Raw genomic sequence first — 288,358 nt, forward strand, 5'->3', positions numbered from 1 at the left:
AAGCGGCACTTACCAATAACCTGCTCACTGATGTTCAGTTAGGGTTCAGCCCGGACCACTCGGCTCCAGACCTCATTACAGCCTTGGTCCAAACATGGACAAAAGAGCTGAATTCCAGAGGTGAGGTGAGAGTGACTGCCCTTGACATCAAGGCAGCATTTGACCGAATGTGGCACCAAGGAGCCCCAGTAAAATTGAAGTCAATGGGAATCAGGGGGAAAACTCTCCAGTGGCTGGAGACAAACCTAGCACAAAGGAAGATGGTAGTGTTTGTTGGATGCCAATCACCTCAGCCCCAGAACATTGCTGCAGGAGTTCCTCAGGGCAGTGTCCTAGGCCCAACCATCTTCAGCTGCTTCATCAATGACCTTCCCTCCATCATAAGGTCAGAAATGGGAATGTTCGCTGATGATTGCACAGTGTTCAGTTCCATTCGCAACCTCTCAGATAATGAAGCAGTCCATGCCCACATGCAGCGAGACATGGACAACATCCAGGCTTGAGCTCATAAGTGGCAAGTAACATTCGCGCCAGACAAGTGCCAGGCAATGACCATCTCCAACAAGAGAGAGCCTAACCACCACCCCTTGACATTCAACAGCATTACTATCGCAGAATCCCCCACCATCAACATCCTGGGAGCGGGGGGGGTCACAATTGACCAGAAACTTAACTGGACCAGCCACATAAATACTGTGGCTACAAGAGCAGGTCAGAGGCTGGGTATTCTGCGGCGAATGACTCACCTCCTGACTCCCCAAAGCCTTTCCACCATCTACAAGGCACAAGTCAGGAATACTCTCCACTTGCTTGGATGAGTACAGCTCCAACAGCACTCAAGAAGCTCGAAGCTATCCAGGACAAAGCTGCTCGCTTGATTGGCACCCCATCCACCACCTTAAACATTCACTCCCTTCACCACCGGCGCACCGTGGCTGCAGTGTGTACCATCCACAGGATGCACTGCAACAACTCGCCAAGGCTTCTTCGACAGCACCTCCCAAACCCGCGACCTCTACCACCTAGAAGGACAAGGGCGGCAGGCACATGGGAACAACACCACCTGCACGTTCCCCTCCAAGTCACACACCTTCCCGACTTGGAAATATATCGCCGTTCCTTCATCGTTGCTGGGTTAAAATCCTGGAACTCCCTTCCTAACAGCACTGTGGGAGAACCTTCACCACACGGACTGCAGCGGTTCAAGAAGGCGGCTCACCAGCACCTTCTCATGGGCAATTAGTGATGGGCAATAAATGCTGGCCTCGCCAGCGACACCCACATCCCATGAACAAATAAAAAAAATCTTCTGACTCAGAGGCAAGTGTGCCACCACTGAGCCACTGCTGACACATAAAGTATCTTTGATCATAAGGTAAGATCACTTATTGATGGTGAAAGACCCAGAACATCTCCTGAACCTTTAGTTAATCGCTGCAGAGCATGGTGTGGTGGTGAGCCATGCAGACCATGTCACAGTCAGCACTGCAAGTTGGCGGATTAAAAATTTGAGTCCCTTGGCTAGGGCAGAAAAAATAGCCCAGGGCTGCCACTCCCGATTGCTGGAAAGTGCGCATGTGGATGTCAGGTGAGGACAGAACTAAGATTTACTGTGATGCTCCCAGAGTCAAATAGTCTGTCAACACCTACCATCTAGGCTCACACATAAAGAATGGACACTTGCGCAAGGTACTGAAGGGCTGCCACAGAGCTGGATGCCAGTGAGGGTTAGTGGCTTACAGAGAGGAGCAGAGAAATGTAGGAAAGAAAACGAAAACAAAACATTTTTTTATTGTGGACATATTTACAATCCCTCACACACTTGGGTAGAACATTCCCTGGACCTGTTGAAATTTCCACTTGTTATGCCAATGAAGCAATTTCTTGTGCTCGTGGAAATACATCCACAACCCACTGACATACATTTTAGCCCAGTTGTTTTGATGAGGTCAAAGATTGAGCATTATTATAAAAACTTGAGTCACCCATAATTTTGTATGAGTGTGACTGCAAACCCAGGAGATGCTTTTTATTGCCACGTACTGGGTGAAGCAAGGGGAGAGTTGCTGCAGATTGGCTTCCCTGAAATACCAGCTTCACCAGATCAAGATCTTGGGATCCAGCAAATTTGCTGCAAAGCTAAAAGTCCTTCTCATTACTACTAAACCCAGCATTGGCAACCCTTTGAATTGCAAAGAAGAAAAAAAACTCCTCAAAGGCAATATTAACTCCTCTGTTCTGTCCACAGATGCTGCCTGACATGCTGAGTGTTTTCCAGCATTTTCTGTTTCTGTGTTCAGATTTCCAGCATCTGCGGTTGTTTGCTTTTTGTTCAAACTCAGGTCAATCATCTATCAGGGCTCAGACCTGCAAATTGTCTGCCGCCTCTTCGTAAATTAGCTCTTAACACTTGCCCTAAGTTGTTGGGTAGTTTATGCAGATAATGTACTTTTTTAAAGTTGCGTGAGTCAATGTTCAGTCTTTCCAGCTTCCTTCTGTGATTTGCCTTAAGCCTTTATCTCACTCATTGAGCGGGATGTCATGTGTTGAAGCTCTAGCCATACAGGTAAGGTGAAAATCTTGTCTTTTGTTGCACAACATGAGAGAACAGCTAGTTGTTAAACTAGAAGCTATTTTTGGAACATAGGAACAGGAGTAGGCCATTCAGCCCCTTGAGAACTGTGCTTGATCCTAAGCAGCTTTGCACCACACAGTTTGCAATACACAACCCAAGGAAATCCACAACAACTTGTATTTATATAGCACCTTTTACATAGGAAAACGTCCCAAGGCACTTTACAGGACAAAAATTGACACCAAGCCAAAGAATATTAGAATGGGTGACTCAAAGCTTGCTCCAAGAGAGGGTTTTAAGGAGGATCCTAAAGGGGGAAAGGGAGGTGGGGAGATGGATGGGTTTAGGGAGAGAATTCCAAAATGTGAAGACACTGCTGCCAATGGCAGAATGAAGAGAAGGGAGATGCACAAGAGGCTGGAGTCAGAGGAAGTGAATGCTCAGTGGAGGATACAGACAGGAGGTTACAAAGGTAGAGAGGGCTGAGGCTATGGAGGGATTTAAACACAAAGATGAGAATTTTAAATTTAAGGCATCAGGGGACTGGGAGCCAAAGAAGGTCAGTGAGGACAGGGATGATGGGCAAGCGGGATTTGGTGCGAGTTAGGATATGGGCAGCAGAGTTTTGGGTGAGCTGAAGTTTACAGAGGGGGAGGCCGGCCAGGAGAGCATTGGAATAGTAAAGTCTGGAGGTAACAAAGGCATGGATGAGGGTTTCAGCAGCAGATGAGCTGAGGTAGGGATGGAGGTGGGCGATGTTGCTGAGTGGAAGTAGGTGGTCATTGTAATGGTGAGCATATGAGGTCAGCTCAGGTTCAAACAGGATGCTGAGGTTGCAAACAATCTGGTTCAGCCTACGACAGTGGCTGGGGAGAGGGATGGAGTCGGTGCCGAGGGTTCAGAGATGCAGATTGCAGTACATTTATATTATCAAGCTGCCCAAAGTCAGCAGAAAAACAAAGAGTTAGTGTTCGCACTGCCAGAGACATCTCACTCGACTAGAGGTTATTTTGACCAATACCACTGACAGCAATTTAAGTACAAAGCAACTCACCACTGGATCCCATTTCTACCAGTTGCCAGTGAGCTCAGCATCCCTCTCCTGTGTTGGCCTTTGCCCTGTAGAGACCTTCCCAGCCATTGGGGATGGTATTGGCGCCTGAGAGATAGTTTCTAGTTGCCATTTTAAATCCCACTTTATATTACGGCACTGCTCACAATGGCAACCCTGAGTTTGGAGGCAACGCTGCAGAATAAATGAGTTGTCAAACGTGCCTTTGGAAATGACAAACTCTTCACAGGTAGTGGTTTCAACACTTGCCCCTGGAGTTAGTTAGTTATATAGCATCCTATGCCGAGTGGCGCATGAAATAGCCCATTTCTTCCACTGCTATCTCTCCACAGCAAGATATTTGACTCCGATCGGAGTATCATCTTGCCTTTCATCCAGCAGATGGTGTTTATATTTGCCAGTCTGTAACAGACGCACCTTGTCTCTGGGTTGTTTCCATAATCAAAGGCCTTTTTTTTTGGACGGATTGTTTGCCTGACTCACAGCCCCCTACCAGGAGGACTGCTCTTACTTTTCAACCTCTCTGGCTTGGGGGGCCCTACCAGGAGTTATACTTCCTGCCAGCAGAGGCTCTCAGAGTCATCAGAGTTCTTAGGTCCCAGCCGTGGCTCAGTGGTAGCTCTCTTACCTCTAAAGTTGTAAGTTCAAATCCCACTCCAAAGATTTGAGTACACAATCTAGGCTGGCACTTTATTGTAGTACTGGGGGAGTGCTGCACTGTCAAAGGTGCCATTTTTCAGATGAGGCGTTAAACCGAGGCCCCATCTGCCCTCTCGGGTGAACTTGAAACATCCCATGCCACTATTTGATGAAGAGCAGGGGAGTTCTCCCTGGTGTCCTGGCCAATATTTATCCTTCAAACCAACACCTAAAACAGATTATCTGGTCATTTATTTCATTGTTGTTTGTGGGACCTTGCAGTGCGTAAATTGGCTGCTGCGTTTTTTACATTACTGTAAACAATTTTACAACACCAAGTTATAGTCCAGCAATTTTATTTTAAATTCACAAGCTTTCGGAGGCTTCCTCCTTCCTCAGGTAAATGTTCAGGAGCTCCTCGAAGCCTACGCATTTATACATATAGAACAATACATGGTGTTTACAGAATGCCCCTGCAACTGCCCGTTGCCAAGGCAATCACCGTGTTCAGACAGAGAGGTGTCACCTGCAGAACCCCCGAATACACATTCAACAAAAAAAAAACAGGAAAAAAAACAGAGAGAGGCAGAAACATCCGGAAGGCAGAGAAAGCCAGCTATATGTATATTCTATTCTATATGTATAAATGCGTAGGCTTCGAGGAGCTCCTGAACATTTACCTGAGGAAGGAGGAAGCCTCCGAAAGCTTGTGAATTTAAAATAAAATTGCTGGACTATAACTTGGTGTTGTAAAATTGTTTACAATTGTCAACCCCAGTCCATCACCGGCATCTCCACATCATTTTTACTTTACAACAGTGACTCCACTTCGAAAGTACTTCATTGGCTGTAAAGCATTTTCGGATGTCCAGAGGTCATGGAAGCTGCTCTATAAGTGCAAGTTCTTTCTTTTCTGTTAGGAGCATGCATGCACTATCAGGTCAAAGTGCAGTCGCTAGGGAAGGGCTTGCACTTACATAGAGCCTTTCACAACCTCAGGACGTCACAAAGCACTTTACAGCCAATGAAGAAAGTTTAAAGTGTAGTCACTGTTGTAATGTAGGAAATGCAGCAGCCAATTTTCAGACAGCAAGGTCCCACAAACAGCAATGTGATAACGATCAGATAATCTGTTTCAGGTATTGGTTGACAGATAAATATTGGCCAGGACTCTGGAGAGAACTCTGCTGCTCTTCAAATAATGCCATGTGATCTTCAACATCCACCTAAGAGGACAGACAAGGCCTCAGTTTAACAGCTCATCTGAAAGATGGCATTTTCGACAATGGAGTGTCAGCCTAGATTTTGTGCTCAAGTCTCTGGAGTGGGGCTTAAACCCACTACCTACTGACTCACGGGCGATGCAGATAAGATCTGGGTTGTATCAGCAAAAATGGTTGTGTGTTATAAGTTGTGGGTAATGGAACTGTGGGTGTGCTTCCTTTTGAAATGGATCTTTGTGCTGTCGACATCATTCTGCAAAATTAACTCGACAGCTTAAGCTGAAGTCACCTGTCTGGTTTGGAGCTGGACAGTCCGGTTTTGGGAGTGGGCACTGAGTAATTAGATTACTAACAACCAGACAGCAAAAGTCTGGTTTTCAGTTGCTACATTTAACATTGTGTGGCACAAACAGGCTGATCCCATTTTGTAATTGCATATATGCGAGCAGTCTCATGTTGTCTCTGAAGACTGTATTTTTAAATTAAGCCTATGGTGAAGCCGTTTTGGATAAAATGCAGTATTAACTGTATATATCCAAGTGATTAAGTATGCACCAATAATTATGGGTGGGGAAGGCCATTCGACCCATCTTAATTTCGAGGGATCCTAACCTCCCCTCATTGTAGCATTCAGTTTCTTCTGAAATTACTCCAGGGTTTTTGCCTGCACTCTTTGTGTGAAGAAGAATTTCCCGATATCAGTTCTAAATTTACCTTCAACGAGTTTGAAACTGTGACGCTAGTTCCATTCCTGCAGTTTAATTTAAAGTAATACATTAAAGGCGCTATATAAATGCAAGTTGTTGTTGATTGGCCAACCAGCTTGACTCGCACATGCTCAGCTGCTTTTATTTCCTCTGGTGATTTGTCTCCTTCAGTAAGTTAAGAAGTTGGGGTAGAACAGATGGTCCGTGAAATGAATCAAAGCTCCAAAGGGGGTGAAATTCTTGCTTGCGTGCCAAAAATGCATTAAAGCAGGGATACTTTAAAAGAAAATTCTGGTGTTCCAAATTTTTTATTTCAGAATACATTATTTTTTGAACAGTGCAAACACGAAGTTGCAAAGCCACACACAAAATCAAAATGCACCTACAGTAATGCTGCTGAGCTGTTCATTAATCAACTAATCAGGCATTTGGCAAGAAGAACTTGCATTTATATAGCGCCTTTCACAACCTCAGGACCAACCCAAAGCACTTCACAACCAATGCAGTACTTTTGAAGTGTAGTCATTGTTATAATTTAGGAAACACAGCAACCAATTTGCACACAGCAAGCTCCCACAAACAGCAATGAGATAAATGATAAGATAATCTGTATTTGTGGTGTTGGTTGAGGGATAGATTTTAGCCAAGACTGCACCTCTGACAGTGCAGCATTCTCTGAGTACTGTACTCAATTGTCAGCCTAGATTTTGTGCTCAAGGCTCTGGAGTGGGACTTGAACCCACAACTTACTGACTCCAGAGGCAAATGTGCTACCCACTAAGCCAGGGCTAATACCAAACTAAAATATTCTTCACTTTGGTTACTATGACCGCACGGTGCTTGTCATGTTGATTGGCTCAACTGAAAGAATGAGAAGCCTGTGTCCTCACACAAGTCCCTGCGTGAACTCAACCCCATATTGGTAGGCTTTCTGCTTGGTGGAAATAAAACAGCTCATTACCGGCTCTCTGACAAGCATCCTGGAACAGGCGAGTAGTTACTGTAAACAGCAAAGAGGAAATCAGATGAGACAGGATGACTCAGTGGGCAGGAGCGTAAGATTTTGCCATGACATACAGAGAACATGAAATTAAATATTGCCTCTGAGAGTGGCGGCTATCTTAAAAGCTGACAATGTATGCTGATTCTATTATAAACATTTTGTTATTTGATATTGTAATTAATAAGGTGACATAGCAGATAAGTACAAGGGGGCTCATTTAAGAGAATAGGACACTTGCCAGCAACTTTTATGTAGGCAATTGTCCTAAATCAGGAGCGTTCACGATTCTTATCTTTGTGGGGATATCATGGAACCTCAATGAGTGATATTTAAAGTATACAACTGCATTCCAATTCATTTACAGAAACCTCTATTTGTAGATACTAACAGGTTTTGCTGGGAATCTGGGCGGAAGTAGGAAAGAAGAATTTGCATTTACACTGTGCCTTTAATGACCTCAGGATGCTCCAAAGTGCCTCATAGTAAGTACTTTTGAAGTGTAGTCACTGTTGTAATATACAGAAATGAGGAAACCAATTTGCACTCAGTAAGGTCCCACAAACAGCAATGAGATAAATGACCAGATAATCTGTTTTTTCAGTAATGTTGGTTGAGGGATAAATATTAGCCAGGATACCTCCCCTGCTCTTCTTTAAATAGTACAATGGGAGCTTTTACATCTACCTGAGAGGGCAACCAGGGCCTTGGTTTAACGTTTCATTTGAAAGACATCACTCTCTGACAGTGCAGCACTCCCTCAGTACCGCATTGGAGTGTCAACCTAGATTGTGTACTCAAGTCTCTGGAGTGGGGAGTGAACCCATAACCTTCCTAACATTAGGAGTGAGAGTGCTACCCACTGAGCTAAGGCAGACACTGAGAGACCTATAGTGACAGCCTAAGCTGTCAGCTTCAGGTCCTTCTGACCACTACTGAAATATTTACTGATGTGTTTACTACCTCTATGAGAGAATATATCCCATTAAAAGAAAACAACCGTAATGGTATAAAAACAACATACATTGTGGTAATCTATTATTAGTCAACCAACATACTCTCTCCTTGACTTTAATTTCCCACAAGGGAAGGGTGATTCATTCATGTTCAGAATTTGAGACTTGCCTTGTTTGAGATGAAGAAGACTGTTCTATTGCCATTTCTCTTTAACCGTCATCATTTTTGAATTACTCTTCCCATTCAATAATATATAACGGTTCAATTTGGGATTTGATCAAATATTAAAAGTCGAACAATGAGCACACAGAGCAATGCAATATCGGATAAAATTTTAATTGTAAGCCTTGTCTTCCAACATGGGTTAATTAGGCCAATGCATCTGAAACATTGATCAGGTGCCAAGTTTAAGCAATATCTGGTGATAAATCAATTAATTGAACACAAATCATTCATGATAATAGTGGCTCAGGGGTTTATCAGCTCATATTAATAATACTGTAATTACGATTATGAAACGGAAGAGTATTGCCACAAGAGAAAGCTACTGTGCGACGTCACAGGTGAGGCAGGAGAGTCCGAGAGGTGAGCACAGTATAAAAGGAGAGACCTAGAGCGGGAGGAGAGTCTGAGAGTCTAAGGCAAGTCATGGCAGCACAGCTCGCACCCGTGATATGCTCCTCCTGCACTATGTGGGAAGTCATGGACACTACCAGTGTCCCTGGCGACCATGTGTGCAGGAAATGTGTCCAGCTGTAGCTACTGGCTAACCGTATTTCGGAGCTGGAGCTGCGGGTGGATTCACTTTGGAGCATCCGCGATGCTGAGACGTGGATAGCACGTTCAGTGAGGTGGTCACACCGCAGGTAAAGATTACGCAGGCATAAAGGAAATGGGTGACCGCCAGGCAGAGTAAAAGGACTAGGCAGGTAAAGCAGGAGTCACCTGGGGCCATCTCCCTCTCAAACAGATATTCTGCTTTGGATACTGTTGGGGGAGATGGCTTATCAGGGGAAAGCAGCAAGAGCCAAGTTCGGGGCACCACGGGTGGCTCTGCTGCACAGGAGGGGAGGAAGAAGAGTGGCAGGGCTATAGTGATAGGGGATTCAATTGTAAGGGGAACAGATAGGCATTTCTGCGGCCGCAAATGTGACTCCAGGATGGTATGTTGCCTCCCTGGTGCTAGGGTCAAGGATGTCATGGAGCGGCTGCAGGGCATTCTGGAGGGGGAAGGTGAACAGCCAGTAGTCGTGGTCCATATTGGTACCAACGACATAGGTAAAAAAAGGGATGAGGTCCTGCAAGGTGAATTTAAGGAGTTAGGAGATAAATTAAAAAGCAAGACTTCAAAGGTAGTGATCACAGGATTACTACCAGTGCCACGTGCTAGTGAGTATAGGAACAGGAGAAGAGACAGGATGAATGCGTGGCTGCAGGGATGGTGCAGGAGGGAGGGATTTAGATTCCTGGGACTTTGGGACCGGTTCTGGGGAAGGTGGAACCTGTACAAGCGGGACGGGTTACACCCGAGCATGACCGGGACCAATGTCCTCGCGGGGGTGTTTGCTAGTGCTGTTGGGGAAGGTTTAAACTAGAGTGGCAGGGGGATGGGAACCTGAGCGGGGAGTCAGAAGGGAATAAAGTTGAGAGCAGCAAGAGAGGGGAAGACCCAGGGGAAATCTACAATACAAATAGTACAAACAGTTGTTCAAGAACAAGTGAAAGGGAAAAGCGTAGAGCAGCAGAAAGAAAGTGTACTTTAGGCACGACAGATAAAATAAAAACTAGAGGGCGTAAGGCGATTAACCCAGCATCAAAGCTGAAGGTCAGGCTAGGGTGTGTGGCCCAACTAAGAGCTCTATATACAAATGCACGGAGTATAAGGAATAAATTAAATGAACTACAGGTTCATATTTAAATTGGAGGGTATGAAATGATAGCTATTACTGAGACTTGGCTGCAGGATGGTCAGGATTGGAAACTAATTATACCGGGTTATAAGGTCGACAGGAGAGATAGGGAAAATGGAAGAGGGGGAGGAGTAGTCTTAATGATTAGAGATGAAATCACTTCAATGATAAAGGAGGATATAATGAGAGGTAAGCAGCCAACAGAGACCTTATGGGTTGAATTGAGAAATAGGAAAGGATTTAAGACTATAGTGGGAGTTGTGTATAGGACCCCTGGCAGCATCTCTGAAGTGCTAGATTGTATAAATGCAGAGATTAGACAAGCGTGTAAGAAAGGCATAGTGGTCTTAATGGGAGAATTTAACCTTCACATAGATTGGGAAAAGCAGACGAGCAACTGTCAAAAAGGTAGTGAATTTCTTGAGTGTGTCCGGGATAGTTTTCTATAGCAGTATGTCCTGGAGGCAACAAGGGGGCAAGCCATACTAGATTTAGTAATGAGTAATGAACCAGCAAAGGCTATGGGCCCCGACAACATCCCAGCTGCAGTGCTGAAGACTTGTGCTCCAGAACTAGCTGCGCATCTAGCCAAGCTGTTCCAGTACAGCTACAACACTGGCATCTACCCGACAATGTGGAAAATTGCCCAGGTATGTCCTGTCCACAAAAAGCAGGACAAATCCAATCCGGACAATTACCGCCCCATCAGTCCACTCTCAATCATCAGCAAAGTGATGGAAGGTGTCATCGACAGTGCTATCAAGCGGCACTTACTCACCAATAACCTGCTCACCGATGCTCAGTTTGGGTTCCGCCAGGACCACTCGGCTCCAGACCTCATTACAGCATTGGTCCAAACATGGACAAAAGAGTTGAATTCCAGAGGTGAGGTGAGAGTGACTGCCCTTGACATCAAGGCAGCATTTGACCGAGTGTGGCACCAAGGAGCCCTAGTAAAATTGAAGTCAATGGGAATCAGGGGGAAAACTCTCCAGTGGCTGGAGTCATACCTAGCACAAAGGAAGATGGTAGTGGTTGTTGGAGGCCAATCATCTCAGCCCCAGGACATTGCTGCAGGAGTTCCTCAGGGCAGTGTCCTAGGCCCAACCATCTTCAGCTGCTTCATCAATGACCTTCCCTCCATCATAAGGTCAGAAATGAGGATGTTCGCTGATGACTGCACAGTGTTCAGTTCCATTCGCAACCCCTCAAATAATGAAGCAGTCCGAGCCCGCATGCAGCAAGACCTGGACAACATCCAGGCTTGGGCTCATAAGTGGCAAGTAACATTCGCACCAGATAAGTGCCAGGCAATGACCATCTCCAACAAGAGAGAGTCTAACCACCTCCCCCTGACATTCAACGGCATTACCATCACCGAATCCCCCACCATCAACATCCTGGGGGTCACCATTGACCAGAAACTTAACTGGACCACCCATATAAATACTGTGGCTACGAGAGCAGGTCAGAGGCTGGGTATTCTGCGGCGAGTGACTCACCTCCTGACTCCCCAAAGCCTTTCCACCATCTACAAGGCACAAGTCAGGAGTGTGATGGAATACTTGCTTGGATGAGTGCAGCTCCAACAACACTCAAGAAGCTCGACACCATCCAAGATAAAGCAGCCCGCTTGATTGGCACCCCATCCACCACCTTAAACATTCACTCCCTTCACCACCGGCGCACTGTGGCTGCAGTGTGTACTATCCACAGGATGCACTGCAGCAACTCGCTAAGGCTTCTTCGACAGCACCTCCCAAACCCGCGTCCTCTACCACCTAGAAGGACAAGAGCAGCAGGCACATGGGAACCACACCACCTGCACGTTCCCCTCCAAGTCACACACCATCCCGACTTGGAAATATATCGCCGTTCCTTCATTGTCGCTGGGTCAAAATCCTGGAACTCCCTTCCTAACAGCACTGTGGGAGAACCGTCACCACACGGACTGCAGCGGTTCAAGAAGGCGGCTCACCACCACCTTCTCGAGGGCAATTAGGGATGGGCAATAAATGCTGGCCTAGCCAGCAACGCCCACATCCCGTGAACGAATAAAAAAAAAAATTTAGTTAACGGCTTAACTGTGCATGAACAGCTATCCAATAGTGATCATAACATGATCGAGTTCAATGTAGTGTTTGAAAGGGAAAAAAGTGAATCAGCTGCTAAGATTCTAGACTTGGGCAAGGCCGACTTCAATGGGATGCGACAGAGACTGTCCACAGTAAACTGGGCAAATCTGTTAATGGGTAAAACGACTGATGATCAGTGTGAAATGTTTAAAGAAACATTTAACGTGATACAGAATTGGTTTATACCCCTGAGGGGCAAGAACTCTACTTGCCAAAAAAAACAGCCATGGACAATAAAGAGGTAAGGGACAGTATAAGACATAAGGAAAGGGCATACAAAAAGGCAAAAAATGGCACAGATCCTGGCGAATGGGAAAGATACAAAGATCAACAAAGGGTCACAAAACAGATAGTAAGGGCTACAAAAAGAGAGTATGAAAAGAAACTCGCAAGGGATATCAAAACCAATACGAAGAACTTTTATAGTTATATTAGGAAAAAGAGGGTGGTCAGGAGCGGTGTTGACCCATTAAAAACTGAAAGTGGGGATATTGTTATTGACAATGGGGAAATGGCGGACATGTTGAACAATTACTTTGCGTCAGTATTTACAGTCGAAACAGAGGATAGCATGCCGGAAATCCCAAGAAAACCTATATTGAATCGGGGACAGGGACTCGATAAAATTAACATAAGTAAAGCAACAGTAATGAAGAAAATAATAGCACTAAAGAGTGACAAATCCCCAGGACCAGATGGTTTCCATCCCAGGGTTTTAAAGGAAGTAGGTGAGCACATTGCGGATGCCCTAACTATAATCTTTCAAAGTTCTCTAGATTCAGGAACTGTCCCTCTAGATTGGAAAATTGCACATGTCACTCCGCTTTTTAAGAAAGGAGAGAGAGGGAAACCGGGGAATTATAGACCAGTTACCTAACATCTGTTGTGGGGAAAATGCTGGAGTCTATAATTAAGGATAGGGTGACTGAACACCTCGAGAATTTTCAGTTAATCAGAGAGAGCCAGCATGGATTTGTGAAAGGTAGGTCGTGCCTGACAAACCTGATTGAATTTTTTGAAGAGGTGACTAAAGTAGTGGACAGGGGAATGTCAATGGATGTTATTTATATGGACTTCCAGAAGGCATTTGATAAGGTCCCACATAAGAGACTGTTAGCTAAGATAGAAGCCCATGGAATCGAGGGAAAAGTACAGACTTGGTTAGGAAGTTGGCTGAGCGAAAGGCGACAGAGAGTATGGATAATGGGAAGGTACTCACATTGGCAGGATGTGACTAGTGGAGTCCCGCAGGGATCTGTCTTGGGGCCTCAATTATTCACAATATTTATTAACGACTTAGATGAAGGCATAGAAAGTCTCATATCTAAGTTTGCCGATGACACAAAGATTGGTGGCATTGTGAGCAGTGTAGATGAAAACATAAAATTACAAAGTGATATTGATAGATTAGGTGAATGGGCAAAACTGTGGCAAATGGAATTCAATGTAGACAAATGTGAGGTCATCCACTTTGGCTCAAAAATGGATAGAACAGGGCACTTTCTAAATGGTAAAAAGTTAAAAACTGTGGATGTGCAAAGGGACTTAGGGGTACAGGTACACAGGTCATTGAAGTGTCATGAACAGGTGCAGAAAATAATCAAGAAGGCAAATGGAATGTTGGCCTTTATATCTAGAGGACTGGAGTACAAGGGGGCAGAAGTTATGCTGCAGCTATACAAAACCCTGGTTAGACCGCACCTGGAGTACTGTGAGCAGTTCTGGGCACCGCACCTTCGGAAGGACATATTGGCCTTGGAGGGAGTGCAGCGTAGGTTTACTAGAATGATACCTGGACTTCAAGGGTTAAGTTACGAGGAGAGATTACACAAACTGGGGTTGTATTCTCTAGAGTTTCGAAGGTTAAGGGGTGATCTGATCGAAGTTCATAAGATATTAAGGGGAACGGATAGGGTGGATAGAGAGAAACTATTTCCGCTGGTTGGGGATTTTAGGAGTAGGGGGCACAGTCTAAAAATTAGAGCCAGACCTTTCAGGAGCGAGATTAGAAAACATTTCCCCACACAAAGGGTTTTAAAAGTTGGGAACTCTCTTCTGCAAACGGCAATTGATACTAGCTCAATTGCTAAATTTAAATGTGAGATAGATAGCTATTTGGCAACCAAAGGTATTGAGGGATCTAACTCCATCTTCTAAGGCAGGTATATGGAGTTAGATCACAGATCAGCCATGATCTTATCAAATGGCGGAGCAGGCACGAGGGACTGAATGGCCTACTCCTGTTCCTATGTTCCTGTTCCTATGCCATGGAAATATGAAATACTAGATAATTGCCTGTAGTGTTGCCCAGTCAGTTTATGAATATTAAAAGAGAAAAGAAAGAACTTGCATTTTATACAGTGCCTTTCATGACCTCAGGATGTCGCAAAGCGCTTTTCAGCGAATTAAATACTTTTGAAGTGCAGTCATTGTTGTAATGTAGGAAACGAGGCAGCCAATTTGTGCACAGGAAGGTCCCACAAACAGCAATGAAATAAATGACCAGATAATCTGTTTTAGCAGTGTTGGTTGAGAGATAAATATTGGCCAGGACACTGGGGAGAACTCCCCTGCTCTTCTTTGAATAGTGCCATGGGATCTTTTATGTCCACCTGAGAGGGTAGAGGGGACCTGAGGGAGTGCTGAACTGTCAGAGGTGCCGACTTTTGGATGATACATTAAACGTCCCTGTCTGCCCTCTCAGGTGGACATAAATTATCCCATGGCACTATTCAAAGAAAAGGGGAGTTCTCCCCGGAGTCCTGGCCAATATTCATCCCTCATTCAACATCTCTAAAACAGATGATCTGATCATTGGTTTCATTGCTGTTTGTGGGAGCTTGCTGTGCACAAATTGGCGACTGCATTTCCTATTTTACAACAGTAAGTACACTTCAAAATGTACTTCATTGGGTGTAAAGCGGGATCTCCTGAGGTCATGAAAGGCACCATTTAAATGCAAGTTCTTTTTTCAAATTTAATCTTCAATTGCTGGTAACCAATTGCATATACAAATATAAATGTGAAGAATCTATCCACACACTATTAGCGACCCTGAGAAAGTTTGTGAGATGTCCCAGAAATTGAATGTATGATCCTTGTAGAAGTTGGGTAGTTTTATTAAGCCCTCCCTGACCAGTTTATTGACGCCTGTCTACAGGTTGCCTATTACAGTAGGCAGCCCAATTTCCTGGAAGACCTTCAGTTCGTGGCAGTCTATTTCCCGCTTCTCGCCGGCTCTTCCAGCGCCTCATTCCAACCGTCAACAAGAACCATCTGAGACAACGGATCAGCTCAGGCTCCGGCCGGACTCGGGCAAGAGTGGAGCTTACTCGGTTAGTAGTCGGTAAGTACCTCGGTGGACTGCGGCGCGTACAAATTAGTCAGCAATCGGCGCTGCATTCTGTCGGTTATAAGTTACTGGCTATCAGAGTAAACTGACAAAGCGATAGCAAACGAAACTGAGTTATTCTGGCATTCACGGGTTTTGGATTCGATGCATCCATACGGTGCAAAGAGCTGGTCTGTAGCAGGCTATAATCCAGAGCCTTTCATATTTAATCTTTTTTCTATTTACTTGTTGGACCTCCCCTCCTTCCTTACTCTTCCCCCATCTATAGTAGTGATGACGTGGAGATGCCGGTGATGGACTGGGGTTGACAGTTGTAAACAATTTTACAACACCAAGTTATAGTCCAACAATTTTATTTTAAAATCCACAAGCTTTCGGAGGCTTCCTCCTTCCTCAGGTGAATGTGGAAATGAAATCCTCGAACCTATTGCATTTATAAATCTATAGTGGGACATTATATAAATGCCATTGAAATCGGTTGTCACTGGATTGGCATGATCCTAATTAATGCTAGGATATCTTCTAGAACTATTCACTTGAGTGAAATGGGAGAGGGAGCTGACACAATCGGTAATGGGATAAATACCATCACCTCGTTCAGCAGCTGCTGCAACCATTTTTGAAATATAACTTTTACTGGCAAATAAGATAGAACTGGAAAATGTGTTTGGCATATAAAGCAGTTGGCTGTGGGCTGCTTGAAGGATGGCAGTTTTTCTGCTGGAGATGCCTTTTCCTGTTCAACGTGAATGATTTTGCTCCGAAATAAAAACTAAAGCAATTGGACTATCTTGCAGCAAGGAAGTGTTCAAGTGAGAATTTTTATGCCCAGTGTCTGACCATGGGAGGAGGGTAGACATTAGTAATTAGGTGGTTTATTACATTTCATAAAGTTTTTAGAGTTTCATTTTCTTTCTCCAAATTTCTTCCCATCTCTCCTGAAGGAGTTGGTTCCTTACGAGGGTATAGTTCGATGGACACAGTTAACCTCCAGTACTGAACCTCAGAAAAGATATATTGGCCTTGGAGGGGATACGGCGCAGATTCACCAGAATGATCATTTTTTCCAATTAAACATTGGGAAGACCGAAGCCATTGTCTTCTGCCCCCGCCATGAACTCTGTTCCCTTGCTACTGATTCATCTCCGTCCCCAGCTACTGAAACAGACTGATTGCAACCTTGGTGTCCTATTTGAACCTGAGCTGAGCTTCTGACCCCATATTTCCTCCATCACAAAGACTGCCTACTTCCACCTCCATAACACTGGCCGTCTCTGTACCTGCCTCAGCTCATCTGCTGCTGAAACCCTCATCGATTCATTTGTTACCTCCAGACACGACTATTCCAATGCTCACTTGAAAGCCTCCCATCCTACACTGTCCATAAACTTGAGCTCATCGAAAACCCTGCTGCCCGTATCCTAACTTGCACCAAGTCCTGTTAACCCATCACCCCTGTGCTCGCTGACCTACAATGGCTCCCGGTCCACCAACGCCTTGATTTTAAAATTCTTACTTTCATATTCAAATCCCTCCATGGCCTCGCCACTCCCTATCTCTGTAACCTCCTACAGCCCTACAAATCTCCAAGATCTCTGCACTCCTCCAATTCTGGCCTCTTGAGCAATGCCGATTTCCTTCGACCCACCATTGGCGGCCATGCCTTCAGCTGCCTAGGCCCTAAGCGCTGGAATTCCCTCCCTAAATGTTTCCGCCTCTCCACCACTCTCTCTCCAGCTACAGTATTGCTGTTTGGTCTCTCTTGCTTTCTCCCTCTCCAGTTGCGGTATTTCTGTTTGTATTCTCTTTCTGTTTCGAGCTGCAATAATGCTGTCAGCTCTCTCTTTCTCCTTCTCTAGCTGCAGTAATGCTGTCTGTTCTCTCTTTCTCCCTCTCTAGCTGCAGCAATGCTGTCTGTGTCTCTTTCTAGCTGCAGTAATGCTGTCTGTCCTCTTTCTCTAGCTGCAGTAATGCTGTCTGTTCTCTTTTTCTCTCTCTCTAGCTGCAGTAATGCTGTCTTTTTATTCATTCATGGGATTTGGGCGTCGCTGGCGAGTCCAGCATTTATTGCCCATCCCTAATTGCCGTGGTGAGCAGCTTCTTGAACCGCTGCAGTCCGTGTGGTGAAGGTTCTCCCACAGTGCTGTTAGGAAGGGAGTTCCAGGATTTTGACCCAGCGACGATGAAGGAACGGTGATATATTTCCAAGTCGGGATGGTGTGTGACTTGGAGGGGAACGTGCAGGTGGTGTTGTTCCCATGTGCCTGCTGCCCTTGTCCTTCTAGGCGGGAGAGGTCGCGGGTTTGGGAGGTGCTATCAAAGCAGACTTGGCGAGTTGCTGCAGTGCATCTTGTGGATGGTACACACTGCAGCCACGGTGCGCCAGTGGTGAAGGGAGTGAATGTTTAAGGTGGTGGATGGGGTGCCAATCAAGCGGGCTGCTTTGTCCTGGATGGTGTTGAGCTTCTTGAGTGTTGTTGGAGTTGCACTCATCCAGGCAAGTGGAGAGTATTCCATCACATTCCTGACTTGTGCCTTGTAGATGATGGAAAGGTTTGGGGAGTCAGGAGGTGAGTCACTCACCGCAGAACACCCAGCCTCTGACCTGCTCTTGTAGCCACAGTATTAATGTGGCTGGTCCAGTTAAGTTTCTGGCAAATGGTGACCCCCAGGATGTTGATGGTGGAGGATACGGCGATGGTAATGCCATTGAATGTTTGTTTTCTCTTTCTCTCGCTCTCGAGCTGCAGTAATGCTGTTGGTTCTCTTTTTATCCCTCTCTAGCTGCAGCAATGCTGTCTATTCTCTCTCTCTAGCTGTAGTAATGCTGTCTTTTCTCTCTTTCTCACTCTAGTTGCAGTAATGCTGTCTGTTTTCTCTCTCTCTAGTTGCATCATTGCTGTCTGTTCTCTCTTTCCCACTCTAGTTGCAGTAATGCTGTCTGTTTTCTCTTCCTCCCTCTCCAGCTGTAGCAATGCTGTCTGTTTTCTCTCTCTAGTTGCAGCAATGCTGTCTGTTTTCTCTCTCTCTAGTTGCAGCAATGCTGTCTGTTTTCTCTCTATCTAGATGCAGTAATGCTGTCTGTTCACCCTCTCTAGATGCAGTAATGCTGTCTGTTCTCCCTCTCTAGATGCAGTAATGCTGTCTGTTCTCTCTTTCTCTAACTGCAGTAATGCTGTCTGTTCTCCCTCTCTAGATGCAGTAATGCTGTCTGTTCTCTCTCTCTCTAACTGCAGTAATGCTGTCTGTTCTCTCTCTCTAGATGCAGTAATGCTGTCTGTTCTCTCTCTCTAGATGAAGTAATGCTGTCTGTTCTCTCTCTAGATGCAGTAATGCTGTCTGTTCTCTCTCTCTCTAGATGCAGTAATGCTGTCTGTTCTCCCTCTCTAGATGCAGTAATGCTGTCCGTTCTCTCTCTCTCTAATTGCAGTAATGCTGTCTGTTCTCTCTCTCTCTAACTGCAGTAATGCTGTCTGTTCTCTCTCTAGATGCAGTAATGCTGTCTGTTCTCTCTCTCTCTCGATGCAGTAATGCTGTCTGTTCTCTCTCTAGATGCAGTAATGCTGTCTGTTCTCTCTCTCTCTAGATGCAGTAATGCTGTCTGTTCACTCTCTCTAGATGCAGTAATGCTGTCTGTTCTCTCTCTCTCTAACTGCAGTAATGCTGTATGTTCACTCTCTCTAGATGCAGTAATGCTGTCTGTTCTCTCTCTCTCTAACTGCAGTAATGCTGTCTGTTCTCTCTCTAGATGCAGTAATGTTGTCTGTTCTCCCTCTCTAGATGCAGTAATGCTGTCTGTTCTCCGTCTCTAGATGCAGTAATGCTGTCTGTTCTCTCTCTAGATGCAGTAATGCTGTCTGTTCTCCCTCTCTAGATGCAGTAATGCTGTCTGTTCTCTCTCTAGATGCAGTAATGCTGTCTGTTCTCTCTCTAGATGCAGTAATGCTGTCTGTTCTCCCTCTCTAGATGCAGTAATGCTGTCTGTTCTCCCTCTCTAGATGCAGTAATGCTGTCTGTTCTCTCTCTAGATGCAGTAATGCTGTCTGTTCTCCCTCTCTAGATGCAGTAATGCTGTCTGTTCTCTCTCTAGATGCAGTAATGCTGCCTGTTCTCTCTCTAGATGCAGTAATGCTGTCTGTTCTCTCTCTAGATGCAGTAATGCTGTCTGTTCTCTCTCTAGATGCAGTAATGCTGTCTGTTCTCTCTCTAGATGCAGTAATGCTGTCTGTTCTCTCTCTCTCTCGATGCAGTAATGCTGTCTGTTCTCTCTCTAGATGCAGTAATGCTGTCTGTTCTCTCTCTCTCTAGATGCAGTAATGCTGTCTGTTCTCTCTCTCTCTAACTGCAGTAATGCTGTCTGTTCTCTCTCTAACTGCAGTAATGCTGTCTGTTCTCTCTCTGACTGCAGTAATGCTGTCTGTTCTCTCTCTAGATGCAGTAATGCTGTCTGTTCTCTCTCTGACTGCAGTAATGCTGTCTGTTCTCTCTCTAACTGCAGTAATGCTGTCTGTTCTCTCTCTAACTGCAGTAATGCTGTCTGTTCTCTCTCTAACTGCAGTAATGCTGTCTGTTCTCTCTCTAGATGCAGTAATGTTGTCTGTTCTCTCTCTAACTGCAGTAATGCTGTCTGTTCTCTCTCTAGATGCAGTAATGCTGTCTGTTCTCTCTCTAGATGCAGTAATGCTGTCTGTTCTCTCTCTAGATGCAGTAATGCTGTCTGTTCTCTCTCTAGATGCAGTAATGCTGTCTGTTCTCTCTCTAGATGCAGTAATGCTGTCTGTTCTCTCTCTAGATGCAGTAATGCTGTCTGTTCTCTCTCTCTAGATGCAGTAATGCTGTCTGTTCTCTCTCTAGATGCAGTAATGCTGTCTGTTCTCCCTCTCTAGATGCAGTAATGCTGTCTGTTCTCTCTCTAGATGCAGTAATGCTGTCTGTTCTCTCTCTAGATGCAGTAATGCTGTCTGTTCTCTCTCTCTAGATGCAGTAATGCTGCCTGTTCTCTCTCTAGATGCAGTAATGCTGCCTGTTCTCTCTCTAGATGCAGTAATGCTGTCTGTTCTCTCTCTAGATGCAGTAATGCTGTCTGTTCTCTCTCTAGATGCAGTAATGCTGTCTGTTCTCTCTCTCTCTCGATGCAGTAATGCTGTCTGTTCTCTCTCTAGATGCAGTAATGCTGTCTGTTCTCTCTCTCTCTAGATGCAGTAATGCTGTCTGTTCACTCTCTCTAGATGCAGTAATGCTGTCTGTTCTCTCTCTCTCTAACTGCAGTAATGCTGTATGTTCACTCTCTCTAGATGCAGTAATGCTGTCTGTTCTCTCTCTCTAACTGCAGTAATGCTGTCTGTTCTCTCTCTAGATGCAGTAATGTTGTCTGTTCTCCCTCTCTAGATGCAGTAATGCTGTCTGTTCTCCGTCTCTAGATGCAGTAATGCTGTCTGTTCTCTCTCTAGATGCAGTAATGCTGTCTGTTCTCCCTCTCTAGATGCAGTAATGCTGTCTGTTCTCTCTCTAGATGCAGTAATGCTGTCTGTTCTCTCTCTAGATGCAGTAATGCTGTCTGTTCTCCCTCTCTAGATGCAGTAATGCTGTCTGTTCTCCCTCTCTAGATGCAGTAATGCTGTCTGTTCTCTCTCTAGATGCAGTAATGCTGTCTGTTCTCCCTCTCTAGATGCAGTAATGCTGTCTGTTCTCTCTCTAGATGCAGTAATGCTGCCTGTTCTCTCTCTAGATGCAGTAATGCTGTCTGTTCTCTCTCTAGATGCAGTAATGCTGTCTGTTCTCTCTCTAGATGCAGTAATGCTGTCTGTTCTCTCTCTAGATGCAGTAATGCTGTCTGTTCTCTCTCTCTCTCGATGCAGTAATGCTGTCTGTTCTCTCTCTAGATGCAGTAATGCTGTCTGTTCTCTCTCTCTCTAGATGCAGTAATGCTGTCTGTTCTCTCTCTCTCTAACTGCAGTAATGCTGTCTGTTCTCTCTCTAACTGCAGTAATGCTGTCTGTTCTCTCTCTGACTGCAGTAATGCTGTCTGTTCTCTCTCTAGATGCAGTAATGCTGTCTGTTCTCTCTCTGACTGCAGTAATGCTGTCTGTTCTCTCTCTAACTGCAGTAATGCTGTCTGTTCTCTCTCTAACTGCAGTAATGCTGTCTGTTCTCTCTCTAACTGCAGTAATGCTGTCTGTTCTCTCTCTAGATGCAGTAATGTTGTCTGTTCTCTCTCTAACTGCAGTAATGCTGTCTGTTCTCTCTCTAGATGCAGTAATGCTGTCTGTTCTCTCTCTAGATGCAGTAATGCTGTCTGTTCTCTCTCTAGATGCAGTAATGCTGTCTGTTCTCTCTCTAGATGCAGTAATGCTGTCTGTTCTCTCTCTAGATGCAGTAATGCTGTCTGTTCTCTCTCTAGATGCAGTAATGCTGTCTGTTCTCTCTCTCTAGATGCAGTAATGCTGTCTGTTCTCTCTCTAGATGCAGTAATGCTGTCTGTTCTCCCTCTCTAGATGCAGTAATGCTGTCTGTTCTCTCTCTAGATGCAGTAATGCTGTCTGTTCTCTCTCTAGATGCAGTAATGCTGTCTGTTCTCTCTCTAGATGCAGTAATGCTGTCTGTTCTCTCTCTAGATGCAGTAATGCTGTCTGTTCTCTCTCTAGATGCAGTAATGCTGTCTGTTCTCTCTCTAGATGCAGTAATGCTGTCTGTTCTCTCTCTAGATGCAGTAATGCTGTCTGTTCTCTCTCTAGATGCAGTAATGCTGCCTGTTCTCTCTCTAGATGCAGTAATGCTGTCTGTTCTCTCTCTCTAGATGCAGTAATGCTGCCTGTTCTCTCTCTAGATGCAGTAATGCTGTCTGTTCTCCCTCTCTAGATGCAGTAATGCTGTCTGTTCTCTCTCTAGATGCAGTAATGCTGCCTGTTCTCTCTCTAGATGCAGTAATGCTGTCTGTTCTCTCTCTAACTGCGGTAATGCTGTCTGTTCTCTCCAGCTGTGGCCAGGTGCTGATGGGAGGAGTTTGCCCCTCGGGCCCCGCCCCCTCGGGCTGTGAGTGACGGGGCTGCGGCGCGCCTGCGCGGTGAGGTCGGGTTTGAAAGGATGGCGCTGATGGTGACGGAGGACTGGATCCGCCGGAGAGTGGCACTGGAGGCGGAGCGGCTGGGTATGGAGGCTTTATACCCCGGCCCAAGGGGCCGTTTGCAGCTTGGGGCAGGGAGAGAGTTGGGGGCTATCAAGCCGGAAGCCTGGGTGGGCAGGGACTGGTCCCCAGGTAATTTACAGCCCAAGGGACGGGGTCGAGCGCTCGCTGCCAGGCCCCTCTCCAACTCAACCCTACTGTCCGGTGGGTCACCTGGGAATCGGAGTGACCGAGGGTCAGGGTTAAAGGCTAGGGTTAAAGGTCAGGGTTTACAGTCAGGGTTTAAGGTTAGGGTTTATGGTCAGGGTTTAAGGTTAGGGTTTATGGTCAGGGTTTAAGGCTAGGGTTTATGGTCAGGGTTTAAGGCTAGGGTTTACGGTCAGGGTTTAAGGTTAGGGTTTACGGTCAGGGTTTAAGGTTAGGGTTTATGGTCAGGGTTTAAGGTTAGGATTTATGGTCAGGGTTTAAGGTTAGGATTTACGGTCAGGGTTTAAGGCTAGGGTTTACGGTCAGGGTTTAAGGCTAGGGTTTACGATCAGGGTTTAAGGCTAGGGTTTACGATCAGGGTTTAAGGCTAGGGTTTACGATCAGGGTTTAAGGCTAGGGTTTACGATCAGGGTTTAAGGCTAGGGTTTATGATCAGGGTTTAAGGTTAGGATTTACAGTCAGGGTTTAAGGTTAGGATTTATGGTCAGGGTTTGAGGCTCTAGTTCAGTGTTAGAATCCTCTTGCCAATGCTATTGTCACTACATGTCCATTCTTCACACAGTATAAATGAAACAAATCAGTGTATTACTCTGAACAAAACACAGGTAGTTCCAAGTGAATAATAAAGGTTTCCCTATAATTGTAATTTCATGGAACCTACAGATTAGTTTGGATGGACAGGCCAATAGCTCAGGTTTGACAATATGTTACCCTTGTTTGCCTTTGGCTCATAGTTATGTTGTGTTGGCACATGTATTCTTTTGGGTTCTACTGATACAAGAAGAGTACAAACCTGTTAAATTTGCAGTGGTTTGGGTCTGTTGGTGAGATAATCAGAAGTGGGGGTTCTATGCTCTTGGGGGTGTGCATGGGCTGCAGTGTATCTGCTGTCAATTCAACATGGATCGAGAACCCACCCACAGTGCAGGCTGATGGTGAAGGGGTGAGAATGTTACTCTAGATGTATGCACATGAGTTTGCATGTTGGTTAAATGGTCAACTGTGCACAAACATGGAGTTTTAGAAAATGTGATCAGGGATGACAGACAGTGAGTATGGATATGCTTAACTCTGCTGTCTGCTTGCACGGTTCTTAAAAATAGTGTGACTATCATAGTGGCACCAACACTATCAACTGTTAGACCTGTTAGTCTAACATCTGTTGTGGGGAAGTTATTGGAGTCTATAAGTGAAGACGGAGTGACTGAGCACTTAGAGAAATTTGAGCTGATTAGAGAGAGCCAACATGGATTTGTAAAGGGCAGGTATAGAAACATAAAAAATTTACAGCACAAAAGGAGGCCATTCAGCCCATTATGTCTGTGCCATGTCTAATGAACCTAATTGAATTTTTTGAGGAAGGAACTGAAGTAGCAGGTAGGGGAATGTCTATGGATGTAGTTTATATGGACTTCCAGAAGGCATTTGATAAGGTTCCACATAAGAGACTGTTAGCTAAAATTAAAGCTCATGGAATTAAAGGTAAATTCTTGACCTGGTTAAGAGATTGGTTAGATGGTAGAAGACAGAAAGTAGGGATAATGGGTGTGCACTCGAATTGGAAGCAAGTGACTAGTGGTGTCCCACAAGGATCCCTCAACTATTCACTATATTTATTAATGACTTAGATAACACAATAGAGAGCCACATATCCAAGCTTGCCAATGATTCAAAGATTGGTGGTGTCGTAAGTAGTGTAGATAGGAGCATTAATGGATCAAGTGAGTGGGCAAAACTGTGACAGATGGATTTCAACGCAAGTAAGTGTGAGGTCATCCATTTTGGACCAAAAAATGATAGACCCAAGAATTTTTTTAAATGGTGAAAATTTAGGAACAGTGAAGGTCAAAAGAAATTTAAGGATCCATGTGTACACAGATCACTAAAATGTAGTGGCCAGGTATAAAAATAATCAAAAGGTCTAATGGAATATTAGCCTTTATAACTGGAGGGCTAGAATATAAAGGGGAGGAAGTTTTGCTACAGCTATACAAAGCTCTGATTAGACCACATCTGGAGGACTGTGTACAGTTCTGGGCACCGCACCTTAGATAGGATAAATTGGCCTTGAAAGGAGTGTAGTGCAGATTCACCAGAATATTTCTTGGGTTCCAAGGGTTAAATTGTGAGAAGAGATTACATAAACTAGACATGTATTCCCTGGAATAAAAATGGTTTAGGGATGATTTGATTGCGGTTTTTAGGATAAGGTAGATAGAGAGAAACTTTTCCCGCTGGTGGGGGAATCTAGGAGGAGGGGACATAACCTTAAAATCAGAACCAGGCTTTTCGGGAGAGAAGTTAGGAAACACTTCTTCATGCAAAGGTGGTAGAAATGTGGAACCCTCTCCACAAAAAGCAGTAGACGCTAGCTCAATTAATAATTTTAAATCTGAGATTGATAGATTTTTGCTAGCCAAGGGTATTAAGGGATATGGAGCCAAGGTGGATAAATGGCATTAGGATCAGCCATAATCTCATTGAATGGTGGAACAGGCTTGAGGTACTGAATGGCCTACTCCTGTTCCTATACTCCTATAACTCATATAGACATATTGTCTTCTCATTGCAGCAGCAGAACTGACATTGAGAGTGGAATGTCCTTCACTGAGCTGTCCTGCACTTCAAAAGTACTTTGGGCTGTAAAGGGCTTTGGGACATCCTAAGGTCGCGAAAGGCGCTGTATAAATGCAGGTCTTTTTATTTCTGTATGGTTGATGGAGGAGCTGTGACTAGGATATGGCCTGTAAAGCAATGTTTTATTGCTGTGTGTTAGACCTCAAAATTCAAGTTTTAACATGACAAACGGGGAGATTTCTATATTTATTTCATGTGATGTCAGATAGTTATGATAAATCTGATTTTAAAAATGGGGTCAGCCAGCTGGGAGGATGCCATTATTCTGTGACATTGGTGGCCAATGCACATAACACGTGCCAGCTTCGGCTCAGTGGTAGCACTCTCGCCTCCGAGTCAGAAGGCCATGGGTTCAAGTCCCACTCCAGAGATTTGAGCACAGCATCTAGACGGGCACTCTAGTGTCAGTACTGAGGGAGTGCCGCACTGTTGGAGGTGCCGTCTTTTGGATGAGACATTAAACCGAGGCCCTGTCTGCCCCCTCAGGTGGAGATAAGGCCATCTCTGATCACACCCTTGTATCCCTCTCCACTCACATCCCCTTTCCCCCTCCCCACCCCACTTCCTTCTGTGTCTGGCCCGGGAAAAAACTCTTCCTCAACTCACTTACAACGGCACTTTCAAATTCCCAACTGTGTAGCCTTTGGCCTTTGGCCCTCCATTCACCACGTCATTTCTGCAGCTATCGATATGCTCAATCGCATCCTCACCTCCAACTTTGATGCCCTTGTCCCCATTAAAACCATTACTGTGCTCGCTGACCTGCATTGGCTCCCGATTTTAAAAATTCTTATCCTTGTATTCAAATCCCTGCATGGCCTTGCTCCTCCCTATCTCTGTAACCTCCTCCAATCTTACAACCCTCCAAGATTTCTGGCCTCTTGCCCATCCCCAATTTTCATCGGTTTGCCATTGGTGTTCGTGCCTTCAGCTGCCTAGGCCCTAAGGTTTGAAATTCCCTCCCTAAACCTCTCTGTCTCTCTCTCTCCTCCTTTAAGACATGTATGTTTACCTGCTGGATGGTAGTTTTGACCTCTCTGGGCATCTGTGTTTTTCCCAATGATCAATATAACAACAACTTGCATTTATATAACGCCTTTAATGTAGACAATGTGCCCTGGTTCCTTCCGGAGGGGGAGGGAAAAAAGGAATAGACAATGAGCCAAGTTGGGGAACGTTGGGTGCGGCAATCAAATAGATGGAATACGAGAAGGGATTTAGGGAGGGAGATGTCAGGAATAGAACTGAGGCGGCTGAAGACTATGTGACCAATGATGGCAAAGGGAGAGTTGGGATGCACAAAGGCCCAGAATTGGAGGACGAAAAGGTGTGGGATGAAATCTAAGAGTGCAGGTGTATGCAGAGACAGGGCGAGTGGGGGGGGGGGGCGGTGGTCTGAGGCCGCAGAGGCAGGGTGGGCTGATGGTGTGGAAGTAGGGTGGGCAAGTGGGACCTTGTGCAGGATAGTACGTGGGCAGCCTAATTTTGGACAAGGTAGAGTTTATGGAATGCAGCAGGGAGGAGACTGGAGAACCACTTTGACCCTAAATGGGTCAACAAATTAATCAGAAGTTAAAATGTGGAAAATGACCTGTACAAATCCTGCATGGAGAAAGGCAAACTGTCAGTTGGGATGAATAGAGGAACAAAATCAAAATACTGCGGATTCTGGAAATCTGAAATAAAAACAGAAAATGCTGGAAATATTCAGCAAGTCAGGCAGCATCTGTGGAGAGAGAAACAGGGTTAACGTTTCAGGTCGATGACCTTTCGTCAGAACAGGAAGATGTTGAAGATTAACAGTTTTAAGCAAGTACAGAGCCAGTAACACGGAGTGGGGTGAAGGAAAGAAAAAAGGGGAAGGTCTGTGATAGGGTGGAGGGCAAGAGTGATTAGATAACAAATGGGATGATGGTGCAAGGCAAGGTGGGTGGTAATGGGACTAGTGAAGAACCAAAAGATGAGTCCAGTGAAGCTCAACGGAAGCTCGAGGAACAGCACCTCATCTTTTGATTAGGCGTTTTACAACCTTCTGGACTCAAAATTGATTTCAATAAATTTAGACCATAACCACTGATTCCATTTTTTTGGACAGAAGGTACTGATAATAGTTCTGATTTTGCCATTTACAGCTCCTCTAGACCCATCTTTTGTTTCGTTACTTGTCCCATTACCACATTTTGAATGGTGGAGCAGACCCGAAGGGCTGAATGGTCTACTCTTGCTCCTATTTTCTATGTTTCTATGTTATATACAATGTGGAATGTGGAAAATTGCCCAGGTATGTCCTGTCCGGAAAAAGCAGGCCAAATCCAATCTGGCCAATTACCGCCCCATCAGTCTACTCTCAATCATCAGCAAAGTGATGGAAGGTGTTGTTGACAGTGCTATCAAGCGGCACTTACTCACCAATAACCTGCTCACCGATGCTCAGGTTGGATTCCGCCAGGACCACTCGGCTCCAGACCTCATTACAGCCTTGGTCCAAACATGGACAAAAGAGCTGAATTCCAGAGGTGAGGTGCGAGTGACTGCCCTTGACATCAAGGCAGCATTTGACCGAGTGTGGCACCAAGGAGCCCGAGTAAAATTGAAGTCAATGGGAATCAGGGGGAAAACTCTCCAGTGGCTGGAGTCATACCTAGCACAAAGGAAGATGGTAGTGGTTGTTGGAGGCCAATCATCTCAGCCTCATGGCATTGCTGCAGGAGTTCGTCAGGGCAGTGTCCTAGGCCCAACCATCTTCAGCTGCTTCACCAATGACCTTCCCTCCATCATAAGGTCAGAAATAGGGATGTTCGCTGTTAATTGCACAGTGTTCCGTTCCATTCGCAACCCCTCAAATAATGAAGCAGTCTGAGTCCACATGCAGCAAGACCTGGACAACATCCAAGCTTGGGCTGATAAGTGGCAAGTAACATTCGCGCCAGACAAGTGCCAGGCAATGACCATCTCCAACAAGGGAGAGTCTAACCACCTTCCCTTGACATTCAATGGCATTACCATCGCTGAATCCCCCACCATCAACATCCTGGGGGTCACCATTGACCAGAAACTTAACTGGACCAGCCATATAAATACTGTGGCTACAGGTCAGAGTGTGGTATTCTTCGGCGAGTGACTCACCTCCTGACTCCCCATAGCCTTTCCACCATCTACAAGGCACAAGTCGGGAGTGTGATGGAATACTCTCCACTTGCCTGGATGAGTGCAGCTCCAACAACATTCAAAAAGCTCGACACCATCCAGGACAAAGCAGCCCGCTTGATTGGCACCCCATCCACCACCTTAAACATTCACTCCCTTCACCACTGGCGCACAGTGGCTGCAGTGTGTACCATCCACTGAATGCACTGCAGCAACTCGCCAAAGCTTCTTCGACAGCACCTCCCAAACCCACGACCTCTACCATCTAGAAGGACAAGAGCAGCAGGCACATGGGAACAACACCACCTGCACGTTCCCCTCCAAGTCACACACCATCCCGACTTGGAAATATATTGCCGTTCCTTCATCGTCGCTGGGTCAAAATCCTGGAACTCCCTTCCTAACAGTACTGTGGGAGAACCGTCACCGCACGGACTGCAGCGGTTCAAGAAGGCGGCTCACCACCACCTTCTCAAGGGCAATTAGGGATGGGCAATAAATGCTGGCCTCGCCAGAGACGCCCACATCCCATGAACAAATAAAAAAAACTATACATCCATAAGATCACCTCTTAGTCACCACCTTTCCATGCTGAAAAGCCCAAGTCTATGGCCATAACTCGGACTCCTGACACCAGGGATCAGCCTCATGACTCTTCTCTGCGCTGTCTTCAGCTCTTGAATGTCTTTCTGGTTTCTTGGCGAACAGAACTAGCGCAGTATTCAAGGTGTGGTCTGATTGGAGCACTACAATATTTGATCATTGCCTCCTCTAACCCATGTTCTCTATAGTTTAACATCCTATTGGTTTTGTTGATTGCTGCTCTGCATTGGTTGGATATGTTTAGCGTTGAGTCCACTAAGATTTCTCGGTCTTCAACTCCTCCACCCCCCCCCCGCCCACCACCACCCAGTAGAATACACGTGGCATCTCTTCATCCTTCCTTTGGCTAGCACTTTACATTTGTCTGCATTACATTTCATGTGCCTTTGTTCTGCCCACATAACTATCTTGTCCAACTTGTACTGTAATTTCTGAGCGGCCTCTTCCGATTTCACTGTCCCTTCTAGTTTGGTATCATAGTAGGTACAGCACAGGAGGAGGCTATTTGGCCCATCGTGCCTGTGCTGGCTCTTTGAAAGAGCTATCCAATTAGTTCCATTCCCCTGCCCTTTCCCCATAGCCCTCTAAGTTTTTTCCCTTCAAGTATTTATCCAATTCCCTTTGTGAAAGTTACTGTTGAATCTGCTTCCACCACCCTTTCAGGCAGTGCATTCCACATCATTACAACTAAGTGCGTAAAAAAAAAGTTTCCTCATGCCGTCTCTGGCGCTTTTGACGATCACCTTAAGTTTGTGTCTTCTGGTTACCGACCCATCTGCAACTGGAAACAGTTTCTCCTTATTTACTTTATCAAAACCATTCATGATTTTGAACACCTCTATCAAATCTCCCCTTAACCTTCTCTGTTCTAAGGAGAACAACCCCAGTTTCTCCAATCTCTCCATGTAGCTGAAGTCCCTCATCCCTGGTACCATTCTAGTAAATCTCTTCAGCACCCTCTCTAAGGCCTTGACATCCTTCCAAAAGTGTGGTGCCCAGAATTGAACACAATACTCCAGCTGAGGCCTAACCAGTGTTTTATAAAGGTTTAGCATAACTTCCTTGCGTTTGTACCCAATGCCTCTGTTAATAAAGCCCAGGATCCCATATGCTTTTTTAACAGCCTTTTCAACTTGTCCTGCCACCTTCAAAGATTTGTATATGTGCACCACCAGGTCTCTCTGTTCCTGCACTCCCTTAAAAATTGTACCATTTAGTTTATATTGCCTCTCCATGTTCTTCCTACCAAAATGTATCACTTCACACTTTTATGCATTAATTTCCATCACCCTGTGTCTGCCCATTTCAGCAGTCTGTCTATGTCCTCCTGAAGTCTGTTACTATCCTCCACATTGTTTACTACATTTCTGAGTTTCGTTTCATCTGCAAGCTTTAAAATTATACTCCCTTATACCCCGGTCCAGGTTATTAATATATATCAAAAAGAGCAGTGGTCCTAATACTGACCCATGGGGAGCACCGCTGCATACTTCCTTCCAGTCTGAAAAACAACCATTCACCATTACTCTCTGCTTTCTGTCCCTTTGCCAATTTTGTAGCCACGCTGCCACTGTCCCTTTAATCCCATGAGCTTTCATTTTGCTAATAAGCCTATTATGTGGTACTTTATCAAATGCCTTTTGAAAATCCATATACACAACATCAACTGCACTACCCTCATCAACCTTCTCCGTTACTTCATCAAAGAACTCAATTAAGTTAGTCAAACACGATTTTCCTTTAACAAGCCCATGCTGACTTTCATTTATTAACCCATACTTTTCCAAGTGCCAATTAATTTCATCCCGGATTATTGTCTCCATAAGTTTCCCCACCACCGACGTTAGGCTGACTGGCCAGTAATTGCCAGGTTTATCCCCCTCCCTCTTTTTGAACAGGAGTATGACATTTGCAATCCCCTTGTGGTGTGGCACGGTCCCCATATCTAAGGAGGATTGGAAGATTGTGGGGATCCTCTGCAATTTCCATCCGTTCTTCCCTCGGTAACCTAGGATGCATCCCATCTGGACCGAGCGACCTTTCTAGTTTAGGTACTGTCAATCTTTTAAGTACCTCCTCTCTTTTTATCCTATCCAATATCGCTACTACCCCCTCCTTTACTGCTGCAATGGCAGCATCCTCTTCTCTAGTGAAGACAGATTCGAAGTATTCATTTAGTACCTCAGCCATGCCTTCTGCCTCCAAAGGAAGATCTCCTTTTATGTTCCTACTCGGTCCCACCCTTCCTTTGACTATCCTTTTACTATTTATATGTTTATGTCAGGGGTGTACCCGAAACAACTCCTCCTTGAAGGCCTCCCATTGTTCAGTTACTGTTTTGCCTGCCAATTTTTGATTCCAGTCCTCCCGGGCAAGATCCCTTTTTAACTTTTGAAATGATCCCTCCTCCAGTTTAGTATTTTCACATTTGATTGTTCCCTGTCCTTTTCCATATCTATTCTAAACCGAATGATATTATGATCACTGTTCTCCAAATGCTCCCCCACTGAAACACGCTCCACCAGCCCCACTTTATTCCCCAGAACTAGATCCAGCACAGTTTCCTTCCTGCTTGGGCTGGATACACACTGTTGCAGAATGTTCTCTTGTACACATTTCAGGAATTCCTCCCTCTTTGCCCTTTTCACTGTTACTGTCCCAGTCTGTATTGGGATCATTAAAGTCCCACATTATCACTACTCTACAGTTCTTGCATCTTTCTGTAATTTGCCTGAAAATTTGCTGCTCTATCTCCTTCCCACTATTTGGTGGCCTATAGTATATACCCAGTAGTGCAATACCTCCTCTATTGTTCCTTTTTAAAAATTTGTTCATTGGATGTGGGTATCGCTGGTAAGGCCAGCATTTATTGCCCATCCCTAATTGCCCTTGAGAAGGTGGTGGTGAGGTGCCTTCTTGAACTGCTACAGTCTGTGTAGTGAAGGTTCTCCCACAGTACTGTTAGGTAGGGAGTTCCAGGAATTTGACCCAGCGACGATGAAGGAATGGCGATATATTTCCAAGTCGGGATGGTGTGTGACTTGGAGGGGAATGTCCAGGTGGTGTTGTTCCCATGTGCCTGCAGCCCTTGTCCTTCTAGGTGGTAGAGGTCGTGGGTTTGGGAGGTGCTGTCGAAGAAGCCTTGGCGAGTTGCTGCAGTGCATCCTGTGGATGGTACACACTGCAGCCAAGGTGCGCCGTTGGTGGAGGGAGTGAATGTTTAGGGTGGTGGATGGGGTGCCAATCAAGCAGGCTGCTTTGTCCTGGATGGTGTTGAGCTTCTTGAGTGTTGTTGGAGCTGCACTCATCCAGGCAAGTGGAGAGTATTCTATCACACTCCTGACTAGTACCTTGTAGATGGTGGAAAGGCTTTGGGGAGTCGGGAGGTGAGTCACTCGCTACAGAATACCCAGCCTCTGACCTGCTCTTGTAGCCACAGTATTTATGTGGTTGGTCCAGTTAAGATTCCAGTCAATGGTGACCCCCAGGATGTATCTTGTTGGAGATGGTCATTGCCTGACACTTGTCTGGCATGAATGTTACTTGCCACTTATGAGCCTAAGCTTGGATGTTGTCCAGGTCTTGCTGCATGCGGGCTCGGACTGCTTCATTATCTGAGGGGTTGTGAATAGAACTGAACACTGTGCAATCATCAGCGAACACCCCCATTTCTGACCTTATGATGGAGGGAAGGTCATTGATGAAGCAGCTGAAGCTGGTTGGGCCAAGGACACTGCCCTGAGGAACTCCTGCAGCAATGTCCTGGGGCTGAGATGATTGACCTCCAACAATTACAACCATCTTCCTTTTGCTGGGTATGACTCCAGCCACTGGAGAGTTTTCCCCCTGATTCCCATTGACTTCAATTTTACAAGGGCTCCTTGGTGTCACACTCGGTCAAATGCTACCTTGATGTTAAGGGCAGTCACTCTCACCTCACCTCTGGAATTCAGCTCTTTTGTCCATGTTTGGACCAAGGCTGTAATGAGGTCTGGAGCCGAGTAGTCCTGGCGGAACCCAAACTGATCATCGGTGAGCAGGTTATTGGTGAGTAAGTGCTGCTTGATAGCACTGTCGACGACACCTTCCATCACTTTGCTGATGATTGAGAGTAGACTGATGGGGTGGTAATTGGCTTGGATTGGATTTGTCCTGCTTTTTCTGGACAGGACATGTCTGGGCAATTTTCCACATTGTCGGGTAGATGCCAGTGTTGTAGCTGTACTGGAACAGTTTGGCTAGAGGCACGGCTAGTTCTGGAGCACAAGTCTTCAGCATTACAGCCGGGATGTTGTCGGGGCCCATAGCCTTTGTTGTGTCCAGTGCACTCAGATGTTTTTTGGCCTCTAACAACCACTACTATCTTCCTTTGTGCTAGGTATGATTCCAGCCACTGGAGAGTTTTCTCCCTGATTCCCATTGGCTTCAATTTTACTTAATTTTAACAAAATAGATTCTGTCTTTGAATGTGAGATACAATAGCAAACTGGAAAGAATAGCTACAATAGTAACACGCCAGAAACTAAACCGTGATACAGTCAACTCCTGATAATTTGAAGTCTTTTTTTGGGCTTAAAAAAATGAATTATCCAATAATTGGAATTTAGCAATGTAAAGAACACCAAAAGATGGGAATTTAGTGCTTTAAAAATATTCAAATGATCAGAATTGAAAGGAGTAGCTGGTAGGAAGAGGGAGGCACAGGTTCCAATTATTGAAAGGTAATTAACGACCATTGTTGGAAAGTACTTCTTTACACAGAGCGATCAACAGATGGAATGGGCCTCTGGGTATGGTTGGGATGACAGAAACCCTAGAATCATCTGAAACGGTTGGGTGCTGCGGTGGGCTTGGACTGTGGACTAGGGCTATAAACATTTCATCATGAATGAAATGGTCCAAAGTTACTGAAAAGAACTGAAAAAGCATTTTGAGCTTTTATTGGTTTACAACAAACTGTAAAATTACATGAAGTGCTTCAATCTGTTCTTGCTTCTGTTCCTCGATAAACATGAGTTAGTAGTTTTTAGGCCGAGCTTATGCTCTGTCATTAGGGTTTTTTTCTGTCAGTTGGAGAGAACATGAATGTAACCTCCTCCAGCCCTACAACTCTCCGAGATCCCTGCACTCCTCCAATTCTGGCCTCTTGCATATCCCTGATTTTCATTGCCTCACCGTTGGCAGCTATGCCTTCAGCTGCCTAGGTTCTGGAATTCCCTCCCTAAACCTCTCCGCCTCTACCTCTCTCTCCTTTTAAGATGCTCCTTAAAACCTACCTCTTTGATCAAACTTTTGGTCACCTGTCCTTATGTGGCTTGGTGTCAAATTTTGTTTGATAACGCTCCTGCGAAGCGCCTCGGGATAATTTACTATGTTAAAGGCCCAATATAAATGCAGGTTGTTGTTGGAGGTGTTGACAGTTAAAAGGATTAGCTGTTCGCTTAGAGGGTGACTATCCTGAATACCTTGCACACATGGTCAACTTTCAGGTCATAGGAATTGCTTGCTTGCCAATGGAAGTTGACTTTTGCGTTGAGTTGGAATAAAAGGTATCATGAGAGCATGAATCGGAATAGATGGCTCGCACAATAGGGATGTGAGTTTTAAGTTCTTTGGAAAAGAATATTACAAGATTTCTTATAATGTGAAACATCTTTCCAGTATGTCTTACTCTCTGATGGTCATTCAGTCTCACTGTCTCCTAACTCTCTTTGCATGCTTGGACTCGCTCTTCCTGTACTGTTGGTCTCTCTATCCCTTTGCTCAGCCCATGCGCTCAGTCTTGCTGTCCCCTTGCTCCTGATCTCACGTTCCCCCTTTCTCTGATAGTTACCGATTGTGCATCAGATGCAGTTGGGGTCACCTTTTTTGTAATTTGTGGGCCAGGTGATTTGGAATTTAGAGTTGATTGTCCAGTCAGGAAACAGCATTGGAAATGGACCGTTCCAGCTTTCAGGCCTGGAAATCAAACTGGAGAGCGGAGTGCGGAAGTATGAAGACAAATAGAGAATAGGCCAGTTGGATCTCGCATGCTGTATAGCCAGGGCTTGTGCGCTGCGTTTTGGACATCTCAAAGTTATCATGTTTCCATCACAGGAATAAAATCTGCCTGCATAAATCAGAATAAAGAGTTTAATCTGAATCATAAGGTTATTCCTTGCGTAGTATTCAAGATAACAGGCATGTTTTTTTTTTATCTCTTTCCTCCTCTCACTCTTTCCCTCTTACTCTTTCCCTCTCTCGCTCTTTCTCTCTTTTATTCTTTATTGCATGCTCTTTCTCGTGACCTCCGTTTCCCTCATCCTCTCCTTCATTCTCCTTTTCTTGAATCCAAGGCTACCAAGAGCACTCGGGTACCTTGCCCAATTGGCCACTCATCGTGTGTGAACCTAGATAGTGAGTGTCAGCGGGCTGTTTGACCATGTGGGGCATGAGGCAAGCCAAATCCTGTTCCTCACTCAACATCCATGTGCGTTTTTCAGCGCAGTGGCCACTGGGTAGTAATTGGGAGTGTGCTCCTAACTGACCTTTTCTTCTCCAAAGCCAAGAGGCATTGAGTCCAATCGCACCCAACGACTGACTACTCTGAGATTGCAGGCTTGGAATGAAACTTCCTACTTCTGGTCTGTATTGGCTGAAGTGTGGCTACACAATATTGATCCTATTAATCAGTGATGCTGGGGCAGCGATTGGAGGTGTTATCATTGGTCCTCAGTGCCCCTGGGTTAAGAAAGAGGGAAAAGCAAGTAGACCCTTGCTCTCAATAGCTAACCAGCGATCTCTTGTGGAACATCCGCTTGAGCCATTGTCGAGCGAGGACAAGATTGATCTCTGCTGTAATGCCTTCTGCAAACAAATATCTTCTTCACATTCACTGTCAAGAGTCACACGTGAAGACTGGGGTGCTGTGGGCATTTGTGGGATGTACCCCAGACCCTTCAGGAGAGGTGGGGGCAAAAGTGTTTTTTTTAAAAAAAGCATTGCTATTAGATGCTGGGGGAATGGCTTGTGGATTAACTGGAAATTGTTCGGAGTGTCATTCCAATTCTGCACTGAGTAGGAGCAGCAAAGTAAAAATCATCAATGATTTTATGATAAACCGTTGACTTTTCCTTTTTAAATGGAGATTGCAAGTGTGAATGTAGTAAAAGCTGATTTTTTTTCATTTTGTTCGTCTTTCAGCGGATGTACGATCTTTATTTCTGCCAGGAAGTTATGAAGAAAAAATCACACATCTTGGAACGTCCCTCAAGAACTTTACCCGGCTTAAATCACTTGATCTTTCCCGTAATTCTTTGGTTTCATTGGAGGTCAGTTTGCTATTTTGTCAATGTTAACCTCTAGCCAATTTGCCTTTATTATAGCTGTTAAATGCAAAAAATAGTCAGTTCAGTTATGCAAATTGTTGCATAATTGTCCTTGGATGTTGCATAAAAGGCCTTCTACTATAATCATAAATGCATATGATCAAAGGATGTCCTGTACTAATATATTTGTCATGGTATGTAATTCGGTTCATGAGTATTTTTGTTTGTGCCGTTTAATGAACTCCTAACAAGTGATTTGTAAAACCTTGTCTCAGGATTAGCTGCATATTCAACTGGAGAGTTTCCCACAGTCCAGTTGCTTTAGATCGGCTTCCTGGTTAGCCACATTGGAGTTACTGGAGCCTCTCTGGGTTAACTGGCATCACTGAGCAACTGTGGAGGGAAGGTGACAAGAATTGCACCCGCTGCCCGATTTAGAATCATAGAAAGGTGACAGCATGGAAGGAGGCCATTCGGCCCATGAGTCCGTGCGGCTCTATGCAAGAGCAATCTAGCAAGTCCCACTCCCCCACCCTATCCCTGCAGCCCTGCAAATTTTTTCCTTTCAAGTACTTATCCAGTTCCATTCTGAAAGTCACGATTGAATCTGCTTCCACCACCTGCCTGGCAGTGCATTCCAGATCCTAACCACTCACTGTGTAAAAAAAAAGTTTTTCCTCACATTTGGTTCTTTTGCCAATCACCTTAGATCTATGTCCTCTGATTCTTGACTCTTCCACCAATGGGAACAGTTTCTCTCTATCTATTCTGTCTAAACCCTTCATGATTTTAAGTATCTCTATCAAATCTCCGCGCAACTGTCTCTGTTCCAAGGAGAACAACCCCAGCTTCTCTAGTCTATCACGTAACTGAAGTCCCTCATCCCTGGAACCATTCTAGTAAATCTTTTCTGCACCCTTTCTAAGGCCTTCACGTCTTTCCTAAATTGCAATGCCCAGAACTGGACATAATACTCCAGTTGTGGTCAAACCAGTGTTTTATGAAGGTTCATCATGGCATCCTTGCTTTTTTCTCCATGCCTCTATTTATAAAGCCCAGGATCCTGTTTGCTTTTTAAACCACTTTCTCAACCTGCCCTGCCACTTTCAACAATATGTGCACATATACCCCCAGACCTCTCTGTTCCTGTAACCCTTTTAGAGTTGTGCCCTCTAGTTTATTTTCCCTCTATTGTTCTTCCCACCGAAATGTATCACTTCACATTTTTCTGCGTTAAATTTCATCTGCCATGTGTCTGCCCATTCCACCAGCCTGTCTATATCCTCTTGAAGTCCTCCTCACTGTTCACTACCCTTCAAAGATTTGTGTCATCTGCAAATTTTGAAATTGTGCCCTGTACACCCAAGTCCAAGACATTACTATATATCAAGAAAAGCAGTGGTCCTGGTACCGACCTCTGGGGAACACCACTGTACACCTCTCTCCAATTCCAAAAACGACTGTTCACCACTATTCTCTGCTTCCTGTTACTTAGCCAAATTTGTATCCATGCTGCTACTGCCCCCTTTATTCCATTGGCTTCAATCTTGATGACAAGCCTATTATGCGGCACTTTATCAAACTCCTTTTGAAAGTCCATATACACCTCATCAGCCCTCATCAAAAAACTCTACCAAGTTAGTTAAACACGATTTGCCTTTAACAAATCCATGCTGGCTTTCCCTAATCAATTCTCACTTGTCAGAGTGACTGCCAATTCTGTCCTGGATTATCGTTTCTAAAAGTTTCCCCACCACCAGGATTAAACTTACTGGCCTGTAGTTGCTGGGTTTATCCTTACACCCTTTTTTGAACAAGGGTGGAACATTTGCAATTCTCCAGTCCTCTGGCACCACCCCGTATCTAAGGATGTTTGGAAGATTATAGCCAGTACCTCCACAATTTCCACCCTTACTTCCCTCAGCAACCTAGGATGCATCCCATCCGGACCCGGTGACTTATCCACTTCAAGTACAGCCATCCTTTCTAGTAGCTCCTCTTTATCAATTATTAGCCCATCCAGTATCTCACCGACATCTTCCTTTACTGAGACTCTGGCAGCATCTTCTTCCTTGGTAAAGACAGATGCAAAGTACTCATTTAGTACCTCGGCCATGCCCTTTGCCTCCATGAGTAGATCTTCATTTTGATCCCTTATCGGCCCCACCCCTCCTCTTACTACCTGTTTACTGTTTACATGCCTGTAGAAGACTTTTGGATTCGCTTTTGTGTTGGCTGCCAGACTATTCTCATATTCTCTCTTTGCCCCTCTTATTTCCTTTTTCACTTCCCCTCTCAACTTTCTATATTCAGCCTGGTTCTCACTTGTGTTATCAACCTGACAAATGTTATACGCCCCTTTTTTCTGCTTTATCTTACTCTATCTCTTTTGTCAACCAGGGAGCTCTGGCTTTAATTCCCCTACCTTTCTCCCTTGTGGGAATGTACTTAGACTGTACCTGAACAATCTCCTCCTTAAAGGCCGCCCGTTGTTCAATTACAGTTTTGCCTGACTTCCACTTTCAGCATGTACGAAATGGGACACCTCGATTTGGAGGTGTACTTATCTCCAGATGATCTGACATTAACACGCCACAGATAACATCCCAACCCATACAATTCAGTGAGAAACACCGTGAAAGAAGCATCTATTTTATAACAGTATGTTACGTCTTTCTAATACAATGTTTCCATTGTTATAAAAAGGCATGTTCTCCGTCTCAAGCTAAGCAACACCGCTGGCTCAAATAAGGAACTTAACCGCACTGATTCCTTCAAACATAGATCAAGAATCTGCGTTGCAAATTGAATGAGTCACATCCCTCAACTTGGTTTTTTCAAGATGGTTCCAAGCAGCATCTTAAATTTATGTCCCAGCTGAATATGTGATCATATAAATAACGTTTTAAAAAGAAAACTCACGCTAAAATCACATACTTGCCTATAACATTATTTAATGTTAGAAATCCCAGAAAGGTTTGTCCTGCAGAGGTCTGTTTTTCTTTCTTTTTTTTTCTCTCTCTCTCTGTGACCTCGGACTTCAGTTCTGCTTTAGCCTTAGAGTTGACCATTTTACCTGTGAACAGATACATGCAGGAACAGAGAATACCCAGAACCCAAGGCTCAGGCTGAACATTGACAAATATTGCTAAAGCATGAATGACAGGAAAACAAAAAAACTAATAATTTTGTTTCTGGGACTCCGTTTTCTTCCACTGAGTTATTTACGGCTTTTCTTTGCTTTACAGTTGGATATGAAACTGTATGCCTGATTGAACCCAACTTTAGATACCTTTGTGCATGTTACTTAAAAGAAAAAATATTTTTAATACATTTTTTCCCTTGCCTGTTTCTGTTATTTTTACATTTCTCTTTGCTCTTGCTCTTTTGCTTTTTTTAGCCTGCCGTTCAAAATCTGGTCAGTTGTACTTTGCCAATCGTCCCCACCTTCCAGGCACGTGCTCTGTGATACTTCTCTTTCAACCTTCAAGCGACACCACTGGCGATGAGCTAATATGTATATACAGTCAGTTGCAACCCAGGACCAAACACTGCTATCTCTTCGACCACCAGAGCCTGCTGTCCTTCCAACCAGTTAGATCCCAGAACCATGTCTGTAGTGTCATATCTGATCGGGGCAGTCCCAGTATTCACTTTGGCTCATCAGTAGTTGGTCAATTTGTAGTTTGGATGTAGTGTGGGTTGCAGGCAAAATAAAGTTCTCTCCACTTAACCCCAAACTCAAGAAGGGCCTGTTTGTTTCCTACAACTACACTTCTAGCCCCTTTTGAGTGAGACTACTTTGGTTATATTGTCAGACTGGTAGTTGAAAAGTACGATTCACAGCTGACAAAACCCAAACATGTTGAATATCACACTCTAACTATCAGGGGATATCTCTGCACCGTTGCTTACTGCACTGCACGTGCAGTGTTTCGCTCCCCGGACGGCAAATTTTAGCAATTTTTTGAGCACTTGAGCGGGAGTGTTGACTTTCTCAAAACATTTTCTTAACGTTAGAGGAGAACATTCGTAGGCAAATTACAAAAAGATGCAAGAACTATAAAGTAGTGATAATGGGGGATTTCAATTACCCCAATATAGACTGGGACTGTAACAGTGTAAAGGGCAAAGAGGGGGAGGAATTCCTGAAATATGTTTGAGAACTTTCTGGAACAGTGTGTTTCCAGCCCAACCAGAAAGGAAACAGTGCTGGATCTTGTTCTGGGGAATGAAGTGGGTCAGGTGGAGCATGTTTCAGTGGGGGAGCATTTGGGGAACAGTGATCATAATATCAGTAGGTTTAGAATAGTTATGGAAAAGGACAGGGAACAATCACATTTGAAAATGCTTAACTGGATGAAGGCAAATTTCACTGAGTTGAAAAGAGATCTTGCCCAGGTGGATTGGAATCAAAAATTGATTGGCAAAACAGTAATTGAACCATGGGAGGCTTTCAAGGAGGAGTTGGTTTCGGTACAGAGTAGGCACACCCCTACGAGGGGGAAAGAAAGGGCATCCAAAGCTAGAGGTCTCTGGATGACTAAAGATATAGAAATTAAAATGAAACAGAAAAAGGAGGCTTATGACGAATGTAAGGTTCATAATACAGTAGAGAACCAGGCTGAATACAGAAAGTACAGAGGAGATCTAAAAAAAGGAATAAGAGGGGCATAGAGAGAGTATGAGAATAGATTAGTGGCTAACATAAAAGGGAACCCAAAAGTCTTTTATAAACATATAAATAGTAAAAGGGTAATCATAGTAAATGTGGGACCGATTAGGGACAAAAAAGATCATCTGGAGGCAGAGGGCATGGCTGAGGTACTAAATGAATACTTCACATCCGTCTTCACTATTGCAGCCATTGCATCAGTAAAGGAGGAGGTAGTAGCGATATTGGATAGGATAAAAATAGATAAAGAAGAGGTACTTAAAAGATTGGCAGCGCTCAAAGTAGAAAAGTCACCCGGTCCAGATGGGATGCATCCTAGGTTACTGAGGGAAGTAAGGGTGGAAATTGCAGAGGCTTCGGCCACAATCTTCCAATCCTCTTTTGATATGGGGACGGTGCCGGAGGACGAGGATTGCAAATGTTACATCCCTGTTCAAAAAAAGGGGAGAGGGATAAACCTGGCAATTACAGGCCAGTCAGCCTAACATCGGTGGTGGGGAAACTTTTAGAGACAATAATCTTGGACAAAATTAATTTTCACTCGGAAAAATATGGGCTAATAAATGAAAGTCAGAAAGGATTTGTTAAAGGAACGTCGTGTTTGACTAACTTGATTGAGTTCTTTGATGAAGTAACGGAGAGGGTTCATGAGGGTAGTGCGGTTGATATTGTGTACATGGACTTTCAAAAGACATTTGATGAAGTACCACATAATAGACTTATTAGCAAAATTAAAGCCCATGGGATTAAAGGGACAGTGGTAGTGTGGATACAAAATTGGCAAAGGGACAGAAAGCAGAGAGTAGTGGTGAACAGTTGTTTTTCAGACTGGAGGGAAGTATACAGTGGTGTTCCCCAGGGGTCAGTATTAGGACCACTGCTCTTTTTGATATATATTAATGACTTAGACTTGGGTATAGAGGTTATAATTTCAAAGTTTTCACATGAAACGAAATTCGGAAATGTTGTAGACAATGTGGAAGATGATAACAGACTTCAGGAGACTGGTGAAATGGGCCAATACATGACAGATTAAATTTAACGCAGAGAAGTGTGAAGTGATGCATTTTGGTAAGAAGAATGAGGAGAGGCAATATAAACTAGATGGTACAATTTTAAAGAAGGTGCAGAAACAGAGACACCTGGGGGTGTATGTACACAAATCTTTGAAGATGGCAGGACAAGCTGAGAAGCTTGTTAAAAAAAGCATATGGGATCGTGGGCTTTATTAATCGAGGCATAGGGTACAAAAGCAAGGAAGTTATGCTAAATCTTTATAAAACACTGGTTAGGCCTCTGCTGGATTATCGTGTTCAATTCTGGGCACCACTTTAGGAAGGATGTCAAGGCCTTCGATAGGGTGCAGAAGAGATTTACTAGAATGGTCCCAGGGATGTGGGACGTCAGTTATGTGGAGAGACTGGAGAAACTGGGGTTGTTCTCCTTAGAACAGAGAAGGTTAAGGGGAGATTTGATAGAGGTGTTCAAAATCATGAATGGTTTTGACAGAGTAAATAAGGAGAAACTGTTTCCAGTGGCAGAAGGGTTGGTAACCAGAGGACACAGTTTTAAGGTGATCCGGAAAAGAGCTCGAGGCAACATGAGGAAACATTTTTTTATGCAGCGAGTTGTAATGATCTGAAATGTACTGCCTGAAGGGGTCGTGGAAGCAGATTCAATAGTAACTTTCAAAAAGGAATTGGATAAATACTTGAAGGGAAAAAATGTTGGTGCTATGGGGAAAGAGCAGGTGAATGGGACTAATTGGATAGTTCGTTCAAAGAGCCGGTGCAGGCACAATGGGCAAAATGGCCTCCATCTGTGCTGTACCTACTATGGTACTATGAAAAGATGCTGAAAGCGGCTAGGATCTGTCTTGGGGCCTCAATTATTCACAATGTTTATTAACGACTTAGATGAAGGCATAGAAAGTCTCATATCTAAGTTTGCTGATGACACAAAGATTGGTGGCATTGTAAGCAGTGTAGATGAAAACATAAAATTACAAAGCGATATTGATAGATTAGGTGAATGGGCAAAACTGTGGCAAATGGAATTCAATGTAGACAAATGTGAGGTCATCCACTTTGGATCAAGAAAGGATAGAACAGGGTACTTTCGAAAAGGTAAAAAGGTAAAAAGTTAAAAACAGTGGATGTCCAAAGGGACTTAGGGGTTCAGGTACATAGATCATTGAAGTGTTATGAACAGGTGCAGAAAATAATCAATAAGGCAAATGGAATGCTGGCCTTTATATCAAGAGGACTAGAGTACAAGGGGGCAGAAGTTATGCTGCAGCTATACAAAACCCTGGTTAGACCGCACCTGGAGTACTGTGAGCAGTTCTGGGCACCGCACCTTCGGAAGGACATATTGGCCTTGGAGGGAGTGCAGCGTAGGTTTACTAGAATGATACCCGGACTTCAAGGGTTAAGTTACGAGGAGAGATTACACAAATTGGGGTTGTATTCTCTGGAGTTTCGAAGGTTAAGGGGTGATCTGATCGAAGTTTATAAGATATTAAGGGGAACAGATAGGGTGGATAGAGAGAAACTATTTCCGCTGGTTGGGAATTTTAGGAGTAGGGAACACAGTCTAAAAATTAGAGCCAGACCTTTCAGGAGCGAGATTAGAAAACATTTCTACACACAAAGGGTTGTAAAAGTTTGGAACACTCTTCCGCAAACGGCAATTGATACTAGCTCAATTGCTAAATTTAAATGTGAGATAGATAGCTTTTTGGCAACCAAAGGTATTAAGGGATATGGGCCAAAGGCAGGTATATGGAGTTAGATCACAGATCAGCCATAATCTTATCAAATGGCGGAGCAGGCACGAGGGGCTGAATGGCCTACTCCTGTTCCTATGTTCTGAGGAGGACCAGTGGATCGCTGTGTTGTCTTCAAACCTGCCTCACTGGCATTATACACCACAAGTTGTGAAGCCCAGTGAGTTGTGGGGTATGCTCGTGTAGAGGTTATGATACTGGGCTAGTGATCCAGAGGCCTGGACTAATAATCCAGAGAAAGTGAGTTCAAATCCTACCATGGGAGTTTGAGAATTTGAATTCAGTTTAAAAGATTTTGAAATAAAAAACTAGCATCAGTGAAAGTGACCATGAAGCTGTCGGATTGTCACAAAAACCCAACTGGTTCTTGAATGTCCTTTCAGGAGGAAAACCTGCGGCCTGGCCTATCTCCAGTCCGACACCAATGTGGTTGACTCGTAACTGTCCTCTGAAGTGACCGAGCAAGCCCTTCAATTGAATCAAACCACTACAGCAGTTTAAGAAGAAGATCCACCACCATCTCCTGCGGGCAACTAGGGATGGGCAATAAATTCCAGCGATGCCCACATCCCGAGAATGAATTAAAAAAATGGTTGCCTTCAAGGGGCCTCATACCATTGTGTTCTGGAATTGCATTGGGACCTGACTCTGGAATTATACTGCCACTTTTCTGGAAAAAGCTATGCATCAATGCAAAAGTGGCACCCCTATCATTAATTCGATCCTGGATTGAGATGCCCAAATTCATTTCACTCGGGGCAATTAAAGTCGGCAGAAGCTTCCCTGATAGCGAGTGGTTAAAAATACAACTTGGTGTAAATATTAAGCTGTACAGACCAGAGTGCTTAGCTGCTAATTCAACCCACACTGTTAGTTGGCAAGGCTAATGGGGCTGGAGCCAAATGCAGGCAGTTGCTGGAACTGAAAATGATGAATTTGGTTTTGCCAACATTGAGCTGAAGAAAATAAGTTTTATCAAAAAGGTCTTGGATTTTCTTTTAAATTTACATTTTATTGCTAACAAATATTTTGACCAGAGTCTTCTCCCCACTACTCTTCCAATGACATGGCCAGCTGGCTGTGTCCCAGAGAGGCTACATTGTAAATAGTGGGGGGGGGTCTTCAAACCAGTCTAAGGGATGCCGCAGAGCCACTCTACACGAACATGAGAACAGTGACAGACAGTAAAAGACACTGGTCCATCCAGCCTGTCCCACACAATTGTGATACCTTGTGCATCACAACATATACACTCCCCACCCCACCAGAAACCATGTGATCTCCTGGGACAGGCGAAAAACCAGACTAAAAATCCAGGCCAATTGGGAAATAAAAATCTGGGAAATTCCTTTCCGACCCCCTTAGGCGACCGAAACTCGTCCAAGAGATCACACTACAGCAGAGGTTTAGATGGCTCCACACTGACTTTTCAGCCAGTTTGGAGTCAAACTCCCTGCTCTCCATCTATCTTTCAGCACTCCCTGCTCTCCCTCTCTCTCTCAGCACTCTGTGTTAGCCTTGGCTCAGTGGGTAGCACTCTCGCCTCTGAGTCAGAAGGTTGTGGGTTCAAGTCCCAACCCAGAGCTTGAGCACAAAATCTAGGCTGACAATTCACTAGTACTGAGGGAATGCTGCACTGTTGGAGGTGCCATCTTTTGAATGATACGTTAAACCCAGGCCCCATCTGCCCTCTGAGGTGGATGTAAAAGATCCCACTGCATTATTGGAAGAAGAGCAGGGGAGTTCTCCCCGGTGGCCTGGACAATATTTATCCCTCAATCAACATCACTAAAAAAACGCAGAATGTCATTATCACACTGCTGTTTGTGGGAGCTTGCTGTGCGCAAATTGGCTGCCGCTATTCCAATGTTGCAACAGTGACTACACTTCAAAAGTACTTAATTGGCTGTAAAGCGCTTTGGGATGACCCGAGGTCGTGAAAGGCGACATATAAATGCAAGTCTTTCTTCATTTTATTTGTGCGCATGTTAAAAAGCAGCTTTCGTATGCTAATCACACAAAACTTGGAACCTAATGCATGTACTTTGAACAGAATGTACTCTCCTTCGCCTTTAATACAAACAAAAAAAGATCCCTTATCCACCCAAGCAATATGAACTAAGGTCGTGAAATTGGCAAATTACTTTTTAATGTGCAAATGTGTTATCATTTGTTAATTTTCACAAATAAGTAGCCTCGTTAACTTTACGGTCCATTAGTAAAAATGACCTTGAACAAGGGACTTCTTGATTATCAGGGTATTGAATCACAGTAGGGTGTGTTTCTACAGACATATCACCTTTCAGGCCTCTCTTTCAAGCGGCATTCTTCCTGTGTGAGCCTAAGCAATGAGTTCTGGCAGGCTGTTTGACTGTGGAAGACATCACAGCAAAGGCACTTCTCTTCCTCATATGTCCTTTTTTCCGCAGTGGTATCGGATAGCATTCCCGAGGGGGAGTACTGGCTTTTGTTCCTCCTTCTATCGCAGTCTTGGAACAGTGAGGTGAATTGTAACTTCTGTCCTTCCCCTGCTAACCTGATTGAGATCAGCCAACTCAACATTAACTAGAGATAATATCTAAAATCATCCTAATCTGTATAGTACATTTATTCACTAACTCATCAGGGTAGCCCTTATTAAATTTTAACATTGGATCGCTATCGCATATTTTTGTTTTGATCATGCTTACAAGTTACGTAAGGGCAGAACCAGGTTGGATGTTAGGCAGTTCTTCTTTTCCCAAAGATTAATGGACTTGTGGAACAGGTTGCCGGCTCGTGCAGCGAACGCTGATTCACTGAATTCCTTCAAACAAGGACCTGTTTCTAGCTGGGGCGGAGATCACCTCGTACAGGAGGTAGGTATCCTGTAACGTAAATCAGGGCCGATTAGGTCTCCTGGACTGGTTTCAATCGCCTAAGGGGGTCGGAGAGGAATTTTCCATTTTTTCTCCCCCCTAATTGGCCTTGGTTTTTATCTGGGTTTTTTTTGCCTCTCTCAGGAGATCACATGTCTTTGGTTGGGGAGAGTAAGGATAAAAGTAGCCTGGTTCCTGCCATTTATTCCTGCCAGAAATGTATTGGACCTTATTGAGGAAATTATCGGGCTTGGTTGTGTTGCCCTTGATGATCAGGCAGCCTGCTGGCATTTGTTCATCATCCATATAAGAATGAGTGCACTTCCATTTATATAATGCTTCATCGTGCGTCTCAGACATCCCCAAACTGGGTCAAAATCCTAGAAAGAGAGAAAGAATTGAATTTATATAATGCCTTTTCACGACCACAGGACGTCCCATATCGGTTTACAGCCAATGAAGTACTTTTTGAAGTGTCGTCACTGCTGTAATGCAGGGAAACGGGGCAGCCAATTTGCGCACAGTAAGGTCCCACAAACAGCAATGTGATAATGACCAGATAATCTGTTTTAGCGATACTGGTTGAAAGATAAATGTTGGCCAGGACACCGTGGAAAGTTCCCCTGCTCTTCTTCGAAATAGAGCCATGGGATCTTTTACATCCACCTGAGAGGGCAGACGGGGCCTCGGTTCTCATCCAAAAGACGGCACCTCCGACAGCGCAGCACTCCCTCCGTACTGCACTGGAGTGTCAGCCTAGATTTTGTGCTTAAGTCTCTGAAGGCGGGCTTGAACCCACGACCTTCTGACTCAGAAGCTACTGGCTGAGCCAAGGCTGACTTCTAATTCTTGACTAACATCATTGCGGGAGCACCATCACTGCAAGGACTGCAGCGATTCAAGGACAACACCCGCCACCACCACCTCAGGGCAACTTGAGAAATCTATTAGAGTTTTTCGAGGATATAATTAGCAAGGTAGATAAAGGGGAACCAGTGGATGTAACATATTTGGATTTTCAAAAGGCATTTGATAAGGTGCCACATAAAAGGTTGTAACACAAGATGAGGGCTTATGGCATTGGGGATAATATATTATTAGCATGGATAGAGGATTGACTATTGGACAGAAAACAGAGGGTAGGAATAAACGGGTCATTCTCAGGTTGGCAGGCTGTAACTAGTGGGGTGCTGCAGGGATCGGTGCTTGGGCCTCAGCTATTTACAATCTGTATTAATGACTTGGATAAAGGGACCGGGTGTAATGTATCCTAGTTTGCTGACGATACAAAGCTAGGTGGGAAAGTGAGCTGTGAGGAGGATGCAAAGAGGCTGCAAAAGGGTATAGACAGGTTAAGTGAGTGGGCGAGAAGGTGGCAGATGGAGTATAATGTGGGGAAATGTGAAGTTATTCACTTTGGTAGGAAAAATGGAAAAACTGAATATTTTTTAAATGGTGAGAAACTATTAAATGTTGGTGTTCAGAGAGATTTAAGTGTCCTTGTACTTGAAACACAGAAAGTTAGCATGCAGGTACTGCAAGCAATTACGAAGGCAAATGGTATGTTGGCCTTTATTGCAAGGGGGTTGGAGTACAAGAGTAAGGAAGTCTTGCTTCTATTGTATAGAGCTTTGGTGAGACCACACCTGGAGGCCTGTGGATGCTTAGTTGTTGAGTATATTCAAGGCTGAGATCGATATATTTTGGACTATAAAGGAATCAAGGGAAATGGGGATTGGGCGGGGAAAGCGGAGTTGAGGTCGAAGATCAGCCATGATCTTATTGAATGGCGGAGCAGGCTCGAGGGGTGGTATGGCCTACTCCTGCTTCTATTTCTTATGTTCTTAAACTATATTGCGCAGTTACTGCAGATTTGCAAATAAATGCAGCAGATGTTGCGTGCGCACACTGCAAGATCTCATAAATAAGATGACCAGTAAATATACCTTAGTAGTGGCTTTTTCATGGCACTTGGGAGAGGTATTAGAGGGCCGTATTGGAACTGTGTCCCGGCACGAATCAGCACCTCTGATAGGAGAAGATACAAGAGTTAAAAAACAGGAGCGGAAACTAATAAAACATTTGTTTAATAATAAAAAAAATTACACCTGATTAAAACTGGACGTTGCGCATTGATCATTTTAGTATATTGAATAATTAATCTGTACGTCATCTGTTGAGATTGGTGAAGCCTTGTTACATGCCAGGAAAGATAAGCCCATCCTAAATATTTCATACTTTCCACAGTGTTCTAGTTTAAAAATCGATTTAATGGACAGTTAACAACAAGCACCCTCTCCCTGTTTAATTTACCTGTAGATTACCAGCTTTTGTTTTTTCCCAGTTGTATACTTTTAAGTGTTGCTATGTATATCTGCCTCATTTAATGATGTTGGGGGTCAGTATCATATACAGTAAATTTGAGTAGGATAACGGCCAGGAATGATTTTCAACCTGGTTGGAACCAGTTGGAAATATAACAGTCTCCTAATTCTGTTTCCTAAAATAATTTAAATAAACATTTGCCACACAATAACCCTTAAAAAAAGAGTACTTCTGCATACACAAAACAATTCCTACAGATTTTAATACATTTTCACTTTGTCTGTATTGTGCACACAGGGGATTCAACACTTGATTCATCTGGAAAAGCTCAACCTATATTATAACAACATAGCAAATTTGAAAGAGATTTTTCTCCTTCGTAACCTTGGTGGCTTGAAAGAACTTGACCTGAGACTAAACCCTGTGTCAAAAAATGAATCGGACTATCGACTTTTTGTCGTGCACATGCTGCCCAATCTTAGAAGATTAGGTAAGTACCCTGCTGGGCTGAAGTAATAATAACTGCATCCATTCCTTTCTCAGCCGTGTCTCACTGGTAGCACTCTTGTCTCTGAGTCAGAAGGTCATGGGTTTGACAGTTGAGCACAAAATCTGGACTGACACTCCCAGTGCCAGTACTGAGGGAGCGCTGCACCACCGTAAGTGCTGTCTTTCAGTTGAGACGTTAAACCGAGGCCCCTTCTGTCCTCTCGGGTGGTCGGAAAAGATCCCGCAGCACTATTTGAAGATTAGCAGTGGAGTTCTCCCTGGTGCCCTGGCCAATATCTATCCCTCAATCAACATCACTAAAACAGATTACCTGGTCATTATCCCATTGCTGTTTGTGTGACCTTGCTGTGTGTAAATTGGCTGCTGTGTTTCCCTACATTGGAACAATGACTACATTTCAAGCAAAAAGTACTTAATTGGCTGTAAAACGTTTTGAGATGTCCTGTGGTTGTGAAAGGCGCTACATAAATGCAAGTTCTATCTTTCTTCAGGTTATGTCACTTTAATGATTTCGTTGCGGAAGTAAAAAAAAAGTGCTGTTCCTTTCTTTTGAAGACCATGTGATCCTTAATTATAGCTACTTATGATGTTCTGTGATACCTGTACATGTAACGACATGACTGCAACAGCCCAAAACTAAGGGGTTGAGCAGCGAAGAAGCAACTGCAAAATTGCTGTGATTCACGGTATAAAGCACATCTTTTTTAAAATACAGATGTTTGAAAAAATCTCGGTAATGGCAAGGGGGAAGTTAAATGTATTTTTCTGCAGAGTATTAATACGCTAAGATCTGAGATGACTCCAGTATTAGGATGTAATGTATCTCGTATTTTTTGCTTCAAGGGATCGCTATTTCTGGCTAACAAAATTTCAAAAACCTCGTCACAATGATGGCTATCAGTTGAACAAGATTATGCCTTAAAGTTTGAAATGGTAGGAAGACCAAGCAGAGCCATTGGGAGGAGGAGGTGTAATTTGGAGTCAGAAAACCAGATCCAAAGTTTTAATAAGGCTTAGAAGCAGAATTGTAGGCTTTAAACTTCTCTGGAATGAAAGGAGCTTTGTTCAACTGTGGAATGTATATACAGGTTTCCTATTGTGCAATACAGCAAAATGACTCAGACATAGAAAATTATGTTGCCTAGAGGAGAACCCCTCTAATTGAGTTAGCTCTGCATACGTATACCTCATTGGATTTTTTTTTTAACCTTCAGAAGGACAATCTTGTATACCACATACCTGAAGTTCCAGTTACTTTGGAGTTCTAGGTAGTTGGTGTGATGAGATGAGGTGAGGCTGAAGAGACTGGGATTGTTGACTCTGGAGGAGTCTTGGAAAGATATTATTGAGGTATTCAGGATTCTTAAGAGAATAGAAGAGGGAAGCTGCACAGACAATGGAGATTTAACAACTTTCTAGAGATGGTGGTGAATGTGTGGTATCGACTGCCCAGAGAGGTAAACAGTGAGCAGCGGGCGATTGCGAACTGGCCAAATGGACCGCATAGAATTTTCCAGTGCTGTACTTTCCTATATCATCTTTGGCCCCATTGATTCCATCTCTCATCCCCGGCCACTGTTTCAGGTTGAACCAGATTGTTTTCAACCTCAGTGTCCTGTTTGACCCCAAGCTAAGCTTCCAACCTCATATACTTCCCATTACAAACACCGCCAACTTTGACCTTCACAACATCACTTCCGTCCATCTGTGGCTGAAACCGTCATCCGTGCCTTTGTCACCACCAGCCTCGACTATTCCAATGCTCTCATGGCTGACCTCCCATCCTCCACGTTCAGTAAACATCAGCTCATCCAAAACACTGCTGCCTGTGTCCTATCCTGCACCAAGTCTTGCTCACCTATCACTTCTGTCCTTGCTGTACTTTATTGGCTCCCAGTCCCTCAACGCCTCTAATTTACAATTCTCTCTCATATTTAAATCCCTTCATGGTCTTTCTCCTTCCTATATCTGTAACTTCCTCTGTTCCTCCAACTCTGGCCTCTTGTGCATCCTCATGTCTTCACCCCGCCATTGATGGCCGTGCTTTCAGCCGTAGAGGCCTCATGCTCTGGAATTTCCCTCCCTTAACTTCTCCAACTCTCCAATTCCCTCTCCTCATTTAGGACCCTCCTTAAACCCATCTATTTGACCACGTTTTTGGACGCCCTCTCCTAAAAGCTCCTTCTCTGGTTCGGTGTCCATTTTTGTCTGATTACATATCTGCCAAATGCCTTGTGACATTTTTCTATGTTAAAGGCACTATATAAATGCAAGTTGTTATATTCCTATGTAAGCAACAGGCTTATTACCTCACTCTCAGATAGAATAACTGGCTGTCCAGATACCATTTACGCAACAATTCTTTTGTTAGTTGTGAAACAGGCCCCGATGTAGAATCATGGAATCATAAAGCACAGAAGGAGGCCATACAAAAGGATATACTAAGGATGTGTTAACAGGTTCTTCGGTTATATATGTATTTACTATTTAATGCATTGTATTTTATATATATATATGTAAGTTTGCAGTAAATGGAAAGAAATTAATGAATCTAGCTTCCATTTCTTGCCCTGGTAAAACATTTTAAAAGGACTACTTTTTCATAACGCAAGATAAGAACATAAGAAATAGGAGCAGGAGTAGGCCATAAGACCCCTTGAGCCTCTCCGCCATTCAATCAGATCATAGCTGATCTTCAACCTCAACTCCACTTTCCTGCCCAATCCCCTTATCCCTTGATTCCCCTAGAGTCCAAAAATCTATTTATCTCAGCCTTGAATATATTCAATGACTCAGCATCCACTGCCCTCTAGGGTAGAGAATTCCAAAGATTCACAAATCTCTGAGTGAAGAAATTCCTCCTCATCTCAGACTTGAATCGCCGACCCCTTATCCTGAGAGTATGCCCCCTAGTTCTAGACTCTCTAGCCAGGGGAATCAATATCTCAGCATCTACTCTGTCAAGTCTCCTCATAATCTTAAATGTTTCAATGAGATCACCTCTCATTCTTCTGAACTCCAGAGAGTATAGACCCATTCTACTCAACCTCTCTGCATAGGACAACCCTCTCAACCCAGGAATTAATCTAGTGAACCTTTGTTGCACCGCCTCCAAGGCAAGTATATCCTTCCTTAGATAAGGAGACCAAAACTGTATGCAGTACTCCAGGTGAGGTCTCATAAAGCCCTGTACAACTGTAGTAAGACTTCCTTACTCGTGTATTCCAACCCCCTTGCGATAAAGGCCAACATGCCACTTGCTTTCCTAATTGCCCTGCATACTAACTTTTTGTGTTTCTTGTACGAGGACACCCAAGCCTCTCTGAACACCAACATTTAATAGTTTCTCACCATTTAAATAATATTCTATTCTTCCTACCATAGTGAATAACCTCACATTTCCCCACATTATACTCCATCTGCCACCTTCTTGCCCAATCACTTAATCTGTCTATATCCCTTTGCAGACTCTGTGTCCTTCTCACAGCTTACTTTTCCACCTAGCTTTGTATCGTCAGCAGACTTGGATACATTACACTCGGTCCCTTCATCTAAGTCATTAATACAGATTGTAAATAGCTGAAGCCCAAGCACTGATCCTCGGGGCACCCCACTAGTTACAACCTGCCAACCCGAAAGATAAACGGGTTGCACCAGTTGCTGGTGCCACTTGTTGTGCGTTGTGCTCCCTGATCATTGTGATGTAATGCCTTGTTATAGTTGCATGGTTCCAAGGTGGAAAGAAAAAGGAACTGGCCCTCCCAGACCAATGACAGCTGAGATTTTCCAGTCACATTGTGCCCATAGACCAATCACTGTGCTCTAAACCAGCTGCCATGAAATCCTGCGTTGGTCGAGCATGGAATAATCGGGCTATTTGCTTGACTAGCCGCAACCAATGAGTTTGCTAGAATGTTACTTTCACTATTGGCCAATGTGATCACTTAAAAGCGTCAGGTTTGGAAAAAAAAACTTACGAGGTTGATAAAGTATTTGGAAAAGCACCTTTAGCGAAGGAAACCTGCTGTCCTTACCTGGTCTGGCCTATATGTGACTCCAGTCCCACACCAATGTGGTTGACTCTTAGCCCTCTGAAATGGGCTAGCAAGCCACTTAGGTCAGGGCAACTGAAAAAAAGTCCTTTTTGAGAACTACTGGCAAATGAGATTGCTCAAAAGAGACAGACACCTTTTTCATAATAAGATAGCTAGATAGATGTACAAGGTTTTCTGCTTCTAATGTTTCTGAAGCCATGTTCTCGTTCTCTTGTATTGTAAAACTTGTGACACACTTGGAAAACAATAAAAAGGCTTAAGAACTGTTTGAATGATCTTCATGGTCATTGACATAAGTGTGGCTGACTTGGCTTTAATGAAGCAATCATCTAGATACAGGATTCCCTTTTCTTTTGAGACACTTGGGGCTCTTTGAGCAATCCACAGAGGAGGACCCTGTATTTGCAGCAAGCGTTCTTGATGGGAAACTCAAGGTACTTGTGATGGAACAAACTGAAGAACATTTGGACATACACATCTCGGAAGATCAAGAGATTCAAGACAGCTATTGGAAAGATCAACTTGATGTACCATTTCCAATAGCAGCATCTTGAACTTATGCCTTTTGAAGACACTTGGTCAAGAAGGGAATGGAATCTACGTTCTACCACCCCCCCCCCTGCCCCCCCAAAAAAATCTTTGTAGAACAAAGTGTTTGGAGTAGAAACCATTACTCAGGAACAACAAAAAAAACAGTTTGGTGCTTTGTAATTGTATTAAAGTATCTAAATTTCAGCAATCTGTCTCTTTGAGACCCGTGAATTACAGCTTTGCATAAGGATAGCTGCTTTGAAGGAATTGAATTTCTCTTCACGCTTTCTTGACATCCAACTGCCTGGTTGATTCCTGTCTACTCTTGACTGCAGGTGATGAAGCTTCCTCACTAGCCTTGGTTATTTTTAGGCAAGGGCAGTTTGTTTTTTGTAAGTGACTCTGCTGTGTCAGGTGACTTTAAGATTGTCACCTGAAACTTTGGACAAATGGCTTCCAGAGAGGTAGTCGGGTAGGAAGAAATATGTAAGCAAATATGTGAAATGAGTAAAGGACATAGAATAATAATCATGGGAAATTTTAACTATCGCCAAATAAACTGGCAAGAAGAGGTAGATAAAGGGGTATAGGGAATGGAGTTTTTACAATGTCTGCAGGACTCCTTTCTTACCCAGTATGTAAAAAGTCCAACAAAAGACAAAGCACTGCTGGATCTAGTAATGGGAAATGAACCAGGACAGTTAAGAGAAGTAAGCATAGGGGAACATCTTAGGCAATAGCAACCACAACATAATAAGGTTTAAGATAAAGATTGAGAAGGACATAAGTAAGACAAAGGCCAAAGTAATAAATTGGAAAAAAGTTGATTTTCAGGGAAGAGAATGGAACTAGGGAAAATAAACTGGAAACATTTACCGATAAGCAAAAAAATAGAACAGCAGTGGGAAACATTTAAAACGGTGATCGATAGAGTCCAGGAGAAATATATCCCACTAAAAAGCAAGAACAAACTAGTCAGTAATGACACACCATGGATGAATAAAGAAATAAGGGCAAAATTGAAACTAAAGTAAAAGGCCTACACTAAGTACATAGACAACAAAGAAGAGAGTGACAAAAGGGAATATGAAAAGGTTAGGAAAGAAGTTTTAAAAAAACAATTCGGAAGGCAAAGAGAAACTATAAAGTTAAATTATCAAGGAATATAAAAAGAAATAGTGAAGTATTCTACACACACAAATAACAAAAGAAAAATCAGGATAGGGATAGGACCACTAAGGGATACACACGATAAACTCACAGGTAATGACAGTGAAATGGCAGTAATATTAAATAATTACTTTGCCTCAGTATTTACCATGGAGACTAACATGGTGGGCATAACATTAGAAGAGGAGATCAAAAAAGATATGAAGACATTTAAGATCGAAGTGGGGTGATAATTGAAACTTAGAGAGGATAAATCCCCTGGTCCGAATGGATTTCCTTCACACATATTAAAAGAAGTCAGGGAAGAGATAGCAGAGGCACTGTTAAATATATATAAAAATTCATTAGAAAAAGGAATAGTGCCAGAGGACTGGCAGACAGCTAATGTGATTCCTATATTTAAAAATGGAGATATAACAAGTCCAGGGAACTATAGATCAATTAGCATAACGTCAGTGGTAGGAAAGATAATGGAATCCTTACTCAAGGATGTAAAAGAAAAGCATCTAGAAACTGCAAATATAATAAAGAATAGTCAGCACGGATTTCCAAAGGGTAGGTCATGCTTGACCAACCTTCTTAAATTCTTTGAAGAAGTAACAAAAAGGATAGACAAGGGTAATGTTGTAGATGTAATATATTTGGATTTTCAAAAATCCTTCAATAAGGTACCTCATAGTAGGCTCACGACTAAGGTCAGAGCATGTGGAGTCAGGGGACAAGTAATAGAATGGATAACAAGCTGGCTACAAAACAGAAAACAGAGTAGGGGTTAAAGGTAGTTACTCAGACTGGCAAAAGGTGAGAAGTGGTGTTCCACAAGGATCGGTGCTAGGACCACTGTTGTTCACCATTTACATAAACGATTTGGACTCGGGAATTGGAAGTACAATTTCAAAATTTGTGGACGACACCAAATTGGGGGTATAGTTAATACCGAGGAGGACTGCGACAAAATACAGGAAGATGTTAATAAACTTGCAGAATGGGCATGTAATTGGCAAATTAATTTCAATAAAGATAAGTGTGAGGCATTACATTTTGGTAGGAAGAATAAGGTGGCCACATACTGCTTGGAAAATAAGTCTAAACAGGATAGAGGAGCAAATGGTTCTCAGGGTACAGATACACAAATCACTAAAAGTAGCAACGCAGGTTAATAAGGCTATAAAGAAAGCAAACCAAGCTTTTCTAGAGGGATAGAATTGAAAAGCAGAGAAGTTATACTAAACTTGTATTGAACCTTGGTTAGACCACACTTGGAGTACTATGAACAGTTCGGGTCTTCATATTATAAAAAGGATATAGAGGCACTCGAGAAGGTGCAAAAAAGATTTACTAGGATGATACTAGAACTGAGAGGATATACTTATCAGGAAAGATTGAGCAGGCTGGGGCGCTTTTCTCTAAAATCGAGAAGACTGAGGGGTGACCTGATAGAGGTCTTTAAGATTGAAAAGGTTTGATAGGGTAGACGTAGGGAAGATGTTTCCACTTGCGGGGGAGACCAGAACTAGGAGCCATAAATATAAGATAGTCACTGGTAAATCCAGTAGGGAATTCAGGAGAAGCTTCTTTGCCCGGAGAGTGGCTAGAATGTGGAACTCGCTACCACAAGGAGTAATTGCGGCGAATAGCATAGATGCATTTAAGGAAAGCTAGATGAACACATGAGGGAGAAAGGAATAGAAGGGTACGCTGTTAGGTTAAAGGAAGAGGGGAGGGAGGAAGCTTGGGTGGAGTATAAACACAGCATAGACCTGTTGGGCCAAACGGCCTGTTTCTGTGCTGTAAATTCTATGTAATTTTGGACCCAGACCTGTATCCATGTTCCCAAAACAGTTTTCCAGCTATAGCTTTGAAGCAAGGCAAAGGTGCCTTCCTGTTCTCATTTGAGGGTCACACGCACACACACTTTCCAGGCGGGGTCACTGGAGAGCAGCCAGGTTCGTGAAACCTGGCTGATTTGTCTCTTCTCTTGTCCAAGGACGTTGAATCTAAATGTAATGCCCCTCTTATTATGCTAGTTGAGATCAGCATAGACTAGGAATCATATCTAGAACTTTCTGGTCTGTTTGGCTCAGTTACTTTTACCAAATCAACCATTGGGGCTGCTATAATTTAGAAGAATTTTTATAATATTAATTTTAACGAGAATCATGATTATACAGTTTCCTTGTGAGATTTACCACAACAGTCTAAATTTGTGCTTCATTTCTGTTAATAGGGGAAAAAAAGAACCTGCCAGTGATCACTGGGTTCAAGTATATACAAGGTCACTGATGCTTGCCGTACTACTGGGCTTGCAAAAGATTATGAATGCTTGATAAAGATCCATCGACGCAATTGCGTGCACAGCTGAAGCATGTAGGATCTGTTCTGGGGGAAAAAGCCCTGTTCTATGCAGTAAATGGACCTGACACACCAAGTGTTATACAATCAGATTCTCTTTTGTAGACCACCTGAACATTACTATCGTAAAGGAATTGGGACTAGTGTCAAAATTGTATACACTGAGTGTGTGGCAATGGAGCATCTACTTAAAGTTAAAGATGACCTCATAACTTAGTGAGTTGAACAGCTGATCTCCATGAATGGAAAACGGGTATTAATTGCACATTGCATACTCCATTTTTCCCATCAGAGAGCAAACATTCAATTAACTAATGTTCTAGGGTGCACTTAAAAAAAAATCTACTTCATTTGAAACGCTGAAGGCAGTTAAACTGATTTGATATCGAGATGTCTTTGTGACATCAGAGCTGTTACTGTGACATGAAGATAATGTGGACATTGAAATATCAGTTTATAAACTCACCGAAACAATTACTTGTATAAATCTGATTTGCATCAAAGCTGGATACAAGAATGCCTCACTGTCTCTTCCATCTATTCTGTGGCAAAACTATGCTGCAGGTCACAATACAGTAACTGCTTTTCTAGTTTTCGTTCTAGGTGAGTGAGATATTTAGGTGTGTTAACTGTGTACTGCACTGCAAATTTTACAATTCATTTTAACTTTCTTCATTAAAATCGCAGTTAAATAAAAATATGACCAATGACAAAATAGATGGATGTAAAAAAATTACATTTCCACCAAAATATTATGGCTTTTAGTTTCAAAAGCAAGACAGCAAAGCTTGTGCTGTATCATGCTACATTTCTCATTGGTACTTATCCATCTTCTGGCTTTGTAAGCAAATGGCCATAGTCAATTGACAGCCTTGCACCTTAATTATTGGAGCCCCTGAGTGTTAACCCATCCACATTATTCTTTGCTATGGCATCTTTGTTATTTGCTTCCCTTCATATTCGGGTGCTCATCCTGATTTTACCAGTAATAGCCCTATATACTGTTGTGTGCAGTCAACCGTCTCCTATTCTGGAATGGAGTCACTCCACTCAATATATTCACCCAATTGTCATTTGCAGCACGTTATCTTGCTGAGTCTCTAAGATTCTCTGAGGATACAGCAAACGTTAGAAGCAACAAGAGCTAAGTATATATAATAAAGTACATCTAACAATGCAGGAATGACCTATTTGAAGGAAGTAATATGACTTTATCCTCTGGTTGGCAGGTCAGCACCTCATGAAAGTAGCTCCATATTGTGTACACACTGTCCATCCCCCTTAGCATCTCCTCTCTAACAAGTGTCTTCAGTTATCTTCATTCTCTTTTGGACATCAGTTATGCTTTATAAAGTAACTTAATTTACTTAAGTTTCAATCTGGTATGTGCATGTAGTATCCCATCCGATCCTGCCTTATCTCCTCCCCAGCTCTTTATTTCAGCATGTTCCATCTAAACAGGATAAGCCAAGTTGGCAATGGAAAAATTCACAGACTGGCATCGTTCCTAGAAGATGTTTTTGATGTCTGTCATGTCATGGTGGTGCAATGTTGCTTGCATGACAGCAACCTTCAGAGAAAGTTTGATGCCAGCCAGCATTGCACATCTACTCCTAACAGGACACCCTTGGTTTTAATCAGGATCAGCAGATACCAGCCATTTGGGAGCATCAGTGCACTGTGAATTTTCAGTTCCACCAGGTACTGAAAGGAAAAATAACTCCTTGGCATCAGACAGTGCCAAGACCAAGAGAACAATCAACTGCAGCCACCAGTTCTGATGATGCAACAGCGGGTAAAAAGAAACACCTGATAGCAGTGACCCCTCCAGTTCCAAGAGATTCTCATTCACTTCTCTGCTGTGTGATGAATAGCATCTATCAAGGGGGCAAGTATCAGAGCAGGTGTGGGAGATTTCAAATCAGCTTTTATCTGCCTATACTTTAACACTGTGCACACCCTCCCTCCTGGGAAATAGGTGTTATTATTGGTTCCATCACTTTGTCAGAGAGTGCCCTTGACAGCTGCAAGAGGAATCTGTAGTTGATGGCAAGAGAAGGTTTCCTCCTCACAGTTAGTTGTAGGATTTTCTAGCCTATTAAACTTGTCCGTATCAGCTTGTGGCTCCAGTACCTCAAAGGCCACATAACTACCTTCCTCCACTGACTTGCTTAGGGAAACATTCCACTTTATCTAGCAAATTAAGTGCAGGCTGGGACAAATATGTTATTTCAACAAGGCAACATTGAATGGAATGAGGGTGAACTAAAAGAAAGTAAGTGGGATGTGTTGCCGAGAGATAGTTTGAGGAAAAATGGAAAATGTTTAAAATTATAATAAATATGCAATACAAGTATATATCAAATAAAAATGAAGGTAGGCTAAGCAAACAGCCCCCAAAATGGATGAGTAGAGAAACTTAAAATAGAATTGAAGAAAAATGATCTGGTTTTAAAAAAAACCCTACAATATGCAACGTGCTCTGAGATATTTCTGAGATGTGATAAGGCACTGTATGAATGCAAAGTTTTTTTTTCCACGTAGTACTGGAACAGTGTTCAGAATTTTGGCTGCTGTCTCCAGCCAAGCTGAGTGTCTGTCAACAATGCTCCCCCAAACTTTCCAGGAATGAAAATGTACTTAAAGGTGTTTCTACACGGAGTTTCACGGTTAGTACATACCATTCTTTGTACTTAACCTTACAATTGCTGACCCCTTTATTAAAACAAATTGCAATGCTTAGTTAGGGCACAAATTGCACGAGCTGAAAACAAAATCTTGTTCAAATCTGATGGAGCGGCAACTTAGCTTGGTTGGCCAAAATAAACGGCTGACTTGCAAGTGATTTTTCTGGCTTATCAACAGTTATGAAGGATCAACTCCACCCTGATTTAAAAAAAATTGTTTTTAATTCGATAAGTGTAGCTAGTAACTATACTGCTTTTACAGTTGACCATTACTTTAAATGGTGATGTAATCTCTTACAGACGATCGGCCAATTAGAGACAGCGAGCGCAAAGCAGCACTAATGCACTTCAGCACAGACCAGGCATATGAGTTCCATGATTATTCTACTCAGGAAGTGGAAAATGAAAGGTGAGAACAAAATATGGTAATGAAAAAAAAATGGAAGAATCAGTAATTTGACTTTTAGATATGTTGAGATAGATTATTTTTATATACTAGCAAATCTCTCATTACATTGCTTACAGTGAGTTGGAGGTGTTATAAGAACAGGGGTATTATGCCAAGTAATACTACCTGGAACACTGACTTCTCAACATTGCGACAGCTTTTGAACCACTGGGAAAGGGGACTGAGTCTGCCTGTAGTGGGATGGGGCCTTGGGGGTCAAGCAGTATTTTGATAGAGGAGGGTCCATTGGAAGGGATAACACTGGAGAGAGCAGGTCCTGACATCTAGGATCGCTGGTGGAGGGATCTTGGGTGCAGTGGGGAGGGAGGTTTTAGGGCCTGGAAGCATTTGGGCAGTTCTGGCATCAGGGAGCACTGGGAATACGGTCTGGGTGTTTGTGAGCACTCATAGGAGCTTTCAGGATTTGGAATTGAGGAGGGACTACCTGGGAACGGAGGGAGGTCCTGGAGTCTGGCTGGCCTGAGGGAGGGGGTGTTGGAGCATGGGCGGGCATAGTCTGGTAGTACTGGGGGTTGCTGAGATCTGGCAGTATTGGAGTGAGCAGGATCTAATAGCCTTGTGGGGAAAGAGACCCAGAAGATTGGGACTCAAACTGCCATTGGCCCTTGTGAACCATCGGGCTCCAAAAATAAACAAATTTCTATTTTAAAAAAAAATTACCTCATTAAAATCCCTTAAAATTTAATTGTTCACACACAGTTTCCAAGTTTTTATCTTTATCTTATTGAAACCTTGCGTCTGCACACACTTTCTGTCTGTACAACTTTGCTTCTTGCTGCTGCTCTTTCTGTCATACTTTGTTAACTTTTTTTCCATTAGAAATTGCTATGTCCACGTAAGAGATGAAAATACGTCATCGCCCTGTAATTGCACAGTCTGACCACCGTGTGGTCCTTTATTACAGTTCCCACTACTTAAACCGTTTGCCATCACAATAGGAGCCAATTAAAAAGGCAGCACTTATAACGCCGTATTAAGCGTGCCAACTATTCCGGGCAGTTCAATAACTGCTTAGCCTGCACTTGGCGATTTAAAAGGCTGTGCTGATTTCAGGCAAAGCCGGGGCTTCCAGCAATTGCAGTCAGCTGTTGACACCTGGTTACAGTGCGATTACCTTAGTGATGAGATTCTTGATGTAATGGTTAACAACTAGAAGAGGCAGTTGCTAAGTGGAGACTTCCTGTTTTTAAAAAATATGTTGGTTACTTTCCTTTTTGGTTTTACCATCCACTGCGTATAGCAGGCGAATCACATTAACAGCAACACGCTCGCTGTAAGCGGGGACTGTATCTATTTTCTACAAATGCCTCAAAATGTTTTCTCAACGTTTTTAATCTGAAAAATTTTTGATCTGCCATTTTTCTTAAGTGAAATTGCTATTGTCCATAATGGTTTCAGCAAATAAAAAAAAAAACATATTTGACAATAACATGATTAAATTTATCTGTTGATATGCTGATGGGGTTAGCTGAAGTAGGGTGGGAGGAGGCTCGCGTGGAGCGTGATTTGTCTGCTATACCCGGCGGATGGTAAAACCAAAAAGCAAAGTAACCAACATTTTTTTAAAAACAGGAAGTCTCCACTTAGCAATTGCCTCTTCTAGTTGTTATCCGTTACATCAAGAATCTCATCACTAAGGCATAGAAACAGGACATTCAGCCCGACCGGTTGAATGGCCTGTTTCTGTGCTGTAAATTCTATGTCATTGTCTTTTGTGCTCCTTAATATTGTCATTGAAGTATTTACGTGAAGGCCTCAGTCTCTTCAAAAAGCCTGGTGTCGGACTTGATCTTTTTGGCCAGAGCAGTGATGCTATAAACTGAATTCAGATTGTACAGTGCAGTGTGTTTAATTTCCCTGGATACTTTATCAGTATGATTGTCAGCTACACTGAATATTTTTCTTTAGATTCTAGCAGTTTCTGCTCATTTTGTTTTTCAAAATTATTCAAAGAAAAGCTAAAGGACAAATTTCAATGGCTTTATTTTGTGGGACAAAAAATGACTGACCGTGTACAGATTACACACCTGTTGTAGCTTTTCTTTTGTGTTCTACAAGCTTAAGAAAGCACAAGCTGAGAGAGTGTCTTTCATCATGCTAGTGTCATGTATAAAGTAAAAAGCCTCTGATTTATCTCGCCACGTTTTGTTGACAGAACATGTAAATATTGTACTTGTTAACACCGGTGAGCCAGACAGTGTCTTTTCTCATTGTAATTTAGTTTGTGTTTTTTAAAAAAAGTTGAATTTTTAAAACTAACAAAACCTGCTTGAGGAAAGGGTGGATGAAAGTAGGAAATGGGTTGAAAATGAGTGAGTCTCTGGCCTTTCACCGCTTGCCCTCGTAGGAAATGAGTGGGGATGGCTAGAAGGTTAAGGGGAGGGTAACAGCGGGGGGGAAGAGAGGATAGAGGGGTTAGGTGGGTATTGAAACAGGAGGAGATAGGGATATTGGGAGTGAGGGGGTAGTATTAAGTTGAGGGGATTGTTGGAATGTGAAAAGGTAGGGGACATGAAGGTCCGGGGAGGATGCACCTATGATTGGGGAGAGGATGTGCAGGGAGCTGCTGAAGGTCACATTTCTCCCTGCAAACCCCCTCCCCCCAAAAATGCAGCTAGGAGCCATAGGCGGCTCCTTACCATACCACGCCACCCATAACATCACATCCAAAAAGGAAAGAAGAAAAAGACAAAGAGAAAAGTGTAGAATTAGGGAGAGACGGGCAGAGGAGAAGGGGTTAAATCATCCGATATTCTACCTGTAACTAGTAATAATCCAATAACCAGCTGATACTCACCCTGTAACTACAGCCAGAATCCCCCACCATGTGCGATCAGGCTCCCTAGTTGATGCCACTTTTAATAGGCCATATCTCCTTGGACTCAGGTTCGACGTGAAGGTGACAACTTTGAACTGGGAGTCGCAGTCAGAGCCGATCTGTACTTGGACATCACACATCAAGCCCGACCAGCACAGACTAACCTGAATCAAACCGAGAGATCGCACAAAGGGCAGCGGGCTTAGTGGTTGGAGCCCTTCTCACAGGGCACATCGTCCTAAACTTAGCTGAGCGCCAACATTTCTAAGCCACTCCCTGGGCTCAGTCTCAATAAAGGAGAATTTACATAGAATTACAGAAATTACAGTACAGGAGGAGGCCATTCGGCCCCCGGAGCCTGTGTTAGTGCTGGCACTCTCCTGTAACTCCATTTCCCCCCGCCCCCCCCCCCCCCCGACCAAGATCCTTTTTTGTTGCTCCTTTTCAAATACTTATCCCATTCCCTTTTAAACAATGTTCGAGACTCTGCCTCAATCACCATTTGTGGTGAAGCATCCCATGGTATAAAAGCCTGCAGTGTACAGATTTTCCTTCTCCCTTCCCTGCTGGTTCTTCCAGTGAGTATCCTTGGTCTCCGTCCCCTTGTTGCCCATTCACCCACCAGTGGAAATAATCTTTCACTATTTACCCACAGTGAAGTCTCCAGGTTTCACTCACCCCTTTACTGGCTGCTGCTCTCTCAGTGCCACTCCCACTCACCATGTTGCTGCTGTCTCTGCAAGAAATACTGGGCCCCACGACCACCCCATTCCCCAGTCTCCCCACGTCCCAATCCTCCAGTCCCCAGTTTCCCTCTCTCCCATCTGCTCAAGCACTAATCCCCCTGCCCCCCCAGTCGACCCTCTTCCAACCCAGTCCCACACCTCTCCCTGCTCCACCTCTCCCTGCTCCACCTCTCCCTGCTCCATCTCTCCCTGCTCCATCTCTCTCTCCTCCCCCTCCCCCGACTCCCGGCTATTTCTCCACCATCTGGTCCCGTTTCTGGCCATCTCTAAGCAGAGATGGGGGTGACAACACAGAGCTAGATGTTTCTCTGCAGCAGAAAGCAAATTTAAAGGGCAAAGTCAATAAAAAAAACAGGATCCTGACCTCCAAGTGATCCCACCAATCATTTCAAGAATGCAGAGCAATTACACCAGCCAACCTTAAAGGGACATCTACATTGTAATTTGCATCCTATAATGTTCTTCCACCAGCACACCCTTTGAATTACTGCCTGCAAGATCCTGGAGGGGCTTATTCCAGAGCGTGGAGCACAGGTGGCTGAAAGCACAGTTGCCAATAGCTGGTCAAGGGAAAGGGGATGATGTACAAGAGGCCAGAATCAGAGGAGTGCAGAATTCTAGGCAGGGGGGTTGTAGCACAGAGATGGGGAGGGGTGGGGCCATGGGAGGATTAAAATTTTTCTTAAAAGTACAACAAATTGTAATCCAGACTGCCAACACTAAAAGGCTAAAATTGAAATACAACATGGATGTGAAAAAATAAGAAATAAATAATCTGAAAAAGTGTAAATGTGAAACCAAGATAATATTGATTAAACATCCTCTTGAATCAGATTTTTTTCCCCATAAGCCAACAGGAGGTCAACTAGTTCTGTGTAGAACCATGTACATGTATACAGATACTGTTTAAGGAAATGAAAAGTAGGGGCTGCATGTTGATGTACATAGGTGCTATCATATGATGTCAATGGATGAGTCAGATTTGAATCACCTGTGATTTTATTTTTAACTGCAAGGTTGTTCATTGAAGCTGATGGGACAGTTCTGACACCTCTTGGTGCAGATGATGTTTCATTGGTCCTGGTCAGCCAACAGGGAATGGCTCTATGGGTGCTGGCTGCCCTCCAGTATCTTGTCGAAATGGCCACTCTTCTGTGAGTGCTGGAGGCTATTTGGACATGAGGGGCATCATGGCTGTACTGAACCCTCTCCTCATCTGATATCCACACTTGCACACTTTCCAGCAAGGCGTTATTAGATTAACGATTAGGAGTGGGACCCCTGGCTATCTATTTTTCCTCTTTCGTAGGCTACTGGTGCTGAGGTCAATTCCACTACCCTGGCCGAGATCAACTCACCCATTATGGGCCAGGGGTCCAAGCAGGAATCTTGCTTATCTGATGGCTGACTTCTGCACTGGGCAGTACATTTTCTGAATAAGCCATAGGTTGAGCTTTTTTTTTAATTTTTGAGATCAAAATGAAAGCAAAACAAAGTGAGTTACATCAGCCCTCGGAACATGATTTCACACTATTTGAATCTGCTGTCAGCACCAACCTGTCAAGTACAACATTGGGGCGGTTTAAAGTTCTCTTTATTCTGTATTAACCTTAGAGCTTTTCCAGCTGCACAACGTGAATCTTCCTTTTCCCACAGCAACCTCCTTTGTGGCTTGCGTGAGTGAGTTTGCAAGTATTGTTTTAAATGATGGATGCTTACGCAGAATGGCCCTGCATTCCGTAAACTGGTTTAAAAGTGCTTGGACTTGTTTCATGCAGGTCCCTTATAGCTAGCAAGGACGGGTGACTTTTAAGTTTGTCACGCTGGCTGGTTTGGAATCCAGAGCCAAGAGTTGAAAGGATGTTGTACTAACCATTTGAGCTAGCCAATTCATAGATCGAAGAGTATAAGTATAGATACTTAATGTAAATGTTTGTCCCATTTGGGCTAAAATTCACGCAGCAGAAGCAGCCAAGACCCACGTGTAGCACCAGATGTTAGCGCTGTCGTGGCAGATGAGAACAGAGTTCAGGGGAAAGGGAGAAGGAGGCGCAGTGAGAGAGCGAGAGCTGCGAAGGTAGAAGGTCAGATGACAAGGCGACCAGGAGCAGGAGACCAAGATCGGTAAGAGAGGGACAGCTTTGTACACAATGGGAAACTGGTAGAGAAAAGTGAAATCAATTCGGAAAGAGGGGCAGGCAATGGAGGGAGGCGGGGGGTGGGGGGGTGTTGAGCAAAGTGTCCAGGGTCACAGTGTGTCTGCACTTCACAAACGTGATGGTGACACCACAACGGTGAAGATTCTAAAGAATACTCAGCGAATCAAACTAGTTTCCCAGACTACATATGAAAAGGAACCAAATACGTTACTCTGACTTAACTCTGACAAACTCTGATCGTCAGGGAGTTAGTGCATTACGCCATCGCCAAGTTTTTCTGGGACCCATCTGTAAATTCAGATGTATTCAAGTGTGCTAAATGAAATTAAATTCACTTGTCAAGTAATGAATTTGCTTGCACAATCAAAGCACCGTAAAAAGAATGAGAGCTATTAGTAATTGCTGATATTAAAGTTTACATTGGGATTTCCCCAGGGCTTATATTAATTATTGATTTACTTTTACAGCTCTTTTCTGCTTAGTTCCTGAGCACAGGTTCACAATATAGCAAAACAAAAAATTACGCAATGGGTAGATGATTAAATGGCGCTTGTGCAGTCACTGATTTTTTTTGAACTTTACTCTTCAGTATTTTTGATATGAATCACATTTTGACAATAACTGAATTTCCAGCTGGTTCCCAATTAATAAAGTTAATTGCATCCCACACGCAGAATCTGTGCCAAATCTGTGAGGCCAGTGTCTATTTTGCAATGTGCAGTTTCCATTTAAGCTATTAGTAGGGATTGTGACCTTGACAAAGGTAGCAAGTAACAATAAGAATTGTATCCTGTCCTAGACCAGATGTATATAAATTATATTTATTATACTTAAGTACAAAGAAGCAAAATAACCCTCGAGAAATATGGAGCAATAGAATAATGCTTCATATTAACTAATTTAGATAATTTTCCAGTTAAATAATGTAAGGCACTACTATGATTTTGAACACTGCATTGAGATGCATTAAACCATAAATAACCCTGTGTTCAATTTTTTAGTTCTGGAATGCGGTATTTAATACTCCAGCAAAAAATGAGCGCCAAAAATCAAACATCTGAAGGGCACCTTCCATTGATGCCTCTTCTAGGTTTGAATGGTTCCAGCTCAGACACCATGGGCTGAATGGCCGCCTTCTGCACTGTAAGCTTCTATGATTTTTGGTAGTCCTGGACAAACTTTATGTGCTGCAATATAGATGTACAGTTTTCGACCGCACAAACATTTTTCCAACCCCTACACAAATACGGCAGCAGATCCTTTCTTTTAAAGGTCACTGTGTTGTAATCGTGAATCAGATGTAGCTTAATGAATCGGATAAGGTTAGGATTCTCAGTTCCTGTCCTTGAACAAGACCAGAACCAGCGATGAGTTTGAAATCTGTGTAAAAGATGGCATAAATAGAATAGGTTTTTTTTGGGGGTGGGGGGAGATGTGGTGAGGAAAGAACACTGACCCTTGTAAAATAAATAAATCTATAATATTCATTGTTGTAGGTGACCTATGTTTACTTGTTTTCTGAGTTAAATCAGTGGTGCTCATTATATGGCCCACAGGCCACTGTTGCCCTACACCTTCTCTGTGGCCTTTGGCAGATTTGTTGCTCCACTAGTCTCTGGATCTCCATTCATGGCCTACCCATTCAGGATGTCGTCAGTGTTGGGATTCAGCACTGTACCTTAGCTTTTTGCTCTCCAAGGGGGTAACTAGATAAGAAATTGGTTCTGAAAGAATTAGCAGAACTCGGGGATAATAAATCAGCAGCCCTTGATGTCCCTTGGATACTGAAAGAAATCAGGCAGGTGATAGCAGAGACTCAGCCCAAGGTTTGTCAATCCCCAAATATGCAAATTGTGCCGTCGGACTGGGGTGTAGCTAATGTAACACCTCTGTTCGAGAAGAAAGAGAAGGATAATCTGGGTGACTGTAGACCAATTAGTTTAAGATCAGTTAGTTTAAGACCATTTGTGGCCAACTCTTAGAATCCATAATTTGAATTGAAATTAGCGGGCATTTAGAAATGCATAGGTTAATCGAGAACAGCCAGCACAGATTTGTTAAAGGCAAGATGTGTTTTAACAAATTGAATAAAATTTGTTGAAGAAGTGACTGATTGGATAGATAAAGGTACATGTAGTGTGATATGTATTTTCAGAAAGTAATTTGATAAGGTATCTCACAAGAGGCTTGTTACAATAATTCAGGCCTGTGGTATAAGAAAGTTGGTTGACAGACAGGAAACAAAAGATTGAGATAAAGGGTGTTGCTTGGATTGGAGAATAGGTGGAAGTGGTGGGTCCACTTTTATTCTCCATATATTTAGATGATTTTACCTTCGGCATGGGGAGCACAATCTTGAAATTTGATGATGAAACAAAAGTAGGGGGTTTGACCAACAGCGAGGAGATGCAATTTAATATGGATAATTGTAAGGTAATAAATTTTTGTAGGAAAAACGAGGAATGAGAATATACACCTGGTAGAAAGACACTGAAGGCTGTGAATGACCAGAGGGCTCGGGGTTCAAATACATAATTCTCCTGAAAGTGTGAGCACAGGTACATAATATATATATTTTTTAAAAAGCCAACAGCATTTTGGGTTAGATCACAGAGTACTGAGTGCAGTTTTAGGCGCCCAATTATGGAAACAACATTAAAACCAGAGTGGATTCACCGGGATGACGCCAGAGATGGGAAACTCTAGTTATGAAGAGAGACTTGAGATAAGTGAGACTATTTCCATAGTAGCAGAAAAGGCTCAGAAGAGATTTAATAGAGGTTTTTAAAATTAAGAGGAGTTTTGAATAGGGAAAGACTTTGCTCTGGCTGGGAAGTCAGTGATGAGGAATCACTAAGAGTGAGGAGAGAGGTTTGGACGAATTTCTTTACACAGAGGGTTGTTAGAGTGTGGAATACTTCGTCACAGGGATTGATTGAGGCAGAGACTATTGCACTTTTTAAGGGAAAATTGGATAAATATTTTAGCAGAAGAGGATTCAAGATAATAGGGAGAGAGCACTGCAGTAGGATTAGGTTTGGATTGCTGAAGCAAAGAGCCAGCCCAGACACGATGGGATGAATGTCCTCCTTCTGTGCTGTAAATTGTGATTCTAAGCAAAGGAATGCTATTTGGAGGAAGAGCTACATCGGCATCCATAGCAATAAGTGAAAGTAGCATTCCTAAGAAAGGCCTTGAGCACATCATCATTTGGGGCTATGACCAAAATGAGCGAGTAACAACAGTGAATCGGATAGATATGCACAATTGCAAATCACAATAACCATTACTTTCCCTCTCCACTGTATCTATATCTAGAAAGAAAGACTTGTATTTTTTAGCGCCTTTCATGACCTCAGGATGTCCCAAAGCACTTTACAGCCAATGAAGTACTTTTGAAGTGTAGTCACTGTTGTAGTGTAATGTAATCTAAGCCTATGTCACTGCACTGACTGCAATATCTGGGGCACTTCATTCTCTCCCTCTCTGAAGTTCGAAGTGAATGATCTTCCTATTGTCACAGCACTAAAGAATTACCATGCTGCTGACAATACTTCTTTGAAATGAATGTTTCAGGCTCAATTATATGTCATAGTTATGGCCGATGCGAAACGGGTTGAATTGGATAACCCCTGAAAACGAGCCTGGAGAGTCCGGTGCGCGATTAACCCGCACCCGGTCGTTGCGATGCAGGCAGCACTTTACATCCATGCCTTGTTCCTTTTGACAGAATGGCCCTCGTTGTACGCCTGCTGTGCACGTGTGTGTGCGTTCCTGACCGGAGTCATGAGTCATTTCATGAGGGGATCACCCTTGTCGTCCAGTAGCCAGCCTTTGACTTACCATGCTGGTTGAAATACAGGTGGAACAGAGGACTGCCGCAGAATGGAAGAATCATGACTGCTGCCATGGTAGCGGGCATTGACCTGCATGATGCGTTGCCTGTGGTTGCACACCAGCTACACATTGAGGGAATGGAATCCCTTTCTGTTCATATGGTCGAGTTCAGATGAGGAGCACGCATGGCAATATGCGTGCAGTCATTGGCACCCTGCACCAGGGGAAGCCTGCAACCCATGCAAAACCTTGTGCATGCTCCTCCTGTTTGTCTCTGGCAAGAGGGAATGAGATGAACGTGTTTCTAATTGTATAGAGAGCCTCGGTGACCTCCCTTACACAGCAGTGCACTGCAAACTGCATTGCTGATGTTGCTTTAATCTTCAGCAGCAGCCTGAAAGGAGCCAGAGCCATAAAAATTAAGATACACGGTCACCTTAACAGCCACAGGCAATGCTGTCCTTGTCCTGCTCTGAGGCTGCAGTTGTGGCTGCAGCAGTTGACAAATTTCAGTCACAAACTCTTTAGTGAACTGCAGACGTCTGATGCACTGGTCGTCACTGAAGTTGAGGTAAGAGAATTGGTCCCTGAAGATCGTCCTTGGATATGGCTTCCTGCTGAGTGCCCTGCTCCTCCTCCTCCTCCTCCTCCCTCTTCCAGCAGCTTGTCCTGCTCTGCAGGGCCTCTCTTCATTCTCCCAGTCATGTTCAATTCCCAGAGGAAGCTCTACCAAGCCACCCATGTCTGGAAGCCACTTTTGTCGTCACAATATTTTTAATGACACAAAGAGTACAGCCAAACCAGCCAGACCACTCTCCCTATAGAGTGTTGAAACTTTATCCAAGTAGAGGAAACCTCCAAAAACACATACAACTGTACCAGTAGCCAGAAGAAACAATCCAGCAACTAACCTGTAAGTACTTCATGATCCCTTTACATAGAGCTGATGGGAAGTCCTTTGTGCCTTTTATGTCCTGTTCAGCTGTGCGAGGTTAAGACAGTGCGTTGGCTGGAGTGTGGAGTTCCAAAATAGCAGTGGTCCCTTTAAATCAGCGTTGCTCACTGATCCGTATCTCTCCCTATTCTACATGCTGCCGATGTTCGTTAGGTGCAGGCTCGCAAACCCCTTTACCAAGATGGCGTCCTGCGCACTTCCCGTCGGAAGTGTGCACACGCATCTCGGACCCCATTTTCAGGACTTAAGGGTCTGTGCAGCGCCTAAAAACGGGCACTACACGGCCTAATTTCACCCCCGGATTGTCCTCCCTGCCTCTGAAACTGCAGTGTAAATATATGTCACTACAGAATTATCTGTAGCTCTTCACTTATTGCCAAGAGTTTCTGATTAAACACAAAGCAGCATGGTCTCAAAAATGCATGGTTGCAAATAGTACAAAAGTATAATTGGTAAATTGGCTAATAGAAATTTGTCAGTGAGTAGGCACTGCTACATCTGGATTAGAGTTGAGGTAGAACTTCCTGAACTGTGTTTATTGCTGCGTTGAGAGGTTGAAATTGCTGTTGGGCCCATAGCAGGTAGGAAATTTAGGGTGAAAAATGAAGTGGTGTGATGATAAACATAATGCAATTTGTTATGTAAATCTTAACATTAATTATAAAAGTCGTGCAATTCAGAGAGAGACCGAGAGCTTGCATTTATATGACATCTTTCATGTCCTCAGGATGTCCCAAAGCGCTGCACATCTAATGAGCTACTTTTGAAGTTTAGACACTGTTGTGATGTAGGGAAACATGGAAGACAATTTGTGCAAAGCAAGATCCCACAGCGGTGAGGTAATGAGTCATCCTCGCTCTAGTCCAACAGCTCGGTGGCTCTCAGTACGGCCTCTTGGTGTCTGGTGTGTTGTTGCTATCAAGTTCATTAAGCACTTTTAGAACTTTTAAAAACAGTTAAGAGTTACTAATATTTTTAAAAGTGCTCAAAGCACTTCAAGAAATTAAAAGCCAGTTCCTGCTAAGAGGAGGAACCAGGCTCTTGTGTCAGGGGATTGGCGGATTCCCTGTACCATGTTGAATATTGGCATCAATCGTCTGCTGTAACCAGCCTTTTGCCATCCAGGACTCTGAGCCACCAGCTCCGTTGGCCGCTGTACCTTCCCCTCCCCCTCCTCCTTCCACCATCCAGGACCGTGTGTGCCCCAATTGCCCAAGCCCTGTTCCTGCTGTGAGTGGGATGACATTAATTTACTTTAAAAATACTTTTATTTTTAAAGCACTAAGTAACTTAATGCCATTCCACTCGCATCAGGAACCAGTTTTGAATATCCTCACAGGGTATCCCTCAACATGGCTTTCTAAAGGGAAAGCCTGTAATTATTTAAACAGCAGTATTAGCTGATTAAATAATGCAGGGCTTTCAAAGTGGGAAAGTTCTACAGAATTTAAAAACTTCTGAGGGTGTCTGTTGACAATAAGTGAAAAATGGACTCTTGAGCCTTGAGAGGAGACCTTCTATTTGATATTTTCGGTAAGTATAATAGAAGAGGTTATTTCTGACCAATATTCTAAGTTAAAACACAGCTGCAGGTCAAAAGGACATGGGTATGAAATGGTGAAAGCCAAGTTCAGGACTCATGTCAAGCACCTCTTCACAGAAATGGTCTTGGGTAATGATTTGTAGGCAAAAACTCAGTCATTTAAGAGGCAATTGGATACTGTGATGAAAGGATTGTAGGTTTCTATGGAAGAATGAAATAGATAGGCCAAATGGCCTCCCTTATTATATTTATCTTTCTGATCTTTGTATGATCTTATATAACCTGTGCTATTGTGCAGAGATACAGCAGAAAATGCATGGTGATCCTGATTGCTGTGCTGATAATTGGAGGTTACTTTTTGAGGGCACTGGAGAGTATGTACACATATGAGCTTAATGCCTGGGACTCAGTTTTAAATGTTTACAAAATTCTGTTGCTGACAGTTAGTTTTAACATCAAAAAATAATAATACATTGTTTGAACACACAACCAGTTTAGTCACGCTCATCATAACCACTGGCGAATACAGTATCGATTACCACAGATCTGTCCTAATGACTGACTTGTATGAAACCTGTTGATGCTATCTTTCGATGTTGCATTTCAAAGTGAGATCTGACCAAAAACTCAGCACAAGGGCTCTAAGCACTGACTCAGTCCTAGCAGGGAGAATGTTGGAGCTTGATTCCTCAAGATCTTGGTGAGACAGAAGCCTTCTCCACTCCCAGATCATGTAGAGGACTTAAGCATCAGCAAAGAGCACAAACATTCCTGCTAAGATATACTGGTTGAGTCGCATTCTACACCAGCTTGTCTGTCTGAAGATATTTTAAGGTACTCTGCGTTCTACCCAATCTCTTCCATCATCGGTCGCAAATCAGTTCGACATGTGGGCTTTGCCTTCAGTACAATTCGAATCATATTGGTTTCGGTCAAGTGGAAGCCTGCACGAGAAGTATGGGGTTACTTATAGGGGGCTTGGCATGTAAACAGACTAGAGCTTTGAGAGTTATGGATGGCTTTGAACAAGTTCAGAAATTGAATACACAACGGCGGTGTGAAAGTATGAACCAAAAACATGACTGGTTTTTCCATCAACAAACGAGACTGGGCCCTTACTTTGATGCCCTGAAAATATTGCGCTGGTTCAAGTTGAATTTGATAGATCTGTCAGCCCATTAGTGTCCCATACAGTGTGGGCCTCCTGACCCAGCGGAACAGGTATATCTGCCCTCAGAGCTTCTGACAGTTAGTTTGTCTCCTCACATACTTGACTTAATTCAGAGCTTCTGCTTTGAAGACTTAACCTTAGGAACAGGGAAAAGTACAGAATCTGAAAAGACTCTGCAGGTCCCAAAAACTAATGGCCCCCAAACACCCACTCCCTCAAAAAGGTATCCAATTCTCCTTTAAATTTTTCCGCGCTATCTGCATCACGCGCCTTCCTGGGCAGTTCATTCTCCATGTTCACCATCTTTTGCGTTAAGTAGTTGCATCTAAACTGTCTAGGTTTATGTCTGTGTTCCCAGTTCTAGAGTTTCTGGCAACCTTGAACAGATTATCAGGGTTGAACTTACGCTAGAAGCACTTCTTTTTTTTTTATTCATTCACGGGATGTGGGCGTCGCTGGCGAGGCCAGCATTTATTGCCCATCCCCAATTGCCCTTGAGAAGGTGGTGGTGAGCCGCCTTCTTGAACCGCTGCAGTCCGTGTGGTGACGGTTCTCCCACAGTGCTGTTAGGAAGGGAGTTCCAGGATTTTGACTCAGCGACAATGAAGGAACGGCGATATATTTCCAAGTCGGGATGGTGTGTGACTTGGAGGGGAACGTGCAGGTGGTGTTATTCCCATGTGCCTGCTGCTCTTGTCCTTCTAGATGGTAGAGGTCGCGGGTTTGGGAGGTGCTGTCGAAGAAGCCTTGGCGAGTTGCTGCAGTGCACCCTGTGGATGGTACACACTGCAGCCACAGTGCGCCGGTGGTGAAGGGAGTGAATGTTTAGGGTGGTGGATGGGGTGCCAATCAAGCGGGCTGCTTTATCTTGGATGGTGTCGAGCTTCTTGAGTGTTGTTGGAACTGCACTCATCCAAGCAAGTGGAGAGTATTCCATCACACTCCTGACTTGTGCCTTGTAGATGGTGGAAAGGCTTTGGGGAGTCAGGAAGTGAGTCACTCGCCATAGAATACCCAGCCTCTGACCTGCTCTCGTAGCCACAGTATTTATATGGCTGGTCCAGTTAAGTTTCTGGTCAATGGTGACCCCCAGGATGTTGATGGTGGGGGATTCGGCGATGGTAATGCCGTTGAATGTCAAGGGGAGGTGGTTAGACTCTCTCTTGTTGGAGATGGTCATTGCCTGGTACTTATCTGGCACGAATGTTACTTGCCACTTATGAGCCCAAGCCTGTATGTTGTCCAGGTCTTGCTGCATGCGGGCTCGGACTGCTTCATTATTTGAGGGGTTGCGAATGGAACTGAACACTGTGCAGTCATCAGCGAACATCCCCATTTCTGACCTTATGATGGAGGGAAGGTCATTGATGAAGCAGCTGAAGATGGTTGAGCCTAGGACACTACCCTGAGGAACTCCTGCAGCAATGTCCTGGGGCTGAGATGATTGGCCTCCAACAACCACTACCATCTTCCTTTGTGCTAGGTATGACTCCAGCCACTGGAGAGTTTCCCCCCTGATTCCCATTGACTTCAATTTTACTAGTGCTCCTTGGTGCCACACTCGGTCAAATGCTGCCTTGATGTCAAGGGCAGTCACTCTCACCTCACCTCTGGAATTCAGCTCTTTTGTCTATGTTTGGACCAAGGCTGTAATGAGGTCTGGAGCCGAGTGGTCCTGGCGGAACCCAAACTGAGCATCGGTGAGCAGGTTATTGGTGAGTAAGTGCCACTTGATATCATTGTCGACGACACCTTCCATGATTTTGCTGATGATTGAGAGTAGACTGATGGGGCGGTAATTGTCCGGATTGGATTTGTCCTGCTTTTTGTGGACAGGACATACCTGGGCAATTTTCCACATTGTCGGGTAGATGCCAGTGCTGCAGCTGTACTGGAACAGCTTGACTACAGGCGCAGCTAGTTCTGGAGCACAAGTCTTCAGCACTACAGCTGGGATGTTGTCAGGGCTCATAGCCTTTGCTGTATCCCGTGCACTCAGCCGTTTCTTGATATCACGTGGAGTGAATCGAATTGGCTGAAGACTGGCTTCCGTGATGTTGGGGATATCGGGAGGAGGCCGAGATGGATCATCCACTCGGCACTTCTGGCTGAAGATGGTTTCAGTTCTTGGGTTCAGTGTCTCTGCGTAGTGTTTCCTGTAAGTGGACTTGGCATCCCCTAGAAACCAGAGTGTACCTTTACCTTCTCAAAATCTACACAATCATAGTCAGACCCAGGGGTTGGACAGCAAGCTCTTGCCACTCTACTGTGGCTTACTGGAGTATACCACTTGCTGACGTGATCTCATCTTTAGTAGACAAATGAATGTACACCATCAGACTGAGGCTCAGAATATAAACCAAAATACAAATTTATTTAACATTACACAGATAAATGAGCAGCACTCAATACAAACAAAATATTTACCGTATTTCCAACCTTTACTGTTTTCCTGTTCAAAATGTCAAACGAATAAGGATGTTTCTCTACATTGCTCACTGCAAAATTGATCCCTAAATCATGGTCCCTCACTTGTGTGGTGTGGTGCGGTGCTACCATGGAGATTCTGCCTAGTGCTGAGTGTCTGATAGCTTCAGACTGACTCTGAGATGAGCCCCTGCCCCTTTCTCAGACCCGACCCATGTCTTCATCCCAGACACATTTATCAATCGAGGTCACAACACCAAAGGTCAGTCACTGTGTTGGCTGGAAATTGTAGTTTCAGCTAGGTATCAAGGACACGAATTTGGCAGATTTGACACCTATGACTCTGCATTCGGTAGACAGCAAACTCCCTTTCGTGCGATAGGAACCAAGCTCAGACGCACATTAATGCCTTTGGCATACCAGACCGTAATATATATTACTGTAACTTAAAAAAGCCATGACCTGACGTGAAGAAACCAATAAATGGTCTAACAAGACAAAATATGCTACATTTTTGATGCACCCTGTGTCTGGTTTTGGATACTGTGGCAATATCGAGCATATTATTAAGTTTCAATTCATCTTTACCCTTAAGAATCTTCAATATCTCACCTGAGGCTTCTGCTCTCTGGAGTAACCAATCCCAGGCTGGTTTCAGAGAGATCCACCAATAGCCCCAGATCCCTCTTGTGTGTTGTGTCTTGTAGTTCAGAGCCATTTCGTTTTTATTCACACTATTTATTTCCCATCCCTAGCTTCATTTGCCATTCTTCAGGCCATTTTCTACCTTGTCTAGAGCCTTTTTTTGTACTTTATTTGGCTTTCCATCTTCTGTTTGGAACTCATCCCAGTTTGGTGTCACATGCTGTCCCGAACACCAAGTCATTCTTACGTACTATGAATAGCGTTGGCTCAGCACTGATCCCCGTGGCATCTTGCTCGGGATCCCTTATCTTGTTGATGCAGTTCCATTTACCCTTGGCTTTCTCAGAAGCTTTTCTCTTATTCCACGCTTTCCTGCTTTGAAGACCAATTGCTTGTGTGGTACCGCATCAAAAGCCTTGCCGAAATCACAACTACAGAATTTCCGTTGACCACCCCCCTCCTTGCTGACTTGCATTGGCTCCCATAATAGATAGATTTTTGGACACTAGGGGAATCAAGGAAAATGGGGATCGGGCAGGAAAGTGGAGTTGAGGTCGCAGATCAGCCATGATTTTATTGAATGGCGGAGCAGGCTCGAGGGACCGTATGGCCTATTCCTGCTCCTATATCTTATGTTCTTATGTCCCAAGGCACTTCACGGAAGCATAAGCAGACAAAAATGTTCTGTGTTCAAACTTTATTTTCTTTCAATGCATAGTAATAGTGAAATGACTAGGCGTAGCGGTTCCTGGTAGATGATTCTGCTGGTCCTCATTGCGTGTATTTATGCTTCGTTACATTCCTGTGTCTTGATACCTGCATAATTTGTATTGGAGGGCTGTAACTATCGCTAAGTTTTGGTGTAAGATGTTACATTGTGCAGTTGTATTGTGATATTTGCATTTTTTTTTGGGTCGTGATGTGATTTGTTTTTGTGATTTATAACTTTTTTACTATTCTTTTTTGATGCTGATTATTATGGGGTGTAGAACAGCTCTGTGTCATATTCCCCAAAGTGTCATTCTGTATGTTAAATATTGGACAGTGATTGTCAGCAGGTTATCCAGCCATGTTGGGTCTACAGTTTATCCTGACAGTTTCTTCACATAATGCCCCCCACACATGCACTCTCCAGCAAGGGCCAGCAACCGTGATTGTGAGTGGGGGCCCCAGCTAGTACTTCCCTTTGCCAGCCCAGGAGAGCAGAGGCCAATTGCAACATCTGTAAGGAATCTTACAACACCAGGTTATAGTCCAACAAATTTATTTTAAAATCACAAGCTTTCGGAGATTATCTCCTTCGTCAGATGATTGAATGAAAAGGTTCTCAAATCGCATATCTTATACGATGTTGGGACAGCATCACACCAATCAAAAGGTGTCGTTGTTATTCAAACAGGCCAGTCACGGAGAACAGCACGTCCCAGTACACTCGATATACATTGTGTCTTTTACACAGGCAGGCAGAAAGAAACTTAAAATGGCAGAGAGAGAGAGAGAGAGAGAATTTTAAAAAACATATAAATTTTTTCCCCCTTTTTGCTGGTGGGGTTACGTGTAGCGTGACATGAACCCAAGATCCCGGTTGAGGCCGTCCTCATGGGTGCGGAACTTGGCTATCAACTTCTGCTCGACGATTTTGCGTTGTCGTGTGTCTCGAAGGCCGCCTTGGAGAACGCTTACCCGAAGATCGGTGGCTGAATGTCCTTGACTGCTAAAGTGTTCCCCGACTGGGAGGGAACCCTCCTGTTTGGCGATTGTTGCGCGGTGTCCGTTCATCCGTTGTCGCAGCGTCTGCATGGTCTCGCCAATGTACCATGCTCCGGGGCATCCTTTCCTGCAACGTATGAGGTAAACAACGTTGGCCGAGTCACAGGAGTATGAACCATGTACCTGGTGGGTGGTGTCCTCTCGTGTGATGGTGGTATCCGTGTCGATGATCTGGCATGTCTTGCAGAGGTTGCCGTGGCAGGGTTGTGTGGTGTCGTGGACGCTGTTCTCCTGAAAACTGGGTAACTTGCTGCGAACGATGGTCTGTTTGAGGTTGGGTGGCTGTTTAAAGGCGAGCAGTGGAGGCGTGGGGATGGCCTTAGCGAGGTGTTCGTCGTCATTGATGACATGTTGAAGGCTGCGGAGAACATGGTGTAGTTTCTCCGCTCCAGGGAAGTACTGGACGACGAAGGGTACTCTGTTGGTTGCGTCCCGTGTTTGTCTTCTGAGGAGGTCTATGCGATTCTTCGCTGTGGCCCGTCGGAACTGTCGATCGACAAGTCGAGCGTCATATCCCGTTCTTACGAGGGCGTCTTTCAGCGTCTGTAGGTGTCCATCGCGTTCCTCCTCGTCTGAGCAGATCCTGTGTATTCGTAGGGCCTGTCCATAGGGGATGGCCTCTTTGACGTGGTTGGGGTGGAAGCTGGAAAAGTGGAGCATCGTGAAGTTGTCCGTGGGCTTGCGGTAGAGTGAGGTGCTGAGGTGCCCGTCTTTGATGGAGATTTGTGTGTCCAAGAAAGAAACCGATTCTGAGGAGTAGTCCATGGTGAGTTTGATGGTGGGATGGAACTTGTTGATGTTATCGTGTCGTCTCTTCAGTATTGCAACATCAGTATTGCTATTCCTGCCAACTCAGCACCAGTGAGGGATTGAACCTGGGACTTTTCCACACTCATACAGTGTGGTGCTGTATGATTCAGCGCCACAAGACAATCGGCTGACTGTGTATTGTATCTAAAGTATCAGTGTTGTCTTTCATTTCACATTGTTCTATGACACTTGCTGTGCCAAATTATAGCATGAACATAAATGAGAGATTAACAGATTAAAGAGTGTAAATACAACCACAACTGGAGTATTGTGTCCAATTCTGGGCACCGCACTTTAGGAAAGATGTGAAGGCCTTAGAGAAGGTGCAGAATAATTTACAAGAATGATTCCAGGGATGAGGGACTTTAGTTACGTGGATAGACTGGTGAAGCTGGGGTTGTTCTCCTTGGAACAGAGACGGTTGAGAGGAGATTTGATAGAGGTATTCAAAATCATGAAGGGTCGAGACAGAGTAGATAGGGAGAAACTGTTCCCATTGGCGGAAGGGTCAAGAACCAGAGGTCATAGATTTTGCCATTCTTAAATCTATGACCTCTGGTTCTTGACCCTTCTTTGGCAAAAAGGAGGAAAAACTTTTTTACACAGTGAGTGGTTAGGATCTGGAATGCACTGCTGAGGTGGCGGGGGGGTGGTGGAGGCAGATTCAACTGTGGCTTTCAAAAGGGAACTGGATAAGTACTTGAAAGGAAAAGAATTGTAGGGCTACGGGGAAAGGTGGGGGAGTGGGACTAGCTGGATTGCTCTTGGATAGAGCCGGCACGGACTCAATGGGCCGAATGGCCTCCTTCCATGCTGTAACCTTTCTATGATTCCATAATTTCTATGAATTTCTATGAATACCACTGCCCTCAAGTTCTTTGCCTCCGGATCCTTCCAGGGCGCCACCCGTGACAACTCTGGGGTCTCTCAGTCGTCTGTACATAAGTGTACATGGCAGGTCACGGATGGATTGTTTTGCAGGGTGTCCCACTACGTCAACTTCCCATCGACGATATCAGCCAGACTGAGAGGGCAGTGGGTTTCCGCTCTCTGGCTGGCTTCCCACGGGTACAGGGTGCAATTGATTGCACTCACGTAGCAATCCGAGCACCTCCACATGAGCCAGGACTGTTCGTCAACTGAAAGAGATTTCACTCCATCAGTGCGCAGCTGGTTTGCAACTACCAGAGGAGGTTTCTGCATGTGTGTGCCAAATTCCTGGGCAGCTGTCATGATTCCTTCATTCTGCGCGAATCCAACATCCCGGCCCTCTTCCACGCACAAAACAAATTTAAGGGCTGGTTCTTTGGAGACAAAGGATACCCCCTGCAGACGTGGCTCATGATACCTCTGAGAAACCCCACCAGAGAGGCACAGCACCGGTACAACAACAGTCACATCACCACCAGGTGTGTAATTGAACAAGCCATAGGAATACTGAAGATGCGCTTCCGGTGCCTGGATCGATTTGGGGGAGCCCTTCAGTACTCATCAGCGAGAGTGTGTAGAATAATATTCGTCTGTTGCATCCTGCACAACATCAGTCAACAGAGATGGTGTAGGGGGTGGTGGTGGTGTGTTTCAGCTTCACCTCTGACTTCTGAGTGGTTCGAATCGCTCCCACTCCCTGGGTTCTAGACCTTGGACTTATGGGTGATGGTGTGTGTCAGCTTCACCTCTGACTTCTGAGCGGTCCGAATCGCTCCCACTCCCTGGGTTCTAGACCTTGGACTTATTTGGGGGTTGTGACAAAGTGCAGCAGAAAACTGGTTTTGGTGCAAGAAACTTTGACCTTTATTCAAGAGAGAAAATGCAACACAACAATCTTAACACTCTAATAAAATGTGGAACACTTCGGTACACACGAGGGAAATTACAGTAGAAGGATACCTCACCCCTCCCAATCCCACTTTACTAGCTAAGTTGGATTCTAAAGGGCCAGAGATAATGCTCACCAAACGAATCCTTGACAATAATTCACCCAGAGGTAAGTCAGAAATAGATTGTAGAGTGGAAACTTTGCGGATCTTCGGTTTTCTCCTGAGTTGGTTTTCTTTGGTCGCGGTGGCCCAATATTATCCGGTTGGTTGGTGGTAATATTCGGTTGGTTGTTTCGTAAGGCCCTTGTTGCCATGAGGTGTCTGATGGTCGCTGGGGCTGTTGCTCTGGTTTCTTCTTGTGTGTCGCCCTGCTTCGAGAGCTGCTGACCTTCTCTCTGTTGCCCCCTCGCCTTGTTGAACTGTCGCCTCCCGAGCTGTTGAACAATCCTTTGCACTTGCAGGTCTGGCTGACCGGTTCTCTCACGTAGGGTTCGTTGGCTTCGCCAGAAGCTGCTTTCCTTCCAGAGACAGGCAGAACAAGACAAGCAGCACTCAAGCGCCAGCAAGAACCAGAGAGAGAGAGCGAGAGCGAGCGAGAGGGGTTTCGAGTTTCCACTTCTATAACCCTCTCTTACAATGGTCTTTGACACTTTTTAAAAGAAAAACACTTCATGTCTGTTTAAACAGTTCTTACAAAGTCCTTAAGAATTTTTGATGGTCCCTCATCATGTTGCAGTTGCTTCTCCCGATGGGTCATTGTTAATTCCGATTTTTAGAGCTTGTCACACAAGGCTTCCTTTTGTATCCAACGTCCGAGGTGTTGATCGGTTTTGCTTTAAAACAAGGACATGGCCCCACCATGTCTGGAGCAGTTGCCTCTTTCAATGGCAGTGAGTGTTGACCACCTGCTGTTGGTTTTGCATTAAAACAGAGACATGTCTGAAGCAGTAATTCTCCCACATTCCACTGTGTGTGTTGTTGAATTCGTCTGGTGACCTCTCACCTATCCTTCCATCTTAGGATTTTGGTCATTGGCCAACGTTTTTCCATACTCAGGGAAAAGGTGAATTCCCAGAATTCTTACAGTCGCCCCTACGAGGAAGCGAGTCCCTTAAAGGACGTGGATTCCTCAAAAAGTACTTTTCCCTGGTTGATGCTTCCTGGTACGGTGCGAGTGTGAGTCACCCTGAAATGGTTAGAAAGGAGTCCAAAGTCCCTTTCTTTAGGGTTTTTCTCCGAATTTTGGGGGATCTGTGAATTTTAAGAATCTTACAATGGCTACCGGTGGATGGGGCCCCATGTGCTCATGAAGCATCTGCATCTGCAGTCAACATTGAGGTGGAGGAGGAGGAGGACAATGGGCAACCCATCGGCAGAGCAGTGGCTCACTGGCTGCTCGTAATGCCAGGGAGTCCCTCATATTTGATAGATTCTCATAAGGAGATCTGCAAAGTGAAGATAGTCAAGTTCTCAGACAGTCAAGTTCTCAGACTACCTGAAACGTGCACCACCAACACCAGCCCCCCCTCCCCCCCCTCACCTTGCACAAAACATTTCTCTCAACCACACACGCATCCACTGTAAACGCACTCAGTGGTTGGCACCAAATTCTGCCGTTCACGATGAAGCACATGACAGGGCGCTTTCACCAAAGGGACAAAGAGACTCAAGAATGGGCAAGATGTGGCAGTGGTGGTGAGAATTATAAGATTTAATGAGCATTTAACAAAAACCAAAAGTATGACATTCTGGTAGACCACCCTTGTGCATACCCTTGGTGATAACCAAACCTTAGCCTTTCTCTTTCTAATATTTCTACGTGGTGCATCCCTTGTGGCTGCAGCAGAGGTAGTGGCAGGTTGCTCATGTACATGCCCTGACTGCTTAGATGCTTTCAGCCTCTGCCCTCTGAGTTTTGGAGCCCGTGAGGGCCCTGCCAAAGACTGCTCCACCTGCACCTGTGCAGGGGTAGACTCGGCCACCTGGAGAGGAGGCAGCCTTGCAGATACTGTTTGAGAGGGGGGCAACTGGTGAGACATGGCGTCCCCATTTCCATGTCCCCTTTTGCCATCATCCCTCTCCTGGACCACGACCACATCGCTCCTACCACTCTGCTGGACACCAGCTTGGAGCAGATCTGTGACGCGTTCTAAGGCCTCAACTAAAGTATCTGCCTGGTTAAGGCAGCAGACATGTTGGCATCCAGATCCGCATGGCCGTTGTCAGGGCCTGAATGTGTGAGCCGTGCTTGAAGCTTAATGGAGGCTGCCGTTCTCCCCATCACAGACATTCCCGCAATTACCTGTGCCACCATTCCACTAATGCAGGAGTTGGACTCCTCCATCCTCTCCGCTATTGTGGACCGTGTACGCGGCACGTTTTCCAGTACCTCGCAAAGGTGCAGCTGTCTCTCAATCATTCTCATTTTCAAGGATGGCCCCCGGGATTCAGCATATGCATCCAGCTGAGCAGAGCTTGGAGAGGAGTGCGCCCACTGACGCAAACTCTCCACAGTTGCCCCTGCCACCAGTGTCTGCTCGTGCTCACTTGTGTGTGGTGACTTACCAGGTGATAACCCAAATAACTCACTAATAGGACGCACCGAGGTGCGAGTATCTGCGCTGGTGGATGGCTGGCTAAGATGTGACGGTGCGCCCTCAGAGGCCGGGAGCTCCTCTGAGGAATCGCCCTCGACCACTTCTTCACTCCTTGAAGGGCCTGGAAGAGAATATACAGCAACATTAAGGATCATCGCAGTAATAATGTTGCGATGAGCATACTGAGGTGTGCAACAGGTCAATCACTAATAACATCAATTCATGTATGTGATGGATGTTAAAGTTCTGTCACCTGACGTTTGCAAGGTGCCAGTCTCGTCATCCGCAACGGCCAAGCACTCGACTGTCTGACTAAGCTGCAAGGCCTCCTCCTCCGCCTCGGTGAGGGCCACGATTTGTGGAGGCCCCCCCTCCAGCCCTCGTCCTTTCCCTGGCATTCTGCGCTATCTTCTACCACGGGAGAAGTTATAGATGCCTGAGTGAGTGAGGGTGGGGGGGGGGTCACCCGATGGATGAATTGCTTTGGGTGAGGCTGACAATGAGAGAGATGCATCAGAGGGTGACTATCAGACAGATTGATCACATTGCATCAGGATTGGGGTGAGTGGGAGTGGTCGGTGCACAAATGGGGAGGTGAGAAAGTGCACAGAAAGTGAAGGTTGATGATGAGCCTTAAGTGGGTGTGATGAGTGATGTGATGGAGTAGGCTTCGCAGGGCAGAGTGTGGGGGTGGGGGTGATGGTGGGGTGATGTGCACCATAGAATGCAGGTGAATCAGTAACTGTACTCACTTTTCCTGACCTGGCTCGGTCATTGAAGCGCTTCTGCACCCAGCTGCGGGAGATGTTGCCGCTGCTGGTCACTTTGAGCTAGGCCTTCTTGGTGGCAGAGGCAGGGCACTTCCTCCTGTCCGCCGGGTACAGCGTCTCCCTCCTTCTCCTCACGCCGGCCAGCAGCATCTCAAGTGAGGAGTCACTGAACCTTGGCGCGGCTTGGTTCTCTGCTGCACCATTTTCATCAATGACTTCCCTCTCCCACATAAGCCATTCGTGCAATGGCCCTTTAAATACTCCAGCTGCCAGCACTTCATTCGGGTGCACAGTGCGCCCGCTGCGCAGCATGGAGATGCCAAACCTGGAAGCCACATTAATATCATCAATTACGCCATGACCGCTCGAGAAAAAGTAGGAAAATTTTTCCCGGGTTTCTCACGCGGCCATTGACCCCTCCCCCTGCTGACATCCCGCCGCCATGATAAAATCATGCCCCATGTCAGCATTTAAGAATAGGTTAATTGGTCGAAGGAAAGGGGAATAAAGGGATATGGGAACAGGGCTGGCACATGGGATTAGGATACTACTCGTGTGGAGGAAAGACACCAACACGGACTGGTTGCTAAACGACCTATTTGCGATTTCCATGTAATTCTTTGAGGGTTTTTCCCTTGTGTTTCCCACAAACAGTATTCTCCGCAATGTTTAACCAGTAGCGTGCAGTGGCTACGTTTGCTTGTTAGGTAGACTGGGTAGGGAAAAAAATAAAATTGAAGTTTAAAAAGTTGTTTGTGCAGCCAAGGCAGCAACTTGAGCGGCTGCAATTGGTCTAATGTCCTGGCCAAAATGGGAATAAATAACTTGGGTGTCCCTTCCTGATAATTGCTCAAATGCCCATATTTGGACATTGGATGAGGACAGGATTGGGTCTTAATGCGTTGTCCCACCTCATTGATAAAGAATGACCATTTCGATGGGGTACTGGAGCAGCTGGCACCCATGGAATCATGCTCACTGTAGTTGGGAACACTATTCTTTATAGTTTGGGTTTTTCTTCCTTCATTTTTTCCCCTTCACCATTCACTCACCTGGCTGCAGCTATTAACTCTTGCAGGGAGCGTCAGCACAGTTGCTCTTCAGTACTTTCCTCAGTTGCCCGTTTTCCCTGTGATCCTAGACTGAGCCTTTTGGCAAGCTGTTATGGACCATGGTGGTGACATGACCGATCCCTATTTTCCCCTGCCATCCATTCATTACCCCTTTCCAGCGGAGGTCATTGCATAATCGTTAGGAGCAGCAACCCAGGCTGTTTGTCTTCCCCAGCCCAAGGCATTGAGATCAATTATAGAGCCGCAATGGCGATCAACCAACTCAATGTGGCTGAAGATCTAACTTGGGACCCTCTGGTCTGTAAAGCCTTGTGGTACACCAGCCATGTCTTTACCCACTTAGCCATTGGGAAATCCCAATTCACTTAATCCCCCTCCCCCTCCCCTTTTCTCACAGGCGGAGAGCTGCTAAAGAGGAATGGGAACTGGAAGCTGTTGTTGTGTTCATATCTTATTACCTATATTAAAATACCATGCAAAAATATACTTTTTTTGGCAGCAGCCTTATAACTTACTCATTTCTATTGTACTGTAGACCTAGACACCTAAGGGCAGCATTTGTAAGCTCTTTGACAAAGAAATGTTCAGCACTTGATGAGGATGATGAAGCTGTTTTGAACCTCATTGCAAAGTGTGGCTGGGATTTGAGTGAACCCTCTGGAATCACAGGTTCAGCCAAAAGTGCTCCTGAGGCCGAGTTGCATAACTTACAAGGTAAGGATGTTGTCAAATGTATTTTCATTGGCATTTAAAAAAACACTTCATTTTTGTTAAAGACATATATTGATGTTACCGTACTTAATTCTGTAACAGGGTTAAATTCTGTAACAGTACATAAGGGTTAAAGACCAACTTAGCTCACAGAAATCATGTACTGATATATTTTGCGATGATTAGTCGGTCGGTTGTTACTGGGCAGCTTCTTGACAGGAGAGCCAAGCCACTCGATTCAAATACAAACATGCCGTGTGATTTTATTCAGACGTGTGTTTGATTAGCTTGGCTCCGATTAATGTTTCAAAGGGATTTATCAGCTTATCCTTTTCAAATCAAAGAGAGTGCCTGGGGCTTTTGAAGAGGAAGGTGCTGTCTATAATCTTCAACCTGAACTTGTCTGAAACTTCTTTCATAGTTGGTGCGAAAGAGAAAAGAAAAAGAATAACTATGTATAAAAATCAATTATAATGCAGTATAGTTTTGTACAAGAGTTGCAAACTTTGTTATTTTCTCCTATATATGAGGAGCTAGCTAAGTTTAACAATTACTGTAAAAACTGTATCTTGTGTTACTGCCACCATTGGCTTGTTTATTTAATGTTTATTAAATTTGTTTGGCAGTTAAAGCCTAAACCCAGGTCTAGTATTATGTTATTCTGCTGTTTCTGTGCTGTAAAATTCTATGGACTGAAATCACTTGCTCTGATTAGTATGTGATGGCATGCCCCTCAAGAAAATTTTTCTTTAATTTTAAGAAGTTTCTGATGCATTGTAAACTGTACAGTGATATATTTTGTTGCATGCATGTTTTGTGGAGTGAGTTTGGGTAGATGTAGCACAATGGGCACATTAATGGCTTGCTAAGAAACAAAGGGAGAGAACAGAGTTTGTTTTTGGTGGAGACCATAAAGTCATTGATTAAGCACAGTTCACGATCAGTGGCAGTTCTTCAAGCGATGAAGAGATGATTGATCCAAGACTAAATGCAAGGGCAGACAGTGATGAAAGACAAACGCAAGAAAAAATGAGTTTAAAAATTTTCATATGCACATCAACAAATATTTCACATGGGTAGAATTCAGTGCAAATACAGGTCGTCTTTATGTCAGCCAATTCAAAAGACTTCAGCTGTTTTCATCAAAACATTTCATTTTAAAAACTGATTTAAAAGCACAAGATGTCGAGAGCACAGTGACAAGATGAGGAGATTTCTGTCTTTTACTTCATACACTTTTAGAATGGCTAGGGTTCAAATGGAAGCTATTGTTTGTTACCATATTTTACAAGTCAAGAAATGAGTTGTCTCTAAGACCAGGCCAGGTTGATTGATCTTGAGCTACAGAGACTCTGCTCTCAAGTGAAAATTGAATTATACTTGGTCAAGGTGTTAATATCGGCTATCTCCCAACGCTTTGAACTTGTGCAAGCAGAAAAATGGCAGCTTCTATAAGCAGATCCACATTCCCTGCAAACTGAAGCTTGTACCCATGTGCGGGTAGTATGCCAAAGGACTAGTAATTACACACAGCGCAGTGTTATGCAGAGGATATCATTTGGGATGTCCAGCACACTGCTTTCCACTGGAAAAGACAGTATCACGTTGTCAGAACATCGTGTTGAGGTGACTTTAATAGATTTAGTGGCAAGAAACATAAATACACAGCAGAGATACCGCAAGAAACTAGCGGTGCAACACTTGACTTACGTAATATATCAATTGTTTCATAAACAGTAATAAATTCTGAATCCTTAGAAGTTCATTTCATCAGCCTTTGAACTGAGTATCTGATTATTAATTTTGTGCTTACTGCTGTGTGGGTCCCGTCCAAGTTGTTTCTCTTGGAGATAAGCAGTCAAAACAAAGAACTAAAGATCCTAGGAAAACGTCATGGCTCTTTGACAATTTTCTGGGAATCCAAAGGCAGGTTTCCTTTGAAGCTTAAATGAATTCCTCACAAAAGTCAGGCAACTAATATGTTACCCATTTCTACCACTTAATGGATAAGATGTGAACAGAAATCCCTTGGCTGTTGAGATGTTTGCTTTTGACACCTGACCAGAAGAACTTGTACCAGAATGTTTGCAACTTTGTATGCCATAACATTTCAAAGACATGAGGTAAGTTCAAGTGCAATTAACTTTTGAATACAGAAAGCAAAGTAATTTAGCCAGATGGCTCCCGTGGAAATGTGGATATCTCTAAATGGTTTTCTATATTTTCTCTTCAACACCAGTCATAAGTGCTCTGTCTCAGCCACAGGTAATTGAAGTCAATTTTAAAACCCATTGCTCTATCTAAAATCGTATTTAAAAAAATACAGAACTTTTCCTGTTTGATGGAACTACGCTTACATCACACGCTGAACCCAAAAGATTTGTGAGCACATGCTCATTTGCATTCTGTGCAATAATTCCTACGATTGTGTCTCTATTCATGGATGATTGGCAGCTCTGGCTTCAGAGGCCTTAGAGCTGAATAAGGGCTGGCATTTTCCCCACAGTCTTTGGTTCTTTCAGGAAATCTGAACTTGGTGAATTCATATTGTCCATTTACAACATTGCAACTGGAAGGTCCAGGAAGAGACAAACCTGACTGTTTCAGCCAAAAGTCTTGTTGTTTACCAGGCTCTTAAGAATCTTAAAAAGGCTACTTAACTGCTCAAAGACCGATTCTAATTTCATTGTTTTTAAAGAAAGATTTGCACTTATATGGCACTTTTCAAGACATCAGGACGTCCCAAACCGCTTTATAGCCAATGAAGTACTTTTTAAAAAAAAGTTTAGTCACTGTTGTACTATAGGAATTATGGTACTCATACCAGATCTCTCTGTATCATTTGGCTTCTATGTATTCATTAACATTTAAATAAATTTGACTCAGTTTTAGCCTGTAAACATTGATCTGACCATGGTATGTTTTGCCTTTTGGAAGAGACAGGAGAACATGGTGTGACCCATGTACTGCAATCAGGGTAAAATGTTAATCCTGGGCACACGAACCAGTGCATAGCACATGTAAGGTTTCAGATCATCGAGTTACATCAAAGCTACAGCACAGAAATAGGCCATTCGGCCCAACTGGTCTGTGCCGGCATTTATGCTCCAAATGAGTCTCCTCTCTCCCTACTTAATCTAACCCTATAGGCATATCCTTCTATTCCTTTCTCCCTCATGCTTATCTAGCTTCCCCTTAAGTGTATCTATGCTGTTTGCCTCAACTACTCTTTGTAGTAGCGCGCTTCACATTCTTGCCATACCGTGGGTAATGAAATTTCTCCTGAATTTCTTATTGGATTTATTAGTGACTATTTTATTTTTATGACCTCTAGTTTTGGACTCCCCCACAAGTGGAAACATTTTCTCCATGTCAACCCTATCATAATCTTAAAGACCTCTATCAGATCACCCCTCAGCCTTCTCTTTTCTAGAGAAAAGAGTTCCAGCCTGTTCAGCTTTTCCTGATGAGGATATCCTCTCAGTTCTGGTATCATCCTTGTGAATCTTTTTTGCTCCCTCTCCAATGTCTCTATATCTTTTCTATAATATGGAGACCAGAACTGTGTGCCATACTACAGTCTAACCGAGGTTCTACACAAGTTTAACATAACTTCTACAGGGATAGAATTGAAAAGCAAAGAAATGAACCCCAGTGTTTGATTTGCCTTTTTTATTGCCTTATTTACCTGCGTCTCTACTTTTAGTGATTTTTGTATCTGTACCCCTAGATCCCTTTGCTCCTATATCCCGTTTAAACTCTTATTATCCAAACAATATGTGGCCTCCTTATTCTTCCTACCAAAATGCACCACCTCACACTTGTCTATATTGAAATTCATTTGCCAATTACATGCCCATTCTGCAAGTTTATTAATGTCCTTTTGCATTTTGACGCATTCTTCCTGTGTATTAACTATAGCCCCTCAATTTGTGTCATCCGCAAATTTTGAATTTGTACTTCCGATTCCCGAATCCAAATCGTTAATGTAAATTGTGAACAACAGTGGTTCCAGCACCGATCTCTGGGGAACACCACTTCCCACCTTTTGCCAGTCTGAGTATCTACCTTACTCACTGTTTTCTGTTTTGTAGCCAGCTTGCTATCCATTCTACTACTTGTCCCCTGACTCCACATGCTCTGACCGTAGTCATGAGTCTACAATGCGGTATCTTATCGAAGGCCTTTTGAAAATCCAAATATATTACAGCTACTGCATTACCCTTGCCTACTCTTTGTTGGTCAAGCTTGACTTTCCCTTCTGAAATCCATGCTGACTATTCTTTATTATATCATAGAATGCTAATTCTGATTGTGGAAACCCCCTTTTAGCCATAAACATAAGATTATAGAGACTGGGGGAGGTGGGTGAAATGTAACAAGTACCTGACGTGTGCGCACACACAAAAAAGGGGGAAGCACTAATCAAAGGGACAGTCATAGGGAAAATGACTAGCTCAAAGGAAAAAAGCAGCAAAACACCCAGTTTTATTCCTTTGAGCTAGTCATTTTCCCTATGACTTACCCCGCAGATGAACATAAAAGACCATTTACTGAATTTAGCTTCTATTTCCCCCTTCCTTCTCTGGTGCCTTAGTCTCGATGGGTGATCAGTGTCTGTGACTGACCTGCTCCCAGTTTTTCACCAGTGCCCCTTTGTACCAGCAGCTACAAGGTACACAGCAGTGCTAGAGGCAGCTTTGCTTGGGAATTTCTTTTCCCCGCTCCCAGTGGGGATATGCCTAGAATTCACCTGGTAACTCATCTCTGTGGGGTTTTAAACCAGTGTGTGCCCCACTTAGTGCAGCACACTGAATCACCACTATCATGTTGCTGATGTTTCTTTGTGAATTGAGATGTAAGGGAGACTAACTTTAATAACTGCTACATGCTCTTTAGTTACAGTTGGTGTGAACTGAAACAACAGGTTGAAGACAACCAGTTCAGATCTAGATTTAACAAGATTTTAATAGATGAAGGGTTTGATAATTCTTGAGATGGGACAGGAACTATTTTTTGTACGTCATGTATGGTGGAAAATCTGTAATACGACTCTTTGACATTGTTCCATTGCAAAGTATCATTGCTGCTCACATTTTTGAAAGTATTCATTGCACAGTTTGGGTTCATTGACTTTTTGTTAAGAAAACACCATCATGAGAGAGGATTCAGAACTGGCCTCTATCTTTGATCATGTGGCAGAAGTAATGGCAGAGAGGCTTGAGATTTTATATAATCCCTCTATTTTCCATAATTTTCAAGATCGCCCAGTTTTGTTTACAAACTGTGGCCGAGAGGACAGTAGAGCAACGTATTTCCTGTCGGTGTCACTCTGAGTAGTCCAGGTTAGGTGCTTTCTGTTCCCTGCACTGTGGAGAAACACCAGGTCACCCCATGGCGAAATGGTTGTAATAGGGAATGCAGCAGTGTGGGGAATCCACATTCCACCACTTCACATCATTGGAGTTTGGTGCTGCTTCTCAGTATGGAATAGTGCTGTAAGAGAATCTTGAGACATTACAAAGGAAATATTTGTTTTCCTCCAATTTTCTTCACTCACTCTTTCCTCTGTAGGTGTTGACTAACTCACTAGGGTGCAGTTCTACAGGAAGTTGTTACCCCTTGATACCTCATTCACGTGTGAGCCTTGAGAGTGAGTGCTGGCATCTGTACATTCCCAGTATGTATTAGGTCCGCTCCCTAATCGTGTAGTTCCTTGTATTACCAGTACTGCAGTTCTAGCTGAGATCAGGTAACTGAGTGCAGATTGGAAATTGAACTCGGGACATTCCTGATCTGTCTGGCTCAGAAACAGAGATGTGGGCCCCAAATTAACCCGTCACGGGGGTTAAAAATTAAAAATCAGGGAACGCGACCCCAGCCCGCTGTATAAGCGCTAACGGCTGCGGGTTTCGTGTTGTGTGAGTGTCCTGTCTAGGAGAGGCAGGCACTTGGTAATATTTAAATCAGGCTCCCACAGTGCAGTTGGGAGCCTTATTTAAATTTAACAACTGCGGGCCGGGTTTCCCAGGTCTCTGGAAACCCAGCAGTGAAATGGAGTCAGGAACTACTGGCTCAGGAAGGTAAGTGCTTTTTAGAGCATGCCTCATGGGCCAGGAGGAGCAGGAGTGCTCCCTACTGCCGATTGCAGCCTCTCCTCGCCGTGATCAGTGACCCCCACCAAGTCCCAAGCCCCGATCGTTCCCATCCTCCCACGCCATTGCCAGGCACTGACGTTTCCCCGCCCCCACCCCCCTCCCCCCCAAAATCTATGACTTGCCCCACGATCCGATCTCAAGCCTCCTGCCACATGATCGGCGGACCCACCGCCGCCCCCCCCACCCCCACCAAGCCCTTTTCTCTCCCAATTGCTGGCTTTCCTGTGGTTGCCAGCCTGTCAATGTGGCCAGCTGCCGGGCAGGAAACAGATTTTTAAAAATGATAATGAGATCCTGTCGTTAATATCGGCAGGACCTCCGCGTCCCCAGGACTTCCGTGTCTCTCCCCCTCTCCTTCCCCATCTCCCCGTGAATATCGGGGCCGTTATCTCTGAGCTTTCAGGACAGCATCTTAATATTTTTAGTCACTGGTCCCCAAAATAGAGCAGGCAATTACTTTTGAGGACCTGAAAGCCTTCACTTTGACCTTGGGTTTCTGGTTTTTAGAAAAAACAACTTTAACGTAGAAAATCGTCCCAAGATGCTCCACAGAGGTGTAATTAGACAAAAATGGACTTTGAGCCAAAGAGGAGATATTAAGAGGGGTGACTAAAAGCTTGGTCAGAGGTTGGTTTTAAGAAGTATCTTAAAGGAGGAGAGGGAGGCAGTTAGGTTTATGAAGGAAATTCCAGAGTGTAGGGCATAGACTGGTTGAAGGCACAGCCATCAATGGTGAGGGGATGCACAATGGGGTCGTAGTCGGAGGGACATGGATTTCTGGGAGAGTTGTAGGGATGGAGGAGGCTGCAGAAATAGGGAGTGGCAAGGCCATGGAGTGATTTAAACATCAGGATGAGAATTTTAAATTGGAGGTGTTGGGGGAGCAGGACTTCGAGCAGGACTTCGTGCAGGACAGTTTTGGATGAGCTGACATTTATGGCGGGTGGAGGATGGGAAGACAGCCAGGAGAACGTTGGAAGAGTCAAGTCTAGAGGTGACAAAGACATGGCTTGATAATCTACAGGCACAGTAACTACACTTATGTCTCAGTGGGTAAATGCATGACCTAGTATGGTGTACAGAACAGGAAATGCCCAGATTCGATTTCTGGTCTGTGTTCAGTTATCAGATTTAGGTTAGGGCAGTCGTTATTGGTGCTGCAATTGGCCTTAACAGCCTGGGCTGGGAGGGGAAAAGGTTGCAAGGGTGGGTCTGACTATTAAGTGACCCTTTCTGTAAAGAATGGGTGTGTTGATGTCTGGTGAAGACAGCATTGGAGTTGGGTGTGCATCCCCTCACCATTATGGTTCAAGCGCCTATTGCTGGTCACACGCTGCTCAAGAATGGCCATTTGAGCAATGTCCTGGAAAGCTGTTGGAACCAGTGGTACTGTTTCCCTGCATGAATCATTGCTGTCAGAAAAAAAGAAAAACTTTTGCTATGTTAAAGGTGCTATATAAATGCAAGTTATTGTTGTTATATAGTGCCTTTCACGACCTTGGAACATCCCATAGCGTTTTACAGCCACTGAAATATCTTTGAAGTGTAGTCACTGGTGTAATGTAGGAAACACAGCAGCCAATTTGGGCACAGTAAGGTCCCAAAAACACCAATGTGATAATGACCAGATAATTTTTTTTTTAAGTGATGTTGGTTGAGGGATAAATATTGGCCAGGGAGCACTCTCCTGTTCTTCGAAATAGTGCCGTAGGATCTTTTACGTCCACCATGGGACCTCGGTTTAATGTCTCATCCGAAAGACGGCACCTCCGACAGTGCAGCACTCCATCAGTACTGCACTGGTGTATCAGCCTGGATAATGAACCCACAACTTTCTGACTCAGAGGCAAGAGTGTTACCAACTGAGCCACGGCTGACACAGTCAGGGGAAAAGGGAGGAAGATTGGGAAATAAAAAAAGTCAAATGAGTTATAGACAACAAGAAGGTAGTAACCTAAAGAAAATCTGCAAACACGACCAGTATGTCTTATTTTGGTGCCAGATGCTGTAGGGCATACAATCAAATCTTGTCAAAGGAATGGAAAAGTAATTGACATCCATCAAGTGTTGAAGAATGTTGCATGCTATGTTGAGGCTATTTGCTTACAGTAAGTAGACTGTCAAGTCATGCCAGTAATGAAAGGCTAGTCTGATATCATTGCCTACCACAATTGTTTGAGTTGGAGATGTTCTAGTTACACCCAAGAAAATGAATGTGGCAGTTGCGAAACTGAGAGGCGTTACATTTTGTTTTACTGACGTGTATAGAAAGTGCTTTCCAAGGGTTGATTTTTGGGATGATTCACCTACAGTTAGCAGCTGATCAGCACAATTGTGCATTTCTTTTTTTCATTACTGAGGTTTTTTGGTTACAGTACATTACAGAGTTAAATTCGAAGTGTACAAGATGCAGCATACGTAGTTCAATGTGATAAGTGAGGCTTGCAGTTTGGCTTGGCTTGCAGATGATATGTGGACGAACGCTGGAGAGCAGTGTTAGTATTCCGCCCTACTTGCTCACTGAGTCACTGCTTAGTGGGTTTGCTTCTGCCACTGTAGTTCTATGCTGTGTTGAAATGTGTGCCGCTTCTTTATTTGCAGGCTGTTGCTGATTCACGGCCAGCTGGTAGCAGTAGGCGAGGAATGGGACCTAGACTTAGGAAAAATTTCAATCGCTTATATCAATGGAGGACTTGCCATTATTTTTGTGGAGTCTGTTACAGGTCCTTAGATTCAACAAACACCTTGTGGAAATGTATGACCTTGTGCTATAAAGTGACAAGAAAGCTGAGAAATTGCTGTGATATCTGGGAAAGAAAACTTCCAGCATCAGTGGATTGTTTTATTTGTTTGTGGGTGTCACTGACAAAGCTGCATTTATTGCCCATCCTTGGTTCCCCAGAGAAGGTGGTGGTGGGCTTTTATCTTGAATCACTGCAGTCTTTGTGGTGATGGTGCTGCCACAGTGGTGTTTGGTAGGAAATTCCAGGATGTTAGACATTTCTGCTCTTGTCCTTCTCTGTATTAGAGATTGCAGTAACCTTCTTGAGTTGCTGCAGGGCATCCAGTAGATCATACATACTGGAGCCACAGTGTGCTGGTGGTAGAAGGGGTGGATATTGAGTCTAGGAGCAAAAACAGTAATCAAATGAGCTGCTCTGTCCTGGGTGGCGGTCGAGCTTCTTGAGTGTTGTTGAGGCTGCACCGATCTAAGGAAGTGGTAGGTATTCCATCACACTCCAGACTTGAGCCTTTTGATGGAGGAGAGGTTGTGGGGTCAGATGAGCCACTTATTACACAGTACCCAGCCTCTGCCCTGCTCTAGTAGTTGGAATGTTGATATGGCTGGTCCAGTTCTAGTCAGTGGTGACCCCCAAGATGTTGATGGTGGTCAGGGGAAGATGACTGGGCTTTCTCTTGTTCGAGATGGTCATTATTAGGTATTTATGTTGCATGTCACTTGTCTGCCCAGGCTTGGATGTTATCCAGGTCATGTTGTAGGCTAGCATTGGAGGAATTGTGAAAGGGGCCAAACACTGAAATAGTCAGAAAACAGCCCCACTCCTGACCTTACAGAGGGAAGGTCATTGAAGCAGCAGAAGATGGTTAGGCCACAGATGCTTCCCTGAGGAACGTCTGCAGTCATGTTCTGAAGCTGTAATGAATGGCCTTTGACAACCACATACCCCTTGTATCAGGTATGACTTGAAAGGTTTTTCCTTTGACCCCACTGACTTCAATTTTACTAGGACTCCTTGGTGCCATACTCAGTTGAATGTCAAGTGCAGCTATCTCGCCTCTCCTCTAGCATTCAGCTCTTGAGTCCATGTCCGGATCAAAGCTGCGATCAGGTCTGGAGCTAAGCGTTTGTGGTGGAACCCAAACTGAGCCTCAGTGAGCAGGTTATTACTGAGTAGGAAATGCATGATGGCACTATTGATGATTCCTTCCATCATTGTACTGATAATTGGAAGGATGCTGATAAGGTGGTAATTGGTCAGTTAGATTTATCCTATTTTATGTGGATAGGACATACCTGGGCAATCTTCCACATTGTCGGGTAGATGCCAGTGTCATAGCCGTACTGGAAGAGCTTGGCTAGGGAAGCAGGTGTACAGGTCTTCAGTGCTACAGCCAGAATGTTGCTTGCAGTGCATTTAGCCATTTTTAATGTCATGTGAAATGTATCGAATTGGATGAATAATGGCACCTATGACGGTGGAGACCTTAGTCAGAGACCAAGTATGATCATCCAATTGGCACTTTTTTGGCTGAAGACACTTGCAAACTCTTCAGCCTTGTCTCTTGCTCTCCCATGTTGGACTCCACCATGGTTGTGGATCCTCCTCCTCCTCCAGCTGTTAGTTGCCTGGCTGTCCACCACCATTCTCGACTAGATGTGGTAGGGCAACAGAGGTCTGTTCTGATCTGTTGGTGATGAGACTGCTTAGCTCTGTCTTTAGCCTGCTGCTTTTAGTGGATAGCAAGTAGGTGTTAACCTCGTTTGGGTTTGTACCTTGTTCTAGGCTATGCCTGGTGCTGCTTCTATGGAGAGAATCACAGCCAAATGTGATCCTGTCCTCATTCAATGTCCACACCTGTGCTCTTCCCATCAAGAACAACTGGATTTGCTCAGCAGTGTAAGTATTGGCTGACTTGTTTTTTTTTCCTTTCTCTAGCCCAGGAATGCTGACGCTCATGATAGCATTCCTAATGCCACCCTGCTTGAGATCAGGTGCCTCACACACAGATTGGGATTGAACCTGGGGCCTTCAGTTCTGTGGCTCAGCTGCGGCTTGGCTTGACTGATCTTAGAAGAAGCAGTTGTCTAGTGTTTGTACCTTATAATAATTGCCAAAGGATAGAGTCAAAAAGCTATATTTAACGCAGGAAAATGGATTTGGCATTCTTTCTTGTTATCAGTCAGCCACCAAAGATATTTTGTCAAAAAAAAAAATCAGCTTTCCACTTTTCTTAAACTAGGTTTGCACTGCACCTAGAGTCAACATAGCAGCACAATCAACTCCTGTGTCATTTGTCATATTCAGGCAATTGCCAGATATCAAAAGATTGCTACGTAAGATAAGGGCTCATAGGGTTGGGAGTATGGGTAGAGGTTTGGTTAACGGACAGGAAACAGAGAGTAGGAATAAACAGGTCATTTTCAGGTTGGCAGGCTGTAACTAGTGAGGTGCCGCAAGGATCAATGCTAGGGCATCAGCTATTTACAATCAATATTAATGACTTAGATGAAGGAACTGAGTGTAATGTATCCAAGTTTGCTGACAATACAAAGGTAGGTGGGAAAGTAAGCTGTAAGGAGGACACAGAGAGCCTGCAAAGGGATATAGACAGATTAAGTGAGTGGGCAAGAAGGTGGCATTTGGAGTATATTGTGGGGAAATGTGAAGTTACTCACTTTGGTAGGAAGAATAGAAAAACAGAATATTTTTTAAATGGTGAGAAACTATTCATTGTTAGTGATCAGAGAGATTTGGACGTCCTTGTACAAGAAAGACAGAAAGTTAACATGCAGGCACAGCAAGCAATTTGGAAGGCAAATGTCATGTTGGCCTTTATTGCAAGGGGGTTGGAGTACAAGAGTAAGGAAGTCTTGCTATAATTGTACAGGGCTTTGGTGAGACCACATCTGGAGTACAGCGTACAGTTTTGGTCTCCTTATCTAAGGAAGGATATACTTGCCTTGGAGGCAGTGCAACGAAGGTTCACTAGATTGATTCCTGGGATGAGAGGGTTGTCCTGTGAGGAGAGATTGAGTAGAATGGGCCTATACTCTCTGGAGTTTAGAAGAATGAGAGGTGATCTCATTGAATCATATAAGATTCTGAGGAGGCTTGACAGGGTAGATACTGAGAGGTTGTTTCCCCTGGTTGGCGAGTCTAGGACTAGGGGGCATAGTCTCAGGATAAGGGGTCAGCGATTTAAGATTGAGATGAGGATGAGTTTCTTCACTCAGAGGGTTATGAATCCTTGGAATTCTCTACCCCAGAGGGCTCTGGATGCTCAGTCATTGAGTTTATTCAAGGCTGAGATAGATAGATTTTTGGACTCTAAGGGAACCAAGGGATATGGGGATTGGGAGGGGAATATGGAGTTGAGGCCAGAGATCAGCCATGATCTTATTGAATGGCGGAGCAGGCTCGAGGGGCCATATGGCCTACTCCTGCTTCTATTTCTTATGTTCTTATCTGATCGAAATCTCAATCTGACTAGTTATTGTTGAAGGCCTGGTGAGCACAATATCACTGTTGTTAATATTTTGCCCTCGTCTGTCAGTCCTCAGCTTGAAACTTTCATTTTTGGTCTCTGGATCTTCCCCAAACAAGCAGAGAAGGTCTATACACATGGGAAATGTGAACCCATTGCACTGTACAGGTGAATTCAATGGCATTGGAGCTGGTACATATTAGAAAACTGTACCCATGCAAACTGTTTTGTAAATAAAAGGTTGTTTAGAGTGGACTAATGGAATACTTTTTCAAGTGTAGTCACAGTTGTAACATAGGGAAACATGTCAGTCAATTAGCACACAGCAGGTTGATCTGTTTTTGGTGCTGTTGGTTGAGATATATATGTTGGCCAGGAAAGTTGGCACCTTCAACAGTGCAGCACACCTGCCTCAGTACTGAAGTGAATCACTAGATTATGTGCCTAACTCTTTGGAGTGGGGCCATGAACCTACAACCTTCTAACTCCAAGGCGAGAGTGATACGACTGACCCAAGGTTGATACCCATTTAGGCACCAAACTTGAGCTATTTTTTTTTCTGGTGTTCTGAATGTCATTGTGCTAGTAAGCTCTGAATGGACTATATTGCAATACTTGATGTAAAAATTGGTGCAGAAGTCTGCCCACCAGGTCACTCCCAGAATTTCCCAGGTATATTGTAGACATGTTTAGTCCAGCAAGGGTTAAATTGCAGTGTCATCAGGACTGCATTGTTGCCTGTTTCACATGAGCTCATTATTTTTATGACTGTTCCTGATCAACGCAAGAGTTGTGGGTTGATCAATAATTTGATGCCCCTGATTAAGGGTGATAAGTCATCATTAATTGCAGAAGCCACGATGGATAAAGCCATAAATTCAATGATTGCAACTCAGACTAGAATGAACTTTGTGTGCAAACGTTTACCCAACATGAAAAGGTCAACAGCCTGGCTTCTGAAATTCCGCAGTTATCTATTTTTATTCAGTACAAAACAGTGTTGAATAAGGTACAACTCGATAAGATTAACACCATAGAGAGAAGATAGTACTTGAAGAATGTGCAGCTCAGGTCATAAAATAATTGCAAATAATAGTTGCAAATGACAATATTAGGAGTAGTACTAAAACTCAACTATATTTGCAGGTTCAATGTAATCTGATCATTCATAATTTGGTTACCTCCAACTGACTGCTTTTTAAAACTCGAATAAATTTCCAAGCTGCCAGTGTATATTGCCAGTAGAATTTTGCTGAATACAGAAGGGGAAATTGGGAGGCAGGGGTTTGCAATTGTCCCTGCTCCCCAATCAAAATCTCTCCTGCCCCATTTTGCACAATGACTGGCATCCATGAATATTGTTATGATTGGGAGTTTAATTAAGCATGCGTCTAGCGTGTGAAGGAGGGCCAAGTTTTCTGCTGTTTGTCGGCCATCCTACCAAGCAGTTCTTCTGCCTATGATAGGTATTAAAAAGTAGAAGGAAACAATTTTTAATGGCCCAGAATTTGCTGTGGCAGGGCATCCAACAGCGTCTGCCTTTAATTAGACTCGCCCCTGCATGTTTAGGTTTTTAAATTTTTTGCATGGCAAGCTGCTGAAAGTGCAAGCTGACAACATCACAGCGAGGGAAACAGGGCATCTGGGACCTGAGTGAACAGGGCAAGCAACAGGGTATCTCCTTAATCAATCAGATTGAAAGATTGTGAAATTAACAGCGCAAGGCCTGAAAAGGAAGTATAAATTAGAGTGGGTGAATTCTATGTTAAATCACGTACAGAAAGAAAAATAAAGAGAGGGAAAGAAAGATTGGATTAAGAGAGAGAAAAAAGGGACAGAAAGGAAAAGCAAAAATAAAATTAAAACCTGAAGGAATGAGACTCCACACTTGTAATAGTTAATTTTCAGTGCCAAAGAGGTTGACTGGCAGTAATTAACACATCACATTGTTAAAAGGGTACTTAGACATGAAATGACAAAACTTAACTTTCTGTGGCGAGGTTAGTTCGTATCTACGGCGCAAATACAGCAACTTCACGTCATTCAATGTATTTCAATGGTGAGGCGGACAGCGAGATGCCATTTTCACAAAGCTAACAGTGGAGTGGCACAACTCGGACAGCAACTTTTGGATATTCGCGTTTGACCTCGGATGTGCTCCTCACCTGAAGTTGCTGTACCATTTGCACACAAATAACAGCGAACGCCATTAGCCTCACCACTATTTTGACAGCAAAATCTGGGCCAGTGTATTTTACAAAAGATTTCTATATTGTTCTGCTCTGGATTTGCATATTGGTGAGATAAATGACCACGCAATTTGTTTTTGTTCCTGTGATATTGGTTGCGGAATAAATGAACATCAGGCGAACTCCCCTGCTGTTCTTCGAACAGTGCCATGGGATCTTTTAGCTTAACTCAAACCGAGGCCCCGTCTACCCTCTTAACGTCATATCTGAAAGACGGCACTTCTGACAGTGCAGCGCTTCCTCAGTACTGCATTGGGCGTGTCAGCTTAGATCATGTGCACAGATCCTGCTGTGAGACTTGAACCTACAACCTTCTTAGTCCGAAAGTTACCACTGAGCCATGGCTGCCACCAAGTTATAAAAGCTGTGACTTTTGACATTGCAATCCTATAATGCATTGCCATCCTGTAATATAACTGCAAATTATCAAGCAGGAAAGAAAAATCTGGCAAATTACACACCAAAACTGGGATGAAAATTGGGTGGGGCCTACAACGGGTGTACGATCCGCTCCGCCAGATTACCGCCCAGTCGGTGAAGGTGAAAATAATCACTTGATGTCCTGTTGCTTTGTGTTGTAGTATGAAGGGCTGCTGTGATGAAAGAACTTATAGACTCATAGAAAGGTTACAGCACGGAAGGAGACCATTCGGCCCATCGAGTCCGCGCCGGTTCTATGCAAGAGCAATCCAGTTAGTCCAACTCTCCCACCCTTTCCCCGTAGCCCTGCAAATTTTTTCCTTTCAAGTACTTATCCAATTCCCTTTTGAAGGCCATGATTGAATCTGCCTCCACCACCCCCTCGGGCAGTGCATTCCAAATCCTAACCACTCACTGTGTAAAAAAGTTTTTCCTCATGTCACCTTTGGTTCTTAAACCTTAAATCTATGTTCTCTGGTTCTTAACCCTTCTGCTAATGGGAATAATTTCTCTCTATCTACTCTGTCTGGACCCTTCATGATTTTAAATACCTCTATCAAATCTCCTCGCAACCGTCTCTGTTCCAAGGAGAACAACCCCAGTTTCTCCAGTCTATCCACATAACTAAAGTCCCTTATCCCTGGAATCATTCTAGTAAATCTCTTCTGCACCCTCTCTAAGGCCTGCACATCTTTCCTGAAGTGCGGTGCCCAGAACTGGACACAATACTCCAGTTGTGGTCGAATCAGTGTTTTATAAAGGTTCATCATGACTTCCATACTTTTGTACTCTATGCCTCTATTTGTAAAGCCCAGCGTCCCGTATGCTTTTTTAACCGCTTTCTCAACCTGCCCTGCCACCTTCAATGATTTGTGCATACATACCCCCAGATCTCTCTATTTCTGTACCCCTTTTAGAATTGTGCCCTCTAGTTTATATTGCTTCTCCTCATTCTTCCTACCGAAATGTATCACTTCGCATTTTTCTGCGTTAAATTTCATCTGCCACGTGTCTGCCCATGCCACCAGCCTGTCTGTATCCCCTTGAAGTCTATCACTATCCTCTTCGCTGTTTACTACCCTTCCAAGCTTTGTGTCATCTGCAAATTTGGAAATTGTGCCCTGTACACCCAAGTCCAAGTCATTAATATATATCAAGAAAAGCAGTGGTCCCAGCACTGACCCCTGGGGAACACCACTGTGCCCCTCCCTCCAGTGTGAAAAACATCCATTCACCACAGCTCTCTATTTTCTGTCCCTTAGCCAATTCTGGATCCATGTTGCTACTGCCCCCTTTATTCTGCGGGTCGCAATCTTGATGATAAGCCTACGATGCGGCATTTTATCAAACTTCAATTTATGTAACACGCAGGCAGCAATGAGATGAATGATGAGTTACTCTGCTTTCATAGAATTACTGCACAGAAACAGGCCATTCGGCCCAACTGATTCATGTTTATGCTCCACACGAGCCTCCACCCACCTTATTTCATCTAACCCTACCCTTCTATTCATTTCTTCCTCATGTACTTATCTAGCTTCCCCTTAAATGCATCAATGCTATTCACTTCCACCACTCCATGTGGTACCCGGTTCCTCATTTTCACCACTCTCCAAGAGGAGTGAAAAGATTAGAAAACTAAGATAAGAAGTTTGATCTGTAGCAGGTGGGAAAGTATTTCACCACGTGGGTTTTTAACCGCCGTTGATTTTGATGGTGTTGTGGAAAAAATGTTGAGAAGGACGTCAGAAGAATACTCTTCTATGAATAGTGCCATGTGATCTTTAACGTCTACCTAAATCCCTGGAACAGGCAGATAGGGCAGGCATCTTCCGTGGCCTCTCTGACAATGTACCGTTCTCAGTACTGCACTATAGTGATAACCTAGATTATGTGCTCAGTTCCTTAATTGGAGCTTGAACCCATAACTTTCGAACTGAGATGAGTGTGCTGTCAACTGAACCGAGCTGACTTGTACTTTTTTTTTCACATTTATTTTTGGTATACTAAAATATTAGTTTTATGTCAGCATGGTTCAGTTGGAAGCACTCTCCCCTCTGAGTCAAAGGTCATGGGTTCAAGCCCTACTCCAGGATTTAAGCACATAATCAGTGCAGTACTGAGCGAATGCATTGTCGGAGATGCCATCTTTCAGATGAGACATTAAACCAATGCCCCCGTCTGCCTGTTCAGGTGAACATAAAAGATCCCATGGCACTGCTCGAAGAGTTGGGGGTTCTGCCAATGTCCTGATCACATTTATCCTACAACCAGTACCAGTAAAAATAGATTAACTGGTCATTATCTTATGGTGGGACTTTGCTGTGCTCAAATTGGCTGCCACGTTTGACAACAAAACAGCAGTGATTGCATACTAATTCATTGTCTGTGAAGACCTTTGGGATGCCTGTGAGGACATGAAAGGGCCCACATAAATGCAAGTTCTTTCTTTCAAAAAAGAGCAAGATGTAAAAGAAGCAAACATAAAGGAGGTAGAGAAATAAAATGTGGAATAAGGATAAGTCTCTCATTTAAATCAATACTCGTATTGGTTTTAAAGTTCATTATCACGCATGGCGACAACTGATTCCTTACTAAACTCTTAACAGGATGAGAGTTTCCCCCATGTCAATTTTTTGGCAATTGTTCTCCCCAAACTCCCTTTCCTATAGGCTGTTGTTGATTTCCCATATGAATGCTCCAGCATTTTTGGATAAGGTGTGGCTGTGCGTTCAGACTGTTGCTTACAAGAGGCAGAATTCGAGGCTACAGTATTGTCTCGGAGGGCGTTCCCCAGACAGGAGCAGCAGTGTGTGACATTTTGCCGTTGATGATCTTTGCGAATCTTTAGAATTGGTATAGAATGTGGAGATACAGCAGATAGGATCTCTAGTGTGGTACTTTGGTTAAGAGATTTTCAGATTGGGATCCCCGGACCTATGGAAGTAGTGTTGGGGGTATCCCATAGGGTCTTTTAGATCGCCTGTCATACAGTTTGTGAATTTTTATTCATTTGTTGACTTGCTTCATTTTTATTGCTGCATACAGCTTCATTTTCTCCAAGAACAGCACCTGTTTTCATTAGGATAAATGATGCTGTCTTGGAAGTTAACGTAGAAATTACTGGGTGTGTGTTAATTGTTACAGGAGATCACCTACACATAAAGATTGCCACATATTGTTACAGGTTAAAATGATCTTAAGATGTCAATTGCTTTTGATCTGCAAACGGAAACTGACAAGCACATTTCAATCTGTAAAGTTGCCTGACCCAACAATAATTAATCCCGAGTGACCTTGAGCTGTGATTATTTACACCAATTACACTTCCTGGCATTGTAAGGAGTCTTACAACACCAGGTTATAGTCCAACAGCTTTATTTGGAATCACAAGCTTTTGGAGCTTTCCTCCTTCGTCAGGTGAGTGTAGGATTCCGTAAATGCACAGCATATATAGTCAGAGAACAATGCCTGGTGATTACAGATAATCTTTCCAACTGCCCGTTATCACACCTCGGCATAGATATAATCAAAGCAATCAAAGGAGTGGATGGTGTTCAGACAGAGAAACATTACATCCCAGACTACTGAATACACAAGCTGTCATAACACAAAGACAGAGAGAGAGAGACACCCGAAAGGCAGCGAAAGAGAGAATGACCAGTTGTATTAAAAACAGATAACTTTTTTTTGCTGGTGAGGTTACATGTAGCGTGACATGAACCCAAGATCCCGGTTGAGACTGTCTTCATGGGTGCGGAACTTGGCTATCAATTTCTGCTCGACGATTTTGCGTTGTCGTGTGTCTCAAAGGCCGCCTTGGAGAACGCTTACCCGAAGATCGGAGGCTGAATGTCTTTGACTGCTGAAATGTTCCCCGACTGGGAGGGAACCCTCCTGTCTGGCGATTGTTGCGCGGTGTCCGTTCATCCGTTGTCGCAGTGTCTGCATGGTCTCGCCGAAGTCCCATGTTCCAGGGCATCCTTTCCTGCAACGTATGAGGTAGACAACGTTGGCCGAGTCACAGGAGTATGAACCATGTACCTGGTGGGTGGTGTCCTCTCATGTGATGGTGGTATCTGTGTCGATGATCTGGCATGTCTTGCAGAGGTTGCCGTGGCAGGGTTGCGTGGTGTCGTGGACGTTGTTCTCCTGAAAGCTGGGTAATTTGCTGCGAACGATGGTCTGTTTGAGGTTAGGTGGCTGTTTGAAGGCGAGTAGTGGAGGCGTGGGGATGGCCTTAGCGAGGTGTTCGTCATCATCGATGACATGTTGAAGGCTGCGAAGAACATGGCATAGCTTCTCCGCTCCGGGGAAGTACTGGACGACGAAGGGTACTCTGTTGATTGTGTCCTGTGTTTGTCTTCTGAGGAGGTCGATGCGATTTTTCACTGTAGCCCGTCGGAACTATCGATCGACGAGTCGAACGTCATATCCCATTCTTACGAGGGCGTCTTTCAGCGTCTGTAGGTGTCCATCGCGTTCCTCCTCGTCTGAGCAGATCCTGTGTATTCGCAGGGCCTGTCCATAGGGGATGGCCTCATTGACATGGTTAAGGTGGAAGCTGGAAAAGTGGAGCATCGTGAGGTTGTCCGTGGGCTTGCGGTAGAGTGAGGTGCTGAGGTGCCCGTCTTTGATGGAGATTCGTGTGTCCAAGAAAGAAACCGATTCTGAGGAGGAGTCCATGGTGAGTTTGATGGTGGGATGGAACTTGTTGATGTTATCGTGTAGTCTCTTCAGTGATACTTCGCCGTGGGTCCATAGGAAGAAAATGTCATCGATGTATCTGGTGTATAGCGTTGGTTGGAGGTCCTGTGCAGTGAAGAAGTCGTGTTCAAACTTGTGCATGAAAATGTTGGTGTATTGGGGTGCGAATTTGGTCCCCATGGCTGTTCCGTGTGTTTGGTACCGCGGAGCATGGTACATCGGCGAGACCATGCAGACACTGCGACAACGGATGAACAGACACCACGCAATAATCGCTAGACAGGAGGGTTCCCTCCCAGTCGGGGAACACTTCAGCAGTCAAGGACATTCAGCCTCCGATCTTCGGGTAAGCGTTCTCCAAGGCAGCCTTCGAGACACACGACAACACAAAATCGTTGAGCAGAAATTGATAGCCAAGTTCTGCACCCATGAGGACGGCCTCAACCGGGATCTTGGGTTCATGTCACGCTACATGTAACCCCACCAGCAAAAAAAAGTTATCTGTTTTTAATACAACTGGTCATTCTCTCTCTTTTGCTGCCTTTTGGGTGTGTGTCTCTCTCTCTCTCTCTCTCTCTCTTTCTCTCTGTCTTTGTGTTATGACCGCTTGTGTATTCAGTAGTCTGGGATGTAATGTTTCTCTGTCTGAACACCATCCACTCCTTTGATTGCTTTGATTATATCTATGCCGAGGTGTGATAACGGGCAGTTGGAAAGATTATCTGTAATCACCAGGCATTGTTCTCTGACTATATATGCTGTGCATTTATGGAATCCTACACTCACCTGACGAAGGAGGAAAGCTCTGAAAGCTTGTGATTCCAAATAAAGCTGTTGGACTATAACCTGGTGTTGTAAGACTCCTTACATTTGTCCACCCCAGTCCATCACCGGCATCTCCACATCATGGCATTTAACAGACAGGCGAGCTTCAACACGACACCAGTTTAGCAGTAGAACAATACACTGTGCATTGCAAGATCTAACACTTCTGTCATCTATAAACCAGCACATAATCCTGTTCGCAGTGATCAGCGTTAGCTACATAGTAAAACAAACTTTTATTAGTAATCTAGGCCAATGTTCTACAGTTTCCATGTGTATATGGACATAATCATAGAGTTTGAGCCTGCAAAGATCACAAACGGTCTAATGCAAATACAGTTTGGCTTCTTCAATCACTGTAAATCACTAGCCCGGACAATATATTGTACATTTCATAGCGTCAAACAGTGGATCTTCGGCCTCACTTCGAGCACAGCAGCAGCCGACTAGTATTCCGCTATAAAGCACGTTGAAGTGTTCGTTTTTGACCATTAGTGGATCGCAATATAATTATTGATCCTTTTTCTTCAAATGCAGACTTTTGTGATTGTTGCTGTTCTCATTGTTACTTTTCAAGAATGTGTTTTTTATTTTATTGTTCTAATTTGCATAGTCTAAAGTTTATCTTGATTGTTGTTTTAAAAAAAATCTTGGGGAAAAAAGTTGAATTAAAAACCTGCCAGGCCTGCCCAATTCAAACATAATAACCACTGCCAGTCAGTGGGATTATAAGGAGAAAGTAACATCTAATAATGACTGTTTTCATTGCGGCTTAACTTGTAAATAGAATCTTAGCTACAGTACTGTATACTGTGGTTTAAAATCTCCTGTTTCACAACACTAAGGAGTCATTCTACTACAATTATATTGTATTTGATTAAATCCCTTGTTATAACTAAATAGGTTATTATTGGAAAGGGTACTTTTCAGAAACATTGAATGGAAAAAAATATCTTGTTTTAACATTCAAAGAGTAATTGTGCTGCTAATTCTTATGTATTTGTTAAAGTAGGTACAAGAAACTCTTGCAGTGGTGTTTTTTTTTGATATAGTAAATGGTATAAGAACAAGGTATACCGGCAGATGATTACAACAGAGGCAGATGGCTCACAAAACCAATTAGTGGTTTCTAGGGGCCATGGGCATGTCACAGATTTACTATAGCCCGGTGAGTGCTCTGGCTACCCTAGTATAGCAAACAGTTATTTTTGCATTTAAACTTCTGTAAAATATACAAGGGAACAACAGCTTCACAGGCAGCAAAAGGGGCGTGGGAACCATCGCTGCCACTATTCTGTGTGGATTTTGTAGACAGACACAGAATGTTGGCACGCAGTTGAAGCCTGGAGTAAGCACCAGTGACTTTTATGGTAGATCGATCTTGTAGAAAATGGTTACCCCAGCTACATTTCGTTGTCATACGTCAGCTTGAATTGCATGTCCTTCTTGAGTCCATTGGCCTACACGGCTTTTAACTTAATGACCTTAAGAGCGACCTTTTCTGTAAAGTTTGCCAAAAGAGCCGCATAATTTCTTCACCTGGAGCCTCTAGAGACATGAACATCAAATCTCGGCTGACACCTCAGTGCAGTACTGAGGGGAGTGCTGCAATGCCGGAGGTGCCATCTTTTAGATGGGAAGTTAAACCCAGGCCCCGTCTGCCCTCTCAGGTGGACGTGATGGATCCCATGGCACTTTTCAAAGAAGAGCAGGGGAGTTCTCCCCTGTGTCCTGGCCAATATTTATCCTTCAACTAACATCACTAAGACAGATTATCTGGTCACTTATTTAACTGCTATTTGTGGGTCCTTGCTGTGTACAAATTGGCTGCTGCGTTTCCTACCTTACAGTGACTACACTTCAAAAGTACTTATTTGGCTGTAAAGCGCTTTGGGACGTCCTGAGGTCATAGAAGGCACTATATAAATGCAAGTCTTTCTTTCTCTAGCCTTTGTAGTGCACTGAAGTTTACCTCTGGTGAAAAATACAGTTGAATATTCTGTTGAGGATTCTTGTCTTTCTGTTGAGTTTTCCAGCCATCTTCATCACTTGGATGCCCCAAGAAACTGTATGTTTTTAATTGAAGATAGTTTTCAGCCTTTTCAGTGCTGTGTCCTCAGCCACTGAACGCTTAAATCTGAAATGAAAATCAATTCTGAAAGCAGCCGATGGACTGGGCTCATTACTGTCTGGTGGCATTTCTCCATGCACACAATTTTTTATCTTTAGAACTCATGGGATGGCAAGCAAGGTGGTAATGCAGCTTTTGCTCATGCTTGGGATGGATCAGTCAAGCTTGTTCAATCCTTCTCTATGAACACAAGCTCTTTTTTTTCTCTCTCTCTTGAAACTTCTTGTGCCACTGGGTAACACCTGTTCTCAGCGCTGATGGGATTTAGCCACCAATGAGGGAGCACAGAGTACAGCAATGAGTACAGAAACAACCAAGCCTCCCAAATTCAAACCAGTATTGCCCATTGGCACGAGAAATACAAGTGGAGCTGACAATCCGATGGGGTTCAACAGACTCTGCAGCCAGCCAAGATCGAGCTGTTTTCGGATTAAAGATATTATATTTATAAAACCAGCCTGGCCAGGGATGGAGCTGATCATATCAAATAATGTATTTTCTATCTGCCTCCAATCCATTGCCAAGGCATCCTAGAAATGTGAATCATGAATGAGGGGTGACCCCATAGCTCAAAACAATTTAAGGTATTTTCATTTTGAATAATAATAACTTAGCTGTAAAGTTTTCTTTTGAAGTGGCTGTTGCAATTCAGGCTTTTTCCCAGCACTTGCTCTCCTGTTTATGGATAAATGGCAGTTTCCATAAGCAGACCAGGTTCCATATGAACCCGACCTCTACTCTATTCACAGTCATGCAGAGGTTAGCATGCTGAGGTTGATAATTAATCTCTAATAGTATGCCAGATTATGTTCATCTATCACTTCTGAAGATCATGTTCTCCTGTCACTTCTAAGAACAGGAATTAGCATAACCAGACCAATATGTATAGGCTGAAACAAACTTGGTCAAATTTTTCTACAAGTGAAATAATCATAGGCACAGCAAGGTACTACAGCTCAATACTTAAAAGCCCAGTACAATTAGAATCAGTTCACAAGTCTTTTTCAGAACAACAACAACTTGCATTGATACAGTGCCTTTAACAGAGTAAACGTTTCACAGGATTGTAATCAGACAAAATTTGACACTGAGCCATCTAAGGAGATATTAGGTCAGGTGACCAAAAGCTTGGTCAAAGAGATAGGTTAAAATGTTAACAATTCTACACTTGGCTTGAAATCACAGCTTCCTGCAGATAATCGTCCTCTCTTTCTGTAGGAATGGGTTCACACCTTGCATTGGATTTTGCTAATGTCAAGGATCATGTATGTGTCAATCCACATATAATAAATATTTCAAATTAGCTGTTATACCCATAGGTGTAAACATTAACTTACTTGGTTTCTAAACGTCAGTCTTGGCTCAGTGGTAGCATTCTTGCCTCTTCGTCAGTCGTAGGTTTTAGCTGCACTCCCATAATCTATGCAGACACTCCAATGCATTACTGAGGGAGTGCTGCACTGTTGGAGGTGCCGTCTTGCAGATGAGACATTAAACAAGGCCCCACCTACCCATTCAGGTGGACGTAAAAGTTCTCATGGCACTATTTGAAGAAAAGCTGGGGATTTCTTCCAGTGTCCTGGGGAACACCACTAAAAAACAGATTAATTGATCATTTATCTCATTGCTGTTTGTGGGATTTTGCTCTGCGCAAATTGGCTGCTGGGTTTCCTACATTACAACAGCGACTACACTTCAAAAGTACCTCGTTTGCTGTGAAGTGATTTGAGACATCCTTACATTGGCCACATCTAATTAATTTGTACAGTCAGATGATTGGTAAATTTTATAATTTTTTTTGTTAAAATTATTTTATTGGGTGGTCTGTTGTCCAGATTCTCAGCTGTAGTTATTTTGTTTTCATCACTGAAAAGCAATAAGAAATGAAGCCTGTACCAGTCATCCTGCCTCATACAAATTACACTTCTGTTCTCGTGGCTTTACCAATACTTTGGCGTATTTTTGATCGAAGAACTGACCTGAAAATAATACATTTTTTAAAAATGTATTTAAATAAATCACTACATATTTCCCTTTATGTAGTGAAATCATCAGTGCATTCTTTGATTTCGCTGCACATATTGTACAGTGGAAATCATTCCCGTAGGTCAGCATGAGTGATGTTAGCAGCACATTTTAAGAGTTAATGAAAACTCAAGCTGCTGGCTTTCAGATTGCTGGCATATTTGTCTATTTGAGGTCCTTGCTTGGATTATTTCCAAAACTATCTCTTGTCGACCTTTCCTTTCCCGACAGATTTTTTGTGTGCGTAATTCAAGTTCCAGAATTAATCACCGTGCGATATGGAAAGAATTTATTCTCGATTAAAATGCCTTCAATGTGAATTCGGTTTTGCTCTTTTGTAGAATTGGCGTTGGTTGTGTGGAGCAACTTTTTATTTAAGGGAAAAGTACGAGCAGTACGAACTGCAATTGAGTGTTTATCTTGCTGTATATTGTTGGTTTAATAATTGTCGTTTCCTCCCCCCCCCCCCAGGTATTCGTGAGATTGATGATGCTGCAGGAAGCCAGGAAACTGTGGTGAGAAACACCTCACAGTCAACCAGGTCACTGCCCGTCAACATTCCTAAGGTTTAAAGACCGATCCTTACTATTGAGAATAAATGAAGTGTACTGTTTTGGTGCATAACCTTGTTATTATCAAATTACTGTGACATTCAGATGCTATAAGAAGATTTTGCAAGCGGTTTTATTGGAAAGACAATTTTCTCATCCACCCTCACCAAAATTGCCAATTATTGAAAGGTACATTTTGTGAAATTGGCTCCAGGTTAACAGAAAATGATCTATTTATGCACCCTCTATGCATTGTTTCCTATTGACTCTCCAGTTCATTTAGTTATTTGCCTGCTGACAACTCCAGAAAACTACAGGTTCCTTTTGTTAGATGTCATTTTTTTCATATACATGTGACACTGCTAGAACAACCTCCAATATTTTTTATCCCACTGCTCTTCCCTAATGAATCAGCTATCTCAGCAAAGACCAGGGATTAAATCTGCAGTGTACAGCTTGCATCAGATCAGATCATTTAGCACTGAGATACTGAGGGAGCTGTCGCAAACCCTGAATTTACATTTCTAAATCCAGATGTCAGGAATAGTTTTATTGCTGTAAAATTTACTCTATACTAAAATAGCTTAGAATTCAAATCAACATTAAAACATTTCAAATGTTTACTTCTGCTAGCATTGTCATTCCTCCTTTCTCTTCTTATAATATTTCCTATCTTTTTAAACCTTAATACTATCATATTTATCAATAACATAAAAAAGAATAATCTAAATTATATGGTTTTTCTAAAAAAAAATGAAGTCGTTGAATATATGTTTTTCTGATCATTCTGGAGTAGGGACCCATTTCATTCAAAGTTAGCTTCTGATTGGCACCAACTTAATCCAAGCAGCGGGTTTCTAAGTGACATTGACAAAGGCATTGACCAACTCTTTGTCCCTGTGCTTGGTGGGACAGTGACTGCATCTGAGAATGACTTGTGTTGAGACTTGTGGTCAGAGTATAACTGTGTTGAGATTGAGGTGGATAGAGAATGACTTTGATGAGGTTGAGGTGGACAGAGAATGACTGTTGAGATTGAGATGGACAGAGAATGATGTGTTGAGATTGAGGTGTCAGAGTATGACTGTATTGAGATTGAGGTGGTCAGAGTATGACCGTGTTGAGATTGAGGTGGACAGAGTATGACTATTGAGATTGAGGTGGTCAGAGTATGACTGGGTTGAGATTGAGGTGGACAGAGAATGATGTGTTGAGATTGAGGTGGTCAGAGTATGACTGTATTGAGATTGAGGTGGTCAGAGTATGACTGTATTGAGATTGAGGTGGTCAGAGTATGACTGTATTGAGATTGAGGTGGTCAGAGTATGACTGTGTTGAGATTGAGGTGGACAGAGAATGATGTGTTGAGATTGAGGTGGTCAGAGTTATGACTGTGTTGAGATTGAGGTGGTCAGAGTATGACCATGTTGAGATTGAGGTGGACAGAGTATGACTGTATTGAGATTGAGGTGGTCAGAGTATGACTGTGTTGAGATTGAGGTGGTCAAAGTATGACTGGGATGAGATTGAGGTGATGATGTGGAGATGCCGGTGATGGACTGGGGTTGACAAATGTAAGGAATCTTACAACACCAGGTTATAGTCCAACTGTTTTATTTAAAAATCACAAGCTTTCGGAGGCTTTCTCCATCGTCAGGTGAGCGAGTGTGGGATTCCATGGAAGGTTACCGCATTTATATTCAGAGAACAATACCTGGTGATTACAGATAAACTTTCCAACTGCCCGTTGTCAAGGCAATCAAAGTGTTCAGACAGAGTGATGTTACCTACAGGACCACCGAATACACAAACGGCCAGAACACAAAACAGAGAGAGAGGGAGAGAAACATCCGAAAGGAAGAGAAAGACAGAGAATGACCCGTTGTGTTAAAAACAGATAACTTTTTTTCGCTGGTGGGGTTACGTGTAGCGTGACATGAACCCAAGATCCCGGTTGAGGCCGTCCTCATGGGTGCGGAACTTGGCTATCAATTTCTGTTCGACGATTTTGCGTTGTCGTGTGTCTCGAAGGCCGCCTTGGAGAACGCTTACCCGAAGATCGGTGGCTGAATGTCCTTGACTGCTGAAGTGTTCCCCGACTGGGAGGGACTTGAGATTGAGGTGGACAGAGAATGATGGGTTGAGATTGAGGTGGTCAGAGTATGACTGTGTTGAGATTGAGGTGGTCAGAGTATGACTGTATTGAGATTGAGGTGGACAGAATATGACCATGTTGAGATTGAGGTGGACAGAGAATGATGTGTTGAGATTGAGGTGGTCAGAGTATGACTGTGTTGAGATTGAGGTGGACAGAGTATGACCGTGTTGAGATTGAGGTGGACAGAATATGACCGTGTTGAGATTGAGGTGGTCAGAGTATGACCGTGTTGAGATTGAGGTGGACAGAGTATGACTTTGATGAGGTTGAGGTGGACAGAGTATGACTGTGTTGAGATTGAGGTGGACAGAGAATGACTGTGTTGAGATTGAGGTGGTCAGAGTATGACTGTATTGAGATTGAGGTGGACAGAGAATGATGTGTTGAGATCGGGATAGTTGAAGGATGACTGTATTCAGATTTGGGTGGTTGAAGGAGGACTGTGTTTAGATTGAAGTGTGTTTACAAAGTGCTAGAGACACTCATTCTCTGATGCTTTTTCCAATTTTTTCCCCTTTCCCGTCCCCCTTTTCATATGCCTGCTGGTCGCAAGGTCAGCAGCAAACCTTTTTGATATCTTGCCTAAATGGCCTTTCATCAGGCGAATGTTGGCAGGTTATTTTAAAAGGGTAAATGTCTAGCTAAACTAGATCATGTACTCAATCAATGCCCATACAGGCACATCCCAGCTGGAATCATTACAGCATGAAGGGTATATACTTCAATGCGAGCAAAGCAGATGAGCTAAGGGCACAGATAGACACATGGCAGCATGATATCATTGCTATAATGGAAACCTGGCTTAAAGAGGGGGATAATTGGCAGCTCAATATCCCTGGATATAGAGTTTTCAGGCAGGATAGAGTGGGTGATAAAAAAAAAGAAGGGGGGTAGCATTATTGGTTAAATAATTAATTACAGTTGTGAGAAGGGATGATATGCTAAATGGACCATCAATCGAGGCCATATGGGTTGAGCTAAGAAATAAAAAAGGGGCAGTCACACTACTAGGATTGTACTATAGACCCCCGAATAGCGAAAGGGAGATAGAAGAACAAATATGTAGGCAAATTTCTGAGTGCAAAAATAGAAGGACAATAATAGTAGGGGACTTCAACTACCCTAACATCAACTGGGATTCAAACAGTCTGAGGGGCACAGAGGGCGCAAAATTCTTGAACGGTGTCCAGGAGAACTTTTTTAGCCAGTACCTGACAAGAGGGGATGCAATTCTAGATTTAGTCCTGGGAAATGAAGATGGGTAAGTGGGTGAAGTGACAGTGGGTGACCATATTGGGGATAGTGACCACAATTCAGTTAGTTTTAGCATTATTATGGAAAAGGACAGAGTTAAATCAGGAGTAAACGTTTTAAATTGGGGGAAGGCAAATTTTACAGAACTAAGAGGTGATTTGGCAGAAGTGGACTGAACACAACTACTTGAGGAGAAATCAGTGGCAAGCCAGTGGGAGGCACTAAAAAGTGAAATTCTACAGGTACAATGCAGACGCATCCCCTCAAAGAAAAAGGGTGGCACTGCCAAATTTAGAGCCCCCTGGTTGTCTAGAAGTATATGGGGCAAGATAAAGCAGAAAAAGAAAGCTTATGACTGTGACAGAAAACTAAATACTGCAGAAAACCAAGAGGAGTATAGAAAGTACCGGGATGATGTAAAAAAGGAAATAAGGAAAGCAAAGTGAGGGCATGAAAAAATATTAGCTAGTAAGATTAAAGAAAACCCAAAGATGTTTTATCAGTACATTAAGAACAAGAGGATAGCTAAGGAAAAGGTGGGACCGATCAGGGATGATGAGGGTAACTTGTGTGTAGAAGCAGAGGATGTGGGTAGGGTTTTAAATGAATATTTTGTCTCCGTATTCACAAAGGAGAGGGATGATCCGGACGTAGTAGTTAAAGAGGAGAGGTGTGAAATATTGGATAAGGTAAACATAACGAGAGAGGAAGCACTAGAGGGACTGGAATCCTTGAAAGTTGATAAGTCACCAGGTCCGGATGGATTGTTTCCTAGGCCATTGAAGGAAGCCAGGGAGGAAACAGCGGATGCTCTGAGGATTATTTTCCAATCCTCACTAGATAAAGGGGAGGTACCGGAGGACTGGAAGACTGCAAATGTAGTACCATTGTTTAAAAAGGATACAAGGGAAAGGCCGAACAATTATAGGCCGGTCAGTCTTACCTCGGTGGTGGGCAAACTATTAGAATCAATACTGAGAGATAGGATAAACTGTCACTTGGAAAGGCATGGTTTAATCAGGGATAGTCAGCATAGATTTGTTCAGGGAAGGTCATGCCTTACAAGTCTGATTGAATTCTTTGAGGAAGTGACAAGGAGGATTGATGAGGGTCGTGCAGTGGATGTTGTCTACATGGATTTTAGTAAGGCATTTGACAAGGTCCCACATGGCAGACTGGTCAGAAAAGTAAAAGTCCATGGGATACAGGGAAATGTGGCGAATTGGATCCAAAATTGGCTCAGTAACAGGAAACAAAGGGTAAAAGTCGATGAATGTCTTTGCGAATGAAAATCCATTTCCAGTTGTGTGCCACAGGGCTCAGTGTTGGGTCCCTTGCTGTTTGTGGTGTCTATTGATGATTTGGACTTGAATGTAGGGGGCATGATTGGCAAATTTGCAGACGACACAAAAATTGGCCATGTAGTTGTTAGTGAAGAGGATAGCTGTAGACTCCAAGAAGATATCAATGGGTTGGTGGAGTGGGCGGAAAAGTGTGAGGTGATGCACTTAGGGAGGGCAAACAGTAAAAGGGAACACGCGATAAACAGGAATATATTGAGAGGGGGAGAGGAAGTGAGAGACCTTGGAGTGCATATGCACAGGTCCCTGAAGGTGACAGTACAGATGGATAAGATTGTGAAGAAAGCATATGGAATGCTCTCCGTTATTAGCCGAGGTATAGAATACAAAAGCAGGGATGTAATGATAGAACTGTATACAACGCTGGTAAGGCCACAGCTGGAGTACTGTGCACAGCTCTGGTCACCACATTACCAGGAAGAACGTAATTGCTCTGGAGAGAGTGCAGAGAAGATTTACAAGAATGTTGCCAGGGCTTAAAAATTGCAGCTACGAGGAGAGTTTGGATAGGCTGGGGTTGTTTTCCTTGGAACAGAGGAGGCTGAGGGGAGACTTGATTGAGGTGTACAAAATTATGAGGGGCCCAGATAGAGTAGACAGGAAGTACCTGTTTCCTCTGGCAGAGAGTTCAAGAACGAGAGGACATAGATTTAAGCCGATTGGTGGAAAGATTAAAGGAGACATGAGGAAAAACAATTTTACCCAGAGGGTGGTGGGTGTATGGAATTAGCTGCCCGAATCGGTGGTAGAGGCAGGGACCCTCAACACTTTTTAAAAAGTACCTGGACCTGCACCAAAAGTGCTGTAACCTGCAGGGCTACGGACCGGGTTGCTGAGAGGTGGGATTAGAATGGGCACCTGGTTGTTCTTCGAGCCGGAGCGGACACGATGGGCTGAATGGCCCTCTTCTGTGCTGTATCTTTTCTATGGTTCTATGATCAGGAGTGGGATCCCTGGCTATTTTCTGCACCGCTCCTCCTTAAACCAGGCTAATTATATTGCTCTAACTGCTGTAGTTGCTGAGATAATCTAGCTCAGCACAGACCAGGGATCAAACTTTCAATGCTGTGTCAGGGTGCTGCCCAGGTAATGGCCAGCCAATAGAGTTTATATGACAACATCTAAAAATGTATTGCAATAGCCATAATCTTTTGCTAGTTAGGAAATAGTCTAAAAATTAATTGGACACCATAAAAACTAGACATCCTGATCACAAGATAGTTTCTGTTAACAAAAGGTTGCCTCATCAAACTTTTTTGTTAAAAAAAAATGTGATTTCTTAATCTCTCTGTTTTCTCACCAGGTTACACACTCACTGTGGTAAGGAGGGTGGTTGGCGTGCTCTGTTAGTGAAACTCCCTCCAGTTTCCCTCTCCCCTCTAAGGTGGAGCCTGACCTTTGCGCTGTGTTTTCTCATGACAATGTGGCTGATGTGGCCCAATGCAGCGAAACGGGGGAATCAAACCTCTGCCCAGCTGTTCTGCAGGCCTGCAAGTTGGTGCTCCAATCTGCTGCCTGTTGAAAGTATTTCTAAGTGAATGTTCGATCCATATTTTAGTCCTTTGATTTGCTTACATCCTGATTTGTGTACATAAACTGATTTGGAAGCTAGATCATTGATAAATAGGACACTGCAATCAATGTTAAATTTGGGGTTTTTAATAGAACCACAATCGCACTGAATTCCTGTAAGTCCCCCTTGAGGCCTCGAAGCTGTACCTTTAGGTAATCTGCCCTTGCAGGGGTGGGGGACCCATAGGATTAACAATTACCCTATTGATAATCTGCAATATGATACCACTCTCTTCAAAGTGGTTCTAATCACAGGTTTGAGCTCTTACAGGTTAATGTAATGAAAAATATTTAAAATTAAATGGCCAAAAAACAGAACAGAATTCAGCAGATGCTGTCTATATAATACAACAAATAAACCTGACGAGCAAAGCTTGCAAGAGTTTAATTTATCATTCCATGATGACTTCTGAAGTACTATAAAAGTCCTTCCTGCTCCAAACACCGAAACCCTTAAAATATGTGCAACAGCTGACTCCATTCTGACTGTAGAGGCTCACTATTGCTTCTGAGCCAGAAGGTTGTGGGTTCAAACCCCACTCCAAAGACACATAACCTAGGCTGACACTCCAGTGCAGTACTGAGGGAGTGTTGCATTGTTGGAGGTGCTGTCTTTCAGATGAGACGTTAAACCAAAGCCCCGTCTACACCTCGGGTGAATGTAAAAAGATCCCACGACATTATTTGGAAGAAGAGCAGGGGTGTTCTCCCTGGTGTCCTGGCCAATATTCATCCCTCAACCAACACCTAAAACAGATGATCTTTTCATTTATCCCATGGCTGTTTGTGGGACCTTGCTATGCGCAAATTGGCTGCCACGTTTCCTACATTACAACAGTGACTACACTCCAAAAGTACTTCAGTGGCTGTAAAGCACTTTGGGATGTCCTGAGGTCATGAAAGGCGTTATACAACAACAACAATAAATTGTATTTATATAGTGCCTTTAACGTTGCAAAACGTCCCAAGGCGATTCACAGGAGCAATTTTCAAACAAAATTTGACACCGAGCCACATATGGATTTATTAGAACAGGTGACCAAGAGCTTGGTCAAAGATGTAGGTTTTAAGGAACATCTTAAAGGAGGAGAGAGAGCCGGAGAGGTTTAGAGAGGAAGTTCCAGAGCTTAGGGCCTAGACAACTGAAGGCATGGCCGCCAATGGAGGAGTGAAGGGAATCAGGCCAGAATTGGAGGAATGCACAGTTCTTGGAGGGTTGTAGGGCTGGAGGAGGTTACAAAGATCATGGAGGGATTTGAACACAAGGATGAGAATCTTAAAATCTAGGTGTTGTTCGACTGGGAGCCACTGTAGATCAGCGAGCACAGGGGTGATGGATGAACGGGACTTTGTGCGAGTTAAGATACAGGCAGCAGCAGAGTTTTGGATGAGCTCAAGTTTACGGAGGGTGGAAGATGTTAGGCCGGCCAGGAGAACACTGGAATAGTCGAGTCTGAAGGTAACAAAAGCATGGATGAGAGTTTCAGCAGCAGATGGGCTGAGACAGGGGCAGAGATGAGCAATATTACTGACCTGGAAGAAGGCGGTCTTTATGATGGAGAGGATATGGGGTCGGAAGCTCAGCTTAGGGTCAAATAGGACGCTGAGGTTGCGAACGGTCTGGTTCAGCCTCCGACAATGGCCAGTGAGAGGGATGGAATCAGTAGCTAGGGAACGGAGTTTGTGGCGGGGACCGAAGACAGTGGCTTCCGTCTTCCCAATGTTTAATTGGAGGAGATTTCTGCTCATCCAATACTTCATGTTGGACAAGCAGCATGACAAAAGATGCATGTGGAGGGGTCAAGAGAGCAATGGTGAAGTAGAGCTGGGTGTCATCGGCGTACATGTGGAACTTGACATTGTGTTTTCAGATGATGTCACTGAGGTGCTTTATGTAGATGAGAAGTAGTAGGTGGGGGGGGGTGCAGGATAGATCCTTGGGGGACTCCAGAGGTAACGGTGCGGGAGCAGGAAGAGAAACCATTGCAGAAGATTCTCTCGCTATGACTGGATAGATAGGAAAGGAACCAGGTGAAGGCAGTCCCATCCAGTTGGACAACCGATAAATGTAAGCCTTTCTATTTTTTTCTTTTCCCTCACATTGAGCCTTATCCTGTCCTTGCTTCATATCTCTACACCCATTCTTTGAGCAGGAGTCGCTGCTACAGTTTTGTGATTGTGCAACCAGGCCAAGTTAGAATTGCAGCGTTCAAAGCAAGTTTGCACTTTCACTTCAGGGCATTTTACAAACGGTGTAAATTTTTTTTTACAGTTTGGACAGAGGAACTTTTCACCTTTTATGAGAGTATAGTATCAAGATTCAGTCACCATTATAAACGGCAGTATTTTATTCTGTTGTATTGTCATGGAGTCACGGAACTGCTATATCAAAACAAATTGAACTGGTCTTGCTGGTATTATAAAGTTTTTACAGTAGTTAAGAAAAACAGTCATATAGAGGTCAAATTCTTTCCCTCCTGTCCCCCATCCCCCATCCATACGATGACCAGCACTTCATCCTGTATGGTTATATAGATGACACTCTTCCACATTAGATTTGAAGGTTTACCACAAGATAACCGAATGCGCCATTGCCCCTGAATGCATCGTAAGTTGCTCCCCCAAACTTATAATTGTGGGTAGGTGTATGTGCAGATCTTAGCAGCAGATCCCTAAGCTGAGGATGACAAAATTATTTACTTTATAATGTTTTTTTTAAACTACATTTACTTTTTCCATTGAAATGTTTAACCATCTGCCAAATTGTTTTTTAAACTGTGTGTGCGTGTGTGTTTCACTCTATTTATCTGACATTGAAATATCATCTGTGGAATGCAACAAGTCAGGGGTGTGATGTTCGATTGTAATGTTAGATTATTATTCTACAGTCCTGCTAAATTGCAGAGTTGGGGAGACATTTGAGAGATTTTCTTGGACCCTTCCTCTGAAGATGAGTTTGGATTAGAGACTATAGGAGATCAAATGTATATGGCCCATCGAAAGGAACAGGCTCAGTGGACTGAAAGGCCTTTTTCTGATTTCATACTTTCTTTTAGTTTTCATTTACTGGCGTCCTTGTGACGTTATTGACTTATTTGTTAATCCTTTTTGGTTTGTTTCTTAATTTCACTTAGGTTATCGTGAATTCGCAAAAGAAAACTTCTGTAGAATTTCAAGCAGGTACCGAAGGTAATCCATTTTCTTCAACATATGATTAGCAAATGCTGTTAAACATTCCTGTGGATTTGGGGCTAGTGAAGCAAATGAGCTGAATTCTTCTGTCTTCTAAATTGTTAGCCCAAGAATTTGTTTCTAACTTCAGTGATGCTTCACAATTAACTTATCCTCAAACCCCTTTCCCCCACCCTCGCCTCCAAGAATTAAGTGTGTGGAGCTCATGGATTTCTTCCAACTCAAAGATTGAGGTCCTCCCTGCATTTGTTTCTGCCTTGACCTCCACTTCCTCTTCCCTGCTCCTCACCTGCTTCTCAATCTTCCACACACTCTAGCTTGAATCCAGTATTATTCTGGAGTTTTCCTCTCATCTTCTCTTCTCCTCCCATCCCACCCCCTCGTCTCTTCCACGAGACCTACTTCCTGCTCCCTCGGTCCTCTCCCCTATCAACTTCTGACCACTCAGCTGCCACTCCTGGTTCCCATACTTGCTGACATTGCTGTTGGTTCCCTTGGCTCAGGCACCATCCTTCTCCCTTTCAAAATTGCCATTATCACCCCCTTCCTCAAAAATAATACCTGCTACGGACTCATCCATCCTCTCCAAGTACCACCGCATCTCGAACTTCCTTTTCCTCTCTAAGGTCCCCAGATGTATCGTTGCCATCCAGCTCTACCCACCTCGCTCAAAACTCCCACTTTGAGCCCCTACAGCTTTGCTCACAGCACCGAAACTGCCCTGGCCAATGTCACGAATGATATCCTCTGTGATTGTGATACGTTATGTCTCCATGTCCTCCTGATCTTCTGCAGCATTAGATATGGTTGATTGAGCCATTCTCCTTCATCACCAATCCTCAATTATCCAGCTGTGTTGGACTTTCCACACTACGTTCCACCACTACTTGCCTGAACACGGCCACCATATCTCCTTTGGATACGGCTTCCCTTCTTGCTCCTGCATGGTCATCTCCAGAGTCAACAACAAATTGCATTTATATAGCGCCTTTAACGTAGTAAAACATCCCAAGGTGCTTCATAGCAGCATTAGCAGACAGAATTTGACACTGAGCCACATACGGGTTATTAGGACAGGTGGTCAAAGAGGTAGGTTTTAAGGAGCGACTTAAAGGAGGATAGAGAGGCAGAGAGGTTTAGGGAGGGAATTCCAGAGCTTGGGGCCTAGGCAGCTGAAGGCACGGCCACCATTGGTGGAGCGATGAAAATCGGGGATGCTCAAGAGGCCAGAATTGGAGGTGTGCAGAGATCTCGGAGGGTTGTAGGGCTCGAGGATGCTGCAGAGATAGGGAGGGGCGAGGCCATGGAGGGACTTGAACACAAGGATGAGAATATTAAAATCATGTTTATGTAATTCAATGAGGCGTTGCCTGACCAGGAGCCAGTGTAGGTCAGTGAGCACAGGGGTAAAGGGATCACCCATGGATCTGTCGTTACTCCCCTTCTCTTCATCATCTGCGCATTGCTCCTTGATGACATCATCCACAGGCATGGAGTCAGCTCCCACAAACATGCTGATGATGCCAGCTCTATCCCTCCACCATTGCCTGAACTTCATACCCTACATCCTGTCAATCATCAAAAACACTTGCTTTCACCTCAGCCCCATCATTTTTGTGATTTCTAGACTCGATTCCACCATTGTCCCCCCTTGCTGGTCTCCCATGCTCCACCTTCCATAAACTTCAGCTTGTCCAAAAGTCAGCTGCCTCTATCCTGCCCTGCATTATTTCCCATTCACTCATCACCCCCATGCTCGCAGACTTAGATTGGCATCTTGTCTCCCCCAACACTTTGAAGGTGAGGATTGTAAACTGATTTTCAAATCTCTCCTTGGCCTCAGCCCATCTTATCTCTGAAATCTCCTCCAGCTATGTATCTTCCTCCCACAACCTTCGGTTCTCCAAACCTGGTCTTCTGTGCATCTCACCCTCTTTTGCTCCAGCATTAATGCAAGAGCTTTCAGGTGCCTTAGCCCTGCTCTCTGGAAATCCTTCCCTCCTCAGCCTCTGCAATTCTCTCTCCATCTCTGAGAAATCAAAGACTCATCTTTTTGACCAAGTTTTCAGTCACATTTCTTAACCTTCCCTCCATGGCTCAACCCCCGTCATTTATCTGTTAATTTGGTCTCTTGCTTTTTGGAACATTTTCTACATTAAAGGTGCTCAGAAAATGGAAGCTGTAGTTATTTGCTACTTAAGGTGCTTTAAGTGATGATACAAGGTAACAGTTTGAGACACTGTCAGTTTGTATTATGTCTGCAGATGTGAGTCCATGAACCTAGAATGTTTTGTTAAAATCGCAATAAGATGGTTTATTGTGTTACAATTACATTGAACAGCACCAGGAAGTAAATATCGCATCTTAAACTTTTAATTTCCTTCCATTTAGTTAGATCTGAATGATAAAAAGACAAGAAACTGCAGTTCCAGAATATTGCTATATCGCTCCTTTTCTGGAATCAAACTAGTGTTTTTTCTGTAATTGTCTTAAATATCACATTGACTTGACTTTTTCCCCCCAAATAAATTACTATAGTATAACTTGCATATGTTAAACTTACACACAGTGAAATGTGTGATGTAATTAATTTCAATGGAATGTTATTCCCAGTGTAAAGAGAATACACCTCAGCAACTTATTGATGATATTTATTCAGCAGAGAGATGAAGCTGAATAATATGTGGGGGATAAAGTCACACGCACCCCTAATGCCTCTTCGATTTTATTTCATAGAATCAGAAACAAAAATCGATAATAGTTTTTTTTAAGTGTGAGAAAATAAAACGGTGGTAAAAATCAAGCAGAGAGTGAAGAAATGTGGCATTTGGCCCATGAAAATTATATTTCATGGATTGAGCAAAACGGGTCAAGATACAAACACGGGATAACATACATAGGAGTGCATTACAATGCAGTAATGTGGCGATAGATTTAGATAACGTAAATCATAGGAAATAAGTTAGGATCATTGAAAACTGAATGGAAAGAGGGGTAAATATCTTGGGACAGACTCCCAAATGTATATGTGAAATTAAAGTATACAGGTATTTAGAAATCACAGGAAGAAATTACAAATGTAACTAGCTGACTCAAAATATTGTGACCTGAGGTTTATTCGTGAGGAATTCGTACTTGGATGCAATATGTAGGTTAATACATAGGCAGAAGTGCTTTGCAGGTGATAATGCACTACAAGGTGTTCAAAATTTTGATGGGTTTTGATAGAAGAAATAAAGATAAACTATTTCTACTGGCAGGAGGGTCGGTAACCAGAGGACACAGAATTAAGATAATTGGCAAAAGAACCAGAGGTCAGACAAGGAGAAATCATTTTATGCAGTGAGTTGTTATGATCTGGAATGCACTGCCTGAAAGGTTCAAAAGGGAATTGGATATATACTTGAAAAGGAAAAATTTGCACGGCTATTGTAATAAATTGAATAGCCAGGTGGTAAAGGATAGAATACTAGAGCCTGATCTTCAGTTGCTTCCAAGCCTTTATTCACAGCGATCCACATTACCCACTCCACACCCTAGAGAAGCTCTCATATAAATGGATACAAGAGTCCCCAATTGATACGCACCACCTGAATACAATTAACACTAATTGATATAAATCATATGGATACAATTAACAGGGAAAAAGCAAGGGATTGGGTCTAATTGGATAGCTCTTTCAAAGTACCGGCACAGACATGACGGGCCGAATAGCCACCTTCTGTGCTGTATGAGTCTATAAGGTTCAGTGATGTTCTGAACAAAATGTGTTCTTGCCAGGTAACGCATTCATCCTGCGCTGTCCTAAAATCTGTGTGTTTAGAGTTTTCGAGGCTGGTCTCTTCCAGATTCGGTAATTTTTTTTTAGCTGGCAGCAGGTGTCATGGGGGTAGTGAGGGACAGCAGGCTGTTGCAGTGTTGATGGCATTATTTGAACGAAACGTGATTATACCACATGATGGCAACTGCAGTGTTATCTGGTTTTATCAAGTGCATCTCAACGCAGGATTAAGATAGCATGAGTACAACATAATGACATTTCAAGAGCACTGATCTTTCAGAATCTTAGAACAGTTCCATAAATTATTTCCGTATTAATCCATTTGTCAGATAGCTTTATTGATGGGCCTGAATGTGTGTGAAATTGTTTCTAAATATGGTGCTGCTATATCACTTTTGAGTCAACAGGTTACGGGTTCAAGCCCCACGATAGGACTTGAGTAAATATTCTATAGGCTAACACTTCAGTGCAGTACTGAGGGAGTGATACACTGTCGGAGGTGCCATCTTTTAGGTGAGACATTAAACCGAGGCCCAATCTGCCTATTCAGTACAGCAAGGTCCCATAAATAGCAATGTGATATTGGCCAACTAATCTGTTTTATTGATGTTGGTTGAGGGATAAATATTAGGTACTGAAGTGGATTGTCAGCATGGATTATGTGCTAAGTCTCTGGAGTGGGACTTGAACCCATGACCTTCTGACTCAGAGTGTTACCACTGAGCCAAGCCTGACACCTAGAAGAGCAAAGTGTTCTTCCAAATGTCCTGGCCAGCATAACTCCCTCAACTCACAGCACCAATTACAGATTTATATGGTCATTCTTTCATATGCTGTTGTGGGATTTTGCTGTGTGCAAATTGGCTGTTGTATTTGCCTGCAAAACAACGGTGATCACATATCAAAAGTAATTCATTGGCTGTAGCAATGCTTGGGACATGCTGAGGATGTAATAAGAGGCTGTATATAAAGACATTTTTTTTTCTTTACTTTCTTTATTGGCCACAGTTTGCAACAGAACTAATAAAGCTTTGCCAGTTTATTTATTTGATAGAAAAGGAATAGCACAGCACCATCTGCCATATCTCCAAGCAAGGACGATTTGGGTTTGAAGAGCGGGAATGTGTAAGTGCATGAGAATTTTTTAAAAAAATTTTGGTTGTTTGCCTAGTATGGCATTGAGCCATAGAGACCAGCAAGGTCACCGGATTCCTGGTCTGTGCTGATCTCAGCCGGGGCAGAAGTAGAAATGATGCAGTAGGCCTCAGCACCTCATGCGATAAGGGGTCAGCTCTGAAGCCCCAAGGCCTCCCCACCCCAACGAAGTTGGATAACCTGCTGATACTCACTTTTTAAAGGAAGCTCGTAAAGAAAGGTCACTTGGGCAAGATACTGGAGGAACTGTGGGCCAGTATTAATCCATGCCCTCTGGGAAAAAAAAGAAAAGAAAATGGGAGGTTCAAATCACAGAAACCGCCTGCGTTGATTTTGCTAATTTTTAAGATTTTTGATTGTGTGTGTATTGGTAGGGTTGGCAGCTGCACGTACTGTGATCAATTTGGTGGGACTGCGATGCCTGAAATTGATGCAGTGTTTGATGGGATTCACTAGAGCTGAAAGGCTAAGGTTAAATAGGACCGAGCTGTGTCTTGTTTGAAGGAAGGGAGGAACAGGTCAGCTTAGGCTAAGGCTGAGTGGTTTGGGACCTGGTTGCATGGTTGCGCCCTGAGACCAGGAAGATCCATATTGGGTTAGGATTAAATCTTCTGTGGAAATTCAAATTCATTGGACCCCTGCACAGTTCGAACTAGCGGATATATTTCCCTGGGTATTTGATTCCTTCCAAACTGCTGATTTAGATGCCATGCACTTTATTAGTACAGTTAGCTGCAAAGCTCATATTTCTGCTCCAAGTTGGTGATGTCAAATGTGAATAAAGTAAGCATACGTGGCTAGACAAATTAAGATGTGTGAAGTATAAGCATGTGAAGAGAATTTTAAAAAGGTTTTAAATAACAATTGCACAACCACAAAGAAGGGAACACAAAATAACTTCAGCACCTTATACATCTAGTGCCTCAGACGTCACCAAAGTCGCGGGTCAGACACTAAACGGAATTGGGAGAAGCTTAGGGAATGTGAAAAAAGGCATGATCGAGAGAAGCTTGGAAGCTGGCGGGGGGTGGGGGGGGGTAGAAAATTGGAGGGGTGTAGGGGGCTTCTGAAGTTGGGGAGGGAAAGGTGGTAAATTGGAAGGATTAAGAAAGGCTGTGATAATTAACAGCTCTACCATGTATGGTGGGTCAGAAAGAAGGGGGCAAGTGGGAGCAGTCCAGATTCAGAATTATGGAGGGTTTGATGGGATACAGGACAAAATGTTGCAGAGAAAGGTAAGGATTTGTAAACGAGGGTGAGAATTTTGAAGTCACTGTGTTCGGGGATAAGGAGCCGTTGGAGGTGAGCAAGGACTGGGTGATGGGTGAGCAGGACTTGGGCTAGAATAGGATTCCAGTTGATGGAGCCCTGGATTGAGAAGGCAGGTTGTTTCTATGAGTTCAGACAAAATGAAATGATCAGACTGTCGATTTCATAATTCTTATTCATTGCTTACTGACATTTGTACAATGACGGCAATGTGAATGTCTTCTCCCGATTTTGGGTAGAGCAGCCTAGCAAAGTAGGGAAGGAAGTCACCGTGTTACGTTGGCTAGGACTTCGCATAGAAAACAGCACCCTTCACATCCAGTTTCATTTGAAGTGTTGTATGCAAAAAATGTAAAAAACTGCGTCGAAGGTTGGAACATGGGATGCCCGCTCGTTCCAACAATCTCCTTGCACCCAGATCCCAAGTTTTGATTTGCTGCTGTGGGAAGACGCTGAGCAGAGACCACTCCAAGGGGAGGGAGGGAATCACCCGGGTGTGCGTGACCCCTTTCTCAAAGTCTGGATTCAGAGCGGTGGTACAGTATTCCGCAAGTGCAAGCTGATCCTTTCTTGCTGTGGCTATTCTCCATGGCCTTGCTCACGTGCAAGTGTTGATCTGTTTTAAAAGCTGTGGTTATTTCCGGGTTTTGTCTCCCTCTTTACCCCTGTGAACTATTTGAATCTCAGGATACTTAGTGTTATTGTCACATGGTATTGATTGGGCCACCTGGCACTTCTCCACAAACTTATTGGTCCTTATCCAATCACATTGTTAAAAATCATAATGGAGGGGAAATTCAATTTCTCTTAATATCGATTTTCATATCCACATAACCTTCAATTTGAGTATCATGGGTACACAGAAAGTCAGTCCTCTGATTAGATCAAAGGTCACGCTTGCATCATCCCACTTGCTGTTTGTGCACACATTAACACTTTGAAATAAAATGCAAGTAATTTAATTTATAACCTAGTGAATTGTTTGTTTATATAAATGGTTATTTTATGCTTCATACTTTTACAATAAAAATGACTTCTCATCGTTCCTTTCCGCACAAACGAGACCCCAGATACAATGCTAGCAATGCCCACGGGGAAGGTGGCCTTTTTACTGTTGCTAGTCTCAGTGTGGTCTAGTAAGTTTACATATCTGGATGAGTTACAATGTGTAGAAGGTCATGTACATCAGGTGGATACATATAGACAGTTCATGTCTATCTCCTCAACAGTACATAATGCCATCCTATGGTGCGATTGACCCCTTTTTATAGCCAGTATAGAAATTCATTTTTAACTGTTTTCGTTCTTCACCCCTTAATGTCTCTCCAAACCATAGACTCAGCAGGTAAGCAATCTGATTTCAAACCCTGACCCTCTAACTGGTTGTTCACACTTGGTCACACTTCCTTTGGTTTCAATCTCCCTGTGGGGAACCTTCCTGGCCTTCAACTCAGCATCTTCTGATGAACTAGCTATGATTGGGAGCTTGGTGTGTGTGGGAAATTGGAGGCACTAGCTCATGTTCCAGCATAGCATAGTGCACAGCATGTTAGTGTGCCAACATGCAGCTTCACTGTACTGTTTATCTCTCTCATTCTTTCTATCTGCTGTCTGCATCGATTGCAATCATACGGGTACTATAAGTGTGGGAACAGTAATATTTTTTGAAGAACCATGTCCATTCTTGGCCTGTGGGCATGAAAGTAAACTTGAATTTCAGCTGGTAGATCAAAGTGCTGGGCTGTTGACTGTTGGGTCGTGCTTCGTGCCCATAATTCCCCTAAATATAATTCCGGCATTACAACAGTGACTACACTTCAAAAGCGTTTCATTGGCTGTAAAGCGCTTTATGACGTGCTGAGGTTGTGAAAGGTGTTATATTAATGCAAGTCTTTTTTCTTTTGTCTTTTTTCTTTTCTTTGGTCTTTTTTCTTTTTTTCTTTCTTTCCTTTTCTTCCTTTTTTTTTTCTTCTCACCATGTTACAGATCTTGATGGTGCTCATCAGGGAAGCATAATGTAGAGATGAAGAACGTGTTCAATCATTTTTTTCTTTTTTAAAAGAACGACAAATATAAAACACAAAAACACACAAATCAGTATTTATTGTATTCATAGCAAGATCTGCAAAACAAACCAGAAGCAATATCTATGCTCATCACTAGGTACATCTTTCCATAATGCAGACAGGGAGAGGAAATGAGTTGGCATGGTTCACTCACCACTCCCATTTTCAGAACACCTTCGATAAGGTCCCACACAGGAGGTTGGTGAACAAAGTAGAGCACATGGAATTGGGGGTAATATACTGGCATGGATTGAGAATTGGTTAACAGACAGAAAACAGAGAGTAGGAATAAACGAGTCCTTTTCAGGTTGGCAGACTGTGACTAGTGGGGTACCATAGGGATCACAATCTATATCAATGATTTGGATGAGGAGACCAAAGGTAATATTTCCAAGTTTGCTGATGACACAAAACTAGGTGGGAATGTGAGTTGTGAGGAGGATGCAAAGTGGCTTCAAGGGAATATAGACAGGCTAAGTGAGAGGGCAAGAACATGGCAGATGGAATATAATGTGGAAAAATGTAAAGTTATCCACTTTGATAGGAAAAACAGAAATGCAGAGTATTTTTTAAATGGTGAGAGAATTGCGGTAAGAATGGAGAGCGTTCATGATTACATGTGGAGATTAAACTCCAAAGAAGAAGAATTCTGTACCTATGATAAGTGATTTACCTTTCCCCAGTGCTAATAGCCCTCGTGTATATATATAAAAAATCACCAATAAAAAGATGGGGTGGGGGGGAGGAAAGGAAAGAAAAGCACTTGATAGACACTCAGTGTAGTATTTTATAGCACTCACCGACAGGTACGGGAGTTTATAACCTTATGATTAAATTTAGAGAGGTTGGGTAATGCACACTGCTCTTGAAATTGCTTTATTTTGTGGTTATGTTGAAAAGTGGATAAACCCAGTGGCATACTAATGATGCTCATGATGAAGGCAAAGGTATTTGGGATTTATCACTTAATAGGCAGTGCTGTGCTCATCTCTACTTCAAAAATAAGCTGATATCTGTCACACTTTGAGGCAACTGTGTGAATTGACGGTGAACTCTTAATATGGTAGGTATAATTTTATTTTTTTTTGATTTTCAGGTAGGTCTGTATGAGTCATCAGTTAGCAGTCCAACAGTTTTACAATACATCGAGTTACATTGAAACTACAGCACAGAAACAGGCTTCGCTACTTTTAAGTGATTTGTGCATCTGTACCCCTAGATCCCTTTGCTCCACTATCCAGTTTAAACTCTTATTATCCAAGCAGTATGTGGTCTCCTTATTCTTCCTACCAAAATGCACCACCTCACACTCATCTATATTTAAATTCATTTGCCAATTACATGCTCATTCTGCAAGTTTATTAATGTCCTCTTGCATTTTGACGCATTCTTCCTTTGTATTAACTATAACCCCTCAATTTGGTGTCATCCGCAGATTTTGAAATTGTACTTCCGATTCCCGAATCCAAATCTTTAATATAAATTAATATAAACAGGGTATGGGACTAGTTGGATAGCACTTTCAAAGAGCCGGCACAGGCAAGATGGGCTGAATGGCCTCCTCCTGTGCTGTGCCATCCAATGATATATTAAAACTGGCTGGAGTAGCTGATTGTTATTTGGATTATGTGCTGTTTTATAATGACAGCAGCTTTATACCATGCAACACCTAATGTGTTATTCTACTCAGTTCTAGCTGTGTCCCTTTGGAGCCACAAAGTCAAATTGTAATGTAAACTGGTTCAGTTCGGTCAGAGTTTGGTTAGGGAAGTTTGTAGAATGAATGGCCTAGATATTAACCCACCCATGACGAGGGGGGGAGGGGGCGGTGGGGTGAAAAAGTGAAATGCGCAGAACGCAACCCCAACCCGCTGTGCCACGTGCCCATGCCCGCCACCATTTTTACGGCGGTGGATATCGGGGTGCCTGAGTGTCCCGCCATGATGGGGGGGGCACTTCATTAATGTATTTCACTCGGGCTCGCACGGTGCAATTGGGAGCCCGATTTGAAGTTAACTGCTGCTGCACGGGTTTCCCAGGGCACAGGAAACTCAGCAGTGAAATGGAGGTGGGAGCTGCAGGCTCCCCAGGGTAAGTGGCAGTTTCAGCACTCCCTGGGGGCCAGAAGGAGCAGGAGTGCTCCCCTTAGGCCCCTCAAGGAAGCCTTCGGCTTTCCCCCCAGCCCCAATCTGAAGTCATCCCCAGCCCCGATTGGCAGGAACCGTCCCCAATGGTCCCCGGCTGCGGCCTCCTGCTGCTGGTGTTCCCTCCCTGCCTGTCTGTTTGGCTGGCTGCCGGGTGGGAGACAGAACTACAAAACGTTAATGAGGTCCTGAAGTGCCTTTGGAAGTTTGATTACGTTAAAGGCGCCATATAATGCAAGTTGTTGTTGTTGCTGCTGCCGTTAAGTTGGGCAGGATCTCCGCGTCCCCGGCCGTGCCGGGTTTTTTGGCCTCCCCCGCACCCTCCCTCCTCCCCATGAATATCGGGGCCAATGTGTTTGCATTTTCAGGCTACAGGCTGCAAGTGCAGGTCAGAAACATTTTAATATATTAGGTCCCTGGTGGTGGTGGTCATGATAATGGATTGATTAATTTGGATTATGTGCTGTTTTGTACGGGCGGGAGTGTTATACCAAGTATTCCGCTGAGGTCAAAGTGTGTCCCTAAGGCCTCAGAGTTGGATTGTTGTTCTGTAAGCACAGCTAAAAAGTAACAGAGTTCAATTATTTGATCAAGGAATTCTGAGACTGAAATGAGTTTGTCATCTCCAGCCTGCAGCTCAAAAGGACTTAACTTATTTTCCATTGTGGCAGAATGAAATGCTTGGGTTATTGTTCTGTCTTTTTAAAAGTGTGATTTGAGATGACTGTGATGTGACGGTCAGCAGTACAGACCAGCAAAGTTTCAGATCCGATACCTGTGCTGAGTTCACCAATCCCTGCGTGGAGTACTGGAATGTCCCGTTGAAGTTGTGGGTGCTAGTGTTTTGTTGGGGTAGATCGGTAGCCTCGTTATGGTACTGGGCTAGCAACCCAGAGGTCGTTAGTTCAAATCCTACCACGGCAAGTTATGAAATTAAATTGAATCAATCTGTTCATTTGTGGGCTGACATCAGGAAAAATGATCATGCAAACAGCCAAATGGTTTTGAAAATCCAACTGGTCCCCTAATATCCTTCAGGGAAGGGACCTGGCACAGTCCAGCCTACATGTGAATCCAGTCCACTATGATGTGATTGACTCTTGATGCCCTCAGTGAAACTAGGGATGGGGAATAAATACTGCTTCTCTCGTGTTACCGACATTCCAAGATTTTAAAAAAGTATAGGAGAATTGCTTTGTAACCTACATTGATCATTAAGCTTTGACAAAATAGGGAGATTTTCTTTTAATTCATACAGTTCTGAAATAGCTAGACCTACAATGCCAGTGTCCTGATTTATCAAAATATAATATGAAGTTTGGAATTGAGTTCACTGGAACCGGGCCAAATTGATTAATTTGGAAATTAGTCAGGATACAGGGTTTTCTTCTAGGTGCTGATTTAAATTGCAAATGGTCGAGGCATTAACAGCTACTCAGAAACCAGCTTTTAGTATTGTGTGAAACAGTCCCTCCTATTGTGTCATCAGTCATGAATGATTTAAGTTCTCTGACTTCAGAGGCCTTGGAGTTGTTTGAAGCACTGGAGAATTCTCCCATAGTCTTTAGGTCTGGTAAGGAATCTGAATTCCATGGATGAACTGAGATCTGCATCATCCATTTACATCACATCTGGAAGGTCTGCTAAGAGATGAACCAAAACTTCTAATCCAAAAATCTTGCCACTTATCGGACTCTGTAAGGAATGCATTTTGAATCTTTATCGGCTAATTCCAATGCTATTGTTTAAGTATTCTGCTGATTTTGTATCTTGCTGTTTCACTTGGCTTCTGTGTGTTGATTAGCCTGTAAATAATCTGACCAAGCAGTTTTAGCATATGCACACATTGGTCTGTTGATATGACAATTTCCACCTTCAGGAGCGACAAGAGGATGTGTTGGCATCCCATGTAATCTCCAGTGAGTTATATATCACAATTAGGGGTTAGTTGTTAATCCATGGCCCTTAATAAGGGCACAGGTTTGGGAATATGGGACACTCTGCTTATGGGAAGTGCCTTTATGCCTTGAACAAACACAGAAGTGTTAGAGAAATGCTCAAACTGTAACAAGTCCTCGTTCAGATGTAACAATTATGCATAATGGCTCCGAAATCTACTGTGTTTATTGAGTTGTTTCACTAAGCTAAGCAGTGTGGGTAATGCTGCCTCCATTAATATAGAATTGACTCTTGGCGTTTTGAGGCAGTAGACGTAATGAGGATGGGACTCCAGAGCATTTGAGAACAGGACCAAGCCTGTCTTAGTGTTCTAAAAGGCCAAACTGCAGGGATAGAAGGAATACATTGCCAGAAACTAAATGACAAAGAAATTAAGAGGCAGAAGAACCAAACGGCAGCAGAGAAACTCCTTAACAAGAAATATGAAGAGGGCTCAAGGCCAGATTAACACCAAACAATAAGAAATAATGTTAAAACACATTTAAAGAATGATGTGGAGATGCCGGTGATGGACTGGGGTTGACAATTGTAAACAATTTTACAACACCAAGTTATAGTCCAGCAATTTTATTTTAAATTCACAAGCTTTCGGAGGCTACCTCCTTCGTCAGGTGAACGATGTGAAACATCGTTCACCTGACGAAGGAGGTAGCCCTCTTCATATTTCTTGTTAAGGAGTTTCACATCGTTCACCTGACGAAGGAGGTAGCCTCCGAAAGCTTGTGAATTTAAAATAAAATTGCTGGACTATAACTTGGTGTTGTAAAATTGTTTACATTTAAAGAAGGTAGAAGAGGAAATGGAATGAAAGAGAGCTATAGTGAATAATGAGCAATCAGATAAATTGAATGAGAGAGACATACAGACCGAAAAACAAGTAAAAAGAAATAAAGCAAGGAAAAGATAACAAGAAAGGTTTAGAACAAGAACAATTAAATTAAGTTAGGAAGGCTGCATCTTATTCCCGGAATGCAGAGCTGTTAACCGGGCAGCTGAGTCAAGTGTAGCTGGGACTGGCATCGCAGATTTCTGGACAGTCTTGATTTTAATTATTTTTTGATGTTTTTTTCTTGGCTACATCTTTGGCTCCTTTAAAAGTGCCGAGGTCTGTGCGTTCCCCACCCAGAGTCAGGCTTTCTTCAATTTTAGCTTGAGGCGGGCAAGGGAGACCCACACATCTTGGACAAGAACAAGGAAACACTGTCCAACCCTGTTTTTGACAGAATACATACCAGAGGGTTCATGTACGAGTTGTTGTGTGCTTACGTAATGTGGAGACTGGTGTGGCACCTAGTCATTCTCCTTTTTAAAAAAAAAATGTTGAAAAGAAATGATTTGTTTAATTTTCAGCAGCCAGGTTCTTTTTTCAGACTAAGTCTGTATTGCTTTGAATTCAAAAGGAATTTACGAGGATAAAGGTATGCAGTGGCTTTCTGCTTGAGCTGCCAATTCACCCCTTGGACTTCCAGAGAAGTATCGAGATTTCTAAGAAGCCGAGGCTGGAACGCCAGATATTGGCTCTCGATCTTGAGAATTGCAGCTTTAATCAGGAGGCTTAATCATCCCAAGACAATACTAAAAAAAAACAAATATTTAGAAGTAGAGAAAATATAGAAGTATATTTGGTTGTAGTGCTTTCCTCTGGAGCATGTCTTTTAAAGGGTTACGTCAGATAATGATTGTGAAATGCAAATTTCAGCCCTTGTTGTACTAACTGCATGGAGTTCCAGATTATTTAGCAGGATAAGGGTCAATTAGCCCAATGTTAGTAGACGTTTAATTAATACATACAAGTGCAGAGGTCACTATACATGTAGCAACAAACAACTCCCAATGAAAAATAAGATAAACATTTTATATTGCCCAATGCTTATAATAGCCTGTTCACCATGGAAGTCAAGAGTTTTAGTGCTTTTAAAATAGGACTCAGATGGAAGTCCTAATTCTCATATTAGGGAAGGGTATATTTGCCCCAATGGCCCAGTGGGTAATTGCATCATTCATTGTAATCCTGAGCCAACCTAAACAGGAACGTGCCGTGTTTGACACCTCAATAGTGATGTAAGGGCTGCTGAGGTTTGGGTGTATGAAAAATCAGCACTCTGTCCTTTCATCTCTAGGACTTTGGTTTAAAAGCAGTGCAGACTAAAGGCATGAAGGTCTTCTCTTTGTCTGCTTGCTGTAAGACGCTATGTGAATGAGTTTGAGCAGTCTTCGCACTTTGACGGAGTACATTCTCTTCTGTTTCAAATTAGATCTTTATATATTGGGAAAAGCGAATGATTTTTCTGAACTGTTTAATGTTAAAATAAAGGTTGCCTCCCCTCTTAAAGCCACCAGCTGAAAACTGAGTCAAGTTATCCACGGGAGGTAGGCCAGCTTGTTTAATCTGGTAATGAATCAGTTATGGGAAGCTATATTAGTATGAATGGGTAAGTGTTTGTCCTGTCAGTATCAGCATTTTCTAGGTATCACTGATGCTAGGTGTCATCGCTCATTAACATGAAATGCAAGCAACTTCTACCATTTGTCTTTGTTCCATTTGATTTATGATTCTGTAGCCAGAGTCTGCCTGGTGGGTACATCTGAGCAGCAGGTCTAGTTTTCTGGAGTTTAATTCACTCGGATCAACCTTACTCCTAAGTTCAGAGACAGGTGTTTACGTACAAAAGTACCACAGAACTGATGTTATTTAGGACTCGGTAAGCAGTTGAATGTAATGGTTAGAGGTAAGTACTGAAAGTGATATTTTTCTGCTGATGTATTCTTGCTTTGTAAAAATTTAGGTTTTGCAATAAATTTGAATTCATAGTTTAGCCTGAGCTTATATGGCTTCTTGGTGTGGTGTGTTTCTATTTATCGGTCAGATCAGGAGTATAGGGTGACATCCTGTACTGTTTCTGGGGCATACCTAAACAGTATAAAGCTCTTTATTTTGCTTTGCAGCACACTTTCCTACTCAGTTCATGCACAAGGCCAAGTTTTAGTTCATAAGTACGGATATGTCTGTGGGGTTTTGAGTTGAGCATGAGTAAACAGTAGTGGAAAGTAGCCGGGATCATTGCAAACCCAATATCTAGTAGGCATTGGCCAACAACATTAAACTACAATGGTTTGGGACTAATTTGTACAAAATTGGCAGTCCTACTCGGGATAAGGATAGCTGATGTAGGACATTAAGATGTCTCGCTACAGTACTCTGGATGGTGCACAGCTAGCAATACTGCTTCTGCCCCAGTAGTGTTTGCTGATATTGGTTGCCTAAACTAGAAAATGTTCTATCCCTTGAACACCTTGATATGCATAAAATTCATTAGATAAATGGATGAGGTGTCACAGGTGTTCTGCAGCCTCTGGATCCACACTTCAACATGAGTGTTGCCTTCATTGAAGGTGGGATGAAGAGAGAAGTTTGGAGAAGCAAAAAGAAGGATATAGATGAACAGTGTTCTAAGTATTATTTTGTCAAAGCCTGCCAGCTTTATCTTTCCTCTTCCTTTCCCATCCTCTTCAGAAATCCTGTGTATGCCCCGGCTGATCTTTTTTGCTGCAATTATACTGCATTTACTGCTTGAGTCCATTGAGAGAGGTTTGAGTACGCAGCACTATGTTAAGTACATGCTCGTGAAATGGGCCTCATTGGCTCAGTGAGCATTCACTTGTTTGACAGAGGCACTGATCATCAACTCCCTCCAGTCGCTGGGTCAATATCCAGCAATTCCCTACGTAACTCCATTGTGGGAGCACCATTGGCAGAAGAAATCCAGCAGTTCAAGGAGAAGGCCCACTGTCACCTTCTCTGGGCAATAATTGCCACCTTGCCAGTGTCACCCACATCCAGTAGATAAATCGCCAGGCCCAGATGAAATGTATCCTAGGCTATTAAGAGAAGCAAGGGAGGAAATAGTGGAGGCTCTGACCATCATTTTCCAATCCCCTCTGGCTATAGGCTTGGTGCCGGAAGACTGCTAACGTTATGCCATTGTTCAAAAAGGGAGAAAGGGATAGACCAAGTAATTGCAGGCCAGCCAGTCAGTCCACGCACCATCTCTACTCTGCCAGACCCTATCCAATCCACCTCTCTCCTCCTCTACAATCACAGCCGCCTGTCAGAGCTAAGAATCATAAAATCATACAGCGCCAAGGAGGCCATTTGGCCCATCGTGCCGGCTCTTTGAAAGAGTTATCCAGATAATCCTACTCCCTTGCTCTTTTCCCCATAGCCCTGCAATTTTTTTCCTTTTCAAGTATCTGCTCAATTCCATGGAGTGAATGTAAATAGCAAATGAAAAAAAATTGATTTCAGAAGGAGGACTTAAAGTGGAGGCGGGGGGGGGGGGGGCGGGGGTCGTTGGTAAGTGCTTCTGATAAGACAGAACAGTAGGCACTCTAAAATGTTTTTAATCTTTCCTTGTCAGTTTTGGTACTTGAGTTCATTCAGAAATGTTGCCTCTTTTTGTGCCCTCTCACTCCCCACACCTCTCCTCCACATTCCATTTGTCTCCTTGCCTTGCTTGTCCCTTTCACCTTCCCCAATACAACTCTGTTGCAGTAAACTCACTGTCTCGTCTGTCTCCCTTAACCAGTCTTCCCAGTTCTACTCAAACAGCTCTCTATCTCGGGGTGGTGAGGGAGGAGTGGGGGGTGGAACCCCTCCCAGCCATTAACAGGTGCACACTCAACACCAAAGCACTTGCTGACCTTAGAAGAAATCACACAAAGCATACCAGAAAATCGCTAAATCACACATCAGATGTAAAGAGCAAAAAAATAAATCAAAATGCCAGAGCTCTGTATGCACCCCTCCCCAATACAAATCCTAACCTCTCGTTAAAACACACCCTGCTATTTACCACTCATTTACTCCACTTACACTTTCATTTTGATGTGAAATCAGACTTAATGCCTGTACGGTACTGCAGCCATTCACTGCACTTTGCTTCTCCCCTCTGGTTCTTTTGCCAATTATTTTAAATCTGTGTCCTCTGGTTACCAACTCCCCTGCCGGTTTCTCCATATTTACTCTATCAAAACCTCACATAATTTTGACCACCTCTATTAAACCTCCCCTTAACCTTCTCTGTTCTAAGGAGAACAATCTCAGTTTCTCTAATCTCTCCACTTAAACATCTTTATTTTCATTTAACACAACCTTTTTTTTAAGCTCTCGCACGGTACTGCTTTCCCTCCCCCACCCCCAGGACTTCTCATGATTCACTTTCCTGCTGCTTTCGACTTGGTCACTGTAACGCAATATAGTAAGCCTGGGCTGCTCGGTTCTTATAAGCTCAACATTGTATATCCTTTTTAAATATCGAAATGGGTGCAGAAATCAGCATTTAAAGTTTCAGCTCATTTTTACCTTAAGGTCTATTTTAAAGGCACTCGCAGTTTCGAAGTGCATTGCTGCATTCAGTTTTGGGCACCGTACCTCAGGAAGGATATATTGGCCTTGGAGGGGGTGCAGCATGATGCTGGGGTTTAGATGGTTAAAATATGAGGACAGGTTGCTTAAACTTGGCTTATATTCCCTTAAGTATAGAAGATTGAGGGGTGATATGAACATGGTGTTAAATGTTAAAAGGACGTGCTAAGGTAGAGACAGAAACAATTTCCTCTGGTGGGGGAAATCAAGAACGAGGGGACATAATCTTAAAATTAGAGCCAGGCCATTCAGGAGCAAAATCAGGAAACACATTTTCACACAAAGGGCAGTGGAAATCTGGAACTCTTCCCCAAAAGGCTGTAGATACTGGGAGACAATTGGAGCTCTCAAGATGGGGATCAATAGATTTTTGTTGGGTAAGGGTAGAATCATAGAATGGTTACGGCACAGAAGGAGGCCATTCGGCCCATCGAGCCTGCGCCGGCTCGCTGCAAGAGCAATCCAGCTAGTCCCACTCCCCCGCTCTTTCCCCATAGCCCTGCAAATTTTTCTCCTTCAGGTGCCTCTCTAATTCCTTTTTGAAAACCACAATTGACCCTGCTTCCACCACACTTTCAGGCAGTGCATTCCAGATCCTAACCACTCGCTGCGTAAAAAAGCTTTTCCTCATGTCGCCTTTGGTTCTTTTGCCAATCACCTTAAACCTGTGTCCTCTGGTTCCTGGGAACATTTTCCCTCTATCTACTCTGTCTAGACCCTTCATGATTTTGAACACCTCTATCAAATCTCTCAACCTTCTCTGCTCTAAGGGGAACAAGCCCAGCTTTTCCAATCTATCCACGTAACTGAGGTCCTTCATCCCTGGAACCATTCTAGTAAATCTCTTCTGCACCCTCTCTAAGGCCTTCACATCCTTCCTAGAGTTCGGTGCCCAGGATTGGACACAATACTCCAATTGTGGCCGAGCCAGCGTTTTCTAAAGGTTCAACATAACATCCTCGCTTTTGTACTCTAAGCCTCTATTTATAAAGCCCAGGATCCTATATGCTTTCTTAACCGCTTTCTCAACCTGTCCTCCCACCTTCAATGATCTGTGTACATATACAGTACAACTCTAAAGGGGGTTCCTGGACCCCCTTTAGAGTTGTACCCTTTAGTTTATATTGCCTTTCTTCCTATCAAAATGTATCACCTCACACTTCTCAGCATTAAATTTCATCTGCCATGTGTCCGCCCATTACACCAACCTGTCTATGTCCCCTTGAAGTCTATCACTATCCTCCTCACTGTTTACTACACTTACAAGTTTTGTGTCATCTGCAAATTTTGAAATTGTGCCCTGTACACCCAAGTCATTAAAATATATCAAGAAAAGCAGTGGTCCCAGCACCAATCCCTAGGGAACACCACTGTATACCTTCCTCCAGTCTGAAAAACAGCCGTTCACCACAACCCTCTGTTTCCTGTCACTTAGCCAATTTCGTGTCCATGTTGCCGCTGTCCCGTGGGCTTCAATTTTATTGACAAGCCTATCATGCGGCACTTTATCAAACACTTTTTGAAAATCCATATACGCAACATCAACCGCATTGCCCTCGTCTACCCTCTCTGTTACCTCATCAAAAAACTCAATCAAGTTAGTCAAACACGATTTGCCTTTAACAAATCCGTGCAGGCTTTCCCTTATTAATCCACACTTGTCCAAATGACTGTTAATTTTGTCCCACATTATTGTTTCTAAAAGCTTCCCCACCACCGAGGTTAAACTGACTGGCCTGTAGTTGCTGGGTTTATCCTTACACCCTTTTTTGAACAAGGGTGGAATATTTGCAATTCTCCAGTCCTCCTGCACCACCCGTGTCTAAGGAGGATTGGAAGATTGTGGCCAGTACCTCTGCAATTTCCACCCTTACTTCCCTCATCAACCTAGGATGCATCCCATCCGGACCGAGTGACTTATCTACTTTAAATACAGCCAGGCTTTCTAGTACCTCCTCTTTATCAATTTTTATCCCATACAGTATCTCAACTACCTCCTCTTATTTTTTTATTCGTTCACGGGATGTGGGCGTCGCTGGCGAGGCCAGCATTTATTGCCCATCCCTAATTGTGGTTTTGGCTGTATCTTCTTCCTTGGTAAAGACAGATGCAAAATACTCATTTAGTATCAATGGATATGGAGCAAGAGCGGGTAAATGGAGTTGGGGTACAGATCAGCCATGATCTAATTGAATGGCAGAACAGGCCCCAGGGGCTGAATGGCCTACTCCTGTTCCTATGTTCATCCCATTGGCTTGTGCTGGGTCTGAATCCATGTCTCGGGTATAAAGACAGTGTTATTAAATAAATCATTACAGTCTTTCATCATATAACACATCCTAACCATTTGAACTTTTAGTGAGAATGTTGTTACAGGAAGAGATTTTGCTGTCACTAGTGTAAAGTAGCATCAGGATAGCCAGATATGGGTCATGATGTAGGGGGTGCTTAAATAAGGATAGATTTATTCATTTAAAAAAATCCTTTCTATGTAATGCTTCTGTCGTTATTAATTAACTTAAATTATGCTGACAATCAAAAGGAAATGGCATTTCAGATTGCTGAATGTGACTTGGTATTTTCCCTTCACCTTTGCACACAGTGACTAAATTGGTTGAACACTTCAAAATCGGATGTGAATGAATTATTTTATGAAGTATATACTCAAGTATATTTTGCTGTTGCCTGGAGTATAATTATGTCTGAACATAACCTCATTATCGGTATCAATTTGACAGCAAATTAGCGATGACCCCTTTTGCTGCATTTACAAATAGGAATTACACTAGAATATTATGATTGAAATGTTGCTCAAGCACCCTCTGGTGGAACTTAAATGCTGAGTTTCTGCTGCAGAAGTTGCACTGTTATTTGAAGAACTAGCAATGACAAAGATAGGGAAACAAACAATTTTTTAAAATGTATTCAGTGCTTTAAGTTCTGAAGTTGAGAAAGTTTTAATGCACTAAGGCTTCGTGTACAGACCCTTTGAATGAACGCATTTTGTTTTGCTACTGGCAATGGCTTGTCAAAGCTATTCGGATGTCATCTTAAAATTAGAGTGGGTCCATTTAGGAGTGAAATTAGGAAGCACTTTTTCACATAAAAGGTAGAAGAAACCTAGAACTCTCTTCCCCCAAAAGGCTGGGTCACTTTAAATAATCATGACTGAGATTGATAGATTTTTTTTAGGTAAGGGTATCGAGGTATAGGCGGGTAAATGGAGTTGAGGTACAGATCAGCCATCGAGGCGTCAAGGGGCTGAACGGCCCACTCCTGTTCCTATTGTGGTCAGTGAATTCTTTTACCTACATGCTTGAACTGAGGGTTGTCCTATTTTCTTTTTGCCCAGACCATCCAACGTTACCCAATGCTTCCTCTTCACGATCTCGTACCATTGCTTGCGGAGCGGACATCACCGCACGAGGTATCAGAGTGACATTTGCAGATGAGAAAACCCGAGAGTTCGCTGAAGTGGACACCAACTTGAAATTTCAAGATGAAGCCGAGGCCTACCACAGGATCACCTCCCGCCCACACTTCACCCCGCACCCAGGTACAGTACTGTTCTAATATCGCAAACTCCGCACCAAATTACAAGGGCAGGAAAAGGGGACAATAATCCTTCAAACAATTCGCATATTGTCCCCAAGTGCATACAGATCATTGGTCTGTTGATTGAGGTTGTTGTCATTGAGAAATACATGGCTGAAAGATGCACCACATTATATTACCATGTTGACTTGTGCATTGGTAGCTGATGGAACATCTACAAGAAAGAGCTGTGTAAAGTTCCAAGAGTAGATTAAAAGAAATGTAAAGAACTAACATGGTAATCTGTAGCATTCTTAGCCAGTGCAAGAATAATTGTACTCTTGACAGTTTTAGATAGGAACATAGGAAGCAACAGGGGTAGGCCATTCAGCCCCTCGAGTCTATTCCACCATTCAGTTAGATCATGGCTAATCTGTATCTTAACTTCATCTACCCACCTTGGTTCCATATCCCTTAATACTCTTGGCTAACAAAAATCTATCAATCTCAGCCTTGATATTTTCAATTGACCCCCAGCCTCAACAGCTTTTTGGGAGAGAGTGTTCCAGATTTTCACTACCCTTTGTGTGAAGAAATGCTTCCTGACATCACCCCTGAAGGGCCTAGCTCTAATTTTAAGGCTATGCCTCCGTGTTCTGGACTCCCCCACCAGAGGAAATAGTTTCTCTCTATCTACCCTATCAAATCCTTTAATTATCATAAACATCTCAATTAGATCACCACTTAATCTTCTATTTTCAAGGGAATACAAGCCTAGTCTATGCAACCAGTCCTCATAATTTAACCCTTTTAGCCCCGGTATCATTCTGATGAATCTACACTGCACGGCCTCCAAGGCCAATATATCCTTCCTGAGGTGCGGTGCCCAGAACTGAGTGCAGTACTCCAGATGTGGTCTAACCAGAGCTCTGTACAGCTGAAACATAACTTCCACCCCTTTTGTATTCCAGCTCTCTTGAGATAAAGGCCAACATTCCATTAGCCGTTTTAATTATTTTTTGTACCTGTCCACTAGCTTTTAGTGATTTCTGTACTTGGACCCCTAAATCTCTCTGATTATCCACAGTTCCTAGCTTCTCACCATTTAGAAAATACTCTGATCTATCAATGTCTCTTCACAACTTTCTGCTCCCATCTACACTATTTACTGTGCCACCGAACTTAGTGTCATCAGCAAACTCTATTCCTCCATTCAAGTCATTTATAAATATAATGAAAAGCTGAGTGTCCAGTACAGATCCCTGGGGGACACCACTAGTCACATCCTGACAATTTGAGTACATACCCATTAACCCTACTCTCTGTCTCCTACCTCCCAACCAAGTCCCTATCCAAGCCAATAGGTTGCCTCTTATTCCATGCTCTCTAATTTTTGTTAAGTCTCTTATGTGGAACCTTGTCGAATGCCTTCTGGAAGTCCATATAAATAACATCCAGAGTCACTTCCTTATTTATCACGTTAGTTACCTGCTCAAAAACATTCAACTGACTTTGTTAGACATGACTTACTCTTTACAAATCCACGCTGGCTCTCTCTGATCAGCTCATATTTGTCCAAATGCTCAGTCACTCTGTCCCTAGTAACAGATTCTAGATGTTGATGCAAAAGTGCTACACACTTAATCAGAGTTTAAAAATGGCAAATGTGTAGAACCTTAAAAAGACAGCAGCCAATTGATTATTTTATAAACCCTGGGATCAGTTTGAACGTAGAAGAACCATCGATATTTACAGTGCAGAAGGAGACCGTTCAGTCCATCGTGTCTGTGTCGGCTCTTTGTTAGAGAAATCCAAAACTGATCCCTATGTTCTGCGCTCTCCCCAATTTATTTTGTTCACTAAGGTGCAAAATACTAGTCTGCTTTTTTATACTTTTTTTTTGGGGGGGGGGTGGTGGTGAAGGTCACAAATGCTCCCAATTCCTATTTCATTACTGATTATAATGGAACAGAATTAATTTTGAGGTAATTCTTGGAGAAAAGGATATCTTGACAAGCTTATTAATGAATGAGTGCCACCTGCTGGATTTTGTTCGCATTGCAATGCACAAACCTTCTGCAAGTTACAATGTACTGTAGTATTTTACCCTGATTTTTTTAACTGTAGTGGTGGAAAGGTGTCACTAAGTATTTGTGTCTTTGTGCCCTCACTAGATTTCTTTCTAAGGCAGCACTCTGATTTGAGCACCATCTTGTGTGTGCCTGTGTCACCTTCCACATGTAAGCTGAGGACACCCAGCTCTACCTCTCCACTACCTCTCTTGATCCCTCCACTGCCTCTGTGTTGTACGACTACTTGTCTTGAATGAGCTGCAGTTTCCTCCAGCTAAACACTGAAGCCGTTGTCTTCAGTCTCTAATAAAAACTCCGTACCTTCGTCACCGATCCCACCCCCCTCCACAGCTACCGTCTTGGGCTGAAGCAGATTCTTCACAACCTCGGTGTTCTATTCAACCCTGAACGGCCCTGACCCCATATCCTCGCCATCACAAAGACCTCCCACCTCCACCTCCGTAATATCGCCCGTCTCCACCCCTGCCTCAGCACATCTGCCGCTGAAACCCTCATCCATTGCTTTGTCGCCTCCATACTCGACTATTCCAATGCTGTCTTGACCGGCCTCCCATCTTCCACCCTCCATAAACTTCCGATCATCCATAATCCTAAGGCTCGTACCCAATCCCACACCAAGTCCCATCCACCCATCACCCACTCAAATTTAACATTCTCATTCTAGCATTTAAATCCCTCCCTAGCCTCGTCCCTCCCTATCTCTGTAACCTCCTCCAGCCATACAATCCTCTTCCTCTCTTTACCCCCGCCCCCCCCCCCCCCCCCCCCAGAAACTCTGCATTTTGCTGACTCTGGCCCCCCCCCCCCACCCCTCCAACACCTTTGCCCCACCATTGGCGTCCATGCCTTCAGCCGCCTAGGTCCCGTACTCTAGAACTCACTTCCTAAACCCTCTGCCACTCCACCTCCCTCTCCTCCTTAAAACCCACCTCTTCGACCAAGCTTTTAGACACCCCTCCTAATATCTCCTTTGGCTCAACATCCATATTTGTCTGATTACACTTCCATGAAATACCTTGGAACACTTTTTTTTCCTCCTATGTTATAGGCTCAATTTTTCCTATGTTAAAAGCACTATGTAAATGCAAGCTGTTGTGTAAGAATAGGGGAGCAGTTTGCTTATTCAAAATAAGGAGACTTCCCATGGCTTTAATCCGTTCTTCCTTCAATTACATTTTGGGCCCTTTTCGGGACTCCTCTCTCGAAACCAGAGTCTGTTTACGGCTTGTTTTGTGATTTCTTCAAGCATCGAGATTGACTTTATGTTCGGCGTTTGCGTCCAATGTTAGAGGAGGCTTTGGAGAGCTGGGTATGCAGTGGTATTGATGCACCCACTTTTTAACAACAGCAGTCTACAAGAAAGAGTTCCTACTCTTGCTCAATTGAAGGACCTTCTCCAGCCACAGAGTGTAGTTGATGTAGCCGCAGAGTAGCTAGAAAGTACATTAAAAAATGACAGGTTCTGGGTTCTCACATTTACCTCTCTAGCACTGTTTCAGCGTCTCAATATAGAGCATTTGGCTCCCCCACTTTGCGACTGCGACGTCTGGTTTGATTTGAGGTCTGTGCTGATTTTTTCCAATTTCGGCTGGGATGGCGGCCGGGAACACCGATTGGATTCAGCTCCCCAGGACCGGGGGAGCGTTACACTGTCGGAGGTGCCGTCTTTCGGACGAGACGTTAAACCGAGGCCCCGTCTGCCCTCTCGGGTGGATGTAAATGATCCCATGACCACTGTTTCAAAGAAGAGCAGGGGAGTTCTCTCCAGTGACCTGACCAATATTTATCCCTCAACCAACATCACTAAAAAAAAACAGATGACCTGGTCATTATCACATTGCTGTTTGTGGGACCTTGCTGTGCACAAATTGCCTGCCGTGTTTCCTACATTACAATAGTGACTACACTTCAAAAGTACTTCATTGTGAAGGGCTTTGGAACAGCCCGAGACGTTACAGAAAGGCAGGTTCTTTACGACGTATGGTATTTCCCACAGGCACCTCGCACAATCCTCCTGCACCAGCGCATCAGCTTCCCAGGTCGACGGTGTCTTGCACTTTTGCTAGTCCGTTGTCGGCCCACGAGGTGAATGGAGAGAACCCGAAGGCCGGGGACCAACCAGCCAGGCAGGCGCACTGTCACCCCACTGCGGCACCCCAGCTACAGGGCGAGCATCCCACCGGAGCCCCGACAGCGCCAGCCTCTCGACACGACCAAATGGAGGACCCGCACGTCAGAAGGCAGTCTGCACCTCAGAGATCTGGCAGTCACGACCGGCGGAGCAACGGTACCAGCAGCAGAGCCTGTGAGGTGAGTCGCCCTACTGAACGCAATGATTGGGGAAAGGAGAGGGCAGGCGGCGCTTAAACTGACTGGATACCTTCACAAAAACAAGACATTTTAAATACATTAAACCAAAGCAAACATACCGCGGGTGCTGGAAATCTGAAATAAAAGCAGAAACATGCTGGGAAACACTCAGCAGGCCAGGAGAGAGAAAAAGAGTTAACCTTTCGGGTCCAGTTGTGATGAAAGGTCATCGACCTGAAACGTTAACTCTGTTTCCCTGGCCACGGATGCTGCCTGATCCACTGAGTGTTTTCCAGCATGTTTCTGTTCCTATTTTAAATACATTTGATTGGCAGAATTGGAGTGGCAACATCGTTGTAAGCTCCCGATTCATCAAGACAAGCCCGGATTAGTAATGCAATTCTCTGCTGTCATGTCGTCGCAGCATTTTGCTTCATTGTAATAAGATTCAACTTGCAACACAGCTGTTTTTCTCCAAAGAATGCCAATGTTCTTTCTCCTTTACTTTCTGCAGGGAAAATTTGATTCAATAGTTGGTACTTGTGTTTGTTTAAAGCCCTCAGTGTAGGAAACACTGGAGTGTTTGTTTGAAAGTTGTTGCCTGCGATCTTGTTTTCCGATGCCGGCATCTTAACTGCGTTGCATTTTGAAGTAGAGACCCCGCTGTTGAACATTCAGAACCAAAATGCTATCTAGATAAGATACGCAAAACATCATATCCCGCCGCACGCTGACATTAATCGAGCGCTGGTCTCCGTTCAAGAAGGTTTCTGCCTTGCGACAAGCCTGTGGGCGTGTCTAGTTTGAGTTCTCACTATGTGAAAAGTACCCCCGCATAGGGTCCTGCTTGCATGGCAGTGTGATGACCAGAGAGTGCAATTTGCAGAGTTGACACTGCCCAGTTTGTGACAGAATGCAGTTCATTCCCTGCAGCACAATTTCCCACTTTAAACAGGGTTGTCTGATCTGTGAGTAGAAGTCAGTATTTTGCAAGCGAGCATCCTGGATAGTGTGTCCCTGCTGTGACCACCTCTTCTTAAACTTAAAGCAGGTGATCGATTCCCTGTTGGAGGAGCCAGCACCACACACACAATAATAGTAATGAAATAAAAACAGAAAATGCTGGAAAACACACAGCAGGTCAGGCAGCATTTGTGGAGAGAGAAACAGAGTTAACATTACAGGTCGATGACCTTTTATCAGAATAATAGTAATAATGCTGCCCTCTGTGGATGAAATTGAGTAAATTCCCCCACAACATGGCAGGTAAAGCTGGCAGGGGATTGTTTTAGCGAGCAAACATTTCTGTTTACTTGTAGTTTCAGTTGCATTATATTCTCCCTTTAACCAAAGTAGGCAGTAACTATTATTGTCAGCACTGGGCACTTTACTTTGCCACTTGTTAGGTTGAGCATTTGCTGTGAAGCATTTGGCAGCAGCTAATGTATACTAAAAAGTCACAGCTGAATTTTTAACGACTTTTTTTCTGCTGTATGATTTCCATTTTACAGACAGTTCATCCGACATCCAGTGAAGTACTGTCTACAGAATATACAGCAATTGATGCAAGTTTCTTTAACCCAACCTTCATGGATAGTTTTCTGGATCTAGTTGACAGATACTGGAATGGATTTAAGTCTCTTCATTGTAATGACATATTTCTGAGTGAGTACTGTGCACAGTTTTCTTTTGTAGATTTATGGTTATTTCAAAGGATGGATATGCTATAGTTTAATGATAAGATGCTTGCTACCCTTCCTTCTCCTCTTGCCTTAGAGGTCAGTGGGTAGCACTCTCGTCTCTGAGTCAAAAGGTTGTGGGCTCATAGTCTCACTCCAGAGACTTGAGCATATAGGCTGGTGCTTCAGTGCATAATCAAGGCGGACGTAAAAGATCCCACTGCACTATTTCGAAGAAGAGCAGGGGAGTTCTCCCCGGTGCCTTGGCCAATAATTATCCCTCAACCAACATCACTAAAAACAGATAATCTGGTTATTTATCACTGCTGTTTGTGGGACCTTGCTGTGCGCAAATTGACTGCCGTGTTTCCCAACATTACAACAGTGACTGTACTTCAAAAGTGCTTCATTATCTGTGAAGAACTTTGGGACGTCCTGAGGTGGAGGAGGGTGCTATATAAATGCCCTTCCTCCCTTCCCTTCCCTCTTCCCTTCCCTTCCCCCCTTCCCTTCCCTTCTTCCCTTCCTTCCATCCAACCTTACCTTCCATCCATCCATCCATACATCCCTCCCTCCCTTACCTTCCATCCATCCATCCATCCCTTCCTTACCTTCCTCCCTCCCTTACCTTCCATACATCCCTCCCTCCCTTACCTTCCTCCCTCCCTTACCTTCCATCCATCCATACATCCCTCCCTTACCTTCCTTCCTCCCTTACCTTCCATCCATCCATACATCCCTCCCTCCCTTACCTTCCTCCCTCCCTTACCTTCCTCCCTCCCTTACCTTCCTTCCATCCATCCATCCTTCCCTCCCTTACCTTCCTTCCTGCCTTCCTTCCATCCCTCCCTCCCTTACCTTCCTTCCATCCATCCTTCCCTCCCTTACCTTCCTTTCCTGCCTTCCTTCCATCCATCCATCCCTCCCTCCCTTACCTTCCTTCCTGCCTTCCTTCCATCCATCCATCCATCCCTCCCTTACCTTCCTTCCTGCCTTCCTTCCATCCATCCATCCCTCCCTCCCTCCCTTACCTTCCTTCCTTCCATCCATCCATCCCTCCCTCCCTTACCATCCTTCCATCCTTCCATCCATCCCTCCCTTACCTTCCTTCCTGCCTTCCTTCCATCCATCCATCCCTCCCTCCCTTACCTTCCTTCCATCCATCCCTCCCTCCTTTCCTTCCTTCCATCCATCCCTCCCTCCCTCCCTTACCATCCTTCCTTCCATCCATCCATCCCTCCCTCCCTTACCTTCCTTTCCTGCCTTCCTGTTGTTGATTATTACTTGAATCTTGGAGAATGTTGTGCGTGAAGTCCAAGAGTGAACCTAAGGCCTTACTCATTCTTCACCATAGTGTCCCATGTAATATTTGACCATTTGCACACGTGCCATCTAATTCTGCCTCATCATCCAACTCAAAGATCCGGCCTACAGCTTCACAATTCTAATGGCACCATTATTCTGGTAAGAGTCACACAGCTTTAAACATGAATAGTTCTTGTTTCCAGCAAGGAATTTAACAAGGATGAGCTTTTAAATTACCCTGAAATCTGACATAATACAGATTGTGTTTGTCAACAACAACAACAACTTGCATTTAAAAGGTGCCTTTAACATAGTAAAACGTCCCAAGGCGCTTCACAGGAGCGTTATCAGACAAAATTTGACACTGAGCCACATAAGGAGATATTAGGACAGGTGATCAAAAGCTTGGTTTTAAGGTAGGTTTTAAGGAGCATCTTAAAGGAGGAGAGAGAGGTGGAGAGGTTTATGGAGGGAATTCCAGAGCTTAGGGCCTAGGCAGCTGAAGGAATAGCTGGCAGGTCAAACATCTTACATTAAATATAACAAATATACAACTACGTCACAGGTGTTAATATTTGTCAAGCTCAAAATGCTTGCTACTTCAATGAATAGCAGGCAACCAAAGCCACTCAGCAGCATTGGTCAAACAGCAGGCCCTCAGGGATGCACAAGAGGCCAGAATTGGAGGAGCACAGAGATCTCGGAGGGTTGTAGGGAGGGGCGAGACCTTGGAGGGATTTGAAAACAAGGATGAGAATTTTAAAATCGAGGTGTTCCCAGACCGGGAATCAATGTAGGTCAGCGAGCACAGGGGTGATGGGTGAACGGGACTTGGTGCGAGTTAGGATATACAGGCAGCAGAGTTTTGGATGAGCTCAAGTTTATGGAGGTTCGAAGGTCAGCCATGATCTTATTGAATGACGGTGCAGGCTTGAGGGGCCGTATGGTCTACTCCTGCTCCTATTTCTTATGGGAGGCTGACCAGGAGAGCATTGGAATAGTCAAGTCTGGAGGTAACAAAGGCATGGATGAGGGTTTCAGCAGCAGATGAGCTGATGCAAAGGCGGAGACAGGTGATGTTACAGAGGTGGAAGCAGGCGGTCTTGGTGATGGAGCGGATATGTGGTCTGAAGCTCATCTCGGTTAAAAACACCAAGGTTGTGGATGGTCTGGTTCAGCCTCAGACAGTGGCCAGGGAGAGGGATGGAATCAGTGGCCAGGGAACGGAGTTTGTGGTGGGGACTGAAGGCAATGGCTTCTGTATTCCCAATATTTAATTGGAGGAAAATTTTTGTTCATCCAGTCAAAGGCTCTCTTTTTTTTTTACATAGGATTAGCAAAAATAAATTGTGCTTTTACATTGTGCTCTATGATAGATGGAAAACAGAGTATTTAGTAACATGAATTACTGCCACTTTCACTTTTTTTGTTTAAATAGATCAGGCGAGAAAAATGATATGTGACATCCAGCAGGAAGTGGCACTCGAAAACCAAGAAATCATGAAGCATCAAGAAGGATTAAACCATTTAAAAGCAAAGAATGATTCTTTGGAAGCCTGTCTTTGTCAGCAGCAGCAGCAGTACACTGAGGAACTCCAAAGAATGTCAGTGCAGCTAACTGAAGCTGAAAGGGATGTGGTAAGACTTGGCCATTCATTAATTCACCCTATAAAACATCTGTGAAAGGCAGATCATGTAGAGGGGAATCGTTTTAACTGGAGCTACTCTCCCAGCTATGTAATTTTTAAAAATTGAAGTTAAGATCTTGAGCTTTTGGACAATGCTATTTTTATTATTGAATTTCCTTCCTGTTGAGATGGTCCATTTGGGGGGGCGGGGTCTTGGGAACAGGAGTAGGCCATTCAGCCCCTCAAGCCTGTTCTGCCATTCAATTAGATCATGGCTGATCTGTGTCTTAACCCCATCTAACCGCCCTGGATCCATAATCCTTAATACCCTTACCTAACAAAAATCTATCAATCTCAGTTTTGGAATTTTCAGTTGACCCCCAGCTTTTTGGGGGAGAGAGTTCCAGATTTCCACTACTCTTTGTGTGAAGAAATGCTTCCTGACATCACCCCTGAACGGCCTAGCTCTGATTTTAAGATTATGCCTCCTTGTTCTGGACTCTCCCACCAGAGGAAATAGTTTCTCTCTATCTACCCTATCAAATCCTTTAATCATCTTAAACACCTCAATTAGATCACCTCTTAATCTCCTATGCTCGAGGGAATACAAAGCAAGTCTATGCAACCTGTCCTCATAATTTAACCCTTTTAGCTCCTCACGTAGGCAACGGCTTCAAACAGATGGGTTACAGTTGCATTCAGGGGCAGCTTACGGGCATTAGCTGTTGAGCAGCCTGGATGTTGATTTGCGGGAGCCCGAACTGGAAAAAAAGTTGCAACTGTTGCTAACCATTTGTGGCTCAGGCAATCCAAGCTGATTTCAAGCACTGATTCCCGGATCATACTGTGGAGCAATCATTAGATTTACCTCTAGTGAGATACAACCAGGTGCAAGAGGAGATCTGAAATAGTAGGGGACAACAGGAAGGAAATGTATTAATAAAAACAGTGTCTGTCACAAATTAAACATTGGGATGACCAAAGCCGTCGTCTTCGGTTCCCTCACCAACGTTTCCAGCCCCCTCCCTGGCCACTGACTCAAGTTGAACCAGACTCTTTGCAACCTTGACGTCCTATTTGACCCCGAGCTGAGCTTTCGACCCTATATCTTCTCCACCACCAAGATCGCATACGTCCACCTTCATAATGTTTCCCGTCTCCGCCTCTGCCTCAGCCCATCTGCTGCCTCATCCATGCTCTAGTTACCTTTACCTCCAGACTCCACTATTCCAGTACACTCCTGGTTGGTCTCCCATCTTCACCCTCCATAAACTTCAGCTCATCCAAAACTCTGTTGTCCATATGCTAACACACACCAAGTCCCGTTCACCCATCACCCCTGTGCTCGCTGACCCACATTGGCTCCCGGCCCTCCAGCGCCTTGATTTTAAAATTCTCATCCTTGTGTTCAAATCCCTCCATGGTCTCGCCCCTCCCTATCTCTGTAACCTCCTCCAGTCCGACAACTCTCCAAGAACTCTGCATTCCTCCAACTCTAGCCTCTTGTGCATCCCCCACTCCCTTCGCTCCACCATTGGCGGCCATGCCTTCAGCTGCCTAGGCCATAAGCTCTGGAATTCCACCCCTCTCTCCCCACCTCGCTTCCTTTAAGACGCTCCTTAAAACCAAGATTTTGGTCACCTGTCCGAATATCTCCTCCTTTGACTCGGTGTCAATTTTTCTCCGATTACCCTCCTGTGAGGCGCCTTGGGACATTTTACTACGTTACAGGTGCTATATAAATGCAAGTTGTTGTTGCAGTATAACTAATAAAATTGTTCTACAATGATAGCTTTATTTCCTTTGGGGTAGCTGACATTTGTCTTTCAGAAGCTAGAACAGGGGGTCCCCAGGTGTGTGTGGAAATGCATTGACTGTATAACTGGCGAAAGAAGTGTAACAAAATCCTTGAGAATGTTAAGAATTCTTTGTGGGTTTTTGTTTAACTTGTAAGAGAGTGAAGAGCAGGCCCCAAGGCAGCGAATGAGAAGTGGAACTGACCTCAATAGTAGCAGCATTGGGCAGAATACTTGGGCTTGTCCTGTCACCTTGTATTGGCAAACAGTTTGAATCTTCCTGTGGTCGGGTAGGTCAGCCTGACAATGTCAGAAATGATGATTGCTGTCTCTGTTTTTTTATGTATCTCATACAGCTCAATTTATCAGCAGATAACTACTCGCAAATACAGTGCAGTGACATTCTGGGGAGTAATTGTAAAAGTAAATGCTTGTTTTTTTTTCCCCCTTTGCTTTAATTCCTCTAACTTTTCCGCGAATTCTGATTGACTCTGATTCTGCTCTAACAGGAAATGTTGAAGGATCATTTAGGTCAAACTGTGGATGAGAAAAATCATTTACAGAACCTTCTGATAAAACTAGAACAAAAAGCACATAATACGTCCAATTCCACAAACCAACAAGTTGAAGGTGAGTTCTCATGAATGGACCTTTTATGAATTCAGTTCGTTACAGTGCAATTTCATTGTTTAGACTTCGTGAAATCATGTGTATTTTGAAAGAGAAAGCTGGTTTTATGATTAAAAGCTAACCAGTTTGCAAATTGCAGTGTCCGAACCCTAACCTGCAGCGCCCTTGGGTTGGGAAAGGAATTCATCCATTGCAGCCCATTTATTAACACAAGCTTGTGGGGACTAGGAAACTATTTCTATTTATCAGTGGATTCAAGTGGTCACCCCGCAGCTTAAGAGGGTGCAGGCAGAGAGGAATTGGGTGACTGCCAGACAGACAAGGAGGACCAAGCAGGTAGTGCAGGAGTCCCCTGAGTGCATCTCGCACTCTAACCAGCATTCAGTTCTGAATACTGGTGAGGGAGAGGGTTCCCCTGAGGAATGCAGCCAGAGCCAAGACCACAGCACCATAGGTGGCTCAGCTTTTTGTGGGGGGGTGGGGGGGGTGGAGAAAGATCAGGAGAGCAATTGTGATAGGGGATTCTATAGTTAGGGGAGCAGACGGGCGTTTCTGCAGCCGCAGACATGATTCCAGGATGGTAGTTGCTTCCCTAGGTGCGTGGGTCAAGGATGTCACTGAGCGGCTGCAGAACATTCTGGAGTGGGGAGGGTGAACAGCCAGAGGTCATGGTCCATATCAATGCCAACGACATAGGTGGAAAGAGGGATGAGGTCCTGCAAGCAGATTTTAAGGAGTTAGGAATGAGGTTAACAAGCAGGACATCAAAGGTAGTAATCTCCGGATTACTCCCGGTGCCATGCGTTAGTGAGTATAGAAATAGGAGGATAGAGAGATGATTGCGTGGCTGAAGAGAAGGTGCAGGAGGGAGGGCTTTAGATTCCTGGGGCATTGGGACCAGTTCTGCGGAAGGTGGGACCTGTACAGGCCGGATGGATTGCACCTCGATGGAGCTGGGACCAATGTGCTCGCGGGGAGGTTCGCTAGTGCTGTGGGGGGTTTTTAAACTAATTTGCCAGGGGGATGGGCATCAGGATACAGCATTGGAAAGGAGAAACAAGGGGCACAAAAGATCAGGAGAGAAAGATAGCACTAGAGCAAGTAATATTACAGTATTAGATGGGATCAGACTAAGAGAGAGTACAAGAAAGTCTAAGACTGGTTTGCAGTGCATGTGTGTAAACGCATGAAGTGTGATAAACAAGGTTGGTGAGCTACAGGCACAAATAGCCACATGGGAATACAATGTTGTGGCGATAACGGAGAACTGGCTCAAAAAAGGGCAGGATTGGGTACTAAATATTCCTGGATACAAGGTGTTCAGGAAAGATAGGGAAGGAAAGAGAAGTGGGGTGGCAGTATTGATTAAGGAGAATATTGCAGTACTGGAGAGAGAGGATGTCCTGGAGGGATCAAGGACAGAATCTATTTAGTTACAAAATAAAAGAGGTGCTATTACACTTCTGGGTGTATTCTATAGGCCACCAACTAGTGGGAAGGATATAGAGGTGCAAATTTGCAGGGAAATTACAGAGGTGCAAAAGCTATAGAGTAATGATAACGGGGGATTTCAACTATCCTAATATAGACTGGGATAACAATAATAATATAAGGGGCAAAGAGGGGGAGGAATTTTAGAAATATGTTCAGGATAACTTTCTTAATCAATATGTTTCCGGCCCAATGAGGAAGGAGGCATTGCTGGACTTGGTTCTAGGGAATGAGGTGGGCCAAGTGGAGCAAGTGTCAGTGGGAGAGCATTTAGGGAGCAGCGATCATAGTATCATAAGGTTTAGAATAGCTATGAAAAAGGACACGGACCACTCTAAAGTAAAAATACTCAATTGGAGGGGGGGCCAATTTCAATGGGATGAGAACAGATCTAGCCCGGGTAAATTGGAATCAAAGATTGGCAGGCAAAACTGTAATGGAACAGTGGGCGGCCTTTAAAGAGGAGATGGTTCAGGTACTGTGTAGGTACATTCCCACAAGACAGAAAGGTAGGGCAACTAAAGCCAGAGTTCCCTGGATGACAAAAGAGATAGTGAGTAAGATGAAATGGAAAAGAGGGGCGTATGACAGATGTCAGGTTGATAACACAAGTGAGAACCAGGCAGAATATAGAAAGTTCAGAGGGGAAGTGCAAAAGGAAATAAGAGGGGCAAAGAGAGAGTATGAGAATAGACTGGCGGCTAACATAAAAGGGAATCCAAAAGTCTTCTACAGGCATGTAAACAGTAAACGGATAGTAAGAGGAGGGGTGGGGCCGATTAGGAACCATAAAAGAGATCTAGTCATGGAGGCAGAGGGGATGGCCGAGGTACTAAATGAGTACTTTGCATCTATCTTTACCAAGGAAGAAGATGCTGCCAGAGTCTCAGTAAAGGAAGATATAGTTGAGATACTGGATGGGCTAAAAATTGATAAAGAAGAGGTACTAGAAAGGCTAGCTGTACTTAAAGTAGATAAGCCACCTGGTCCGGATGGGATGCATCCTAGGTTGCTGAGGGAAGTAAGGGTGGAAATTGTGGAGGTACTGGCCATAATCTTCCAAACATCCGTAGATACGGGGTGGTGCCAGAAGACTGGAGAACTGCAAATGTTACACCCTTGTTCAAAAAAGGGTGTAAGGATAAACCCAGCAACTATAGGCCAGTCAGTTTAACCCCAGTGGTGGGGAAACATTTGGAAACGATAATCCGGGACAGAATTAACAGTGGGGATTGCTTAGAGAAAGCCAGCTTGGATTTGTTAAAGGCAAATTGTATTTAACCAACCTGATAAGAGTTTTTTGATGAGATAACAGAGAGGGTATATGAGGGTGATGCAGTTGATGTGGTGTATATGGACTTTCAAAAGATGTTTGATAAAGTGCCACACGGTAGGCTTATCATCAAGATTGCGGCCCGTGGAATATGGGGGCAGTAGCAACATGGATACAGAATTGGCTAAGAGACAGGAAAGAGGGAGTAGTGGTGAACGGTTGTTTTTCGGACTGAAGTGAGGTGTACAGTGGTGTTCCCCAGGGATCGGTGCTGGGACCACTGCTTTTCTTGATATATATTAATAACTTGGACTTGTGTGTACAGGGCACAATTTCCAAATTTGCAGATGACACAAAACCTGGAAGGGTAGTAAACAGTGAGGAGGATAGTGATAGACTTCAAGAGGATATAGACAGGCTGGTGGCATGGGCGGACACGTGGCAGATGAAATTTATCGCAGAAAAATGCGAAGTGATACATTTCAGTAGGAAGAACGAGGAGAGACAATATAAACTAGAGGGCACAACTCTAAAAGGGGTACAGGAACAGAGACATCTGGGGGTATTTATGCACAAATCATTGAAGGTGGCAGGGCAGGTTGAGAAAGCGGTTAAAAAAGCATACGGGATCCTGGGCTTTATAAATAGAGGCATAGAGTACAAAAGTATGGAAGTCATGATGAACCTTTATAAAACACTGGTTCGGCCACAACTGGAGTATTGTGTCCAGTTCTGGGCACCGCACTCTAGGTAAGTTGTGAAGGCCTTAGAGAGGGTGCAGAAGAGATTTACTGGAATGATTCCAGGGATGAGGGACTTTAGTTATGTTGATAGACTGGAGAAGCTGGGGTTGTTCTCCTTGGAACAGAGACAGTTGCGAGGAGATTTGATAGAGGTATTCAAAATCATGATGGGTCTAGACAGAGTAGATAGAGAGAAACTGTTCCCATTGGCAGAAGAGTCAAGAACCAGAGGACATAGATTGAAGGTGATTGGCAAACGAACCAAAGGTGATTTGAGGAAAAACGTTTTCACACAGCGAGTGGCTAGGATCTGGAATGCACTGCCCGAGGGGGTGGTGGAGGCAGATTCAGTTATGGCCTTCAAAAGGGAACTGGATAAGTACTTGAAGGGAAAAAGTTTGCAGGGCTACGGGGATAGGGCGGGGAAGGGGGACTAGCTGGATTGCTCTTGCATAGAGCCGGCACGGACTCGATGGGCCAGATGGCCTCCTTCCGTGCTGTAACCATTCTGTGATTCTGTGATATTGGAGGTTCTTCAACGACTAGAGAAACCATTTATAATCTTTATATTTCAGACCACAGACGATCGAAATAATGACATTAAGTTCCCAATGATAAATATTTTTAAAATCCATTATGTTAAATGCCTCCTGCCCCCCAGTCTGTCCCAGCGCTAGACATCACTGGCAAAGGCCCACTTCTTGTCTACAGGACTGGAGGGCCCAAGGCACCTGCAACCACTTTCCCAGCCTAGGCGTATTCTGGCTGCTTTCACGGTCAGTTGATAACATCCCCGTTTCTGAGTCAGAAGGTCGTGGGTTCAAGCCCCACTCCAGGACTTCTGCACATAATCCAGGCTGGCACTCCCAGTGTAGTACTGAGAGAATGCTGCACTGTCGGAGGTGCCACCTTTCAGGTGAGATGTTAACCTGACAACTCATTGGCCTGTTCCAGTGACACTATTCGAAGAAGAGCAGGGGAGTTCTCCCCAGTGTTCTAGCCAATATTTATCCCTCAACCAACACCACTAAAACAGATTAATTGGTCACTTACCCCATTTCAGTTCAAGAAATCTGCTGTACGCAAATTGGCTGCCACATTTGCTTACATAATGATAGCGACTGCATTTCAAAAGTGCTTCATTGCCTGTAAGTCGCCTTGGGACGTTCTGAGGATGTGAAAGGCGCTATATAAATGCGAGTTCTTTCCATAGCACAAGCTGCACAGCTAATCTATTTCTAGGTTCTCTTGTGGCAAAGGCTTGCGTTATTTTTCCGAAACTCATTTCTGCTTTTTGCATACCTAGAGCTGCAGAGCCACAACCAACAGCTGCGATGCGAGATTGACAATCTGAAGCACCAGGTCCAGTGTTACAACAAAATCCAAGAACTGACTGATAAACTCCAGGAAAGCCACAGGTAGCAGAGATTCCACCAGTGCATCGGTTCTTAAACCCACACACTTTTGAATTCTGTCACGTCACTGTACAAAAAAAACAAGAGACTCACACAATCCTTTTGCAGAATTTTTCCGAAAGTGAGTAACAGGTTGCATCCTTCGCAGACTGCTGGTATCGCACCAAATCCCTGTGGGAAATTACATAACGGGATGATCGTCCTTTAAAGGCATTTTGCGGCACTTTGATGTCAGAGGCATCCCCACATTAACCTTTCCGCCCTCGCGGTGCCCTTGAGTGTCAACGTGTCATCTGGGTTTCTGGTTTCCTGCAAGGACTGCCCTCCCTCCTCCTCATGACTTGGTCAGTCCACAGTGGTCTGTGGAGGATGCGATCTGTGAAAGAAAGGTTAGCAACCTTGTAGCGCCGTCGTCATCCTTTTAGTGAACGCCCTCCACACACCTGTCTGACCCCTCGAGCCTTCCAGGGAGTGCAAATAATTAATATGCTGCCTTTTTTCAGGCAATAACTTGGGGCAAAAACAGGGCCTCACATACTGCATGGGGTCAGGCCAGGTTGGGACACCTCTGGTGTTGTAATGTCACAAAACATCTCAACATCTTAAGGGAGGTTGTCCCTTTGTGATTTTTCTTCCTCCCCAGAAAATGTGGGGCAGCGCTGGTCGACTCCAGGAGGATGCTCATGAGAAGAATGAAGACCCTACAAGGGAGGTAGTCTTTCTTTGTGCATTTTGTGATATACAGTTGGATCTGGTTACCCAGTGCAGAAATATTTCACGAGTACTTCCAGGAAACTGCTGTCCTATAGGGAGACAGTTAACTAGGAGTAAATAGTTTCAGCTTAGATTACTTAACCACTTGTTTATTCCAAATTATTTTAAAGCACTAACTATTTTCAGAGAGCTCAGTTGTTGAAGGGCTGGCCCATCGATCAGAGCTTGTATCCATTTCAATGAAGACGCCACACTCCAAGGACGTCAGCTGAGAGAATCTCCACAGAATGCTTCCCGAATCAGTCTAGTTCTGCTTATGAGTGGGTTCTGCAGGGTTCCCACCAGCAACATCCAGCAAAGTTTGTAGCTCGATAAATGTACCGACAGCGTCCCGTTCAGTGGGAGTGTGGATCTGAGAATGGGGCGCACCAGATTTACACTGCTCTCGACTCCCAAAGTGCCAAAAAATATATTGTTTGGAAGCCTCGCAAAGAGTGAACAAATACTTCATTAAATGCCAATGTGGTAATAAGTGCCATGTACAGTTTCAGGGGTATGGGCAGGTCTTTTGTCCCCAGCACTGCTTGCTCATATACGTTTCAGCTGTCGTTCAGTGATACATTGTTTGTGGGACCTTGCTGTGCGCAAATTGGCGGCCGTGTTTCCTACATTACAACAGTGGCTGAGTGCTGCACTGTCGGAGGTGCTGTCTTTCGGATGAGACGTTAAACTGAGGCCCATTCAGGTGAATGTAAAAGATCCCATGGCACTATTCGAAGAAGAGCAGGGGAGTTCTCCCCGGTGGTGTCCTGGCCAACATTAATCCCTCAACCAACATCACCAAAACAGATTATCTTATTGCTGTTTGTGGGACCTTGCTGTGTGCAAATTAGCAACAGTGTTTCCTACATTACAACAGTGACTACACTTCTAAAGTACTTCATTGGCTGTAAAGCGCTTTGGGACATCCTGAGGTTGTGAAAGGCGCTATATAAATGCAAATTCTTTCTTTGATATAAAACAGGCACATTGCAGATTTGATCCTCTGACGTTTGAATATATGAATCTTAAAGGTATGTTGGACTTTTGTTTATTTTTTTTCTTTTAGGATCCCTTTCTGAGCAATAGCCTCATTGCATTGGTTCCTGCTGCTAATTAGGGCCAGCTTTTTGCTCTCCGATTCTTCATTTGCAATTGCTTTTCACAGAGCTGTCTTACTGCTATTTAATTTGCAGCAACCATACAAGCTTAGCATGGAAACTCCTTTAGCACTGCTAGTTTTCGATGAGGCAAGAATGACAGACGCGGCTAAACCAGAGGCAGACAAATGCACCCACCCTTACACCGAGAGCCACCTCTACTGACCTTTGATAGGGTAGGTAGAGAGAAACTATTTCCTCTGGGGGGAGAGTTCAGAACAAGGGAGCATAACCTTAAAATTAGAGCAAGGCCTTTCAGGGGTGATGTCAGGAAGCACTTCTTCACACAAAGGGTAGTGGAAATCTGGAACACTCTCTTTCCCCCCCCCCCCCCCCCCCCCCCCCAAAAGCTGTTGAGGCTGGGGGTCAATTGAAAATTTCAAAACCGAGATTGATAGATTTTTGTTAGGCAAGGGTATTAAGGGATATGGAACCAAGGCACGTAAATGGAGTCAAGATACAGATCATCCATGATCTAATAGAATGGTGGAACAGGCTCAAGGGGTTGAATGGCCTCCTCCTGTTCCTGTGACCTAGGCACAGCTACCTATGTATGTCAGGAAACATCCTATCAGCATCTGGGCATTATGTTGCTTCCTCAAGCCAGTTTGGCAAGCACAGGGATAGCCCTGTCCAGTGCAATGAAGGTCACCACAGCATTAAATGTCTTTGCCAACACATCCTTCCCGCAGCCACTGGGGTATTTGCTGTGCACTGGTGCATCAATCAAATCACAGAAGCCTTGTTTGCCGGGAAGAACCCTTTTATGGAAAGAAGGCAACAGAACAAGAGAGCTCAAGCTTTTACCTCGTGGCAGAATTCACAAAAGTGAAGGGCCTCATAAATGGCCCATAGCCCCTCACCATGCCAACTACATGGTCTATATAAACAGCAAAGGGTTCTATTCCATTAGTCTGCAGGTGGTCTCTAACCGTGGTCAGAATGCCAGGTCACTCTCCTGCTCTGTAACCTTTAGTGGATACTCCTACATTGTATACACCTGCCTGGAATTACCTGGACCTAAATGTATTGCACCATATTTATCCACATCAAAGAACATCTACCACACAAGGGCCCATTCCCCAAGGTATCTAGATCACCCTGTACTCTAGTTATTTGATCGATGTTCTTAACTCCAGCACATGTTTTTGCATTATCTGGAAACTTGAGAATAGTTCATTCAATGCAGCCATCCAAATCGTTTAACATTGAAGAGCATGGACCCCACACAGATGCCTTGGTTAGACCACACTTGGAGTACTGTGAACAGTTCTGGTCTTCATATTACAAAAAGGATATAGAGGCACTGGAGAAGGTACAAAACAAATTTACAAGAATGATAATAGAACTGAGAGGTTATAACTATCAGGAAAGACTGGGTTTCTTTCCTTTAGAAAAGTGAAGGCTGAGGGGTGACCTAATAGAGGTCTTTAAAATTATGAAAAGGTTTATAGAGTGGACGTAGAGAAGATGTTTCCACTTGTGGGGGAGACCAGAACTAGGGGCCATAAATATAAAATAGTCACTAATAAATCCAATAGGGAATTCAGGAAAAACTTCTTTACCCAGAGAGTGGTTAGAATGTGGAACTCGCTACCACATGGAGTAATTGAGGCGAATAGCATAGATGCATTTAAGGGGATGCCAGATAAGTATACGAGGGAGAAAGGAATAGAAGGATATGCTGATAGGATTGGATGAAGTAGGGTGGATGGAGGCTCGTGTGGAGCATAAACACCGACATAGACCAGTTGGGCCGAATGGCCTGTTTCTGTGCTGTAAATTCTGTGTAATTCTATGTACTTTTATGCCTGTGGGACTCCACCTGTAACTTGATCCCAAGCAGGACTGCTTCCATTGATTACGAACCTCTGCCTATATGAATGCAATCAGTTCGCTATTCGGCTTAAAATCTCCCCACCAATCCTATGCAATGAGACTTTATTCAACGTTCTGTGTAACGTTTTATCAAAGGTTCTCTGGAAATCAAGATGTACTATATCAACTGGGCTACCATTATCCACCAGCCTCGTCGCCTAGTCAAAGAACTAAATCAGGTTAATGAGACAGGACCTCCGTTTCCTAAAGACCTGATGGGATTCCCTACTAACTGCTGATCCCTCCCACGCGATCATGTAGCGTATCTTTAATAATTGCCTTCTAGCATCTTCCCTACCACCAATGTCAAGCAAACTGGCCTATAATTCCCAGGGTCTGGTTTACTCCCCCTTAAAATATTGTAGCCTGGACCTTCCTTCAATCCACAGGAATGACCCTTGACCTCAATTAGTTGTTAAATATATGAACCAATGCCTCGCATAATATGTCCTGTATTTCCTTTAGGGAATGTCATCAGCTCCAGCAGCCCAATCAGACTTAAGACCCTTATTCTTAGCCAAAACCATTACTGCATTTGCAATTTCAGGAGCAACCCCTCACCAGCAACACTGGCAACTTAGCATCATCTTCAGTCGTGAACACCAATGTAAAGGATCCACTTGGCACCTCAGCCATATCTTGGTCCTCGATCCTAACCTGCCTGGCTGAATCTCTTAGAAGACCTATGCAGTCCTTAATCACTTTCTGACTTCTGGCATAGCTGATAAAACCTTACTGTCATTACTGCACCTATCCACACTGCTATTTTTCACAGCTCTTTTGGCCTTTACAGTAGCGGATATAGTTAACTTCAGCTGTATCTTACACCTGTCTCTGGTGTCTTGACGGGATGAGTAGGAAGTAGAGTGATGAGGGAGACCTGCAGTCTGGAAGACTTGTGTTCCAGTCACTAATTGAAAGGACCTTTACACACAATCAGCTTGACTCAGTGGTGGCACTCTCACTTCTGATGTTTGTGGGTTCAAACCCCATTATAGGATTAAGCACGTAATCTAGGCTGATACTGAGAAACTGCTGTGTTGTCCTCCTTTGGACCTTCACTGGGAATATAGGAACAGGAGAAGGCCATTCACACCCTCGAGCCTGTTCCGCCATTTAATTAGATCATGGCTGATCTGTATCTTAACTTCACCTATCTGCCTTGGTCCCATAATCCTTAACACCCTTACTTAACAAAAATCTATCAATCTCATTTTGAAATTTTCAATTGACACCCCCCCAGCCTCAACAGCTTTTAGAGAGAGTTCCAGATTTCCACTACCCTTTGTGTGAAGAAATGCTTTCTGACATCACCCCTGAACGGCCTAGCTCTAATTTTAAGGGTATGCCCCCTTTTTCTGGACTCTCCCACCAGAGGAAATAGATTCTCTCTGTCTACCCTATCAAATCCCTTAATCATCTGAAATACCCCAATTAGTTCACCCCTTAATCTCCTATAGTCAACGGAATACAAGCCTAGTCTATGCAACCTGTCTTCATAATTTAAATCCAGTATCTTTCTGGTGAATCTGTGCTGCACCCCCTCCAAAGCCAATATATCCTTCCTGAGGTGCGGTGCCGAGAACTGAATGCAGTACTCTAAATGGGGTCTCTTGAGATAAAGGCCAACATTCCATTAGCCTTCTTAATTATTTTTTGTACCTGTCCACTAGCTTTTAGTGATTTCTGTACTTAGACCCATAAATCTCTCTGAACATTCACAGTTCCTAGCTTCTCATCATTTGGAAAATACTCTGATTTATCTTTCTTAGATCCAAAGTGGATGACCTCACATTTTCCCACATTAACCTCCATCTGCCACAGTTTTGCCCACTCACCTAATCTATCAATGTCCCTTTGCAGCTTTCTGCTGCCATCTACACTATTTACTGTGCCACCTGACGTAGTGTCGCATCAAACTTAGATATACGGCTCTCTATTCCTTCATCCAAGTCATTTATAAATATAGTGAAAAGCCGTGGCCTCAGTACAGATCCGTGGAGCGCCACTAGTCACATTCTGCCTATTTGAGTACATACCCATTATCCCTACTCTCTGTTGCCTACCTTCTAACCAATTCCCTATCCAAGCCAAATAGGGAATTGATATTCTCCCATTACGTGAGTTGTCTAAAACAAAAGCAAAATATTGCAGCTGCTGAAAATCTGAAATAAAAACAGAAAATGCTGGCAACACTCAGCAGGTGTGGAGAGAGAAACAGAGTTAACATTTCAGGTCGATGACCCTTAGTCAGAACTGGAAGATGTTAGTGATTAACAGCTTTTAAGGAAGTACAGAGCCGGGGAAAACTGGGGGGGGGGGGATCAAAAGGGAAGGTCTGTGATAGGGGAGGGCAGGAGTGATTAAATGACAAAAGGGATGATGGTGCAAGGCAAGAGGGGGTGGAGAAATATAAAACCAAAGATGGGTCTAGAGGAGGCGTAAATGGATACAACAGAACCATTACCAGCACCTGCTGTCCGAGGAAATAGGAGCAGTGGTTATGATCTAAAGTTGTTGAACTCAGTGTTGAGGCCAGAAGGTTGGAAAGTGCCTTATCGAAAGATGTTGTGCTGTTGCTCGAGCTTGCTCTAAATACAGTACACAGCACTCTAAATGCGGCTGTACTAAGTTATTTTAAAATCTAAGTTTAGTATTCCTAGTTTTATATTGTACTGTCCTAGCAACAGACTCTTAACACTCTATTTGCTTTCTCTATGGCCTCACTTCGTTGCTTGTGCACCTTCAGTGTTTCATCTACTATGAACCCCGGGTCCCTCTCCGGCTCTGCAATCTTCTGGTGAGACTTTTATCTGGGGCCCCATTTACCCGTTCAGATGGATGTAAAAGATCGTGTGCCGTTGATAAAGAAGAGCTGAGAGTTCTCCCGATGTCCTGGCCAACATTCCTCCCTGCACCGACCGAGCCAATAATAGATGAACCTTTTTTATTCGTTCATGGGATGTGGGCATCGTTGGCGAGGCCAGCATTTATTTCCCCATCCATAATTGCCCTTGAGAAGGTGGTGGTGAGCCGCCTTCTTGAACCGCTGCAGTCCGTATGGTGAAGGTTCTCCCACAGTGCTGTTAGGAAGGGAGTTCCAGGATTTTGACCCAGCGACGATGAAGGAACGGCGATATATTTCCAAGTCAGGATGGTGTGTGACTTGGAGGGGAACATGCAGGTGGTGTTGTTCCCATGTGCCTGCTGCTCTTGTCCTAGTTGGTAGAGGTCGTGGGTTGGGGAGGTGCTGTCGAAGAAGCCTTGGCGAGTTGCTGCAATGCATCCTGTGGATGATACACACTGCAGCCACAGTGCGCTGGTGGTGAAGAGAGTGAATATTTAGGGTGGTGGATGGGGTGCCAATCAAGCGGGCTACTTTGTCCTGGATGGTGTCGAGCTTCTTGAGTATTGGAGCCATAGAGAAAGCAAATAGAGTGTTAAGAGTCTGTTGCTAGGACAGTACAATATAAAGCTCATCCAGGCAAGTGGGGAGTATTCCATCACACTCCTGACTTGTGCCTTGTAGATGGTGGAAAGGCTTTAGGGAGTCAGGAGGTGAGTCACTCGCCGCAGAATACCCAGCCTCTCACCTGCTCTTGTAGCCACAGTATTTATATGGCTGGTCCAGATAAGTTTGTGGTCAATGATGACCCCCAGGATGTTGATGGTGGGGGATTCGGCAATGGTAATGCCGTTGAAAGTCAAGGGGAGGTGGATAGACTCTCTCTTGTTGGAGATGGTCATTGCCTGTTACTTGTCTGGCGCGAATGTTACTTGCCACTTATGGGCCCAAGCCTGGATGTTGTCCAGGTCTTGCTGCATGCGGGCACGGACTGCTTCATTATTTGAGGGTTTGCGAATGGAACTGAACACAGTGCAATCATCAGAAAACATCCCCATTTCTGACCTTATGATGGAGGGAAGGTCATTGATGAAGCAGCTGAAGATGGCTGGGCCGAGGACACTGCCCTGAGGAACTCCTGCAGCAATGTCCTGGGGCTGAGATGATTGGCCTCCAACAACCACTACCATCTTCCTTTGTGCTAGGCATGACTCCAGCCACTGGAGAGTTTTGCCCCTGATTCCCATTGACTTCAATTTTACTAGGGCTCCTTGGTGCTACACTCTGTCAAATGCTGCCTTGGTGTCGAGGGCAGTCACTCTCACCTCACCTCTGGAATTCAGCTCTTTTATCCATGTTTGGACCAAGGCTGTAATGAGGTCTGGAGCCGAGTGGTCCTGGCAGAACCCAAACTGAGCATCGGTGAGCAGGTTATTGGTGAGTAAGTGCCGCTTGATAGCACTGTTGACGACACCTTCCATCACTTTGCTGATGATTGAGAGTAGACTGATGGGGCGGTAATTGGCCGGATTGGATTTGTCCTGCTTTTTGTGGACAGGATGTACCTGGGCAATTTTCCACATTGTCGGGTAGATGCCAGTGTTGTAACCGGGCATCCATCTCATTTGCTGTTCAGGGTACCATGCTGAGTGTAACTTGGCAGCCGTGTTTGTCAACATAACGGGTGACTGCACTTCAAAAAGTAATTTATTGATTGTGAAGCACTTTACAATGTTATGAGACTGCGATGAGGCACAAAATAAATGTTAGTTCTTCTAATTAAGCTGCCCCCCTTCACAATACAATGGTCATTTGAGCACCACCATATATTACCTTAACTACCATGCACACCTGTCCTTCTATCTGCTGCAACCCTAATAGTTTTGGACTACATTCAAGTCACATCCCATCATTTTATTTCCCTACTACTGATTTGTATATGTGTGTCTATTGTTTGGCTTCGCCTTAGTGACGGTGTATGGCCCGTGTCTTCCAAGGCCTTAGCTTGTGCTCTTTCTTATGGAGGACTGAGTGTTGATTACAGGCTGCTGTTCATCAAGGGGACCTCTTGTGCTCCCCTACTTCCTAGCACTGAGACATTAGATAGTCCTGGAGCCACTGGTCGCAGTTCCGAAGCTTCATCGTCTGGCTTCCGGCCCCTGCCCGGTGCTTGCCACTTCGGTCCTTGCAAGGGTCCGAATGGGTGTGACTAATGTGGTGCCGCCAGAGAGGTAGCTGCCTCCTTCTGCCCTGGCCTAGCTGCTGGCTTCTCCTTTAGCAAGTGCAGGGATCTGCGTGGGAACAGCATTTGTTCAAAATCATTAAGGGTTTTGACAGAGTAAATAAGGAGAAACTGTTTCCACTAGTGGGAGGGTCGATACCGAGAGGACACAGATTTAAGGAAATTGGCAAAAGAACCAGAGGGGAGATGAGGAGACACTTTTTTAAGCCGCGAGTTGTTATGATCTGGAATGCACTGCCTGAAAGGGTGATGGAAGCAGATTCAATAATAACTTTCAAAAAGGAATCGAAAAGGAAAAATTTACAGGGCAGTGGGGAAACCAGGGCGAATGGGACTAATTGGATAGCTCTTTCAAAGAGGCTGCACAGATCATTGTGAGTCTGAACTCTGACGTCAAGGGTCTCCCAACCCAGTTCCGCGGAAACAACTGCCTCTGGACTTAGGACTCTGTCCTCACTGGCTCGCCTGCTGATGGCTCTGGAGTTGCCGTGCACTTCATGGTTCTGTGCAGGCCCTCCCCAGTCCCACTTCACCACCCTCCCATTGCACTGCCCTGAACTTCCTGATTACTGGATGCAGCAGCTCTGAGAAAATTACACAGAATGTATAATACAGAAACAGGCCATTTGACTCAACTGGTCCATGCTGGCGTTTATACCCTACATGAGCCTCCTCCCTCTTTACTTCATCTAACCCTATCAACATATCCTTCTATTCCTTTCTTCCTCACATACTGGTCTTCAGTTGCTTCCAAGCCTTTATTCACAGAGATTCCCCTTACACACACACCACACCCTAGCTAAGCTCTCATATAAAAAGGATACGAGAGTCCCCAATTGACCACACACCTAATTAACACTAATTGATATAAATCACATGATACAATTAACATCAGATACGATGAATTGCTTTGAAGTAATGTAGACAAACACGGTTACCAATTTGTTCACAGCAAGATCCCACGAACGGCAATCTTTTTTTTGTTTTACACATGTTGGTTGATGAGTGTTGGCCAGGACACCGGGGAGAACTTCCTTGCTGTTGTTCGAATAGTGCCATGGGATGTTTTACGTGCACCTGAGAGGGAAGACGGGGCCTTGGTTTAACACCTCATCCAAAAGTCAGCACCTCCAACAGTGCAGCACACCCTCAGTACTGCTCCTCTGACAGTACAGTGCAGCAGTCCCTCAGTACTGCTCCTCCAACAGTGCAGCGCTCCCTCAGTACTGCCCCTCCGACAGTGCAGCGCTCCCTCAGTACTGCCCCTCCGACAGTGCAGCGCTCCCTCAGTACTGCCCCTCCGACAGTGCAGCGCTCCCTCAGTACTGCCCCTCCGACAGTGCAGCGCTCCCTCAGTACTGCCCCTCCAACAGTGCAGCGCTCCCTCAGTACTGCCCCTCCGACAGTGCTGCATGAAGTGTCAGCCTAGATTATGTGCTCAAGCCCTGAACTGGAGCTTGAGCCCACAACTTTCTCATTGAGGCAAGCTGATAACATATTTAAAGCACTAAAACCAATGCTGCGTAGCAAGCACATTCTACAGGGCCCCTCCACAGATCTCGCATGTCCACTTTACGTAAAGGACAAGTATGCAGTGCAGAGAAATATTTAAAATACAAACATCGAAAAATAATAGATTAGGAAAATAAAATCTAAGTTCATAAAATGCATTCAGAGCAAATGCTCTACATAATGAAGTGTTTCCCCTTGCAGTTACCTCCTCATTCACTGAAAACTTGGTCAGTCCTTCCAGGGAAAGTCAAGTCTCTAGTAAATGTGTATCTTCAGGTAGTACTTTGCGTACTTTGAGCATAGATTTAGCATTGCTAATGGAGTATGTAAATGAGCAGTTTACCAGTAAATTGATTGCCAGCGTATACTACATTCACGATTCTGAAGAAGTTGAACACAGCAAGTTTCCTTTGAATTGTCGGTACTCGCACAGAGAAGTTAAGGTCTTCATGTGGCAGTGCTGCTGCTGATTGTTCAAACAATAACAATGATTTTGAAGAATGCAGAACAAGACACGTTATTATGAACATGCAACAAATTGTTTGCGGTATCCAGGGCTTCAGTCATGACGTTTTACGACAGGAATTTCTATGGGCCTGGGAGAGTCAGTTCCAAAGTATGCTGAAATACCTTTCAGTGTGCTAGCTCAGTAATCTATTGCTAATGATTCTTAATGCTTGCAGTGCAATTGATGCATAAAGTTTGGCCAGCTCCCTCATTATCATTTGCAGCAGGCCAATTCTGTACCCTGAATAGATTAACTCGGTAATAGGCAATATATATTATGATTACTAAGAGTATTGTGTGTAAGATCTACCTGATACGATCATTTATGCAAACTTCTGCCATGAAAGAAAGAGCTTGCATTTATGTAGCGCCTTTCACGACCTCAACGTCCCAAAGTGCTTTGTAGCAAATGAAGGACTTTTGAAGTGTAGTCACTGTTGTAATGTAGGAAACGCAGCAGCCAATTTGCGCACAGTAAGGTCACACAAACAGCAATGTGATAACGACCAGATAAACTTTTTTTTGTGATGTTGGTTGATGGATAAATGTTGGCCAGGACACCGGGGAGAACTCCCCTGCTCTTCTTCGAATAGTGCCATGGGATCTTTGACGTCCACCTCAGTTTAAATTCTCATCCAAAAGACGGCACCTCTGACAGCACCGCAGCCCCTCAGTACTGCACTGAAGTGTCGGTCTAAATTATGTGCTCTCGTGTCTGGAATGGGGCTTGAATCTATGTCCTTCTGATTCAGAGGTGAGGGTGCTACCACTGAGGCAAGACTGACCCCCCCCCCCCATTTTAACTTTGTTTTGAAATTTATTCTGACCTTTTCTTGGAAATTAAAAATGTTCTGGACAGTGACATGTAATGTTATTATGGGGGAAAACAAATGCCTACCCCATGTCACAATACCATGTAATACAGAGAATGTAAAACCCTTAAAAGCGGGCAGTCACTTATACTGGAGAAAGGCTGTCCTCAGATCAGAAACGTACCTTCTGGGAAATTGTGGGCGCAAGCCTGTCCTGTCAGCCTGTAATACAGCATGTAAACACCAAATCTCCCGTAATTCTTTGCTTGATACCTTGTCACCTGAACACTTTGTGTATAGTACATAATTGGGACAAAAGATCACCGGTATTAAAAAGGTTATTATTAAATAGACAAATGCCTGGACTGCTTTTCTGTTGATCACTAGACTTCCTGCAGTGAATGCACTTTTCTAGTCCTCTAGCACCATCTACTCCAGATTTCTCTTCAGCCTTTCTTGCCTTTCTCCAAAGTCAGATGGTCTAAAAACTACTCATTACTTCCCTTCCACTCTCACTCTTTCCACCCTTCTTTCCCCCCTTCTTTCCCCCTCCTTCCTCCCCCTCCCCCCATCCATCCTCTCCTGAAGACATTGACTGTTGCTGAGGAAAGGTTTTGCATGTGCTGGCAGCCTTTCAGTACCTCACCCAAAAGGCTACGTCTCGCGTGTGACCCAAGACATTGAACGTCAGCAGGCCATTTGGTCATGGAGGGCATCACTGCTGAGCCCAATTCTACTTCTGCTGATGCCCACGCACATGCACTTTCCAGCAGGAATCGCTGCACACTGATGCACAGTATTTTTTTTTAGTTGTTCTCCAGATGTGAGCAAAGCTAGCGAGACTACATTTATTGCCCATCTCTAGTTACCATGAGAAGGTGGTGGTGGGCCTTGAACTGCTGCAGTTGTACGAAAATGGCGGGTAGTAAAAGACCAGCTGGTCCATCAAGTCTGCCCCACACTCATCATGCCTGGGGCATCATGATCAGACATTACTTACCCACTCCCCTCCCCCCCATCCCCACTGCCATGTAATCTTCTGGGAAGAATAGAAAAACAGAATGTTTTTTAAATGGTGAGAAACTATTAAATGTTTTGATTTGGGTGTCCTGTTACAAGAAACACAAAAAGTTAGCATGTAGGTACAGCAAGCAATTAGAAAGTCAAATAGCATGTTGGCCTTTATTGCAAGGGGGTTGGAGTACAAGAATAAGGAAGTCTTACTACAAGTGTACAGGGCTTTGGTGAGACCTCACCTCGAGTACTGTGTACAGTTTTGGTCTCCTTACCTAAGGAAGGAGATACTTGCCTTTGGGACAGTGCGACGAAGGTTCACTAGATTAATTCCTGGGATGAGAGGGTGGTCCTATGAGGAGAGATTGAGTACAATGGGTCTATACTCTCTGGAGTTTAGAAAAATGAGAGGTGATCTCATTGAAATATATACGGTTCTGAGGGGGCTTGATAGGGTAGATGCTGAGAAGTTGTTCCCCCTGGCTGGAGAATCTAGAATTAGGGGGCATAGTTGCAGGATAAGGGGTCAGCCATTTAAGACTGAGATGAATCCAAGGTGAATGTAATAAAACTCCTCCATTTAAGACTCAGAGAGTTGCGAATCTTTGGAATTCTCTACCCCAGAGGGCTGTGGATGCTGAGTCATTGAATATATTCAAGGCTGAGATAGATAGATTTTTGGACTCTAGGGGAATCGAGGGTTATGGGGATCGGGCAGGAAAGTGGAGTTGAGGTTGAAGATCAGCCATGATCTGATTGAACGGTGGAGCAGGCTCGAGGGGCCCAATGGCCTACTCCTGCTCCTATTTCTTATGTTCATATGAGAGGCAAAAAAATCAGAAAAAAAACCCAGGGCCAAAAGAGGGGAAGAATCTGGAAAATTCCTCTCCGACCTCCCCTCAGGTGGCTGAAAGACCAGGAGACCACTCTGACCATGCTTACGTTAACTTTTAAACCAGTTATGCAACCTCTGGTCCAGTTCCCTTTTTGAGGGCATTCAGAGAGTCAGCACCCACCGCACAAGCCAGCGGCACATTCCAATGAATGACTACTCTCTGGGAAAAGAAGAACTGCCTAACATCTAGAATATTCCTATTCTTGTGTAGCTTAAATACATGTCCCCTGGTCCTCCCCAATCTGTCAAACTGAAATAATCTATCAACAGCCCTTTTGTTATCTTATATACCTCTATCAGGTCACCTCTAAGTCTACGCTGCTCTAAAGTCCTTGTCAGTTTAAACCCGGGTTGATTTTTTTCTCCCTTCTCCCTAGCCCAGGGACAGTGAGGCCAATTATAGTATCCCGGCTGGCCTCCCTGAGCTTGAACCTGGGACTGTTCTGGTCTGCATAGTTTAGTCCTGTACAAGGTGGTACTTTCACTCACTAGACCATTGGAGGCACTCATCCAGATATTAATAGTAACTGCCACAAGCCTTAGACAACGGACGTATGCTGCCAAAGTGAATGGAATAAAACTCCTCCACTCATTACTCTTTTTGTAGAATTTAAAAGCGCAGTTCTTTGAATAGTTAACCTTGCCTTATCTAAACAGCAAGGAAGCGGCAAAAACACTAGAATGAAACCTTAGGGTGAAGTAAGAAGCCAAATATTATACAAGTGAGATCTGCGGGGCTAGTGAATTGTTGGTTGAGGGATAAATGTTGCCCAGGACACAGTGGAAAACTCCCCTGCTCTTCTTCAGATCCACCCGAGAGGGCAGATAAGCCCTCGCTTCAACAGAGGACGGCATCTCTGACACTGCAGCACTCCCTCAGTACTGCACTGGAGTGTCAGTCTACATTACATGCTCAAGTCTCTGGAGTGGGACTTGAAGCCACCACCTCCTGACTCAGAGGCGAGAGTGCTACCCACTGAGCCAAGGCTGACGCTACAAAATTTGGGCGCTTAAGATTTGTGTTTTTAAAAAAAAATAACCTCCTGGTTCAGCAGAAGTACGAAACGTATGTGCTGCCTGATAGCTCGGTTTATCTAACGTTCCCTGGACCATGTAATAGAGCCTGTGTATTATGGGATGTGAATTTCCTCGAGAGTTTTGTCGCTCAAACACTGTAACTTTGGTGGGAGAGCCTCGAAATTTCCAGGTAAACCAGCGTAAACGGATCCAGCGTATATGCTCAGCACCGCGGCTGCACTCACCATTTATGGTCCGCATATCTGTCCCACACCTGTGCTCTAACCCAATCAGCGCATGGACTCTATCTCCCATCTGCCACTTGCATTCTCTCCCCTGGTCTGCCTTCTTCATGAGCAGCATTAATAGCAGTAAAAGTCTGCTCAGAAACAAGTTTAAAAAGACAATGGCCCAGAATTTGCTGGAACGGGGCATATCGCGGCGTGCCCCGTTAGTTAGACTTTTTACCTCACTCTTCAGCTCTAAAACTTTGTTGCCCTGCAAGTTGCTGAAAGTACGAGCTGATAACGGCACGGCGAGGAAAACGGGGCATCTCGGACCACAGTCAACGACGGGACTAACAGTGTATCTCCTTAGCTAATGAGACTTAAGGATTGAGAAAGAAACAGGAACGACAGAGAAGGAAATAGAGGAAAATCAGGTACAGAAAAGAGGAATAAAGAGAGGGAAAGAAAGAGTGGATTAAGAGAAAGATAAAAGAGACAGATAGGAAAAGTACGAAATAAATTAAAATTTGAAATTTTTTACGTCTAAGAAGAATTTACTACATGCAGGAAAAAGATTGAGCAGTTTCAATTGTTCCCGTGAGTGGCATTGCAGAAATATAAATCTCATTGTTAAAAAGGTACTTACGCCGTTAAGTACCAGCCCTAGCTTTCCTTGGTGAGTTCAATGGGCAATTACAGCACAAATCAACTTCACAAAACTCACGGCGAGGGTGAGATGCCGTTTTCGCGAGGCTAATGATGGAGTGGCGCCTATCGGCCAGCAACTTGTAGCGATTCACAACTCACAGGTATCTCTTCCTCGCCTCAAGTTGCTGGACAATTTACACATTAATAGCAGCGAACACCATTAAACTGTCTGTTATTCTGGCAGCAAATTCTGGGCCAATATAAGAGTCCATATATCTAAAAATCAAAAATAAATCAAAGAATAAAGTTGGGACGTATTTGAATAAATCATTGCGAAACTGCTGCATGCTTCCATTCGGCTCATATACTACAAACACACAGGAGACAGATGCATTCTGCTCCCGACAACCCCTCCCATGCTCCAACAACCTAGAATCTGGAGTATTCCCACACCCCAACCCCCAAGTGCTTCCAGGTTCAGACTAAATTTGTGAGGGGATCTTCTCCCAAAAATTCCCAGGTCCTAGCCCAGCGCTGTCCGATAGAAATCACTGACTAGCCACAGGTGTTACTACGGTAACACAGTTTTAGACACATGCATTAATTTTAGTTCTGAAGACGAGAGAAATTGTTTCAGAACAATTTCTGATGAATGAGTGTTAATTTCAGTCAAGGAACGCCATGCATTCTTTTCTGTGAACCTACTGGAAATGTTCTGTCAAATTCAAAATGCACATGTTCGAAAAGTTTCTTCAAATTATCCATCTTATTTTCAGCAAACAACCTTGTGCACAGTGGCTTCTGGTCACTTTCCACAACGGTAAACTGAATTACCCATCCATCACCTGATCTCGGCCCTTTTTGACTGGAGGTTCAGAACCTGTCCATGTTCTCCTTTCAAGCGCACCCCCACTCTCCACCCAGACCCAGACCCATTCTCCACCCAGACCCAGACCCACTCTCCACCCAGACCCAGACCCACTCTCCACCAGACCAACCCCCACTCTCCACCCAGACCCAGACCCACTCTCCACCCAGACCCAGACCCACTCTCCACCAGACCCAGACCCAGTCTCCACCAGACCAACCCCCACTCTCCACCCAGACCCAGACCCACTCTCCACCAGACCCACCCCCACTCTCCACCCAGACCCAGACCCACTCTCCACCCAGACCCAGACCCACTCTCCACCAGACCCAGACCCACTCTCCACCAGACCAACCCCCACTCTCCACCCAGACCCAGACCCACTCTCCACCAGACCCACCCCCACTCTCCACCCAGACCCAGACCCACTCTCCACCAGACCAACCCCCACTCTCCACCCAGACCCAGACCCACTCTCCACCCAGACCCAGACCCACTCTCCACCAGACCAACCCCCACTCTCCACCAGACCCACCCCCACTCTCCACCCAGACCCAGACCCACTCTCCACCCAGACCCAGACCCACTCTCCGCCCAGACCAACCCCCACTCTCCACCCAGACCCAGACCCACCCCCACTCTCCACCCAGACCCAGACCCACCCCCACTCTCCACCCAGACCCAGACCCACCCCCACTCTCCACCCAGACCCAGACCCACCCCCACTCTCCATTCAGACCCAGACCCACCCCCACTCTCCACCCAGACCCAGACCCACCCCCACTCTCCATTCAGACACACCCCCACTCTCCGTCCAGACCCACCCCCACTCTCCACCCAGACCCAGACCCACTCTCCACCCAGACCCAGACCCACTCTCCACCAGACCAACCCCCACTCTCCACCCAGACCCAGACCCACCCCCACTCTCCACCCAGACCCAGACCCGCCCCCGCTCTCCGTCCAGACCCGCCCCCGCTCTCCGTCCAGACCCGCCCCCGCTCTCCGTCCAGACCCGCCCCCGCTCTCCGTCCAGACCCGCCCCCGCTGTCCGTCCAGATCCGCCCCCGCTCTCCGCCCAGACCCGCCCCCGCTCTCCGCCCAGACTCGCCCCCGCTCTCCGCCCAGACCCGCCCCCGCTCTCCGCCCAGACTCGCCCCCGCTCTCCGCCCAGACCCGCCCCCGCTCTCCGCCCAGACCCGCCCCCGCTCTCCGTCCAGACCCGCCCCCGCTCTCCGTCCAGACCCGCCCCCGCTGTCCGTCCAGACCCGCCCCCGCTCTCCGTCCAGACCCGCCCCCGCTCTCCGCCCAGACCCGCCCCCGCTCTCCGTCCAGACCCGCCCCCGCTCTCCGCCCAGACCCGCCCCCGCTCTCCGCCCAGACCCGCCCCCGCTCTCCGCCCAGACCCGCCCCCGCTCTCCGCCCAGACCCGCACCCGCTCTCCAATCCAGACCCCCCACCCCTCCCCCAGCTCACCACCCAGACGCCTGCTTTCCATCCTGACCCGCCCCCTCACATGCACGAGGTAAACGTTCTTACTGTGGAGCTGCTGGGCTGCAACGGTACGAGGAGCTGTACTACAAGACAAACACTTCTTTCGGACTCTCCTGTTCTGCTCCGAGACCTGAGGCGCATCTGTCCGTTGCTGGGATCACCTGTCGCAGAGTGGTGCAGGTTATGCCCAGTCTTTTTACCCATGGAGCCGCACTCGGGTTTGCAGTGGAGGTGCCGGGGCCTGCATTGAGTTAGTCTTGTAGCTCGCTGTCAGCTGTGATTTTTTTCCCTTATGGACCAGTCGGTGGAGTGTGGGGCCATGTCCCAGTTTGGCAACAGCCATTTAGCGACATTGCTGGCCGGTGCCCATAGACCCATGCGTGATGTGCCCCTGCTAATCAGCCATGCAATTCGCCACATCTGGATTCCCAATTAACCACATGTGGCGAGTGGCTAACTTATCGGATAACACTGCCCTAGCCATAATGTTCCTAAGGCCTAGCACTGCCCCCCCCCCTCCAACAAAGTGCTCCCAGCTGTCTGTTGCAAGTCCCCCACCCTCGGAGGCTGTGGCTCCTTCTATTTATTCCAACTCAAGAGCCCAGCTGCTTACTTCCTCCCCCCACCCTGGCCTGATTTCCACCCCCAAGTTTCTTTCTCACCTGCACGTGTTACAACCCCTCCCACACCACCTCCTTCCTAATCCTGGTGCCCACCTCCAATACTTTGGCTCCTTTCTTTAACCAATTGGGCTTCAACATTGATAGAAATTGAGTATATCGGTGAAGAAGCAGAGAGATATTGGGAGAGATGTAGAAGAGGGAGAGGATGGAAAGAATGAGCGAGCGAGCCAGAGAGACACTACACATAGAAAGGGGAAGGTAAACTGAAAGAGAGAGAAAAGGGATGGGTGGAGAAAGAAAACAGAAAAACAGTTCCAGATGGAAAGGCACATTTTTTATCTGTAGGCAGTCGACTAGTATATTGCATACTTCTTGCTTTCCACAGATATTGAGGAATATTGCTCCATATAAATGTTAAACTAAATTGGCTTCACGAGAGCTACGGGTAAATGTGTAAATTATATTGAATAAACAGTGAGGGTCTGTTCTAGGCAATAAATCAGAATGGACAAAATGAGGTCTATCCAGGTTTGTGCATAAAAAGACTGACTGCACCATTACTTACTATGTAAGGAACAAATCAGGAGCATGGTAACAATTTGCACATGTCATTGCATTGCTAGGAATTTGCTGGTATCGGGATTGCATAGATGCAGGTTCGACAGGATTATAAAAATCTGTTATTGTTTACTGTCTCCAAGCAACCTGGCATAATATTATCACACAATCACACTTTAAATGGTAGTGTGAAGTGGTGTCCTACATGTTCTATGTTTTAATCTTCTATGGCCAACTTTTCAGTTGCAGAGTTATTTTTGAGACTTGAATTCAGCTCAGTAATGAGGGGATGTGCAATGCTCCGTATCCTGCCGCTGATCTTTATTTCGAAACAAAAAATGTGGATAGCTCTTACAAAAATGTAGGTTAAAGCATTACTGGGAAATCTGTAGCATTTGTGGCTTTTGAGCTAGTGATTGCCGATACTTGTTGGGATTCTTAAAAAAAAAATATTAAAACAAAGCCAAGATACTAAATTGCTGTCTTAATTGCAGGGCGCTGGTATGCACAAACGAACACTTGCTGAGGGAGCTGAATGAAACGCGGGCCCGACACAAGGCAGAAGTGGACCAGCTGCACTGGAGCTACATTCAGCTCAAGAAAACCATGGAGCAGCCCACCCGCACCACGACCATGACAACATCTGGCTGCATATCGTCGAGCAGAGAGATTAAAAGCCACATTGAGATAGAAGATCAGAGACGTTAAAGGCAACCCTCCGCCCCCACAAAAAAAAAGACTGACCTGGAGAAAACAAAATGAGCTGGAGCCCTGTACGAGACCATGCTGTTTACTGAAAGCACCTCTCCTTCCATCAATACAAAGTTTAATAACTCATGGCCAGAGATGTGTCAAACGTGTCTACAGTACGTGTACCGAAGATAGAGATGTAACAGTGTTTAATTCATTTAACAAGGCTTCTAGTCGGGTTCAGAGTTTTGTAACTTCTCACTTCTTGTTCCTTCTACTAGTTTCCCCTCCACCTGGCTCCAAGTGTCCCAGAGTTTCAAACCAGTCCTCCCGAAGCAGCTTATATTGCAGCTCAGATCTGTTTGAAGGCTTAGAATATACTTTTACTTGTCTCTTCCTTACATAAGCCAGTTCTCAAACCCTCAATCTGGCCTTTCAATGTTTCACTAAACGTACAAATAGGTTGCAAACATATCAAACAGCTCTCTCTATATATTTGGTTTCACTCTACATACTTTGTTACATTGCTTTCATCCTGTGCAGCCTGCACATTTCACTCTAGAGCTAGTTATTGGACAGTAGCATTAGTAACATAAAACATTTGTTTGAAATTCCTCTGCTATTTTAACAAAAGGTGTTAACCCTTTTAAAATAAATGAGCATTGTGTTTGCTCCTAATATTGCACAGTGTGCAGTGAACCCTTCTATGTCTTGAATTGCAAGATAAAATGTTTTTACTTTACAATTCAATTAATTTTTGATGTACATGATGTCATGAAGATTAGGTTGGTTGCTGGTTGGCAGAAATGAGTTGAAAGCTCACTCCTGTGTTTTTATCCACATAATAATTTCAGTAAGCCCCCTGTAATTATGCGACTATATGGAGATTTACTTTTAACACAATGATTTGTGTTAATATTACAACAGGACTGAGGGGAGCAGGCAGTTTGAGAATTCTTTGTTGTACATTCAAACTATCAAGCAGATGCTCATCGTTCTTGGATTTTTGAGATGTAGTCTCCCTCTTTCTAAAGCTTTTCTTTCCCTCCTCAAGGTGGCCTCCCTGTTCCGTGTGCCATCCACAGCCAATGGCAGGCGGCTCAGCCTCTGTTTCCGGGCCCCCTCCCAATGTCGCTCAGAAACTGACCACTGCGGGTTTATGTACGAGAGCAGTCAAAGAGATGGCTCTTACTCCCTTCCTATAGGAGCGTCTAGCTAACACATATAACCTTCCTATAGGGGCTTCTAACTAACACATATAACCTTCCTATAGGGGCTTCTAGCTAACACATATAACCTTCCTATAGGGGCTTCTAGCTAACACATATAACCTTCCTATAGGGGCTTCTAACTAACACATATAACCTTCCTAAAGGGGCTTCTAGCTAACACATATAACCTTCCTATAGCACCTGTCCAGCTAACACATATAACCTTCCTATAGCATCTGTCCAGCTAACACATACAACCTTCCTATAGCACCTGTCCAGCTAACACATACAACCTTCCTATAGCACCTGTCCAGCTAACACATACAACCTTCCTATAGGGGCTTCTAGCTAACACATACAACCTTCCTATAGGGGCTTCTAACACATACAACCTTCCTATAGCACCTGTCCAGCTAACACATATAATCTTCCTATAGCACCTGTCCAGCTAACGCATACGACCTTCCTATAGGGGCTTCTAACTAACACATACAACCTTCCTATAGCACCTGTCCAGCTAACACATATAACCTTCCTATAGCACCTGTCCAGCTAACACATACAACCTTCCTATAGCACCTGTCCAGCTAACACATACAACCTTCCTATAGCACCTGTCCAGCTAACACATATAACCTTCCTATAGCACCTGTCCAGCTAACACATATAACCTTCCTATAGCACCTGTCCAGCTAACACATATAACCTTCCTATAGCACCTGTCCAGCTAACACATACAACCTTCCTATAGCATCTGTCCAGCCAACACATACAACCTTCCTATAGCACCTGTCCAGCTAACACATATAACCTTCCTATAGCACCTGTCCAGCTAACACATATAACCTTCCTATAGCACCTGTCCAGCTAACACATATAACCTTCCTATAGCACCTGTCCAGCTAACACATATAATCTTCCTATAGCACCTGTCCAGCCAACACATACAACCTTCCTATAGCACCTGTCCAGCTAACACATATAACCTTCCTATAGCACCTGTCCAGCTAACACATATAACCTTCCTATAGCACCTGTCCAGCTAACACATATAATCTTCCTATAGCATCTGTCCAGCCAACACATACAACCTTCCTATAGCACCTGTCCAGCTAACACATACAACCTTCCTATAGCACCTGTCCAGCTAACACATACAACCTTCCTATAGCACCTGTCCAGCTAACACATATAACCTTCCTATAGCACCTGTCCAGCTAACACATACAACCTTCCTATAGCACCTGTCCAGCCAACACATACAACCTTCCTATAGCACCTGTCCAGCTAACACATACAACCTTCCTATAGCACCTGTCCAGCTAACACATATAACCTTCCTATAGCACCTGTCCAGCTAACACATACAACCTTCCTATAGCACCTGTCCAGCCAACACATACAACCTTCCTATAGCACCTGTCCAGCTAACACATACAACCTTCCTATAGCACCTGTCCAGCTAACACATATAACCTTCCTATAGCACCTGTCCAGCTAACACATACAACCTTCCTATAGCACCTGTCCAGCTAACACATACAACCTTCCTATAGCACCTGTCCAGCTAACACATATAACCTTCCTATAGCACCTGTCCAGCCAACACATACAACCTTCCTATAGCACCTGTCCAGCTAACACATATAATCTTCCTATAGCATCTGTCCAGCCAACACATACAACCTTCCTATAGCACCTGTCCAGCTAACACATATAACCTTCCTATAGCACCTGTCCAGCTAACACATATAACCTTCCTATAGCACCTGTCCAGCCAACACATACAACCTTCCTATAGCACCTGTCCAGCCAACACATACAACCTTCCTATAGCACCTGTCCAGCTAACACATACAACCTTCCTATAGCACCTGTCCAGCTAACACATATAACCTTCCTGTAGCACCTGTCCAGCTAACACATACAACCTTCCTATAGCACCTGTCCAGCTAACACATACAACCTTCCTATAGCACCTGTCCAGCTAACACATATAACCTTCCTATAGCACCTGTCCAGCCAACACATACAACCTTCCTATAGCACCTGTCCAGCTAACACATATAACCTTCCTATAGCAGCTCTCTAGCTAACACATATAATCTTCCTTTAGGAGCTGTCTAGCTAATTTGTATAAGCTTGCTATAGGAACTGTCCAATGAACTCTCATTACCTTCCTATGACAGCAAGTCAAAAGTCAGAGGGAAATTAAGGAAATGAACCCACATCCCACCAGTCGAGTTCAGCCTGCATTGTTGATTTTAATTTATATTTTATTTTCTTCCATCCTTTCTGCGTACAAGTGAGCTGACTTCGATGTGAGGGAGACCAGGGCAATGGCAGCACAGAAGGCTGGTCCACAGCTGTCTTGCTCATGGTTCACGTGCTCCGAATTCCTGATCTGTAATGAGACGATTTGAGCAGGAGCAAGGGCTCTGCCCGAGAGGTAGGAAGCAACTGAGGGTTGGTCCTGTGCTGTTCTCAGTCCAATTCCCCAGTTATAATGTGCCTTCAACAGAGGCTGATGCATTTACCGATCTCACACGTGGGTATGATGTATGGCATGGAGGAGAACAAGAGGGTCAGGGGTGAATACAATAACTTGCAGGAAACAAAACTAGTGCTAATTACGCTGGGGCTACAAATGCTAAAAACCATGTTCTCATGCATGTGTCTGATGGTATCGACTCTTAACATTGCTGCAATGCTCTCAAAATTTTCAATACTGCAAAGGCCACTTTTTCCAAGTTAGAAAATGATAATGACAGGAAAGCTTTTATTATATGCTCAATTTTCCCTTTGCCAAAAAAAACTGCACTACTTTACAGTTTCTATTCAGCTTTTACACGTCTAAAAACAGCCGGAAAATATTCTAGTTGATAAAGGAGAATTGTATCGAAATTACAACATGGAAACAGGCCATTCGGCCCAACCAGTCCATGTTGGTGTTTATCCTCCATATTAGTAGTCCTAATCTCATGTGCCCACCCTTCCTCCCATATCCCTTTAAACCCCTTTCCTGTTTGGGGGGCATTTTTAAATATTGACAACTTTCTTTGTTTCCCCAAGATTAAAAAAAATCCATCCTCATTGGTTAGGAAGTATCCCTTTTATAATTTCTGTTCCTCACACCTCTGGTCCACAGCTGTCTTGCTCATGGTTCACGCGCTCCGAATTCCTGATCTGTAATGAGACGATTTGAGCAGGAGCAAGGGCTCTGCCCGAGAGGTAGAGCCCTTATGTTGGACTGCAGTTGGGAATGGGAGCATCGGCTGCATGGATCCGCATCAGACACCTCAAGTTAGGTTAGATGGGGAGTACTTAATATTGAAGAGATTCATTTCTCTTTTTTTTAAAAAGAATGAATGTCAGTAATTCAATTGCTACAATGACATTTAGAGATGCCTACTATTTGACATGCAGCTTATCCCCTTTCCATGGGCCTCTCACCAGCACTCATCCTGGTCAAGCCACACTGTCTGCGGCAGGAATTTCTATTGCTTCTGTTAACGGCAATATGTGTGGCATCAATCAAACTGGGTGAGAGGAATAGTCAGTCACGGGAACAGGAGGAGGCCGCTCAGCCCCTCGAGCCTGTTATGCTGTTCAGTCAGATCATGGTTGATCTGTACCTCAGTTCCATTTAGCCACCTTTGCTCCATATCCCTTGATACCCTTACCCAACAAAAATCTTATCAAGTCACCTCCTCTCCTGCCCTAGCCCCTCGTTCGTGGATACCGAGTTCCTCTGTTACGTCCCATCAAGTGAAAAGCAATGCTGACAAAAGATAGCCCTTATTTCAATATGACAAAGCATGACCATCAGAAGAAGTAGTACAGGGTCCAGACTCTCAAACCTATGGCAGTTTAATTGTGAGTCCAGCACTCAACTACCCAACGACATTTAAAATGGACACGATAAAAAATCATTCCTGAAATACAAACAAGCTGTTGTTGTTCTTGTGTGAATCCAGGACAATAAAAGAATCCCAAAGTGGATTATTTCAGTTTTAATTGTATAGCTGTTATTGCAGCAGATTTTGTGAGAGTTGATACATATGTTGTGACTGAGCAACAATAAACCAGTTACTGCGGCTGAGGGATTGCAAACAATGTCTTGGAGCTGCCTTTAGACGTACTGCGAAACATCCTGATCTAGTCCATCTGTGTTACAGTAGCTGTTATCTACTTGTTGCAGGTGCTATATGTCTAGCTCTCGATTAGATACAATTTCAATAAATTATGAAATGCCTCAATTTTTTATTTCAGCAAGTATCCACCTGACCAAAGGACTTTGGAAGTAGCTATTTTAAGTTAGTTTATTCAATGATTTCTTCCGTTGGCTGATTGTTAAAACCTGTAATAATGTAATGGTATTGGCGTAAAGTTTGTGCTAGCGGTGAAGGATCGATAATGTTTACTTTTCAATGTTATGAAAATAATGTGGGATTTTGCATAAAGAATCTGTGGCGGGAGCAGATTTCGGTTTCAAGGAATTTGCAGTACAGTAGTTTTTAAAAGCCTCTTTTATAACTTAAGCAGTGTAGAATTATAATGTGTTGAATCATCGTTAATAGATTAACTGTTTCTATCCCAGGGTAAAACTCCAATGGCCTGACTGTTGTCCACACAGATGCATAGAGCCAATTTACTAACAATTGTAATAGCTCACGGCCCGAAAAGGCAGACCCAATCATAATGCTTATTAATTTGATCTGTGCACTACTGTTGTTTGAAGCTATTTGACTTGTTTTTACATTGTTATTTTTAGTACGAAATGTAATGTATTATTGGGTTATTTCTTCTCGAGGACTAATTTTGTTGTCTCAACACAAGTCTTTTAAGGATAAAGAGTTTTGTTTGCTCCAGAGATCTGTTTTCTCCCCTAAATAGTTTCTGTCCCCCCCCTCCCCGTTGGCTATTTCTCCCTACTCATCGTATCCTGAGTCTTCAAAGGCGACTTTAAGAGCTCTCGTCTCTCACCTCCATTTCCCATTCCCTTTCCATCCATCTCTCATCTTCTCTCTCCGTTGATAAACAGAAGCTCATGTAGTCCCACATATTGGTGCAGACCTGATTCACTTGACTGCCCTATGCTAATCTGTGCCTCTATCTGTATCAAATTCCAGACAAGTGATGCAATTGTTTTGAAATTGTTTTGTGGTTCAGCCTCTTTACACTGAAGATTGTGGGTTATACGGTCAGTCTGCTCAACAGTGGCACTTTGTCATTCATTCTTTGTCTTATCTATATTGGAATGCTATGAAATCAATTTGAATCAATGTCAGACTTGAAACTTAAGCCCAGAAGTGGTCTGTCCTACCATATTAAAGTAACATCACCAAACCTGATGGTGATAATTAAAATGTGCATTATATTTCCCTTTCCCCTGTTAAATCCCAATGTTGCATTTAGCCTAATGATCCTGTGTATTATCATAGAATCTTACAGCACAGAAGGAGGCCATTCAGCCCATCATGCATGTGCCAGTTATTTGTAATTAGTCCCACTACCCTGCTCTTCCCCATAGCCCTGCAAATGTTTCCTTTTCAAGTATATATCCAATTCCCTTTGGAACGAGATTATAAAGAACAACAGTCTAAAGCATATTATAGAACAGGATTATGTTCCAGGATTAAGATAGCGTCTCATGGCTTACAGGATTGCCTCTGTGTTACTGGTTTGTTGTACACTCCAAAATGTGTCCTATACACGTCACTAAAAGGCCCATGTCATGTAGAACCCTCAGAAATTAATTATACCCCAACAGTGTTGATAGGATAAACAGCACACTGGGTGATATTGTGCTGTGGTTGTTTAGCTCAGGGAGATCTATGGGAAAAGGTATGTTAGTTTATAGATTTTGAACACCATTACTGTACCAGTAAATCCTAGCTACAAGTACCACTGCGAGCAATCCACGTTCAGAAAGCTGGATAATCTCAAACCTTTGTAATGAATAAATTGCTTGCTGTGGTACTCCTAGCTGAGATTTGCTGGTACAGTAATGGGGTTTAAAACAATGACAACGTAGCATCATAGTAGGTACAGCACAGGAGGAGGCCATTCGTCCCATCGTCCCTGTGCCGGCTCTTTGAAAGAGCTATCCAATTAGTCCCACTCTCCTGCTCTTTCCCCATAGCCCTTTAAATTTTTTCCCTTCAAGTATTTCTCCAATTCCCTTTTGAAAGTTGCTATTGAATCTGTTTCCATCACCCTTTCAGGCAATGCATTCCAGATCATTACACTAAAATGTATAATTGAACTAGTGTACCTGCCCATAGTTTTTTTAAAGTGGAATACCACTGGAGCTGTTCCTAGAATGTTACAAAGTGAGATTCCAGGGCATTGACTTTTTTCCTTCTGATTTAAATCCCATTTGCAAGAACTTTAGTGCCATGAAGCTCAATTATTGATTTCATACTTTTGGTGTTTGTCTCTTGAATCACACCAGACTCCTTCCCCATAATCTTCACTCCCCCGACACTATTAGAGAATGAAGCAGTTTATGATGTCCCAGTTAATCAGAAGCTCGCGGGCACCAGTTTTACGGCAGTGTGGTTGGTTGCGGCACTGGGTAATGGTCTGTTACCCTGAAACACTGTTCACCATCATTTTGATTTGGTCCCCGGGGTGGCGTTGTGCTCTTTGTCCACCTGTACCACCGACGAGATGGTGGTTGCACTAAGGGTTTGTATGAACCTTCCCCCTGCCTCCAGTGGGAAAGGTCCATGCTCCCCCACCCCCCCAAAAAAATGTTAATTGTAAACCTGAGCAGTTGCTTGGCATTGTCTCTGGTCCTCTGACCTCTGTCCTCTGACCTCTGCCCTCAGTTCAAGAGCGGCGAATTCAGAGCACAGGCTGCCTTGATGCATCATGGAAGTGATTCGGCAATATAAGCACCACAGGAATGTCTGCCTTGATCTAGGATCCATCAGTGCTTCCTGGTACTTCTAGTAACGGAATGGCCGCTGAGACTGTTTGAATGGTTTAATGTTGTCATTAAACCTTTGCATAGCCCAGGGCCACACATCTACGTATGAACATGGAAGGCAAATCTCTGAACTATACATCAAGTTGTTTCCATCTTTATAATAAAACTAGAAAGATTAATTACTAAATATTTATATTTGTAGAAATATTTATTAATTTTTAAAGTTTGGTATGACTACTATTTTTTGATTGTGTATGTTTTTATAATCTAAATTAAATGTTCTCTTGAAATGGTATTTACCCTGTTAAGTGTTTAATTCATGCCAAGTTGGCCCATGGTGTTATTGACAGCCTCAAATCCAGCCCCCAGTGGAGCGATTGAGCTGTTATGTTGAGGGAGAACTAGTTGCAGATTTTGACTGACCTAGCAGTCTTAATCTGGCTTTGTTTTGGTGAAGCTATGAGCTACTCTAAGTATTTGTTATTTTGTTTCTCTTTTCGGGTGTCCCCACTCCAGATATCTACTGACTGAGCAAGTAGACAATCCGCTCCCAGTGCTCCCCTTCAGCTGGATGCTGTGATATAAATGGAAGTGGTCTGGTGATGAAAGCGTTCGTCACCTACCCACACTTGTACAGCTGATTCTGGGAACTCGGATGTTCGTAGAATCATAGGCGTAAGTCCACGTTCACCAATAGCAACAACAACTTGCATTTATTTAGCACCTTTAACGTAGTAAAATGTCCCAAGGCACTTCATAGGAGCATTATCAAACAAAATTTGACACCGAGCCACATAAGGAGATATTAGGACAGGTGACCAAAAGCTTGGTCAAAGAGGTAGGTTTTTTTTAAGGAGCATCGTAAAAGGAGGAGAGAGAGGCGGAGAGGTTTAGGGAGGGAATTCCAGAGCTTAGGGGCTAGGCAGCTGAAGGCTGAGCCGCCAATGGTGGAGCGATGAAAATCGGGGACATGCAAGAGGCCAGAATTGGAGGAACGCAGGAGTTCTCGGAAGAACTGAAACCGTTTATCACAGCAGTCACCCGCACCTCAATAAGCTTCCTCTGTCCCTGAAATTTTTCTTCACAAATTGCATCTCTTTATTTCTTAAAGATAGCAGCACCACAAAATTGGAGTCAAACACTACAATCAATATTGGTGATAGAAGATATGATTGCGAAAAGTGACTTCAAATAAAATCTGTCGATAAACCTTTTATCATTCAGTTGTACTTTGTAATGGTAAATAATTTCAAATTAGGACCTTGTAACTTCATAACAAAAACCTTTTGTGTGGGTGAAGTCGTAACTAAATGATGTCCCTGAACCTTTTCAATTGTAATAAACACCTAACAAACAAATTTACCTAGCTGTGCAGCAAGAAAATTTCTATAAACTGTAGCTTAAAATAGCCGTTTTTGCAGAGCTAACTTCAATATTCCTATGTAATCATTCGGCAATCCAATCTGAGCAAAAACATTTTACAAAATGTGATTAAGTTTCTAAACAGTTCTGCTGTTACCAGAAGAAACTTGGCAACAGATGGCATATTACCTCCCACTGAGCATTCAAAACAAAAATTAATTAAAAAAGGTTTGTGGCACTGATTACTGCATCCCTCGTCCCCTAATGCTGCCGATTAGTCTTCGGCTATCCATTACCCATTCTACTCCCGCTGTTGGACTCCACCCCTTTTCTGCCACTGTTTTTACTGCTGCCATTGTTGCCTCACCGACTGCTCTGCCACATCTGGAGCCAGTCGGATGCTGCTTTGGATGGGAGTGCTTAGAACAGTAAAGTGTGGAAGAAACCAGTGAAGATGAATGAGTGACTACAGGGGCAGGAGGCATCAATCGGCCAATGCTGGAAGCAGGAATCCAATCAGTATGGGATGGTGAATGCTATGAATATCAGTAAAAGGAAGGATTGTATTTATAACAGCACCTCTCATGACCTCAGGACTGCCCAAAGCACTTTACAACCAATTAAGTACTTTTTTGAAGTTCGGTCACTGTTGTAATGTAGGGTAACGCTGGAGCCAATTTGTGCACAGCAAGATCCCACAAACAGCAATGAGAGATGACCAGATCATCGGTAGGACAAACAGGTGGTGAGCCGGACCAGACAGGGCAGCGGGTGGTCCCATAAGTGAGGAGGGGGAAAAAAGGGTCAGAATGGGAGGGGGAGAAGAACAGTGTGGGGGTGGGTACAAATCCATTGATAATATTCAATGGGAGAAGAGTTTGCAGCTTGGAATTAAATGGTGAGAACAACTTTAAATAAAACATAAACTTTGCCGCAAACTGATTGGAAGTGTTGCCGACCAGTATTTTTTTAAAAATCTCGCACTATTTGCAGGAGGCTCGAAGCCTGTGAAGGCAGCTGGGGCTGAACGCTGGTGAGGCTATTATTGTCACCTAGCAATTAGAAGAGTCAAAGGTAAGTTTAATGGTGAAGGAGGTGGCTAACTATTAAATGGCATCCTGTAAAACATACTCTCAGATTTATACCAAGATGCACTAAACTACTAAATCTCCAGAATAGCATGAGGAACCCTACTGAGCAAATGTTACAACAAAACAGGTTAAAATTACAATGGGGATTTTGCCTATATTTTCTTATAAGACCAGCGGTAAGATTGTTTTTTAAAAAGCTAGTAAAATTGAGGGGAGCAAGTAAAGCCATACAAATATAACAAGTAATAATATTTATTCGCTTTTGAAATATCAGACCAAAATCATGGTGATATCACCGTTGGGATTCATGAAAATAAATTACATAGCACCCTAGTAGTTTTGCAAATAGAATTTTATTTCATTTCCATTCTTACAAAATTTAGTCAGTCAGAGTTTACGATGTACTTCTTAGTGACATCATTTGGCAGCTTCTGATATACAAATGGAGCTAGCAATCTAGAAAAATAAGAGTGTAAATCTATGGAGAGAGAACTATTCATGACACCCGTAACTTGCTTCTAACCCTCTTGACCATCAGACCATGCGTCCTTTCCATTACAGTTTTGTGAAGGAGGGATTAAAGTGCTTGGCTTCGGGTGAGATTGGAACCAATGCATTCAGGCATTGCGTGCAATGGAAGGCATTTTGGCTACAAGTCTTGATTTGCATCAAGAATTAGTCACGATTAGAGTTTCAGAATTGTAATAAAACAGAAACTTAAATCTGGGTGTGTCAACAGTGCAAATTGGGCCAATGGCAGAAGCTGCCCCTAATTCAGCAGAACTGCAATCTCAGCTCACCGAGTAATGTCCTATTTGCCTTAGTTGGCAGCAAAGAAGCAGCAATTAACTGAGCTGTGAAGTAGAAACTGTACCCTATAGTAAAGCTCGCGGCAGGAACTGTCTATTTATATACAGGTTGGAGTTAGGATTTGTAAGGTGACAAAGCATTATAATTGTAATTTTAGAGTTTGATACAATTAACGATAAACAAGTCAATTTTAACGCAGCAATAATCAGTGTTGTGGATTATCACAGTTTGGATATTTTGATGCAGTTACAGCCCACAGCAGGTCTGTAGATGCTTAGATCAGCTATTTACATATCATTTGAGGTATTTAATTTCAACATAAACCACCGCTGCAGAACAATCTTTGAAGCCTTTTACAATGTGTCACAACACATCTGGAGCTTTATATTTCTGTGCACTTCATTCTTTTCCCTTTGGTGCTGGATTTTCTTTTGAGTACCACAAAAATTGCAGTGGTATTTATTACAATGTTAGCACCATAGACCCGTCATTACTCAATCAAATGGAGCTCCAGGCCTACCTGCCACAGTAAGTACAAGTTTAACCAGTTCTTAAGACTGTCGTACCTCCAAGGCAGTGCAAACCTGCACTTGCGCCATGAGACATTTGACTCCTATCAGACAACTGTTGGAGGAATAAGTACCAATTGCGGAGAAGTCCACCGATTGAACCTCTCCTTCATAGAAGATGGAGGCCATGGGGGAGGGGGAGGGAGGCGAGAAAAAAACGAGGGCCAAGATATAAACAGGAAGTAGAAAACTTGGGAAGAAAATATCGAGCTCATTTTAGCAGAAAGACATTGAATTTCATTTTAACAAATACTCAAAATCTTTGGACCTGCACCAGAAAGCGTAACCTTATTTGCAGTATTAAATGTCAATTAAAGGAGGTTAAATTAAGAGTGCTCCCACATTGTCAGTGATGGAATGTTTAGTCGGCTCCTGCGACCTCTGTGTCATCATGACACTCATTCCAGCTGCTGAACAATGCTGTTTGTCCATTTGCTTCGTATCATGAGCAGTTCACAAAGCATAGAAGCCAACTGGTCTGCTGTTTAGGCTTGAACCAACCTACGTTGTATAAAACATTGAAATTATTGCCATGTTTCCTCTGCTGGTTTCTACGTTAATGATAACATCAATCAAAATCTTCACATCCACAAGTCTTCATGCATTGTTCCTCTCGATACCTCATTTACAAGCTGGGATTTGCCTGTGCACTGGGGAGACATCAGAAGCATCCAGAAGGGGCTCGGCCAAAGCTTTCATTCATTGTTTTTGCAACTACAGCAGGGGCATTCCATAAAGTGCAGAATCAATCTTCCGAAGCGTGCAAAAGAGAATAATTCACTGAGCAACTCCAAGGTAAAACAGCTCTCAGTGGAAGGGTAGAAGGCAGGTTTACCTGAATGCAATAAAAGTGGAATGAAATGAAGTCGCAGTGTGCCAGGAACAAAGGAGGTGACCATATGCCAGTTTCCAATTCCTCATTTAAGTGGGGGGGGATGAAGCAAGGATGTGTGGTACAACATCCACCGCTATCACATATATAATGGCTGTAATGCATTCTACTCCCTTTAAGAGAACCACTGGTTGTGGATGCCTATCTGAGGCCCATAGAACTAGAGCCAACCATGCAATTTTTAGAAGCAGAATTACAATCAATTTCAGTATGACCACTTTACAGACTCTACATCGTTGTAACCAGAACTGAACTGGGCCTGGGGAAAAGGAGAAATACAGTTCCTGTATTTTACTTGTGGATCTACAGGACATTAGTTGTTTTGAAACACGATGAACACCCAGTTTTTCCAGACCGTGGTCATTTTCACTTGTACAAGGATGCGGAGGCATCATTCCTCAGCTTTTATTTTCTTTCAACTTAAGCCTTCCAACATCTGCCTGAGAATCATCAAAACTGTTGAAGTCTTTCATCCCATTCACCTCAGTGGCAGAAAGGTAGCAGGATATCGGCAGGCTGGTGATGCTGTTGAGGGTGTGAGTCATCTGTATCACCCTCATTGTTTTCTATGCCACTGGACTGGTCCTTATCTTCAGATTGTCCAAGGTTCCTCATCAACCACTTCAGCCTGAGGCTGACGGCCAGAAATTCTTCAGTCAGCTGCTGTTCTTTTCTCTGGCGTCTGCGGGTGACCTTCCTCAAGCTCACTTGCTGCCGCCGCTAGTTCCAATCCTACTTTCTTCAAACGGTTGATGGTGACGATTGTCACTTTTGATCTTACTGAAGTTTTTTTTGGCGGGCAACATGCCATTTGGGGCAGCTCGGTCAAAGAGTCTTGTCTCACTTCCATTGAGCATATCTTTAAGGCGCGCAGTGGTTAAATCAGTATTGGAGAACTATGCGTTGCCAGCTCGATGTATGCAGACACTTTCTCACCAACAGTCTCTTTGTAATAGTGCATTTTCCCCAATGAGAAGACCATTTGGTGGTGATAAAATCTCTCTTTTCCTTCTGAACACCCAGGTTTGAACGGCATTTTGCATGACAAGGCAACCAAAGAGGACATATATCTGCACCTGGACATGTTGAGACCAACACTTCCATGCCTCTTCCATGTTGGTATCTTTCCTACGTCTACTTCTCCGATCAGAGTTTGGAGTGAGAGCTCAGTCTCACGTGATGGTTTCATGGTTCTTCATCACCTTTCAAAGAGCATTTGTGAAACATCAGAGTACTTGGCCATTTTTCTCTGTCCCATCTTCCCCTCATCAATTGCTGTCGGAAGGGTCACCTTGTCATGTGGGGAAAGAGCAATGCTCCTGTACCTAGCAGATGTTCTGGTTCTTAACACATAACAATTGGTTGGAATCCATCCAATAATTCACCACAATGAAATGGTCCAAATGTTTGTGATATTGAAGTATCTGAAGATGTCCACTAGATACCCTCTGATCTGGGTATTAATGACCATCAGTAATGCCTATACTATATCAGCAAGAATCATTCAAAAGCGTCAAAGATTTTCACAACTGGCCACGGATTGGGGTGGGGGGGGGGGTCTTTCTATATTTACAGTTGGAGGCATTAATGACTGGCTGCACTTTACCAATTTTCTAAAACAAGTGCCAATGATTTTTCTAACCGACTAGAAATATGTTGAAATGAACACAATGATTTAGGTTCCTACTTTTGATTCTTTCAGCCAAGGCAGTCTTGGGAGTAGATACATTCCCGATGGAGGTGGTGAGTTTGTTTGAAAAAAAAACTTAATCGTGTTTAGTTCCTTTTACTTTCTGGTCGTATGTGCCGGCGTGTTTGTATCCTGCCACGTAGCCAGTATCATGAACGAGATACTCTCTGCCCGCTCTTCCTTTGCCTTTCCCGCACTGATCAAACCTTTCTTTGTGGGAACCAGTGAATTTTGAGGTGTCTGTAAGTCGTGTTAATGTGGGAGATAGCACAGTTTTCTGCAGAGAAAGCAATAGAAGCAACATTATACTTAAAAAAAGAACTTTTTTTTGTGCAAAGTTTTTAAGGAAACTAATGTAGGCTACTGCAGCAGTGATACAGCACGTCAGCTGCGGCTCAGTGGGTAGCACTCTCGCCTCTGAGTCAGAGGGTTGTGGGTTCAAGCCCCACTCCAGGCACTTGAGCACAAAATTTAGGCTGGCACTTCACTGCAGTACCGAGAGAATGCTGTACTGTCGGAGGTGCCTCTTTTGGATGAGACATTAAACTGAGGCCCTGTCTGCCCTCTCAGGTAGATGTAAAAGATCCCATGCTGATATTAGAGTTCTCCCTGGTCTCCTGGCCAATATTTATCCCGCAACCAACACCACTAAAACAGATTATCTGGCCATTATCTCATTGCTGTTTGTGGGACCTTGCTGTGCGCAAAGTGGCTTCCGTGTTTCCCATATTATAACAGTACCTACACTTCAAAAGTACTTCATTGGCTGTAAAGTCACACACCATCCCGACTTGGAGGAACGGCGATATATTTCCATCGTCGCTGGGTCAAAATCCTGGAACTCCCTTCCTAACAGCACTGTGGGAGAACCTTCACCACACGGACTGCAGCGGTTCAAGAAGGCGGCTCACCACCACCTTCTCAAGGGCAATTAGGGATGGGCAATAAATGCCGGCCTCGCCAGAGACGCCCACATCCCATGAATGAATAAAAACAAAGCGCTTTGGGATGTCCTGAGGTCGTGAAAAGTGCTATATAAATGCAAGTTCTTCTTTGTGTTTGATGTTCACAAACAGCTAACTGTCCCATTGGCTCTTCAGCATTCAGTATGTGTGAACAGATCTCTGTACAATAATAGAACACCTTACTGAACTGTGCCTCCAAACAGGCATCACAAGGTTTACAAAGGATCCTGCTTGCAGAGCATTAATTAGCTTTTTTGGTAACTTTAGTCTAGACCCCAGAGTGTGTTCCTACATCTGTTGTGGCAACCAGCTGAATATTAGCTACTGAACGACGACAGTGTAGGCAGCTTGAGCTGGAACATTAATGAACCCGGCACTTTAACCCAAGTGTTTTGCACTTTTGACCGGTGCAAATAGACAAAGAAAGAACTTGCATTTATATAGAGACTTTCATGTCCTCAGGACGTCCCGAAGCATTTCACAGCTAATTAATTACTTTTTGAAGCGTGGTCACTGTTGTTATGCAGGCAAGCAAAGCAGCTGATTTATGCACAGCAACGTCCCACAAACAGCAAAGAGATAAATGACCACTGATCTTCAAAGAGTTTCATGGGAGCTTTTACGTCCATCTGAACAGGTAGACGGGGCCCCAGTTTAACATCATTTCTGAACGACGGCACCTCCGACAGTGCAGCACTCCCTCACTACTACACTGAAGTGTCAGCCTGGATTATGGGCTCAAGTAGTGGTATTATAGTGGTTATGTTACTGGACGAGTAAACCAGAGGCCTGGACTAATACTCTAGAGAATGTGAGTTTAAATCCCACCATGGCAGTTTGAGAATTGCATTCAGCTTTTAAAAAATCTGGAATCAGTAAAAGTGTCAAAGAAGCTGTCAGATTGTGGTAAAAACCCAACTAGTTCACTAATATCCTTTAGGGAAGGAAACCTGCCGCCCTTACCCGGTCTGCCCTATATGTGACTCCAGTCCCATGCCAATGTGGTTGACTCTTAACTGCCCTCTGAAGTGATCTAACAAGTCACTCAGTTGTACAAAACTGCTCGAGCAGACCCGACACCACTTTCTCATGGGCAACTAGGGATGGGTAATAAATGCCAGCCTTGCCAGCAACGCCCACATCCCGAGAATAAATAATGAAAAAAAAATTCAAACAAGAAGTGACCAACTTCATCTTTCGACTTTTTTTTGGATGAAAACTGCCTCCTGTTGGGATGAAATCTGTCGTCATCACTTTCTGCTAAACCTGAAAGTGGCAGGGATTTTAATACATTCAACCAAACACATTCAACCAAAATAAACACGGTGAAATCCCTTCATCATACATTGATCTGCTATTAAAATAACTTCTGTATCTCAATAATTGCTGCTAAACTCCCCCTGTACAAGGAGAGCACGGGCAATTCTTTATTCAAAAGCTGGGTACTCCCGCTTAAAATTGGACACTGCCTGTTGTATAGCAGAAGAAAGCTTATGTAATGTAGTCGCAAAAAGAACAAACAAGCTCTTGGCATACCGTTACTCCTGAAATGAGGGGTGATTTCCCTTCAATTAACTTGTAAATCTCCTGGATTGCTTCCTCCTCGATCTTCCCTTTAAATCGCTTCTGTGCAAGCTCTTCAAGGGCATTCTTAAATTGATCAAAGGTGATGGTCCTAAAAGATTTCCTCCTGGAACACAGAAACCTCAGACATTAGAAAGACACTATAGGGAACTTTTTAAAAAACCAGTTAATGTGATTTTCCAACATGCACTGGCTACATGCGATCTCTCACAAAATTTACCACATGGTCTTTAATATTCCTGGATATATAGCAAGAAAGAACTTGCATTTATATAGCACCTTTCACGACCTCAGGACATCCCGAAGCACTTTACAACCAATGAAGTACTTTTGAAGTGTAGTCACTGTTGTAATGCAGGAAACGCAGCAGCCAATTTGTGAACAGCAAGGTCCCACAAACAGCAATGAGATATATGACCAGATAATCTGTTTTAGTGATGTTGGTTGAGGGATAAATACTGGCCCAGGACACTGGGGAAAACTCCCCAGTTGTTCTTCGAATACCACCACAGTGGATGTAAATGATCCCATTTACATGGGGTGTAAGCCTAGATTTTGTACTCAAATCTCTGGAATGGGACACAAACCCACAACCTTCTGACTCAGAGGCGAGAGTGATACACACTGAGTCATGGCTGATCAACTATTTACATTGTCCATCATGAAACCCCAGTCGGCAAGAGAAATGTCCAAAAAACAGCAAACCGGCCATGGTAAAAGATGAGATACGATCCCCATTTCTATACAAGGTGAAGGGTAACACATCTACAGTGTGCTGCAAGGCAGTGACACATCTTGATGTTGAGAAGGCTTTGATAAACCACTTGGTATGCCAAGAGCTTGTTTGTTCTTTTTGCAACTACATTACATGGAATCATATGGCACAGGAGGCCATTTGGCCCATCGTGCCTGTGCCAGCTCTTTGAAAGAGCTATCCAATTAGTCCCACCTACATGCTCTCTCCCCATTGCCCTGAACATTTTTCCTTTTCTGGTATTTATCCAATTCCCTTTTGAAAGTTACTACTGAATTTGCTTCCACCATCCTTTCAGGCAGTGCATTTCAGATCATAACAACTCGCTGCATTAAAAACATTTCTCCTCATCTGCCCGCTGGTTCTTTAGCCAATCATCATAGGAAAGAAAATGGGAGGGGTAGCATGGAAAAAAATTAGACAAAAAAAAATATTTCACTTAATCCTCATTGTTCGTCAGAGGAAGGTTTTGATCCTATCTGTTTGAGAGGGATTGAAACCCAAGTTCCCCAGGAGAGGAGGTAGCATTCTAGCTCACTGTATCACTTACAAACGTAAATTATTCACAAAGCTGTCTTCACAGATAAATATTTGAGATTAATGTACTTCACAGCCTCATGCTGGAATATTCTCTTTAAATAAATCAGACTACATATACAAAAGTAAAAGTTCTAAAATTCTACCAGGTCTTGCATCAACTGAAGAAGCTCTGAATTATACCTGGTGAGCAATGCTCTGAATTATACCTGGTGAGCAATGCTCTGAATTATACCTGGTGAGCAATGCTCTGAATTATACCTGGTGAGCAATGCTCTGAATTATACCTGGTGAGCAATGCTCTGAATTATACCTGGTGAGCAATGCTCTGAATTATACCTGGTGAGCAATGCTCTGAATTATACCTGGTGAGCAATGCTCTGAATTATACCTGGTGAGCAATGCTCTGAATTATACCTGGTGAGCAATGCTCTGAATTATACCTGGTGAGCAATGCTCTGAATTATACCTGGTGAGCAATGCTCTGAATTATACCTGGTGAGCAATGCTCTGAATTATACCTGGTGAGCAATGCTCTGAATTATACCTGGTGAGCAATGCTCTGAATTATACCTGGTGAGCAATGCTCTGAATTATACCTGGTGAGCAATGCTCTGAATTATACCTGGTGAGCAATACTCTGAATTATACCTGGTGAGCAATGCTCTGAATTATACCTGGTGAGCAATGCTCTGAATTATACCTGGTGAGCAATACTCTGAATTATACCTGGTGAGCAATGCTCTGAATTATACCTGGTGAGCAATGCTCTGAATTATACCTGGTGAGCAATGCTCTGAATTATACCTGGTGAGCAATGCTCTGAATTATACCTGGTGAGCAATGCTCTGAATTATACCTGGTGAGCAATGCTCTGAATTATACCTGGTGAGCAATACTCTGAATTATACCTGGTGAGCAATGCTCTGAATTATACCTGGTGAGCAATGCTCTGAATTATACCTGGTGAGCAATGCTCTGAATTATACCTGGTGAGCAATACTCTGAATTATACCTGGTGAGCAATACTCTGAATTATACCTGGTGAGCAATACTCTGAATTATACCTGGTGAGCAATACTCTGAATTATACCCGGTGAGGAATTCCTGGAGTGTGTATGTGATGGTTTTCTAGACCAATATGTTGAGGAACCAACTAGAGAACAGGCGATCCTAGACTGGGTATTGTGCAATGAGAAAGGATTAATTAACAATCTTGTTGTGTGGGGTCCCTTAGGGAAGAGCGAACATAACATGATAGAATTCCTCATTAAGGTGGAGAGTGAAGTAGTTGAATCCGAAACTAGAGTCCTGAATCTAAACAAGGGAAATTACGAAAGTATGAGGTGTGAGTTGGCTAGGATAGATTGGGGAACTTTACTAAAAGGGATGAGGGTGGATAGGCAATGGCTAATATTTAAAGAACGTGTGCAGGAATTACAACAATTATTCATTCCTGTCTGGTGCAAAAATAAAACAGGAAAGGTGGCTCAACCGTGGCTTACAAAAGAAATTAGGGATAGTATTAGATCCAAAGAGGAGACATATAAAATTGCCAGAAAAAGCAGCAAGCCTGAGGATTGGGAGCAGTTCAGAATTCAGCAAAGGAGGACAAAGAGATTGATTCAGAGGGGAAAAATAGAGCATGAGAGTAAACTAGCAGGGAACATAAAAACTAACTGTAAAAGTTTCTATAAATATGTCAAGAGAAAAAGATTAGTGAAGACTAGTGTAGAAGATTAGTGCAGGTCTCTTACAGTCAGAAATGGAGGAAATTATAATGGGGAACAAAGAAATGGCAGAACAATTTTGGTTCTGTCTTCACAAAGGAGGACACAAATAACCTGCCAGAAATGTTAGAGAACCAAGGGTCTAGTGACAAGGAGGAACTGAAGGAAATCAGTATTAGTAAAAAAAATAATGCTAGGGAAATTAATGGGGCTAAAGGCTGGCAAATCTCCAGGGCCTGATAATCTACATCCCAGAGTACTAAAGGAAGTGGCCCTGGAAATAGTGGAGGCATTGGTGATCATCTTCCAAAATTCTATAGACTCTGGAACAGTTCCTACAGATTGGAGGGTGGCAAATGTAACCCCACTATTTAAAAAAGGAGGGAGAGAAAAAACAGGGAATTACAGACCAGTTAGCCTAACATCAGTAGTGGGGAAAATGCTAGAGTCTATTATAAAGGATATGATAACAGAACACTTGGAGGGCATTAACGGGATTGGACAAAGTCAGCATGGATTTATGAAAGGGAAATCATGCTTAACAAATCTACTGGAGTTTTTTGAGGATGTAACTAGTAGAATAGATAGGGGAGAACCAGTGAATATGGTGTACTTGGATTTTCAGAAGGCTTTTGATAAGGTCCCACACAAGAGGTTAGTGTGCAAAATTAAAGCACATGGGATCGGGGGGAATATACTGGCATGGATTGAGAATTGGTTGACAGACAGGAAACAGAGGATAGGAATAAATGGGTCTTTTTCCGGGTGGCAGGCAGTGACTAGTGGGGTACCGCAGGGATCAGTGCTTGGGCCCCAGCTATTCACAATATATATCAATGATTTGGATGAGGGAACTAAATGTAACATTTCAAAGTTTGCAGACGACACAAAGCTGGTGTGGAATGTGAGCTGTGAGGAGGATGCAAAGAGGCTCCAATGTGATTTAGACAAGTTGGGTGAGTGGGCAAGAACATGGCAGATGCAGTATAACGTGGATAAATGTGAGGTTATCCACATTGGTTGTAAAAACAGAAAGGCAGATTATTATCTGAATGGTGATAGATTGGGAAAAGGGGAGGCGCAACGAGACCTGGGTGTCCTTGTACACCAGTCGCTGAAAGCAAGCATTCAGGTGCAGCAAGCAGTTAGGAAGGCGAATGGTATGTTGGCGTTCATTGCAAGACGATTTGAGTACAGGAGCAGTGATGTCTTACTGCAGTTAAACAGGGCCTTGGTGAGACCACATCTGGAGTATTGTGTGCAGTTTTGATCTCCTTATCTGAGGAAGGATGTCTTTGCCATGGAGGGAGTGCAACGAAGGTTTACCAGACTGATTCCTGGGATGGCAGGACTGACATATGAGGAGAGATTGGGTCACTAGAGTTTAGAAGAATGAGAGGTGATCGCATCGAAACATATAAAATTCTAACAGTACTAGACAAACTAGATGCAGGGAGGATGTTCCCGATGGCTGGGGAATCCAGAACCAGGGGTCACAGTCTCAGGATACGGGGTATGCCATTTAGAACCGAGATGAGGAGAAATTTCTTCACTCAGAGGGTGGTGAACCTGTGGAAGTCTCTACCATAGAAGGCAATGGAGGCCAAGTCATTAGATGTATTCAAGAAGGAGATAGATATATTTCTTAATGCTAAAGGGATCAAGGGATATGGGGAAAAAGTGGGAACAGGGTATTGAGTTAGACGATCAGCCATGATCATTTTGAATGGTGGAGCAGGCCCGAAGGGCCGAATGGCCTACTCTTGCTCCTATTTTCTATGTTTCTATGTTTTTAAGACAATAAGCAATAATAAGCTGGAAGAAAGTGATTATAATATTCCTAGAAGATTAAGCACCAAATGAGTCATAGATTTTAAGTGTTACTAATGAAAAATTAATGAAATAAACTACTGCTGCCATTTAAAGAGTCCCATTTCTCCCATAGCTGTCACCGCCTTTGTTTTCATGTTGTCTACACGTGTATTGTAATATTACATCGTTTCTAAATGCCACACAATGACACTAAATTCCGATGGTTATAGAGAGACAATACTGGGCCGGATTTTGTTGTGAGCGGCACTGTTGGTTAGACTTGTCCTTGTCCACATACTTTCCATGAGGCAGAGTCAACATGGTTTTATGAAAGGGAAATAGTGATTGACAAATTTATTGGTGTTTTTTGAGGATGTAACTAGCAGGGTAGATAAAGGGGAACCAGTGGATGTGATATATTTGAATTTTCAAAAAGCATTCAATAAGGGCTCATGGGATTGGGGGTAACATATTAGCATGCATAGAGGATTGGTTAACAGACACAAAACAGAGAGTAGGGATAAATGGGTCATTTTCAGGCTGGCAGGCTGTAACTAGTGGAGTGCCGCAAGGATCAGTGCTTGGCCCTCAGCTATTTACAATCTATATTAATGACTTGGATGAAGTGACCGAGTGTAATGCATCCAAGTTTGCTGACTAGCAAACCACCCACAAAGCTAGGTGGGAAAGTAAGCAGTGAGGAGGACACAAAGAGTCTGCAAAGGGATATAGACAGGTTAAGTGAGTGGGAAAGGTGGTGGCAGATGGAGTATAATGTGGGGAAATGTGAGGTTATTCACTTTGGTAGAATGAATAGAAAAACAGAATATTTTTTAAATGGTGAGAAACTGTTAAATATTGGTGTTCAGAGAGACTTGGGTGTCCTGATACAAGAAACACAAAAAGTTAGCATGCAGGTACAGCAGGCAATTAGGAAAGCAAATAGCATGTTGGCCTTTATTGCAAGGGGGTTGGAGTATAAGAGTAAGGAAGTCTTACTACAATTGTACAGGGCTTTGGTGAGACCTCACCTGGAGTACTGCGCACAGTTTTGGTCTCCTCATCTAAGAAAGGATATACTTGCCTTAGAGGCAGAGCAATAGAGGTTCACTAGATTAATTCCTGGGATGAGAGGATTATCCTATGAGGAGAGGCTGAGTAGAATGGGCCTATACTCTCTGGAGTTTAGAAGAATGAGAGGTGATCTCACTGAAACATGTAAGATTTTGAGGGTGCTTGAGAGGGCAGATGCTGAGAGGTTGTTTCCCCTGGGCTGGAAAATCTAGAACTAGAGGGCAAAGTCGCAGGATAAGGGGTCGGCCATTTAAGACTGAGATGAGGAGGAATTTCTTCACTCAGGAGGGTTGTGAATCTTTGGAATTCTCTAGCCCAGAGGGCTGTGGATGCTCAGTCGTTGAGTATATTCAGGGCTGAGATAGATAGATTTTTGGATTTAAGGGGAATCAAGAGATATGGGGATCGGGCAGGAAAGTGGAGTTGAGGTAGAAGATCAGCCATGATCTGATTGAATGGCGGAGCAGGCTCAAAGGGCCATATAGCCCACTCCTGCTCCTATTTCTTATGTTCTTATGTTATGTACTCTGAATTATACCTGGTGATGATGGCTGGAGTAATGGTGCAGGAGGGTTCGGATTCCCGGGGCATTGGGACCAGGAGGGATGTGTTCAAGATGGACGGGTTGCACCTCAGCAGAGCTAGGACCAATATCCTTACGGAGAGGTTAACTAGTGCTGTGGGAGAGGATTTAAACTAATTTGGCAGGGGGATGGGCACCAGGATGAAATATTAGAGAGGAGAAACAAGGTACACAGAGGACAAGTAGCACTAGAGTAAAGAATAGTTCAGAAATAGGAGGGATCAGACACGGGGCAAATGTGAGGCAGTCTAAGTTTGGAGTGCATGTGCATAAATGCACATTGCGTGGCTAATAAGGCTGGTGAGCTGCGGGCTCAAGTCGACACATGGGACTGTGATATAGTGGCAATAACAGAGACCTGGGTCAAAGAAGGGGAGGATTGGGTACTTAATGTTCTTGGCTACAAGGTATTCATGAAAGATAACGAAAGAAAGAAAGGAGGGTGGGGTGGCAGTATTGATCAAAGAAACGATTATAGCACTGGAAAGTGATGATGTAGTTGAGGGGTCAAAGACAGAATCTATTTGGTTAGAATTAAGGAACAATAGAGGAGCTATTACACCACTGGATGTATACTATTGGCCACCAAATAGTGGGAAAGAGACAGAGGAGCAAATTTGCAGGCAAATTACAGAAAGATGCAAGAACTATAGAGTAGTGATAATGGGGGACTTCAATTACCCCAAAATAGACTGCGATAATAATGGTGTAAAGACAAAGAAGGGACGAATTTCTGAAGCGTGTTCAAGAAAATTTTCTGGAACAGTGTGTTTCCAGCCCAACCAGGAAGGAAACTATGCTGGATCTTGATCTGGGGAATGAAGTGGGAGCATGTTTCAGTGGGGGAGCATTTAGGGATCAATGATCATAATATCATTAGGTTTAGAATAGTTATGGAAAGGACGAGGAACAATCAAATGTGAAAATGCTTAACTGGAGATGGGGAAATTTCAGTGAGTTAAAAATGGATCTTGTCCGGGTGGATTCAAATCAAAAATTGGTAGGCAAAACAGTAACTGAACAATGGGAGGCCTTCAAAGAGGAGTTGGTTTGGGTACAGAGTAGACACATCCCTATGAAGGGGAAAGAAAGGGCATCCAAATTTAGTTCCATGGACAACTAAAGATAGAGAAATTAAAATGAAACAGAAAAAGAGGCTTATGACAAATGTAAGGTTCATAATACAGTAAGAGAACCAGGCTGAATACAGAAAGTACAGAGGAGATCTAAAAAAAGGAATAAGGGGAGCAAAGAGAGAATATGAGAATAGATTAGTGGCTAACATAAAAGGGAACCCAAATGTCTCTTATAAACATATAAATAGTAAAAGGTAGTCAAAGAAAGCGTGGGACCGATTAGGAACAAAAAAAATCTTATTGTGGAGGCAGAGGGCATGGCTTGAGGTACTAAATGAATACTTCACATCCGTCTTCACTACTGCAGCCATTGCGTCAGTAAAGGAGGAGGTAGTAGCAATATTGGATAAGATAAAAATAGATAAAGAAGAGGTACTTAAAAGATTGGCAGCGCTCAAAGTAGAAAAGTCACCCGGTCCAGATGGGATGCATCCTAGGTTACTGAGGGAAGTAAGGGTGGAAATTGCAGATACTTCGGCCACAATCTTCCAATCCTCCTTCGATATGGAGACGGTGCCGGAGGACGAGGATTGCAAATGTTACATCCCTGTTCAAAAAAAGGGGAGAGGGATAAACCTGGCAATTACAGGCCAGCCAGCCTAACATCTATGGTGGGGAAACTTCTAGAGACAATAATCCGAGACAAAATTAATTGTCACTTGGACAAGTATAGGCTAATAAATGAAAGTCAGCACGGATTTGTTAAAGGAACATCGTGTTTGACTAACTTGATGAGTTCTTTGATGAAGTAACGGAGAGGGTTGATGAGGATAGTGCGGTTGATATTGTGTATATGGACTTTCAAAAAGGCATTTGATAAAGTACCACATTATTGACTTGTTGGTGAAATTAAAGCCCATGGGATTAAAGGGACAGAGGTAGTGTGGATACAAAACTGGCTAGGGGACAGAAAGCAGAGAGTAGTGGTGAATGGTTGTTTTTCAGACTTGAGGGAAATATGCAGTGCTGTTCCCCAGAGGTCAGTATTCGGACCACTGCTTTTTTTTGATATATATTAATGACCTGGACTTGGGTATAGAGGGTATAATTTCAAAGTTTGTAGATGACACGAAACTCGGAAATGTAGTAAACAATGTGGAGGATGGTTACAGACTTCAGGAGGACATAGACAGACTGATGAAATGGGCAGACACATGACAGGTGAAATTTAATGCAGAGAAGTGTGAAGTGATGCATTTTGGTAGAAAGAATAAGGAGAGGCACTATAAACTAAATGGTACAATTTTAAAGGGGGTGCAGGAACGGAGAGATCTGAGGGTGTATGTACAGAAATCTTTGAAGGTGGCAGGGCAAGTTGAGAAGGCTGTTAAAAAAGCATATGGGATTCTGGGCTTTATTAATAGAGGCATAGAGAACAAAAGCAAGGAAGTTATGCTAAATCTTTATAAAACACTGGTTAGGCCTCAGCTGGAGTATTATTTTCAATTCTGGGCGCCACACTTTAGGAAGGATGTCAAGGCCTTCGAGAGGGTGCTGAAGAGATTTACTAGAATGGTACCAGGGATGAGGGACTTCAGTTATGTGGAAAGACTGGAGAAGCTGGGGTTGTTCTCCTTAGAACAGAGAAGGTTAAGGGGAGATTTCTTAGAGGTGTTCAAAATCATGAACAGTTTTAACAGAGTAAATAAGAAGAAACTGTTTCCAAAGGCAGAAGGGTCGGTAACCAGAGGACACAGATTTAAGGTGATCAGCAAAAGAGCCAGAGGTGACATAAGGAAACATTTTTTTAACGCAGCGAGTTGTTATGATGTGGAATGCACTGCCTGAAAGGGTGGTGGAAGCAGATTCAATAGTAACTTTCAAAAGGGAATTGGATAAATACTTGAAGGGAAAAAATTTGCAGGGCTTTGGGGAAAGAGCAGGGGAGTGGGACTAATTGGACAATGTTTTCAAAGATGGGCCAAATGGCCTCCTCCTGTGCTGTACCTACTATGATATGATCTCTACACTCCTCCAATTCTGGCCTCTTGTGCATCCCTGATTTCCTTTGCTCCACCATTGGTGGCCATGCCTTCAGCTGCCTAGGCCCCAAATTCTGGAATTCCCTCCCTAAACCCTCTGCCTCTCTCTCCTCCTTTAAGACGTTCCTTAAAACCTACCTCTTTCCTGTCCTAATATCTCCTTATGTGACTCAATGTCAAATTATGTCTGATAACGCTCCTGTGAGGCACCTTGGGATATTTTGCTACATTTACGCTATATAAATGCAAGTTGTTGTAACTGTTGCTATATCCCCACAGAAAGGGCATTCATTGTAATATCTGTGAAAAATCAGTCTAATTGTAGTTTAAAGCGCAAGTAGATTTTAAAATTGCAATTACACAGTAATAGTGCAAAAAGTAAACATTTGTTTTCTTTGATCGTTGTAATGAACTTCCCATCACCTTTTTCCATTATAAATTCCGAAATCCACATTTATAATGGAAACTGCCTATGTAAACTTGTCATGTTGTAATTACACCCTCCCACCAGAGGAGGCACTGCAGCGCCACCACTGGCAAGAAGGTGTGATTACAAGTTGACAAGTTTTCATAGGCAGTTTCCATTATAAAGGTGGACATGGGAATTTATAATGGAAATATAACTATAACAAACAGAATGTGAGACACTCTGGTCCAATTATCCCTCACCATCTAACCCCACTTCATCTGATTACTGCACTTAATCTTGACTCCCCATGCACAAAGCCACAGGAGATTGAATATTATACAATATTAGCGCAAAAATGTAAACATCTGTTTTCTTCGAGGCTTCTAATAAAATAGAAAGAATTGCATTTATATAGCACCTTTCACAACCTCCGGTCGTCCCAAAGCACTTTACAGCCAATTAAGTACTTTTAAAGTTTAGTCACTGTAGTAATGTAGGGAAACATGGCAGCCAGTTGTGAGCAAGGTCCCACAAACAGCAGTGAGATAAATGACCAAATAATCTGTTTTAGTGATGCTGGTTGAAGGGTAAATATTAGCCAGGACACTGGGCAGAACTCCCCTGTTCTTCTTCGAAATAGTGCCATGGGATCTTTTACATGCACCTAAGGAGGAGAGACGGGTCCTCGGTTTAACATTCCATCCGAAAGACAGTGGATTAAAAGAGCCTGTAAAAGGGTGCGATTGTTTGAGCCCTGTGTAACTACAGACTGGTACGGTACATATCTGCTCGGTACCTGCTCTCTCAGGTGGACATAAAAAAAATCCCACTGCATTATTCGAAGAAGAGCAGGGTAGTTCTCCTGGTGTCCTGGCAAATATTTAACCCTCAACCGACATCACTAAAAAAAACGATTATCTGGTTATTTATCTCATGGGTGTTTGTGGGACTTTGCTGTACACAATTTGCTGCCGCGTTTCCTACATTACAACAGTGACTACACTTCAAAAGTATTTCATTGGCTGTGAAGTGCATTCGGATTTCCTGAGGTCATGAAAGGCGCTATATAAATGCGAGTTTTTTCATTCTTTTTATGTATAGGCAATAATTCAAAAGACCAGCAATTCATAACCAAAGAACTCACTGTACAGGACACTAATCTGCTTTCAAGTCGTGTCTTAAGACCCACATGGGTATGATCAGGATACAGTAAATAGAGCAAAGATGTCTTTGTTAAGGAATGGATAGTGCACCATCACATAGAAATGAGGCTTTCAGATCTGTGCTAAGGTAAGGTGTGAAGAAGCTTACATCACAGTCATTTCAGAGTCCATTATTAACTCCTGTATGAATCAGAGCACAGTCAGAGAACTGCCACCCCATTACCCTCCTGCCAACAGTTAGTGAAGTTAATGGAATGTATTCCTTTGAATGTACTCAGGTAGCATCTCTCTGGAAACAGTAATCCATCAGACACCGCCTGGTTTCAGAATGACTCAGTTACAGCTGATCTGCTAACTTTCCTTTCAGAATCTTGGCTCCAACATTCATCCAACGGAGAAGAGAGCATGAGTGTTATAAACAAAGTAATATTTGAATTCCTCTAGTGTAGCAGTTGAACGAAGACAGCAGAGTTTCCTTTTTGGGCTCCTCTAGGTGATGTAGTGTCAGTGTGAAATATCAAACTAAGGAAGCTTCCTAACATACAGGCCCATCAATGTGAACCCTGAAAGACACACTGGGCCCTAGAAATGGGTAACACGTCAATAATCTTTGGTTACTTTCACAGTAATGTGTTAATATTTAGTAGGAGTAGACCTTTTGTTCATCTACCCCACCCTACCAAACCTCCCATCATAAATTATGAGGACAAGTTGCATAAACTTGGCTTATAGTCCCTTGAGTTTAGAAGATTGAGGGTGATCTAATTTAGGTCTTTAAAATGATAAAAGGATTTGATAGGGTACATAAAAACATAAGAAATAGGAGCAGGAGTAGGCCATACGGCCCCTCGAGCCTGCTCCTCCATTCAACAAGATCATGGCTGATCTTCTACCTCAACTCCACTTTCCCACCTTATAACCATATTCTTTGATTCCATTAGTGTCCAAAAATCTATCGATCTCAGTTTTGAATATATTCAATGACTGAGCATCGACAGCCTTCTTGGGTAGAGAATTCCAAAGATTCACAAATCTGAGTGATGAAATTTTTCCTCATCTCGGTCCTAAATGGCCAATCCCTTATCCTCAGACTATAACCCCTAGTTCTAGACTTGCCAGCCAGGGGAAGTAGCCTCTCAGTATCTACCCTGTCAAGCCCCCTCAGAATCTTATATGTTTCAATGAGATCACCTCTCATTCTTTGAAATTCCAGAGAACATAGGTCCATTCTACTCAATCTCTCCTCATAGGACAACCCTCTGATCCCAGGAATCAATCTAGTGAACCTTTGTTGCACCCCTTCTAGGGCAAGTATATCCTTCCTTAGGTAAGGAGACCAAAACTGCAAACAGTACTCCAGGTGTGGTCTCACCAGAGCCCTATGTAATTAAAACCTCCTTACTCTTATATTCCAACCCCCTTGCAATAAAGGCTAACATATCATTTGCCTTCCTAATCACTTGCTGTACCTACATGTTAATTTTTTGTGATTCGTGTACAAGGACACCCAAATCCCTCTGAACACCAACATTTCTTAGTCTCTCACCTTTTAAAAAATATTCTGCTTTTCTATTCTTCTACTAAAGTGGATAATTTCACATTTCCCCACATTATACTCCATCTGCCACTTTCTTGCCCACTCACTTAACCTGTCGACATCCCTTTGCAGACTCTTTGTGTCCTCCTCACAGCTTATTTTCCCACCTAGCCTTGAATCGTCAGCAAACCTGGATACATTACACACTGTCCCCTCATCTAAGTCATTGATATATATTGTAAATAGCTGAGGCCCAAGCACTGATCCTTGTGGTACCCCACTAGTTACAACCTGCCAACCCGAAAATGATCCGTTTATCCCTGCTCTCTGTTTCCTGTCTGTTAACCAATCCTCAATCCCTGCCAATATATTACCCCCAATCCCATGAGCCCTAATCTTGTATAACAACCTCTTGTGTGGCACCTTATCGAATGCCTTTTGAAAATCCAAATATACTACATCTGCTGGTTCCCCTTTATCTCCCCTGCTAGTTACACTCTCAAAAAACTCTAATAGATTTGTCAAGCACAATTTTCATTTCATAAAACCATGTTGACTCTGCCTAATCATATTATGATTTTCTAAGTGCCCTGTTACTACGTCCTTAATAATAGATTCTAGCATTTTCCCTACTACTGATGTCAGGCTAACTGGCCTATAGTTCCCTGCAGATACAGAGAAACTATTTCCTCTGGTAGAGGAATCCAGAACAAAGGGACATAATTTTAAAATTAGAGCCAGGCCACTTTGGGGTGAAATTCGGAAGCACTTTTTCCACACAAAGGGTAGTGGAAATCTGGAACTCTCTCCCCCAAAAGGCTGTGGATGCTGGGGGTCAATTGGAGCTTTCAAGACTGAGATCGATAGTTTTTTTTAGGTAAGGGTATCAAGGGATATGGAGCAACGGTGGGTAAATGTGGTTGAGGTAGAGATCAGCCATGATCTAACAGGTTCGAGGTGCTGAATTCCCTACTCCCATTCCTACATTCTGAACTGGGGGGGGGGGGGGAAAGGAGGAAAAAGGGGTAAACCGGGATAGAATACCCAAATAATCCTGCTGTACTCGTGTGACTCTGTTCGGAGACTTTGTAAATTAAAACCACAAGTCCCGCCCCCGCCTCCAACTCATTGGCTGGTGCAGTGGTGTCAATATTCGCTCCATTTATTGTATACCTCGAGTAACAAGTACAGCCATGAGAAGAGTTTCGATCCGTTTCGTAGAGGCCAACGGCTGAGCTTTGTGGCCTCAGTGGACAGTTGTTTCAGTTCTGTTGTCAACTGTCCGTAACCAGAGATTAGCGTTGCTCCCTGACATCAATTAGTGCAAACTATGTTCAAATACAATAACCAGAAACAGTTAATGGTGTCTGGCAGAGATGAGCGGGGGGGGGGGGGGGGGGGGGTGATTCTGGGAGGCTGCAGTACTTCAGACAACACCACATGGAATCAAACACGCACCCACTCGCTCCAAACCAACATTTATCCCTCAACCAAGACCTAAAAACATGGGAGTTTTACTGATCAGATAGCTCTTTCAAAGAGCCAGCACAGGCACGATGGGGCGAATGGTCTCCTGCTGTGCTGTATGATTCTACGACAAGTACCATTATAGTCAACATTCAGAGGAGACTTTCATCTCGTCAGCCTGGGATGGTTTTGAAAGCCTGTCCTACGTATGAAAAGCCAGTGTTTTTAACCCACTGTGTCATCGAGTTCACCATGATTTGCATTAAATCTGATTAATGAATAATCCCAAAACGACCATATCAGATTCTTTCCGGCCTCAGAATTCATTTCAGTGCTTGTCCCTAGAGCCTGGCGGGATAGTGTTGTAAGCACATGTCTTACATTCTAGCAGCTGTAATTCAAAGCCTTTGGCGACAAGACATGGCACTCTAACCGGCTAGATTCGGTTATGGCGCGATACACACTGCACTACCATGAGGTACAACATCACTCAATATCATCTCCAATATTTCCACTTCAATTCTGAAATTAGGTAGCAATTGGCATAACCTTCCACTTGAAGACCAACAGGCCTTAAAGAAGAACAGGAGCAGGTGGCAAATTGTCAGGCTCCATTAGAGGAAAATTATAAAGAGGAGGGACTAGTATTGCTTTTCATTATTCACGAGATATCAGCCTTAACTGGAATTACCAACACGAATAGCAATCCTCAAAAAAGATCTGACAAAAAAAAAAAACTCCACTGTATACCTTCTCAAAACAACCAGATAAAGTGTTTAGTGAGATGGACCGTGCGTGATGAGCATGGGGAATCCTCTCGAACAGAGCAAATCATTACAGCAACTCACAGAACATTTGATGGCAATTCAGTACACACGTACATCTCCAATGTGAGCACAATCCAGGGCAGAGGTCAGCACTCGCAGTTGCTGGACTGCCTCCCCGTGACATTTTTAAAATCAACTTCAGCGTTTCACAATGTGATTTTTTTATATATAGATATATATATATATATATATAAATCAAGATAACATTCTGGCCAAGATTTCCAGTTAGATTCATAGCTCTATAAAAACTTATTGCCATATTACAAATTCCTTAATAAGTGTTCCATTCACATAAAGTGACTGGACCTAAACCAAGGTGAATCGCTGCTGTCAGTAAAGATTTTGTGGGTTTAGTAGAGGATAAAAATCAGGCCTTTGTTCAAAATGATGCGTTGAGTGACCGCAAGTGTGGAGACTATTTCTAAAGATCACTAAAGTAGCAACCTTTCGTTGACAGCCTCTCTGAAGTAGGCCCTGTTCCAAAAAAGAGAAATCTCTGGAATATCCAAGCTATAATTCCATGGTATTTTACCATATAAAACCAAAGCACCGTACAATATTGCTGACTTTCCTAGTGTTCCACTCAGTAAACCAGGAAGTCCACCTACCCGCCCATTTTTAGCACTGACACAGAAACTCTTTGCTTTAAAAGGTGGGACTGTTGCAAAAAGCAGAGTTGTGCCAACATCACAATTTTCTCCATCCCACTCCCACTCCGACCTCTCTGTCCTCAGCCTCCTACACCGTTCCAAAGAAGCTGAATGGAAGCCCGAGGAACAGCACCTCATCTTTCAAGAAGGCACTTTACAACCTTCTGGACTCAACATTGATTTTAACAACTTTAGATCATAGCCACTGCTCCCATTTCCTCTGACAGCAGGCGCTGGTAATGGTTCTGCTGTAACCATTTACAACTCCTCTAGACCCATCTTTTGTTTCTTAACCTGTCCCATTACCATCCTCCTTTTGCCTTGCACCATCATCCCTTTTGTCATTTAATCACTCCTGCCCTCCACCCTACCGCAGACCTTCCCTTTTGTTCTTTCCTCCCCCTACCCCGCCTTTCCCAGGCTGTGCACTTGCTTAAAAACTGTTAAATCTCTAACAACTTCCAGTTCTGATGAAAGGTCATTGACCTGAAACGTTAACCCGGTTTCTCTCTCCACAGATGCTGCCTGACTTGCTGAGAGTTCCCAGCATTTTCTGTTTTTATTTTAGATTTCCAGTATTTTGTTTTTGTCACAATTATCTCCACCACTTCAGGACACGAATCCACCAAAGGTTAAAAGGAGCGCGGACACGAAAGAACCTACCAGTAAAAAAAAGTGAAATAAAAGACAAACTGGAGTGGAACCTGGTCATGAGCTATAAAAATGTCTGCCAAACAGGCCAACCAGTCATTCCCATTAAAAATAATACTGAAAAGGACATAGTTAGCAAGGTGTAATCTCTAATATTTCCCCTGATCTTCCTGCAACCGAGGCCAGACTAGTTTGTTCCAGTTAAAAGCCAGTCATGGTACGTACTGGTCTTTTTATTCATTCTCAGGATGTGGGTGTCACTGGCAAGGCAGGTATTTATTGCCCATCCCTAGTGGGAAGGTGGTGGTGGGCCTTCTTCTTGAACCGTTACAATCTGTTTTTTTTTTATTTGTTCATGGGATGTGGGCGTCGCTGGCGAGGCCAGCATTTATTGCCCATTTCATAATTGCCCTTGAGAAGGTGGTGATGAGCCGCCTTCTTGAACCGCTGCAGTCCGTGTGGTGAAGGTTCTCCCACAGTGCTGGTCATTCTTTGTAGTAGGTTGATACAACCGAGTGTTGTGCTAGGCCACTTCAGAGAGCAGTTAAGAGTCAACCACGTTGGTGTGGCAACTAGAGTCACATATAGGCCAGACCGGGTAAGGACGGCAGGTTTCCTTCCCTAAAGGATATTAGTGAACCATTAGACCAAAAACGCTATAGGGTAAATTTGATGAGTTCTGTTTGACAAATCTAGGGAAGCGCAATAAAGGCTAGCCATGCGACACTCACATCCTAAAAATGAATAAAAATATATAATTTTATTAAAATTAAAAATGAATGGTCACGGTGCCAGCAGGAACATTCAAAAAGGACACATCAGGCAATCACTGTAAAACGCAGAAGGGAAAAAAAAAATCACACCCGTTATCCAAAATGATTCATCCCAGTTCATTTTCAATGTTCCACTTCACCCTACAATTACAAATCCAAAGACTGGGAAGCCGAGAGCTACCGGTCACAGCCGAGGGTTCACACAGTACAGGCATCACACGCTTAAGCCTAGAAATTGCCCTTGGTGGTATTAGCGGCCAAACACCTAAGGCAACATTTCTCTGCCTGCTTTTTAACAGAAGTTTTAACAACAGCTTGCATTTATATAGCGCCTTTAACATAGTAAAACGTCCCAAAGCACGTCACAGGAGCATTATCAGACAAAATTTGACACCGAACCATATAGGGAGATATCAGCTTGGTCAATGAGGTAAGTTCTAAGGAGCGTCTTAAAGGAGGAGAGAGGGGTAGAGAGGCGGAGAGGTTTAAGGAGGGAATTCCAGAGCTTAAGGCTGAGGCAGCTGAAGGCACAGCTGCCAATGGTGGAGCGAAAAAAATCGGGTGAGAAACAGGTTAAGACCCTTGCTCAGGTTGCAAAGGACCGTCGCACGAACACCTTCAGCGTTTGTCTGCTGCTGTGGCCCGCAGTAATCTCCAGCCTGTATAAACCAAAGGTTCTTGGGCTGTGGAATGTGGGCTCTGCTGGAACTTTAATCCTCTTTCACCCAACGTGACCAAGAATGGCTGTTCATTTCTGCAAAAAATGGCGGCAATTCTTTGAAATTTTGGGATGGAAGAGGATTAACAGCCAGGAGATTACAGCTGAAGTCCAGATGTTGTCATACGAGGTCCCACCAGATCCTAAAGGACAGCAGAAACTATCACAGAAATGGTTCTCAGTCCCATAAGTTTCCTCGGCAGGTGATACAAGAACCTTGGTAGCAGATCATAAGATTCTGACTGGCTCCCAAGACAGGGTCCATCTCTGTGCTGCGTTAAAGAAGAACTGAAGTAAAACATGACATTAGAATACTTTGCTTTACAAAAGAAAGAGATTGCTTCAGGCGAGAACTGTTGGTGATGAAAATGACAATTCAAAGAAAAAGCGACTGCCCATTGGCTGAACAGCAGGTGAGGGACATACTTGACTTTGGAAAACACAATGTCAACATCGGTGATGGTCACGTTCTTCCCGTCTATGATGTTGCAGTCTTTACATAATTTTGACCAATTTTTGCCGTGCATTTCTCTTCCCATGGCTCTCGTGTCTCCATGAATGGCAAATTTCCTAAAGGCCTCTTCGAGGGCACTGAGCTCATCGGGTGCAGTGGCTCCCCCGTCAGTGCCGTTTGAATCAGACATGTGCCGCTTTGCTACTTTCTCTTTTGCCCGGTCACTTGGGGCCCTTGTGGGGAGTGCGCCTGTTGCTCCTCTTGCCGTTTTGGCTTTGCAGTCAGCCATTCTGCTCCACTACTGGAAGAAAGGATAAAGTTTTCTCCATTAAAGCGGATCGCACATCAAAAGATGTTAAGAGACATTTGCTATATTTATGGCAGTAATGTATTTTAATGAGTATTATTCATGTCCAACAATATTCCTTTAAAAAGGCACAAGATACTAAGCCAACTGCATTATTTTCAAATGAGTTTTGAGCTATTTCTGATGTACATAGCTTTTTATTGCATTGCAGCATTACAATAGCTTCTAACTGTGCCTCTTTCTCATACACTGATAACTTTTTATATAACATGTATGGAGTCTTGGTACAGTGGCCGATAATGTTTGTGCTCAGGGTAAGGCTGTTCTGGCCAATATTTATCCCTCAACCAACGTCACTAAAACAGATTACCTGGTCATTTACCTCATTGCTGTTTGTGGGACCTTGCTGTGCACAAATTGGCTACCACGTTTCCCTAGAACTAGAACAGTGACTGCACTTCAAAAAGTACTTCATTGGCTGTGAAGCGCCTTGAGATGCCCTGAGATCGTGAAAGGCGCTATATAAATGCAAGTCCTTTCCTTTCCTTTTGTTGAAATTTTTACTTCACTTCCAAGCACTAGTAAACTAACACCTTGGTTATAGAAAGGGGACGTACCAATTGAGATTGCACATTGGTGGGTGTTGGACCCCTGGCCAAGCAATTTTACTCTCAGCATATGATAAAAAATAGAATCAAAGAAACTTATGTGCAGATAAGTGTCATAAGGCTCATCATAGAAGCAGTTATTATCTGTGTACTTCACCTTATATATAAGAAAAACACAGCAACAAAGAGCACTTTGGTAGATATTAGATTGCAGTTTCTGTCCAGGGAACATTTAATTGATAATTCTTAGGATTCTCAGCAACAAAAATTATAGCCCTGGGAATGGCATCCGGTGGTTGTGTGCTCCCTGCAAACAGTCTCAATTGAAATAACTTTTTGTTGAACCAGAGACAAATTCAAAACAGAACAACAATTTGCATTTATATAGCGCCTTTAACATAACAAAGCGTCCCAAAAGGATTCACAAAGGCATAATCAGACAGAAATGGCACCAAAGTCAAAGAAGATGATATTAGGAGGGGCGACCAAAAGCTTGGTCAAAGAGGTGGGTCTTAAAGGAGGAGGGAGAGGTGGACAGGTTTAGGGAGGGAATTCCAGACCTTATGGCCTAGACGGCTGATGGCACGGCCGCCAATGGTGGAGATTATTTGATTCCTGAAGGTGGTCACACAAAGTAATATCCACTGTGACACATCAGCTGGGGCAGTATCTGGAATGCTACAATTACCCTCAGTACCTTACGGTAGAGACGGCAAAACAGCAGCCAGGGTTCCCACTCCTGATCTTCATCCAGTGTCTCCTGCTGGAAACAGCAAGGGTGGGATTGGACTCATGATACATCTCATTCCCTTTACAGTCAAATAGGCTCACACAGGAATAATGCCCACTTAGCCAAGATACCAGGTGGCATCTATGAAACCATAGCCCAATTGTGGGGAGACCAAAACTAGGGGCCATAAATATAAGATAGTCACTAATAAATCAGGAGAAACTTCTTTACCCAGAGAGTGGTTAGAATGTGGAACTCGCTACCACAGGGAGTAGTTGAGGCAAATAGTATAGATGCATTTAAGGGGAAGCTAGATAAACACATGAGGGAGAAAGGAATAGAAGGATATGCTGATAGGGTTAGATGAAGAGGGGTGGGAGGAGGCTCATATGCAGCATAAACACCGGCATGGACCAGTTGGGCCTGTTTCTGTGCTGTCCATTCTATGTAATTCTCTGTACCAGAAGGCCCCAGCCTTCAGGAGATAGGAAGAAGGGGAGAAAAAATTAAAGCAAAAGTAAAAATTGATCAACTAGTTGTTAAACTAATAGTAACCTCTTATATTAGATTGGAACAAAGGACCACATTTACCCTGACTGACCTTCCCAACTAAGGAGTTATTAGTTTTTTGTTCATTCATTCATGGGATGTGGGCATCGCTGGTAAGGCCAGCATTTATGGCCCATCCCTAATTGCACTGGGAAAGGGGTGGTGAGCCGCCTTCTTGAACCGCTGCAGTCCGTGAGATGAAGGTTCTCCCACACTGCTGTTAGTCGGGAGCTCCAAGATTTTGACCCAGCGACGATGAAGGAACGGCGATATATTTCCATGTCACGATGGTGTGTGATTTGGAGGGGAACGTGCAGGTGGTGTTGTTCCCATGTGCCTGCTGCTCTTGTCCTTCTAGGTGGTAGATTTGGGAGTTGAAAAGTGACTAACCCAGGGAATGTTATCAATGTGTGTTACCTTTTACCATCTCTTCTCAACTACAATCTATTCCCAATAAGATAAAATCTTTTTTTTTACAGCAAAACAATCCACATTATCCAACAACTTGAATTAAGCAACATAGATAACGCAGCAGAGTGGGGATTTAGTGCAAAATAAAATGAATAATCAGATAATTAAGCACGTTCAATTAAGAAAGAAAGACTTCCATTTATATAGCGCCATTCGTGAGCTCAGGACAACCCAAAGCGCTTTAGAGCCAATGAAGTACTTTTGAAGTGTGGTCACTGATGATATGTAGGAAGCACGGCAGCCAATTTGCACACAGCAAGGTCCCACAAACAGCAATTAGATAATGACCAGATAATCTGTTTTAGTGGTGATTGCTGAGGGATAAATATTGGCCAAAACACTGGGAGAACTCCCCTGCTCTTCTTTGAATAGTGCCATGGGATCTTTTACATCCACCTGAGAAGGTAGATGGGACCACGGTTTAACGTCTCATCTGAAAAACGGCACCTCCGAAAGTGCTGCACTCCCTCAGTATTGCACTGGAGTGTGAGCCTAGATTTTGTGTTCAAGTCTCTGGAGTGGGACTTGAACCAACAACCTTCTGACTCAGAGGTGAGAGTGCTACCACCGAGCCATGGCTGACAATGTATATATAGTTATTTTATTTTTAAACCCAAACACAGTCAACACACTACCCAAATCCCTCACCACCCATCATAATAAACAGTGATAAATAATATTTGCATTTATATAACACCTTGCTATCACATTGAAACCATACAATGAATCAATATGTAACAGCGCAGACAAACATTTAATAAAGCAGCACTGTCCCACAAAAAGATGAATGATCAGTTAAACGGGGGAGGGGCAGGGCAGGTGGTTTTGTTTATGGGAGGAATGTTGGCCAGGACACCAAACTCCCACCTTTCTTCAAATAGTGCCTTGGGATCTCTAACATTCACCTGAACCACTGGAGCAGGCAGACAGGATCTTATTTAGTGTCTCAACCGAAGGATGTGACCTCCAAGAATACAGGACTCCCTCAGTACGGCAAAAGAGTGTGGGCTGAGATTAGGAACATAGGAACTGCTGGACGAAAAAAGACCTAGGTCCATCTGGTTCACCTTCTACCATCCCGGTAGTCGCACGGTACTATCAATTAGTCTACAACAGACCCAGACATGAGGTGAGGAAACTCCCCAGCGGTGGAGCGCTTTGGGAATCATAGGTCCAAAGTCACCTGCTCCTCCCAGCAATGGTACACTTACCACATGTCGTGCCTCAAATTACTCACATACTGTATCCCAAAATGTTATTTTCTGAAAGACATTTATCTAATTTGCATTTGAATGAATCAACACTTTCTGCTTCCATCGTCTCCCTAGGGAGTCTGTTCCATAGATTGACCACTCACTGATTAGTTTTGAATTTACCCCCATTCAATCACAGGCCGTGTCCTCTTGTTCTACTGTTCGGGACAAAGTGAAACAGTCTATATTATCTGGTCCCTTTAGAATCCTAAAAACAGCAATCACATCACCTCTCAACCTTCTCTTTGCCAGTGAGAACTTGCCCAATTTGCGCAATCACTCGCACAAACCTTGATATGGGGTTCAAACATTCTGACGGAGAGGAGAACTGAGTCAAGCTGACACAAAGTACGAGTTACACCGTACCTGTCTACTCCGAATGTGAGCCACCAGCACCCAACACTTTTTGTCAACAAACACCGACTCTGCTCGTTGGCAGATATGAACAAGCCTCGGATCTTCATTCAGGTTTTCACAATAAAAACAAACGTGCTATTGAGGGTACTGGGGTGTAGTGGTTATGTTTCTATGTTACATTATGTTATAATCCAGAGAACGCAAGTTCAAATCCCACCGTGGTGGTTTGCGGATTTGAATTCAGTCTAAAAATGCTGGCAATAAGAAGATGGTCCTGTAAAAGTGACCAGGAAGCTTTTGGATTGTTGTAAACACCCAACTGGCTCACTGATGTCCTTTAGGGAAGCAAACTTGCCGTCCTTACCTGGTCTGGCCTATATGTGACTCCAGTCCCACACCAATGTGGTTAGCTCTCAACTGTCCTCTGAAGTGGCCCAGCAAGCCACTCAGTTGTGTCAAACCGCTAGAAAGAAGGCGGCCCACCACCACCTTCTCGGGGCAACAATAAATGCCAGCTTTGCCCACATTCTGAGAATGAATAAAAAAAGTACTGGTTTAGTTTTTCTCCACAGCTCAAACCCAACTTAAGAAGGGAACAGACTTAAGCTCCTCTATGGCACTCACTTGTAAAGTCTGGGGAGGATTCCCAAAGCTGTGGAGTTATTTTGTTCTTTCCTTATGGTATAGACAGACACAACACCTACAATGACCCCTTCCTAGGAAGAGGCATAAAGTTAGGTTGAGGCCTAAACAGACATTCTCAGTGCGCTTGTCTGAAATGACGCCAATACTTAATTTTTATTAACGATGGCGATTAACAGCTAACCAGGCAAGGGGAGTAGGGTCACCAACCCTGATTGAGCACATTACTGGAGGTTTCCTCACATGATCTTCTGCCTCCAACCACCCCTCCCTCACACTCCCGCCATTGGTCACCCGGCACATTCTTCCTCGCAACACTCCACCTTTCCGTGCCAATTGGAAAGTGAACGGACTCTTCATTACCCGAAACAGCCTTTTATCCCCGTCTCCAATACTTTTATATCTAATAAACAAAAATGTTCAAAGAAAATGAAAAAAAAAACACACAAAGCCCCTATGAATTTTCTCCCGGGTTGCTTGCAAGTTATCCGGGAGATCAATCTTTAATTCCCGGGTAGATCAATCTTTAATTCCCGGAGACTCCAGAACAATCCGGTAGGGTTGGCAATCCTAGAGATCTGGACCTGTTCCTGGCTGGAGTGATCATCTCTTACAAAAGGTAGGTAATGTAATGCATAGAATTCAGGGCCAGAGTGATCTCCTGGACTAGTTTCGATTGCCAAAGGGGTCGGAGAGGAATTTCCCAGAATTTTTCCCCCCAAATTGGCCTGGGTTTTTGTCTGGTTTCTCGCCTCTCCCAGGAGATCACATGGTGTGGGGTGGGAAGTGTATATATTGCGATGCACAAGGTATCACGATTGTGTGGAACAGGCTGGATGGACCAGAGGGTCTTTTCCTGTCCTTTACTGTTCGTAAAGGGGAGAGGCTTTAGCAAGATGGCTGAAAGAATAGGATTCGCAATAGATTGCATTGCGTTCTGCTCCATTTAAGATAGCCTCTGTACAGTGTCCTGTAAATATTTATACAGCAGTGTACTTTAGTATTCATCATGTACAGTTCCCATCGAAGTTTGCAGTAGAGGCCAGTCAGCCCATCACGTCTGTGCTGGCTCTTTATGAAGGCAATCCAAAACTAATTCCACTGCCTCACTCTATCTCCAAAGCTCTGTATCTCCCTCTGCTTCAAATATTTATCCAATTTTCCCTTGGGATGCAATGGCGTCTGTTGCAACCACTCCCAGTGCCAAAGTTTTCCATGCTCTTATAAAAAGATCCCCCCACCTCTCCAATTTATTCCACAGCCCACAATCTGTCTCCCTCCTGCCCCCCTCTCCGAATCACGGCTCCTTTCTCTACCGACTTTAACATCCTCTCTATAATGGGCTATTCAAAACTGCCCAACCAATGTTTTGCAATGTTTACCATAAATACTTGATTATATACAAAGTATGTATAACGTTTCTGGTTTTCGTTTTGTTGTTTATTTTTACCAATTTTTATTGCATCAAATTCAGGTTCTTTAAGCAGGACTTTGATTGAATCAAAATTTTACATAGTAACAAGTTCAGGCAGGAGAAGACCATTGGTCCATCTAGCCCACCTATCCAGTGTTCCCTTGGTCCAGTTCTAATAACCCTGCATCCCATTTGTTTGCAAGAACCTGTCACCTGTCTAATTCTTTCTTGAAACCCATCAAGGTTTCTTGTTCCAACACCCCCCCGCCCGACCCCAGTAATCTATTCCACATACTTACCACCCTTTTAGTAAAAGAATGTTCCTCCTGAATTTCAAATTTTCTTTTGTTGTCCTTAATTTGTAAATATGACCCCCTTGTTCTTAAATTCCGTGCACGGCAAAAAGGTTTACTTGTCTACCGAGACTACGTCACAAGTGGGACAGGTAAGTAAGTGATTGGTAGTGACTGTGGGCTAAGTTTTAAGTTAACATATAGCATATAACTAAATTTTAAAAACTAAACTTAATTTAATTAATCTAACAAAATAAAAAAAGGTAACTAATTTGATTAACACTAAATTAATTAATTAAATAAAATAACGGGCGAACAGGAGATGTGTTGCTGCTGCAATATGTGGGAGGTCGTGGACATTTTTGTCCAGGGCGACTACATCTGCGGTAAGTGTCTGCGGCTCGAGGAACTTCGGCTCCGAGTTGAGGAGCTGGAGTCCGAGCTGCGGACATTGCGAGACATCAAGGAGGGAGAAAGCTACCTGGACCTTTCGCTCCAGGAGGCAGCCACACCCCTTAGATAAGATACTTTAGAATTGACACGTGGTGTCAGGGACAGGAGGGTGTGACTGCGAGTGAGGCAGGTACGGGGATCCAGGAGGTAGTACTGAAGCAGCCTCAGTCCCTGCACTTGTCCAATAGATTTGAGGTTCTTGCAACCCTTGTGGACAAGTGCAGGGACTGCGGGGAGGAGGAGCAAACTGACCACAGCACCGTGGTACAGGAAGGCGCTCAAGTGGGGGGGAGTAAAAAGGAAGGTGGTTGTAGTAGACGACAGTGTAGTTAGGGGAATAGACACTGTACTCTGCAGCCAGGAGCATGAGTCCCGAAGGCAATGTTGCCTATCCGGTGAAAGGGTTAAGGACATCTCCTCTGGGCTGGAGAAGAACTTGGAGTGGGAGGATCCAGTTGTCGTGGTCCATGTAGGTACCAACGACATAGGTAGGACTAAGAAAAAGGTTCTTCTGAGAGAGTTTGAGCAGCTAGGGACTAAATTAAAAAGCAGAACCACAAAGGTAATAATCTCTGGATTATTACCTGAGCCACGAGCAAATTGGCACAGGGTAAATCAGATCAGAGAGATGAATGTGTGGCTCAAAGATTGGTGTGGGAGAAGTGGGTTTCGATTCGTGAGGCACTGGCACCAGTACTGGGGAAAGAGAGAGCTGTTCCATTGGGACGGACTACACCTGAACCATGCTGGGACCAGAGTTCTAGCGAATCGAATAACTAGGGAGGTAGATAGGGCTTTAAACTAAATAAGGGTGGGGGAAGGGTCCCGGTCGAGAGAAATCTAGAATGCTAAAGAGAAAAGACAAGGAAGCATTGCAGGAAAGTGATTGGAGTAAGGATAACCAGATTGTGTCAAGAAGGGATAGAGCATACAAACAAAAGAGTGCACTAACAAATAGGGTCCGGGTAAGAAAAACTGGTAATAAGACAAATAGGGCCATAGTACAAAAAGATGTTAAGATGTCTAAAAATGTTAAAAAAAATGAATCCAAAGGCACTGTATCTGAATGAACAAAGCATTCGTAATAAGGTAGATGTATTAACAGCATGATGTGGAGATGCCAGTGATGGACTGGGGTTGACAATTGTAAACAATTTTACAACACCAAGTTATAGTCCAGCAATTTTATTTTTTTATCAATTTAAAATAAAATTGCTGGACTATAACTTGGTGTTGTAAAATTGTTTAGAATTAACAGCACAAATAGATGTAAACGGATACGATATAATTGTGATTACAGAGACATGGCTGCAGGGTGACCAAGGCTGGGAGCTGAATATCCAAGGGTATTCGATATTTAGGAAGGACAGGCATAAAGGAAAAGGAGGTGGGGTGGCATTGTTAGTAAAGGATGAAATAGTGAGAAAGGATATTGGCTCAGAAAATCAAGATGTAGAATCAGTCTGGGTGGAGTTAAGAAGCACCAAGGGGCAGAAAACACTGGTGGGAGTTGTCTATAGGCCTCCAAACAGTAGTGGTAATGTAGGGGATGGGATCAAACCGGGAATTAGAGATGCATGTAACAAGGGTACTACAGTAATCATGGGTGACTTTAATCTACATATAGACTGGTCAAACCAAATTAGCAACAATACTGTGGAGGATGAATTCCTGGAGTGTGTACGAGATGTTTTTTTAGACCAGTACGTTGGGGAGCCAACCAGGTAACAGACTATCCTAGATTGGGTATTGTGCAGTGAAAAGGGGCTAATTAATAATCTTGTTGTGCGGGGCCTTTTAGGGAAGAGAGACCATAACATGATAGAATTCTTCAATAAGATGGAATGTGAAGTAGTCCAATCTGAAACTAGGGTCCTAAATCTGAACAAAGGAAACTACGAAGGAATGAGGAGTGAGTTGGCTATGATAAATTGGGAAGCTTCATTAAAAGGCATGACGATGGATAGGCAATGGCTAACATTTAAGGAACGAATGCATGAATTGCAACAGTTATACATTCCTTTCTGGTGCAAAAACACAAAAGAAAAAGTGGCCCAACCATGGCTAACAAAGGAAATTAAGGATAGTGTTAGATCCAAAGAGGAGTCATATAAAGTTGCCAGAAAAAGTAGCAAGCCTGAGGATTGGGAGCAGTTTAGAATTCAGCAAAGAAGGACCAAGAGATTGATTAAGAGGGGAAAAATAGAGTATGAGAGTAAACTTGCAAGGAACATAAAAGTGGACTGTAAAAGCTTCTACAAGTATGTTAAAGGAAAAAGATCAGTGAAAACAAATATAGGTCCCTTACAGTCAGAAACGGGAGAATGTATAATGGGGAACATTTAAACAAATACTTTGGTTCTGCCTTCACGGAAGAGGTCACTAATAACTTCCCAGAAATGCTAGGGAACCAAGGGACTAGTGAGAAGGAGGAATTAAAGGAAATTAGTATTACTAAAAAAGTGCTGGAGAAATTAATGGGACTGAAAGCCGATAAATCCCCAGGGCTTGATAATCTGCATCCAGAGTACTAAAAGAGGTAGCAATGGAAAAATTCCAAAATTCTATAGATTATAGAATAGTTCCTGCAGATTGGAGGGTGGCAAATGTAACCCCACTTTTTAAAAAAGGAGGGAAGAGAGAAAACAGGGAACTACAGACCGGTTAGCCTAACATCAGGAGCAGGGAAAATGCTAGAGTCTATTCCAGAGGATATAACAGGACACTTAGAAAATATCTACAGGATTAGACAAAGTCAACATGGATTTATGAAAGGGAAATCATGTTTGACAAACCTACTGGAGTTTTTTGAGGATGTAACTGGTAGAATAGATAAGGGAGAACCAGTGGATGTGGTTTATTTGGATTTTCAGAAGGCCTTTCATAAAGTCCCACATAAGAGGTTATTGGGCAAAATTAAAGCACATGGGATTGGGGGGAATATACTGGCTTGCACTGAAAATTGGTTAACAGACAGGAAACAGAGAGTAGGAATAAATGGATCTTTTTCGGGGTGGCAAACAGTGACTAGTGGGGTACCGCAGGGATCAGTGCTTGGGCCCCAGATATTCACAATATATATCAATGACTTGGATGAGGGAACCAAACGTAATATTTCCAAGTTTGCTGACTACATAAAACTAGGTGGGATCGTGAGTTGTGAGGAGGATGCAAAAAGGCTTCAAGGCAATTTAGACAAGTTGAGCGAGTGGGCAAATACATGGCAGACGCAGTATAATGTGGATAAATGTGAAGTTATTCACTTTGGAAGGAAAAACAGAAAGGCAGAGTATTATTTAAATGGTGATAGATTGGGAAATGTTGATGTACAAAGGGACCTGGGTGTCCTTGTACAGCAGTCACTGAAAACAAACATGCAGGTACAGCAACCAGTTAGGAAGGCAAATGGCATGTTGGCCTTCATTAAAAGAGGATTTGAGTACAGAAGCAAGGATGTCTTACTGCAGTTATACAGGGCCTTGGTGAGACCACACCTGGAGTGTTGTGTGCAGTTTTGGTCTCCTTACCTAAGAAAGGATATACTTGCCATTAAGGGAGTGCAGCGAAGGTTCACCAGACTGATTCTTGGGTTGGCAGGGCTGTCGTATGAGGAGAGATTGGGTCAACTCGGCCTGTATTCACTCGAGTTTAGAAGAATGAGAGAGGATCTCATTGAAACATATAAAATTCTGACAGGGCTAGACAGACTGGATGCAGGGAGGATGTTTCCTCTGGCTGAGGGTTCCAGAACGAGGGGTCACAGTCTCAGGATACGGGGTAGGACATTTCGGACTGAGATGAAGAGAAATTTCTTCACTCAGAGGGTGGTGAACCTGTGGAATTCTCTACCACAGAAGGCTGTGGAGGCCAAGTCACTGAATATATTTAAGAAGGAGCTAGATAGATTTCTACACACAAAAGGCATCAAGGGGTATGGGGAGAGCAGGAATATGATATTGAGATAGAGGATCAGCCATGATCATATTGAATGGCAGAGCAGGCTCGAAGGGCCAAATGGCCTACTCCTGCTCCTATTTTCTACATTTCTATGATCCAAATTGTTCAAACCCTTCATAATTATAAACACTTCTATCGTAGACCCTCTCAGTCTTCTCTATACAAGATCTATCCGCATAAGTCATTCTCTTAAGTTCTGTGAGCAACTGTGTGAGCCTTCTCTGTATTCCCCCCAATAACTGAATACCCTTCTCTGTAGCCCCCCCAATAACTGAATACCCTTCTCTGTACCCCCCCCCCAATAACTGAATACACTTCTCTGTATTCCCCCCAATAACTGAATACCCTTCTCTGTACCCACCCCCATATCGGAATACCCTTCTCTATACGCCCCTCCCCATAACTAAATACCCTTCTCTGTACCCCCTCCAATAACTGAATACCCCTTTCTGTACCCCCCTCCTCAATAACTGAATACCCTTCTCTGTACCCCCCTCAATAACTGAACACCCTTCTCTGTAACCCCATAACTCAATACCTTTTTTCTCATTCATTCTCCGGATGTGGGCATCGCTGACAAGGCCAGCATTTATTGCCCATCCTAGTTGTTCTGGTTTGATACAACTGAGTGACTTGCTAGGCCACCTCAGAGGACAGTTGTTTTTTTATATATTCGTTCATGGAATGTGGGCATCGCTGGCGAGGCTGGCATTTATTGCCCATCCCTAATTGCCCTTGAGAAGGTGGTGGTGAGCCCCCTTCTTGAACCGCTGCATTCTGTGTGGCGAAGGTTAAGAGTCAAGCATGTTGGTGTGGAACTGGAGTCACGTATAGGTCAGACCAATTAAGGACGGCGGGTTTCCTTCCCTAAAGGACATCAGTCACTTTTTACAGATACCAGCTTTTTATTTCCAGCTTTTTAAAAACTGAATTCAATTCTCAAACTGCCATGGTGGGATTTCAATTCTCATTCTCTGGATTACTGGTCTGGGCCTGTGGATTACTAGTCCAATAACAAACCATTACACCACTGTACCATGTGGTATATCTTGACTTTGTTCGATTGTGTAAAACAGGTGTTAGTGAGTCGGCAGCCCGATTCACATCTCTCCCCATTTTTATTTCCATTAACTTCAATCGGGAGAGATGTAAAACTGGCCACCAACTCGCTATCACCTGTTTTACACCACTGTAACGTGCCATTTTGTGGCCTACTTGTAGTACAGAATTGCCTTAGTGCCCTGGGTGCTTGCTGCTGTTTATATTATTGTAAACAATTTTACAACACCAAGTTATAGTCCAACAATTTTATTTTAAAATTCACAAGCTTTCGGAGGCTTCCTCCTTCCTCAGGTGAATGTCAAGAAATCCTCGAACCTATCGCATTTATAAATCACAGAACAATACCTGGTGATTACAGATAGTCTTTTCAACTGCCCGTTGCCAAGGCAACCAAATTGTTCAGACAGATAGGTGTTACCTACAGGGCCACCGAATATACAAACGGCCAGAACAAAAAAAAGAGAGAGAGGCGCAGAAACATAGAAACATCCGGAAGGAAAAGACAGCAATTGACCCGTTATATTAAAAACAGGTAACTTTTGTTCGCTGGTGGGGTTACGTGTAGCGTGACATGAACCCAAGATCCCGGTTGAGGCCGTCCTCATGGGTGCGGAACTTGGCTATATTATGGTGTGGATTCCACAGCACCAGAACAGAAGTAAAACAGATCCATAGTTTTCATGTTGCAGGTGCGAAACTGTATTGGGCCGCTGGTCCTTCCCCATTGGTTGGGGGAATCTACGAGGAGGCCCGAACGTGGAAAGCGGAGAGCTCGGCTACACAGCTCGCTTGAAAACATTCAAGATAGTTTCAATTTATTTTTTATGTTTCTTGCCAATTTCAGACAGACGTACTAGTTGCATGTGACAACAACAGCAACTTACATTTATATAGCGCCTTTAACGTAGTAAAACTTCCCAAGGTGCTTCACAGGAGCGTTATCAGACAAAACTTGACACCGAGCCACATAAGGAGATATTAGGACAGGTGACCAAAAGCTTGGTCAAAGAGCGTCGTAAAGGAGGGGAAGAGAGGCAGAGAGGTTTAGGGAAGGAATTACAGAGCTTAGGGCCTAGATAACTGAAGGCACGGCCGCCAATGATGGAGTGGTTAAAATCGCAGATGCGCAACAGGCCAGAATTGGAGGAACGCAGAGATCTCGGAGGGTTGTAGGGCTGGAGGAGGTTACAGAGATAGGGAGGGGCGAGGCCACGGAAGGATTTGAAAACAAGGATGTGAATTTTAACATCGAGGTGCGGCCGGACTGGGAGCCAATGTAGGTCAGCGAGCACAGGGGTGATGGGTGAGCGGGACATGATGCGAGTTAGGATACGGGCAGCAGAGTTTTGGATGAGCTCAAGTTTATGGAGGATGCAATTTGGTGGCAGGCCAGGTAAAGGAGTAACACAAAAAACAATCTCCTGCAAGGAATTTTGAAATCCCATCGACCTCAATGGACATGAAAATTGGGAGATATATATAACGGATGGTTGATCCACTATTCCACGTTTTACACTATCACCCAAAGTCAAAATTACCCTCGATGTTTTTTGTTAGAAAACCTTTGAAGAGAAAAAAAGTTACAAACAATTAAATCACCCTGATTTGGGTAACAATGGTCCAGCAGTGGCTCTATGTAAGCCATTGGCAGCACGTACACATGGCACAAAATCAGCATAAACCAGAGTCCATAAAAAGCAGGACAAATCCAATTCGGCCAATTACCGCCCCATCAGTCTACTCTCAATCATCAGCAAAGTGATGGAAGGTGTCGTCGACAGTGCTATCAAGCGGCACTTACTCACCAATAACCTGCTCACCGATGATCAGTTTGGGTTCCCCAGGACCACTCGGCTCCAGGCCTCATTACAGCCTTGGTCCAAACATGGACAAAAGAGCTGAATTCCAGAGGTTAGGTGAGAGTGACTGCCCTTGACATCAAGGCAGCATTTGACCGAGTGTGGCACCAAGGAGCCCTAGTAAAATTGAAGTCAATGGGAATCAGGGGGAAAACTCTCCAGTGGCTGGAGTCATACCTAGCACAAAGGAAAATTGTAGTGGTTGTTGGAGGGAAGGTCATTGATGAAGCAGCTGTACTCTGCATGATGGTTGGGCATCGGACATTGCCCTGAGCAACTCCTACAGCAATGTCCTGGGGTTGAGATGATTGTTGGAGGCCAATCATCTCAACCCCAGGACATTGCTGCAGGAGTTGCTCAGGGCAGTGTCCGAGGCCCAACCATCATGCAGAGTACAGCTGCTTCATCAATGACCTTCCCTCCATCGTAAGGTCAGAAATGGGGATGTCCGCTGAAGATTGCAGTGTTCAGTTGCATTCGCAACCCCTCAAATAATGAAGCAGTCCGAGCCCGCATGCAGCAAGACCTGGACAACATCCAGGCTTGGGCTCATAAGTGGCAAGTAACATTTGCGCCAGACAAGTGCCAGGCAATGACCATCTCCAATAAGAGAGAGAGTCTAACCACCTCCCCTTGACATTCAACGGCATTACCATCACCGAATCCCCCACCATCAACATCCTGGGGGTCACCACTGACCAGAAACTTAACTGGACCAACCACATACATACTGTGGCTACAAGAGCAGGTCAGAGGCTGGGTATTCTGCGACGAGTGACTCACCTCCTGACTCCACAAAGCGTTTCCACCATCTACAAGGCACAAGTCAGGAGTGTGATGGAATACTCTCCACTTGCCTGATTGAGTGCAGCACCAACAACACTCAAGAAACTCAATACCATCCAGGACAAATCAGCCCGCTTGATTGGCACCCCATCCACCACCCTAAACATTCACTCCCTTCACCACCGGCGCACAGTGGCTGCAGTGTGTACCATCCACAGGATGCACTGCAGCAACTCGTCAAGGCTTCTTCAACAGCACCTCCCAAACCCGCGACCTCTTCCACTTAGAAGGACAAGAGCAGCAGGCACATGGGAACAACACCACCTGCACGTCCCCGCCACCCCGACTTGGAAATATATCGCCGTTCCTTCATCGTCGCTGGGTCAAAATCCTGGAACTTCCTACCTAACAGCACTGTGGGAGAACCTTCACCACACGGACTGCAGCAGTTCAAGAAGGCAGCTCACCACCACCTTCTCAAGGGCAATTAGGGATAGGCAATAAATGCCGGCCTTACCAGCCACACCCGCATCCCATGAATGAATAAAAAGTAAGTACAGTAAACATGGCAAAAATGACTGACAAGGAGAGCTATCTATTTAGGTTTTGCTGCTAGCTTCTTCTCTAACAGGTTTCGCAATTGACCAGAACAGTGTTGTCCAATAGAAATTGCTGACTAGCCACAGGTGTTACTACAGTGACACCGTTTTAGCCACATGCACTAACTTTAGTAGAAAACGCCTTACATGCACTCACACAATACAGGTAATTAAGTATACTTCACATGTGTGTATATTTACTTAACAAACATCTGTCACCATTTAGTAACCAAGGAAGTAAAGCAGGCACAACGATCAAAAAAACACGCACGCTCTGCTTTTTGTTTTATCATTTTACCATTCAAACCCACTAATAGGTTAAAGTTCACGCGCATACGCCGTGCAAATAAGAGTATTGAGATCACATGACCAGCATGTGTCTATTACTCATTTTTTATTTACTAATCAGAAATGTAATTAGTCACATCTGGATTCCCAGTAAGCTCCACGTGACTAGTGGCTAGTGCACTGTATCTGAGGAGTCAGGGGGAGGCAAACCAGGACGTAGCAGCAGAGAGGAGAGACAAGGTACATAGTGAACTAGGAGGGATAAGCAGAAACAGAATAAAGAATAGTGTAGAAAGAGCAGGAATTAGATGGAGGAAAAAAGCAAAGCAGACTAGCTTGGTGTTGGAATGCATGTGTGTTAATGCGAGGAGTGTTACAAATAAGGTTGATGATCTACAGGCACAAGGCGCCACATGGGGTTATGATATATTGGCTATAACAGAGACCTGGCTTAAACATGGACAGGAATGAGAACTAAACATTCCTGCTTACAAGGTATTCAGGAGGGATAGGGAAGGAAAAAAGAAAGGAGTGGGGTGGGGTGGCAGTATTGATCAAGGATGATATTACAGTTCTACAGAGGGATGATATACTAGAGGGTTCAAAGACTGAATCTATTTGGTTAGAGTTAAGGAACAGAAAAGGAGCTGTTACATTGCTGGGTGTTTACTATAGATTCACAAATAGTGAGAAGGAGATAGAGGAGCAAATCTGTAGGCAAATTTCAGGGAAATGTAAAAATAATAGAGCAGTATTAGTAAGGGACTTCAATTACTCTAATATAGACTGGGAATGGAAACAGTGTAAAGGGCAAGAAGGGTGAAGAATTCCTAAAATGTGTACAGGAGAACTTCCTTAATCAGTATGTTTCTAGCCCAATGAGGAAGGAAACAGTGCTGGATCTAAATCTTTTATGGAGGCAGAGAGCATGACTGAGGTACTGAATGAACACTTTGCATCTGCTTTAAAAAAAAATGAAAAAGGTTCTGCTGAGTGAGAGTTTGAGCAGCTAGGATCTAAATTAAAAAGCAGAACCACAAAGGTAATAATCTCTGGATTATTATCTGAGCCACGAGCAAATTGGCACAGGGTAAATCAGATCAGAGAGATGAATGTGTGGCTCAAAGATTGGTGTGGGAGAAGTGGGTTTCGATTCGTGAGGCACTGGCACCAGTACTGGGGAAAGAGAGAGCTGTTCCATTGGGACGGACTACACCTGAACCATGCTGGGACCAGAGTTCTAGCGAATCGAATAACTAGGGAGGTAGATAGGGCTTTAAACTAAATAATAGGGGGGGGGAGGGTCCTGGTGGAGAGAAATCTAGAATTCTAAAGAGAAAAGACAAGGAAGCAGTGCAGGAAAGTGACTGGGGTAAGGATAACCAGATTGTGTCAGGAAGGGACAGAGCGTACAAACAAAAGACAACAAATAGGGTCCGGGTAAGAAAAAATGATAATAAGACAAATAGGGCCATGGTACAAAAAGATGTAAAGATGTCTAAAAATGTTAAAAAGACACTGTATCTGAATGCACGAAGCATTCATAAGGTAGATGAATTAACAGCACAAATAGATGTAAACGGATACGATATAATTGTGATTACGGAGACATGGCTGCAGGGTGACCAAGGCTGGGAGCTGAATATCCAAGGGTATTCGATATTTAGGAAGGACAAGCAAAAAGGGAAAGGAGGTGGGGTGGTGTTGTTAGTAAAGGATGAAATCAGAGCAATAGTGAGAAAGGATATTGGCTCAGAAAATCAAGATGTAGAATCAGTCTGGGTGGAGTTAAGAAGCAACAAGGGGCAGAAAACACTGGTGGGAGTTGTCTATAGGCCTCCAAACAGCAGTGGTAATGTAGGGGACGGCATCAAACAGGAAATTAGAGATGCATGTAACAAAGGCACTACAGTAATCATGGGTGACTTTAATCTACATATAGACTGGTCAAACCAAATTAGCAATAATACTGTGGAGGATGAATTCCTGGAGTGTGTACGAGATGTTTTTTTAGACCAGTACGTTGGGGAGCCAACCAGGTAACAGACTATCCTAGATTGGGTATTGTGCAGTGAAAAGGGGCTAATTAATAATCTTGTTGTGCGGGGCCTTTTAGGGAAGAGTGACCATAACATGATAGAATTCTTCAATAAGATGGAAAGTGAAGTAGTCCAATCTGAAACTAAGGTCCTAAATCTAAACAAAGGAAACTACGAAGGTATGAGCAGTGAGTTGGCTATGATAAATTGGAAAACTTCATTAAAAGGCATGACGGTGGATAGGCAATGGCTAACATTTAAGGAACGAATGCATGAATTGCAACAATTCTACATTCCTTTTTGGCGCAAAAACACAAAAGGAAAAGTGGCTCAAACATGGCTAACAAAAGAAATTAAGGATAGTTTTAGATCCAAAGAGGAATCATATAAAGTTGCCAGAAAAAGTAGCAAACCTGAGGATTGGGAGCAGTTTAGAATTCAGCAAATAAGGACCAAGAGATTGATTAAGAGGGGAAAAATAGAGTATGAGAGTAAACTTGCAAGGGACATAAAAGTGGACTGTAAAACCTTCTACAAGTATATAAAAGAGAAAAAGATTAGTGAAGACAAATGTAGATCGCTTACAGTCAGAAATGGGAGAATTTATAATGAACGGGAAAAATTTATAATGGGGAACAAGGAAATGGCAGAGCAATAAATCAAATATTTTGGTTCTGTCTTCACGGAAGAGGACACAAATAACTTCCCAGAAATGCTAGGGAACCAAGGCACTAGTGAGAATGAGGAAATTAGTATTAGTAAAAAAAATATAGTGCTGGAGAAATTAATGGGACTGAAAGCAGATAAATCCCCAAGGCCTGATAATCTGCACCCCAGAGTACTAAAAGAAGTAGCCATGGAAATAGTGAATGCATTAGTTGTCATCTTCCAAAATTCTATAGATTATGGAACAGTTCCTGCAGATTGGAGGGTGGCAAATGTAACCCCACTTTTTAAAAAAGGAGAGAGAAAACAGCGAATTACAGACCAGTTAGCCTAGCATCAGTAGTAGGGAAAATGCTAGAGTCTATTATAAAGGATGTGATAACAGGACACTTAGAAAATATCAACAGGATTAGACAAAGTCAACATGGATTTATGAAAGGGAAATCATGTTTGACAAACCTACTGGAGTTTTTTTTTGAGGATGTAACTGGTAGAATAGATAAGGGAGAACCAGTGAATGTGGTTTAATTGGATTTTCAGAAGGCCTTTGATAAAGTCCCACATAAGAGGTTATTGGGCAAAATTAAAGCACATGGGATTGGGGGGAATATACTGGCATGCATTGAAAATTGGTTAACAGACAGGAAACAGAGAGTAGGAATAAATGGGTCTTTTTCGGGGGGGTGGCAGGCAGTGACTAGTGGGGTACCGCAGGGATCAGTGCTTGGGCCCCAGCTATTCACAATATATATCAATGACTTGGATGAGGGAACTAAATGTAATATTTCCAAGTTTGCTGAGGACACAAAACTAGGTGGAATCGTGAGTTGTGAAGAGGATGCAAAAAGGCTTCAAGGCAATTTAGACAAGTTGAGTGAGTGAGCAAATATATGGCAGATGCAATATAATGTGGATAAATGTGAAGTTATCCACTCTGGAAGGAAAAGCAGAAAGGAAGAGTATTATTTAAATGGTGATAGATTGGGAAATGTTGATGTACAAAGGGACCTGGGTGTCCTTGTACACCAGTCACTGAAAGCAAACATGCAGGTGCAGCAAGCGGTTAGGAAGGCAAATGGTATGTTGGCCTTCATTGCAAGACGATTTAAGTACAGGAGCAAGGATGTCTTACCGCAGTTATACAGGGCCTTGGTGAGACCACACCTGGAGTATTGTGTGCAGTTTTGGTCTCCTTACCTAAGAAAGGATGTACTTGCCATAGAGGGAGTGCATTGAAGGGTTCACCCAGATTCCTGGGATGGCAGGACTGTCATATTAGGAGAGATTGGGTCGACTCGGCCTGTATTTACTCGAGTTTAGAAGAATGAGAGGGGATCTCATTGAAACATATAAAATTCTGACAGGGCTAGACAGACTGGATGCAGGGAGGATGTTTCCTCTGAATTGGGGGGGGGGGGGTCCAGAACGAGGGGTCACAGTCTCAGGATACGGGGTAGGACATTTAGGACTGAGATGAGGAGAAATTTCTTCACTCAGAGGGTGGTGAACCTGTGGAATTCTCTACCACAGAATGCTGTGGAGGCCAAGTCACTGAATATATTTAAGAAGGAGCTAGATAGATTTCTAGACACAGAAGGCATCAAGGGGTATGGGGAGAGAGCGGGAATATGGTATTGAGATAGAGGATCAGCCATGATCATATTGAATGGTGGAGCAGGCTCGAAGGGCCAAATGGCCTACTCCTGCTCCTATTTTCTACGTTTCTATAATTCTATATATAAAAAAGAGGATGATGAAATTAACGTCGCAGTAGAGGAGGGAGGAGTAGAGGTATTAGATAGGATAAAAATAGATAGTAAGCAGGTGCTCAATAGTTTGGCATCACTCAAAGTTAACAAGTCACCTGATTCAGATGAGATGCATCCTAGGTTGTTGAGAGAAAGGATGGAGATTGCAGAAGCTCTGACCACAATCTTTCAATCCTCCTTGGATATGGAAGTGATGCCAGATGACCAGAGGATTGCAAATGTTATACCCCTGTTCAAAAACAGGGAGGAGGATAAACCTGGTAACTGCAGGCCAGTCAGTCTAACATCAGTGGTAGGAAAACTATGAGAGACAAAATTAATTCTCACTTGGAGAAGCATGGGTTAATAAGGGACAGCCAGTATGGATTAGTTAAAGACAAATCATGTCTGACTAACCTGACTGAGTTCTTTGATGAAGTATCAGAGGGGGTTGATGAAGGTAGTGCAGTTGATGCATATAAGGACTTTCAAAAGGCATTTGATAAAGTACCACATAACAGACATTTGGAAAATAGAAGCACATGGGATTAAAGAGGCAGTGGTAATTTGGGTATGTAATTGGCTAAGGGATAGGAGGCTGAGAGTAGTGGTGAATGGATGTTTTTCTGACTGGAGAGTAGTATGTAGTGGGGTCCCCCAGGGATCAGTATTAGGACCATTGCTTTTCTTGTTATATATTAATGACCTAGACAAATGCTGGAATATGGGATTAGAGTAGACAGGGCTGATGGCCGGCGCGGACACGATGGGCCGAAGGGCCTCTCTCCGTGCTGTATAACTCTATGACTCTAAGACTTGAGGTATAGGGAGCACAATTTTGAAGCTGTGGATGATTCAAAACTTGGCAACGTAGTAAACAATGAGGAGGATAGTAGCAGACTTCAGGAGGGCATAGACAGACTGGTGAAATGGGCAGATACATGGTAGATTAAATTTAATGTGGATAAGTGTGAAATGAACACTTTGGGAGGAACAACATGGAGAGGCAGTATAATCTAAATAATAAGGTTTGAGGGAGGTGAAAGAGCAGAGGAACCTGGGGATACATATTCACAAATCTTTGAATGTGGCAGGACAAATTGATACGGTGGTTAAGAAAGCATATGGGATACTTGGCTTTGTAAACAGGGACATTGAATACAAAAACAAGGAAGTCATGCTAAATCATTACAAATCACTGGTTAGGCATCAGCTGGAGAATTGTGTACAATTCTGGGCACCACACTTTAGGAAGGATGTCAAGGCCTTGGAGAGAGTAGAGGAGGGTTACCAGGATGACACCAGGGATGAGAGACTTCAGTTACGTGGAGAGATTGGAGAAGCTGAGATTGTTCTTCTTAGAGCAGAGAAGGTTAAGGGGAGATCTAATAGAGCTATTCAAAGTAATGAGGGGTTTTGATAGAGCAAGTAGGGAGAAACTATTTCCACTGGCAAATGGGTCAGTAACCAGGGGTCATAGATTTAAAATAATTGGAAAAATAACTAGAGGGGAAATGAGGAGATTTTTTTTCACACAGAGGGTTGTTAAGATCTGGAAGGCACTGCCTGAAAGGGTGGTGGAATCAGATTCCATAGGAACTTTCAAAAGGCAATTGGACATGTACTTGAAGGGAAATAATTTGCAGGGTTATGGGGGAAAAAACTGGGGAGTGGGGCTAAATTGGACACCTCTTTCGAAGAGCCGGCACAGGCACTATGGGCCGAATGGCCTCCTTCTGTGCTGTAAGATTCTGTGATTCTAGGAGTCAATGCCTTCAGAAGTGGAGCATAAAATTGGGAATGAAGGAAAAAAGGTACAGGTTGGACTTTTCAGGTCCTAATTAAGAAGAATGTTAAATTAGAAATCACAGCACATTAAGGAACCAGAAATACCCAACTCTTTTACAAAAGCAATATTTGACTGAATTATGGTGAAAACTCAATGACAAGGTGAATGGAATGAGTGTACATTCTAAACACTTTCTCGAGTCCAATTTCTCATTACAGAGTCAACCATAGGATTCAAACATCCTTTCTGGCTGCATGAAGTGCATAAATTACCACAATTCACGACTTCTAGCTCATGGAGAAGGAGGGAGGTAGGAGTTGGTTTATTTTAAAAACATAATATTTAGAGGGAATGTTACCATCTGGACTACTTTCCAACGTCAAACCATTACAAAGAATTATCAGCTTTCAAAAACTGTGTTCTGGCCATTTCTGAATATCTCTTTGAGCAGCGAGTGCCAATGACAGGGGGGGTGGGGTAGTTGATGAGTTACTGAGCTGTCAGTATAAACAGCACATCACTGAGAAACCGCATGACCCATCTACAGATGTTCGTCATCAAACTCAGCAACGTCGCAAAGACAGATTTCTCCATCAATGCCAACACTCACCATTTAAATCAAAAGTATTACAGAAAACAAAGATAGATGGAAAACAAACACACATTAAAAGTTAAAAATAAGTCTTAGCATTGGTTCGATGGTACTCTTTTAATCAACTCAAAAAAGCAAAAGAAAAAGGTAAGCGGAATTGATCGAGATATTTTGGTTTGAACGCTACGTAAGGGAATCTTAATTTAAGACATGATCAAAGGTCAAAGTTAAGGCATGATTATGGCTGTGCAACACTGCAAGGCTCCTACCATTTCTGCATAAACATCTGTCAGTCACACTGAAACATGGTTCAGAATCTTTACTTTTACTTTCACCTTGGTCCCTAACAGACTCCTGGCAAGTGAAAGCTGTGAAGAATTGTACCGTGAGTAAGCAGCATCACAGCTAACTGCCAGCAATAACTACTAAATATGTCCCCAGTGAAAGTGTAAAGGAAAACCTAATCGGGGTCACGTTCTTTATCAAATTTGTCCATTCTCGTCTCAGGGGGCTAAACAAATAATCTTTGTACAACTGTGTCAAGGAGATTAAATCTGGGACAAATAAATTAGCTCTTCCCACAATCTGACTGTGAATTTATAAATGTAATTATTGATTTGAAAAAGGTTTGGGACCTCCAGTGCACTCCAGGAGTTGGCTCTCGTTCAGCCTAGCCACAATGAAGAGGGGTTAGAAGGATGAAGGGGAGTTTGGCACAGTGATATCAGAGGCTGCCCTGTACTTTTTTCAGGTGTGCCTTTCATTACATCGAATTTACAACACGGAAATAGGCCATTCGGCCCAACCAGTCCATGTTGGTGTTTATCCTCCACGTGAGCAGTAGTCCTATCACATTGCTATTCGTGGGACCTTGCTGTGTGCAAATTGGCTGTCACATTTCCAACATTACAACAGTGACTACACTTCAAAAGTACTTCATTGGCTGTAAAGTGCTTTGGGATGTCTTGAGGTCGTGAAAGGCATTGTATAAATGCAAGTTAGTTAGTTCTTTGTTTCTTTTTTTTCTAACCCCATGCGCTCGTCCTGTTCCCATACCCCTTTATTTCTCTTTCCTTCAACCGCCTATCCTATTCTTAAATATTGACATGGTCCCTGCTTCAATCATTAACTCCAATAGTGCATTTCACAGCGTCATAATCCTCTGTTAAAAAGATTTCTCCTGCTTTCTGTCCTAGAACTCTTGCATTGAATCTCTTATTTTTACATCCCCTTGATCTAGACCCCATAATCACTGGAACAGTCTGTTTCTACCTCCTGTGTTTATCATTTTAAACACCTCCATCAAATTATCCCTTAATCTCCACTGTTCTAATGAAAACAGCCCTGATTTTTCAAGTCTTTCTTTGATTGGTAATGTTATGTTTGATGTTCTTGTTCTGGGAAATATTCAGCCCGGAATGTAAGCTCTATCGTTTTTCTTCAGTATCACATTAATGCGTGTGCCAAAATATCAAAGGCCCCATTAAAACAAACTCCATCAATTGATCAGGGCGGGCTGCACAGTTTCTTACAATCACCATCAACTCAAATACAGGGAACGTGTTAAATACAGGACCTTGAAATAAGGGGGGTGATGGGGGGCACTTAAACTTTACGTATAACATGGACGACCTCTATCACCAGCAAAAATAATTCTACTGCCATCAGTGACCCAGCCCTCCCCTACAGCACACCACCACAATGTGCTCCACCCAACACTAATCAAAGTTTCAGTTCTTGATTCAAGAAAGCCAACAATATAGGATGTTTCAATCGCTGTCTGACATGTTTACACAGGCAGCTTCCACTGTCAGTGTGGACACAGGATTTTAAATGGAGAAAAGTTGAAGTGTGCACGTGATAACTCACTTGTGTCTCTTTAGTCTCCATTCACGTGGATTAGAAGCTCAGCACAGACTGAATATTTTCTGTTTTAAACGATTACTCTGGGCCAATAAAAATATTGCAGGTTCCTCTGTATTGACCATGAAGAGCAATACAGACTAGGAAAGTCCTGGGTTTGATTCCGAGGCTGACACTTTAGATGCACTTTCGGATGAGGCGTTAAACCGAGGCCCCGATTGCTCTCTCAGGTGGAAGTAAAAGATCTCACGACATTATTTTGAAGAAAAGCAGGGGATTTCTCCCCAGTGTCCTGGTCAATATTCATCCCCCAACTAACATCACTAAAACAGGTTACTTGATCATTATCACATCGTTGTTTGTGGGACCTTACTATGTGCAAATTGTCTGCCATGTTTACTACATTACAACAGTGACTACACTTCAAAAGTACTTCATTGGCTGTAAAGCACTTTGGGATGTCCTGAGGTCATGAAAGGCACTATCTAAGTGAAAGTTCTTTCTTTTCTTCTTTAGTCTGTAGAGAGTTGGTTAATCTGGGCTCGGGCAGTTGCTACACTTGGCTTCAAGGTTTCTCAGGCTAGAGAGGGGAAAAATTGGCCAGGGTTATTCTTCTGTTCCAGTGACCCACCCCCCAACCCCCCTGGAAAGGACACACATGGACCTCGGATCAGGACAGGCTCAGCCTGGGCTTCAATGTGAATTCACAGTTACAATGACCTTCTAGGTAACTTATAGAACACCAGGGACTCCCCATCACTGTTGTGATTTGTTTCTTCCGCAGGAGCGAATCATCTATGGAATTGTGTTAATTCACTATTTGTATTTCAATAGTTCCCTTTTATTTGTAACTCACCTTAACGGTGTGCTGTCTACAGGATGCACTGCAGTAACTCGCCAAGGTTTCTTCGACAGCACCTCCCAAACCCGTGACCTCCATCACCTAAAAGGACAAGGGCAGCAGGCACATGGGAACAACACCACCTCCAAGTTCCCCTCCAAATCACACACCATGCCGACTTGGACATATATCGTCACTCCTTCATCGTTGCTGGGTCAAAATCCTGCCTAACAGCACTGTGGGAGAACCTTCACCACACGGACTGCAGCCGTTCAAGAAGGGGGCTCACCACCACCTTCTCAAGGGCAATTAGGGATGGGCAATAAATGCCGGCCTTGCTAGCGACGCCCACATCCCGAGAATTAATTTAAAAAGTCATTATTTCCCAACTTGAATCTGATCCATTTGTTTCTGCTAGTGCTGCACTTTTTCTTAAATGTCATGCAAGAGCCATTAAATCATATCTGGCTCGTTCCAATTAAGTTGAAACAATAAAATTCTTTGCCAATTTGGTTTGGTGCCACCTTGGAATTACAGAATAATTTGAGTAAGTATCCACCCGCCCCGCCACCCAACCTCCCCATCCCAAATATAAAAGTGGAAAAAATAGGAACAGGAGTAGGCCATTCAGCCCCTCCAGCCTGTTTCACCGTTCAATTAGATCATGGCTCATCCGTACTTCAACATTTACCCACCTTGGCTCCAAATCCCTTTATACCCTTACCTGACAAAAATCTATCAATCTCAGTCTTGAAATTTTCAATTGACCCAGTCTCAACAGTTTTTTGAGACAGAGTTCCAGATTTCCACTACCCTTTGTGTGAAGAAGTGCTTCCTGACATCACCCCTGAACGGCCTAGCTCTAATTTTAGATGGATAAGTTGGTACTCTCTACATGGGAAGTAATTTCACTGCTCCTACCACCTTGGGATGTTTTTCTACGTTAAAGGCAGTACCTAAATGCAAGTTGTTATTGTTGTACATGAAGAGCTACACAATTAGTGCAGTTACTCGCCCAATGGAGAATTTTTGATCTCTGGCTCGCAAGAGGTAAAGCTCCTCCTCTAGGGAGAACAAGCTGGGGATGTTCTCCTTAGAGCAGAGAAGATTAACAGGAGATTTAATAGGGGGTGTTCAAAATCATGAAGGTTTTGATAAAAGTAAATCAGGAGAAACTGCTTCCAGTGGCAGAAGGGTCGGTAACCAGAGGACACAGATTTAAGGTAATTAGCAAATGAGCCAGAGGGGAGATGAGGAGAAATGTTTTTACACAGCGAGTTGTTATGATCTGGAATGCACTGCCTGAAAGGGTGGTGGAAGCAAATTCAATAGTAACTTTCAAAAGGGAATTGAAGAAATACTTGAAGGCAAAAAATTTGCAGGGCTATGGGGAAAGAGCAGAGGAATGGGACTAATTGGATAGCTCTTTCAAAGAGCTGGCGCAGGCATGATGGACTGGACAGCCTCCTTTTGTGCTGCATCATTCAATGATTCGTAGTTGCTGCACAACTAGCAGTGTATGAGAGCAGGCCAAGTTCATTCGTGCTTAGATTTCAGAGCTGAGGCCGAGCCTGTCCTAATCCAAAGTCCATCTGCGTCCTTTCAAGGCATTGGATCAGAAGCAAAAGCCCTGGCTGACTTTTCCCCCTCTCTAACCTGAGAACCTCAAAGCCAATTGAAATGACTGCCCCAGGCCCAGATTAACCAATTCTGCACTGACGAGGAATCAAACCCAGGACTTTCCTGATCTGTACTGCTCTGTATGTGGCCAAATTACCACTGAGGAACCTGCAATATTTTTTATTGGCCCAGATTAATCTTTAACACAGGAAATAATGACAGTTAAGATTGGTAAACATTCCCGCACTCCACCTGTGCACGCGTGTGTACCACAATGATTGCATTTTCACACATGTATATAAAGCAGCCAGAAGACCAAGCATAATCTCTACAGATGAGTAAGCAGGCTGCATAGGACCCCTTAAAGCACAGACAACTCTGTGAGCCTTCTCAAACCTCTCACATCCCAGCGTCAAACAGGCAGCTAACTAAACACCTTGCTATTAAGAGTTGAAAGTCAGGCTCCTGAAGCTACATTCTTGTTCTGTGTCACGATGATGTATGGGCAAACCAAACAATGTTGAAAAATTAAAAAAAATACAGCAAACGTTTGCACAGACACCAATGCAAATAAGAATACCGGGGAGGAAGCGGTTATCGTCAGTCAACAGGAAGACATGGAAAGACTACGACATTTCGTGTCAACCCTTAGGGCCAGTTTCTCTCCTTCCTCCCCTCCTCTCTTTGCGACTAGTAAATACACAGTGAGACCCGGTGATCGGATCAACCTGCCTGATACTCACAGCTGCTCCCACCAGTCTGCTCCCCGCTGTCTCCGCCCGGCAGGTAGACCCAGCGCTAGTCCCAGAGCACAGGGGGCGGGCCCGGCGCGGCTCGGCGCCCCATTGGCCCTCCCGTTTGCACCCGATCCCGGAACTCGGCCGCCCATTGGCCGAGACGCCCGTCAATCAGGCTGGGAAATTTGCTACACTTCACGCTGGCGGCCCGGGGCTCCGCACTGATGTCACTTTCACACCGCGGAGACTCGAAGCTGCCTTTGCCCTTAAATGGGAGTCTCCCAGGGGCGAGGGGATTTCCAGGCCGGCCTCGCACATTTACGGCCGGTGCGTAAGGTTTAATCTCCTGCAATCTCGGCTGGCATCCTTCCATCGCACCCGGGGCAGTATGTTTTCATGTGTGTGTGTGTGTGTGTGTGTATATGTATATGTATATGTGTGGGGGTGGTTGTGTGTCTGTCTGTGTGTTTGTGTGTCTGTCTGTGTGGTGGGGGGGTGTCTGTCTGCGCGTCTGTCTGTGGATGTCCGTCTACGGCCGTGTCTGTAACTTTTTCACACTCATGTTAATTTGAAGCGGGCGCATAACTGACATGAGTTGGTGGCAGTGATTCAAGTGTAAAAGTGGGTTTTGGAAGATTCCCTGTTATGTGTCTCACTCTGTTTATAAACAGAATCAAAGGTGTAAGGAAGATGACCAGACTGTGAGCCGTCCCTCGGTTCTGCATTTGTTGTTAATATAATACTCAATAAAAATAAATCCATTTGACATTGGTCCAAGGCAGTTCTTTGTGTCGGAGGCACACTCCCACAGTGCAGCCCACACACATCATTTACCCATGGGTTGTTGCGATTTTATTTCCCAACCCCAAGCCTGAGTCCGAGATTCGAATCCATTTTTAGATTTCAACCCCAACGAGGTCAGCAGTGAATATAAAGGAGTAATCCATTATCATTTCACTTTGGAAAATTCATTGTACATTAAAATTGGAAATGTTCTTGCATGAATAAATTTGCCACTGCAGATGTAGTTTGAGCCGCTGATTCCAATGTCTTTTTTTAAGCATACTCCCAAACCCGCGACCTCTACCACCTAGAAGGACAAGAGCAGCAGGTACATGGGAACAACACCACCTGCACGTTCCCCTCCAAGTCACACACAATCCCGATTTGGAAATATATCGCCGTTCCTTCATCGTGGCTGGGTCAAAATCCTGGAACTCCCTTCCTAACATTACTGTGGGAGAACCTTCACCACACGGACTGCAGCGGTTCAAGAAGGCGGCTCACCACCACCTTCTCAAGGGCAATTAGGGATGGGCAATAAATGCCGGCCTCGCCAGCGACGCCCACATCCCATGAACGAATAAAAAAATATTGAATTTCAACTTGAAAAGCACCAAGGTTTCCTGTTGGGAGCTGTCAACATTGAAGGTTGGTGATTCTCAACAGCCAGTCAGCCATGTATCAGAGGTGTGTCCTCATACCAAACTAGCAGTGTGATTTGTATCCCACCCAGATGCAGCATGATGGAGTATTTATTTTACCATTACATTCCTCGAATCATACAACTTGACAGCACAGAAAGACAATTTAGCCCATCCTGACTCTCAAAGTGCTATCACCTAATCCCATTCTCCCGTCCTTTCCCCATTCCCTTTTTGTCTTTCTATTATAAATATTTATCAATGATCCTTTTCAAACTATTATGAATTCTGTTTCCACCATGTTAGGGGTAGGGCAGTCCCTGTCCTAATGACCCTCTGCATAAATACATTTATTATTTCCCGTTACCAACTCATTGGGCAGTGGGGTAGCATAGAATGTTTATTATTTTTATTTTATTGCACATGTTTTTTTTCGATTGAACCAAGTGAATCTGATCATAGCTATTTCCCTGTGCGTTCATCTTAATGTGGAATAAAGCAGTTTAACAATTAAAAGCAAGCCTTGCCTCACCTAGTGCCAAAAGATGTCAGCTGTGGCTCAGTGGTAACACTCTCGCCTCTGAGTCAGAAGGTTGTTGGTTCAAACCCATTCCAGAGACTTGAGCATAAAATCCAAGCTGACAATCCATTGCAGTACTGAGGAAGTGCTGCACTGTTGGAGGTGCTGTCTTTCCAATATAGACAATAAACCCAGGTCCCATCTGCCCTCTCAGGTGGACGTAAAAGATCCCATAGCACTATTTCAAAGATGGGCAGGGGTGTTCTCCCCAGTATCCTGGCCAACATTTATCCCTCGACCAACATCACTAAAACAGATTATCTGGACATTTATCTCACCACTTCAAAAGTACTTCATTGGCTGTTAAAGTGGTTTGCGATGCCCTGAGCTTGTGAAGGTGCTATATAAATGCAAGTCTTTCTAACTTGATTCACTATCAGAGAAATTGAAGAAATGCACATGTAAAAGATGCAGATATCCAGTTCAGGTCACAAAGGGGGTTTCATTGTTACAGTCCCAGATCATACTATCATACAAGTAGATACACAGTAGTTTGATTTAACTCCCACAAAAGTAAGATTCACAACCACTTATAGGAGGGAGTGACCCTATGAAGATATCTCTGACAGATCCGACTTGATAACAGGACCAAGAATCAGCTGAGTTTATCAAGAGTCTAAACCCATTCAGAAAAATTCAAGAGGTGGAAATGTGTGAGAATCCTGATGTTCAATCAATACAATTTAAAAAAAACATAAAACCAGCATGTTATTTGCAATTTGGGTCTTTTGACTGCCGTTATTAGTCAACAACTCCCTTACCATTGTATCATGTGACTACCAGGATGGTAGAAGGTGTGTTTTTGTCTAGCAATTCCTATGTTCCTACTGTAAGTTTAAGCAATTCCCCTCAACGACAAACCCTTACTAAGCAGAGACTAATATCCAACAAAATAATCAAAACAAATATGAAAAGGAATTTGACGAAACACTACTGAAAATATTACAGATGAATAGAGCTGAGGAAAGAATGCTTTTCAGCTTTTGTCACCTAGTTTCAGTATCAAATACGTACAGGAAAAGTACGACATGAGTCCATTGTGGTGCTAACCCTCTCACTTTGACTGCCCCAATGTTAGATCTTAGAAGTGCACCCTTTTCTGCATCGGCGTGTTTTGCTCCCATTTCTCACCGTTTCTATTGCAGGGCTATCGGGAAAGAGCGGGGGAGTGGGACTAATTGATCGGCTGTTTCAAAGAGCCGAATAGCCCCCTTCTATGTTGTATGATTCTATGATCTCTGGATCCTTTCTAAGTAAGCCTGCCAACCTGGTGCCAATTTTGTGCATTGCATCCATATTGAGTAAATGCTGGATTGAGACTGTACAATAGTTTCTATAGCTTCCACCCTGTGGGTTCCTTATTTCCGCTTCACAACAGGCTCTCTTTGTTGCTTGGAGCTGGCTTGCACTAGTTGTTTTCTCCAGCTATTAGACATTGTGCCCTCTTGAACCGCAGCAGCAATACGGTTACCCTAAAGGTGCTCGAGTTGCAGGCTGGCACCAGGACTTTACAGCCCTCCAAGAAAGAAGCTTTTTGTCCCATCAGTTTGGACTGGATTCAAACCCAGGTCACAGAGCTGGAAGAATATTGTTCTAAACCACCGCATCAACCAATCCCTGTCTTCTAGCCGATTCTATTTCTGCAGCTTCCCATTGCACAAGACTAGACAATAAATTAAAACCGTTCAGCTGTCCTGCGTTGAAAACAACCACAGTAAAAAGGCTTTGTAAACAAAAGATATAAAATGCCAGAAATCTCAAATAAAAGCACACAATTCTGGATATACAGGTGGGACTCAGCGTCCTAATAAAATGATCACACTCAGGACATTACCATGCCTTTCCTCTTTCAGACACCAATCAGCCTGCTCTGCATTTCCAGAACTTTCTGTTTTTTGTTTCGGAACAAAGAGGTATTTAATTCATTTGCCCAGATTGTGGCAAAGTGACAAACACTCTGACTGTGGCTATTTTCAGTAATGCGCTGCTGTGTTAACACATTGGAAATTGTTTTGCTCAATGCGTATTTGGAACAAACCGCATCATATAGAGAATGGGGAAAACTGTAGAGATTAAAACAAGAGAGAAAAGTGGACACTTGATAGGATACCCTTTTGGTTTTTAGTGTTAAAATGAAAATTAAGATGTTGTCATGTGTCCTTTTTGCCAGACGATTGAAAACATTTTCAAAGCATGTTAAAGAATCTCTGATAGTTAAACTGGTTTGCATCAACTTTTAAATTTATATAATTTTGGGGAGCAGATGAATTTTTTTTTGTATCCATCAAAGATAAGCTACGTTAGTGGTGCAATTTCTATATGTGTCACTCACTGTCAAGACCAAACACAGCACGGTAAATATCGTGACAAAACACGGTTGAAACTCCAATCACATCCAATAGGGAACATTTCCTAAAAAATAAAACAAGAACACCATGGCAGGTATAAAAGAACTTGCATTTATATAGCGCTTTTCACAAACTCAGGATGTCCCAAAACGCTTCACAGCCAATGAAGTACTTTTGAAGTGTAGTCACTGTTGTAATGTAGGAAATGCAATTTACGCACAGCAAGCTCCCACAAACAGCAATGTGATAACGACCAGATAATCTATTTTAGTGCTGTTGTTCAAAGGATAAATATTGGCCAGTGGACCGGGGAGAACTCCACTGCTCTTCTTCGAAATAATGTCATGGGATCTTTTGCTTCCACCTATGAGGGCAGATGGGGCCTCGGTTTAACATCCCATCAGAAAGATAGCACCTCTGACAGTGCAGCACTCCCTCAGTACTGCACTTGAGTGTCAGCTAGATTTTGAGCTCAAGTCTCTGGAATGGGACATAAACCCACAGCCATCTGACTCAGAGGCGAGAGTGCTACCAACTGAGCCATGGCTGACACTATACAAGACCAGATTTGCCCCTACTTGTAGCATCACTGTCAAAAGTTAAGGAAAATCCAGTAAAGGTGAGCAGATACTTTCCACTATACTGGCCAGTCACCTTCACAAGGTGTGGCCCCCAGGAGAGCTTTTTCGGGGAGACAAAGAAACCAGGCAGTGTGACTGCAAGATTAAAAGTGATCAAGTTGCTGCAGTAACACTGTTCCTGATTACCACCCAGTTGTGAATTAACTGCTGGATACAGAGTGATTTGTGTTCCACGATTGCTAAGTAACTGGAGAATCCGGTGTAAAGTGCGATTTAGGATTGGCACCATTCTCACAGGTGGTGATGCTGCTGTTAGTTTGATGGCTAATTCAATCAAAGTTGACAGGCAATGTCATGCTTAAGAGTTGTGTATGATCGTCAAGGTAAAAGACACCCATTACGATCCAAGGACTCTTTCATGGCCTTCGGTTTTCAATTTTCTGCACTGTTATATATGTGAGGGTCATGGGAACGCCATGAAGAGACACAATCGATTTTTACCATTGGAAACCATTTATAAAGAGTTGGTAGAACCACACCGACTTTTTAAACAAAAAAGCCAGTTTGAATGAGTGCAAGTTAGATTTTTGTGCTGCATTGTATATATTTTTTTGTAAGTAAACTTAGTTTAGCCTGATTGCAGAAGTCCAGGTGGTATTTTTCCATCATTTCAGGTGATGGGACAATATGTTGGGATAGCCATACGATTCAGAGTTAATAGTTAGACCTGGGATAGAACCGATGGACAATATGGATGCAGGATTCATTTTGAGATACGAGTCTCCTTATGAAAACTGTGATCTTCCTGGAACAGAAGGTTTCTGGGAAGAAAAGCTTGAACTATAACATCCTCTACGGCAAGAAGAACTTGCATTTATATAGTGCCTTTCATGACCTCAGCACACCGCAAAGGGCTTTACAGCCAATGAAGTACTTTTGAAGTGTCGTCACTGTTGTAGTGTAGGGAGACATGGCAGCCAATTTGCACACAGCAAGGTCCCACAAACAGCAATGTGATAATGACCAGAGAATCTGTTTTTAGACGTTGGTTGAGGGATAAATATCGGCCAGGACACCGGGGAGAACTCCCCTACTCATCTTCGAAATAGTCCCATGGGATCTTTTACATCCACCTGAAAGGGCAGATGAGGCCTTGGTTTAACGTCTCATCCGAAAGATGACACTCCTGACAGTGCACTGAAGTACACAAGATCCTTATCCGCTGTCTGTTGTTTTGGCACAAAAGGTTCATCTGTGGATTGGTTCACTTCTGGAACAGATAATCTATTACTTATGGAAAACCTATTTGTTGGACATCATCATGGGCCAGCTTGGGAGTTCTGATAGTGTTCTTAGTTCTTGTTAAGTGTTGACCCACTATTGCTATGTTGAGTCTTCTGGACCATTGCCCATTTTCCATAGAATCCTTTCAACCATAGTTTGTAAATTAGTTTCATTAACTCATAATAATTGTTCTAGACAGGACAGAGACACACCCAGGCTCTTAATTAAGAACTGGCTTTCACTATTTATGAATTGCCAAGGTTTGTCAGTCCTGTTTAAATAGAATGTAAGGCACTAAACGACAAGAGGGACAAGGGATAGAAGTCAAGAGAGAGCAAATTAGGTCACTAAGAGCTCAGCAGACATCAAAGGAATCTGGATTCAATTTTAAGAGAGAAAGACACATGGGAACAATACTTTGAAGGGCTACCAAAAAGAGGGATAACCCATTGAGCAAAACTGGTACTTCAATGCAATCAATGTGTAAACTTTCAGCAAAATAGTTAAGATTTTGATAGAAGATAATTTGCAAGATTCTACGGGTGGAAGCAAGACCGAAGACCAGATGGAAGAACAGACCATAAGAAGCGAGAAGACAAGCAAAGCAGGAGAATGCAGCCTTCCTCCCAAACAAGGGCCAGCAGAAGCTGAGCAAGAAACTCAAAAGGGACTTTTTGAATTTAGACTAACAGCTGGAATAATTTGTTTCTTGTTTATCTGCAAGCTAATAGTATAAAGAATAATACAAGTAGAGAAAATAATAGTAAACAAGAAAGGATAGACTCAAATCTACCATCACTGGCATGCTATTTTCTTTTTGTGAATTGTTCAATTTTACCGGATGGGAAGGAGACTGCTGATTTGTGGAACTGATATCCAGGATGTGTACTGTACAGTGTGCTTTTTCATAATGAGTGTTTCCTTGGAAGTAACAGATCATTTGATAGAGTTAAAAGAACTGGATGATACAATGAGTTAAATACTGGCATTTCAACTCTTGAGAGCTGGGTTCAAATCCAGACAAGCCTCATAAAAGTCGCCTGTGTCTGCTGCCTGTAGGGGATTTATGTGGTGAGTTTGGCCAGTCTCCATCCAGTTCTTAGGGAGCATGTACAAAAATGTCCCTTATTTAAAAAAATTATTTACATAGAGCATTTGGAGCATGGAATGCTTTGTCACAGGGAATATTTCAGGCAGAGACCATTGATCTTTTTATGAAAGCAAGAAAGAGTTCTCCCCGGTGTCCTGCCCAATATTTATCCCTCAACCAACATCACTAAAACAGATTATCTGGTCATTATCACATTTCTGTTTGTGGGTCCTTGCTGTGTGCAAATCGGCTGCTGTATTTCCTAAAACAGTGACTACCCTTCAGAAGTGCTTCATTGGTTGTAAGATACTTTGGGACAGCCTGAGGTCGTGAAAGGTGCTGTAGAAATGCAAGTCTGTCTTCTTTCCTTTTTGCTACGATGCCCTATCTTCAAAAGCACCACGGCTTAAGCTGTCCCCAAATTAAATCAAATAAAACACTCTAAACATTGCCAAAAAGAGGAAGTAATCTCCAAAGAGGTTGTGAAGTTTCTAGTCAAAAAACAATGTAAGAGCCAAATTAATAAGTGAAAGAATTGTACATAATTTTGTAAATGGACAACTGTTTAATATTTTTTGAACCCCATGAAACACAGTAAAGGAACAGCTGTTTTTTTAGACATTCAGTTCAATGGGCGCTAAATTGGGCCGTGTGGCGCCCGTTGTTTCGGCGGTACACGGCCTCTCCGACATCCAAAATGGCATTTTGGATGCGCACGCACGTTTCCAGTGTGATGTGCGCTGGACGCCATCTTGGTATAGGAGTTAGCGCAGGCACAGATAACGCACGCTGGAATCATGTAAAGTAGGGAGAAAATGGCTTCAATCAATGTTCTTTTTGTGCAACGCTGATTTAAAGTGATAGACACCATTTTGGGACTTAACGCTCAACTCAACGCACAGTCTTAACCCCGACCATCTGAACGTGTCTTAGAGTGCCTGGAGGACCCCCCACCAGCACGATTTAAAGGGACCAAGCAGGAGTTACAGGTTAACGGCTGGATTATTTCCTCTGGCTGCCGAGACATTTGTAAATGTTTTTGGAGGTCTCCTAGACTTGAATACTAGGACGCAGGGACATAGCCTAATATTTAGAGCCAGGACATGCAGGAGCGAAGTTAGGAAATGCTTCTACACGCAAAGGGTGGGAGACATTTGAAACACTCTTCTGCAGACGGCAGTTGATGCTAGCTCACTTGTGAATTCTAAATCTGAGATTGATAGATTTCTTTGAACCAATGGTATTAAGGGATATGGGGCTAAGGCGGGCATATGGAGTTAGGTCACAGGTCCACCATGATCTCATTGAATGGTGGAACAGGCTCGAGGGGGTAAATGCCACTGCCACTTGCTGCCTCCTGATATGCACCACCTTCTCCTGCAAGAAAGCGGGACGTGTGTCTGGGTGATGGGCCTGACATGGTTGAATAGCTGCCAGTGTGCGTGGCCTGTGAGTTGTGGGTGGGCAGCTTGAAACAGTGGTAATGTGTAAGGGTGAGAGGAAGCATCTGATGGAAAGAGTTTGTTGGTATGTGGGTGATGGGGGTGTAGTGTGTGGTGCAGTTGGTAGGAGACGCCACTTGACAGTTGACCTCACTCACCTTGACCACTCATGTCAAATCATTGAACTTCTTCCTGCACTGCATCCATGTTCATGATGCTGTGCGCCTGGCATTGACTTCGTCCCCCGCTGCCTCTCACTGCCTTTTGGATATATGTCTGGAGGGCCTCTTGTTCCCCCCCACCCCCCAGCGAATATAGGATTCCCTCCTTCTGTCCACCTCTTTCGCCAAGGTCTCTAGTGCATCAGCAGAGAACCTTGGTGCATGCTCTCTCGCAGGCCTGGTACCAACTCAGATCGGCAGATTGGTGAGGTCTGGCATGCAGATTGGAGGATGTGGGATTTAGTAGTGCGCAACCTTTATTCAATGTTTTAACAAAACTCGTGATGTGGAGATGCCGGTGATGGACTGGGGTTGACAATTGTAAACAATTTTACAACACCAAGTTATTTTCAGCAAATAACAGGTACCAGCTACTTTAAGAGATTTCGAAGAAACATAGGAACATAGGAACAGGAGTAGGCCATTCAGCCCCTCGTACCTGCTCCGCTATTTGATAAGATCATGGCTGATCTGTGATCTAACTCCACATACCTGCCTTTGGCCCATATCCCTTAATACCTTTGGTTGCCAAAAAGCTATCTATCTCAGATTTAAATTTAGCAATTGAGCTAGCATCCTCCCTTTAAGAAATTGAGCTCTCCCCCGTGGTGGTGGAAAGTGCGAATTGTATTGATTCCACGTGCGAGGCCCGGAATGAAACGTTGATTGCAGATGAGTCCTCCTGGTGGCCGAAACTTACGTCCTGCCTGTGCAGGGGTCATCGGGCGTGGGGTAATAGCACATCACGCTACTAGTGCCCAAAAACGGCCCTGATCCAATTATTTTCCCCCATAGCCTCTTAACATAACGAAAAGGTGATTAGATTTAATTGAGGTGTATAAAATTATGGGGGCTGTGGATAGGATCTATTTCCCTTAGCAGAGAGGTCAATAAGCAGGGGGCATAGATTTAAAGTAATTGATAGATGATTAGAGGGGAGTTGAGGAGAAATTTTTTCACCCAGAGGATGGTGGGGGTCTGGAACTCCAAGGGTGGTAGAGGCAGAAACCCTCATCGCATTTAATAAGTACTTCGATATGCACTTGAAGTGCCGTAACCTACAAGGCTACGGACCAAGAATTGGAAGGTGGGATTTAGCTGGATAGCTCTTCTTAGGCCGGCACAGACACGATGGGCCGAATGGCGTCCTTCTGTGTTGTAAATTTCTAATACTCACTGTTAGGTGGAGCAGTCATCAGTTAAGTTAATCATCATTCTTTGAATGAAGATTTGCTGCAACCTTGCACTGATTGGATAACACATTCAGCCTGAAAACCCAGACCAATTCCCATTACTCTTACAAAACATTTCGACCTTCCACCATCATAGCCGATGAACGTAAAACATAGACAGCCATCTTTATTTCTTTTGGCCAATGCATGTTTAAACAAAGACGCCACATAATCCGTTGTAAAAGGTGATGGTAAACGGAAAAGGTTCTATCTATTTCCCAGAGGTAGACAGTTAAGAGCAGAGTTCTACAGGACTTGCTTCTGAATCTCCTATTCACAAATAAATTGCAGGTGACTACTTGTAATATTGTAAAATTTGCTGATGATACCGAGGTATGAGATGAGGAAGAAGATGTCCTCTGTGTAGAAAAAGTATAAACACATCTATAAAGAATGAGTTTCCAAATATACTACAATTAAGCAAAGAGAAGAAATCTTCTCCCAGTTGATAAATACAAGGGAGATAAACAGCAATCAAAATATACTGGGTTAAACAATGATTGATTTTATTGTGGCATATTGAAACAGTAAATATGTAGATGTCCACTAACAAAAACAGAAAAAAGAAAAGGATGTGTGCGCAAGAGTATTGATCATTCGCTGAAATGTTCCCATCAATGTATTCAAGAAAGGAGGGAGACAGAAAGCAGGAAACTACAGGCCAGTTAGCTTAACATCTGTCATAGGGACAATGCTAGAATCTATTATTAAGGAGGTTATGTAGGGAGTCTTACAACACCAGGTTATAGTCCAACAGTTTTATTTGAAATCACAAGCTTTTGGAGGCTACCTCCTTTGTCAGGTGATGAAGGAGATAGCCTCCGAAAGCTTGTGATTTCAAATAAAACTGTTGGACTATAACCTGGTGTTGTGCAAGTCCTTACATTTGTCCACCCCAGTCCATCTCCACATCAAGGAGGTTATAGCAGGGCACTTAGAAAATCTCATGCAATCAGGCAGAGTCAACACAGCTTTGTGAAAGGGAAATCATGTTTGACTAATTTATTAGAGTTCTTCGAGAAAGTAACAAGCAACGTGGATAAAGGGGATCCTGTGGATGTGGTGTACTTGGATTTCCAGAAGGCTTTTGACAAGGTGCCACGTCAAATACTACTACACAAAATAAGAGCTCATGGTGTAGGGGGTAACATATTAGCATGGATAAAGGATTGGTTAGCTTACAGGAAACAGAGAGTAGGCATAAATGGGTCATTTTCAGGTTGGCAAGATGTAACGAGTGGAGTGCCACAGGAATCAGTGCTTGGGCCTCAACTATTTACAATCTATATCAATGACTTGGATGAAGAGACCAAATGTATGATTGCTAAATTTGCTGATGACACAAAGTTAGGTAGGAAAGTAAATTGTGAAGAGGACATAAGGAGTCTGCAAAGGGATATAGATAGGTTAAGTGAGTGGGCAAAAATTTGGCAGATGGAGTATAATGTGGGAAAATGTGAACTTGTCCACTTTGGCAGGAGGAATAGAAAAGCAGTATATTATTTAAATGGAGACAGACTGCAGAACTCTGAGGTACAGAGGGATCTGGGTGTCCTAGTACATGAATCACAAAAAGTTAGTATGCAGGTACAGCCAGTGATTAGGAAGGCAAATGGAATGTTGTCATTTATTGCAAGGGAATGGAATATAAAAGTAGAGATGTTTTGCTTTGGTTGTACAGGGCATTGGTGAGACCACATCTAGAATACTGTGTGCAGATTTGGTCTCCTTATTTAAGAAAGGACATAATTGCTTTGGAGGTGGTTCAGAGAAGGTTCACTCGACAGATTCCTGGGATAAAAGGGTTATCTTATGAGGAAAGGTTGGACAAGTTGGGCCTGTATACACTGGAGTTTAGAAGAATGAGAGGTGATCTTATTGAAACATATAAGATCCTGAGGGGACTTGAAGGGGAGATGCTGAGAGGATGTTTCTCTTTGTGGGAGAGACTAGAACTAGGGGCCACAGTTTAAAAATAAGGGGTCTCCCATTTAAGATGGCGATGAGGAGAATTTTTTTTCTCTGAGGGTTGAGAGTCTGTAGAACTCCCTTCCCCAGAGAGCGGTGGAGGCAGGGTCATTGAATATTTTTAAGGCTGAGTTAGATAGATTCCTGATTAACAAGGAAGTCAAAAGTTAAAGTAGGGTTGAGGTCACAATCAGATCAGCCATGATTTTATCAAATGGCTGAGCAGACTCAAGGGGCCGAATGGCCTACTCCTGCTCTTAATTCGTACGTTCGTAAACGTAATCAGATACTAGAGCCCATCTCGAGGGCAAATGATTGTCAATTAAACAAGTTATTCTCAAGTTTTACCGATCACCAGTGAGGCCACATTTGGAACAGTGCGTGCAATTTTGGCCAACCCAGTTTTTGAAAGGACCTCTGAAGGTTACAAGATTGACAAAGATGATTCCAGTTCTTGGGACTCTAAGAGCAAAACTTGCTTTCATCGGAGAAAGGAAAATTGAGTGGGACAAGATCCAAATCTTTACAATATTGTGAGCCACAGATGGTATTATGCAAGGAGGCCTTTAGACCTAAACTGTGGATACAGAATCAGAGGCGTAGGTTTCAAATTAACGAGAGACTAGAAATTTGAAAAATAAAACTTTCCTTAAAGACTCTCAGCAAAAGAGTTAAATCTGAATTGATTAACTCCTTGAAGATGAAGCCAGATTGAGAATGGGATTGGAGGTTATAGGATAGGTATATAGAGTGGGAGAAGGAAAGACTCACATCTCCATTATGCAACCCTGATCCACAGGAATTACCATGTCAATGGGAGTATTTGATCATCTCAGTCTATACCCATTGTATCTCGTGTGTTGAAGGAATAGCCTTGATGAACTTTTCTCAATCCACATTTTAACCCCCACAAAAGACAGTGGATTCAGGGCAGACCAAAAAAAATGGCAATTTATACATGCAACAGACCTTGTTTCACAAGTATTAACTATATAATTAAATTAGAGCTTGGTTAACAAAAACCTCTCAGTATAACTAACATAAGATTTAAGATGCGAGCAAATTATTCCCAATTTGATCATGACTGGAGCCATTCAATTCTCATTTCTTGCAATTTTTCTTACCTCTTCCTAAGTGAAATGCCTGTTATACTTGGAACAATTTCACTGGCTATACATCAGACTGCACTTATTAAAACGTTTAAGAAACAAAGAAAGAATTGGGCGATAAAGTATTTTATTATTCCAATCATAAAAACACTAGATTTTCATTAAATAACATTTTCACACATTTAAACAGCGGTCTAAATGGCCCAGTCATGCTTTATTGTGCAGCAGGGAACAGTAGGCACGGTGAGTGACCAAAATCTCTTACACTGGGAATTTTTTTCTGGGCTTCCCCAGCTCCAAACTTCTGCCAAAGTTATGACGGGGGGCTGGGAGGAATGAGCGGGAAAAGCAGTGAGGAAATCCCTGGTGAAATGATCAATTGTTATGCTTTATCCTACACCAATGGGGTGCAATTTGCAATTTGTCGCAGTTTTATTTTGTTTATGTTTCTATGTTGCCGACTCCCTGGTGTGCCACATGTTTCTGATACCAGCGCCGTTGCACACTGCTGAAGTTATATAACAGTGCTGTCCAATAGAAATTGCTGACATGCCACAGGTGTGGCTATGGTGACACTGTTTTAGTCATAACACTAATTTTAGAAGAAAACGCCTTGCATACAATACAAGTAAATGTACTTCACATGTAAATGAAAAGGAAAGAACCTGCATTTATATAGCGCCTTTCCAAACCTCTGGATGTTCCAAAGCGCTTTACAGCCAATGAAGTACCTTTAAAGTATAGTCACTGTTGTAATGTAGGGAAACGCTGCAGCCAATTTGTACACAGCAAGATCCCACAAATAGCAATGTGATAGTAACCAGATAATCTGCTTTTTTTAAGTGATATTGGTTGAGGGATAAATATTGGCCAGGACACCGGGAGAACTCCCCTGCTCTTCTTCCAGTAGTTCCGTGGGATCCTTTACATCCACCATGACGGGGCCTCGGCTTAATGTCTCATTCGAAAGACGGCACCTCCGACCATGCAGCACTCCCTCAGTATTGCAGTGAAGTAAGTGTCAGCCTGGATTATGTGCTCAAGTCTCTGCAGCGGGAATTGAACCCACGACCTCTGACTCAGATGCGCGTGACACCACTGAGCCACTTTACTTAACAAAAATCTACCACCATTCAGTAAACAAGGAAGTAAAGCACTCACAACGATCAACACTCACTCACACACTCTGCTTTTCATCTTACCATTTTACCAACACATGCACAAAATGGGTAAAGTCCACATGCACTCGCTGTGCGAATACGAGTATTGAGATCACATGACCAACGACAGAGTCTAGTACTCATTTTTATTTACTAATCAGAAATACAACTAGCCACATCTGGAATCCCCAATCAGCCATGTGGCTAACGTACTGGACAACACCGTTATATAACAAACTCTGTGTTGAGTTAGCGAGGGGCCTAAAACATGGCAGACTGTACTGCAGAAACACAGTGAAACAGTCTGAACAGGTTACAAAACTAGTGAAAAGTGACTTTAAAAATATTGCTGCAACCCAGCTATACACACACATTTATACATTTAAAAAAACCTTTTCAAGTTTCACATAATAGGCACTAAAATATAAATCAGATATATGGCTATAAATGTTAAAAAGTGCCATTTTCAGCACAGTATATATACATCAATAGTGCATTTAAATGATGAGGCTAAGTAAAATCTAAACTCACATACATGATCCACTCACTGTACTGATAGGAAATGGCATGTGTGGATCATGCTGCACATCAAAGTGTCTAGCTATACAGCAGTTCTTTGGTACAACACTAGTGAACACTACTTTGTTTCACCTCAACAGTTCTCCAAACCCTTCTACCCGAGGACTTGTTCAGACCTAGCTGGTAGTCTACACTGAAGCTTTAAGATGATAAACACTGAAATGTTTTATCTTCCATTGCTGATTTTTTATCTGGGCACCCTGATAATCAACTGAGAAGTAATAGTTCTTTCAAGACTGTTTATGATAAATTATTGCCCATAGTTAGCTACAGTGATTTCCAATGTAAAAAAAATTACTTCAATACTAGTTTAACTCACGTGGCAATACACATAGGGAGTCAAGACCAATTGTTGTCTTCAGATGAAGCAGAGTTAGAGGGCGCGGGATAATTGGATTAGGGCATATAGACATAATTCAGTCCCCATTTTAAAGTCACACATTCTGTCCTTATTTTTATATTTCTATTACAACTTCCTATGTCAACATTTATAATGGAAACAGCTTGTCACACCCTCCTGCCAGTGGAAAAGCTACAGTGCCGCCAGGGTGGAGGGTGTAATATAGTGTGCTGGTTTACATAGGCAGTTTCCATTATAAGTGTTAACATAGGGAGTTTTAATAGAAATTTTAACAGGAAGTGAGCACAGATGGAAAATTTTAATATACTATAGATGGTGTCATAAATCAGCCTCATTAAAATCATTTTAAATTCACTATGGAGCAACTGTTTTGGAATTAATGTTAAAGGACATTCCATGGATTAGTGTTGATGTTAATATACTGTCATTAACATACTTCATACAGATAGGACATGAAATTTGTTCAGTTAACACTTCTTTGTCCCATGTTCCATTTTAATTTATGCAATATAATTGCATACAAGAAATGGAAAATACTTCAAAGATCTCATAACGCAAGCAAGTGAATTGTGTTCGTTGATAACAAAATTGAAGTATTTTCTATATTCCAATTATTAGTGTGCAATACCATAAATCTTTTCACATGTAGCACCCCTTATTGTACAATGAAAAATGGGCATGTTATATGCAAAACCGCCATGGTATTCCACTTACACCAAGACTGGCGAAGACAATTCACATTTTCCACGAGTTTGGACAATGTGGAAAATTAACAGTGTACTTTGAGAGAACAGGTCACCTCCTAAAGTTGTGCTTTGTGCTGGCTAGCAGTTCAGTATGAAGTATATATCCCTGGTTGGCGGAGCGGGCCATTGCATGTATACTACTGAAGAGGTTTTCATGGGAATTTTGGCCATGGGGAAGTCAAATATACTTTTTTTTTTAAAAAAAGCTGTTTTGCTAAGGAAATATTATATGGTGTTTTGTGGAAATTGCACTGGCTTAGGCTAGGGGCCACTGAGGATCTCCCCACCCTTCTGGTAATAAAGAAGGGCTTACATCAGTGGGTTTAACTTAACCGTTACAAACTGGGGAGGCATTTTCAGCAGGTTATCATTCTCCTCTGACTCAACTCTGCTTATGGCCTCCATTTACATTCTGTTGAGAATCACATTTTTAATATCATTAGGTGAAACAAGTAACACACAGGAAAGCAAAGCAGTTAGTTTTAACCTAGGCCTCTGACAGGGATTGAGGTTCGGAATTCTTAGGATTGGAAAGGCAGAAAACTCGATTGGGGGGGAAGTTCCCAGTCTCACCCAGGAAATTTGGCAGTCTTATGCATTCCATTGACCTCAGCGGAACTTCCACCAGCTAATAGATGAGCTCCACTGAGGCCCCAGATGACGCCCTAGAAGCCCCTGAGAGAAAGGTAATTGATCCTGGAGAGGATTGGTTAGCTTTCTTTCAATTGTGCACGCCTCCCTTTGGAGCTGAAGACATTCCTACCTTTTTTCTTTGGAACCAGGATGGGCATCTAGTGGAGCAGGTTTGGGCCATTCCATTTTCCAGCAGGTGGGATAAAGGTGGACAGCACTGAAGTGCCCTTTCAGGTGTGATGTACCTACCCCAGTCATGCAATTGACTCTGTCCCCAGGATTTGGCACAGGGTCTCCAGCCTGGGGCTAGGACAGACTGATGGGGGTGGGGAGGGGTGTTACACTCCACTTGTGCCAGTGGAGGGAGCTCCTAGGAATTTGGTGGTCGGAGTGGTTTATATTAGCTAGATCGCTCTCTTCTATAAATCATTCTTTTCACCTTTGTCATCAGATGAAGCCCACCACTCCACCAGGACACAGAGTGAGTGGGACACTTAACGCAAATAATTCCACTCCCAAAAATTCTGCATCTGTCCAAAACCCAAACGGTTGATGACACGGCCGATTGCTGGCCAATCACGTAAAGGCTCCAGTAAGCTCTGTGGTTTAGATCCATTTTTACATCTCAGAAGGTTTTTAGTGGAGCTTGATAAAGGTGTTCAATTTATCCCAAGATTGTACTCTGCCCAGCATTGCTGGATGTCTGTGCTAACTGGCTGTGCCTCTGATGAGCTGTTTCTATGTCCTGTATGACCAGAGAAGTCCTCATTGATTGTTGGGTCAGACCTTTTGCCGACAACTGTGTGGAGTCTCTTGGATTTGCCTGCAGGCTCCCAGTGTTGTCCAGAAGCACACTTTGATTGGATGTGTCAAAACACTTCTCTGTATTATCTGCGCCTTCCCTGCATCCACTGTCCATAGTAGCACTGCCCAGAGGGTTTTGCACCGCTGGGATCTCTTCTAAGGACTCCAGGCTTCTTCGGTGAGACTCCTTAAGGTTCTTATGATCAATCTGTCGCGTAGCTTCAGAGTTCTCCAATGGTTCAGGAATGGAGCTAACTATTGACAAGAATAACAAGGGATCAAATAACAAAGTACAAATCCATTCATACCTTAAGGGAAAAAAATGACATGCTACACATCAACACTTCAATATATTGATCTAGATTGGCTCCCGGTCCACCAATGCCTCGCTTTTAAAATTCTCATCCTCGTGTTCAAAGCGCTCCATGGCCTTGCCCCTCCATATCTCTGTGACCTTCTCCAGCCCTTCAACCCTCTGAGAACTCTGCATTCCTCCAATTCTGGCCTCTTGTGCAACCCCCACTTCTTTCACCCGTACTTTCAGACATCTAGGCCCTAAGCTCTGGAATCCCCTCCCTAAACCTCTCCATCCTCCTCAAAACTCTTTGGCCAGGCTATTGGTCACCTATCCTGATATCTCCTTATGCGGCTCAGTGTCAATTTTAGATTGATTACACTCCTGTGAATTGCCCTGGGATGTTAAAGGCTCTATATAAATGCACAATAACCCTTTTTAAACAAATTAATTTTTATTTTGAGAGTAATTTTTTCCCTTAAATATTGCAGCATGAGTATCAATGGGCAAAAGAAGGTAAAATATACACATTACATTCATCTATAAGGAACACAGAATGTTGAAATATATCGCTTATTCCATAAGTGAGAAAGGCATTTGACGCATTAGTGAGCAAATTGGGTGAGTTATAAAGATTGTTTTTTTTTTAAAACTGTGTTCTGACCTATCATATTCTACAAATCCCCCCAAATTGCCAGAAACAGAGGGCACCTGCTCTATAACTAAATTATCTAGAAAGAGTTAGACACTATAGAAATCTTCGAGAGCATGGAGGATGCTTCAATATTTCCTATGAAATCATGAATAGGGCAGGTCAGACAACAACAACTCACATTTACGCTGTTAACATAGTAAAACATTCCAAGGCGCTTCACAGGAGCGTTAGCAAACAAAATTTCACACCAAGCCACATAAGGACATATTAGGACAGGTGATCAAAAGCTTGGTCAAAGAGGTAGGTTTTAAGGAGCGTCTTAAAAGGAGAGAGAGGTAGAGAGGTTGAGGCAGGGAATTCCAGAGCTTAGGGCCTAGACAGCTGAAGGCACGGCCGCCAATGGTGGAGCGATTAAAATCGGGGATAAACAAGAGGCAAGAATTGGAGGAGCGCAGAGATCTGTGGATTATAGGGCTGGAGGAGGTTACAGAGATAGGGAGGGGGTGAGGCCAAAGAGGGATTTGAAAACAAGAATGAGAATTTTAAAATCGAGGTGCTCTGACTAGTCTGTGCTTGGGTTTTTAATGGTTAGCTTATGAGAATGTGACTCCCTAGAGTTCAATGAAGCAATGTGTTGAGGGGGAGCGATGATGACTGATAATTTTGATACCTGTTCAGGAGGAAGTTGAGTGAGACAGGGAACTTGAAGCATGTGAATATATAGACAGCAGTGGCTCAGTGGTAGCACTCTCGCCTTTGAGTCAGAAGGCTGTGGGTTCAAGCCCCACTCCAGAGACTTCAGCACAAAATCCAGGCTGATACTCCTGATGCAGTACGAGGGAGTGCTGCACTGTCGGAGGTGCCATATTCGGCAGGTACCGAGCAGATAAAGTACCTTATCCTGTCTGTGGTTACAAGGGCCCTGACAATCACATCCTTCTACAGGCTCTTTTAATCCACCGTCTTTCGAATGTGACGTTAAACTGAGGCCCCGTCTGCCCTCTCAGGTGAATGTAAAAGATCCCATGGCACTATTTTGGAGAAGAGCAGGGGAGCTCTCCCTGGCGTCCAGGCCAATATTTATCCTCAACCAACATCACTAGAGCAGATTATCTGGTCATTATCACATTGCTGTTTGTGGGACCTTGCTGTGCGCAAATTGGCTGCCACGTTTCCTACATTACAACAGTGACTACACTTCAAAAGTACTTCATTGGCTTCAAAGCGCTTTGGGACATCCTGAGGTTGTGAAAGGCGCTACGTAAATGCAAATTGTTTCTTTCTTTATACTACAAACGTCTGGGGAAATGGTCGAGACTGGCAGACAGGTTATGATTGTTTGCCACATAAAAATCACATCGCTGATGGGTGTATACTGTAAGCCACCAAATAGTGGGAAGGATATAGAGGAGAACATATCCAAGCAAATTACAGAAAGATGCAAGAACTAGAGTAGTGATAATGGGCACCTTAGTTATCCTAATATAGACTGGGACAGTAACAATGTAAAGGGCAAAGAGGGGGAGGAATTCCTGAAATATGGACAAGAGAACTTTCTTGATCAGTACGTTTCCAGCCCAACCAGGAAGGAAAGAGTGCTGGATTTAGTTCTGGGGAATGGAGTGGGGCAAGTGGAGTATGTTTCAATGGGAGAGCATTTGGGAAACAGTGATCACAATATCATTAGGTTTAGAGCAATTATGGAAAAGGACAAGGAACAATCAAATGTAAAAATACTAAACTGGAGGAGGGCAAATTTCAGTGAGTTGAAAGGGGATCTGGCCCAGGTGGATTGGAATCAAAGATTGGCAGGTAAAACAGTAAATGAGCAATGGGAGGCCTTCAAAGAGGAGATAGTTCAGGTACAGACCAGATACATTCCCACTAGGGCAAAAGGAAGGGCATCCAAAGCTAGAGCTCCCTGGATGACTAAAGATATAGAGATTAAAATGAAACAGAAAATGGAGTCTTATTACAAATGTCAGGCTCATAATACAGTAGAGAACCAGGCTGAACACAGAAAGTATAGAGGGGAACTGAAAAAGGAAATAAGAAGGGCAAAGATAGTGTATCAGAATAGATTGATGGGTAACATAAAAGGCAACACTAAAGTCTGTTGTAAACATATAAATAGTAAAAGGGTATTCAAAAGAAGGGTACGGCTGAGGGCATGGCTGAGGTACTGAATGAGTATTTTGCATCTGTCTTCATAAAAGAAAAGGATGCTGCTAAAGTCACAGTAAAAAGAGTAGATAGTGGAGAAATTAGATAAGATAAAAATAGATAAAGAGGAGCAACTTAAAAGACTGGCAGCGCTCAAAGTAGAAATGTCACCCAGTCTGGATGGGATGCATCCTAGGTTGCTGAGGGAAAAAAGGGTGGAGATAGCGGAGGCTCTGTCCAGAATCTTCCAATCTTCCTTAGATATGGGAGTGGTGCCAGAGGACTGGAGGGTTGCAAATGTTACACACCTGTTCAAAAAAGGGGAGAGGGGTAAACCAGGTAACTACAGGCCAGTCAGCCTAACATCGGTGGCGGGGAAACTTTTAGAGACAATAATCCGGGACAAAATTAATTGTCACTTGGAAAAACATGGGTAATGAATGAAAGCTAGCACGGACTTGTTAAAGATAAATCACGTTTGACTAACTTGATTTAGTCCTTTGATGAAGTGACGGAGAGGGTTGATAAGGTAGTTCGGTTGGGTTGGTGATGTGTATATGGACTTTCAAAAGGCGTTTGATAAAGTACCACTTATTAGACTTGTTAGCAAAATGGGCAGTAGCAGCATGGATATGAAATTGGCTAAGAGAGCAGTGGTGTACAGTTGTTTTTCAGACTGGAGTGAAGTATACAGCGGTGTCCCCCAGGAGTTGGTATTAGAACCACTGATCTTTTTGATATGTATTAATGACCTGGACGTAGATATACAGGGCCTAATTTCAAAGTTTGCAGATGGTATGAAACGCGGAAATGTAGTAAACAGTGAGTAGGATAGTAGTATACTTCAGGAGGACGGAGACAGACTGGTGAAATGGGCAGACACATGGCAGATAAAATTTAATGCAGAGAAGTGTGACGTGATGCATTTTAGTAGGAAGAATGAGGAGAGACAATATAAACTAAATGGTACAATTTTAGAGGGCGTGCAGGAACAGAGAGACCCGAGGGTGTATGTACACACGTCTTTGAAGGTGGCAGGACACATTGATAAGGCTGTTAAAAAAGCAAGGGGTCCTTGGCTTTATAGAGGCATAGAGTAAAATAGCAAGGAAGTTATGCTAAACCTTTATAAAACACTGGTTAGGTCTCAGCTGGAGTATTGTTTTCAATTCTGGGAACAACACCTTAGGAAGAATGTCAAGGCCTTGGAGATGGTTCAGAGGAGATTTACTAAAATGATACCAGGGATGAGGGACTTCAATTATGTGGAGATACTGGAGAAGCTGGGATTGTTTTCCTTAGAGCAGAGAAGGTTAAGGGGAGATTTAATAGAGGTGTTCAAAATCATGAAGGGTTTTGATAGAGTAAATAAGGAGAAACTGCTTCCACTGGCAGAAGGGTTGACAACTAGAGGACATAGTTTTAAAGGTAATTGGCAAACGAGCCAGAGGTAAGAGGAGAAGAATTTATTTTACGATCTGGAATGCACTGCCTGAAAGGGTGGAGGAAGCAGATTCAATAGTAACTTTCAAAAGGGAATTGAATAAATACTTGAAGGGGAGAAAATTGCAGATCTATGGGACTAATTGGATAGCTCTTTCAAAGAGCCAGCACAGGCAAGATGGGCCAAATGGCTGCCTTCTGTGCTATAAGATTCTATGATTCCATGAATGAAAGGGGAGGTTAGAAAAACTTTACTCAGAGCAAATGTGGAATTCTCTGACATAAGCTGTTGCTGAAACAGTGACCGAGACTTCTTTTAAAAATTGCTTGAAAAAGAGGAATATGAAAGGATTTGTGGAGAGAGCAGGAGAGTGGGATTAAACAAGATGTTTTGTGGAGTAAAACACTGATGCAGAATTAATAGGCCAAATGGCCTATTTCTCTGCTGTACCATTCAATGCAAACAGACCCAAGAGAATCTGCAGTTACTAGTGTCAGGAATAATTATATATTCTTTAATTATTAAAATGCATTAAGTGGCACTGAGGGATTGCATAAACCTCTTTGTCAAAAGAAATGTAGCTTCTCATAAGAAAAGCCAGAAAATATTTTTAAAACTATCTGAATAACAGCTCAAAATTTATTGCAAATTAAAGAATCCTGAAGGAGCTTCTGCAATCTGTAAAATAAAGAGGGGATTACACAACTTTTGGGGGGGGGGGGGGGGGGGAGAAGAGCTAGTCCTTCCGTAAGTGCTAAATAAGAGCTGCTTTTATATTGGGCAGCGGAGCTGTTCACTCCGATCACAGGTCTCACACAGCAAGTGGCAAACCCAAAGTAAAATGTGCCGAACTCGCTAAGGCCACGCGATCTATCGAAATGGAGCCGGTCGCCCCAGCACCCACCAAATCTAATAAAAGAGGAGCCAAAATAAACATCAGGAGAAAAAAAGAAAAGCTTGCATTTATATAGCACCTTTCACAACCTCAGGACGTCCCAAAGCACTTTATAGCCAATGAAGTACTTTTGAAGTGTAGTCACTGTCATAATGTAGGAAACACAATGGCAGCCAATTTGCGCCCAGCGAGGTCCCACAAACAGCATTGAGATAATGACCTGATTATCTGTTTTCGTGATCTTGGTTGAGGGATAAATATTGGCCAGGACACCGGAGAGAACTCTCCTGCTGTTCTTCTTGAATAATGCCACAGGATCACCTGAGAGGGCAGACAGGGCCTCAGTTTAATGTCTCATCTGAAAATGCAGCAATCCCTAGATTTTATGCTCAAGTCTCCAGAGTGGGACTTGAACCCATGACATTCTGACTCAGAGGCGAGAGTGCTACCACTGAGCCATGGCTGACACTTCAATGGAGTGTTGTACACGGACTATATTTTTGTGATTGAACAACCGCTGAATGAAGACAAAAATAGTATTTGACGATGTTGTGCAAAACGTATGAACAATACAAAAACTGTTTAAACAAAGAAGGTATTTGCACTTTGTTTAATGACTAAGTATAGAACTGTTATCAGTGCTCTCATGGTTATTTCTGCAACATTATAGCACTTGCATAACTGTGGGCTACTGTAGCTCCACTGTAACCCATGGCAACCCCAAAATGGCTTGTTTGTGAAAAAATTATCCTGCCAGCAAATCAAAGTTTTTTTGGATATCATTACAGATGGTTTAAAAATGGTTTAAGCTATTGTATACCAAACTGATTACACTATTCTCTTTATAACGGAGAAAATAAATTTCAGCTTCACTTATGGGTGTATCATCTAACTCAAAGCAGGATTGAATGGTTATTGTCCTCCTTGCACATCAAAACAGTTAACAAATCCATTTTAAAAAGTCACTGGGTGCTGATTATGTTAAAACTCTGGGGTCTGCCTTTGCGTTCAGTCCTGATTCTTGGATTGAAGTCTTTTGTCTGCTCATTTTGAATCCTGCAAATTTGGGCAGTCTCATTCAGATCCCAGTTGGTGTGAGTCCATAGAAACAGCTCACAATCTGCATGAATTAAAAAGGTAGTTTGTGCATGAAATGTCACACTGGTTCTGAGCTTGTGGATTGGGGACAACTTTACAGGGGAAGGTGGAGAGAACTTTAATCTGTGCAATACTTGATGTGGGGACGCTTGGTGCTGACTCTAAGGAGTAATTTTAACCAAACCCGCCCGGTGGGAAACTGACGCTATCGGATCAACCGCTCGTTTTACACCCCGCACGATTTTACCTTCCCTTCAAGTCAGTGAAGTGTAAAATCGAGCAGGTAGTTAACACGGGCATCCCCTCCCCATCTCTGTAACCTCCGCCAGCCCTACAACCCTCTGCACAAGATTTTGAAGAATTCAGAGTTGTCATTCTCCCACTTCCTTCGCCCCACTATTGGCGGCCGTGCATTCAGCCGTCTAGTTTCCTAAGCTTTGGAATTCCCTCCCTAAATCACTCCACCTCTCTCTCCCCCTTTAAGAGGCTCCCTAAGACCTAGCTATTTGACCAAGCTTTTGGTCACCTGTCCTAATATCTCTAATGCTTTGGTTCGGTGTAAATCTTTTTCTGATTGTGCCCCTGTGAAGCACCTTGGGGAGTTTGACAATGCCCAACTGTCTAGCCCTTGGCCCTCCATTCACCACAACATTCCTGCAGCTCAATCACGCCCTCATCTCCACCTTTGAAGCATTTGTCCCCATTAAAACCGTTACTCTCTCTCACCCTGGTCATTCCCCCTGGTAGAGCCCATGTCCACTCCCTTAAGTCCAAGGGGCACATACTTGAACATTTATGGCAAACAACTGGTTTAGCCATTCATCGTCAGACCTGGCTGGACCACATAAAGCACCATCGGGTCCTGCTCTCCTCTGCCAAAACTGCTCACTATTCCAGGATCATCCTGGAATGCAAAGGTAACCCCCGGCTTCTCTTCACTACAAACCATCTTCTTCAACCCCTCTCCCCTGCCCTCTCCGCCCTCACCTCCAACAACAAGTACGAAGAGCACATGGACTTCTTTGTCACTAAGGTTGAGGCCATCTATTCAGCTATCTCTGCTGTTTCCCTCCCTTCCCCTAGCCCGCCAATCTTCCCCCCATGGTTCCCCCCGTCCTAGCCCTGAACTCGCATCTTTCTCCAGTTTCTCTCCTATCTCCCCTCATACCCTCTCCGAGCTCATCTTGTTCATGAGACCCACCTCCTGCTCCCTCGACTCTATTCCCATCAAACTGCTGACCACCCAACTTCCCTTCCTGGCCCCCATGTTAGCTGATATTGTTAATGGTTCCCTCTCCTCAGGTACTGTTCCCCCCTCCCTTCAAATCTGCCATCATTATCCCCCTCCTCAAACAACCCACTCTTCACCCCTCTGTCCTTGCAAACCACCACCCCATCTCCAATCTCCCTTTCTTCTCCAAAGTCCTTGAACGTGTTGTCGCCTCCGAAATCTGTGCCCATCTTTCCAGCAACTCCATGCTTGAACCCCTCCAATCAGGTTTACGCCCCTGCCACAGTACTGAAACGGCCCTTATCAAAGTCACAAACGACATCCTATGTGACTGTGACTGGTAAACTATCCCTCCACATCCTTCTCAACCTGTCTGCAGCCTTTGACACAGTTGACCATACCATCCTTCTCCAATCCCTCTCCTCCGTCGTCCAGCTGGGTGGGACTGCCCTCGCCTTGTTCCATTACTATCTACCCAGTCATAGCCAGAGAATCAATTACAATGGCTTCTCTTCCTGCTCCCACACCATTACCGCTGGAGTCTCCCAAGGATCTATCCTATTTCTCATCCACATGCAGCCCCTTGGCGACATCATCCGAAAACATGACATCAGGTTCCACATGTACGCTGACCACACCCAGCTCTACCTCACCTCCACCTCCCTCGACCCCTCCGCTGTCTCTGATTTGTCACACTGCTTGTCCGACATCCAGTATCAGATGAGCAGAAATTTCTTCCAATTAAATATTGGGAAGACCGAAGCCATTGTCTTCGGCCCCCGCCACAAGCTCCGTTCTCTAGGCATTGCCTCCATCCCTCCCCCGGCCACTGTCTGAGGCTGAACCAGACCGTTTGCAACCTTGGCGTCCTATCTGACCCCGAGCTAAGATTTCGACCCCATATCCTCTCCATCACAAAGTTCGCTTACTTCCTCTGTAACAATGCCCGTCTCCGGCCCTGCCTCCACCCATTTGCTGCTGAAAACCTCATCCACGCCTTTGTTACCGCTAGACTCAACTATTCCAATGCTCTCCTGGTCGGCCTCCCATCTTGCAGCATCCGTAAACTTGGGCTCATCCAAAACTCCGCTGCCCATTTCCTAACTCGCACCAAGTCCCGTTCACCCATCAGCCCTTTTCTTGCTGACCTACATTGGTTCCCGGTCCTGCAACGTCTCAATTTTAAGATTCTCATCCTTGTTTTCAAATCCCTCCATGGCCTCACTCCTCCCTCGCTCTGTAACCTCCTCCAGCCTACAACCCTCCGAGATCTCTGCACTCCTCCAATTCTGGCCTCCTGTGCATCCCCGATTTCCTTCGCTCTACCGTTGGCAGCCGTGCCTTCCGAATCCCTGGCCGTAAGCTCTGGAATTCACTCCCTAAACATCTCTGCCTCTCTATTCTCCTTTAAGATGCTCCTAAAAACCTACCTCTTTGACCAAGCTTTTGATAATTTATCCTACTATCTCCTTATGTGGCTCGGTGTCAAATTTTGTTTGAAAATTGCTCCTGTGAAGCGCCTTGGTGACTATCTTATATTTAGGGCCCCTAGTTTTGGACAAGTGGAAACATCTTCTCTACGTCTACACTACTGAACCCCTTCATAATTTTAAAGACCTCTATTAGGCCACCTCTCAGCCTTCTCTTTTCTAGAGAAAAGAGCCCCAGCCTGTTCAATCTTTCCTGATAGGTATAACCTCTCAGTTCTGGTCTCATCCTTGTAAATCTTTTTTGCAACTTCTCCAGTGCCTCTATATCCTTTTTACAATATCGAGACCAGAACTATGCACAGTACTCCAAGTGTGGTCTAAACAAGAACCTATATAAGTTTAACATAACTTCTCTGCTTTTCAATTCTATACTGAACTGCGAAAGCACAATAATTTAAAAGGTCGTCCTCCTCTTCCTTTCTCCTTATTGGGAATTGGCATAGCTTTGCTGAGCTCCAGTGATTGGCCTACAGTGACATGGACAACACTATAGCAAATCCAAGGAGTAATAATTTGATTTATGCATTTTAAAATAATACTGAGATGAGGCATGAATCATTCTTGCGCAATATTAATCATTTCAAATATTAAAGGTTTTACCTCGAGTGTAATTTTATATATATTGAAGAGCCTTTATACAGAGCCTTTCATAACCTCAGGACCTCCCAAAGTGCTTTACAGCAAATTAAGTACTTTTGAAGTGTAGTCACTGTTATAATGTAGGGAAACGTGGCAGCCAATTTGCGCACAGTATGGTCCCACAAACAGCAATTAGATCAATGAATTTTAGGTGTTGATTGAGGGATAAATACTAGTCAGGACAACGGGAGAATGCCCCTCCTCTTTTTCTAATAGTGCCGTGGGATCTTTTAGGTCCACCTGGAAGGGCAGACGGGTGCTTTAACACCTCGTCCAAAAAGAGGGTGGATTAAAAGAGCCTGTAGAAGGGTGCGATTGTGTATCTACAGGCCGACTAAGGTACGTATCTGCTGAGTCTGTAACAGCTGCTCACCGATGTCTATTTCTGACCCCCCTTCAAAAGCTGAAGATGATCAAAGCGTTTTATACAGAGACAATAACCATGGATCTTGTTTGCTGCGTCCTTTGTTTCTCATGTGCAGTGTTTGAAGCTATGACAGGGGACAGCACTTAATGGTGTTTTCAAATCTGCCAATACAATCCGAGATCCTGCATAGAGAACAAAGCACTGAATACATGCAATGTTAGGCAAGGGATTAAGAGTTCTAAAACAATGAGTCGTGGGTAGATTTTTCTCCGTCGGCACACACTGGGTGCTCGAGGGATCGGAGAGGAATCAGCTAGCCCTTGTTTTCTCAAATCGCAGGAGGTAGCTCCAGAACCAGGCCCATACACCGCTGGGCCACACGCTTAAAAACCACAAGAGCCACCTTCAGCGGTGTCGAGCGCAGGGTCTTCTGGCCGCTGCTGGAGATCCCAAGGGCTTTAAGTCACTTTGTAGGAGGCCGGGGTGGGGGAGGTTAACTACCAGGCCCAGGCCCACTGGCTGGAAAGACATAAGGAAATCCTGGACCAGTGCCATGGGAGCAGAGACCTGATGAACAGGTGCAGGAAAGAGGAAAACCTCACCCAACATTTCTTCCTGAATGAGAGGATTTGGTTTGTTTTTACAAAAACTGGTGTAATTCTGAAGCTGAGGATCTGCAGAAGTGCAGCTATCTATCTACCAATAATATATTAAAACAAACATGCGTACTAGAGTGCTTCCCTACATCCGCATTTATAATGGAAACTTCCTATGTAAACTTGTCACACTGTAATTGCACCTTCCCGCCAGTGGTGGCAACCTTATGGGACTGTTTAAAGAAAAAAACATTATGATTTGCGGGATAAATCTTAAGTTGCACTGAGGTGATTCAAATTTATTGAATAGATTTCTTACCTGTTGATGTTCTCTCAGAAGTGAATTTAGTCTCATCAATTTGACTGTCCACTTGGAAGCTACTTTTGGGCCTCTTATTCAGTGCCTAGTATGAAAAAGAGAGACAGGAAAAAGCATTAAGTGGAATGGACTGTACACATCTACATCGATATTATAAACACAAGGGGCAGGATTTTAAAAGGGAAAAACGGGTGGGTTGGGGGCAGGGGGGCCATTCAAAATCGCAACAATTTCAGACCCGTCCCCAACCCGTCCCCTTTCTGGTTTTCACCGGGGCAGGATGAGGGGTGGGCGACCAACCTGCTCCCAGAAGGTGGGTTGGTGATTAAAACCTTTCAAGAAGGCTGCGCGCCTCCATTTTTCCCCAGAGTTTCCAATTTCAACCCCTGGGGGCCGGGATTCCCAGGTCTTCTCTTTTACGCCACATGAAAGGAGGCGAGAAGGCCCGAAACTAACAGGGAGGTACCTTTCTGGCACAGGTTGTGGGCCTGGAGGAGGAGTGCTTCCCCCAGGTCCAACAAGCCTACCTGCAGCAAACCCCCAATGATTGCGCAACCCCTCCTCCACGATCGCGGAACTCCTCCTCAATGATCGTGGATCCCCTTCCCATGATGACCCCCGATTCCCTCTCCCCCCAGCGATCGCGGACCCCCGATCCTGACACCCACTCCGTGATAGACTGCCAATCCCTCCCCCCATGACTGACTCTCTCCCCCCACCGCCCCATGATCCCCCTGCCCATCAGTGCCTCCCGTGCCCACCCATGCCCCCCGCCCCATCCATACAAACAAAGAGTTACCTGCAGACTTACCTCAACACGTCCTCTCCCTGGCTGCTCTCCTGTCCAACTGAGACCAGCCTGTCAATCAGTCGGTCAGTCGGACGGCAAACCAACAAAAAAAAGACATCCTTATGTCAAAATCATAAGGACATCCGGGAAACCTGTACTTCCAGATTTCCCGTCCGCAATTTGATCCCTCCCACTCCCTTCCCGCCTTGGGGTCAAAATCATGCCCAAATTCTCCACACACCTCCTGTCAACTTTTTAACCATTATAAATTCATATTTCCACATTTAGAATGTAGCCTTCCCCGCTGGAGATGGTGGCTCTGGCTGGGGTAAGGCTCCATAAATGGCTGCAGCCCTTGCCCCGAGTGGCCACTCTTCATGCGTGGGTCTAGACAAGTGGGGCTATTCGACCATGCATCACAGCCTATTGCACCATGAGAAGCATCACAGCCAAGTCCAATTCTTATCTCGCCCGAAGTCTTCATGTACATTTTCCCAGTTAGTGAATATCGATCAGATATGTGAATCCAAGGCTGAACTTTCCCCTCCTGTGGTCCATGGGCAGAAAGGCCACCTGTAGCCCCAGGTGAGATCAGCTGACCCAACAACAGTCAGAGATTGAACTCGGGACCGTCTCGACCTGTAAGCCTCAGTACCCCATCAGGATTAGTGCACATGAGAAATGACTGCAGGCCAACTCAATGTTGTACAGTAATAGTAAATATCCATGTAATATTTAAATAGTAAACTTTTAAACAATCTTAAAAAAACGCCCTTAATAATTTCATTGTTTTTTTTTCTGACACTGGTAAAATCAATTAAAAAAACAATTGAAATTTGTTACAACTGAGCCTTAAGTTACCTGCCCACTGTGAGAGGAGCTTGCAGCTGTAGAAACACTCGAAGTCTCCAAACAGATACCGTTTGACAGTCTATTGGTAACTGGACCTTGATCTTGATACTTTACAGCACTAGTGGAAGATGGAAGGAGATATCTCAAGAGTGTGGACAATGTTCGTGCAGTTAACTTAAAATTAAAAACAAATCCTCTCTTTGGATTTTTTTTGTCTGTCGACTCTCCCCGTTAACCAACGATCTTTAATCTGGGACATCATACCTGGATTATACCTGGAGCCATCCACTCATTACATAGGAATGGATCTGTGGTCAACACACAAGTAGAATGAGCCCTTATCAAAGCTAGATGGCAGATAATACAATGGAGATATATCCTACAAGCCAGTTAGCCATCTATTGCTTGGTAATTGGTTTACTTCACATTTTAGCACCAAGTGCACCCAATGGCTACCCAGATGGCGTTGACTGGTTTATGCAGAAAGCCAAGGTTCTACAAAGAGCAAGGTGATATTTCCACTTCTACCCCACTTCTTCTCTTCCCCTCCCCCAGAAAAGAAACCTGTGATGGAAGATAAAAGATATTACAGCATCCCCTGTGTTCAATGAAACTAAATTGCTGCTTATCTTCTTCATCTCCTTCCTTAAACGAGAAAAGGTTTGAGGCAAAGTTTCACGGAGACACTGTTCCTTTAAAAGCAGCTGAGGGTATCACAATGGAATCATGTTCGCCAAGTTGGAGTTAAATAGTGTTTCCATTGAAAAAACATTTTATAGTCTTACTCTGGCTGGCAAGACAAACTACAAAGAACGATCACTAGAAACAGTTACAGCAACTACATCTTACTGTCTCTTAAAGTAATTCAACTTTCTTACATTAGGGGGCATTAATACACCAAGAAAATTATGTATCACAATTATGCCATAGAAGGAAATAAAGTACAAATATTTACAGGCAATTTAAGATTTGCATCCATTGATGCATCATATTCCTTACTTGCTACAAAAATCTCAAGTTAATGGACAGGTTACTCTTTGTTTTAAAACAAAGTCCAGTCCAGCGCCACCAATTTGGCACCTGTTATTCCGCACACTTACTTATTAGCTGCTGGATAGTCACAGAGAGGTACTGAGTTGTGGCGATTAGGGAAAAAGGAGAACTGGGAGGGGAAGATCTTGTCTGCATCCATCCTGATAGCCAGTAATACTGGCACAAACCTAGAGACTCAAATGGTACAGCGGTTCCTTTTATAGTGACAGAGCAGTCCAAATGTGAATCGAAACCGGATATTGGTAGGTCACAGCAAATAGTAGAAGATTATAAAATAGTTATGAAAAACTGGATCATGAAAATAGGAATAAGGGAGTGAAATTGGTCTTCGCCAGTAGCAGAAACGGACTCTCAGAGATTGAGCAGCCGATTGGCTATCAACCTGTTTCGTGCTATTGGCGAAGTCCAATTTTACCCCCAAAGTACAGAACAGGAACGTGTTGCAGTAATAGGTAAAACAATGCTTTATAACCTGGCAAGGACACCCTTTTAAACAAAAATGTCTCTCCCCTCCAATTCTGTGCTCTCCCAGTAGCAGCCAAGGGGATGGAGAGTCAAACTAGTCTCAGCCCATTGTCAATATTACTTTCCAAACCAGGTTTTAGGCCAGCTTATAATGGTACAGTACAGACTGGGATCTTACTGACTGAGAATCAGAAGGATGAACTTGTGACCCATCAGCTCACGCAAACGGCACATTAGAATTTCAGAAAGCTGCCCCATTGCCCTGACTGTACCTGAGGGGGCACATGGACAGTTACTGTGCAGTACTGAAGGAGCCTAAGGGGTTTTATATCTTTATAAGTTGAGTTCCTTTTATTGAGCAAAACTGCTCCCATGGGAAATTATAATAGTCTTGGTCTAGTCACTGACTCATCAGATGAGAGCCACTTACTGCGCCTTGTAGTCTTTGCAACTTTGAGGCATAAATCCATTAACTTTTTAAAAAATTCATTCTTGGAATGTGGGCGTCGCTGGCAAGGCTGGCATTTATTGCCCATCCCCAAGGGCACTTGAGACGGCAGTTAAGAGTCAGCCACGTTGGTGTGGGACTGGAGTCACATATAGGCCCAGACCAGGTAAGGATGGCTGGTTTCCTTCCCTAAAGGACATTAGTGAACCAGTTAGATTTTTTCGACAACCCGACAGCTTCAGGATCACTTTGATACCGGCTTTTTATTTCGAGATTTTTAAAAACTAAATTCAAATTCTCAAATTGCTATGGTGGGATTTAAACTCTCATTCTCTGGAATTATTAGTCCAGTAACATAACCACTACACCACCGTACCCATGGTACCCATGCACAGTAACTGTCCACGTGCCCCCTCAGGTACAGTCAGGGCAGTGGGGCAGCTTTCTGAAATTCTAATGTGCCGTTTGCGTGAGCTGATGGGACACAAGTTCATCCTTCTGATTCCCAGACAGTAAGATCCCCGTCTGTACTGTACCATGGCATATTTGCACTGAAGCAGACGCAGGTACACACACTGACCAGAGTGGCACAGGCTGAATTGGTTGTGCGAGAAGTGAAAGCGGAATTAGATCCAAAACAGGAGAAAGTAGAGGTAAAAATCAGCCCTCGAAACTTTCACTCCCCAACAGGCCACTGAGCGAGCTGCTAACCAAAAACACCCAGCTCATCCTGGTGAGAACGTCTGTGCATTTAGCTCCCGATTCTGATCCTCTCACTGTTCCAGGTTTACTTTTCCATCCTCGTCTCATTCTATGTTGGCTGTTGCAGTTTTTCTTTGCCGCACTAACTCGCTCCTTGACTGAAGCGCATGTGATATTTTGCTGTGCTTTTAAGATCAACTTTCCTTGGCTTGAGTGCGTGAGAGTTTAAGACTTTGGCAAATCTAATTCGGACAAGTTCGGGAACATTTCATCATGATAAGCAGCTGATAACTTCGAATACATTTTTCCAGTGTTGGGTACAATCAATCAGAGGACAACACATGGTAAGCAGTGGAATCTCATCGCGTCTCACAAATGGGAAGGCCCGATAAGCATTTCACATTCCTGAGTACCTTACCTTGACCTGGAGGATGTGGCAAATTCTATTTCTGGCTGAGACTTCAATGTAGGCAGACCCTGCAAAGACAATACAGGAGATAGAGAATGGCAGCAGCAGAGAGAGAACAAATACCCAATTATAGCCAACGAGGTTATCAGTCTTCATAGTCTAACAGCAATATATGCAAAATTAGTTACAAACATCATCCCCCTCCCCAGACCATTGAATTCAGGATCCTCCATAGCCTCCTCCCGCCCTATTTCTGTAACATGCTCCAGTTCATGCCCCTCCCTCTTCTCCACTATTGGTGGCAAAGTCTTGATCCATCTCAGCCCTACTCTCTGATCCTCTCTCCCTGCCTCACCTCTTTTCTCCCTACTTTCCAAAGCTGCCTCAGAACCCATCCAACTCTTTGACCACGTCTTTGTAAGCCTCCCTTAATTCTTCTCCTGTTGCTGCCTTGGCACCTGTTCCTGACCTGCTGAAATGCCTTGGGGCCGTTCACGATGTAAAGTGCTACATGTGTTGATGAGCAGATGAGATGCTACAAAGACACACTAAAGGCCAACTTAAAATCTTGCTGACACCTGGGAAGACACAGCCAATGAGAGACCATGATGGAGTCATGCCTGCTGGGTTGGTTTGAATCAATTTGAGGCTGCGAGGTTATGAGATTTGGCTGACAAGCACTCAGCACATAAGGCAACTCATCTGGCTTTCAATGAGATATGTGCAGCCATACATGCACATCCAGGATCGCGCTCCTCTCCCATCAGCGCACCCACAACAACTGAGACTCATCCGTCTACTCAACAGGAGACTCCATCACTACACATGTAGGCCTCATCCAAAGCTTTTGAGTAATAATGAGAGGGGCAGCATATTGCAAAACCACTCCCAGTAGAGGCAGTTCTGTAATATAAACAAAGCTCCCACTGCCCAGGAATCTGCCCCATGTAAGTCTGTAATCTAGGCCGACACTCCCAGTGCAGTACTGAGGGAGTGCTGCACTGTCAGAGGTGTCGTCTTTCGGCTGAGACGTAAAAGCGAGGCCCAGTCTGCCCTCTCAGGTGAATGTAAAAGATCCCATGGCACTATTCGAAGAAGAGCAGGGGCGTTCTCTCCAGTGTCCTGGTCAATATTTATCCCTCAACCAATACCACCAAAAATAGATGATCTGGTCATTTATCAGTGCTGTGTGTGGGACCTTGCTCTGCACAAATTGGCTGTCGCATCTGCTTACAAAACAACAGTGACTATACTTCAAAAGTAAAACAATGGCTATGGGATGTCCTGATGTTGATTCTTTCTTCTTTCTAGTTACACCGCAAAGGAAATTCTAGAGCACTGGTGGCAACACAAAAACTAACTGCAGACGTACAAGCTTGCGTTTGGAAGCTGCAATCCCAATTTCTGGCCGCTGGTATTGCTGGACATTGGGGAAGGTCCGTGCAGGCCAGCAATACAAGAACTGTAAAGTATGCAGTCCTCCTGGTGGCCTGCAGCTGCTAAAAGTGGCTATATACATGTTAGCTAGCTTTAGGTGGGTTCATTCCATCATGATAAGACAATACGCTCACAAGCAAAGTTTACTCCCTCACATAGGATAAGGTTTAGCTGCAACTAAAACAGCTTAGCTGGGGAAATGATGTCTATTGCATTTATACAGTGTCTTTAACGTAGTAAAACGTCCCAAGGCGCTTCACAGGAGCGATTATCAAACAAAATATGACACCGAGCCACATAAAGTGATATTAGGACAGGTGATCAAAAGCTTGGTCAAAGAGGTAGGTTTTCTCATTGAAACATAGAAAAAAACATACAAAATTCTTACAGGGCTCGACAGGGTGGATGCAGGGAGGATGTTTCCCCTGGCTGGGGAGTCTAGAACCAGGGGGTCACAGTCTCAGAATAAGGGGTAGGCCATTTAGAACTGAGATGAGGAAAAATGTCTTCACTCAGAGGGTGGTGAATCTTTGGAATTCTCCACCCCAGAGGGCTGAGGAGGCTCAGTCATTGAGTACATTCAAAACAGAGATCGATAGATTTCTAGATATTAAAGGCATCAGGGCACATGGGGATAAAGCAGGAAAATGGTGTTGAGGTACAAGATCAGCCATGATCTTGTTGAATGGTGGAGCAGGCTCACGGGGCCGGATGGCCTACTCCTGCTCCTATTTCTTATGTTCTTATATTCTTAAGGAGTAGCCTAAAGGAGGAGAGAGAGGAAGAGAGGCGGAGAGACTTAGGGAGGGAATTCTAGAGCTTAGGGCCTAGACAGTTGAAGACACGGCCATCAATGGTGGGGCAAAGGAAATTAGGGATACACAAGAGGCCAGAATTGGAGGAGCGCAGAGAATACGCAGAGTTGTAGGGCTGGATGAGATTACAGAGATAGGGAGGGGTGAGGCCATGGAGGGGTTTGAAAACAAGGATGAGAATTTTAAAATAGAGTATATATAGTTTTTGAGTTCAAAATTGCCAGGCCGAATCCAAATTCCCTATTACAATTCGCCACCTTTATATACCTTTCTGAGCTACGTTCCTTATCAAAATGTCCATGTATGGTAAACTAGAGAGTTGACCAGTAGGTGATCTACAGTACATCTATTGATTGAATGGCTGAGGATAATCTCACAAGCCACTGTGCTGACTCTCTCAGCCCTCTTATCTTGCTCTTCCCAAGGTTGCCCGAGCAGCCTTCAATTAATTATCAATGGGCTTGTGTCCAACGGTACCACGTGTGGTTTCTCTATCAAGAGTCACAAGCATTAGAAGCGGAGGCCCGCTTTATTATTCCAGGAGAGAAGGCAAATCCACGAGATTCACTTGTTCAGCCTCTGCTGTTCTTTGAACAATGTATTAACCCTTTTTTTACCCATGTCTGCGAACTATGCCACCTAGGAGGCTGCACTCTGCGAGTATGGGGAAAAGGCAGCTCTTAAAACGTACCCCATACCGCGGAGGCACTACGGCCACCTTCCTTCAGTTACAGCACTGCCACCAATGTCAGACCTGCATCTGTGGCAATGTTACAACGTAACTTATCAGCTGCACTGGAGGGACAGCAAGATCCCATTTGCTCACACATTGACGTCCTAAACATCCTTAATTCAACAGGAAAAAAAGCATCATTGATGTGAACAGCTACATAAAAAAGTGTGGTTTTCATTAAATAGTGGTTTATTTTTAAACATTGTCACATGCTTGGGAGGAACAGGTGACTTTGGACCTATGGTTCCCAAAGCTCTCCACCACTGGGGGTTTTCCTCACCTCATGTCTGGGTCTGTTGTAGACTAATTGATGGAGTTTGGTCGCTATGATTACTCAACGATTCCATTGTCGTTGTATTGTGCGACTACCGGGATGGTAGAAGGTGAACTAGATGGGCTTTGATCTTTCTCCATCTAGCAAGTTCCATGTTCCTAAGATCTTGAATTGTCTCAGCATTTCATCCCTGGGGTAGGTAAACTGTATACCACGGCCGGGAAATTCCTCGGGGTTGCTGCCACTCTCCCGGCGCTACATCACCGGAAACCCCGGTCATGCACGTAAACGGGGCTTTTCCACCGCAATTGCGGTTAAGCAGCACCGACGGAGCGCGATTTCCCAGGCCCACGTCTTGTAACGTAGGAACACCGCAAGGACTGGCCAGTGTTTGGCTAATATTCCAGCGTCTCCTGGTTAGCTGGAATGGAGACAAGTATCAGCATTCACCCAATAGGCATTGCATCTCTATCTCTACCCATTATCGTGCCTAAGTGGCCACTCTTCACGTGTGAGCCGAGACGGCAAGCGTCAGCAGGTTATTTGACCATGGAGGGCATTACAGTTGAGCCCAATCCTGCTCTTGCAAGGCATCCAAACATATATTTCCCAGCAGGAGTGGATTACAATCAGGAGCACGCATCCTTGCTGATCATTCCCCCAGCCAAAGGCACTGGGACCAATTGTAAAAACAAAAGACAAACTTGCAATTATATAGCACCTTTCATGACCTCAGGAAGTCCCAAAGCACTTCACAGCCAATTAAGTATTTTTGAAGTGTAGTCACTGTTGTAATGTAGGCAATGCGCCAGCCAATTTGCTCACAGCAAGGTCCCACAAACAGCAATGAGATAAGTCACCAAATAATGTGCTTTAGTAATTTTGGTTGAGGAATAAATATTGGCCAGGGCACCGGGGAGAAACCCCCACCCCCTGCTCTATAGTGTCATGGGATCTTTTACTTCCACCTGAGGGCAGACGGGTCCTCAGTGTTTAACGCCTCATCCGAAAGACGGCACCTCCGGCAGTGCAGCACACCCCCAGTACTGCATCAAAGCGTCAGCTTGGATTATCAAGTCTCTGGAGCGGGGCTTGAACCCACAACCTTCTGACTGCCTTTATTACACTACCTGAAGAGCCGTCATCCTAGCAGATGCAGTCTGTGCAGACTCAGGATCGTTCCCATGATCTCGGATGTTCTGGTTGTGACGCTCCCGTACGACATACTCGTACGTAGTTAACTTCCTGAACACTGGAAAAATACAGAAATTACATTCAGCTCATCTATCCTGAAAAGACCATTTTATCCATTTCCACAGCCTGTGCAGTAAGATACAATAAGTTGCTATAAAAAGATTGCACCAGATATAAGATTTGTTACTAAACGTTAAACAACTTGAATTCATAAAGGTCCTTTAACATAGAAATATTAGGAATAGGAGTAGGCCATTCAGTCCCTCAGGCTTACTCTGCCATTCAATTAGATCCTGGCCGATCTGCACCTCTACTCCATTTTCCTGCCTTTACTCCATATCCCATGATATCCTTACCCAACAAAAATCTATCAATCTCAATCTTGAAAGCTCCAATTGATCCCCAGCATCCACATCCTTTTGGGGGACAGAATTCCAAATGTCCCCTTCCCTTTGTATGAGAAAGTGCTTCCCGATTTCCCTCCTGAACGGCCTAGTTCTAATTTTACGATTATATCCCCTTGTTCTTAATTTCCCCACCAGAGGCAACAATTTCTCCATATCGAATCCTTTCAACATACACATAAAAAAAGAATCCCAAGGTGCTGCACAAGTGGAAACTAGCTGGGGGAAATGGGTACTGAGACATGGAGGGAGAGATTAGGAGGGGACACCAAAAGCTCGGTCAACAAGATGGGCTTGGAGGGGGTTTTAAAGGAGAAAAAAAGGTGAAAGATGGAGGGGTTTCTTCAAGACCCTTTACTGATGGATAGGATGCGAGATTTGCAGTTCAGAACTGGCTCAAACAGGATACAGGCCGAGAAATCCATTGATGGTAAGCCCAGTTTATAGGCGTAAAACATGCGCCTAAGCAATAAATCATGGCGGGCGGCATGCATGCGCACAATCTGCACTGGAAGTGCGCCGTGCGTTATATTGGTAAAGGCTGAAGTATAGGCGTCCTGGGCCCATGCCTGAAATAGCCATTAGTCCCTATGCATACGCAAATAGAGGGCCTAATGCCCGTTTCAGGACCCCTTCTCGAAATTGAGCTCTGCTCAATAGAGCTGGCTCTGGGCCTGCTGCGTTCAGGATAACAAAGTCTTTAATCATATCTTCCACTAAACTTTTTACTTTCGTTAATGTTTATAACTCTTAGCAGATTAACAGGAGAGCATCACAATAGGTTAGGGAGGACCAGGAGTCACAATTTTAAGTTGTACAAGACCAGATCTAGGTTAGATGACAGGAGGTGCAGGTGCAGCAAGTAGTTAGGAAAGCAAATGGTATGTTGGCCTTCATTTCAAGAGGATTTGAGTACAGGAGCAAGGATGTCTTACTGCAGTTATACAGGGCCTTGGTGAGACCGCACCTGGAGTATTGTGTGCAGTTTTGGCCTCATTATCTAAGAAAGGATATACTTGCCATAGAGGGATTGCAGCGAAGGTTCACCAGATTGATTCCTGGGATGGCAGGATTGTCGTACGAGGAGAGATTGGGTTGACTAGGCCTGTATTCACTCGAGTTTAGAAGAATGAGAGGGGATCTCATTGAAACATATAAAATTCTGACAGGGCTAGACAGACTGGATGCAGGGAGGATGTTTCCCCTGGCTGGGGTGGGGGTCCAGAACGAGGGGTCATTGTCTCAGGATACGGGGTAGGAGATTTAGGACTGAGATGAGGAGAAATTTCTTCACTCAGAGAGTGGTGAACCTGTGGAATTCTCTACCACAGAAGGCTGTGGAGGCCAAGTCACTGAACATATATTAAGAAGTAGATAGTTAGATTTCTAGACACAGAAAGCATCAAGGGGCATGGGGAGAGAGCGGGAATATGGTATTGAGATAGAGGATCAGCCATAATCATATTGAATGGCGGAGCAGGCTCGAAGGACCGAATGGCCTACTCCTGCTCCTGTTTTCTATGTTTTCCCTGGGAATAGTGAACCTCTGGAACTGTTGCCAGTTTGTGCGGTGGACACCAATTCACTGAATTCCTTCAAGCGAGAGCTGGACCTGTTTCTGGCTGGGGAGGAGATCACCTCTTACAAACTGTGGATAATGCGTAGAATTATCAGGGCCAGAGTGATCTCCTGCACTAGTTTTGATCGCCTGGGGCGGGGATGAGTCAGAGAGGAATTTCCCAGACTTTTGTTCCCCAAATTGGCCTTGGTTTTTAAATCAGGTTTTTCGTCTCTCCCAGGAGATCACATGGTTTCAGGTGGGGTGGGGGGGGTGGGGAGTGTATATGTTGTCTTGCACAAGGTATCACAATTATGTGGGACAGACTGGATGGACCAGAAAGTCTTTTCCTGTCCGTCATTGTTCGTATGTTCGTAATTGTATGTTCACTTGAAAAATAACCCGTGACATGATGTTAGTACGAACCCTCTTGGTGCAGGTAGAGGACACCATCGCGCTTAGAAACTCAGTGGGATCAATCCTTGTCTTCAGCACATCGGCAGTAATCTGATGGAGCGGACTGCCCTCCCGTTATAGAACCTGACCAATTTTTATTCTGCAACAGGTGGCCTTGGCTGCTCTGCCAGATCACCCAACATGTCAAGGATTAGAGGTATGTCAACACACCCGGTCACAAACAATTTTCCGTTAAGATGATTTTGGAGCAACTCTCTCCCAAACCCGAGCTTCTCTCCAAATTATCCACAAGGAAACAACTTTACTTCTCAAATTTCTCACTGTCCCGTGCATCCCCGCCCCACCAAAATAAAAAGATAAAAACGACAATTATATTCATAATCCGGAATGACAAAATGAGAATGTTTTGGCTCCCATCTCACTCACACAGGTAAATGTGAAACCCGAGCAGATGACCAAGTAACATCAGTGAAGCGAGTCCGAGGAGAATGGTGATTACCGCTATGACTAGAATTCCAGCCTGCGTCGTCTCCACGGGAGCAATGGGAAGAAACGCTAACCAAGTGTTGTTTCCTCGAACCTCTGTGGAGATAAACAAAAATGCAATCATTTAAGCGTGGCACCATCTGAGTGATAACACCCCAAAAATCACAACAGCCACTCCAAATCCGTAACATCTAGCTGAACAAAACTCAGACCAGGCCAGCATCAAGAGGAAATACTGAGTTACAACTAGACTCTGGACGCGTATAATTCTGTCCTTGCATCTCAGCTCCATAGCAGGAGCTCAGCAGCAGGATATTCTTCAAGGGTAAAGTTCCCTTTAATAGCAAAAACAAATTGCATTTATATAGCACTTTTAACATAGTAAAAATGTCCCAAGATGCTTCACAGAAGTGTGATCAGACAAAATTTGACACTGAGCCACATAAAGAGATATCAGGACAGGTGACCAAAAGCTTGGTCAAAGAGGTAGGTTTTAAGGAGGAGAGAGAGGTAGAGAGGTGGAGAGGTTTAGGGAGGGAATTCCAGAGCTTAGGGCCTAGGCAGCTGAAGGCACGGCCGCCAATGGTGGAGTGATGAAAATCGGGGACGCGCAAGAGGCCAGAATAATGGAGCCACACCCAAATAGTTGCCGAGTAACTACACATCACGATTCTCCCAGTGTTCAATCCCACCAGGAGTCACGTAGTCTGCCGGGAGAGACAGATAGATGAGAGGGTGGGTTTATTTCTCCTTATCTCGGCCGACCATTTTAAGAAAACATATGTGAGAATGCTTTGCTCACACTGGCACAAGCCAACATTTTGCAAGCACATGTCATTGTTTTAAATAAACGTTTTCTTCAGCTAGTTCCAATGCAGCAGCCAAGGTAAACTGGGTAGAGCACAGCATGGGATAAAACACAGCATGGGATACAAGCTGGCTAGGGGATGGAGAGATTGGATCAAGGCACTGGCTTGATAGCACGTGGATATGAAATTCCCATTCCTATTTAGTAAACTCCTGAACTTCTTTGGGAGTGATACCAACCATCATAGACAATCAAGGGCAGCTTAGAGTTACTTAGAGCTCCAAAAACAGGTCAATAAATTAGCATGCGAGTCTGAAGACCTTTTATGGACGTCACTTTTAAACCAACCAAATCTAGACAACAGTACGATCCTGGTTTGAGCCCCTACTGTTTTCTTTCCTGCTGATGAAAATTCATTGAAAGCCTTAGTAATCTTTGTAATTAATGTCTCCAAGACACAGAAGTAATGGTGGGAAAAAACACAGACTTCTATGCCAGCTGCGTCTCAGTGAGTAACATTCTGGTCTCTAAGTCAGAAGGACATGGATTCAAGTCCAACTCCAGACACTTGAGCACAAAATCTAGACGGACACTCCCAGTGCAGTACTGAGAGGGAGTGCTGCACTTTCAGAGGTGCCATCTTTCGGATCAGACGTTAAACCGAGATCAGACATTTTACAGGTGGCTGTAAAAGATCTCATGGCACTGTTGGAAGAAGAGCAGGGGAGTTCTCACTAGTGTCCTGGCCAATATTAACATCTCAACCAGTGAACTTGGCAGTGAAGTGCTTTAGGATGTCCTAAGGTCATCAAAGGCACTATATAAATGCAAGTTGGTCCTTTCTTGCTAAAGTTGGAAGTTTGAGCCATGAAATTCGTATAGGGGCATTCCACCAGTGAAAGAGTGCAGAGCGGACAGACCCAGTCACATCCCAAATAAAGGGGGTGGCGCCATCGTGTTAATAAGGGCAGTCGAGTGACGCCTGCCCTGATCTGACCTTGTGAAGTGGAGCGGCCCAGAGCTAGCTGCTAATTTTAAGGTAAATAATCCCCTCTAGAATTGATTACCTTTCTTGTGGGATCTTCTGGGGCCTTCGTCAATGCTCCTGGCTGGCAAGAGATCCAGCGAGGCCTTTCAAAGGAGTAAATGGTGGAACTCCCAAGGTAGGCCGGAAACTCTTCCCAGACAACCCCCCCCCCCTGCACCCCTTCCTTCCACTTAGGGAGGATGGGTGGAAGATTCCCACCCCTCCCTTACCAGAAAATGGTTGCCCCAAAGTAAAACGGAGTGGAATCCCTGTCCCATTTTGCAAGCTTTGATCCAGAGATTGGCCGAGTTCCCAATCTTGCTACTACAAAAATATTGGGTCCTGCGTGTCTGGTTTACATTTTAGAAATTTCTGGAGGCCCGACTCAAAAAAAGAGACTGGTGAAAAGTATAATCTCCTTAGGAATACTGAACACAATATTAAGGGGGGGGGAAGTTTTAACTCCCCCCCCCCCCCCCCCCACCACCACCACCCCAGGACAGGCGGGACAGTGGCGTGGGGGGAGGGGGGGCGGGGTGGAGGCAGGTAGGTTAAAATTTCAAAAATCTGAAGCCGACCCCAGCAGCCTGCCTCGAACACGGTTTTAATGGAGGCGAGTTGGGTGGGGGCGGGCGACTAACCTGCTCTCCGGAGGCGGATCAGTTATTTAAATATGTTAATGAGGCTGTTGCCTCAAATGATAACAGGCTGTTACATTTATTGGCTGCGGGCTGGGTCTCCCAGGGCTCAGGAAACCCGGCAGCTGAAGGGAGGCGAGAACAGCCGGATCCAGCAGGTAAGTGCCTTTCCAGCACTGCTTGTGGACCAGGAGGAGCAGGAGTGATTGCCCCCGACTCACCCAGCTAACATGCCAGGAACAATCTTCCCCCCCCCCGCCCGTCTCCCACGATCCCCGACCCATGATCGCTCCCCGACCCGAGATTCGTAGCGCCCCTGCCCCCACGAGCAGTAAGAGAGGACACGAAATTGTAACCGGAGTTGTCTACAGGCCTGATGGCAGCAATGAAGTGGCAGAATGCATTAAATCAGGGATTAGAAAGGCTTGTAGAAAAAACTGGGAGACTTTAATTTTCATACAGATTGGGAAGAGCAGAGTAGCTCAGGTCAGAAAAAGAGTGAATTTCTTGAGTGCATTCAAGGCCCAAAAAGGGGGCCGGCCATACTAGATTTAGTAATGACTAATGAGCCAGACTTAGTTAATAATCTAACAGTAAGGGAACATTTATCTAACAGTGATCATAATATGATTGAATTCAATGTTGTGTTTGAAAAGAAATTTAACAGTTACTAAGATTCTGGATTTTAATGGGATGAGACAGAGACTGATGACATCAAACTGGTCAAAACTGTTATCAGGTAAAACTACAGATTAACAGTGGGAGGTGTTCAAAAAATAATTTAGTTTAATACAGGACCAGTATATACCCCTAAGGAGCAAGAGCTCGACTTACCAAATAAAACAGCCATGAGGTGAGAGATAAAATAAAACTAAAGGAAAGAGGATACAAAAGTGCAAAGAATAGTGTAGATCCAGGGGACTGGGAGAGATATAAAGAACAGCAAAGGAAGGCAAAAAAGATAGTAAGAGCTGCCAAAAGGGAATACAAAAAGAAACTTGTGAGGGGGATATCAAGATTAACACAAAAAGTTTTTACAATTATATTAGAAGAGAAAGGGTAGTCAGAGTAATGTGGGCCCTTTAAAAACAGATGTGGGTAAAATCGCAAATGAAAATAAGAAAATGGCAGACTTGTTGAATAATTACTTTGTGTCAGTCTTCACAGTAGAGGAAGAGGATAATATACCTGACATTGCAGGGAAACTAATAATGAATCAAGGACTGGAACTCAGTAAAGTTCACGTAAGCAAGAAAACAGTATTAGAAAAAATAATGGTGCTAAAGACCGACAAATCCCCAGGACCTGATGGTTTTAAAGGAAGTAGGTGAGGAAATTGCAGATACTTTAATCATAATCTTCCAAAGCTCTCAATTCAGGAATTGTCCCTTTAGATTGGAAAATTGCAAATGTAACACCATTATTTAAAAAAGGTGAGGGAGAGAAATCAGGAAATCATAGACCTGTTAGTCTAACATCTGTTGTGAGGAAGTTATTGGAATCTATAATTAAGTGACTGAGCACTTAGAGAAATTTGAGCTGATTAGAGAGAGCCAATATGGATTTATAGGGTAGATCATGTCTAATGAACCTAATTGAATTTTTTGAGGAAGTAACTAAAGTAGTAGACAGGGGAATGTCTATGGATGTACTTTATGTGGACTTCAAGAAGGCATTCAATAAGGTTCCACATAAGAGACTGTTAACTAAAATTAAAGCTCATGGAATTGAAGGCAAATTATTGACCTGGTTAGGAGACTGGTTAGGCAGTAGAAGACAGAGAGAAGGGATAATGGGTATGCACTCGAATTGGAAGGAAGTGACTAGTGGTGTCCCATCTGTGCTTGGGTCTCAACTATTCACTATATTTTTAACGACTTGAATAACACAGTAGGGAGCCATATATCCAAGTTTGCTGATGACACAAAGATTGGTAACATAGTCAGCAGTGTAGACAGGAGCATAAAATTACAGAGACATTAATAGATTAAGTGAGTGGGCAAAACTGGCAGATGGATTTCAACGCAGATAAGTGTGAGATCATCCATTTGGGACCAAAAAAGGATAAATGGTGAAAAGCTAGAAATACTTTGGAGGTCCAAAGAGATTTAGGGGTCCATGTACACAGATCACTAAAATGTAGCAGTCAGGTACAAAAAATAATCAAAAAGGCTAATGGAATGTTAGCCTTTATAACTAGAGGGCTAGAATAAAGGGAAGTTTTGCTACAGCTATACAAAGCCCTGGTTAGACCACATCTAGAGTACTGTGTACCGTTCTGGGCATCGCACCTTAGAAAGGATATATTGGCCTTGGAAGGAGTGCAGCGCAGATTCAGCAGAATGTTACCAGGGTTCCAAGGCTAGACTAGACTTGTTTCCCTGGAATATAGAAGGCTAAGGTGTGATTTGATTGAGGTTTTTAGCATTCTGAAAGGAATTGATAGGGTAGATAGAGAGAAACTTTTTCTGCTGGTGGGGGAGTCTAGGACAAGGGGACATAACCTTGAAATCAGAGCCAGGCCATTCAGGAGAGAAGTTAGGAATCACTTCTTCACACAAGGGATGGTAGAAATGTGGAACGCTCTCCCACAAAAAGCTGTAGATGCGAGCTCAATTATTAATTTTAAGTCCGAGATCGCTAGACTTTTGCTAGCCAAGGGTATTAACAGATATGGAGCGAAGGTGGGTGGAAGGAGTTAGGATACAGATCAACCATGATCTCATTCAATGGCGGAATAGGCTCGAGATCGAGGGGCTAAATGGCCTACACTCCTGTTCCCATAACCCGCAATCGCTTCCCCCCACCACGATCTCTCCCTCCGCTCCACTCCCCGGCTGCAGCCTCCCAGCGCAGGCATTCCCCCCTCAACAGCCAGCCAGCCTCTCAATCTGGCTGCCTGCCAGCCGGGAAATGGAGACAGTGGGCTACAAATTGGGCCGTGTAGCGCCCTTTGTTCTGGCGCCATGCGACCTCCCGAAGTGCCAAGTCTTGGCTGCGCACCTACGTTTCCAGCGTGATGTGCGCCGGATGCCATCTTGGTATAGGCATTAGTACATGCGCAAAT

At 43.8% G+C, this 288,358-nt stretch overlaps 3 protein-coding genes across 10 annotated transcripts in view; 1 reads left to right on the forward strand and 2 right to left on the reverse strand.

Moving 5' to 3' along the window:
• Positions 1-22,637: 22,637 nt before the first annotated feature.
• On the forward strand, positions 22,638-179,819 carry cep72 (centrosomal protein 72). Its single transcript, XM_068000553.1, has 14 exons — positions 22,638-22,717; positions 36,470-36,597; positions 49,538-49,730; positions 60,846-60,954; positions 86,691-86,869; positions 112,081-112,175; positions 121,640-121,694; positions 142,849-143,052; positions 147,120-147,433; positions 148,945-149,098; positions 151,856-152,055; positions 154,351-154,471; positions 159,285-159,396; positions 178,941-179,819. Exons 1-14 carry the CDS (start codon positions 22,654-22,656, stop codon positions 179,152-179,154), a joined length of 2,142 nt encoding a protein of 713 aa, XP_067856654.1. The 5' UTR covers positions 22,638-22,653; the 3' UTR covers positions 179,155-179,819.
• A 10,252-nt stretch (positions 179,820-190,071) lies between these two features.
• Positions 190,072-242,112, reverse strand: LOC137335272 (tubulin polymerization-promoting protein). 5 transcript variants are annotated; one of them, XM_068000583.1, is made up of 5 exons: positions 242,034-242,099; positions 219,144-219,307; positions 214,477-214,802; positions 196,200-196,353; positions 190,072-193,975 (listed from the first exon to the last, which is right to left on the reverse strand). In XM_068000583.1, exons 3-5 carry the CDS (start codon positions 214,791-214,793, stop codon positions 193,775-193,777), a joined length of 672 nt encoding a protein of 223 aa, XP_067856684.1. In that variant the 5' UTR covers positions 214,794-214,802; positions 219,144-219,307; positions 242,034-242,099; the 3' UTR covers positions 190,072-193,774. The 5 variants fall into 5 exon arrangements, with proteins under 5 accessions (XP_067856684.1, XP_067856668.1, XP_067856691.1 ...); XM_068000567.1 differs by having other exon boundaries at positions 214,477-214,805; XM_068000590.1 differs by lacking the exon at positions 219,144-219,307 and adding an exon at positions 239,686-239,772 and having other exon boundaries at positions 214,477-214,805; positions 242,034-242,068.
• A 14,486-nt stretch (positions 242,113-256,598) lies between these two features.
• The window catches only part of zdhhc11 (zinc finger DHHC-type containing 11), a 127,715-nt gene continuing 95,955 nt past the window's right edge, over positions 256,599-288,358 (reverse strand). For 3 of the 4 annotated variants that reach the window (XM_068000620.1, XM_068000629.1, XM_068000611.1), the window contains 6 exons: positions 282,759-282,914; positions 279,890-280,011; positions 275,510-275,568; positions 272,433-272,541; positions 270,782-270,866; positions 256,599-259,844 (listed from right to left, as the gene is read on the reverse strand). In XM_068000620.1, coding sequence (XP_067856721.1) covers positions 259,450-259,844; positions 270,782-270,866; positions 272,433-272,541; positions 275,510-275,568; positions 279,890-280,011; positions 282,759-282,914 — 926 coding nt within the window. In that variant the 3' untranslated portion in view covers positions 256,599-259,449. Of the gene's footprint in view, positions 259,845-269,872; positions 270,049-270,781; positions 270,867-272,432; positions 272,542-275,509; positions 275,569-279,889; positions 280,012-282,758; positions 282,915-288,358 lie in introns of all 4 variants that reach the window. The other variant, XR_010966392.1, reaches the window with a different exon arrangement.

Source organism: Heptranchias perlo, chromosome 2 (genome assembly GCF_035084215.1).
Source record: "Heptranchias perlo isolate sHepPer1 chromosome 2, sHepPer1.hap1, whole genome shotgun sequence".
Classification (NCBI taxonomy): domain Eukaryota; kingdom Metazoa; phylum Chordata; class Chondrichthyes; order Hexanchiformes; family Hexanchidae; genus Heptranchias; species Heptranchias perlo.

Bases quoted from the DNA above. Each gene is read 5' to 3' on its own strand.
- cep72 (XM_068000553.1), top strand. From the start codon at position 22,654: ATGGCGCTGATGGTGACGGAGGACTGGATCCGCCGGAGAGTGGCACTG. The intron at 121,695-142,848 runs GTAATCCATTTT...CTTTTTGCCCAG, and splicing joins ATTTCAAGCAGGTACCGAAG to ACCATCCAACGTTACCCAAT. The intron at 143,053-147,119 runs GTACAGTACTGT...TATTTCCCACAG, and splicing joins ACACTTCACCCCGCACCCAG to GCACCTCGCACAATCCTCCT.
- LOC137335272 (XM_068000575.1), bottom strand. From the start codon at position 214,793: ATGGCTGACTGCAAAGCCAAAACGGCAAGAGGAGCAACAGGCGCACTC. The intron at 196,354-214,476 runs GTATGTCCCTCA...TCTGTGTTCCAG, and splicing joins ATTGTGTTTTCCAAAGTCAA to GAGGAAATCTTTTAGGACCA. The intron at 193,976-196,199 runs GTATGCCAAGAG...CTTTCTCTGCAG, and splicing joins CCCTCATTTCAGGAGTAACG to AAAACTGTGCTATCTCCCAC.